Source organism: Dermacentor silvarum, chromosome 5, assembly GCF_013339745.2.
Source record: "Dermacentor silvarum isolate Dsil-2018 chromosome 5, BIME_Dsil_1.4, whole genome shotgun sequence".
NCBI classification, from domain to species: domain Eukaryota; kingdom Metazoa; phylum Arthropoda; class Arachnida; order Ixodida; family Ixodidae; genus Dermacentor; species Dermacentor silvarum.
Window position 1 is genome coordinate 15,880,042 of NC_051158.1, and position 288,358 is coordinate 16,168,399.

The following is a 288,358-nucleotide window of genomic DNA, read 5'->3' on the forward strand; positions in this document are numbered from 1 at the left end:
TGGCGACAGCATGTTCCTTTCTTTAAGCCGTTGGCCACAGCGCTTTCCGTCCTGTAAACTGTTGTTGCCATCAGACAGCCGACCAAAATCATCGGTGTCGTGTCGGCCTAGTCTGAATGAGCCCTATATACAACCAACGCTAACGCGAACTCCTCTCACACCCCCCTCCTCCGTTGACCTACTTTTTTCGTAGACAGGCGGAAGCCCGGAGAGAACCGGCGGCACAGGCGGCCGAGGACGGCAGGGCTGCGCGCATGCGCCCCAGTCGGAGAGCGGACACACACACGCACAGTCATGCGTGGCAGCCGCCTATCTCTCCCCCGAAATCGGGGCGCAGCGCCCTGTCAATAGACGCACCCGGAGCAGGCGGACGGGCAAGTGAAAGAGCGCGCGTCAGCAGCCAAGGCGGAGGGACGCAAAGAAGCAGCGCCGCCGGCCTAGCCTCGCTAGCCTCCCAGCAGGGCTCAACTCTACTCAGGGGGGAACGCGGCATGAAAGAAGGTCGACAGGCCCAAGAGAGGAGAGATAGCAGGTGCTCAGCCGGCCGGAAGGGAGCAGGGGCAGTGCGGTCAAAAAGACGACGACGCTCGAGCCAATACTGTTGATGATAGTTTTTTTTTCTACACGCGGACACGATCCTCGGGGACCTAGCCGTTACCAGCTTCACTGTAAAAACATATTAGTTATCTGCGAAAGTTATGGAGGTAGTATCAATTTCAGGATTTTCAGACACTTCGTTAGAGACCAGGGGCGCTATAACTTAAAGCTATTCCATTTCTGCTACGTACTACCCCTCCACGATTGCTCAACATTTTTTTCTGGCCACATCCACTTCGTCTGTCTGTCACATGACGTCACGAAAACCGCGATAACTCCCCATCTGATATGATGTGTCCACACTGATTATGCGTGATTAGGTCGAACAAAAGAAAAAAATTATTTCCAATTCTACACCTTTCTCGCAATTCGCCCTCCGCTATTAGTCAAAATATGTCAGGCTGCGCCCACTTCGCCTGTCCGTCACGCAACGTCAACAAACTGCGATAACTCAGCACGTCAACATCACATGTACGCACTGACGATGCAGTAATATGCCGAACCAAACTAAAAGTTTTTCTGAATAGCCGAAGACGGCTTGGTTCTGAAAGAAATAAAAGATGGCGGCCCGCAGATCGCTTTGGCACTGGCTGCTCGGAGCTGCTGGGGAGAATTAATTTCTCTGCGTATAATAAGCATTGTTGTGTGGCACTATAACATTATCGAGCACTTGCGGCAAGTATGTGACATCGCTCTGCCAACTCTTCTTTTTCGAGGATCCGTTTTAGCGGCATTCATAACCTCCCGTTGCACGCCGCCACGATTTTCGACCAGCCACCATAAACCAAGCTAAGGGAAGCGGACCAATCGCAGACACCCGCTAGGTGGAGAGAATTTGTGCGCGCTCCTCTCCTTTTGTCAGAATCAGATAAGAAAAACCTGTCAAGTCAGTAAATGCTATTTGCTTTCAAAGCAAACAAAAGGGACCGCCTATAAACAAAGGCAGCATTTGATTTGGCTGTTCAAAAAGCTGCGCGTAACCGCCCGATGCTTGCTTCGGCGGTTGCGTAAATTTGACGTCAGGAGATTGTAATAAAATCATAATGGAATAATTTTACATTATACAGCCCCCTACAAACGTGATCAACAGTGACTGAACAAAGAAAGCTTCTGAAGCCAACGCTTTGACGAAAGGACGTGTCTTCGTCAGGGTCCTGGCGAAGACAGGGCCCTGACGATTCGGGGTCACTGCGATTCGGGGTCACTTCAAATTCGGGGTCACTGCGAGAAGAAACGCAGGTGGGAGGCAGAAGGAGCTGTTCTTTAAGGAAGGGATTAGTAAAATAAAGCTTGTGAACACAAACACAAACAAGCGGTTCAAACACGTTGGCGCGCTAGTTGGTTAGAATCCATGATAGAATGTTGGGATAGTTGGTTAGAATCCATGATAGAATGTTGTGATAATTGGTTAGAATCCATGACAGACACATGACAATGACCCACACTGTTTATGTGTGTCTGTTCCTTTCTACGTGTTCGATCATTCTATAGTGCTCAAACTAGAGCACATGGTCGAGGTGCGCTGCACAATACCGCGCTTCTTCACCATATGCAACGGCGCTCGCTTACTGAGAGTAACGAACCTATAGTCGTGTAGCGCTGAGCATATCCGTTAAAGTTCGAGCTGTAGTCCCGAGGCAAGTCACAGCGGGGAGGCTTGAACGTTCACCTTGATTTCAAGTTGCAATAGGTAGTGCAGGCGTTGTACCTATCTTCGCCATTTTAATGCCAAGAAAAGAGATCAACATTCGCAGAGTACCTGCAAGGCTGAGCCTATAAGGATCAGTGACAGAACGCCACTGGGGCACAACTCCTGCAAAGATATTTTTCACTCTCTCTTCATTTATCAAATTGCAATAAAAATTTTATTAACTTATCTTACTCTAGAGACAGGACCAAAACTAAAGTCAATGAAAGTCTTATGAAGGTCCCCTGCTCACTATTACAGTTCAGCATAGGTTATCCACAAAATGTGGTTTTAACTGTGGAATAAAATCGTAAGTGATTCTGTCCCGTATCTGCTGATCTGGAGTTCACCTTAAGTTATGAGCAAACGTTTTTAATGCAGATATATGTGTTTAGGTGTCGCTAGCACATACACCCCTAAAACGAGAAAAGCGGTGTTTTTTTTACTTACAAAAGTCGTTGCAGGTGAATCGTTTAAATCAGCTTTCCTCCGTCGATAATTTCGAAGACGCAGCGAGAGAAAATGTGTTGCTAGCAGTGTTCAAAAAAAAAAAAAGATCTTTCTTCTTTTTCATTTTTTTTAATTGGCGCTAACCATGTCTATGTAACAGATGGCTGTAAAATGTAGGATTTACGGTGAAATAAATAAATAAATAAGGGCCAGAAGTTTAGCATTCACTCATCAAAACGAAAACAACGTTCTAGCACTTAAAGTAAGCTTTGAATTCGTTGCTGTTCGCTTTTGTGACGGTTATTGCTTTAAGGCTCAGCGTTGAGCGCTTTATAACGCATTACTGTCTTGTTATAATCTAGCCCGAATCACAAGAAAAGATCTCGAGAATTTCGCTAATCATTTACTGTATTTGCCATTCATGTGTCTGAAAAGATCTTGATTTTCGTTTAATTTAACCTGATAGAGAATACAACTGCTGAAATTGGTTCGCTTTTCGCACAAATATTGTGATGACAGTAATTATTATTTAAATATTTAATTATAATAATAATTATTAATTACTTATTTATATATTCATTTGTTTGTTTGTTCATAATACCTTGAAGGCCCAATCAAGGGCATTGAGCAGGGCGTATAACATATTTTGCACGATGCAAAAAAAAAAAAAAAAAAATGAACGCTAGTACATAAAAGGCAATATACGTTCATATATACAAATTAAATTTCGGAAAAAAATGTTAAAATCCAGTGAAACATCATAATTACAAATATAGAAGTGTAGCGTATTCAGATTATTGCGACATGTTTCGTGATTGTACCGTGATGCCATGTGCTTTACAAGATCGTCTCAATGAGCAATAGCGCGAGGCAATGCCGATGAGTTAAATGCTCACGTTTCATTGCGCATGCGCACGAAGCTGAACGTATTGTAAGGCGTCATGACGTTCTTTCTGGCGGAGGAAGCGGCGAAGGTTGACACCTATTGCTGTAAACGTTTTGGTAAAAGAACATACGAGAGAGTGATAGAGCGGCGGGTTTTCAGTGACTGAAATGAAATGTCTTGCTATACTGAAATGTAAAATGTAAATGTTGAGCTGTAAAATCTGAATGTAAAAGGTAAATGTAACATATGAAATGTAAATGAAATGTAAATGTGAAATGTAAATGTAAAATGTGAAATGTCATGGTAGTGCTGGAATGAGGGTCGTACTTACGTGAGATTGCTGCTCTGCTCTGAACAGCTTGCAGCTTATGGAGGTCAGGTAATCTTGATAAGATGACCCTGATACTAGAACTAGAACCATCTTGATAAGATGATTCTAGTTGCCTACGAGAAAAGGTTACGTAGGCTCATTTGCTTGCGTTAGAAGGTGAGTTACGCAAGTCTCTCCGTAGATTTACGAGAGCCTAAGAGGCTCTCAAAGGGAAGGATCAGAAATGGACCAGGAAAGATTAGGTGTAACATGGTGCGTATGTGTGTGCGTGTAATTATGTGTGCATGTGCGTGTGTGAGTGCGCGCCTGGTGTATTGATAAGCATCGCCGTGCGCATTTACTGTGGACAAAGTCCATATGTATTTTGCCTCGGCAATAATACGTTTTTTTAGCATCTGCTTTATAAAGACAGTTCAGAGAAGCAGCCAAGAAAACATGTGCTCCCCGAACGAGTCGCTTTATTAGAAGTGACGAGTCTGGAGGGCATCCTGTGCGCGACGAAAACAGTTCTTCCTATCGGTAAGCTGGTATATGACACACGCTTGTTTAGACACCGTACCATTTGTTCTTTTCGTTTCTGGTGTGCTCTCTACTTTTTTCGCAATTCGCAGTCTGAATTCATCTAATTGAAAAAGCAGAGTCATCGACGTCTTAAAAAAATGTACCAACCTTTTCCTTATTTATTTATTTATTTATTTATTTATTTATTTATTTATTTATTTATTTATTTATTTATTTATTTATTTATTTATTTATTTATTTATTTATTTATTTATTTTTCCTTTGTTTCTTTTTTAGTGAATTTCCACACGGATTCTACCATACAAGCTCTATTTATTGCACATTTCATTATCTTGATTTTGTATAGGATTTACCATTATGACATATTTTGCTGCATCAAATTCTCATTATGCATTTGTTTTTTCGCCGTGTTGTTTCGTGGTGATGTTGTTCAAAACTGTGCTGTCTGATGCTGCGCGAATGGGGAGGCGGGACCTGTCAAGCTGCTGAGGATGCAGCTTTATTCCCACCATACTTAGCACAATTTGTTCAAACTTCACATTATTGTGCGAAATAAATAATAATGTAACATAATCTAATCTTTACATTAGGTGCGATCGTCGCGCATCTCATGTGGCCACTATTGCATTGCTTCTTAGCGCAGGTGCTTTCAGGCGAAATCAAGTACGGTGCGCGATTGGCCACATGTAAGCCAACTAAAGCTCATTTTGCGCAAAGTCTCGAGTGACAACCGCTAGGCACCGCCTTTTTCTGTTTAAAAGAATTAACGTTTCATCGTAATTACAACAGCACAGCAAGTGTAACGAGCATGAACTCTTCACCGCTGCTTAGGAACCGCAGCTAGATATCCCATCTCACTCTGTTTCAAGAGATATACTACCACAACCAGTCCATTCACTCTCTTTTTTATGCGTCTACCATCACACATATCACGTCACCTTTACCATGCGCATAAGGTTGTTGTTCCTCACAACGGCACTGCAACATTTTCGAGTTTATTTCATCCTAAAACTTGCAATGAGTTGGACCAGCTCCCCCGTAGCACTGTGAGTATCGCGGATCAGTGCCATCTTAAACACGATATAACAGGTCTTATTACACCTGTATACCTAAACGAGATAATCTTGCCCCCAATCGCATTTGGCTTTTTTTTTATCTAGCAGTACTGGGAACATCTTATTGCGTAGCAGTTGTGTTAACATAGCATTTATTTTCTCATATCACTGCGATGTTTAAGAGGAAATGTTTTGTAGCGTACTTATGCGCATTTAATGTCGTGTGGCTAACGTGTCCGCTTCCCTCTTCAATGCGTAAGGGGCCTGGGGGTTAAACAAATGAAATTTAAGTTGTACTAGCACCTTAACGTTACGCAAGATACTCCTAGTTCCACAAGAATATAGCTTAACAACGCCCGTACGGGCGCAGAGTAACTGTTGTTCTCTCCCATTCGGGCTGCTCGCAAGCTGTAAAAGGGGACTCCCAAACTTCTGCGTTGAGACACAAGCGCAATAAACTTCATTCGCATCCAACTGTAGGATGCACTCTATGTCAGCCATGCCGTACATCTCGGAGGAAGCTGCAGCTGTAACATGTAGCACAAGGAGAACTTAACAGCACTTCCGAGGGACATAAAGGCTTCCGTTCCTACTACGTGGAGTCGTCTGCACGTTCAACTTTCTAAAATGCGATGTAAAAAAAGAAAAAAGAAGAGGAAAAGAAAAAGAACCATGAAAAAGCTCGTTAACAGAGCCGCGACTACATACATGGTTGCATAGCTGTTATTGTTGTTACTATGTGCCACTTTCAGAACCGTACAGCAGTGCTATTGAAGGTAGAGTTGGCGTCAGGCCATCAGCGAATGGCCCACCGTGACGCAGAAATCACGATCTGATCGAGTGCAACTGAGCCCCGTGATTAGTCAGTGCGCTGCCCCGTGAAAGGCTAACCGGCTACCACGATTGGTCAGAACAAGGGTGGTGACAATCGCATTGATTCATATTATTCAGTTTGGTTCCTCTTAAATCGCTTTGTCCTGCTCCATAATTAGCTTTGCCATTCACTCATGCCGAGTCATGCTTTGGCCCGCTTTAATTGCCTTTAACTCACTTGAGTGATCCGCTTACTTTGCTTAGTCGTCCCTCTTAATTTGCTCAGTCATCCACTTAATTCGCTTTATCATCCATCTTTTTTCGATTTATCATCCATCTTTATCATCCATCTTGTTTGTTTACGGGGATATGAGTGCTTACGGGGGTATGATCCATTCATGATAATAGTTTTTGTACCTTTCGTGTAGTCGACGCGCTTTCGCTCAAGGACATTGAATACAAGTGGTCAGTTTGTTGAACTACCCGCAACTGGAGGAGTGGGGAGGACTCGCTCCAGCGTATTTAATGTCTACTGCGGGCTTTGCGTTAAGATTCAAGAACTTAAACGAAATTGCTGAGGTATCAAGCTAAGCGCAGCAATGCCGATAGGTTGGTTTTTGTAGATTTAAGTTGTGCTGGAGTATTGGTGATCGGTCGTGCGCTAAGTTTCGATGCCTTGATTCTCACATTCAGGGGGAAGACAGCCAGCATGCTGCGTACAAAGCCATTCCTGCCACAACGACGAGACGTCGCCCGCGACGGCAACAAGGCGGCGCTGCTGTTCGGCGCCTACGTCGTCATGGCAACGCTTTTACCGGCCATCCAATGCACGTGCGACAGAGAAGCGTGCACCAAGGAGTGCCAGAAGACCGGCTGGGAGTACGGCGAGTGCTGCATACCAGGGGGCGCCGGTGTGCCGGAAGTGTGCAAGTGCTTCCGCCATTCCAAGAGCTCGACAACGACGAAACTGTGACGTCATTTCCGAGGACGGGTCGGAGTTGAAGACAGTAGCTGAGGGGAGCTATATTGGTCTCCTGAGTTTGTTGTAGCGTCTTGAAAGGAGCACTAAAGCGAAAAAGTTAACAGCGTCTGTATATTTGGGCCACTTCGTGCGAGCATCCAAAACAAGAGAGAGGTTAACAGGAAGATGGATGCTTGAAGTGTCCTGACGTCCTGGTCCTCACGGAGGCAAGTCCCCTTGTCGAAACGTTGACTTCAGCGACAATCCGTGTTATACCAGTGCTAATCACATTGTGTACATACTAATGATAAGCTGTCAGTAGAATACCGAAATGTGTGTCGCGCTCCGCGGATTCTGCTGACAATTTATCGCGAATATCAAGTTCACTTCAGCGTGCATGGGTAAAAAGCTTGTTCGATTGCCTTCAGGACCTTTGCGGAAAAGAAATGTAGAAGAGGGGAGGAGGCTAAAGAAAATGTTTTGTACAGGAGTGAACTAGGGCAAAGCACAAACATTATAGAAAAAATACGCTATACAAGCAAAAAAAAAATAACTTTCGATTGGAAGACATTGTAGTTTGAGCCGAAACATGGTGCTTGTGTGCCGCATTCAGCTGAGTAGTGCAAGCAAGCGCCGAGCGAGCACGCATTTGAGATGATCGTACATTATCAGAAACAAAAATGCATATCAAACACATATGTTCGATTGGATGCAAAGCGAAGCTTGAGAAGAAGTGGTGTGTGTTAACTCCTATACAACTAACGGCGATGTCTACAATTGCGTTTGCGTTCATTCTATGCTGCGTGCAACATCATTCAATGTTCATGTTTATCCAACACAAATGTCATAACTTTAATATTATGCATTGTTTTTAATGTTTTTGCATTACACTGCCCACAAGCTATGCCGAAATAAAAAAACACAATACCCGGCACAGTGTTAGACGTCTACGCAGCAATGTCACGAGGACAAAGACGATGTATGACGCTTGTCGAGAGTATAATGAATTTCGCAGGTGGTTGGCACAGGGAGGTGCCAAACATCTATGTGGCGTGTGTGGTCATGTTGCATATATGTGGCAAAGAGAAGTGCCACATATATCTAGCTATACATGTAAGGTTCCTGCAATTAGGTCACAGCGACACATAAACCATTCTGGAGGATTTTCCGAGAGAGGGCACAGTGGCACATACCGAATAGATAATCGAATGAAAGTCGTGTAAATCAAAGAATACATCGAATATAATGCGCCATGCCATTACCAGTTCGTTTGTGAGCAAGTATTATTTGTTCAACGTTAAAGCAGGAAATTACACACACACACACACACACACACACACACACACACACACACACATATATATATATATATATATATAATATATATATATATATATATAAGGCGCCCCAACTATTGTGCACCAAGATTTCCAAATATGCAAATGCCACATAGCTGGACAGAACCAAGGTAGTGTTGTTTGCCGTCCCTTGGAGATACTCATATTACTGTTTGCAGTCCGCCTAATTACATAATTAGACCTAATTATTTAGCAACTGCTCAATTACTATAGTTAGATGGAAATTGTCAATGAGAAAGCTCTAGAGCAACATAAAAAACTCCCTATACAGCTTTCTGTTGTTCAATACGTGCTATATACATAAAAGTGCTTTTCCGACTGTGAAAGAAGCCCGCGAATACCCGCAAAATTGTTGCATGACTGACCGCTCGATCCGCACTTTGATGAAGGTCGGACCCCGGCCGAAACGTCGAAATGAAATGTCTGTTTTGGCTTTGCTACGTGTGCCTGCACTTCTTTCAATTTAATAAACACCGGATCCGAAGAATTACTGCATTCGCACGCACGCACGCACGCACGCACACACACACACACACACACACATATATATATATATATATATATATATATATATATATATATATATATATATATATATATGCCAACACACCATATATATATATATATATATGTGGTATATATATGTGTATATATATATATATATATATATATGTGTGTCTGTGTGTGTGTGTGAACGAGAGGAAAGGAAACCGAAGGCCCGATTTTTATTAATCATAAGAAGCCAACAAATATATATATATATATGTGGTCATTCTTAACAAACATCGAGCACCTCAGTATTCCTTCTCTCTTATTTGTATATATATCCACAAACATAGCTGCCGAGATACAGGGCGACCCAGCAACACACAGCAGCCATGACAAACCCGGAAAAGTAGGCAAAGAAAGATTTGTTTTAAAAATTGCAGCTGTACAAGATCGAATGTCGAAGACGTGTAGTCAAAGTAAAGAAATAATATAGCAAAAAAAGAAATAATACGTGTGCTTGATAAAACATGCTTTCTCGAAGCTGATTCCTACCCATTGCAACAATGAGCAGTGAAAAACGCATCTGGTTATACTAGGTGACAACCTTAGAATTCAGTAGCACACCAGAAGTTCTTCCTTTTAACCTCCCTGCCTTTCCGGAAACATCCCATTGCCTATCTCCTAGAATACCTTACAAGCTCCACTCAGAAAACAGCGTTGCAACTTCTCTCTGTACTTCCGCGCTACAAACGTTGTTGCCAGGAAACGCCAATATTGAAAGATGTCGCTGTGTCGTGACTTAACGGGAATGAATTGGAGCGCGATTCGGTGACTCATATATGCAAATTCTGGACATTGGTCCATCGCCCGGTGAATTTTTATGACTCTTTCCTACCATGCTGCGATTTTAAGTTTGCAGCGATGCAGGAGACCTCTTGACATAGGAGTCGGAGAAAGCATGCCCAAGGCCGAACCATCAGCTGCTCTCTGACATGGTGCAAGGAAATGAGCTAGAAGGAACCACTACGTCATGCTGCCAGTCTTTGCAAGCATGCTCTTCGTCAATTAGCAATCACCTTCGCCTTTTATCTCTTAAATTAAAATGTCGGCCCAACACGTGACCTTGTGTTCTGCGGATTCGGCCTAGTGTTTGGTTCCCGGTAGGCTTTAATTGAAGCGCACTTGTTCGGGTGCTTTGACAACCACCCTGTGCCCAATTTTTTCCCCGCGGTATGTTTGTACAAGATCGCTCGTTTATTTCAGCGGGTAAAATTTCCTGTCTTCGTGGCAATTGCTCATGAGGCAGCTGCACGTTGCTGTCGTAGCCGTTGTCTTTTCGGAAGAGCCGCGTGTTGGCTTTCAGAGCCCCGTGTTGACTTTTTGGCTTCAGTTTTGTTACGTAATGTTGCCTCATAGTGCATTCCGTCCTCCCTGCTCATATATAGTGCAATATGAGTAGCCAAGTAAGCAAAATCTTGTCGGATCTCGGTCGGGCTCCCAGGCTCAGACATGAGAGCGCTTCCGAGCACTCTGAGCTGAAGCGTAGCGCTTAGAATGAACCAGGCAAATGTGCCCCGAGCGCTCTATTTCAACGCTCGCGAGAACGCTCTAGAGCGCCCATTCTAAAGATCAGTCGAATTTACCATTAGGTTGTCACCTGGCGATACTGTTAGTACGGAGACAAATGTGACTATAACTATGACATAGCCGTCTGGGAAGGAGCTAGTACGTTGATTAAATGAGAAAGAAAAAAAAAGACATTATGAATCAGTTAATTATGAGTATAGATTTTATAGCGTACTGTGTGAGCGACAGCGCCAACTCATACTTCAAACCGTTAGGCTTATCAACGACACCAGTCTACAAGTCGGCGCCGTTGTCTGCTGTCAAAATAAAGTAATTTAATATAAGTCAGTGCATTTGCGCAGTAAATCACTCGGTAACAGTCGTCTTGCGCAGCATCTGCTCCGGCAAAGCTCATTTACGTTGAGGCGCCCGGATAGACGCCTGGTCTTGGAACTCGGCACTTCTAAACGCCGGCAAATTGCGTCTTTTGTTTAAATTAACGTTTTGTTTCGAGTTGGTGAATTTGCTTTTCTTTTGCCTTGATTCGCTCGTTTATATTACGAGAAAAGTTTGTAACGTAGTGTGACCTAAGCGACTACAGCACACACTGAATTTACGGTCAGATTTTAACACTTAAAAAGCGGAACGAATGCAAAGATATATTTTATATTAAAAGAAAGTTTGCTTGAACGCTGAAGAAGTGTGCGCCGCCGCTGTACACACTGAAAGAAAGGCGCACAACTTGCTTCGATGCACGCAACTGCCTAGCGACATGCAGTGTGCCACTGGATCCGTACACGCTGCAGCGAATATGCCCACAACGTGCGTTTCCTTGTATGCACACAACTTCCTAGTCGTACGCAGTGAAGTCAACTGCATGTGAGTGACTATGGACTCACAGTTGAAGATATAGTGCCCATGCTGAAATGTGGTGCTCCGATAAGTCTCCTTCTTGTGAGGCGCTTATTTGAAATTGTAAACAAAATCAGGGGGTTTTATGAGCGAGAACCCACGATCTGTTTAAGAGGTACGTCATATAACGCGGTTAACCCCCGTATAAATGTGACCAACTGCGCTTCTTTAAAGTGCACCCAATTCACGCCTCACGAGAGGTTTTATTTATTTATTTTTTTGCCTTCCACCACAATCGGAATGCGGTCACCGCAGCCGGTATCGAACCAGACACCTTGTGCCCAGCAGCGTCTGAGTTATCCCGGCGGGTGCGCTGTTTAGATTCGACGACGTCATCTCAGAACGCGTAAACAAATAACGCGGATGATTTGAAGGAAAACAACAGGTGGCGCGGAAGGTCGTTTCTCGCATGCGGTAATTAGCAGCCAGCTGTTTCGTGTGCGTAGAGTGCCTCAATACCACGTGTACGTCCCTTGCCCACAAGCAGTGTTTGTTCAACGTCAATGTAACCTGACGGATGCGCCTGCTCAGTTCAAAAAGCATGTGAGTGAGTGAAACAACCTCACTATCAAGCTTTTCTTGCGGTTTGAGCAGAAATTGAGCAGTCGATCACAAATGTAACTCTCGTTCTTTTTGATGATGCTTGTCTGATTTAATTTTTTTTTTGCAAATACAAATACATACGAACACATTTTTATTTTCTGATACGTGTACGTTTGAATAACCAGCCCGCTTTAGCGCAGGCGCTTGTGAGCTTAGATGGGTAGTCGACTGGTTAGTGCAGAACTGATGCAATACTTATCAGTATTAACCTATTAATATCGGGATGTAGAAAAAGACTGTTGTCGTGTCGGTGATGATCAATCAAATCGAGTAAGGATACTTGAGAAAAACAGCCTTCAAACATCGAATGGAATACCGAATAATTTCTAATTCCCGAGCAAAGTAAAATAAAAAGCTAGTGTGAAGCCAATTTGGTAAACAAATAAAGATACTATTTACTTCATTTGATACAAGCATCTCATTCTGTTAACATCTGAACGCCGGGTCAATTAAATATATTCTATACGACAAACACTTGCGTTCAGATATATAGTGCACCATGACATTATAATAATGAAACGAAAGAACAGCAGCTGGCCTCGCCAGATACGAGCGCGAATAGTGTTATTTTATTTAACCAGTGCGATGAAATTACTATACAATATAATTACTAAGGAGACACAACATATAATGAAAGCGGTAAATACATACAACCAGACAACATATCGTGAAGCTGCCTAGAAGCGAGACATCCATATTGTATTAGTGGGTATGCCTAAGCCGTAATTATCTGGCACGTGTGTTCGCTCAGGAATTGGTGCCTCTGCGCAGCAATCAATATTGTGCAGCAGAATGATGGAACAGTCAACAAATGCATCGGTGTTCTCCCCCCGAGATTCCTATAAATATCTTTATAAGACAGTGGAGATCTCAGCTAGTTGGTATAGATTCATGGTAAAGGGGCTCTAACCAAACGACATAGAAAACCAAGGCACAACGAGCGCATGCCATGTCTAGGTTATCTGTATGTCCCGTGTTTGCGCTCCTTTACCCTAAATGTTCTTACCTTTTACATTCAAACAAAAACAAATATTGGATAATATGGAATAGTGAATTCCCGAATAAGGATCGAATAGCCAACACTGTCATATTACTATGCGAGATTTTCAGTATTTGCGCACCCCTAGAACACTAGCACATTTTACGCTGATATATTACGTTCGCTTGCATGCGCAGGGAAGAGCCCAGCGACGCGATGAAAATCGCTACTGGCCCGTCGAAACGACGAGCTCGACCTTTGTATCCAGGACAAACGAGAAATGCACAGGACACGCTCTCATCCCGTGGACAAACGAACAAATACACAGGACAAGCGTTCGGCCTCTGCATACGCACAGAGGCTGAGCGCACTTCCGCCTTTCGCTCGTCCTCTGTGCGTATAGAGGCCGAGCGCTTGTCCTGTGTATTTGTTCGTTTGTCTACGGGATGAGTGGCATACTGTGTATTTCTGGTTTGTCCTGGATACAGAGGACGAGCGAGTGTCCTGTATGTTTGTTCGTTTGTCCTGTATACAGAGGATGAGCGCTTTTCCTGGTTATTTGATTGGCTTGGATACAGATGACGAGCGCTTGTCCTGTGTATTTGTTCGTTTGTGTGTTCGTATTCGCCTGCTGTAGTCCTGTGTATTATTTAGTTTGTTTTGCATACGGAGGACGAGCGCTTGTCCTATGTATTTGTTCGTTTGTCCTGGATACAGAGGATGAGTGATTGTCCTGTGTGTTTGTTCATTTCTCCCCGATACAGAGGACGAGGTTCGCCGGTGTATTTGTTCGTTTCTCCAGGATACAGAGGACGAACGCTTGTCCTGTATGATTGTTCGTTTATCCTGGATATAGAGGACGAGCGATCGCCATGTGTATTTGTTCGTTTGTCCTTGATACAGAGGGTGAGCGCCCGTCCTGTGTAATTGTGCATTTGTCCTGGATACAGAGAACCAGCGCTTGTCCGGTGCATTTGTTCGTTTGTCTTAGATGCAGAGGACGACCGCTTGTCCTCGTATTTGTTCGTTTTTCCTAGATACGGAGGACAAGCACTTCTGTGTTTTTTTTTGTCCTCTATACAGAGAATGAGCCCTAATTGTCCTGTGTATTTGTTCGTTTGTCCTGTAAACTGTGGACAAGTCCTTCTTCTGGGTATTTGTTTGTTTTTCTTGTATACAGATGATGAGTTCTTGTCTTGCATAATTGTTCACTTGTCCTGTATACGTAGGACGAGCGCTTGTCCTGTCTATTCTTTCGTTTGTCCGTTGTACAGACGACGAGCGCTTATCCTGTGTATTCGTTCGGTAGCCCTGCTTACAGTGGACGAGCGACTGTGCTGTATATTTGTTCGTTTGTCCTGCACAGAGAGGACAAGCACTTGCGTTGTGTATTTATTTGTTTGATTGTGTATTTGTTTGTCTTTCGTCCTTCCTGCGCTATCCAAAGTTAAGGCCGACAGTGTTTTTCTATTCACTGCTTGGTGGCTACCGGTGGTAGGCACTTTAATCGGTGGGGTCACTGATACTATTCTTCTGGAAATCGAACCTTAACTCGCGTTATCGTATCCTAATAAATTGACCGAAATAATAACCTAATCCTAAATCTTCCAAAGCTGCAGAATTTCTCTTCATACAATGAATCAACCAAATTGGTCTAGCATGACGACCAACCTTGATACGGCCTCCAGAGATCAGGTACGCCAAAGAAATTACAGCCAAGGCTTTTGTAAAGAGTTCACTCAAGCCTCTGTGTTTATGTACGCTAAACACAAATTAATCTGACCAGCATCGAGCCTTCAAATGAAATAATAAAATGTACAACACAAGTTGCCACTGCTGACAATTCATGACCTATCGTTCGTCGTTATGAAGCAAATACTGTATATCAGAAGGGAACCTACCCTATGCTTAGGGAATGAAACGGGACCGGGAAACGCACCATATGTGCAACTACTCGAGAGAACTGCGTCAAGCTTTCGCGTCGCTAATATTAAGGCGAAAGCGTGAGGTGTCTATGTTGGCGGTGACCTTGATGAAACTGCGCCGTGACGAAAAATGGCTGACACCGCAAAGAATAAGGTCTCGACAACAAATGCTCGGATTGACGGCACATTTCTCAGCGAGGTCCCTGTAAACAAAGTAAATTAGCGGCTTTGAAAGAAAATTTGTCACATTTCAGTCTGGGTGGGAATCGAACCCGGACCTCCGGGAAGCGAGACAAGCACGCTTACCTGACGCCACGGCTGCTCTAGTGTCAAATGTGTGCCTGAGGGCACACGTCACGTGGTCACAGAGATGCGCTAGTGCCACTGCTCGCGCGTTCGTCGTCGTCTTCTTCCACCGCTGGCTCCGATGCCGCTCATCATGCCAGCGTTCCCACACTGTCCCTTCCTCTGCGAAAGCACTGACGGCACTGGCCCATTACCAGTAGGTGCGGCGATTTCGGTGAGATCTGTCGTGCGCTCCAATGTAGCGTTACCACAATTCTTTATAAACGTGTCTTAATCGGGACAAAACGTTTGGCAAGTGTGCAATCAGGCTTTTGCCTTGACATTTCACAAATGTGTAACATTTCCTTAATTTTCTTATTATTATTATTACCAATACCTATGTTTTTTCATTGTATGACCCACTCTTGCCTAAGGCCTGGTATCAGAGGTCGGCAGCATTTCAGCAATAAATAAAAATGTCGTTGCCAATTATGATTACAATGAAGGTGTTGACTCTAACCTAAGTGTACGAGCGAAAATTATGCCGGTGTCACAGGAACTGCAGATGGTGGAGACGAAAATGTCTGCATCAGTTAGCCCTAGCTACATTGACGCGTTTCAATCCGCGAGTATAGTCCATCCCGTATAGCACTTTTGATAACTGCCCTCAAAAAATTTAACTTGTTCATAAAAACTTTGCACCCGAAATAGCTATTCAAAAATGAGAAATGACCCTAATCCTTGACTTAGGTGTATGCTAGTGGCACTCGCACCTCGGCGTTGGTGTACCCTGGTGTAGGGCGGGAAAGCGAGCTCGGAGGAGCGAGCGAACGGAACTGGCGGGAAACCGCCCCGCACAGAGGAGCGGGCGAGGGAACGAAGGAGGGCGAGGAGGGCGTGATGCGTAGCCCCCTAGCGGACGGCGCACGAAGCGCACCTTACGCACCCCTCCACCGCTGATGTGAGAGCATGCAACGAGCGCCGTCGCTCAGCTGGCGCGAGCGAGGGAACAGGTGCGCACCGGGAGAGGAGAAGCGAGAATGGAGGGAGTTATGCCACCCCTCCGCTGTGTTAGGCAGGCGTTCATTCTGTGTCAGGTGGTGTGTAGCTCTAATTACCTTGTTTTTATTTTAATTAGTAATATTCGGGTACCCCTGGCTTAGGTGTGACGTCACTGATGGCGTCACTTCTGGTCTTGGAGTTTCATGGGAACCTGTACTGATGCAGTGGGTATCCAAAGTGTACGATTGTGTGCTTTGGTGTAAGGCAATTAGACTTTCCTGAATTGTATCTATTTTTCTGACACTTAATGAGCTTTTTACTGTACTAAACCTGTGCTCTGATGTCATATCTATCATCAACCTTAAGTAGAACCATCGATATCTACCTGTTTTTATTTTTATGATTTATTTTTAATTTCGTTCCACCTCTGTGACAAACCGGAAGTCGGTCCCTAACCGGAAGTTCCTGCGCAAGAAACTAGAGTGTCACTCGGTGCTCGTGCCACTAATAAAGTCACGTCACGACATTTTCCTCGCCGACTCAATGCTCACCTTTGGAACCTGTTGAGAGCTCTCCATCTGCTACCCTCTCGAGAAGATACCGCAACGAAACGTGCCAACCTGCACTTCCCCCATAAGCGTCTTTATTAACGCCCTCCCTTCTTCAAGAATTCCTGGATCTCCTTCATGGGAATGTCCCCCTTCTGTCGTTTGAGCTGCTCCATCACCTGCTTGGGGGACAGTGGCCTGTGTAAACTTCTGACGACGAACGGCATGTGCATCTTCCCGCCCTTATCGTCACTACTGGCACCACGGTCCGGTTCCAGTGCCTTTCGGGGCATGAGTTCATCGTGGGCACCTCTGGCCTTGACTCCGTAGTCCTTCTGGCCGTAATCTTTTTGTCCATAGTCCTCCGCACTGGTGGTTGGCGTGCTGCTACCCTTGCTAGATTGCGTGCCGCCTGGGGGCTGTTCAGCCTTATCGCCACTCCCACCTCCTTTGCTGGTGTCCTGACCAGGCTTGCCACCGTGTCCTGGTGGTTTCTTCCCGCTGTTCGCTGGGCTCTTGGTAGTTCCTTTGCTTTTCTTACTGCCACCTAGACCAGAGAATTAGCGAATTCATTGAATCAATCATGCCTACAAGATCGGCTTGCAAAGTCGCGTATAATAGCCTATGGAAAGCCTAGCTCCCGTGAGAAATTGTAAAACAGCAAGCATTAACAAACTCAGCACACGCGTAAGATCAGTGGTTGATTTAAATTTCTACTGACGCAAAATTATAGGGCAGCTATCTTAAAACTACCTCTTGTTGGTTTCACAACTGCCTGATTTGCGAGGTTATTCGCAGCGTTTGCTTTAGATATTCGTAAGCATTTCTATGCTTACCCAACGAGAAAAGCCGACCATCCGTCCGTCCGTTACGTAAGACGATCGCTTTCAAGATAGCGCCCGCAGCAGCGAGTGAATTCACCTTCGTGCGGCCTGTCGCTTCAACGCGGCGAGAACACAGAGCACACGAAGCTGTCAGCACTCGCCGCACTCAGCCCCCATCGCAGATCATTTTCAAGATTGGGGCCCGCGCGTCTCTCTTCAACGCGAACTCCGCGGCGAGAACACAGAGCGCACAGGTCTGTCAGCCTCGGCGCTCTCTGTCGCCATCGCAGATCGCTTTGAAGATACGGCCCTCGCGGCCGCGCCAGACGCAGCCACCACCGGAGTGCGGTTGATCACGGTTCATAATGGTTCGACGTGGATAGATAAGGCGCTAAAGAGCCATAACGGCTTATAATGATCGGAACGTCATCAGCGCACCTGGCACCGCCACCTGCAGTAGTCGTCGGCAGCAATTCGTGTCGCCGCAGCGCTGTCATTTGTACTGGTCGGATCAAGTTTCATAACATTGGTAATGACACCGAGCTGCGTGGAGATGAGCAAGTAGCACAATCCTTACGCATACTTAGAAAACTCCCACGGGAGTTACTGCGTAATTTTTTTTTGTCTTTTCAAACTTTTTCTTTACTTTTGTGTACCGATACCTTAATGCAAGTACACTCGGAAGGACATACACGTAAACCGCGATTTAACGAAATTTATGAGACCCAGAATTATTTTGTAATATCGAGATATTCACTAAATTTAAATGACTAAGAACTCTTGTGGACAACATAATAATTTCAGTAAAGTTGAACGAGCTCAAAGAAGACACGGATACGCCTGAACAGCATAAGCGCTCTGAGACTGTCCTGTTCCGTGGTCCCGCCCTGTTCCTGATTTGCATCAGTTACAAAGAGCGAAACAGCGCATACGAGATTCGAAAGTGAACTTTGTTAAGTCGAAACCTTCGTAGAATCGGGTTTCTTTAAATCGAGGTTAGACTGCATAAAGGTGATACTAGCACTTATAAGTCCCAGAGGGACCCGTCATCGCGTTTTCTTCTCTGTCCTGCCTGCCAGTGCTGCTCACGGAAGACCTACCAAAACTTGAAGAACGCTACCGTGGGAAAAGTTTAGCTATACTGACCGGGAGCCTTGGTGTGCTTGTTATTGCCACCTTCTTCGCTGGATGTACCAGTGTCTATTGACCCGCCATCGTCGTCTTCGTCGTCATCATCGTCTTGACCCTTTTTCTTCTGCTTGTCACGGTCGCTTCCTCCACCTTCGCCACCACTATTGTCACCATCGCCCGTGACGCCAGCGCCACCGCTTCCGCCGTCACTGCCACCACCTGCTCCGCCACCGCCGCCACCGCCGCCACCACCTCCACCTTTACACAGAACCTTGGCGTCTTCCAGTGGAAACGTGCAGAGACACCCTTCCTCTTCGCAACTCCACCGTACAGCCCCGAGTGACGTGCACTGATCGGCACAACCGTTCATGTCACATTGAGGCTGGCATGCCACCCGGTTTAGCAGCAGCGTCAAGGTCGCGGCAAATGGTGCTAGAAACACTCCCCTATTCATGGCTGTTTACTCCTGCCCCTTCTACAGCAGCAGCAGTGGTTTTCTTGATCGTATTGCCTTAAACTTTGTCACTCAGGCCTTGTCTCTGTTCGGGTGCCTCCGCATGACTCTGCGCATGAAAAGGGCGAGACTATGAAGTCTGAGGTAGTTTTTTTTTTTATTTATTGCAGTCTTCATGCATGCGAATATAGTCGAAAATGGCAGTGCGTCCAATAAAAAGAAGTATAGAAAACACTTTCTAGCTACCTATTTTACAGTATTTTCTTTTAGATTTTACAGCAATTATTACTGCATATATTGCCCATTCGTATGTCTTGATTTATTTATTTGTTTACTTACAATTTTTATCGCATATCGTACCACAGAAATCTGGAGTAGCATGATAAGCATTTCGCAATTCTAACATCTACGGCTTTCATAAAGAACTTCTTTCTCTAAGTCAAATTGTCAGTTTTCAGTTGCCCTTTTCTTGGAACGATATAATTTTTGCGAAAGTAGAGCAAGGGCTATAATTCGGAAACGTGAAAGCAGTAATATTATTTAGAAGCTCACTTTAAATCGCCCATATTGTTTTCTTTTTTAAACTGATGATGTTCAGCCTACGCTAAAGGGTATTAGTATATGAAAAGGTGCCATTTCGAGGTTGTAATTGCTGAATAAGAACTTCACCTTAGCTTAAATTTACTCTCAAACGCCATGGCAGGTAGGATTAAATAATCCTAATAAAACTTGTTGGGCTGGTTGGTACATGCCTCATACAACGAAAAAGATGCAACACATCAAGGAAAAGGCAAGGCGAAAGGAAAGGGAATCACTCGCAACGAACTTTCTTCTTATCGCTAAATATAGCCTGGTCACATGTGCGCGGCAAGGTTCCACGCATCATACCACCCTACATCGGTGAATATCAAACATAACATCACTGACGTATCGCTAATACAGATATATATTTTTCTTATCGCCAACATTTCTCCTGCCAGCACCTCGCTGCTTCTGCAAAGAATGCTGATACAGTTAAATCTTTCTTTACATTTACAGGCATTTCCTTGCGCCTGTCGTTTCCTGACTGTGTTGCGTCTTTTTCAGTTGCACTGAAGGAGGAAAGAAGATGAGAAATGAACTGCAGTAAAGCTCAAGACACGGTTCTTATATTTTGCAGCAAGCCAGTAACGATACGAATATACTCGTGAATTATCTGTACCGCAACCAATACAGCCAGAAAGTTCGAGGTAATACAGTGGAACACTCAAGTATCAGAAACTAAATAAACCTATAGAGCACCACCGAAATGGCCTCCTATATTCTGCTTAAACTTGAAGGTGTTAAGTTCCAGCCTTACCTTGTCCTTGAGGCTACGAACAACGATGAGATTACGTTATACTGCATGTAGTGTCTGCCCCATTCGACAATTGTGTTTGCGGCAATGCCTGCACAGCCAACATGTGGCATGGTAGTGTTGATATTATTGTAATTAATTTTTTAATAAGTCGATTTATGATCAGTGATTCATTTCATATAGGCTATTCTGAGAAACGAGATGGGAGCAAACTTTTGATGCCTCGGCTATCTCGTGGACACGTGCCGCTTGCACCGTCGAAAGCCTTTTGAACATGGTAACATAAAAAAATGAGAAATGACCCTAATCCTTGACTTAGGTGTCTGCTAGTGGCACTCGCACCTCGGCGTTGGTGTACCCTGGTGTAGGGCGGGAAAGCGAGCTCGGAGGAGCGACGAACGGAACTGGAGGGAAACGGCCTCGCACAGAGGAGCGGGTGAGGGAGCGGAGGAGGGCGAGGCGGGCGCGACGAGTAGCCCCCTAGTGAACGGCGCACGAAGCGCACCTTACGCGCCCCTCCGCCGCTGACGTGAGAGCATGTAACGAGCGCCGGCGCGCAGCTGGCGCGCGCGAGTGAGCGACGGAGCAGGTGCGCGCCGGGAGAGAAGCGAGAGAGGAGGGAGTGCCGTCACCCCTCCACGTGCTAGGCAGGCGTTCACTCTGTGTCAGGTGGTGTGTAGCTCTAATTACCTTGTTCTTATTTTAATTAGTAATGAGCGGGTACCCCTTGTTTAAATGTGACGTCACTTGTGGTATTGGAGCTTCACGGGAACTTGTACTGACGCGGTGTACGATTGCGTGCTTTGGTGCACAGCAATTATATTTCCTTATTGTTTCTAATTATTCCTGTCAATTAGCTGTTTAGTGTACTAAACCTGTGCTCTGATGTCATATCTATCATCAACCATAAGTAGAACCATCGATATCTACCTGTCTTTATTTCTTATGATTTATTTTTAAGTTCGTCCCACCTCTGTGACAAACCGGAAGTCAGTCCCTAACCGGAAGTTCCTGCTCAAAAAACAAGAGTGTCACTCGATACTTGTGCCACTAAAAAGTCGCCGTTTCGCCCGAAAGACAAAGCATCAATTGCAATAGCAAATTAGTAGACAGCTATACGTAGTAAGGATACTAGTTTTATCGGCTGTATAAACTTGGACACTTTCGCTTGTAACTGAATTAACAAGTATGGTGTCAGCGCGCACAAGCAAGCATGAATAGATCACACTCGATGAGCGCAGACAGCCGCTGTCAAAACGCTGGCGTGAGTAAGCGCGGCAGCAGCAGTGAGCGAAGGTTCGTGCAGTCTATCGCTTCAACGGAAACTGAGCGGCGAAAGTACAGTTTATACAAAGGTAGGAGCTGTGTGCAGATCGTTTTCAAGATACGGTGCGCGCGACCGCTCGCAGCAGCGCATGGTACAAGTGGGCAGTTGTTGGCAGAGTAGAAGCCGCACCTCCTCCCTCCCGCGTTGCATTACACTTTCCTCCTGTCAAGCGCGAGATTGAATCGCAAGATCCCTTTGCGCCGGGTCACAACGGCGCGCCCCCTCCCTCGCTTCTCCCCCCCCCCCCCCCACGGCCTTTCACGCGACGGAGACGTCGCGTTTGCTCTCCGCCGTGCGTTTGCTCTCCGTGAAAGCACGCGCGCGCCCCTCGCGCGCTGTATGTGCCTCCCTCGCACATACAGCATACGGCGCGCGGCGATGATTTTATCGCCCTTGGACTTTATACGGAACCTCACGGCGATGGCGACGGCAGAAATCCGCTTGGAGTGTCCATATAATTGCTATCACAATAAAAAATACAGCCAGTTCCATGAAGTGAAATCTGTCGAAACAGCGGAGCTGTTGTCGTTCTCTTTGTGCGATTGTCACCTAGTTTCTATTTTTTTCGCTGTGGTAGTCTTCGTTTTAGATCGAAGGAACGACCACATCTCCGCTGTTTTGACAGTTTTCACTTCGTGGCACGTGTTCTGGACGCCGCTTTTGCTTCGTGGCCGATGAACGCCGCTCACGCCGAGCGTCGTCCATTGTGCGAAGAGCGCGCGGCTCAAACACCTGCTATTATACCCCGGTGCCTCTCCTCCTCCCCGGCACGCGCTCCGATTATTCGGCTCCTCTCCTACCGGCGAACGGGTCACGTGTCCTCTCCGGCTCTGTTTCTGCGTGACGGCGCCATCATTGACGGCGCACGCTCGACTAAGAATGGCTCCGCTGTTAAAAGGAGTCCTATGATCGTAAGAGCTCGTATAATTGTTATCGCAATAAAAGGTATTATTTAACATCACTCTGACATAGCAGAACTTTGCCACAAAATGCGACTACGTGCATAGAACGATCCTAGCGCTGCCAATGGAGCCGAATCTACGAAGCCGCTGCTAACATATGCTATCTTGAAAAGCCTGCATGATTGCTCTGGTTAATCTCTAGGCTTTGTCTGCATGTCTAATTAATATTTTGCGAAACCACAACATAAATAACCTATCTTCAATTTATTTAGTCTTTCTACACCTCCTTTAAGCTAATATCCACGAATGCAAAACTGCATGCTGTGCCACTGAAACTAAATTCGTGGGGCCGCAACATTCATGTGGGAACGGATTACCAGCAAAGCTCTTTAGGCTGTATACATGGGCTGCATAAATAGGCTGCGTACATTATGAAATCATACATATTTTTCATATGGCCCCACACTACGCCGACACAAGCGCCGCCACGCTCACCGCACCTCCCATAGATCTGCCGCAATCCCTGGTGCAGCCGCGCGACCACCTCTGACGCGCTTGACGTTATAACCACACAAGCGCCAGCTACGTGCACAGGCGGCCATCGCCACACTCTTTTCCCCTTCCCACAATTCGTCAAACAGGATTTAAAACAAAAAACGCCGCAGTTTCGCTCTAAAGCGAAGCATCGATTGCGATAGCAATTTAGTAGAAAGCTATACGAACTAAGGACAGTGGTTTTATCGGCCCTATAAACATTGAAATATTCGCATACTAACTAAATTAACAAAGCATGGTGTCAGCGCACACAGGCAAACATGAACACATCACACTCGATGACCGCAAACTCTCGCTGTGAAAACGCTGGCGTGAGCAAGCGCGACGGCAGCAGTGAGCGAAATGACCTTCGTGCTGTCTATCGCTTCAACGCAAACCGAGGAATGAGAACGCCGCACACACGAAGGTATGAGCCCCCTGTAGATCGCTTTGAAGATAAGGCGCGCGCAAAGTACGCAGTTGGTGCCACCGTAAAACACCACTCCCCTCCCTCCCTCCCAACGTCCCACGGCCTTTCGCTCGACGGAAGACGGCGAGTTTGCTGTCAGCTTACCTCTCTTGCGCGCGCCAGATTGAGCAGCGCTCGTCTTCTCCCCTCGCGCGCTTTCACTCGCACGTACAGCATACGGCGCGCGGCAACGATGTTATCGCCCTTGGACTTTATACGGAACGTCACGGCGACGGCGGCAGACATGCGCTTGGATGTCCATATAGTTGCAATAATAAAGCGCATGAAGGCCAACTTGCTACACTAAGTACACTTTCATATATACAGGGTGTCCCAACTATCATATGCACCAAGATTTTAAAAAAAAAGAGCAATTGCGTTACTCGAAGAAAACCTAGTTCATGTTGTTTCCAATACAGTGGAGTAGCCGCCAGTAATTTTTCTGTTGCTCAATACGTGCTACATAAAAGTGTTTTTCCGACCGTGAAAGAAGCCCGCGAATACACGCAATGTGGCTCGAGCGGCCAGTGACGCGGCAATTCTGCGTGTATTCGCGGGCTTCTTTCACGCTTTTCACGATTTCACAATTTTATTGTTTGAGCCCAAAGCATGCCATAAACACAGTGCAAATGTCAAAACCGTCAAAATACACCATTATTTAATTTTACTTCTTCACTTTTAGATTAATGGTTAATATTTAAATGCAGAAAATTAGACCGTACAGCACGGTTTAGCCCTAAAGGAACCATCTAACTCATAACGAAGGGAATATAAAGGCAGCATCTCTAGAAATCTATCGGTGAAAAAAAATTCGATAACGATTTCAACAGCCATCTATGCGTAAATGAGTAGTTTGGAGGACTTCATGTCGTGTCAGCTGTAGTCAATGGCGGATACGAACTGAGTGGATCACATTTAACCGGCATAAACTACTACGTAGCATGCTTACCTTCGTACCTACATGGTAGTTAACAACAATGCATTCTAGATGATGTGGCTTATTAGCTTGACTTCTTTGTCCCATGTTGAGCTGTTGGCTGGTGCTTCGTCTATTGAGGTGCTGTAGCAGATTGAATAGCTATTTGCTACTGAAGCAGGTATAGTATATACTGCTTTCCACACAACCCTTTCATAAAACTGCTTTTTCTATGCTACTCTCACTTTCTCGAGCAAGCTAGAGCTTACCACTTTGTTCCGGAGAAAGAAGTGTGTTCCTTTTGGCATACAAGGCTGGTGATTTCGCTGGCACTTCATGCATCGTTTAAATCACTCACTCAGAAAGCAATGAATACTTCGCCTCTCTAAAACTGAATTTAGGTTTGCTTTTCAAAAGGACAGCTTTTGGGCCTTTAATGATTTACATACGCCCAGTCAACGCAGCACATTTGGGCTCAGTACGGCAGCTCTAAGAGGAAACGCATTTGCGCAATAATTCCCGGGAACTGTTATAAGGAACCTAATTACCTCGGGGCCAACAGCGATTTGCCCTATTCAAATACATGTGGGACGCCTGAAAGTATCCCATTTTACAACCGCTAGACCAATTAAAAAAATGGTGCAGTTAAGCAACAAAGCAAAATTCTAGCTACTGTAGTAAGTTACGTATTAATTTAAGATATCAAGTGTTTACTAAAAAAAATTCCAAAAATCGAAAGCTTAAAAAAATGAAGCTGAAGCACAATGTTCACAAAACCGTAACTCTGCGCAAAACCAGATATCGCAGTTCTTTAAACTGAATGTGTTAAACCCTCTGATGTAGAGAAAGAAACTGGATATGTTAGCTGGCAGCTTACGCGAAACTTTTACAGCGTTAACGAGGGTTTTGCAATATTACTACTGACAAATTAGTGGTACACTTCAGAGTGGCGTATGGCGTGTCAGTTTTGCCTCCTTTAGGTGCGTTAACAGGTGTGGTTTACATAATTGTATTATAGTTTTTATTGCTGAGTTACCTAGTTGTTAAAATGATACTTTTTTATTATTGACAGTTCTAAAGAATAATTGATTCAATTGATAGCCTACCTTAGAAATGTACTGCCTTCTGTCGGTAGATTTTAGCTTTTTTTCTTTTAAATGTAATAAACCTTAATGAATTCAGTAAGTCGACACCGAGCAAAACAATTTCGCACTTCCCATGTATTTAGATAGGAACCTTCTTAAGTAAAGCTTCCTCTTGAGATAACGCTCCGCCTATTTTCTAGCTGTGATTCATAATACACCCTAAACACGTAGAATAAATTCTGTATACGCAAATGAAGAGACAAAATCAATCTAGTAGAAAAATTCGATCACTTCACTATATTATTTCAAACATCGTATTTAAAAATATAACATGTAATGCCTGCGGAAGAGAAGGCTGCAAGAACCGTTGCGTTCGCTTTGCATCTTGAACGTTAATTATACGAAGTCGCTCAGATATCCCACCGCCCAATCACAAACACTGTTAATACGTCTGAAATAAGTAGAGATTCGTTGCCATGTAATAAAGTTTTACAACTCGAGTTGTACTATCGTAAATCTATTTCTATGAAACATTTATCCTGCTAGCCAACGATATTGGTTGTACTTTAGTTTCACTATACTAATAATCACAGCTATGGAAAACGCCCCCATGTGGGTCCACAATTCTCAGCGGTCAAAACACATTCTTTGGCTGCCTCTATCGTCACCTTGCTGGACGCTTCACGAAAAGCGAATAGGCGGGGCCAAACTCTCGCAGGAGTGACGCAATTCCAAAGAGTAGAGAAGACGCCGTCTTCGACGACGGCGATGTCCCGGCTTGGCTTGGCCAGAGTTCCCCGCGCTTAATCGTCCCAGCACCGTCTTCGCACGGACCGAGGTTGTTGCCTGCTAAGTTTCTGCCAGAATCCCGGATGTGCACGATAGCATCTGGCTTCCAGAGTGTCCTCGACAGTACGGTCGGTTAGGAATGTGTCCTTCACGCTTGCAAACCAGAGCTGTCCACACCACTCCGACGACACCTCACATTCGGGAGTTTCGACGAGCTGCTAGGCGAGGGTACGCGGCGAGGAAAAGCAGAACGGGAGTAATGGAACAAAACAAGCAAACACGGTGGCCAACAATGGCATCCAAGTCTCCGCCAGCCCTTCTAGTTTTTCTTGCTAACTCCTTTATAGCATGCTCCCACAGCGGTCGCACGAGTGTGCATTGACGAGAAGTGAAACCGGCAAACAAAGTCTCATTCGTTCCTTTTTCGGGGGGCGCGCGCAACGCCTTTGTGAGCTCCTCGGTCGCGACGAGCAGGCGGTGGCTTGCTTCCGCAGCAGGTGTATTTCACTCATTACAACGTGCCTTCGACGGGACGCCGTGTTGCCGCCTGTTGGCTTTCTCTTTAAAAAGCCGCGCCGTCGCTCGGAGTCGCTTAAATCACTTCCTCTCCCTTACCCTTCCCAGAAGCGTCGCGTTGAAAAGAACGCGCCCGTGCGAAATGGCAGACGACAGAGGCGAGGAGGTTAGAAATTCGAGATGAAAATCTCTCTTCTTCGTCTTCGTTTTTGATAACACTTCTTTCACTGGCTTTTTCTTAGCTTCACATTGTCCCAGATTGGGCCTGCGTGAAGAAATAAAGCTTAATACGAAGCGTGAGCTGCCCATTCTCACTGCTTAGCACGGGTAGAAGGACACCAGCGTGACATGTGGCTGGCATCGCACAAGGCTGTGGGAGCATGCTATAAAGGAGTTAGCAAGAAAAAACTAGAAGGGCTGGCGGAGACTTGGATGCCATTGTTGCCACCGTGTAGCTGGTGTCTTTCTACGAAAGCAACAGCCCGACTTTAGACGGCAAAGTTCAGCATTGAACCCTTTAATACAGTTTAGGATGCAGTATTTATCCGTGATTAAGATGAGCAGTGCTGGCGACTGGCTAATGCGACTGACATATATATATATATATATATATATATATATATATATATATAGAGAGAGAGAGAGAGAGAGAGAGAAAATATATAGCCGGCTGTTGACGACTGTTGAAGATTCAGCGGGTCTTTAGCTGTGTCAGTTAAAGCAAACAAAAACGAAAACAAAGAGAAAACAGTGACTGCTCTTTAGTTTTCGCAGATTATGCGTGCGGCGAACGCGAAGAATTGCGTGGTCAAGAAGCAACATGATGAAACAGCACCGAAGATGAGCACAAAGAAAGAGACAACTAGAAGATGCGTTGACTCTCAGCTGAAGCTTATTGAAGAAAAACAAAAACATATATAACATCTTATTATACAAGCCACCTGTCGGACAAGCAACAGAAACAGGGCGGAAAAAACACTAAAGAACTAAAAAATGCATATGTATTGAAAAAGAAACGTGTTCACACAGTCACATGCCTTAAAGACCACAGAATTTTTTTTTTTTTTTTTTTTTGGGGGGGGGGGGGGGGGTTTACTCGAAGACAATTTTTCGTCGAGGGGACTAGATGCAGTTAGCAGAAATGTTGAACCTGTGTCACGTGATGCCAAGTTAAACAGGAAGCAGTACATAACCTTAACCGTCAGAAACTCGCGTCCGGTGTTTACAAAACCAAATTAAGTGAGTTAGATTTGTTCCTTTCGGCAAAACCCCATAACATGGATATCCCATTCAGAGCTATCATTTCCGAAAGGAATACTTGGCAGATTGTTGTTGCTGGTCTTTTACAAACGCTCTTGTCGTCATTAACTATTAACTGCCAGCATTTGGTGTCAAATTCAGAAAAAAAAAACGTGAACTAAATTCGAGAAAACCCCGGTTTTTGTAAAGGAGTTAGTATTGACGCGAAAGATTGCTACTATTCTCTACCGCACGAATAATTTATAAGGAATGTAGAAATGTGCATCACCGAACAGAATGACGAGCTGGCTTTGCAAAACAGAACTTTGCGTTCAATCGAATCCTTCCTTGAGTTAACGTCGTTTTACTTGAGCCCGTCATTTGGTCGGGGTGATGTTCTTAATACCCAAAAGTCAGGACTTTCTAAAAGTTTGAAGGTGGCACCCATGCTCACTGATATATTCCTGGGCAGAGTTGATAGAGTAATAAAAAAAAAACCTGCATGGTTTGGCAGAAAACGTGTTTTTTCTATGTGGGTGATTATTTGGTTACATACAAGGCTGCAGATTGCAAAAGAACTGCTGTGGACATTCAAATATTATTTCATTAGGAACGCCTTGGGCTGCGTTTCACCGTGGAAAAAAGTTCTGGCAACAGCCATTTGAGATTTCTATATTAAACTTTAACTTTTTTTTCACCAAGGCATCTGTGTTGGCGCCACCAGCCATGATGTGTTAACCCCTGGTAATGTTTTCATCCAACCATTCGAAGGCGTTCAAGAATGCCATCGTACTGTCTTACCTGCGTTCTGTCCTCTCAAAATCATGTGACCACAACATGAAAATCAGCTCTCAGAAGCTGTAGGCTGTCTGCAGCAGGTTACCCAAGCCACTGTATCACTGCTGCATGTGACAAGCTTGTCAGGTGGGTAAAACAAAAAGCAGAAAAAGTAGAAAAGCATCGTCATGAAAGGAAGTCGATTGTAATTCCCTAAACACAAGTTTTCACATTATTTAAATAATATTGTAAACATATACAGCTCTAACACAGTGTTTCATGGCCGTTTAGGTTGCCTGGGGTTTGTGATATTGTTAGAAGCAACAGCTGGCGTTGGCGGATGTGTTACAAAGCATGTGCACTAATTTGTCCAGTGCGAAGTTGCTGTTGTGAAACAGCTCCCGTTATCTTGTGGCAAAATATATCTCGGTCACAGTGACAGATGCGTCAAGAGAACATAAGTATGCCCTGCTTAGCTATAATCGTTCTTCTTCTTTCTGGGGTTTTACGTGCCAAAACCAGTTCTGATTATGAGGCACGCCGTAGTGGAGGGCTCCGGAATAATTTTGACCACCTGGGGTTCTTTAACGTGCACTACGACGCAAGCACACGGGCGTTTTTGCATTTCGCCTCCATCGAAATGCGGCTGCCGCGGCCGGGATTCGATCCCGCGATCTCGTGCTCAGCAGCGCAACGCCTTAGCTGACTGAGCCACCTCGGCGGGTAGCTATAATCGTACTCCCGCTTAGCGAACCATCGCAAAAAGTGTGGCTATACTCCTCTTTTATGTCACACTAACATTCTAGCCCGGAATCGTAATCAGTTTCACCGGGGGGTTATTAAGGCGTTTCTTATTTATTGCCTTCGAGATGACTATGTACGCAAACCACCAATTGAACTACCAATTGAAAAATGAAATATTTGAATGCGGCCTCCAATCTTTAGGGCATGTGACTGTGCAAACACGTTGTTTTGGCCTTGCGTATGCTTTGTTTAGTTTTTTAGTGCTTTTCTGCCATGTTTCGGTAGCTTGTACACCAGGTGGCACTACAAAAGGTTTTATATATGTGTTTTTCCTCAAACCTTGGTTGAGGGTCAGCGCATTGTATTGTTTCGTTTCTTTGTGCTCATCTTCGGAGCTGTTTTATCATGTTAGGGGTGTTTCTGCTGTGCTGACAAGCGAGTAGTTGAACAACAACAACAACAACAACACGAATCTCTAAGTTCACCAGAATGGAATGTCTAAGGGATCACCTACAAAATTTGATCTAGTGGTTGAATAAGCTATTGACAAAAAATGAATGTATCAAAGTTATTTCGAACGCCCTCTACCTTTCTGTCGAAACAGGGCAAAGGATTCATAGAAAGATGGAGACAAAGTGATTAACGGTGGCTGAACAAAATAATTCCTAATTGAATCGAACCAACTGCCCTGTGAGATTGGCATCTTTTTTCTCTCTTTTTTGTGCTTTTCAATTATTGATTACTGATATCTACTGTTCTTATACTTCTAATTTTAACGCGAAATTTCTCCTTTCCACAATATTTCCCTATACTGTTTTGCAATAATCCATTGATGTCACGATCAATTCCCCATAGTGGGTTTGAACAATATTTTTACGTCACGACGAAGACACCAACAAAACAATCATAAACAACATCAAACAACAATCCTCAGCCTGAAGGCTACATGCTGAAACTTCCCTCGTTCTGGAAATTAAGTCCACCATTCCGTTCAATGAAAGTAGACCTAAGGTAAAACGTTAGTAGGTCAAGAAGGTTGCCAACCTGAATGACAGGTGCGTTCTGGAAGGTGACTGAGCCAAACTCGCCAACAGATTCTTCTTAGAAGCATGCAGATATACCAATGTTTTAAGAATTTGTAGAATCTTGGACGACTTCTCGATTGTTCTGACCCAAACTCACTTGACTCGTGCGCTGTTAGCATATATACTAACCACCGTACGCGAGTTCTTTGATGCTGGACTAACCTATGCGATCCGGGTATCGGGGTAGGTCAAATTTGTTGACACCATGTTTCATTTTAGTAATGACCACACCTCTTGATGTCATTTCCTCTGTTTCGCCACTGATGACCAATGATGACCAGACTGCCAGAAGTACAACGCAAGCGATGTATCTCTAAGAACTTCACAGGGATAACTACGTTCGTTTCCTTGCAGCTGTGAAGAGCAGGCTCTTCGTTCCTTAAAAGCTGGGCCAGGACGTTTGTTCCACCTCGAGGAAGGTAGAGCTGTGTTCTTTTCTTTCGCATTTTCTTTTTATCTGCAAATCCTATCACGACCAGCACCATATGCAAACGGCACACTTCTCTCGCGCGTCTCAGCAAGTGCATAAATTATCCTGAACACACGACATAACCGACGCTATTCTGCCGCCATTTGCATCCACAGAAACGGCCCATTGCTCGTCTTACTCGCCTTGCATAGTGTTTTGTACTGAAAAAAAAAAAGAGGGGACGCAAGCATTTTATTTTTGTTTCACAGACTTGTCAAGCGGGCCATAAAAATCTGACAAGAAAGCGCGTCATGGTGGCTTTTCTTATACATCTTTTCTTTAATTTACATTTTTTGTTGACGAGCATACCGCGAAATCACGGTGTCACAATAAACTCAAAAGGTCCCGCTTTCACCGAGTGTCAAGACTGACGAAATTCTATCCGACCAAGGAGTGACGTCACCATTCGTAGGTAGGTGCATGGGACTTCGCAGTTGAGCTGGCTGCTCCGTAATTGTGGGGCATAGGGCGCTTGTACGCTAGCACAAAAGCGGGAACAAATGTTAGCCTCAGCTGCGTGCATAAATAGAGAAACGTATACAGAAAGAGAGAAACAGATTTCAAGAGACGTCGGGTAGCTTTTGTTTTGTTAATCATGCGCGTGATCCTGCGCGCAAGTTTTAACCCTCGTTTTTGCAGCCTTCAGTGGGACATTTGTGTTTTGTAAACTTTGTAACGGAGTTCACTTCATTCTTATGTTTCCCTTCCTCGTTCGTGCTAGTAGCATTTGTGGCTTCTTCTGCGCGGTTATCATGTCAAAAAAAAAAAAAAGAAAGCTTTGCTTTCAACAGTTCTTCAATGATGGTAAGAACTCGTATAATTGCTATCACAATAAAATGCATCATTTAACATCACTCTGACATAGTAGAACATCGCCTCAAAATGCGACTTGCCGCATGGAATGCCTGCCCCTATCCCAGCGCTGCCAATGAAGCCGAATCTACGAAGCCGCTGCTAACATATGCTGTCTTGAAAAGCCTGCATGATTGTTCTGGTTAATCTCTAGTTTTTGTCTGCATGTCTACTTAATATTTGGCGAAACCGCAACATAAATAACCAATGTTCAATTTATTTAGTCTTTCTACACGTCCCTTAAGCTAATATCCACGAATGCGAAACTGCAGCTGTGTCACTGAAACTAAATTCGTAGGGCCGCAACGTTTATATGGGAACGCATTACCAGCAAAGCTGTTTAGGCTGCATACATGGGCTGCATAAAAATTGAACGACGCGTAAGCTTCGCCTTTAAGAGTGGAACGCGATAGCGTTATCGGACCCCGTTCGCATCGCATTTTAACGGCGGAGCTGTTTAAGCTCTTGACTGGGCCGCGTAGTGCGAACGAAAAACTGCGCCTGGCGATGACGTTACCGCGCGTTGCCTAGCAACCACCTAGCGGAGCGGCATGTGCTTCGCCTTCTCTCCGTGCCATGCACATGTTGCCTTGACATAGGACGTTAAGGACAGGGAAGGAGAGCGTGCGCGCGGCGCGCGCTATGCTCGGGAAAGAGAAGGAGAAAATGAGAGAGAGAAAGAGATTGTAGCAGAACCAATGAGGCAACGCGCAGAGCTGCTGCCGACGCCGTCCGCCGTCCGCGTTTCACCGTGTCCCCGCGTTTGCGCCGTACGCGCGCGGTGTCCGTGACTGCAGCCGGCGCCTCTGGTGGCGGCTCGGCAGGTTTCGACCAGCCATGCCCCGACAAGTGTGGAGGCGCAGCTTGGCCGTGACGTCACCGGGGAGATAAAGCTCGGAGCCGCCGCGACGGCGGCAGAACTCTCCAAGCTCAATGGCACATACCCATGTGGGCTCTGGGACCTGTAACGCGCCCTTGAACTAACTTTCTCACACGGGAGACCCAAAGAGACAAAATCACTAGTGCGCCAGCCCTTCCCCTGTGAAGAAAATGGCGGTAAGCGAAGCTTGTCGTCCGATTCTAGCGTGAGGGCTTCCGAAGCCCTGGCGAAAGAGCCACCGACCCTGAGTTTAGGGCAAACGAAGCGGAACGCCTGCGACAGTGCTGTCTTGCCCCAAGATTCGCTTACCCCTATCTTCTCGACAGGGAAAGGGCCATAATTTCTTTTAATTATCAAAAACGTCCTACTTCTCCGAGTCTTTTGTGACCCATCCACTCATATACAAAGCGTAAAGTTTTGTTCGGAGGCTGCCATCTACCTTATCTTAAACTAGACATTCTACGCAGCCCAAATTTTCTTGCAGTTGGCCTGTAAACAGCTACCAGCTCAACAAGAAGTTCTCGCGGTGCACCGACTTGGGGCGTTCATAATTTTCTCAGACGACGTCACGCCATCCTTATCGCCGGGATCAGTAAGTCAACCCGATGAATGATAAGAGAAAAGAACAGGAAATAAAATGACATGGAATGAAAAAAAAACAAAAAACCACACATGCAATCAAGTGGATTGTTACAAACTAGGGCGCCTAAAGAAAAGATTTACCTCGCTAAACAAACACGAGTAGTAATGTTCGATTTCATAAAAGCATTGCGCGTATAGTCAATCGATGCGAGGGTGTTGGAAGTCGTTTATTGCGGGTTCCTTCTCCAGCCTGGAGCTGTATATTGTAACGATTCTTTTCTCGTGATTCTCTTCATTTTTAACGTTCATTCCACGGAGTGACCGATACCAACGGTAACGGTTGCGCTGTTTCACGTGAGTCATTAACTGAAGTAAAAAAAAAAATCAGAATTCAAAATAATTATTACAAAATACGGCCCAGAGACCGCATTCTTGTAATAAGTATTCACGTCCAACTCTACAATAATCATTTTTGGGCGAAGTGAAAAAGAAATTCAAAAGAATTTGGAGCACGCTGAGTTGTCGCATTCCGCAAACTATGCGAGTCACTGCGATTCTGGTCGTGAGCTTCGAACGCAGTTCAGGGGAATTCGCGTTAATTTTTTAAAGAACGCTTTAAAGATATTCCAAGTAAAGAAATGTTTGTTTACTTCATTTTCACAAGTACCCAAGCCTTTCACATTTGAATAAGACATCTGCGCTATTCCTGACCCCTTTATTTAGGTACGGGCGTTTTATATTCAAGGCAGCTTTGAAGAAATAAGAAAAGACGTTCGCTGAACAGTTTGCCCTTGCATAGGGCTTCTTTTGTGTTCCTGAATTTCGTACTCGTGGTTTCAAGGACCAAGGAAAATAAGAAATTTTTCTCTGCGCAGCTTGAATGTTACTGCCGAGTTTGCCAATAGCAACGGTACAACGCAAAGTCTCTCTCCCATCTCGTCTCCATTTTTTTTTTTTGTCAGAAAGTGTGATACGATGTTCCGAGAATTGAAAACAAAACAAACGGAGCATGATGCTAATTTTTGGATGTCTTGCGCAAGAAATTCTATTTGTATTACATTACGCAAGAATCAGGTTATGAAAAGAAAGAACTTGTAGTGAATATAAACTGTTCCAAGTAGAAAAATACAAATGCCAAATACGAAAGGAACTGAAATCGTTTCCAGTGAATCGCAGTTTGCCCTTTGCGTATTATCAGATATTTGTAAACGTGTCACTGGTTCGAAGTTGCATTGATTGACTGTCTTTTCTGACTTTCTTCTTACCGGCTGCTACTAGCGGAAAGAAAAAAAAATAGCAATCAGCGTAAGTGTTCCTGTTAACTACCAACTTGTCGTATTTTTGTTTTATTTATACTGTCATATTTATTATTATATGTAGTCTCAAAAATCGTTTTTTAATACTAACGTATCTGCACTCAGCTTGTGTTTTTCTGTTTCACATTTGTAATTTATTAAATTTGTACCACCTGACCCCTAGCAAATGTCCCGCAGCATCCATGTGCCATTACTATACATGCACACAAGCGCCTTATTCGTTTGGATATTTTTTATTGTTCTTAGGAAATGGGGAATACTGGTAGTATTTGCTGGGGCTTGTTGCTCAAATTTCCACGGCGGCATTTTCCCGAATCTTTCTTAGGAAGTTTTGAGGGGCACGCAGTATGCAGGAGGCTGTTGAACCTACTTCTACTAGTACAATGTACCTAACGCTATAACAGGTTTCTGAGCTTGAAAATTAATGTCATATATCTGGATATATCGATATAAATGTCTAGATAAAAAAGTTAGATTCTAGAACTTTACTTGCCAAGCCACGATATGATTATGAGGCACGTCGTAGGAGAGGGGGGGGGGGGGCTCCAGATAAATTTTGACCACCTGGAGTTCTTTGACGTGCACCACTAGATAGATAGATAGATAGATAGATAGATAGATAGATAGATAGATAGATAGATAGATAGATAGATAGATAGATAGATAGATAGATAGATAGATAGATAGATAGATAGATAGATAGATAACATCAAAAACTTTCTATAAACTGAAATTCATGTGACCCACGTTTTCTTACGGCCCCAAAAGATATGTCACCCTTCTGCACCAGTCCTTCAGCCTCCTCTTATCTGCCTCTTGCGTATTAATCGCTGCTTTCAGTGGACCAACGTCGAGGAACGCAGGGTCGGCACACCGCTATGCGGGGAACGCGTCGCCGAAAATGCCCGCTGTCCGAGGTCGCCTCTGCCGCGCTCGCAATGGTGATCTGCAGTCTGCTGGCAATTTCCACGGTCACGTGCTGCACGACCGAAGAGTGTGAAAACGAGTGCTTCGAGCGCGGCGCCAGCGAGGCCTGGTGCAACGGGAGGTTCTGCATCTGCGACATTGACTTCCGTTTCCCCAAGATAGATAGCCCGCCTCCCTTTATTAGCCCCGACGATGTGGTCAGGGCAGACGATGCTTACAGCAATAAACCGACGACGATTGATAGGATCGAGAAAAAATAGTGCTTGCAAGAAGTGGTGGGACTTTAGCCGCCGACGCCGTACAACAACAAAAACAACAACTTTATTGAAGAATAAAACGCTGAATGGGTGGAGCCCCTAGGCAAGGGCCCCACTGGCTACCGCGTGCCGTCTTGCTTGTCGGATGATGGCCCTTTGCACCTCTTCCTGTGAACCGTAACTGCCTCGCTCAATGCGCACACCTTACAATGTTTTAACGCGATAGCGTTAAGGGCTCCGTGTCGCAGAAAATCTGGCGTCGGCGTGGATGTCGGCGTCCGTGGCGGAGAAAATCATCCCCAACCACCCCGACCCCACAGGCCCTCCGCGTGGCGCAAGGTGTTAGTGCAGGAAACGTTATTATGAACCACCCCCAACCGCGCAGGCCCTCCACGTGGTGCAAGGTTCTGGTGAACAAAAATTGAATTTCTCAAGCGAAATTCGTGAGAAAAATTGTAAAGTACAACTTAACCACAGCCTACAGACATGGTGGCGTCGGATTGTAATTTGAATGTACGAGAAAACATAATTCTGCTACGAGAAAACACAAACCCCTTTTCCAGCATTTATAACAGCGGCGCGCTCGGGTAGTTTACTTGCAAAAATGCAATCCAGATGGCGCTCGCATCCTCGGCAGGTCAAACTGGGACTTCGCCTGACTAATGCGTTTTGGACACGCGCGCGCGTCGGGGCAATAGCGAACAGTTCATAAAATAATAAAAAAAGGGCCTGGGGCCTTCACATTTTAAAATAAGACGACTTATATTGCCCCTGGAAAACGTTTTCCCAGCAATGCATTTCTGTTTAAAAGTGAAGCCGACTTTAAGGGGATTGGTGTAAGCTTGGTCTTTGTAAGCTGGCTTTCCCCCGTTCTGTTGCACTGAAGCCCACTGAAAGAAAAATGCGATGCGAACGGGGCCCGATAACGCTATCGCGTTCCAATCTTAAAGGCGAAGCTTAAGCGTCCTCCAATTTTTGTAAAGGTTCTTTTCATTTTCCATTCTTCTTGGCCTTCGCGATTGGCTGGTTTCTGGTCTTGGTTATCGCCAGTATCGGCCACTCGCTGCGATGGGTGATCGAAAATAGATAGAATCGAAGGAAACGAATCCTTACACAATTGGAATGAACCTTAGAAAGTGCGAGCATACAAAACAATATACGGCCGACAAACATTACAAAAAAGTTACCCAGACTAGTAAATACATTACGCAGAAACAAGCTTACATTAGAGAGCCTAACTTTCAAAGAATTATGCATTCATTTCAAACTCCCATCATATCTTTGTTTCTATACCACTGCAACTGTCTGTATAGATGTGACATCAGTTTTGTTAATGCTATTTTTTTTCGTTGCAGTAATGTAAGCCCTCTTTTTTTTTTCTTCCTCAAGCTGTCGCGATTCAATATGTACCTTCGCATTGTTGAGAAGTTTCTGTAAGTTTACTACGATTTATGTATATGGCATCACGTAGCAGTGCAACCGCTGTGTTGTGGGGACCTGTGGCTTGGTCAAGCTGTCTACGTCGGCAGCTTTTTGAACTGGTCTCCAGCGTCATGTATGTGTTTGATGAGAATAAACTTATTATTATTATTATTATTATTATTATTATTATTATTATTATTATTATTATTATTATTATTATTATTATTATTATTATTATTATTATTATTATTATTATTATTATTATTATTTATTAATACGTCTGATAATATAGCGATTCTATTCCTTTGCGCACTCCGTCATTGGTCCGACTGGTGCGCTCCGCCCAGTTTATCACGAGTGTCGGTTGGTCGTAAACAGTTGACGATAGCAAAGGAACAGAATCAAGAGAATGTAATCACTACGTCATACGGGCCCACGGACTGTTCCTGGGCAGAAAAGCACTAAGGCCTTCGGCATACGCAGCTGGTCTCCTTGCAACACTCGCCAAGCGCAATGCTGCTTAAACAAGGTGATGGGACAGAACCGGCGTACTCAAAGTGACATCCATCTTCGGAACAAAAAGATGAAAGACAGAGGAACGATAACACAAGGCGCTTACTCGAAACTGAAGAGTTTATCAAACAAGCTTCACACATAGAATTAAGTGATCGCGCATTCGAAGCAAATCGCCGGATGGGGATAGGGTTTTTCTTAATACCGTTTCTTATGAGATGCAGCTTGTTCTCTTGACTAAAGTCACAGTATTTCTCTAATATAATCACAAGTGGTAGACACTACAACCGAGGTGGTTTTGGGCAGGCCATATGTAACCACGTTTCAGCTCTGAGCAGCACTCAGCGATTAACGCCGAAAAAGAATAGGAATACTATATGCAAGTAGATGACACTCAGGCCTGTGCTAGTTGAATTGGTAACGGGAAAATGGGGTGGCCTTGCGAGGATTCTTGCTTCACAGCTGAAATCCCACAGCGATTGCAGGACCCGAGTATAAGTTGTAACGTAGGCTTATCATGGGGGTGATATCTAGTCTTCATGTGATGACATATTAGCATGGCAGAGTGCCCGTGCTGCCGCTAGACCGGGGCGATCGATCGGGCAATCCAACACGAGATTGATAATAACACAGATGTGTGCTCCCACGAGACTCTCGCGTGCACTACGTCCGTATTCACAAACGCGCACCGACCTGCCTCTACCATAGAATAAAGAACCTGCATTGAATCTGTGCTTGCTGCTCGACATTCCCAACTTCGCGAAGAGGCCTCCGAGATCGCAAAGGTGCGTACCGGTACGATCTCGAAGGCCACGCAGCGACGCTTCATGGTAGTTCCCATGGTGCTTCCAAAAGCATTGCATAGAGCTGTACATATGGGGACGTATGTCCACGGAGGAAATAAAAATCATCATTATCATCATCATCATCAGCCTATATTTATGTCTACTGCAGGACGAAGGCCTCTAGCTGCGATCTCCAATTACCCCTATCTTGCGCTAGCTGATTCCAACTTGCACCTGCAAATTTCCTAACTTCATCACCCCACCTAGTTTTCTGCCGTCCTCGACTGCGCTTGCCTTCTCTTGGCACCCATTCTGTAACTCTAGTGGTCCACCGGTTATCTACCCTACGCATTACATGGCCTGCCCAACTCTATTTTTTCCTCTTAATGTCAACTAGAATATCGGCTATTCCCGTTTGTTCTCTGATCTACACCGCTCTCTTCCTGTTTCTTAACGTTAGGCCTAACACTTTTCATTCCATCGCTCTTTGTGCGGTCCTTACCTTGTTCTCGAGATTCTTTGTTAACCTTCAAGTTTCTGCCCCATATGTGAGCACCGGTAGAATGCAATGATTGTACGCTTTTCTTTTCAACGACAGTGGTAAGCTCCCAGTCAGGATTTGGCATTGCCTGCCGTATGCACTCCAACCCAGTTTTCTGTAAATTTCCTTCTCATGATCAGGTTCCCCTGTGATTAGTTGACCTAGATAGACGTACTCCTTTACAGACTCTAGAGGCTGACTGGCGATCTTGAATTCTTGTTCCCTTGCCAGGCTATTCAACATTATATTTGTCTTCTGCATATTAATCTGAAATAAAAATATTGTTACGTAAAACGACACGAGGCGTGACTATTTACAGTGTATTTACACTGAGGTACACAGCAGCAACCAAGACGGTGGACAGACCGCACACCAGACCGTCCCGTCTTCTTTGTCGTATGCTCCAGGCAGAATGTCTCTCGGATTGTGTTAGCTTCGTAGCAATATTTCACATGTTGCATGGTACATGCTGTGCTCTGAAGGAAACTTTCATTTTTTAGCAGACACTGCTCTAAATAACTGTAGACAAGAGAAAGCAGGTAGCATCGGAAGTAGCTGTCATATAGCAGTATACTTGCATAACCTCTAGCTGCAAAATTACAAAAATGATTATCGCAGTTTTTAAAGCATGAGCGATAGCTTCACCGTGCTTATTGACACGGCTTACAGAATAGTTCTGGGCGCTCTTTTATTTTTCTTAATTAACAAAACAAGGGCGCTAATAAGGCAAGCTATAGACTCACGTCGCTACGGCTCAGACACACTGATTGTTTTGTGAGTAGTTGCTACAAAACAAAGGACTGATCAGGACAACGTTGTACACGTGTTACACCTGACAATCCTTTTATTCTTCAGGGAATAAGCGTGAGCGTATTAGTTCGAGTCTTCGGCAGTGAAAGGCAGTGAGGAGCCCTTGTTTTGCCAGTCCTGAAATGCGAGTTTCGCTGTATGTCGGAGTCAGTCAGATGCTTCGAAACAACGTCAGATTATGTGAACTCTTCGTTCTTTTTAAATAATTGTTCGTTTTATTCATTTGTTTTACTTAAATTCTCCTGGTGTTTTCTTTTTTGTGCTTTTAATGTATGCGTGGCACCACCACTTCGGCCTTATGCTTGTTCCTGGACACTTTAAGCAAATGATTTATTGATTATTATTCGGCAATATGCAATGGGTGCTACACTGAAGAGAAGGAAGTCCACGACCTGACGACGACACGATAGCGAGTCGGCACGACACGATGGACGGACAGACACAACAAAACCAGATTCGTATGTGTAACTTGGTTCACAGTAAAATGATGAATCTGACAGCAGCAATAAAAAAAATCATTTATTAACAGCCACAAGCAGACAGGTTGACTCCTGAGAAGGTTGGCTCGGCCACCAGCACTGATGAAAAACCTTCCGCTTGGCAGTTTTACTCAAACGCAAAGTACATAGAAAGCGGAAAGAATATGATTACTCAATGGAAATGCTGTAAACGGTCACGTTTATTTTTTATCTATTCGTAGTTCCATTCACAGCCTTAGTGAACCAATTGCGCTCGTTTTAGCCAATGCTTCCGGGCTCAAATACCTCCACAGATGAGTATTGGACAGCAGCTTGGAAATGCTTCAAGCGCTGCCTCGAGTTCGCAGTTTTCAGGGACTCGAAAATCCCCGCATCTGCGACAAAAAAAAAAAAAAAAGAGAGAGAGAGAGAGAGAGAGAGAGAGACAAGAATGTGGCGTTTTTTTTTTTTAACTGTTTCAAACACCCCATTTTTTTTAAATATTAATTTAAAAAACTGTTCTTTCATTGGCTTGATTTTGTAAAGAGACATTTGCACAACTGAACACTTCCCGATTTACTTGTTAATTAAAGTCTCCTACACGTTTGACAGTCTAACCTACTTCTCAAAAGGTGCTGACAGTTTCTGAAACCTCGGGCAAATGTTTGCATTTGGTTGTTCGAGATATTTCTCTCCACTGATGCCTAAATAACTGTGCGTATTCAGAATGTATTTTGTAGAAGCCAATGAGAAAAGCACGTTTTTTGTTACTGTTCTTGTACGGTGTGTTTCTTGCAGTGCGAAGCTCAAACAAAGTACACACCTGCCGCTGCACAAGAGGCGTGCCTGTGGTCCCCCATCACGAGAGGCTAGTCGCTGTCAGCGAACACAATGCCCTTCGTTTGCCGTCTCGGTGTATGTAAGAAAGAAACGTCACTGATTTTGATCTGATTTGGTTGAACAGTGGTTGAAAGGCAACGCGAGGTGGCTTCAGTTCGTGTCTTCTATGTTCAGTTATGTATGAACCCAACATACAATTAATACAAGGAAAGCAGGAGGGGACATTAAATGTCTTAATTAAATTAACCGAAATTTAGAAATACTGATAGATAAGGTAAGTGAAAGTGTAAAAGAAGACAACCTGCCGCCAGTGGGAGCCGCACCCATCACCTCCGCCTGACACGCGCGATGCTCTTTCAAGTGCACTACAGCTGCTGATGTCCCGCCGTCCACTTTCATGGGTATTTGTCTATGTGTACTAAAGCTAGTTCTGGGGGTGTTAGCCAGCGCCATTCACTAGTAACGGTGGCCGTGACAGCAGGTTTGGAACAACCTTCATGGCCTCCAAGATTGCAGCGGCGTGCCCGTGAATCTAGGAGGTCATACATCTTTGCATCACAGTTGTCTGATCGCAGACATAAGCTACCTCAAAGCTATCAAGGCTGCCCGAATCGAGACCTTCGCTACGTAATGAGCGTGAAGAACCAAGGGCAACCACGGGGCTAAATTTTTTAATAAGAATCACGTGACAGCTTCATCGTATGTTTGCTTCATACTGTCGTTATTAACCAAAAAATCAAAATTGGTTTTACTGATTCTTCCTGTTTCATTCTGGAAATGCGTTTCATCTACGACTTCCTCCAATTAAACATGGGGTATTTGAGACAAAGACGATAGATATTCATGGCCAAAATTCATTGTGGCAGCCGCATATGTAAAAAACTGCAAGTAGGCGCTTTATTTAGCATTATTTTAATAGTTAACCTTAATCAGTAAAACTATGAAGTAATTTCGGCTCGTATTTCGCATTTGCGGAATTTAATTCTTAATTCGGTTAGTTTTCCATGGTACGTGCACTTTGAAACTTTGAAAACTTCAAAGTCATGGAACATGATTTCATTTTGAGATATCCGCCACAACACCACCGTTTCTGGCGTGAGGATTCCCGCTAAGCAAAAATGCCTTGAACATTTATCGGATTATACGCTGCAGTTCCAATACGTGCAGTAAAGTTACAGGCGAAAAAGTCAATTAGTGAAGTTCAATCCAGAAAATCAGCTTATTGTCGATCATCGCGGAACTTGTGACGTCTTCCACGTCTACGAATTCTCGCTGGCAGAAGGTATCATTTCATATCGAGCCATTATTTTTAGTAGTTTAAGGCAATGAACGCTATAACACTGCCGTACGTATAACACTATTCGCCACCCTATTCGAGAGCAGCCAACCTTTGAATGGTAAGCGTGAAGTTTTCGGCGTCGCATGTCCAGGCCTCACAGGGCTCTTTCATCAGGTTCAACGTGGTCGGTTCCAGCATCAGCCCACCGTACGAGCATTTTCCTGGAAAATGAACACCAAGAGTTGGCCTGTGTGTAGAACGTCAGCATCGAGTTCACAACATTCATTTATATACCAAAATATATATTACTCAGGCTAAACTAAATTCATTTTCCACAACAAGTACGGAGCCTTTTACGCCGGTCTCGGAACTCAATAAGATGCCCTTACGTCGCCCTCAAGAGAGAGAGAGAGAGAGACGGGGACTTTTTATTTGCAGAGGTGAAGAGGTCAGCCTAAAGGATATATGCTTCTGACTTGCTGCTATATCACACTAAACATTTTTACACCTTTATGAGTGTATAAAGGGTGTTTGGTTGTCCTAAGGCTAACACCCTCACGTTTAAGGGTATGATTAAATCATTTGCAGCGGCCAATGAAGTTTTCTTGTTTGTCGACTTTATATAGCAAGTAAAAATGATGATAGCTGCGATAGACGAGACAAAAGTGCCTTAAATAAACTTCTTTCAATGCTATCGCTGCCAAATTCTCTTGTCAGATATTTCTGTGTATTAAAAATTGTCAGAATTATTACGCAGCTTCCAACTACGCCTTTTCTCATCACACGTGTAGTTGGAGCTGACTGTCTGTGCAACGCATTTTTAGAGCCCTAAAGATGGAGGTGTTGTAATTTGGACAAGAAAAACCCTTAAGGCTGTACAACATTTTAGAATGTAGTTGGAAAGGTGAAGAGGTCAACCTAAAGAACATATCCTTCTTACTTGCTACTCCCCCACGTAGGGATGGGGAAAATGTGTGAAGCATGAACGGAAGAGGTACATGATGGTAAAGGGTGAAAATGAAACGAATTTATGATGTCACATACAAGCAGTAACAATGCTTTAGGCTAATGAAGAGTAGCCATGATCTGCACAACCTGCAGTACTTGATTCATAACGCAAAAAATGTAAGGCGTGCAGACACAGACACAAGAGAAGTGGACAACACAAACTCTTGTGTCCGTGTCTGCACGCCTTACCTTTTTTGCGTTATGAATCCTTACCAACTAGCTCAGCTTTCTGTCGTTCTAAGCTGCAGTACTTGCACTGCTGTATTAGCCACAGGCATGTGCAAACCAGCAAATAGCTGCTGCAAGTCGCAGATAATTTGCTTTAGCATCATCGTAACGTGACAGTCCAACGCTGAGCTCTCGCTGTGCTGTCGTCGTTCGGACTGAGGTTCGAAGCTGCAGTTCCTTGAAATAAAAAAGGACTCGGCGTCTGCAAGTCTATATATGCTGCTGTTTACACGAGGCTGAGCTTTCAGGAATGAAAAGCCTATCTTCAGCCTTTGTTCAAGTCTGCGCAAACCTCCAGGTGGCACATCCGTTTTTGGTGTCCGTGCAAACCTCACGTAGAAACTTCTTAAGGTCATCTTTGATTCCTCACCTCCATAATATAATGAGCTTGCTAGTTCTCGGTTGAATAAGTTCGTTCCTTTGCCGAATCTCACGAGATAAGGTCGCGCTGTGCCGAATCATAGATGGGACATTTCGTACCAGAAGACACTCTAAGCACACTGGTTTACCGTTCGGCGGTAAATAAATGTGGTCTGAACCTATGACGTCATGGGAAAATTAAATTGAAAAATTAAGTAGCCTTACGGAGTGTACGGCTCATGGTGTTATTCCCCAAATGACGGGCATACCACTCATATACCAATCACAGAGCATCAAAAAAAATAATAATAATAACATTAGAAGTACCAGTAACTATCACTAGAAAAAACAAATATTGTTACAATTATAGGATGCTGAAACAAAAATTCAATCCCAGGATCAAAATACAATGAATATTTAATTCAGAATACAAATCACTATAACAAGGCGAGAAACTGTCATGTGCTTAGGCGAGGTCGTTTGAACCTCGTAAAAGTGACATGTTCCCCCAAGATAAATGAATATTTAGAATATTAGGTATCTATAGTAAACTATCGTGCAGGAAAACACATAGTGCGGGCTCAGTTTAGCATCCCTGCGACTGAGTAGGCAAGCAATCTTCATCGACAGAAGCATAGTGCCTTGAACTGAACTGCTACATTTGACTTTACTTTTTTTATTACTTTGTATAACTTTACTGCATGCTGAAGAAAAATGAACAGCATACAATGCGCCTATCACAACTAAACTTGCAGCGACATTTCATTCGCTCCAAATAAGGCTTTTCAATCGATTTCACATGGGCTATTGCATTATATTTTTTTCAGTGACTATGGTGGTGTGCTGCTGAGTGCAAGGCCACGAGTTAGATTCCCCGCCACGGTGGCCACATTCCGATGGGGGCAAAATGCAAAAAAAAAAAAAACTCTTCTACGTACATTTAGAGGCACGTTTAAAAACGGCCGAAGTTAATACAGAGCTCCCTAATATGGTGTCCCTTATAGACAGCTTATTGCTTTGAAAAGTTAAACCCTATAATTTGAGTGTATTAAAGTTTGTTCAGCGCTTCGTTCTTGTATTCTACAAAAGATTGACGGACTCTGTACGGCGGCACATCGACGTAGTTCTTACCGCCGATGACTCCGACGTCCTTGACTTCGATTATGGGCAGCGGACCGGGGAACGGGGGTGGGGCCTCGGCTGTCTCCGGTGGTTTCGTAGTCACGGTGTCCAGGGCGTAAACACCGACGAATACGAGAACCACGGCTAGCACGCTGTGCATCATTTTTGCGACGAACTCACCGACCTTAACGAGGAGAGACGTTCGAAGCCGAGTTTTTCTCCGTGATCGAATGGAGCGACCGCTCAGAGAGGCAAACTTGATGACGTCTTCCGAGTGCCCGGCTCATTACCGCCAGGAAGTTGAAGACTGCGTCGTCCGCAACAATCTATGCCGAGTACGTATATCCGGCTTCACTGTTCTAACAAGGCGACCTCGAGATACACTTAAGCTTGTTGCAAGGTACAGAATGGCAAAAACAAAGGAAATCAAAGGTCACTTCTGCTGTTGTAGATTTTGTTCTTGTTATTTTGCTTTTGTTTTAGTGGCTCCATCTTAATTAAGTGCAGCCTTCATTATTACTCCAGTAAACATTCCCTGTTGTATTCGAACATTGGCTTACGAATTTCTAGTCAATGCAGTGACGAACTGCACAAAAAAGTGCTGCTTTACTCAGAATTTTGAGGGAAGGTTTAGCTTTAGAGCCAGCGTATTCAGCACGACACGGTGTGCAAGACCGACGAACGTCTTGATCCCATTAGAACTGCCGAGCTCGGAGCTGACAAATGCGCCATCGTAAGATTTCTGCTAGAGAGAAAGAAAAAAAGAAGCTTTCTCTCTTTTAGAAACAAGACATTCATCTTAATCTAGCATTATTTCTTAGCAGGAAATATCTCTACTACAGTAAAACAGTTGTGGCGTTTTTGTAATGAAACGAAAATAAAAGGCGACAGAAAAGAAAAAAATAGAGGCAGTTTCACACTAGTGGGGCGAAGACTGGGCAAACAGCGAAGCTGGCGACCCACCTAACTTTATCTCGGTTCGGCCAAGTTTTTGCGAGGTTATGCTTCGAGACTCGGCCACGTTTTGTGCAAGATCCCTCCGGAATCATCGACAGCCCAAGGAGCAACGAACACTCGGTCATTAAAGTATATTGACGCTTCTGGACGCTCAAACGCTCTTGCTCGGTTTCGCGGGCTCGTAACTCTGGATCTTCTGCGAATCGCCGACGTTTCGCCGCCGCTTCGGTGGCGCGATACTCGGGATCGGACGGAAGTGGTCTCACTATCGAGTAGCGGCGCAGCGGCTTCCGCGCTGCGCTTCCTCTTTTGCGGGAGTGACACTCGTCTTCGGCCGCCCCATCTTCGCGGCGATGTGCTCGGCGCGGAGGTATATATCCCGTGGGTCGGCGCAGTGACGTCACGGCTTAGCTCCGCCTCTAGGCAGCCGCGGCAACCACTCCTCACGGCACGGTGACGTCATGGCTCGGCAAAGCTAAGGCGAAGCGATGCGGCGCGCGCGGTGGCGTCACGGCTCACGGCAGCTGTGGCGAGGCTCGGCACGGTCGGCTCAGCTTGGGCGAAGCGTTGCTAGGCGACGCATGATGACGTCATCGCCAGGCGGAGGTTTTGCGGCGCACACTCGACGGATCATCCTCGAGCTTAAACAGCTTCGCTAGTTCACATGAGGCATGTGCCATTGCGCTTGGACCCTTTCTGCACACCTCCAAGATCGGCCCAAATTTCAGGCGTACACCACCGGACTACCTCCAGCTTAAACAGCTTCGCTGTTACAAATCGTGCAGCGCTCATCTACGATGACTATCCAAGTGTTCAAATAAACGAAACGCGTCATGTATGACGTGTGTACTGTAGCCGGGGCTCCCCTCTTGCGCTTCGCTCTTGACACCCTGCAGCATCTAGCGGCGCCTCCCCCATCGCGAAGTTCGCACATATCCAGTGCCACATACCCAAGTGGGCGTCAAAAAGGTGAGGTTCGTTGAAGATCGGCTCAAAACATACCCGCCGGAACCACCTACATTTTTTAAACTGCAGAACCTTCGGAATAGGAACCGTAGGGCGGCGTCGACTCGACGCCACGCGCACTCGTTCGCACTCGTCGATTCATACGCCCCTCGATCTGCATCTCTAGAGATCCGCAGGCGCATATAGGGCGCAGCAAGTGGAATGTGCATGTCTAGAGCATTCTGGGAGCTGCCCGAGAAGAGCGGGACCACACTCGAGCGGACGCTCGCACTATTACAAGTTTATTTGTTTCACGCGAAAGCATTAAGGGCCCCGTGTGGCAGAAAATCCGGCGTCGGAGTCGGCGTAAGTGCCGGCGTCCGCGGCGAAGAAAATCATCCCGAACCACCCCGATCATACAGGCCCTCCACGTGGCGCAGAGCGCTGGTGAAATAATTGAATTTCTCAAAGTAAAATGCGTTATAAAAATCGTGAAGTACAACTTAACCACAACCTACCGCTATGATAGCGTCGGATTGTAATTTTAATATACGAGAAAACATGATTCTGGGGATGTTACTTGCCGAAGCACCATCCAGATGGCGCTCGCCTCCTCGTCGGCGTAAAACGGCCGCGGCGCGCAGAGGCGAAGGCAGAGAAAAAAGAAAGCTGCAGTTTCCGGGAAGCCTGACAAGCATTCAAGGATCTTCGAATGCTATCGCGTTCCACTCTTAAAGGCGAAGCTTAAGTGTGCACGTAATTTTTTTTTTAAAGCGAAGCTTTCTTTGCGAACCCTGCCGGATTTTCCTAACCATGGCTGCTGCGCTGCTGCTGTCTTGTAGAATAGCTAACACATAAAAAAAAAAGAAAATGAATTACGTGTCCGATACTGGGATCAAACCATGGTCCCCCAACACAGCATACAGATGCTCTATAGCCATTGAGCCACAATCGCACTTTAGTTTTTTTCTCCTTCTAAATTACAGGGAAGCAGAACCGTAGCACTTATACTCAACACACCACAAGTCAGTAATCAGGCAAACTTAAACACAAATGGAAGAGGTGAAACCAGTCAAACGATTTCCGACTAGAACGCTCGTATATGCCGCGTATTTTAATTGTTTTGTTCCTGAAGGATGTTCTTCACTGCTCTGGGTGGTTCGGCGTGTCTGTCCATCGTCCTTGCCCTCCAGTGCATTGGTCACAATCGCACGTGTAGTTATATCGTGCCAACGCGAACTATAGATCGTTGAGATAATCGGCGCGTGTGTCCCATTGCGTTGCACGGATGCGCGACAGCAGATCCTTTTCACGTTACAATATAGCACACATTTACCGCTTCACGAAAGCTTGGCTTCACATGGACTCCAAGATGGGCCTTGTATCTGCATATTTTTATTTTCGACGTAAATGATTCAGTATGTATGCTGAAATGAACACTCATTTCAGCTGACCGACAGAAGCAATTCATGTGTACGGGTTCTTTATTCAAAATTTCTTCAAAACGTAGACATCAGCTAGCGTATACTTTTCAAGAACGCCGGCGCTGCCGTCAGTTCTGGGTGCATTGCGAAAACTGCTAGACGCAAGGAAAGAAAAGTGGTCTGATAATGCGAAAAGGAGAGTTCGCGTTATTACCTGCAAAAAACATTCGAAGTGTCCAACGCAACTCATCGCAAATGTCGCTGTTCCAAGAATTTTACTGAATATACGAATGAGCATGTTAGGTAAATTCATACTAAATGCGTGTGCGCCAGCTGCGCTAGTTTGTATACAATATATCCGACACCGCGTTGCGTAAAAATATCGTTGAAAGTCAGCGCTTCGTCTTGCCTCGTCCTTCCGCATCTTCTGCTTGCACTGTTCTACTCAGTTCCCGCAATTCCCTGCGCCGGCGGCGGCGGCGGTTTATTTTAGAGAAAATCAAGCTATCCTAGAAATGTACTGTGAAGCAATGGACAAAAGCGGAAGCCATATTATACGCGTTTCGACAAGGACAACAGCGTGTAAAAGGGGGAAAATTGTTATCCACCCGAGTGAAGCATGAAGCTATACAAAGCTATACGAAGGAAGAGCGACCGCCCCGGAAAGGCGTTGCTCCAGGGCACGACCTCCAGATAAAACAAGTTTTTCTCAAACTGCGAAGCCTCGTGCTACAGTTGAGTAGATGGCACTTCCTTTCCTTTCATGAACCTTATACTCCAACTCAATTGAGGTTGCCTCAGAACTGTGTTTATTTGCGGGGATCAACGGTTGTCACTTCGGTCTGCATAGTTTCAATTCATGCCCAAATAGAAGGAAAGGGGAAGGGGAGGCAGGTTGTTGACGCCATCTTTAGCTGTAAACGTGACCCCAAGTGGCATCCTCGAACATGATAGCGAAGATCACGCGCGATTCATATATCTTTTTTTTACCAGCACATCCGAGGTGCCCAATCTCGCCGGCTTTACTCTCTTCCGGCTATGGCATCGTATATGTATCTGGGTCCATAATCGCGGGCGATCATATCGTGCACATCTCGCGCTCCTCCTTGTAGTGGTTGGCCACGTTTTACTGAAACACGCTTTTCACATCCGGGGTCTCATCAGATTAGTGATGACGAGCAGCCCTTTGTCCACGGTCAGCGCCGGCGACCATTGCTACAGTGAAGGACGTCGAGGGCGATGTCACCGTCGTTGCTCGCGTTGGGGTGGTTGATTTTGGTTGAAGACTCCATCTGCACGACCAATCCAGAAAGAAAAAGCGCGCAACGCCTCATTTATATCCCGTTTCGTTGGTTTATTTACGGGCTTTGACGTTGTATGAAACAACAGATTTGTCTAGAACAGGCATCAACCCCTACAGTCAAGGCGTCCACATTTGTGCGTGCTCGAGCTAGGGCAGGAGTTGCTCTCGGATAAATAATTTTATCACACAACTGATTACGCAGCGAAATCATCATTACGCGCGGAGAATGTAGCCTAAAAACCTCGAAAGTCACTATACATACACACAACAAATACACCGCAACAAATGCATTTCATTATTCCACGATTATTTTCCTCGAAAGGACGAGTTTTAGTGTCAAGTGCACGTTTATTTTTTTCGCGCAAATTCAAACATTCGACTTTCCAAAAATTTCCCCCAAATATATGCGACAGCGCGATAATTTTGGCGGCACTGACAGTGCCCTCGTCGTAGCAGTCTGATACACGACTTGCGCAATTACGCGAGGTGCCCAATCTCAGAATATAGACCACGTTTTCGGAACTTATTGTCGCTTATCGTATAGCACTCGAGTTAGCTGGCACCAACTGCACAGTCGTTACAAAATTATGTTGGCAGTAGACGCGCGGTCCAACCGAGATCCTGTGGTCCACTAATTACCTGACATCGCGTGCGACGCAGTCCACTCGCGGGCGATTATGTCGTACATGTCGGGCTCCTCTTTGTAATAAACGGTCGCGTACTCATTGACCGCGCTTTGCAGGTCCGGCGTTCGCATCAGGCAACAGATGGAGAGTAGCACTTGGTCTATTCTCATCTGCGGAGACCAATTCCAGAGAAGCATGTCGAGGGAGATGTCGCCGTCAGTGCTCACGTTGGGATGGTATATTTTGGTCGCGAACGTGACCTGCAAAGGAAGCAAATGTAATACGCTTTATCTTCGTTTGGTTAGAACGTGACATCGTGCTCAAGAACCACTCACGGCTTTACGAAACTTGCTGGAGACTAAGCTGCACAATAAGCGGCTCGTTGATACATTACGTTTTATTGCAATTATATATAGATAAATCCCATACGCGCAAAAATTTATGACCTATTCTAATGGCCTTGCCACCGCCCGTTTACCCATAGAATGCTTACTCTTACAAGATCCTTTACAGAAACTATACTTTTGTATGGTACGCACATTTCTAACCAGCCTATTACCTCTAAACATATCTAGTTTATGATTCAGCTGCCCCTGTAACGATCGACGTTATTATTTGGCATTCTACTCAAATCTTTCAGGTCTATACCGGGTGCTTTTCTTTTTTAAAAAGGCCCAACATTTAAAAAAATTGCCTGTGGCAGATGACAGAATTTTAACCATTAATATAAATTACTCGATGAGGCGGCCATTAGTTCTACGAGAAATCAAAATGCTTCATTAACTAATTAACATAATTACGCTAATAAACTTTTTAATTATTTACTTTACGGCACATATTTCAATCTACGAATTATAGCCGGTGAGCTAGTTCGCAATGCGTATCCACTTGGAACGAATTCTCAGCCCTGTACCAGTTTCGAGATATTAATTTTCACAGTGTCCGGCTAAATGCATTGGTGTTGCAGTTACTTTTGTGCTTCGATGCATAAAACAGCGTTTTCTTAAAAGTAACAGGAATGCCAAAGCATTTAGCCGGACACTGAAAATTATTATCTCGACACTGGTACAGTCCTGAGAATTCGTTCCAAGTGGATACGCCTTGCGAACTAGCTCACCGGCTATGATTCGAAGATTTAAATATGTGTCATAAAATAATGAAATAAAAAATTAGGGTAATAATGTTAAACATTTAATTAGGCATTTCGATTTCTCGTAGAAGCAATGGCCACCTCATCGAGTAATTTAGAGCAAGAATTAGAATTGCGACAGAGGCAATTCTTAATGTTGGACCTTCTAAAGAAAACACCCGGTATAGTCTCTAGCAATCGGATCTAACATAGCGTCATCACATGAAAGTTACTCTTGCATCTGCTAAACACAGACAAGTGTCTTCACACTTTAACATTTAAACTCGCGTACACCACATTAATTATACCTAAAATTGAATATGCGTGTGCCATCTGGGATCCGAACCGGGACTGCATCGTACGTAACCTTGAATCCTTGCAAAGCCGTGCTGCTCGTTTTATCCTTTCAGACTATTCCCCGTACTCTAGCGTTACATCTTTAAAAAAATCGTGCCGAATTGAATCCCCTATCACTATGACGGAAACACGCGCGCCTATCGCTCTTTCATAAAATTTATCATCACGAGCGTTTGAATGATGGCTTCCTTCCGTCACGCTCTGTCATTTTCCCTCGCCGAGGTCACCCTTTCAAAGTCAAACGCCCTGTGTGCCACTCAGCTTTTTACGCGCAGTTCATTTATACCCAGAACCATACTTGACTGGAGTAACCTACCATCAGACATTGCTACTGAAGTTCACCCCGCTAACTGTCAACAAATGCTGCGTACGTAAATCAGAATGGGACGTCTTTGTGCAATGTGAAAATGTACTACTTTTTAAAATTATTTTCTATATTGTGTTCCTTTGGTGCCTTCGCTATCCGTCCGATATTGTATTCCAATTATTCCATTTTGAGGGCCTTTAATGTATTCTGAATTCTAGGTGTTTCAATTTTCAAATGTCTTCTAATTTTGTGCTAATTTGGTTTTATCCGCAATTTGATTTTGCGACACATAGTCGTGTCTGTGTATTTTGTCGCATTTTTATCACAAATTGTTATGACAGTATGTCCGAGTGCCCCCCCCCCCCCCTCCCTTTGTAATACCCTCTTCCGAAGGGCCTTTAGGGGTATTTTGAATAAATAAATAAATAAATAAATAAATAAATAAATAAATAAATAAATAAATAAATAAATAAATAAATAAAAATGGCGTAGCTTGCACTAGTGGCGCAAGGCTAAAGAAACAGCGGAGCTGATCGGCACCTAGCTAGCACTACCAAGTCATCCCCAGTATTTTCTGGAATTAGATTATCTGTCGATTATGGATTAGCTATTGAGTAGCTATCGATTCGCATTGCAAAGTATTGGCCACGTATTTGGGCTAGGCTAAGCACTACCAAGTCATCCCCAGCATTTTCCGGAATTTATTGATTATCGATTAGCTATTCATTGGCTATCACAAAGTATTGGCCACATATTTGGGCTAGGCTTAAACACTCGCTTGTTCACAGGGGTATGTGTCATTGCATTTGGACTCTTTCTGCACTACCACCAGGATAGACACGTTTTCTGTTCGCTCTGCACGGACTAACGGTCGGCCTAAAGTTCTAAACAGCTCCGTTGTTAATATGCAACTATGCTTCTAGGACTTTACGTCGATCTACATCGTCGACGTCTGTCTACGCCCTAGACGTATCTATATCGCACGGTACCTTGGGTGGACTATGAGGGTAGTCATCGGGGAAAGTAATCGCCAAGCGGAAGAGCCCTCCTTCATAAGGAGTTCCCTCGGGACCCACTATGACGGCACGCCAATGGAACAAATCGTCGGAATCCACGGGGGCGGCCGAGCAATATGGTGGCGGGTCGCGGGAAACGTCCTCCAGTTCCTCGAGGATACGTTTGATGGTCGCCGACTTCTTCACCGACGGTGGCGATGTTGCGGCGACGTGCTGCGCCTTGGGAGCGCTAGGCCGTGAGGAGGACCCGTCATAGCAGGATACCGTATTGACCGGTCGCGAAACGCCGGGTTCCGTGCTCCTGGCCGCAATCATTCCACTGGGACCCGCAATGCTTAGGTCGGCCGCACTGGGAGGCGTCCCACGGCCAGACTTCGTTGCGGAGCCAGCTGTAACGGCGGACGTCGACGCACCTGTGGCTCTCGCAGACACGGTCTCAGCAGCGCCGGACGCCGCTTCGACCGTCGCCGTTCTTATCGCACCACCAGGATCGGCAGCACTACGCGCCACCACTACGTTGTTCTTCGGATTCCCAGGATCCGTAGATGCGGGGGGCTGGGCGTCGCTAATTACCTTCGCATCGTTGGGTCCCGTAGCCCTAACTGCCGTAAGAGGCGACGCTGGCCCGGCCAATGCTGCAGCACTCGTATGTGTAGGGTTGGGAGGCGTAGTGGTGCCAGATTTCGCCGTGCCATAGTTCACAGCGTAAGTCTTCCCGCGACGTGGCGCCTTCGCAGCGGTAGGTTCCGTGGGGCTTTTCGTAGTTAAACCGTCGCGATTCTTTTGACCTGTGGCGTCCGAACCAGAAGTGTCGGAAGATGTCACGCTAGGAGATGTCACACTAGAAGATGTTACGCCAGGAGATGTTACGATAGGAGGCGTTGCGCTGGTTGGAGGCGTCACCCCGCGTGGTGTCGCGCCGGGGGTTGACTCTTCGGGAGTGGTCGTGCCGGGAGTTGTCAAGCAAGGAGGGGTCACGACAGGAGAGATTACGCGGTAAGCTGCTCCCTCGCCGACGACACCAACACCGACGGGCGCTGTCGCAGCATCGACGTTACATGTAGCGCCGCGAGCGTTAGCTCCTCCCGACGTCACCGTTTCGGCGGTTATCTGGGCAGCGCCCGGCGTCTTGTCAGGGCTGGTTTTCCCAGAATCCGCAGGCCCGGGCCGCTTAGAGCCCTGCGCTTTCGCAGTGCCCCGATCCATAGCCTCGGGTGTCGGGGCGCCGGCGACGGGAGCCCTTGGCGTCGGCGGATGACTCGTCGACGTAGCACCAGTAGTCCTGTCGGTAACGACGTCGTCCGTAGCTCTCTGGGTATTCATCGCACTGCCAAGACACGAGTCGTTGGGCGCTGTTGCAGCGTGGTATTCCGCGGGGCCAGGTTCTTTAGTGGGCGAAGGTGCATCGCTGCTGGGCTGCGTGGTAGTGGCATCCTTGGCGCCTCCGACCGCTGTGACGCCAGGCTCTGCAGTGTCCGTATGACTCTCTCCCTTAGACGCCATCGTGGGGCTTGCGGGCCCAGTCGGAAGTGCCGTCTTGGCTGGTTGTCCTGGGGCTGAACCTTCGTTGCTGCTTGGCGTCGCCATTCCGGTTCTTCTTCTACTTCTTCACTCTTTGGACTTTTCCATGCAGCGCCGTGATGCTCACGCCAAAAGTATATGCGTGCAGGTGAACAATATCGCCTGCGCAGTCACTGACGTGCATTCTTGTTCCCTAGTGAAATGGCGCAACCTGCTCTGGGGGATCGGCAATGAATCGGGCGGTGAAAAAACTGCTATAAATTTTTTATAAAGTGAAATGAAATAAGTATCTTGCAGTTGGAATGAATGCAAACCACGGAAGTGGCCGAAAGGATGATAAAAAAAAGAAAAGCTGGCAGATACTTATTCTTTTTAAAAGAAATCAGCCTATTGCTATTTTTTCCACGTAAAGTAATAATAGCCGGTTATTTTCATCTATCGATCACTCGACGCGCTCGAAATCATCATGTTTATCACCCATACGTACCTGCCGGCAATGGTGAATTGAAGCATGGCGTTGGTGATAGTGCATGATAAAAGCATCGAAAGTCGTCGGATTTCAGTTACACGCGCCCGCTAAGAATACGTGTTACCGCGTATGCGTCGGAAGCCATGACAAAAAGTGTCAGCATGAAAAAGAAAAAGAAGGTGATATAGCAAGCGCATCACGCCTATCATATTTCCACCCGATTCATGTCCTACCCCCCACAGTGCGTTTGTGACATTAAATAAGCCTCATCATCGCCACCAGCGAAGCGAAACGTGGCCAAACCGAGTGACCACATAGCACCAACCACAGAGGTTTTGCACGTAGCATTATTACTGAGCTATACGAAGTCGTTGCTGACGCGCATCGCTTATCTGAATGTCGTCACGCGCATTGTAATTAGACGACATTTTTGCAATCTGGTTCTACACAAAGCACTCCAATTGGCTTTGGTAGATTGGCACATTTTGGATGTACATTTGGTACATTCTTTGGTATATTAGGCATATTACAAGTTTACAGGCGACCACGTCCATTCATAGGGTGGAGGGAGAAGAAGAAAGTACTGCCACTTGACTCTCTTGCGTGGTCCGATATATATTAGTTCTTTTTTTTTATTGCATCTTGTATTGTGCTTTGCTTTTAATGTGCTAGCATTTAGGGTGCTTCACACACTTTCCTGGGGCTACATATCTAAGTATGTGTGCATGTAACCACTTTCCCACCTGCCTGGGTCACTACCACGTTAGTGGTCAAATCGGTGGCAGATCGGGCAGCTGTTCTGAGGGTTCGAAACCAACCATATCGGACCAGCTTGCGTCACTGAGTATGTGCCATTGTGTACATGCGTGCCACTCTTCAACGAACCTCTTTCACGCCGACATTGGTCACTGTAGATGCGAAACCTGCCTTTTATGTATCCTCCCCTGCTTTGACGCCAACTTGGAGCACTGGGAATGTGCCGCCCAACAATGGCAAAAAAAAAAAAAGAAAGATCGCTTAAATTTGTCCGATGCTGAGCGCAATCGAACCCTCGTAACAAGGGTTCCTCAAGGGCAGCAAGCCGACGCATTTGCAGGCTGTGCCACAAATGCACTGGGGACGTGCCGCTTTTCAATTAAAACACTCGCCAACTTGAGACACCGAGTATGGGCCACCGAGTGTGCGGTAAGCGATCGAGGGACACATCCTCTCAGCGTTCGCACCATGGTTCGCACGCACCGGCGTGCCATGCATTACGGAGGCCACGCGCAGGCTTCGCGGTGGAGGCACTAGATGGCGCCGAGTGTTCTTAGCGAGAAAGAGGAGTCCCGCTGCTGTACACACCTTATACATAACACGTTTCGACGGTGGCAATACGCGGTGTCGCTATATTGACTCAATGTTAACGCAATAATTACTGTCGACAGTCGTCGTGAGATGCATGGGTTCTGCCTGAATTACTATTGCGATAACAATTACATGGACACTCGAACCGAATTCTTTCCGTCGCCGTCGCCGTGAGGTTCCGTATATACTAAGGTATATGTATGCTATATGCCGCTCCATGGTGTATGACATGCGGTATATGCGGGTTATATTTCCACACCATTCTACCACTAAAGTTGCTCATACCAGGTCTTGCATTCTTGACAAAGTTATTCCTCAGAATGTTGAGAATGTCACCATTCGACATTCATTAATGTCGTGAAGCAGGACACCGACGGTGCATGCCTTTATATTAAATCTTTTCAGACTTAAATATTAATAGTGCGAAACAATAACAGAGCTCGAACCTGCAAATGATGTAATTTTATGAGCGCGACTGTGCACTACATCCGGGATCGGCCCAGGAAAGAGGTTTGAAACACTTCCGACACGGAAAAGTGGTGGTAAAGTCGCTAAGGAAGGCGTTCGCTTTAATTATTAAGCAGTAAATGAAATTGGCCGATGGCAGGATTCCGACAAAGGACCCCTAGCACAACAGCTCGTTTTATTGCGATAGCAATTATATGGACACTCAAAAGCAGATTTCTGCCGTCGGCGTCGCCATGAGGTTCCGTATGACGTCAATGGAGATGAAACCGTCGCCGCGATGATGATAAGTGGTTCTTGAGGGAAAGGGAAAGGTTGGCGCTATCTTCTGCAGCCCTTGAGGGAGCACGGCTCAGCGCCTCCGAACGCTGTATGTGCGAGTGAAAGGGTGCGAGGGGCGCGCGCTTTCACGGGGAGTGAACGCACGGCGGAGAAGAAACGCGCGTTCTGCGCCGTGCTCCCTTAAGGGCTGCAGAAGTAGGCGTCTCTTTCCTCCTTTAGAATCACCATATATGTAGAGCAAACGCGCCTTCTTCCGACGGGCGAGAGGCCGTGGGGGAGGGGGGGGAGGGGTAGGGAAGGGAGGCGACGTTTAGCGGCGGCACCAAGTGCCTATTTATATCAGAGGCTCCGGCAACAGTCACCAACGCCGCACGCATTTTGAGCGAACGCGGGCAAAACGCCGACGGCGTCGACAACAGTTCTGCGTGTTGCCGGTGCTGCTGCATGTCCAAGTTTATACAGTTGATAAAGCTAATATCATTACTACGTATAGCTCTCTACAAATTTGCTATCGCAATTGATGCTTCGCCTTTCAGGTGAAACTGCGACAACTTTTTTACTTAGCTTACGTTTACTTCATTTCATACTGCCACTACAGCTACGAGTCTTACACTTCATGTAATATTCTAACATGTTGCTGTATCGCATTCATATTGATTCGGCCTTATAGCGAAACTGTGATATTTTTTTGCTTTTGTTTCCTTTTTTCTTTGCTATCTCTGTATTTTCTACTCCCCCCTCCTGCAATAGCCCTTCGGGGCTACATTATGTTGAAATAAATAAATAAATGAATAAATAAATAAATAAATAAATAAATAAATAAATAAATAAATAAATAAATAAATAAATAAATAAATAAATAAATAAACACGGAACATTACGTGATAGCCATACTGTCTGTTTTCTCAGCGCAGTGTGTGTCGCCTCTCTTAGTCCTAGTCCTTCTCGCTGTACACGGTTTTAATTATTAACAACCAACTAGCGCAAGCCTCCACTATACCTCCACCCTTCTCTCTTTTCGATCGAACCTTTCTTTTACGGCGCAATAAAATTTGGACTAACTTCATCACCGCACCTAGTTTTCTGCCGTCCTCAACTGCGCTTCCATTCACTTGGTATCCATTCTGTAACTGTTATCTGTTATCCGTTATTATGTAACTGTTATCCATCCTACGCATTACATGGCGTAGGATGGCCTTCGTCTTCCAGTGGACATAAATATAGGCTGATGATGATGATAAAAATTCGGACATGTCTGGCTTTTTTAGCATTATTCGCGTTTTAGCTTATCTCATACCACAAAAACAGCCTAAACTAAAAAAAGTGTGCTTGTGTTAACGAAGGAATGGGGGGGTACAACCGCGGGAACGTTTTTACTTGCAGTGAACATCTACAATACCAGAGAAGTTTACTGCTGTTACAATGTACTATATCGGCGCATATTTAGCAATGGTATAAGTAGTTAATTGGACACTGAGGTGCAAAAATGAAAAATAAGAGACGTTTCGTTCAATTTTCAACTACTTACCATGCCTCTTCCCGACCAGACGATTTTTACCAATGTTACAATCATTCGTTCATTTATTCATTTTATTTTTTCTTCACGACAGTTATATATTTCGAAAGGGGCTAAGGAGAAAAGCCGTTACGTGACGGCTTCAGAGAATCCTTGGTCCCGTTCTAGGAACCCAGAGCAACAATGTCGGCAACCACATAACAGAACAGGTTGACACTCTTCTAGAATACGTTAAACACGTTAAATACGCGCGTCCCTTTTTTATCTGCCAGCCTGCTCGTTCGGTCGCTTCAACCGCGCACGCACCGGAACGCGGGAGAGAGCGCAAGGTGCCACTTCTGCAGTCGCCGTGGAATCGTAGAGAGCAAAAGACATCGCTGCTTTCAGACCTTATCACATAATTCGATTTCAGAAGCACAGCATGTGTTCCGCGCCGCGGAAGGTGTAGAATCAAGGCGCAGAGGGTGGCGCGCTCCCAGCGCTGCCAGTACAAATGAAGTGTTTTCGTCACGATATGATGATATCATCACTCGGGCGATTCCACGTGACTGCAGAAGTGGCACCTTGCTCTCTCGCCCGCGTTCTGGTGCGTGTCCGGTTGAAGCGACCAAACGAGTTGACTGGCAGGTAAAAAAGGACGCGCGCGCGCAGTACGCGCTCTCGTACTTAGGCGCGCAGCTGTCAGAAGGCCGCTCCCGTGGTCTTTAAAATTTTGCCCTCGACTGTACATAAGGAGCAATGCACGGTTATCGCGCTGGTAGAGATTACTTAATCGACTGTGATATCTATCCGTATCTGAGCGTTGTTGTATAATCCTGCTTAGAGCAGAACAACTTCGCGTACCATAAACGATTGCCGTGATTGCACCCAAAGCAAATTCAGATTTCGCGCCTCCACGATCCACGTGATATACTTTTTTTTCCTCTGCGCTTCCGTTTCCGCTCACCATTTGATCATAGAGAAGCCGGCGTCGCAAACAGCACATGGCGGGCATTTCTCGCCGTTATTGTTAGTCGTTGCCGGCACTGCTGCCGTTTGTGTGTCGGCGTTATGTTGACAGATATTCTCGACGTCGAAGAGATAGAGCTCCTCGCGGAAGCCAGCAGGGCGAAGCTCGAAAGCTACGTCTCCCTGAGCACCAAAACCACCGAGGAGCTCCGTGAAGAAAATGCTCAGCTCAAGGCTCGATGCGGTAAGCCGGTGTCTCGCCAACACAATAATTCAACACACTTGTCCATTTCGTGAGATAACGGCAGCTGACGTTTTGTCTCACGGAGGTAACTCGCATTCACAAAGTTCGACGAAGTTGACAACCGTCTTGGTGACAGCTAGCTTGTTGACAAGTGAAGCACACACTGGCGTTACAATGCTTTCGGACTAAATTTGAAATTGTTGTGCAAACGTTGTCCGTTACTTGTATCCGGAACTGGTATTCTCTGTGTTTTGCTTGTTGAGTTAAGCTTCTAGTTAAAAATAGAAGAGAATTGTTAGCTTTCCTCGATGCCTGCACTTTATTTAGTGAGACTGACCGTTGACCTGTAACCGAACCACAATCCTGCCGCCTATGACATTTTGTGCGTGCCTCTTGTAGATGTTACGTAAGGCTTTTGGCATATTCGCCGTGTTGTAAAAATGAAAACACGCTTTGATTGACAATAGTGCGTGGGCCTTGTGGTCGTATGTGCACGTCTATAACTTCATTGAGATTATAGTCTGTTTGCTGTGACTCTTAACTTGAAAGACACAAATTGCCACCAAAAAGCTACATTTACGCGAGATTTTCCAGCCTCTGCGTCACAGAACTAAAGGGAGGTAGCCAACGATAAAATATCGATGACCCGCCCATGTTGGTTCCTGTCTGGGCATAAAACTATACGGTCCCGAACCTCTTTTACGAAGTCCTCCGAACATTTAAAAGTCGCCTTTGTATTAAGCTTAACTAACTGTAGTTGAACTAGCTAATCAGCACAAAACCATCTAAATGAACCATTTTAACGTTTTTTTTTAGTGGACTTGTGGATACTTTTGATTTGTTCTTGCAATGTTATTCATACTGTGTGTGATTGCCGTATGCACCATGACGATTACTGGCAGATTTTCTTGGCACGACAGGTGCCGACTACGAACCCATTGTATATGGCATTGGTTTCATCAGGCCACTGTTTCCTCGCTTGTAATTTTCTCTTGAATGATTGCGACAACTAATCGTTTAAAAAAGAAAATTTTAATTTAGTTGTGGAGGCTTTATATCTGCTTTTGCAGTGTTACACACTCCTGTGATTGCCATAGAAACCATAATTGCTGGCACATTTTCTTGACATGGTAGATGCTGCAGGGTCATGAGAAATTTTTAGTAGAACAATCATGTTTATGTTATTTGCCTTTGAGTGGACATTTAAACGAGTATGAACATTAATAAAGTCTTTGCTTTACACAAACTTTGTACAAGCACACACGCCAGAATATGGAGTCCGTGGATATATTTTTTTGGAGATTGGAGGCCAATCTGAACACGGTTGCAAAAAATAAAACCATTTGCTGTTTGTGTGTTCATACGGGTTTTAAAAATTACATCAGAGGTCTGAAAGTTAATTGAATGAAATATAGTGGAGTAAATTGTGGCTGGGTTTAGTTCTAACTGGTGACCTGCGTCATTGCCGCAATTTGCTCTCATTTACCTTGTTTTGTTCTTATTAGATAGTTCATTTGTGGTTAGTTAACATGTTTAGAACACACATTTGCCTTGCTGTCATAACACCCTGCACAGAACCATTACTCGATATACACCCCAGTATGCTGAAATTGATTAAATAGTCTAACCTTTCTGTACTGTTTGTGTACCTATTACTTGCTTGTGTTTTGCTTGCACTGACTGGCTTTTCAGTACTGTTAACAAGCTTTCCAGCAGACCATTATAAGAATACTTGCCCATTCTTTCTGCCAGTGTTCAACACACTGTCGTTGGTAATGCAACTGGATAAAAGACCTGACGTGAGAACAACTCTGGAACACAGCTGTTTTGTTTCTTTGTGCGTGTCTTACTGCATGACTCAGCATCCGTGGTGCACTCTGTTCACCACAAGTCCTCTCTTGCACTATTGTGTTAATTTGTCGAACATTGTTACTCTGTATAAACTTGAAAAGTTGTTCCTACCTTCCATGGTGGCTAAATGGCTACCATGATACCCACGGCCTCATGGCGGTGGGTTTTACTTCCAGCTGTGTTGGCTGCATTCTGATTTACATGGAATGCAGACATGATCGAGTACTCAGATTTAGGTACACATTAAAAAACGCCAGGTGGTCAAAAGTAATTCACAGCTTTCCGCTGTCGCATGTGTTGTTTTGGAATAATAAACACGAGCAGTCAGTCGTTCAGTGAACCTGATTTTTTTTTTTTTTCATCATTTCCTGTGCATTGCAAGGTTTCAATTTGTAGACTGATTCACTTGTATAAAACTGGTTACCTTGGTTGTTGGTGTTGACTTCACTGCATGGCTCATTGGTGTTTTGTCTTTTATTTTTGCACAGAACGCAGCTCCTTCCAGCTGGAAGCGGCTCTGTCTGAGCACCGGGCTCAGGTCACTGTACTCGAGGATGCCTGTGAGAAGGCCAAGCAACAGGCAGCACAGCTCGGTACAAACAATTTTTTTCCTTTTTAAAAATTTTTAGCTGTCTGATGCTTGCGCGTCAACTGCGGCGTACACGTAGGCCTGATGCTCAAAAGTAAGAAGAGACGGGGTGCAATTTGGCATACAGTCGGATGTGTGACTAACTGTTCTAGCAACTGCATCCAAGTTTCCATCAGGTTCCAATTGCATGAACAACTATCTTTCAAACATATCACATGTCGTATTGAAGGCCATGTTGTACCTAGTGTCTCATGCAAGCCTCATTATAAAAACGGTTTACTTACCACTGTAGAAAAAAGAATTACAGTCGACCGCCTTTATAACGAAGTGCTTGGGGCCTCCGAAATCGTTCGTTGTAAAGGTCGTGCACCGCTCGGCTTGCAATAGAACCAGTACAGAAGTATTCCTTCGTTACATAGGTAATTTCATTGTAGAGGTGTTCGTTGTAGAGGCGCTCAACTGTACGTTGCTGTTTTAGGATATGTGCAGTCACTTCTTTGCAGTAATCTGGCCATTGTATGATTTGTTTATTTTTGGGATATCATCCGAGGATTCGAGTTAACAGCGGGGTCATGCTGCCTTGCATACAGTTAAGCATATATTTTGTACATTTCGTTATCAAACAAGTCGATAACCATTGCTTACTGCAATAGCCGGTTTTATAGTGATGCAGCGCCCTTATCAGAGAGTGTTTCGTAGGACTCAGCTACATCACATGTAAGCTTTAGCCGGCCTGCGTAGTGTCACTTTCCTTAACTGATATTGCAAAAGGTCCTTCACATACAATCTAAGCATGGCCATCTGACTCTGGTTTATGAACCTGTGCTTGACATTGCCGTCTGAACATTGGCTTGTGTCCTTAATTTCTTAGGTACAAGTGTGTAATTGGAGCTAAAAATATATCCCTGAATAACTACTCATGAAAAATTTTTGGCAAGATGGCCTATGTGCAGTCTTCTGCATGTTCAGTGTGTTAATGAAAATTGTGCAAATTAGGTAGAAAGTAAATGTATCTTGTCCATATGAAGCAAGTGCACTGGCATGGGAACCAGTGTGGGGAATAAGAGGTGAAGTAAAGCATGCTACCATGTCAGTTGCATATTCATGTACGAGCCCAAAATCTCTCGTAAACATTGTGAACTCGTTACACAAAACTCTCTACATTTTGGCATACGTGTCATCACATTCTTGCATCAACGGAGTATACTGACACTTCCTTTCCAATATCTAAAAATTCTACTATGCGCTTCTTGCACGTAATAGGATGACACTTAGCTAGTGTGCAAATTGGGAAACATTTGTAGTTCATTTCAATTTAATGCTAAAGTTGGTCTCAAAATGCCCGACTTGGTGTTATTGACATTATCCTGTTGCCATTACATGGAGTGAAATTTGCTGACTTTGTATAGCATTAAGGCTAGGTACGATGACGTGTCTCATAAGGAAATATACGAGTGTTGCACATGTTTTTTCTGGGACGTATTCTCGGATGATCACTTTCGGAGATAGTTTCAAAATCGCGAGAATTGACACTGGACGTATTTGCACAAGGGTCAGGCAAACACAAGAATGAAGCTCTCTTTGGCTCTCATGGGCTGAATCTCACAAAAGTGAAATTATCGTTAAAAGTGATTGCGCGAGAATACTTCCCCTGGCTGCACTCGCATGTGGCAGCCGTAGTGATCACAGGAAAGGAGTGAAATCATGCATAATGACGTCCGTGCTGCGTACACCTCCTGGGTATTGAAACCAGAACTGGTTGGTAGAAACAACCATTATAGCAAGTTATTTAAGGTGCTGCTCTGATTGATGTTTACCAGTATTTTCCTATGACTTGGAGGTTATGGATTTTCATTTAATGAAAAAAGAAATGCAAATTGAAAATGGCCTGTCAAATCTCGTTTAAGATTTAAAAAATATTTATATATATACTTGAGTCCATCAATGAGTGAGTCTAGGAGTCCTTGATGGTTAAGTGTTTAAGAAACACTATTTTTGTTGTCCCTGCAGCGTCTGAGCTGGGCACCTGCCGAGTGGAACTGGAAGGTTCCAAGGCAGCGACTGCGGCCACCAAGGCTGATTTGGTGAGAATCTGGTTATTGCATTGAGAGCTTGTTCTATTCAAGTGTTACGTAGTATCTTTTTTGACAGGTGTGGTGTAGGCTTCCTGCATTTACTCAGATATATAAGCATATCCTCTTCTTTTTTAATGGGCTTCGCTGTTAATGCCGGAGTGTGCACAAAGGTCTTAAGCGAACAGAGCAAGAAATACATTCTTTTTAATAAGCTCAGAAATAGGCACTTAGAAAGCTGGTTATATACGTGAGAGAAAAACAAAAAAAAAAAAACATGGTCGACTAGGCAAATTTGAAAGATTTCAGTCATTCAGTTAACAAAAGTTATGACTAAGAAATAATTAAGAAGCATTGCAATGTTAACAGAAGGGACATCCTGTAGCGATGCTTTGTTCCTGACTGCAGAGTGTGTAGATTGTGGCACATGTTGTACCGTCTAGTTAGATGTAACAGGCATTGGAAATTGGGGCTGATTTTCATGCACGTTAACCATTACTGTGTGAATTGGTACCTTTGGTGTTGCTCGGGAATTTCAGGCCCGCTTTTGTATCCCGAGGCCAATGTGTGTGTGTGTGTGTTGTAACTGCTAGTGCAATAAACATTCTTCCTAAACTGAGAAACTAGCTTTCCCACAAAGCCGCTTGCCCAGCTAATGGTTGCAGCCAATCTTTGAACCGGTATATACACAGGCTGTGCATGTGTGTTTTACAAGGTGGAAGTGCTAGCAGCCAAGTGATAGCATGTGATTTGCACTTGGTGGTGATTTGACCGACGATCACCGCTACCACTAAGTTGGGAAAATGTGCATACATGGAGGAGCCTACTTGTGAATTAGAAAAGAAGTCCTGCCGCATGTATGCTGAATAGCTTAGCTTGTGCATCTGTTAGACGCTTGCACAAGTGGAGGAAGTCGAGATTCTTTAAGTTCAAGTTGCGAAGGATGCTTTTGACTTGACGAAGCTGAGAGCCCTTTTGAACAGCACGAGGAATGGGCTGAACTTTCATCCCTGCTTAACTGACAATGGTGACAGCACTGCTTTCGTATTCTAATGGCATACCTGCCAGCAATCCCGGATTTTTGTGATGTTTGCGAATTTGGGCTTGTTTTCAAAGAGGTTTCGAGTACTGTTCATGAAGAAATTTTGCCCATCGATCCCCAAACCTACCATTTGAAGTCTTCTGATGTTGAAAAGATTCAGAACAAGTACTTGCTTCCAGCAAGCTTATACCGAAAATATTTTGAAGCAGGGGAAATCAGCATCATCAGGTCACTGAAAATGCCACTGTGATCTAAAAACTGTGCTGAGCTTGTCAGTATTTACTATGCCAAGTTTGTTGTTGCTTGTTTGCTGCTGTGTCTAAAGAAGGTAAATCATCTTTAATAATGTGTGTATGCTTGCCTTGTAAAGGCACGTGCTTAGGGCAAGCATTTTAAAAAATGCTTGCTACCCCCTCTTCCCCCTCGCTTCGGTGTCCTGTCTGTATTATTTTACGAGTTTCAACGTTAACAGGTTGGCAGGTATGTAATGGGCAATGACACATCATTGCGCTTCTTTTTTTTTTTTTTGTCTGTCAGGAACTGTGCAAGAGAAACCTGGAGCAGGTGACAAAGGAGAAGCTGGAATTGCTGCAGGCCATGGAGAAGCGCACTCAGGAGCTGTCGTCACTGAATGGTACGTTAGCCTCAGGGGCGTAGCCAGAAATTTTTTTCGGGGGGGGGTCAGCAAAGTGCAACTTTGACATGTTGTCCCAGGGGAATCTGGCAACATTACCAACATTGTTTGAGGCAGCAAGTTGGTTTTATTACTAAAAAAAAGGGGGCTGTACTTAGTGGTAACAAAGCCTGTTTAATTGCTGTTTATGTTAGATCACGCTGCTTGGAAAAACACATCAGTAATATTGAAGCCAGTATAAGTCTGTTTATTATGTTGGGAAGAAAGTGTCCGATCTGAGACACCTGTAATGAAAGGTTAGTATTCAGGCCTTGACCTATACTGACCTTCCCATCACTTTGACCTTTACATCAAAATTGGAGGGCCATCACTGACTTTGAAAACCTGTTTGTCTTGCCAAAGTTTCTCTTGACAGATGTTCACTGACCCATAGGGGAACTAAACAAATGTCCATAAACTGCTCAGCTTATCACAGAGTTCAAATATTTGTTTTAACAGAGCTTGTCTTGAAGGGCGTCCTCTCTAATCGAATTTTAACCAAGTTGAGGAAGGGCCACTTAAACACTGTAGGTCAAGGACAGCCAAACCATGGCTGATGAGCTGTATTCGACTCTTGGTATTACTTGCAGATTGTGGCTAGCTACTGTGTGAAATCAGTACGATACAGTGATATTCTGCTGACGTTTTCAAAACTGAAAGCTTTGCAAACTAATGCACATGCCAATTTTGGAAACCAGTGCTGTGTTTCTTAGCAGAGCAGCCACTGGCATTGAAAGGCAGCCACTAGCATTGAAGGAACATTAAAGAGAAACAATAAATCAGTTTAGTCTAATAAAGTATTCTTTCAAAACTCTATTCTCGCCAATTTCACAGTAATATGCTGACTTTTTGGAAAGAAAATGATGGTTAGAGCCTCGTTCACAAGATCATGAGAAGTAGCGCAGAATCTAGAACATTGAGAAACAGCACAGCAGTTGGGCATGACCTTCGAGACCTGGCAGTGGCCGTAGATCACTGAATATTTCAGAGACCATGTTCTTGGATTTGCATTACGTTTGCTAAGCACCAGATTCTGTGACGTCTGCAGAGGTGCTATTTCGAGGCTTCATAAGGAAATTAGGCAGTTACTGTCCTCGAAAAAAAAAGAACCTTGAGCGCAGGAAGGACGAGACACGATGAAGGTTATATACAACACATCACCTTCTATGTGTCACGTCTTTCCTGCGCAGTTTTATTGCAGTTACAATCCTGTTGCTTTGCCAAGATTGCTTGGCAAAGCAACTTTGGTAGTTGGCCTTTATGGTTTCACTGTCTTTCATTTTGCCACAGCTCTTGAACCATGTGGTGAACTCTTTTGTGGCCCCAAATATGTCCTGCGACTCTTGCTGTGAAATAATTTGCATGGCTGTTGGCAGTATCGTTGCTGTTGAGTTGTTTGAACGCTGCATTATAAAACTCTCTCCTTCCTTGCAAGGCTGTTGTGTGTAGGCTTGCGTGGATGAGACCTTGCAGTGTTCATCACATGGCTGCGTGCTCATACCTGCAAACTCTCCCAAATTTCTCCTAAAGTTTACGAATTTAGCTCGTTCTTCGTTTTTATCAATGTTGCGTCAAATGTTACGAAAAATGCTGCTTGCAAAAACATTTCGCTCGCTGGTCTCTGAAGACATTCTTGGAAATTTTCTGATGATGAAAGGACACTCGAAAGATAACTTGCTACGAGCAAGTTCCTACAGCAGGCAAAATCAGCGACAGAAATGTTGCTGCAAAGGAAGGAAAGAAAGAGTGGAGAAGGAAAGGCAGTGAGGTTAACCTGTTTAGCACAACCAGTTTGCTACCCTACATTTGGGAGCGGGATGGGGGAGAATGAAATTAGGGGAGGAGAGAGGGGGAGAGAGAGCATATAGCACAGCACACACATCGTCAGTTACTGTTCGTCATTCTTGCGTGAATCTAAGTTGCTGTTAACCCTTTGCGGGTCAATGCTTCAAATATATGGCACCATGAACAAGTCCCAAATAGTTGGTGCCGTATATTTACGATGCCGTGTGTATGTTTGAAAAACGTGCAAATTTTTCAACTATTTGTTGCCCAGCAAGTGTGGCCGCCCTGTGTGGATACAAGAAATTTTTGTTTTGCTCTGTAGTCTCTTGGTTTTTATTCCATGGCATCTTTACGCTGGCATTTCAGTGACCGCTCATGCATTCGCGCATTTGAGGGCGTGTGGTATGGTTAGTTTTGATTTCGTCTCACGGGCTGTTTCTGTCCGTTGCACTCGCAAAAACTGATGTCTGTCTGGTATCGAATCTCTCAAAGGGCCACCGCTAGATGCTCGCTAGTCTGTTGCCCACAGGTTTGCGATTACTTCTATTCACAGGTGGGCACTGGTACATACAAACGATGCTGCCATATATGGGTGACGCTGCCATGCCTGCATTTTTCTCGAGACTCGGCTCATGAAAATTCATTGTCCCTTGTTTGCGGTGGAACGAAGGAGATTACAGCAAGTTTGTGACTCGTTTGGCTTTTCTGACGGGTGCACAACCATCGAGTTTTCTTGCGTGCGCTCACATACACGGTTCGATTACGCTATGGGCATATGTGCTGGTTGCTCTGCTGTAAGCGAGTTGAGCGGTGATTCTTCCGATGCGGACTACTTACTACCCAAGTGCTGAATCGGAATATATCTACTATTTCAATGTATCTACTTTTTTATTCTTGTATTTATAAATATTTATGGAAGCCCATCTGTATTCATGAATAAACAATGCATGCTTACCTACAGAAATATTTTTTGTCATTTTATGGTCACTCAAAAAATTGTGTTGAAATTTTTTTGAAATAGGTCAGTCTTAAGATTTTAAATCAGCAATAATAAAAGATTCAACCCCAGAGGGTCGCATTTCGTGAAAGAAATTTACCCTGAAAGGGTTAACCTCAAAAGAATGTGCTGCTTGTCAGTCTCTGCTCTTCAAAGTTTTTTGCTGCGTGTAAAGGTAAATCGTTGTTAAGAGAGTGTGTATGGATACCATAAAAGGTCTGTGACCCTGTGACGTTTTCTGGTCATGGGTTGTGTCTGCGGGACTTTTGGTTGGTAATAACTTTATTGTTGGTAATAACTTTATTGTGCGGGACTTCTTTACAAACTTTACCCGCCGTGGTTGCTCAGTGGCTATGGTGTTGGGCTGTTGAGCACGAGGTCGCGGGATCAAATCCCGGCCGCGGTGGCCGCATTTCGATGGGGGCGAAATGCGAAAACACCCGTGTACTTAGATTTAGGTGCACGTTAAAGAACCCCAGGTGGTCAAAATTTCTGGAGTCCCCCACTACAGTGTGCCTCATAATCAGATTGTGGTTTTGGCACGTAAAACCCCATACTTTATATTTTTTCTATACAAACTTTAACATGCACAAATTGGCAGGTTTGCATGGTTGCAATTATGCTGTTGGAAAGGTCCATTCTTGTACAAATGATTCCTTTGCTGTTGTTTCTGTGCGGGAACTGAAAGCAGTTTGTGACTGCATGCGCTTTGTGTTCAGAACGTGTGGAGGCACTGCAGTCAGAGTTGAGCAGCAGCCAGCAGCAACAGCGGGAGCAGGCAGTGCGTCTCGAGGAGCTTCAGTTGCAGCTACTCAGTGCACAGGTAAGTACACATTGGTGCTTGTGCACTCATAGTGTTTCATGTAGAATTTTAACTGTACGGGTGCTGCGTGAAAAATAGAGTACACAATAATTGGGCCATTGTTGAAAAGAGAACAGAGGCTATTTCCTGGAACCAGTTTAAAAGAAGACACCAACACTGGGGGATGACATGCTATTAATTGAATGTCTAACTCCAAGGCCAGGTGTGAAGATTAATATGCAGAAAACTAAAGTGCGGAAGCGTAAGTTGTCACTTTCTTGACTTTGTGAAGGAGTATGTGTTCTAGGCCAAGTAGTTTCAAGGGGCCAGGATCTTGGGCATGAAATCTGTTGCTAGGCAATGTCTTTTCCTGTCTGTTCCTTTTGTTTTAGAGCAGCTTATGCGTGGTATGTACCGCCATACCACGCATGGGCGCATGTGTGAAGCATGGAAAGGGAAGCTTTTTTTTTAAGTCAGTGTGCGCAGTCTACATCTACAGTTACTACAGTAAGCTGTTTCTCAGGCTGTTTTCTTATTTGTTAAAGCGGGGCTTTTGTGCTGAAATCTGTTGCGAGGACTTCTGGTTCAGCTAGGTGGCCCTCTTTACCACCTGTGGCATCTGTGAACGGCATGGCATCCCGGCTGGCTGCTCTTGCATACTTTGCTTTCTACACTCTTCTTTTTCAATTTCTTTTAATGTTATTAGTGCAAAAAAAAACAATTTGCACAGCCTGCCAACCAGAATATTTCTATCTGCTCAGAGCTTATCATAATTATAGTTGTGAAATGTTACCTCATGCTGGGCTGGGATACTGTAACAATTCTGTTTCGATGCTGTTTCTGTTTGTTCTTTGTCAGTGGTCTGAGCATTGCTTCAGCCACTTTATCACTTGTATCGGCTGGCCATGAATGGTGGGTGATAAGAAAGGTATAGAATTGAGCAAAAGCAATCGTTGCACTATTCTGGCCCTGATCTATCATATGACCATAAATGTTGGGAACCTGTGGCACCTGTCACTCTTGCGCAGTCACCATTGGCACTTTTGTCATAGCGGCATTGTAGTGTGTCCGCACTGGACAAAAACACCGTGTGAAAGATTGACAACACAGAACTTGGTTTAAAGAGACAAATTGAAAGGATACATTATATTCTGGTTACCAGTACAGGAGAACAAAGAAATATCGCAGTGAAGTCTGCTCTGTCAGGTAGCGCCTGCCCACACACATCTGCAGTCTCCCTGCCGACAAAGCTTCACACCGCCTCTGAGAGATGTAGACACAACAGGAGTGACACACAGCTCTTTATCAATCATGGAGGGCAAAATTGACCTCTGCCAAGGTGGTGCCATATCTGCTCTTCGTTCCGTCTGATGAAAGGTCAATTTCACTTTCTCCGGGAAAGCTGTCTGGTGTGCACATGTGCAGTGTAGTTTGCACACTAATATAACACCCCATGCCGGGGTGCCTGAACATATGTTCAAAATGAAACTGAACTTTTGCTATAACACCTTTACTGCTTATGGTACAACATTTTAAGTGCTGTCCCCTTCAAAGTAGTCCCCTGTACTGGCAACGCACTCTTACCATCTTTTCTTCCATTGTTGGAAAGCCTCCTGGAATGCACTTTCTGGAATGGCGTGCAGGTCACTTCTCACATTGTCCTGGATCTCCTCTACGGTTTGGAAACGACGTCCTTTCAAGGTGATTTTCAGCTTCGGGAATAGAAAAAAGTCTGCTGGGGATAGGTCCGGAGAATATGGTGGGTGGGGCACAACATGAGTGTGGTGTTTCGCTAAGTAGCTGCGGACAAGAAGCGACGCGTGCGCCGGGGCATTGTCATGATCCAACATCCAAGCCTGATTTTCCCACAATTCAGGCCTCTTACTGCGCACAGAATCTCTCAAACGTGCTGGATTCCCTGGTAAACTTCTTTGTTTGCCGTCTGACCATGTGGCACAAATTCCTGATGGACAGGACAGTGCCTTTGTAGTCAAAAAACATAACCAACATCACCTTAATTTTTGACCGACTCATGCATGCTTTTTTTTTTTTGGACGAGGAGAACCTTTGACTGCACTTTCGTTTCAAGATCATAGCCATAAACCCATGTCTCATCGCCTGTTATGATGTTCTTATGAAAGTTTTCGTCGTCATTGGGAGCGGTGAGCAGTTCCTGGCTGATTTCAACGCGGGTCTGCTTCTGTTCGTCAGTTTACAAACGTGGCACGAATTTTGCACTGACATGACGCATCCCAAGTTTGTCACTCAAAATTTTATGACATGATCTTACGCTGATACCCACTTCGTCAGCGACTTCTCGAACAGTCAAACGACGATTTCCACGAATCACAGTTCGAACTCTCTCGACGTGGTCATCATCTGTGGATGTGGAAGGTCGTCCAGGCTTGGGATCGTCACCGACCGACATTCTTCCGTCTTCAAAACGCTTGAACCAATCATAGCACTGCGTGCGACTCATACAGTCCTCCCCGTATGCTTGGCTAAGCAACTGAAATGTCTCTCTAAAAGCTTTCCCAACTTTGTAGCAGAACTTCACTCACACACGCTGTTCTTCCAATTTCTTCATTGCCACTTTGGCACCATTCCAAAGAGCAGATTGTTCATGTGCTCACTTCAGCGGCTGTAGCTCGCCAACTAACGGTCAGAGCGAAACGCGGCAAATGGCAGTTTGTTGTCTAAACCTGCCGCTACATGCGCTCAGTAGCCGTAGCGCACTCCCTCTGCCGTTTGGTTTCATTTTGAACACACCTCGTATGCATAGATGTAATTCATAATCATAACCTCATGCTTACCTGTTGGTTTGGCCATTTATTGCCTCTATTGTACAGCATGCCGAGAAGCGCCTGCAGCAGGAACGGGAGCTGATTCAAGCCCAGCTGGAAGAGCTGCGGGAAGAGGCCTCCACGCACCGACAGGAGGCCGCACAGCTGCGCCGCAGCAAGGCAGGCCTCACCCTCGACCTGCAGGCGCAGCTCGACCACCAGAAGGAGCAGGTTTGCCATCCCTTTTCCCTGTTTTTTTTTTTTTTTCTAACTACATGTTCGCCTGTCCTGCATCTGTGCATTGAAGTTTGGCATATTATTACAGGGAAGGGGTGTTCAAACTAGAAGTTTACTTACACTGCATGGAAAGATGGCCAGCAGGAATGCCACAACAAAGATGGTAGATCTGGCCACACTTCATCCTCTTTTTTTTTTTTAGTCTGCTACACTTCAACAGCTTCTTGTTCAAAACACTGGCTTACAACGATATACAGTTAAACCTCAATATAACCAAATTCAATTTAGTAGACTTCTGTTAATTTGATCCCAACCACAGGTCCCGGCTGGCACCCATACATTTCTATAGGCCCAAACTTCCCTTATTTCAATCTCAAAGTTGGCCTCCCGCAAATAATTCGAACTTGACTGGTCAGCTTCACCGCAATACAGCCGTGTTATGCGGTGAAGCTTATGCAAATTATTGCGGTGAAGCATACCAAGAATGGAAAGGAGCCACTGTCACGAAACATAGTACGCGTTTCTCAATTATACAGGCGCACACCCCCATCTCCGGTCACAGTAGGAGCACCTAGATGCCTAATAAGCATACTGGCATTCATTCAGAGCTGTTTCTGATGTGGCTGTGGTGATTTGAGCTCTCGTTTCACCTGCCATGCAAGTCTTGTATGTGAAAATGTTAATGGGGCCTAGCATTCCTTAATTATGCGCCTGCGCCAAGAAGTGTAGAAAAACCATCTGTATGTTGGGAAAGCTAGCGAAAAGGAAGGCAGTAAGATGAAAAAACTAAGAAATTCAAGGGACTGTTTAGGGCCAACAAAAGAGCGAGGGTCTTTCTAACATTCTGAAGGCCTGCCGGTAAACTTATTAGGCGTCTCGGTGCTCGTACTGTGACCAGAGACAGCGCATGTGTGTGTGCAAAATAAGAAACGCATATTCTGTCCCGTAACAGTAGCAGTAACAGCGGCTGTATTGCGGCAAAGCTAACTTTAAAGGCAAAAACTCAAGTCAATCAATGACGTGTTACGGCATTTTTTCTGCGTATTGTTTAGTTCTACCCTGCCGGATAATTTGACCAGTTTCGTTCGTCCCGTCAGAATCGAATTAACGGAAGTCTTTTGTATAACGAAATTCTTGATATAACGAAGTATTTAACTGTTTATTAGACGTGTGCGAATACCGAATAACAGATTTCGAATCAAATGGAAAAAAGAAAAGCCGCATATCAAATCGATATCAGAAAATTTAACACAAACTTCTAAGTTTACAAATTTAGTGTAAAGAATGCGGTGCTGCGCATGCTCAGGAGGGTACTCACATTATGTAACGAATATTGCTAGCTATCAGTAACTTAGGTGCCTAGGAATCCAGATGTGTAGTATGCTCTACTCTTATTAAAGGAAATACCAAATTACTGTGCCAGCACTGATAACGACTCAGTTCATGTATGAAAGTCTGGAAAATATTTTTTATTGATAAAATGTCTGTCGAATAGAATCAAGTGCTTTTTTCCTTCTTAAGCTGAAGAAATAGCGAAGTTGTCTTAAATACCAATGGGTTTTCAATTTAATAGTGGGCCATACTGTGCTTTATGGCAATTTTCTATTGTTTCGAAAATTCCGCTTTCCAGATTTCTTCCAAAAAGACGGGAGGGTTTTTCCATCTTTATGGCAGGTGGTTTCTGTGCGTTATCTTCAGCTCATTGAGGCCAATCTGTGTGACAGACAAAAGCAGGGAATGTGCATCATGTCAATCCCGGATGCGGTGGCCGCATTTTGTTGGGGGCGAAATGCAAAAACGTCCGTGTGTCGTGCATTGGGGGCACGTTAAAGATTCCCTGGTGGTCAAAATTAATTCGGAGTCCCCCACTACGGCGTGCTTCATAATCAAATCTAGGTTTTGGAACGTAAAACCCCAGTATGCAGAGCGCAATGCGTCATGTCACTTGGCGCCGCACGGGTTGACCCTGGTTGACGCCTGTGGTAAAGAGTTCTCAAATCAGGATGCCCACAGCAAGTTTGCGCGACATCTATTATTTTATTATTAGCTCTAAAGTGCTCCGAAGTCTGTAACTGGATGCTCCAAACTGCTCCAAAATTAAGATTTCGCTGCTCCAAAAATTGCTCCAAATTGCAGTTTGTCAGTGGCAGCACTGAGTGTATGACGGAACCATATCATTGGTTCATGGCTGTCACAGGATCAAAACAATACACACACGCTACAAGCGTGTGACCTGACCAATTTGCCCTTTCTGCCTTCAGTGTTTCAAAATGTTCACGCTAAATTTTATCCTGCATAAGAAATGCACTCCCCGAAACCGTACTATGCAATTGAACTAGGTAGGTGCTTTTTGTGATCCATATTTTATTCAAGATGATTGGGTGGTGAGCTTTGTTTTTGCACATGTGTACGGTGTGAGTAAACGAAGATGATGCTTCTGTCTTGATCATGCATTCACGTTTGTCTGCTAAAGCTGTACAGTAGACTTCCGTTAATTCGACTCCAGGTAATTCAAATTTTCAGTTACTTTGATCTCGACCGAAGCTCCTGGCCGGCGCCCGTGGGTTTCTATGGGCCCAAACTTTCATTATTTCGATGTTAAAATTGGCTTTTGCCAGATAAATATAACTTGACCAGTCAGCACATGTGCGCATGACCGCTATGGTGAGCCCAATAGCAAGAACTTAAGCGGAAGCGTCTGTCTTGGCGGTACTTAGGGGACAGTGAATGCATTTAACACACTTCATGTCCTATCGAAAACACCTTCACAGTGTTCATATGCTTAACAGTGAAGCTCATCTTAAAAAGAAAATGTGTGGCAAAGCTGAATTTATAAAGCGGCTGCCATTGTGCAACACATATTAGACCCTTGCCCATTTTTCTCACTAAAAGATGAGGTGCACGTTAGATTTCTACTTTGTTTAGGAGCTTTGATGTCATTTCTACGTTAGTTTTATACTTTGGGCTCATAGATAGCGGGTGCGTGATTTAGGTGCATGTTAGAATCAGGTAAATACTGCCAAATGAATCAGTGGTACGTTTTGGCTTTCTTTCTGCATCCTAATTTGAATTTCCAGATAATTAATTTTGTCAGTCCCATCAGGGCCAGATTAACGGAAGTTGACTGTATATATGTGCAGTACAGTCTATTGAAGGAAACATGCAGTTGGTATTCTGCCATTTATTATAGGGTAGCTGTGACATAAAGCCCAGCATACAAATTTTTTATATGACTGCATGTTCAATTGATTATATCAGCGACTTCTTTCCAATAAATCCAAAGAGGTGTTCCAGTAACATTAACTTGATTGCTGATCTGGGGGTTCCCTTCGCGGGATCGAATCCCGGCCGCGGCGGCCGCATTTCGATGGAGGCGAAATGCAAAAATGTCCGTGTGCTTGCGTTGTAGTGCACGTTAAAGAACCCCAGGTGGTCAAAATTAATCCGGAGCCCTCCACTACAGCGTGCCTCATAATCAGAACTGGTTTTGGCACGTAAAACCCCAGAAAGAAGAAGAAGGTTCCCTTTAGCAGTTGATCGTACTGTGCATTGTCCCGACATACTAGTACAAGAAAATTCCTTGGTTGTGTCTTGATTAATTTATGAAGCATGCACACGCACTCACTTGTCTTTCGTGCGCTTTTAGGTGAACTCTTTGACCAGGCAGTTGGAGTCCTGGCGTTCGAGCGTCGCAGAGATGGAGGAGAGGTCAAGGACAACGGCCGCTCTTCTGGACGAAGCTCGGGAGGCGAAGACCAACCTTGAGGCTCACTTCCAGAACGAGCTGCAGGCACAGCGTAGGCTGGTCGACATGCACAAGGTGTGCCATTGACCTTTACTTACTCTGTGCTCCTGCTCTGCATTTAACTGTGAAGCAGCCCCAGCCGGTGAGCTTGCTGCCTGGACTACCGTATTTATTCGAATCTAGGCCGATAGTTTTTTTCAAATAATCACATACGAAACTCTAGGGTCGGCTTAGATTCGAGGATTTTAAAAAACGCGCCAGTTTTTAACTGAAACTGATAAATATGGTGCATAGTTAGCGCCATCTAGAAAAGTCAGTATCGCAGCCGCTACTAGCCGCGCCAGTAGCCAGCTGAAGTACACGAGCGACGTCGCCATTTTGACCTGCGTCGTATCGGTAGTATCGGTATGGTGCAGCATCGGCGCGCGGTGTGGCGTTATCGTAATGGCACCAAATGGGCGATGCCACTATAGTGCCGCTTTCTAAACGAATACTGTAGTTACTCGAATCTAACGCGCATTTCAACACGACCCTAAATCTGCGTCGGCAGTCGGCATTTCAAAATGGCCGCCTCGCACGCGCGTCGTGCCTAGCTACCGTAGCATGCGGAAGCTTCCTCCGTGTGCTGCAGTACACGTGCTTAGGCAATAGTCTACCGTCTGTCTTCACGTTCTCAGCGTCTGCTCTATCTATCAGCATGAAGTACCGAGTTCATCATGATGCCGCATTTAAAAGGAAAGTGATCATCTGTGCGGAGACGGACGGAAATCGGGCCGCATCACGGGCGTTCGGAGAATCCGAAACTTGCGAGCGGGACTGGCGCAAACAGAAGGAGAGGATTTTCGCCAGCAAAGCAATGCGGAACGGTTTCAGTGGACCGAAGCAGGACGTAATCTGCAACGATCCACTCCGGCGATACGATCAGGCTTGGCCCTATCTTGAAAGCAATCTGCGACTGGTAAAGTCCGCCGCGCGCCGCGTTTTCACCGCGTTGAAGCGAGAGGCATGCTAGCACGAAGGCGCGCTTCGTCTCCAAGCGTTTCGACAGTTCTTTTCCGCGGTCAACGAGCGAGGTGTGTTCATGTTTGCTTGAGCGCGCGTGACACCGTGCTTGTTAATAGCGGTCTACTAATTTGCTACCGCATTCCATGCATCGCCTTTCGGGCGAAACTGCGACTTTTTTTATTCATCGCAACATCAGTGCATCGGGAGGAAATCTATTTTTCTAAATTTTTCCTCACGGAGAACGGGTGCGCGTTACAATCGAGGAAGCGTGAGAATCGAGTAAATGCGGTAGTTGTGCTAGCCGTAGAGGCATCATCAAACGTTCAAACCGGGCGGAACTTCGGCATCGGTCTGTCGTTGGAGGGGGCCACGGGAGATGGTTTTTGCGTGCGCCGCAACGTGCGCTCCTTCCAAAAATGCAGCATCTCTAATGCGCTGGGTGGTACTGAATATAGCGCACTGTTTGAAAATGTCAGCAGTAAGCAAGATAGCGACGAGGCTAGCAGCGATGGTGACATAGAATGAGCTCGGCATGTTCAAATTTAATAAATGCTGTTTCATTTTGCGAATGCTGTCCTCGCTTTTTCGTTCGGCCTACATTCGAGGTAAGTTTTTTTTTTTTTTGGACTTCGAACTTTTGGGGGGTCGGCTTAGAATCGGAGTCGGCCTAGATTCGAGTAAATACGGTATTCGCAAGACTTGGCTTACATAATTGCTCTCTGTTCTTGCTGTGCATGGCATTGTTTACGTACTGTACTTGCCCCATGCTTACGTCTCCCTTTTTGCAAGAAAATGGTTCCGAAATTTATCTGCACCCTGCAGTCTTACATGAAAGCAAAAACCAAAACTGCAAGTTGGTGGCGACGGTGCACTGGGTTTTAAAAGCTTATTTTAAAAAAGGTATTTTACGTACTAAGCTTGCAGTAACAGAACCGCATCACATGTTCTTGGCTACTTTTTATTCTTCATGATGCTCACAGCTGGAGCTTACATGTAAGTGCCTCTTTAGGGCCTCTCTGCGTGTAGACTGTTGGGAAATAAGCCCTGCAGAGGGTTGCAGAGTGTTTGGTTCGTGATAGCAATTAGTGACACCCGCTTCATGGTTTCCCCATGCCATGCTCTCCACTCATGCCTGTACTCCACTCTTCCACAGTCTTCGTGTGGTCTTCATTCAAGGAGGCTGAAAATTACCAGTGGCCTATTGTTCTGTGGGCTGATTTCCTGTGAGCCTTCCTTCACAGTTTTTGTGACTATGCTTTAAAATTGTTATGTGACACTCGCTCCCAGTCTTTTCTTTCTTCTTCCCATGCTGCTCGAGACAAAGGGAGAAAACTCTTTCAATGCCACTCCGGAATACAGTAAAACGTTGTTAGTTCGACCCTTGTTAATTTGGAAAATAGTTAATTCGGACTCGTCCTCGGGTCCCGGCAGGCGCATGCATTACTTAGTGCAATCAAAATCTCTTTAATTCGGACTTTTTTGGCTGCACATCGGTTAATTCGCAGAAGTCTCGGAGCTTGGCCAGTGCAGAGCGCCGCAAATGTGCGATGCAAAAGAGCAAGAACGGTGCTGGCGTCCAACCAAAATGGCAGAGTCCCCATCACCATAGTCACCAGTGGAAATCATATATGAATAACAGCAACGCGGGAACGCTTTGTCTCTATTTGTGCCTTTAAAGCATTTATTGCTGTGTTTACTGCTGTGCATAACACAGTGTCGGCCGTGTGCCTTCATAACTGCATAGTCGCCATCCATGATTGCGTCGATAGCGACCGCGGTTTCGTCAGCTGTTGTTGCTGCAAACAGTAGTTTTGTTTTAACTCAATGCATGCGTCGGCCGTGTGCCTTCAGAATCGCAATGTCGCTATCCATGATCGCTTCAATAGTGGCCGCGATTTCATCCGCAGCGGTTGCGGCAAACAGGAGTTTCATTCGAACCGGCTACATCACGATGGATGGACAATCTTTTGGCGACCAGCGCACTGGCTAAAAAATAATCGGGATGTGCCCGTGGTGGTGAAAAGCATGTCTCATGTGACGACGCGCGCTGCAGCCGAGCTGTGAAAGAAGTTGGGAATCCTTTGCTGCTGCGAGCGTTGATCAGTCACGAGATCACGAGAATTGTAGCTTCTGCACTGCTTTTGTGCAAAATAGAAACCTGATTTGCTGATTAATTCAGTAAATAAAAGCTTTTTGACATAGCAAGCATTTGTTTATTGTTTACTTGATAGCCTCAATAATTCAACATTCGGTTAATTCGGACATTTTTTTTTTTTTGGTCCTGTGAAATCCTAATTAACGATATGTTCACATTTTAATGAAACATGCTCTATCGTTTCCCTAGCTTTACTGCTGCAAGCACAACTTCTTCCTTGTTGTATTTCGCTTTATAAGTGCGTGTTCTAAGGCATCCTGATCTAGCTCCGAAAAGTAAAGAGCTGCCTAGAGGTTAAGCCTGCCCCCTAGTGGGCGCTGCTGCATGTACCTCTATGAATCTCGATTCTGATTGGTGGCACTTGCAGGAGCTGTCCGAGAATCGGCGACAGCGCATCGATGAGTTGGTGGCCACCCTGGAGGAGATGCAGGCGCTGCTGCTGGAGACCCGGGCCGTGGGAGAGCGCTACCAGGAGGCCCTGAAGGAGCGCCAGGCCAGCCACGAGCAGGAGCTCGCGAAGCGGGATGCCGCCATCGAGGCGCTGCGCAAGGAGCTACAGCTGGCCAACTGCCTGCTTGAGGGGAAGGGTAAGGCGGCGTTCACGTGAGCGAGTCGCAGTGGTCGTGTGACATTCTTTAGTGATCCGGTCGCCAAGTAACAATCGCAAGTGGTCACTTTGGTTGAAAAGCAACCATTACCAGCAGAGTGACACGTCTGGGCCACTGCACTCATTGCAGAGCTTCCACAGCACACTGCCTGCATTCTGCAACCAAAACATAGTAATCACACACTGTAAGCTCAAGGCATACAAACAATATGACAGTTGACATAAGATTATCTCCATACAGTACACAGTTAAACCTCGATCTAATGAACTTCAATATAATGAAATTATTGATACGATGAACATTTTATAACTTGTTGTTCATAGAACACCATGTATTTATGACTTTAAGTGTCATGCACATACCCATGTTGTGGTTACTTTCCTCATGCTGCCACTAGATGGCACTAGTCGTCCTGCTGATGATGGAATTATCATTGCTGTGTCTCGCACTCGGCACCAAACGATCAAAACGCAACTTTGAACACCAATTCCAGATCAGAAGCCAGTTCACTATGAAATGAATTATACATTTCTACAAGTGCACTATTTACGTAGCGTGTGAAGCGAAGTATAATTCCTCATCTACCAATTTGCCCAGCATTTAACCATGTCTGTGTGTGTTCATGCAGGCAGCATTGTGGAGAAGCTGTTCCCTGCCGCACACGTGTCCGGCCTGGCAAGGGAGTCCGGTCTGAGCCTGACGGAGCTTCTGTCGGAGCGGCTGGAGCAGCAGCGAGCGCTGGCGCAGGCAGTCCGTGAGAAGGAAGCCTTGCAGCAGCAGCTCAGCGAACTCTCCCAGGAGTTGGCCGACAAGGTCCCCATAGTGGCACGCCACATGCAGGCAAGCATCCTTCCAAAGCGTGCTGTTCCTGTGTGTGTCTGTCGCGTTTGCGTGCATAATTTTGTGCCCAGTATACTAGGTATCAAAATGTCATAGCTTCTGATGACTGCTCAACGAAAGAGATTATGAACAGTAGAATGCCATTATTACAAACGCATGCATCTCTATTCCAATATGAGTGGAGAATCGCTGCATGTGATCACAAGTGTCAGAATCACGAGTGTCCTATAGCTTTTTCTCTCGCTCGTGTGATCAGGCAAACTTGCATGCTTCTTGGTGCTGTTGGTGTCAGTGAAGAGGACTGGCATCACTCAAAGCACGATGACACTGGGTGAACATTGGGGGAACGTTTACAAGTGTTGGTAATCTTGTCTACTTCAACTGGTAACTTTATGACTGGCCCAATTGGTATAAAATACTGGTCTTCTCTGTGCATGAGCTGAAAGAACTTCATTTTTTCTTTAAGCTTTGTGTTACTGTGCGCATGTTGTTGAGTAGAAAAGCTTTTGGAAACAAAGGGGACACCCACAGTTGTGCAAACACACAAACATGGTATTTATTGCTTGTGCTATACACAAACACTTGCAAACAAACGCTTACAAGTATGGTTTTTCCCCCCTAACGGTGAGCGTGTGGAATGCACTTCCCATTGGTTTATTTGAGTCAAATGATTTCATGGCTGCATTGGCAAAGCATTTTTGTTAATTTTAGGGATGTTGAAGTGTGATCCCCGCTTCTTCTTATGCATTATGTTCATTTTATGCAACATTGTTTACGCGTGTCTGTATTTTCTTTTTGCTTGCTGTACTGCCTCTCCTGCTTGGGCCAAAGTATTGGCCTGCAGTATTACTAAATAAAATGAAAATATTACCATCTATACTCGCGGACAACTTTCTGTGGCAATGAAAGGAAAGCTACGGGCGCGTGGCTGCTGCACATGTGTTACCGTGCCAAATAGTCCGGCAGTGTTTGACAGTGCATTTGGTTGCTCGGAACAGACGCTGAATCGACGCAGCTTCCACGTGCGACGGTTTCGCGTTTGCTCGGATGCGAAAGGGAAAAGCCGCAAAATAAGCAAACTTTTACACTCAGTTGTGTGTTCTGTCTTATTTACCTCTTGCTAATACGGTGTTTCTGTTTTCTCTTCCCCAGCCTAAACAAACCTGTATTTAAGGGAGGGACTCTTTTCAGAAGCACTCTCACTTGTGCGCGCTTTGCCTCCGTAGCTTTCCCTTCATTGCCACAGAAAGTTGTCCGCGAGTATAGCTAATAAGCAAGGAAAGGTCCCTTGAGACATACTGGGGAATCGAGAATATATTTGACTCTCCATGCAGTTATATCAAGTGAGAAATCACCCTTGCCAGGCTTCGAGGCCTAAGTAGTTCGCAGGTGCACTCCCAGCCAAAGTGCATCCGAGTGCTAGTGTTTGCCCGTGCCGTTGGCTCCTGCTGGTTAGTCACGTGAAGCGCTCTGACATTTCGCAGCCAAAGAGGAGGAAGTAGCTTGCTTTTCCTCCCGAGCTATCCATGCCATCAGTGGCACTAGCACTCGTGCTATCTCTTATTGTAGTTTCTTAACTGCGAGGCCGGCACCTGGCGTTGCATGTGTCATGCAGGAAAGCAGAACGCCAAGTGATGCGAGTTGTTCTGTGGGGAAGATAAATATCGGGGGACATGAAAGGGGGTCGGGCGTCCCGACAGTATGTGTCACATGCGGGTAGCCTAATGATTATCAGTCCACACATGGCCGCTGGAGTTGAGAAAGAGCTGCGAGTAGAAATGCACTTGTAGATACGGCGATGTGTCTTTATGGCTGAGAGTTTCAACAGCCAGCATGTTCGTGACTTCAGGAGTACGAGAAGTGTGTCTCCAGCGTGGCCACTCTGAGGGAGCAGCTGACCGGTGCCCTGGTGGAGCAGGAGCAGCGAGCGCATGAGCGGGACGAGGCACGGGCCGCACTCGCCCATGCTGAGCGTGAGCTCCGCCGGTGGCAGCAGCAAGCGAAGGACCTCTCTCGACAGGTACGCTTTGGTTTGGTCACTACATTGCAGGAGGGGTGTGCGAATATAGCGAAACTTCATTACCGTAAAATTCTGAGCAAGCGCCCCCACCCATGCAAGAGCCCCTCCCTAACTTCACTGCCAATTTCAAATTTCCGTGCCGTTCCGAAAAAGCGTCCCCCCCCCCCCCACTCCCCCCACAGCTCCCCACCCTTATTACGCACTGCGCCCAGGCCACACTGGCCTGCAACCAGTCCACGAAAATGATGGTAAATTCGGCAAATCGCACCGGTGTGCCCCGATGCGCCATTTCATTCAATCATGGTCACACCCAGGTGGGGCGAACTGCGCACCGCTGGCCGACGGCGAGATCTGCCTGTTACACAGTACAAAGGATTTCCCTGCGGCATGGCAACGTGACCACTCAGCGACAGAGGAGTGGTCGTGGCTATGGTCTGGCGTCGCCGGCAGCTTCGCCGCTTTTCACTCGCCACCGATATCGTCGCTAGGCCTTTTCCGGCTCTCACAGCGCTTCAGAGCGAACCGCCGCCGCTCCCAAGCAGTCGTTACCGTTTGTTACCGTTGATGCCACTTTTGCCACTTTGCCCTCTCCTCGCAATAATTTCACACGATGAAGAAAACATGCTGATATTTGCGGCGCTGCGAGCTGCAATGCGAGCATGGCCGAGCCATGCTCGCATTGCAGGAATTTCGTTAGCTTCGTACTCTCTTTGTTCATGAATATAGGCCACTATTCTTTGGTCACGATTATAGTTAGATAACTTGTTTTGGGTAATATTTTTGAGAATAAAAGGTCAATCTGTATTCGAATAAATACAGTAGTTGTTTGTTTGCATACCCAGGGCTCTCTGAAGAGTGCAAGTGATCACATCTTATAAGAAAAGGTCTGGTTTCCTGAGCAGTGTTGCGTGCTTCACTACATACTTTCTCATGTTTTTGTATACTATGGCCACCTGGAAAAAAGAGCCGCTGACCGAAGGTACGACGTGGTAAAGTCATGCATCCGCGAACGGAGACCGTTTTTGGAAAGATTTGAGCACTGTCGTGTGCAGTTATTTCCGCTTAAACACAAGCTTCTGCCTTGCTACCTTGAAGTGTCTGTGTTTATCTTCTGGCATGCTTTATTGCCAGGCCATCCCCAATGTCTTCTGTCAGGCATGTGAAAGAGGGTGCAAATGGAAGGTGTCAATGTTGCAGGTGTGTGAGCTGGTACGAGAGGTCGAGGATGCCCGTGGTGGTTGCGTTCCCATGTCGCAAGAGGAGGAGATCAGCTCATCCAATGAGGACGCCTCGCCTCCGCTCACTGCCTCCGAAGTGATCTCCAAGCATCTTGTCACATTCAGGTGTGTAGCCAGAGTGACCAGGTCCACCTATTACGAGTGCATTTGGGCTGGTCACTTTATCCCAGTTCTTTGTCACTTTGTGGGCTTGCTGGTGTCCAAGATTTTCGAACAGAAAAAAAAAAAGATTTTTTTTTTGTGCTTTAGACACGTGCGACAAGATGTATACACACAGCGCTAAACTAGCGAATAAGCTTATTTCCCTGAGCACAGGTGTAGATGCGCTTTGCACGATGAAAATGGAAAAACACAACAGAAGCAAGGCACAAGAAATGCTATCCGCAGAAAACATCCTGCTACGTGTGCGACCTATTTTGCTATATTGGAAGTTTTTGTACTCCAGTACAAAAGCTGCTTGTGTTGTCTCTTTCGTTCCTCTTGTTTGCGTGTTTTGCATGCCTGCCTTTTGAAATCACGAATCCTTACCAACACACTTGTTGGGGTCCAAGTGGCACAAAAGTACGGGACGAGGCCAGTATCACCCACTGCGGTTGCCTAGTGGCTCTGGCGTTGCACTGCTGAGCTAGAGGTCGTGGGTTCGACCCTGGCTGTGGCAGCCGCGCTTGATGGGTGTGAAATGCAAAAATGCTCGTGTACATTTAGGCACACATTAAATCATTCCAGCTGGTCAAAAAATCCGGAGTCCCCCACTATGGTGTGCCTCAATCATATTGTGGTTTTGGCACTTAAAATCCCAGAAATTAATGCAACTGCCAACTCCGCCCTCATTCACTACCAACCTGCTCAGCCTTATGTCATTAGCCAGACTGTTGCAGTGCTGGGTACAGTGTTTCCTCTTCTCATTCGCGTGTGCAGGAGCATCGAGGAGCTGCAACAGAAGAACGCCGAGTTGCTGGCAGTGGTGCGAGAGCTGAGCGAGAAACAAGAGGAAGAAGAAAAGAAGGTGGCGGAGGAGAGGTGGGTCACTGCAAGCTGCCATGCAGCCTAGGCAGCGCTGATGTCTGTGTACAAAGTTGCCGTATACGATCGTGTAAGAGGCAAACTTTTCTGTCGCGATCTTGAGGACTTTTCTATCGCGACCAGCGATATCCTCGCTCAGCCCTCCTTTTGCTCAGAAAAAAAAGTGAAACACTCCGTTTGGCGGCATTGAGTATGAGGGACTCCGTGGTACACGCAACATGTTGCCCTGCGTAGTACTCGGCACCGATTATATCGAATATTTGAAAAATCGAACACATAAATACTTGATTTGCGAATCGAATTATTTGAACCTTCACTATTTCATTCGATTCAGTGCTATTCAAGTATTCACGCACTCCTGCTTTGATCACACCTTCAAACATTCACGCATGTCTGATCACACCTCATGCCACGTGCAATGTCATTGGACACTTTTTCGACTTTTGGGCTGCTAAATTGAGGGAATGGCTCTCACACGAGTGCAGCCCTTACTCGAGTGTATACAGCAGAATCTCGGTAAACAGAAATGATTTAAACCCAATTGCCAGTTAAACAGAACAACCGTTTCCATATTGGTTGGTTTTGTATTTGGATAATGCAAAAAAAGTCTCGTTCATCGAAACCAAAATTTGCACAACTCTCAGTTACGTTGGCAAGCTCTAAAGCATTTTTTCTAAAGAAAAGCCAAAATCTGATGTTGATTTTGTGGCACCCGTCTTCTACACAAATAGGCATCTTTAAAAAACAGTGGCATATACTCAAGCAAGCAAAAATTTGATATTTAGTGCATAACGTGTGCAGTCCGGACAGCTTGGCGGCACTGCCACTCACCCCACAGATGGCCAAAATAAGAACGACTAGAATTTCAGACACCTTTCAGCGCGCTTATCAATAATTTGGACTCCACCAGCACGACCTCGTGCTAATTCAGCCACTTAGTCCAAGAGTAAAGAAGTATGTTTTAACAGGGGAGCTGTTCTTGGTCAATCCTGTGCCGTAGGGCTGCTTGGCGTGATGGTCACGTGACGTGGGAGCGAGAATGGTGAAAGTGACACAGGCAGCTGTGCCCGCTGAAAGGGGCGAGAGTGAGGCAGACAGTTGCGTTGCGCTGAGAAGGGCGCGAGTCAGTCAGGCAGCCAATGAGCGTTTGCGAAGAGTAGGTCAGTGAGAGGCTTGGTGGGGTATAAACAAAAGAAGTCAGTTCTTGCTCCACATTTGTTCTTCGAGAATGACCAAGACTGCTTATACTCCCGAAGAAGAAGCCGTCCGATGTGAGCGCCAGCGAGAGCTTGCTCACGTAGTGAGGAACGCGTTAGGAACGCCGCACTGGTGGACACCGACGCGTCCCACCCCCCACCACTGTCATCGCCATTGTTATCACAAAAGGCCAACAAAAGAAGTTCCTGCGTAGGATGGCGATGATGACATGCCACTTCCAGTTTTTTATTACATATGTTCATTCAAAGGATAAGTGTTCTAAATGGTAATTTTTTTTACTTGCTCAGCGGTGTTCAATTGGACGTTAATACTTTCGCATTCACAACTAGTGAGAAGTGCTTAGGCAGCCTCGGATTTTTTTCCTTTTGCAATTGACTGTCCACAGGGCCTTTAAAAATTTGCTTTGTTCATCACATTGAAAGTGTCTGTCTGTAAGTATTGCGAGTTCAACATGGTGAATAATTTGTTTTATACGTGTGCATTGTACTCATGTTTCATTGTATAACTACTGACATTGTGGACAAAGGCTTGCTGAATACGTTCATACCTAACTTCTTTGTCCAGGAGTTCTGAGCTACGAGAGAGGCTTGAGGGCGTGATGGCCCAGCTGCAAGAACTTGAGCAGGAGCGCAACCGCCAGATGGCGCTGGTGGCCTCCATGGCGCGTCAGCGCGACATGTACCGTGCCCTGCTCACCAGCAGTGGCCGCAAAGACATCGAACTGCCCCCACCGATGGTAGGTGCCGGCCATTTTCTCCACAGCTGTGCATCTTCACCTTGCAGAATTCTGTCTAGCATTCACTCGCTTCTCTTAATTCAACTCCGGTTAATTCGAATTTTTTGTTAATTCGATTCCTGGCAAAGGCCTCTGCCTTCGTTCATGCATTTGCATGGGCCCAAACTTTATTTCGATCCTAAGATTGGCCTTTGTCGTAAAATTCAAACTTGACCAGTCAGCACGCATGCACCTGACCCCTATGGTCACTCCCGATAGCAACCCCTTTATTGGCAGCGTCTGTCTCGGCAAACCTTAGTGGACAGTGAATGTGTTGAGCACACATCATCTCCCATCAAACACGCCTATTTTCCGCCTGCCCTAGGAAGATTTTCAAGCAATAAACGTCGTTCACGATGTTTGATTATGGTGTTTACCCGATTCTAACATGCGCTATAAAAAAAAGAAAAAAAGTAACTGGGCCGAAAATAACCTGTGTGGTGCAGTCAGACAAAAACCAAAACTGCCTTTGCAACGTTTGCATGCTTTGTCGCACAATACGGGTGTAGTGCGATGAAGCTACTTTAAAATACTGTGTGGCGAAGCTGACCTTAGGAAACCAACTGCCATTGTGCTACAATTTTTCTTGCTAAAAATCGGGTGCGTGTTAGATTTTTTTGTTCAGGAGCTTCAGTGTCATTTCTATGTTGGCTTACATGGAGAGTGGGCGCGCATTTGATTTGGGGGTGTGTTAGAATCAGGCAAATACTGCCAAATGAATCACTTGTTTGTTTTGTTGTTTTTTCTGCATCTTGTTTAATTCGACCCGCCTGATAATTCAATTCATTTCGTCGGTCCCATCGGGGTTGAATTAACGGAAGTTGACAGTAATATTTTATGTCTGAATGCAATGTCTGAAAGCTTTCTATTATTGACTAATATCCAGGACTAATTTACTTGCGAGGACGGGTGCCAATTCCCAATTTTTAGAAGTTGTGGTATACCACTTGTCTCTCGTGTCTGCTTGATTTTTCTTGTTTATGGAAGCCCTGTTCTTGAGTCTCCAATCTATTTAGAACACTGATCTGTAAGTGCAACTTGAACTTAAATTTTCTGCCTTAAGTGTGCCATTAACCTCCTGAGACCTGCCATTTGCGGTGCCTTTTTTTTTTTTGCAGAAATTTTTTTTGTTGTACTAATTTGTTTGCCGAAACATTAATGCAATTCTTCTTTCGATTTTTCATTTTCTGGCTTTCTGCTTGCCATTGTCCAACGGATTGGACATTGATGTTCTAAGAAGTCCCTTAGTCATTGCACAGGTGCTTCATCCCTAATTATGTTTGTGTGGTATTTACATGGTTATTACTAATTAGTGCTAAAAACACTTTCTAAAATTTAATCCATGAAAAATTAAATAATGTAACGTATGAAATGTAAAAATACGTGTTTATAAATAAATTTTTTGATAAGCACTGCATAACACACTAGCACTGAATGCCACTATGCATATTGAGAGCTCCTGGTGACATGAGAGACAATGCAACATTAGTCATATTTACTAAATTGTTGCACAGGTCCTTATATTTGCTGTCGAATGACTTCTTGCCAGGTGAAAGCTGCATGCAGAGCTGTATTGTCCAACAGTTTGTCGTTTGATATATTTGACAAATTTTCCATGTCTGTCATCAGGTGAATTAAAGAACTCTCCTTGCAGCATAGAGTTTCCTACCAAATATTACCAGAGGGACCTCTGACGCTACGATCGTTTAATGTCAGTACATGATGGTTAGTACATGGATTTGTCTAATCTTGTTCTTGTGGCTTCAACCATTCTTGCATTGTTATAGCGTATTATTTTTCTAAGTTTCGGACCATTCATAGTTTTATAAAGACAGAAAGACAATTAGCCTCTCCACCCAAGTGTAATCATTGCGAGTTGTGCATTTATAACGAATTATGTTGTCAAAAGCGATCAATTTTCAAAGTCGCAATGCCGTTTGAAGCCACGAGGAGAAAGTTTAGGCAATTTCATCCCACCGCCCGTCATTCGTAAGCTAGCTGAACCGTCGCCATGCCTGTTGACAATAGCATCAGAGTCCTGTCGAGTAATTTTTCTAGCAAACTTTACACTTCGCTGCTCTCTATTGTTCTTGGCAGGAAGACGAAAGTATCTTTGAGCCACAGTTGGCATCGACGCCGGCCGTGGGTAGCAAGCGTACACCCGACCGGCTGCCTGGCAAGCCCTCCAGGCCAGGTCCTCAGGATCCCAAGGCAGCGCTGGCGGAACTCCAGCAAGACTTCGACACCTACAAGAAGGAAATGGCCGAGAACCATAGGTGGGTAACGCAGTCTGCTGATCTTCGCTCACCTTACTTGCTTCACAACGTCGCACCTGGCCGTTGTATAAGCAAAAGGGGTACAAAATTTGTGTGGGAACGTCATCTTGATTCAGTGCAATCATCATCATCATCAGCCTATTCATGTCCACTGCAGGACGAAGGCTTCTCACAGTGATATCCAATTACCAGGTCTTGCACCAGGTGGCACCAGGTGGCACCACCTTAAGCCTGCAAATTTACTCATTTTATCACACCACCTAGTTCGCTGCCATTCTGGACTGCGCTTCCGTTCTCTTTTCACCCATTTTGTAACTTTTAACAGACCACCGATTATCCACCCTACGCATTACATGGCCTGCTCAACTCCATTTTTTCCTCTTTATGTGAACTAGAATATTGGCTACCCCCGTTTGCTCTCTAATACGCACGCCACTGTCTTCCTGTGCCTTAACGTTGCTCCTATAGTTTTACATTCCATTGCTGGAATGTCTTGCATAAATATTGCTATTGGGAAACCTCTTGTTAATGCTGCAGGGGTTTGACGTGGCAGTTTTGATGACCTTAGCAATGAATGGAATTCCATGGATCATATTAAAGTGAAAGTAACTTTAAAAATGCACTCTGTCATAATTCTTTGCCTGACTATGGCAGCGATTGTTGATGCTGATATTTCTTTTTTCTCTTTTTTTACGATGAATATCAGATACAGTCGATCCTGGATATATCAGACCAGGACATATTGAATAATTGTCTATATCAAACAGTTGTAACATCTCCTTGGAAATCCTATGCAAAAGTATAACCCTGCACTATGCTTATACAGTTAAACCTGCTTATAACGAACTTCCATATAATGAATTCCTGGATATAACGAAGTTTTTCTATTCCCCGCCTTTACTCCATAGAAGCACATGTATTTGAGACCTCTCTACGTAATGAAGTGGCAGCAGGAGACCCCCCCGAAATAACGAATTTTCCCCGCCGACAACCTAGAGAATTCGCCCCAAATTTTGTCATTTTTGGGCGAGCAGCAACCGGAAGCACCTTCTCCGCCGTGACGGAATGCGAAGCGGCGGCGTCGCGCTTGGCGCGCTCGAATTCATGGTGACTGTGAGGTGAGAGCGAGCGCACGTGTGCTTGCGTGCGAGCGTGCGCGAGGCGGGCCTGCAACCCTCGACCCGGCGATCTTGGCGCTGCAGGCGTGACCTTTCCCCCTACCTTCATTCAAACCTGATCTCATGGCTTGCTGCAGCTGGCCTAGCCCGCCAAGCCGGCACTCTCCTTTTCCAGTTGATGGAGGAAAAGGAAAAAAAAAACACATTTTTTTTGTTTAGTTTTTTCAACACGCTGGCAGCGCCACTCTTTGGTTACTACGCAAGTCTCTGCGCTTCACTTCACTAACCTGACACTAGGTGACACTATACGACGCTACGACGCCATCGTGTCACTCGCTCTTCGTTTCCGACGCCTCGCGCTTGTGCGAAACGACACGTGTCCACGCATCCAGTACCTGGTGTGACATTCCAAGGATGAGTGCTTCGACGAAACAGAAAACGGGTGCGCGTTAAAATCGAGGGCGCGTTAGAATCGAGTTAATACGGTAAGTGTTTCTTTTTCGAATTTTCATGCCGAACTTGCGTATAACGAAATCCTCTTTATAACAAAGTTTTTCGGGAATTTGTCAATTTCGTTATAACTAGGTTTAACTGTATTGTTACGTAGTAGTGACGGTGAAGAAAACAGTCGTAGAACTGTAAATGATGACACGGACATTTTATTGGGCGAACCTGTGCCCACAAAAGCAAGTTGCACTGATGGAGAGCAATAGCGGCGAACACAGTCGGCGATCATCGAATTCTGAGTAACGGTGAAACGCGTCAGCTTTTATATGTGAGTCATCGAAAGTTCCAGAGTCATCCCTAGTGCCCGCGTGTCTTTCAGAAAGTACTAGACAATTTGCATCGCTCATACAATCAGATTACATAAGCGACGGTGACAACAGACAACGGATAGAGGCATCGATAGCGGTCTAGAAACTTCCGATACATGCAGGCGCGTCCTGCGTTGAGCGATAACGTCTAACATTTGTTCGCCGGTGAAAAGAGGTCACCGGTGAAATACAGTGTAGACCGCTTATAACGTAAGCCGCCGGAGTCTCTAATATCCGCACTATAAGCGGTACCACACTATAACCAAAGCAAAAATTTTCAAGGCCCGCACATATGCAAAACATGTGCACCGAACCGCCACGCGTATGCGACAGTCACGGAATGCGACTAGAACATTTGCATTTAATTTACAGTCGAATATCGTTAATTCGAACCAAATCACGCGGCGGCGCCTCCGACCGGCATTGCTCCGGCACCGCCATAGAGTAAAAGCTTAGGAGAGACCCCTCAATGTCGCGCGCGAACGAAACGAAAAAAAAAGAAAGAAAGAAAAAAAAAAACGCGCCGTAAATTTCACTCTCTCTGAAATGGCAAGGTCGCCAATTCTGCGTTGCGCCGGAACATGCGTGTACATGCCGACGTCTCAGCCACGCTACCGTAGCCACGTGTAGAAAATGGCAGTGAACCCTTCTTTCTCCTTTATGCTTCCTCTACTTTCTAGTCATGTGTTGACCTTGCACACTGCGGCTACGGCGCAGAGGGAGGCAGCGGCGCTGTCCCAGGCCGGCCAACGAAACTGCCCACACCGGCAAACGCCCGCTTCCCGATAACGGCAGAAACGAAACTTCGGGGAGCTGGCGCCGGGCCGGCTCCAATTTTTGGGGGCTCTCTAGGGGCCGTGAAAACCTAAGAAAAATCGGGTAGACCCAAAAAATTAATGCATGTTTTTTACTGCCCCCGAAAACTCAAATCTCCACAGGTACGTCTGAAATAGCTCTAAAGACCTACCAGTATACTTATTAGTCGTATTAGCGCTCGTACTGGGACTAGAGACGGTGGGTGCACGCTTGTATAATGAAGGAATACATATTGTGTTCTGTAACAGTTGGCCCCTTCCCACTCTTGGTATGCTTCACTGCAATGCATTGCGTAGGCTTCACCGTGTAATACCCATGCCACACGGTTAAAGTAAAGTGCACTTTGAGCGAGTGCACTTCAGCGCGCTGAGTGTCACTTTGGCGGTGTGCTGCTTCACGAGAAAGAAAAGTGTTCTTTCAAATTGATGACCATGGCGACCGGGAGTCAGACGGGAAAGCATATGTTTATTAATATAAAAATGTGTGCACGAAAACAGTTTAATATTGTTAAAAACATTTACAATCCACCTTTATAAGTGCTGGTAACGACGGAAACTTGACCAGCAACAGTCAAAACGACTCGATTCACCAAACAACTGCGCAGTAATTATCGGGTGTGGTCGTGAACAGCCCGAGAGCAAGAGTAGTTTTTTTGCTGTTCTTGGTTTTTTTGCGGTGTAGCACATTTTATTATCTTGTAACGTTAGCAATTTAAAACAATGTTATTAAAAATTACTCCTGACTCTTCTTTCAATATCACTTTATGTATCTTCTAAGCATTGCTAACGAGGCTACACACTTTGCCGCCGCGAAGTGAGTTCGCCGAACACACTCGCTGATAAGTGCACTCTGCAGTGAGTGTCACTAAGCGTTCCCGTGTGGCAGCCTGCGAAATGACACTAGCCGCGAAGTGCATTCGCTCAAAGTGCACTTTACTTTGCCCGTGTGGCACGGGTATAACATCACTGTATTGTGGCAAAGCTGAACTTTGGGAACCGGCATTATGCACATGTGGTGCTTTTCGCGCGCCATTGCTGACGGTGAATTCTTTAAATGAAAAACACGGCGCCAGACATCAGGAAGCTTAGCAGCATACATCAAATCAGCTAGGCCTAGCGTTGCCGTGATGGTGGCTACGGTGGCCAGCGGATTGGCATGCGAGAGCACCGGTTTGAGACTGCGAGATAATGAAAATAGCAGTGGGGGTGGCTTTTATTGCGATAGCAATTATGTGGACACTCCAGGCGCATTTCTGCCATCAGCGTCGTCGTTGCCTGAGGTTCCGTGTAAAGTCCACGGGCAATAAAATCGTTGCCGCGCGCTGTATGCTTTATGTGCATGTGAAAGCGTGTGAGGGTGAGCCGGCAATCATGACCCAATCTCTCGCACGCAAGAGCGGGAAACGAGAAGGAAGTGTGCCGTCTTCCAGTCGTGCACAACGCTCTGGAGGGAGGGTAGGGGGACGGGGGAGAGGGGCTTTACTCGGCACCGCCCGAGCGACAGGGCGTGCGCTAGGCTGCAAGGATCGGAGGGGAGGGTAGGGAGGGGGGAGGCCGCTTACTACAGTGCAGTCCACTTATAACGATACCACATATAACAATATATCGGTTATAACGATGAGTCGACCTAAGAGTATCAACGTATGCATTAGGGTTATGAGAAAAAGCCCATATATAACGATATATTATTAACTGCATATCGGTTATAACGATCGTAATTTTTCTTCTGGACAGCGTTTTTCATGCAGAATAATCGCGAAATTTCCGTTCCTAAGTTGCCCTTAATCGAGATGGGCGAAAGTTTGCCTACGTGAGTGCGTATCTGCCGCCATTACCGCACAGCGCATCCCACCCGTGCACCGACTGCGAACGAAAGCTACGGAAAGCATCGCAAGTTGGCGCAGTGTGCACAAGATGGCGCCAGCTGTTTTGCGTTCGCGTCGCCAGCGGTCGTGCGAGCGTCCAGAGAATAGGGGAGAGGGGGAGGAGAAAGCGAGCGCGGAAATTCGCCGCGGTAGGAACGGGAGGTGCGCCGACAAAGCGCAAAGCTGTGTCTCTCGAGACTAAGCTGAAATTTGGACAGTGACAGCACACAAAAAAATTTCACGAAACAAAGCATCGACAACGCATGCTTTTTATGTTAAGTCTTCTCAGACGGAAATATTAAAAGTGCAAAGTTCAGCCGGGCACGCTTCCCGGCAACTGCAGCCGGGAAGCGTGCCCAGCTGAACTTTGCACTTTCAAGAAGCAGTCAAGGATCTTTTAATGCTATTGTATTCCACTCTTAAAGGTGAAACTTAAGCGTCCTCTAAGTTTTTATGATACCAATCGTTGTTCATATCATCGTGTTGTCCGAGTCATCTCGCCACTTCAGCACAGGGGGCCCATACGCTATTGCCACGCAGGATGGTGACGGAGCAGCTGGCAGCAGCCCGGGAAGAGACCCTGCAGCTGCGACTGGATGTGGCTCGGAAGGAGGCGGAGCTGAAGCACGTGCAGGAGCGACTGAAGCTGGCGCAGAACAGCCTCGAGCCACTGCGGCAGGAGGCCGCCACGCTGCGCGAGCGTTCTCACCACCTGGGCGACAGCCTGGTGCAACACCAGCAGGCACTTACAACTCTCAGAGAGGTTGGTGTTACTCTGTTGGTTGATCTTGCTGTGCATGTTAGTGTTACTCTGTTGGTTGATCTTGCTGTGCATGTTAGTTTCATAGCTGTAAAAGGGACACTAAGAGAAACTCTAAATAAGTTAAGACTATCGAAGTTACGTTTCAAACCTCTTATTTGGTCAATTACTAGAGGAAAAAGTTGTGTCAAAACTTCCATTTCTCCATATTGGGCCATTGTTTTGCAGTGCATGTTCTCAAAACTTGCAGAGCTCAGTTTTTCACTCTTTTAGAATACAATATAGTTCATCTTTACTGATAAAAAATTCACTAGGCCTGAGTAGACGCCGTGAAAATTCATGATATCATGGCGAGGTAGCATAGCAACCCATCTTTTGATTTTATTGCAATAGCAACTCTACGCACACTCCAAGGGAGTGTTCGCCCGTTGTGATGTGCGTTGTCGCAAAGTGCAGATATCACGCACGCGACTCTGACTCCACGACGCTGTCAGTTCAAACTGTCTTCCACAAATTCATCAGTTCAGAACATTGCTCACACGCGAGATTTCGTCATTCCTACCAGTATGCACACATACAAACTTTTGCTATAGTACTTGTTTGTGGTAGTTGCCGGCTGATCGCCCACACACCCTGCTTCACGCATGCTACCGTCATTGCAGCCTTTCAACATCTATTCGTCTACAGGTACAAACATATATCAAAGGCGAGCTTCCCGGGACGACTGGCCGCTCGACACCCATGCTGGCTAGGCCTAACCATCACCGTCTCGTCGGGTGTCGGCGGCCAAAGTTGCAGTTTGGAGAAGAGTGAACAAAATTCTCGCGGTGGCTGTGCAGCAGTTAGAAAGGGGAGGAAGCACCTTGCCAATGAAAGTGAGGGCCCATCCTGGTTGTATGCTTAGATTCCCAGATATGCACGTGGCTGCTTGGTCTACAGGTTTTGCAAGTGCACTTTCGATAATACGATCACAGTTGCAGGTCCTGATTGACACCATACATTTCTGTAAGCCAAACGTTCCACTATTTCATTCATGACATTGGCTCTCAGTGGATAACTTGAGCTTGAATAATCAGCATGAATGCGCCTCACCCAAATGGTGACCCCAATCGGGACCTCAATCGCTGCAACATCTGCTTGGCAGTGCTTCAAGGCATGTTATCTCACCCGAAAATGCCTGGTTTTGGCCTGCCCTAGAAAGTTCTTAACGTGCACAGAAATGGCAGCTCACTGTCAATGATTACCGAACAGTCCACGCTCGTCACAACGGATCAGCACACAACATACTTTCAGATATAACAGACCATCCTTCTCACTTTGTTTATATAGTCTGCCTATATTATCAGTGCAGCAAAATCTGCTTTTAATGGACCTGGCCATAACAGACTATCGGCTAAAATGGACCAGTTTTTGGGCAAACTTGCTGTCAAAACACTGGTGTGCGGAAGCACGGCAGTAACAGCAAGTGAAGTGATCTTCGCGCTGTGTATCGCTTCAACGCATACTGAGTGGCGAAAATGGAGCACGCACAAAGATATCAGCCGCCGTCACACCTAGACTCGGTCCCCGATGCAGATCGCTTTCAAGATAGGGCACGTGCGGCCGCGCCATGTGCACAACATAATACGACGCGTTTCCTCCGTGCTTTCCTCTCTCGAACGTGGGAGATTGAGGCACTATCATCGGTGCTGACGGCAAAAATACGCCTGGAGTGTCCACATAATTGCTATCGCAATAAAAGTAGGAGACGCACGGTACGATTCGGCATCTGATACGGCGCCTGATACAATTGTACCCGCCAGACGCCATAACAGACGCCGAATTGTACTGTGTCTCTCTTACTTTACGGCAGCAAGTTTGGGGTGCATTCATTATGCGTTGAAAAGAAAAAACATACTTGATTGGAAAAAGGGGGGGTGCATCCATTACTCGAGTGCATTCATTACGCGAATAAATATTTCTGGCCATTTGTGAAATTGGCAAGAAATGCACCTTTTCTTATGGAACGAATACACTAGCAGCAAGCTTCTAGTAATGGTGTGTCATGCAATGCCCAGCCGGTGGAGTGTTTTCGTGACAACCATGCTAGTGGCCCACTGCCACCTACAGCTGTTGGCTCAGTCCCTAGCAAGTGCCGAAGGTGCCACTAGGCCGAAACAGCATTTAAGTGAAGCTGTAGCATACAACGCTTCAAAATCAATTGCCAACTATCGCAAAATGAATCGTTTTGAGAATGATTTATTTCTCATCGCATCGATTCACACAAAAAAAGATAGATTACTATTTACGGCATCCAGGCTGTGATGTGCTTGATGTGGTCGAGCTGTCTCTCTTCTAGTGCACTGGCGTCCAGACGTGGGCTCTGAGTTAGACTTACTTCATTTTGTGGCTCTCGTTCATGCTACAAATTTGGCAGTGGTCATTGCTTGTCATGAAAGATAAAATTACGATCCGAGTTTATTCTGCCAGTGACTGTTCTGTATGAAAAACTGTAGCTGATGTTCGTGTCATTGACGGCGGTGACACTCTTGAGTGAGGTGGCCAGCACGGCAGTGTTGGCCGACTGCCTCCCCGCTGTTGTGCTGGCCCCTTATCTGCTGTTGTTCTAGTGCGAGGAAACTGTCATTTGTCCACAACCAGCGTCTGGTAAACGGCATACAGGAAGACATGCCGTGTGGTTGTAGAACTACCGCATATCACCCGCCGTGATTGCTTAGTGGTTATGGTGTTGGGCTGCTAAGCATGAGGTCGCGGGATCGAATCACGGCCACGGTGGCTGCATTTTGATGGGGGCGAAATGCGAAAACAACCATGTACTGTACTTAGATTTAGGTGCATGTTAAAGAACCCCAGGTGGTCCAAATTATTCCGGAATCTTCCACTCTGGCGAGCCTCATAATCAGATTGTGGTTTTGGCACGGTAAACCCCCAAATTTAAGGCTTATCTGTATAAACTTGTTCATTGAGTTATTTATTTTAATTTCCGTTTTTTTCCGCACTTGCGATCGCCTACACCCGACGGGTTAGGCAAGTGATATACGTGTATGCAAAGTTCTGCCTTTTAACAACATACTACTCTAATTTTAGATAGAACGGACTTTTTCGCTGGATTATCATGGTCCATTGTAACAAGCGTCAGTGTACTTACTCACTACTAATGTTATTTTGATGTGAAAGCATCAAATGGCTCATTGAGTGAAAAAGGCGGCGTCTGTCGTCTGTAGCAGCGAAATTGCAGGTAAATTCTCATTCACTGCGACGCCACGTCACGAGTGCGCCTCGGTGGAGCAGAGTGGGCAAAAGGGCACACCTGCTGCTGTGTAGTGTGCCAGGTATTGTGTGAAGGGAGAGGGCATCGTCGCGACGCCATGTCACCCTCACTCTCGGAAGTCTGTGTTGTCCGCATTCTAACTGTGCCTCGGTAAGGCCAAATGAAAATACACCAAACGTCTCAACGCCCTTGCTTGCCCGTGAGGAGTTCACAACTCGAAGGACTGCTCAGTGGCGTTCAATTGGACATTAATGCTTTCGCATTCACAACTCATAAGAAGGGCTTAGATGTTGTCAGATTTATTTTCCAAGAAAAGTTGACCAAATAATTGCACGAGTGCTGCTATTAGATGTAAAACTGTACGCGGCGTTTGCAACAGCCTACCATCAGTCCCACTTGTCATTGCCATTTATCACAAAACGGCAACAGAACAAGTTCCTGCGTAGGATGGCGACGATGTCATGCCACTTCCAGTTTTTGATTACAAATGCTCATTCAAAGGACAAGCTTTTTACATACTAAAAGCCGAATGAGATGTTTTCAGCATTTCCAAAAATTGTCTGCATTACAGTACGAACTGGCAAATTGATTAGCCTAGGCATGGGCCACCATTTCTTATGCGAGTGTTACGGAGGCGTTCACTAAATGCAAGTCATCAAATGCACACTGGACTGTAGGGAAGATGGAATGTTGTAGCCCATACATAGACATCGATGTGGTGTTGAGAGTGGTGATGATGGACAATAAGTGAAAAATAAATTTTCATTCTGTGAAAGTAAAGTTCGCTGGTTTCACCTTTTTCTGGTTGCCAGAATCAGAGGCATGCCACATCTTTTTCGCTAAAAAAATCAGCTGCATGTTAAGTTTCTACATTGTTTAGGAACTTTAATGTCATATTAGGTAACACCTTTTCTTTATTTCGAACTCTTAAAAACTGGGTGCTCGTTAGTTTCTCGGGTGTGTATGAGAGGTTTTCCTGCCTCTTCTTTATTATGGTCTGCTAGGTATTTTCATCGATTTCATTGATCCTGTCAAGGTCGCATTACTGGAAGTATTAAAAAAAATACCATTAAATTTCAAATGGGACTTTGCATAATCGCATAAATATTTGACATGAACTGTAAACGAACACATTATATATTTGTCCGCTTTGTAGATTACTTGACACAGTTTGCAGAATTGAGATGTCTGTTCTTCGGTGTAGAGTTGCAAAGATGTAAACTTTATGCCTTTCTTTTCTTTAACTTTCTGATTTTTGCCAATTTTTGTAAAAGATTTGAAGAGCCAAATCAAAATCTGCTTCCAACAGTTTGTAGAATGAATTAATGAATCAGTTAAGTATTTAACTGATAATGAGCTAAAGAATATCTTAGTCAATCAAACCTTCTTGTTTCACATATGCGTTTATGTAAATGTCCTTTAGTAAGTACCTAAGGAAACCCAGATAATATGTTGATGTTTCGGGCATGTAGCGTGGCACAAGGTGACTGGTTCCCACAGTGAAATATATTAGTCTTCCCAAGTTGCTCAGCTTTTTAACCACATGAAGAGACAAATAATGAAGCCAGAGAATGTGTAGGGGCTGTTAATTGAATGATCAGGTAAAGAAAATGAAAGTGGACGAAGAGATAACTTGCCACAGGCGGGGACCAAACCAACATCCTCCGCATTATGCATGCGGTGCTTTACCAGTTATGTTAATGGAGTGGCCATCAACCCGCCCACTTTCTTGGGTGTCTGTGTGCGACATTCGCCCCGGAAGTGTTGGCTAATGCCGCTTAGGCGGCAAACATGGGATGCCCTTTTAAATGCAGCTGTTACGCAGTACATGATCTTAGTAGGCCACATACTAAGATAAGCACCTAATGCATTCTGACAGAGTCCGCAGTGGAGGAAGCCTGTATTGAATCTATTAAGATTCTGGTGTAACAACATTGCCTTTTTTTTCGATTCCATCCTGTCTTGCGCAGGAACTCTCGACATCACAGGAGGCGGCATCCCGTGCCGAGGTGCTTTTGGAGAGTGCACGGGCGGAGCGAGACCAGCTGCGTGAAACCAACCTGCGTCTGGAGCGGGACTTGGAGTCGTTACGTCAAGAGAAAGGGTCCCAGGTAAGTCTGGTTGCAGTTAACACTGCCGTTAATGCAGTTAACACTGCCAAGCATAGCTGCACGTCTTTCAATTATGTCGTAGCATTGCCAACTGCATGTAATTAGAAGCATGTACTTAGAGTTGTCGCCACAAATATGAGGGTAATTTTTTTTTTTCGTGGTCCAATTGGTCGCGAACTGAAAGCCACAGTGAAAATCTGATAACACTGTGCACAGATGTGTTGCGCAGTGTCTATAGTATGCTCGTCGATTGCGTGAGGTTGCAGTTGTCAATTCTGAGCGCGCAGTGAGCACGTAAACATGCCTCGACCAATTAAGTCTCCTGCTAAGTGTGAAGTGTGTGTTGTCATTTGATTTCTGCATGCTGAGGGGTGCAATGTAGCCGAAATTCATTGACGAATGAGTAATGTGTACGGTACAACTTTCATGAGTGCCCGCAAAGTGCGGCAATGGGGCAGGAACTTTCAAACAGGACGCACAGACTTTCATGATGCAGGCGGGCAGGGAAGGAAGCGAGTGTCAACCAATGATCTTGTTCTGCGAGTGGATCAGGCGATTCGAAAAAATTGTCGATTCACAATTTCGGTGTTGAGTGATTCGTCTCCCAAAATTTCATGGTCAGCTCTCAATACCATCGTGAGTGAGAGACTCCAGTACTGCCAACTCTGTCCGAGGTGGGTTCCCAAGATGCTGACCGACCCTCTTAAAACATAGCGAATGGGCGCAGCCTTAACGTTTCTCCAGTGCTGCGGCGATGCCAGCGATGTATCAACGCCAAAATATTGCTATTTCCGCTCAACTCGGCGGTCAAACTAGCACGCAGTCGTGCAGGAAGAGTCCAAATTATGTAGAATGGCGTACCTTAAGGTGTCCGAAATTTCGGTCGTACTTATACTTTAAATTTATGGGCCAGTGATGCTGCCTCAAAGTAGTCCGAATAATCGAGCTTGTTTGAATTGCTGGTCGATAATCGGTCGATGCCAGTTGTGAATCGGCCAGTTGCCGAACAGAGGCTACAGCTTTACGAGGAAAAACAGACCGTTGAAAAGTACCTGCTGTCTTTTGAAGCTATGACTGAGCTTTACGAGGGGCTCATCAAGGCTGGTCTGGCTCAGAAAAGCATTGAGGACATTGTCTGGCCAGGTGTTTCTGACTGATGCTAGAGCCTTGCTAAAAACATAAGTGTCAGCTGCCAATGAAAAATTATACGATGTAAAAGCCAACATCTGAGCAGCTTTACTCAACTTGAAATAAGCTAATTGCAGCACACTATGTGAACAGGTTTGTTGTCTTCATTTAAATTAAAGGGAAACACAAGTATTTATAGGCAGTTCGCAACATTGTTTTACAGCAAGCAAATACTTTCTGGAATAGCGCTTGTCAATTTTAAGTGTTTGAAATAGCTTAGGATGTGTCCAGCAGCTGGCGTTTATTAGCTCCACAATGCTCCGAAATCTGTATCCGGATGCTCCAAACTGATCTAAAATTAAGATTTTGCTGCTCCAAAAATTTGCTCCAAATTGCAGTTCGTCAGTGGCACCACTGAATAACAAGTTGGTTTACGTTGTGTGGCTGGACCCCGACAGTCAGTTTGAATTATCCAATAGTTCGACTTAATGAGGCGTGAATTAACAAGCTTGTTTTTTTGTAGTGCATTTGCTGCACCAAGTCTGTCCCATCGGCATAGACTAGCGTATGAGCCACAGCATTCATAGCTGCGGCACTCTGCATGGCATCGTCAGGATCCTGACATGTGGTTAAACGAGCGTCCGTCCCATAGCGAGTTCAAAGGGTAACAGCTGACAGAGCGCTAGCACGATCTCTACGTCATGAGACAAAGGGGCACAACGATTGGTGAGACGTGCCGCCGCCGAGTATTGCAACCCTTGTTATTGAGGCATCGGCGGTAACGAGGGGTATAACAATGGGCCATCCATCATCCATTTTGACACCTATGCTAGGGCACAACTGGTGGGAAACTGCCACGTACATGGAGCCGAAATTGTTGTAGACGCCAGTCCGTCTAAAGATGCGATCTCCTGAAATCTAGCCCTTAACATGTTCGATGTAAAACATAGCCCTCGTACACTCTTAACCTCTATCAAACAAATCACAGTGATTTGAAGAGCGTATTTTAATTTCCTGTGGATGAACTTTAACCATATATTTTTTTCATTTTGCAAACTCTCACATGGCTGGAATAATCAGGTGCTCCTTATAATTCCATTAGATCAAGTGTTAGCTTTTTTTTTTATGGGTGATGATGCCATCTTCTGTCTCTGTACACTTCACAAAGAACAAAGTTTTGCTAACTTGAGTGCATAACAGCCCAGTTGTTCACAGTACTTTATGCATATTAAGTGTTGAAACCCTTTCTGACTGTGCACGTGTCTCCTTCAAGCATACATTTGTTATAACATGTATGGTAATGTTAACTCTGTGCACATTCATAGGGATAGAGTGTAATCTCGTTGATACAATCTTCACGGGAACTGGAAAATAAAGCGTATCATCCGAAAATCGTATCATCCAACATATTATCTAACCAAATCATATTACCGGGAAAAAAACAACAACATATTATCCATAAAAAACATATTACGCAGAATCGTGTCAACGAGGTTCCACTGTATTGTGAATTTAGGAATACATTACATGAGATGCTTGAATATATTACAATCTATGTGCGTAAACTATGTTACTCTTTTTATTCTGCTGATTTCTGTGCATATTTAGTATCCTGTATATTGCTACAGTTGAAGAATATCACTCTGCTGTTTATATGGGTGCTCTCTGCCATATTACAGCAATGACGAAAGAAATGTATTTGTTTTGGTTTAATGTTCTTCCATCTTCATAATACTGTCGTTGAGAAGGACATAGTGTAAAAGCACAGTGGAGACGCGTTGCTAAGGCTTAGCTTTAAGTGTTATCTGTTTTGCAGGCACGCATCCTTAATAACCTGGAGACGCTGCAGCTCAACTTGGAGCGTATGGATTCTGAGCGCAGCGCTGCTGACCAGGCCAAAGTGAGTAAGGTTTTTGAAGACGGTCTTTCTTAGTGAGTTACCATGACTTTTTCGTATTGGACCGCTGTGAATAGATCTGCATTGCCATCGGCTGATGTGATAACGGGCTGCAAACTATCGTCGAAAGCTTGTCATTAATATGTTCCTATGGCTGGCTCATCAGTGATCGTTCACAAAATCACGCATACACACTAGATTGACAGCCGTTGAAGCAGCGTTCAGGTCTGCGGTCGACCAGCTGGCAAGTGCCACGAGCACGCGTGGCAAGTTCATCTATGTGCTCGCATGTGGGTAGAAAGCTCGAAACTGCGCGAATCTGCATGTGTGAAGAGTGAACTCTTGCAATCGATGCGATCAGCGTGCCTTCCGGTGGCTAATTGACCCGATCTTCACACGTTTCTATGCTTTCTACATGCACTGCTTTTGTTCCTGCAGTTCGCGTAGCATTAATGGTTTCGATCGGTCCTTTTGACGTGGTCGAACCTTGTACCGATAGAGATCGTGCCATGGGAACGCTGCGCGCGTCATGTCACCAACCACGGCCAGGTCATTCATCGAAGGTACCGATATTTGATTCACGAATCGAATATTCCAGTATTCGCACACCCCTAAAAAATTCAGTACAAAAGTGTATGCTGAACCCGGAGAAATAATCATGAAAAATATTCACACGTTTAACAAGATAAATGCTATTATTTTACTGACATTTTAGCCGGTAGCCCGGCCTTTATTGGAGTGAACCAGACTACAAGACACGTTCATTCCCAAAGTGTCAAAAAGGGAAAGGACATGTGGGAAGGACGTGTGGCTCGTACCTCATGGCTCTGACACTTACCCTAAGGATAAATGATTAGGGAACTAGCGGCATTGGGCACATACTGTGTGTGACTGTAGTCACTAAGCTGGTCTATATGCATCCTGGTCATGGAGGCTAAGCCTGTAGTTTGCTTGTGGTTTGTAGTTTGCAGCTTGCAGTCTGTTTAAATATTGCGACAATATGTTAATGCCAGTCAGGGGCAGGATCTTGTCACATGTGACTTGTAGTCCTGCTAGTAGCAATACTGTTCGTGGTGGCATTGGAATATGGTTGTATTGATACTTTCTAAGTACAGTCACATTGCGCATAAATCCCAATATCATTTCCAGTGATCCGTCAGACAAAACGCTTGTCTGAATGTTTTTGGAACACAATCCCTCGAATTGTAAAGCATTCACTTCTATCCCCATAGAGGCACTCCTCTGTCCGCTCATTCGTTGTGGTTCAAGCTCAAGTTTTTAGTGATTTTCATGTAGTGCAGCCTGGTGTCAGTTGTCATGCTTGTGGTGCAGATGTCCCATCTGGAGCTTCGTTGCGAGTCGCTGCAACGGCAGCTGGAGGCACAGGCGGAGCAGCAGGCCTCGCTGGCAGCCGCCTGGGAGAGACAACTGCGGGAGGCCCAGGAACGTGCCGCGGCGGAGGCGGAGCGGTCGCGCAAGTCCACAGACGAGCTGGTCGATGCATATGCACAGCTTCATCAGGCACGCCAAGAAGTATGGGTGCTTTTCTTCGACAGCTCGTCGTTCGTCATTCGGATATCTGCTTGAGAAAATTGATGTAGCTGCTCAACCCCACAAAGCCTGAAGACGATTTCACATCAAAGAAAATTAAAATAACCTCTTCACATTTGTCTTTGGCCATGTCGAGTATACAGTCAAACCTGGATATAACGAACATCGACTTAACGAAATTTGCGATGTATCGAACTATTTTTATTTCCCTATCTTAGTTCTATTCAATTAAAGAAACCTCAATATAACAAAATTCTCGATATAACGAAGTTTTTGGCTGCAAATACAACTTCATTATATCGAGGTTTGACTGTATTGGTATGAAGAAAACAGTGAGATAATTGAATAAAAATTGATTAGTATGGTAATTAATTAGTAGTTCATTCGGGGAACTACCTATATAAGTGGAAACTCCTTCCAGCACATTAAAAAAGCTAGTGTAGGCTCTACATTGAGTTTCCAGTGCTTAAATAAGAGTTTTTAGGCATTAAATTCAGCATATCAAAAATGATATGTAGGGCATTGTGGGGTTAAGCATTATGAAAAGCTTGTGTGTCCTGAATTTTGACGCGGCCCTACTGAAACTGTTTTTTGTTTCATTCTCTTTCCAGCTCTCTGAGAAGCAGTCGCACCAAGCGCGTAGCGAAGCCTCAGGTGAGCGCTGCAATTTTATGCTGAACTCTCCTGTCCATGCTTCTTTCAAGAGCAACTGCAACAAAATTTTGGACTCGTTCAAAAGCCTAGTTTCAGATAGTGTAGGTATTAGAGCAGCCTCTGCACATGATTTTCCGTTTAAAGTACGAGCTGGTAATAAAAAGAACCATACAATTACCAACCCTGCAGCTTTGCCGAGATTGCTTTGAATGTATATAGTACTGCTCATTTATAACTCTAGCCAAGGTGACATTCTGTTGCAGTTGGCCTTTAAGGTCTGTGTGCCTGTTCTCTGAGAGGCAAGTACCTACGGCATCAGTTTATTAAAATCCTTTCATGATGTGATAGGTAACATTGCTGAACATTTCGGACAGTACAGCTAGCCAATTTTGTTTTGCACGATGAAGCTTGCGACAGCATTCGTTGCTGATGTTTTCATGGCCCTCGTGATCTTTTGGTCATGACGACGCTCTTCTGCATTGCAGCCGAGTCAGCAGAAGTGAGCTCACTGAGGAGCCTCCTGACCAAGACTCAGGAAAAGGTCAAAGGTGAGCCCCTGCGATGTTTCGCCTCTTTAAATAGACCATCTTCCAAATTCGCAAGTGTCATGCTTAATTGTCCAACTTATAGTGGCACCAGCTATGGTTCAAATGAAGACAAAATGCAAAATGCATATGCTAGGCCCTATCTATTGTACACGGTCTCATCACGAGGCTACGCCTGCATTTTTCATGTCATAAGACTAACCAAACTGAGCAAACTGTGCAGATTGCAAAATTGACTGTGCTTCCATTAGCTTGGCTAACTGCTTCACGGGAATGCTGGCTGTACAATTATGCAAAGGGTCTGTTCATTTATTGCAAAACTGGTATTGCTGATTTGGTACGAAAAACGCCTACGATCTACCAGCTGATGTACAGTAGACATCAAATGTTTGCGGGAATGTGAGTTTCCTTGAAAACGACAAACTTTAGGGCAGTTTTAGCTAGCTGTTAGCAAAACAGTGCAACACACTTTTGGTTGTGTGCATAAGGGCAGGTTGCAAATCTGAAACTCTAGCCACGTGCCCCGACTTGGGAAATATTGAGCCTTTCTTGAAATGTTGCTCCTCCTAAACTGTACCTATACAGCTCTACGTCCAAAGTAGGTGAATCTGGATTGCCATATTTAGTTATCCAGTGAAAGTGTGCGAGGGTGAGCCCAGGATGTGTATTTGACCGCAAGGTTTACGCAAGCCTAGACTCAAGCTAATACAATCTGATTCGCATATTGGTGGTAGAAACCCATCTTTTTTGTGGTGGCAGGTGATGTTTTGCACGGAAAAAGTTTATTGAGCAGTTCTTTGAGCAATTCTTTGTTAGGACCTTGAAAGGACTTGAAAACTGTTAGAATTCTTTCCGCAAAAGCTATTTTGAGCCCTGGTTGTCGTACCTCTTCATTCCTTTGTCACCCTTGTGCATGGTATTTCATTCCCATTGCATTTACTCATGCTTTCAGAACTCCAGGCAGAGCTGCAAGCTGTGCGGCAGCACTCCGAGTCCCTGCAGGCAGTGTGCACTCAGGCTGAAGCGCGCCTTGCTGAGCAGGACACCCTCAGCGGTCACTGCCGTGAGGCTTTGGAACAGGTGCAGCAGGGTGAGTTGTTTTTATTACCACTGCTGCGAGGAGAGCTATGTGCATATTCTATTTTCACTGATGTTGGAGGCTTCCTTATGGTACATTTGGCTGGTGGTTCCCGAGCACTTCAGAGCGCTCTGGTGGCACACCTTACTTTTGGTTGGTCGTGATCAAGCACTCGGAACACATTCACTTGTTCTTTCAGAGCACTGTGTGCCAGCTCGGAGTACTTGGGGCCTCTTTCACTTTGGACTTAAGAATGTAACTGAGATCTGGTGGAGTGCCGGTCACAGTGGCCCATGCAGTTTTTGTTTCTAGGCGTGGTGCCGGCTGCGGTGGTAGCAGCGATAGCAGGCACCACCTCTGCACCTGCACACCTTGTTGTTTACGTAAGAAGTGCTGACGTGTTTCCTCTAATGGCCTCTGATTGCTCTGGTGATTGGCTGAACATACAGGGTCAGGCACGCTTTCTCCTTTCCCAATCTAGAGCGTGTTCCACATGCTTGCACTCTGATTCAGAGCGTGGTAAGAACCAGTCAAATGTACCGTAACGCACTCCTGGGATGCTGTAAACTCTGCATGTGGCTCTAATGGAGGGCGATCAGCTTCTGTTCTGGCCAAGCACACAGTTGTCCCACAATGTATGCTTGACCTGCAGTGTCTCTCAGTCAGAACTGTGGCAGGTTTGGCGAACAAGGTAATATGACTCAACTGACACCGTGTGCTTGAGGCACTTTTGATGTGAAAGTGTCAAATGGCCCATTGAGCAAAAAAACCAGCGGCATCTGTAGCAGCAAAACTTCCCATTGGCCTCGACAGAGCAGAGTAGGTGAAAGGGAACACCTTCTGCCATGGTATTGCGTGAGGGCAGAGAGCACTCGCTTGCCTACAAGGAGTTCATAACTCAAAGGACCACTCAGCGGCGCTCAATTGAGCATTAACACTTTCGCATTCACAACTCATAAGTGCTTAGGTGTCCTTGAATTTTTGTTTCCAGATTTAAGTATTAATGGTGGCACGAAAACTGAGGCATGGCAGCTCCTTAATCAAAAAAACTACAAAGGGGGTCACGTAACTCCTTGACACAAAGCTGCTACTTGACGAGCTTGTCTGCTTGCGGGACATAAGAACAAATGCAGGTAGCTTCAAATGGGGATTTTGTTGAAGTGTAAACATTGGTTCTTGAGGGTACCGTATTTACTCTATTGTAACGCGAGTTTTTCCCCAGTTTTTTGCTACCTGAAGTCGATCCTCGGGTTACAATCGAATACTGGAATTCAAGTTGTCTAAAAAGTGCAATGATGTACCCAATTCTAAACCACGAGTGAAATGTGTGAGTGAAAGCGCGCGAGGGACACGTGCTTTCACGGAGAGCGAACGCACGGCGGAGAGCAAGCGCGACATCTCTTTCGCGCAAAAGGCCATGGGGGGATGGAAGCAAGGGAGGTGGGGGTGCCGTTGTGCTCCGGAACCAACTGCACATTTAGAAGCCCGTTGGCACAAGGGGAAATGGCGACTTGATCTCACATGCAAGCGGAAAGTGGGAAGGCAGCGTGGGAGGGAGGGGGGGTGCGGCTTCTATTCTGCTGCAACGGCATACTTGTACTTTGCGCTGCTGCGGGCTGTCGCGCGCGCTGTGGTTTCGCTGCTCAGTTTCCGTTGAAGTGATAGATCGGGCGAACCTTCGCTCGCTGCTGCTGCCGCGCTTGCTCACGCCAGCGTTTTGACAGTGGTTGTCTGCGGTCATCGAGTGTCATCTATTCATGTTTGCTTCTGCGCGCTCACACCATACTTGTTAGTTCAGTTAGTAAACGAATGTGTCCAAGTTTATGCAGGTGATAAAACTACTATCCTTATTCTGTATAGCTCTCTACTAATTTACTATCGCAATTGATGCTTCGCCTTTTGGGCGAAACTGTGACTTTTTCATGCATCTGGTGGTCTTGCGTTACTGTAGCGTTTTATTCTTTTTTTGCTGGACACAACAAAAAGTCACCCCTCGCGTTACTTTCGCAGTTTATTTTTTCTTGATGGACGCAGTGAAAATTCGCCGTCTCCGTGAGGTTCTGCATGACATCCAACGGGTTCCATATGAGGTTCCGTATGACGCCGCGCGCCTTATGCTGTATGTGCGAGTGAAAGTGCGCGAGGGACGCGTGCTTTCACGGGGAGCAAACACACGGCGGAGAGCAAATGCGACCTCCGTCGCGCTAAAGGTCGGGGGGGGGGGGGACGGGGAGGGGACGGGAGGGAGGGAGGGAGGCGACGCTTAGCTGAGGCTCCAAATGCGTATTTATATAAAAAGGTTGCGAGCGAGAATGTGGTAAAGACTTTCGACGCTGCTCGACGAGTGTCCCGTTCTGATCTCGTCGAAACCTCCAAGCCGCTGCCAGAGGCACCGGCAACAGTCACCAACGCTGCGCGCGTTCGGTGCGAACGCGGGCAAAACACCGACGGCATCGACATAGTTCTGCGCATTGCTGGTTCTGTTACATGTCCAAGTTTATGCACCTGATAAAACTACTATCCTTACTCCGTATAGCTCTCTACCAATTTGCTATCGCAATTGAGGCTTCGCCTTTCGGGTGAAACTGCGACATTTTTTTGACTCCCATTTGCCCTTCCATAGAACTCGGGTATATACATACCACTTATGGTGTAGCTGTGCAAAAATAAATACTGGTCATAATGCAGATAGCTGCCTGGTCTACATGTTTTGCTAGTGTGCAGTAATTGAAAATTGTCGTTTTTGTTATAGTACGGTACCACTTGTATTACGGATAATTGGGACTTTAGCAACTTACATTATAAGCAGTCCATGGTGTGCATTCCAAGACAGACCATGAAGGCAGTTCTTGAAAAAATAAAGCCATTTGTGAGTGACAACTCACAAATGGTTGCCCTAATTCAATTTCGATAGTAGTGCTCTTCTTACGTTGACCCAGAAACAGTGTAATGAAACGTGTGTCAACAGGTTTATTATGTTGTACCTTTGGATTTGCATTGGCCCTGCAGCAAAGCGCGAGCTGGAGGACAAGGTGGCACAGTTGGAGCAGCAGTGCCACGAGTTGGCCAATGAGAAGGTGCGCCTTCTCGAGGAAAACAAGGCCAAGGTTCGTCATTGCAAAGATTTCACACGCTCACTTTCTTTTTTCTGCTGTGTATTCTTGCCATTTACTATGCAGTTTGTGCTAGAGACAGACTCTAGCACACTTGACAGGATGAGATTTCAGGCCTTGTGGGGCACAGAATTCCCTACAAAAAAATTACTTGTAGAGAGAACGCTAGTGTCTACAGGAGCTGGCAGTTCAGCATGGCAGTTCAGGCAGCATGGGAATTTGATAAGTAGCACATGAATTTGCCCTGAAGTTTGATCTTCTTGCTTCGCATGGTTTTGTGACTTTGTGATTTTGATCATTTTCAACAACATATTACATTATAATCTGCCAATCTGTTTGTGGTCACATATTCAATAAATAACTAAGTGCAACAATTTGCATGGATTGTGCATGTGTGCAGAGTGTTATTACATTCTGCGTTCAGAAAATTTCTTCTATCGCTTCCAAATTTAGGTCAATGCAGGCAGATAAAGTGTAGTAAATGAAGCCACAACAGCGCCCGAAGCAGCAAGCACAAATATCAGACAAATGTATGTTATAATCGTTGTTCCGATGGTGTTGCAACGATTGCGGCATCGGAATTCCCTTGTGGTCACACACACAGCTTCCTTCCTTCAAGCTGTGTACACTGTGCACAAGACCACCTTGAGTTCAAACACGCTGAGCCTTATAGGGTGCCACGTTCACGCCTGCTCCGTGCCATGTGCCTACACACTGCTGTGCGTGGTTTCACCCACTCTCAAGTTCAGGGAAGGCAAGCCCGTGCACAGCGAGGAGGGATGCGCGACTCTCACGCGTCCCCTGATGTTGTTTTCCCCGCATGTCTCCTGTAGTCCGGCTTCTCCGCGTGGCTAAGCCCGGCAGCGGTCGTGGTGGTTGCGGCGCATTGCGGGAGATGGCGCGAGTGTCGCGATGCTAACGCCACCGAACGGCGGGGTAACTTGGGAGAAAAAGGTCGAAAGTGCTTTCTCTTGGGCTTGGGATCGGCGGCCAGCATGCACGGACGCTTCGCGCGTGCGCCGGCCCGCATCGCGCGACCGTCGCGCGAGGCTAAGAGCAGGACACCCGTATGGACGAACACGGATCTTCGCGCGACCGTCGCGCGAGGCTAAGAGCGGGACACCGGTATGGACGAACACGGATCGTTCGAGTGCGCCACCGTTCGCGTGACCGTACACATGAACGACTAGGCGATGCTGTCATAGCATGGGGCGAACGTATTCGCTCGCTATCGGGTCGCGGTGAGTCGGACTTCCTTGATTTGTCGCGCGCCCGTGTGAATGTTCAATTGGTAGTAATTCGGCTAGTGTGCATTAGTGTATGAAAGGTGCAATAAATGCCCTTGTGATTGTTTGCACTACTGTATTGTCGTTCCTTTGTCCCAAGGGCACATGTATGAGACCCCACACATTCTCCAAAAAAACAATTGTACATTTATTCTTCGTGGTTTCTATACAACAAAGTTGTTTACAATGGAACTAAAAGTTGATTACGCAATGGCCAAATAGTTGTCGGTGGCGGTAAACGGTGCACCCCTACAAATCAAACATACAATTTAAGACCTCTCTAGAGTGGCCACCTATCCTTCAGCCAGTGTACAGCTTGCCATTGCCCACCCCATAGCATAGCATAGAGAGAAACATAGCATAGAGGAACAAATGTGGGCATGTCCTGAGATCAAGACGACAGAAGGATGTATGTGTGCACCGAGGCCAGGAGCCCTAACGAGCCAAATTAACAGCTGACTGGCACGTATGCACCTGCTGATACCCTAATGTGGGTCTCTCGAATCCCCATGTCACGTGCGTGAGCAGCGGCCCCAGTTCAGGCGAAAATGGGCCAGTGGAAGCAGCCCGCTGACCCTCTGTGGGTTGAGTGACAGCTGAAATGAGAAGTGCTAATTAAATCACTGTCATCCCATCCAGGTGGGAGACGAGGAGCATAGTGGTTCTTGGAAACAGAATGGCGTCGTACATCAACACTGCAAGCGCTCGGAACTCCCACGCCCTATAGTAATTTTAGTAGGAAACTGTATGGCACAGTGGGTCCATTTTGTTGTGGCAGTCCTAGTGCTTTCATTGCAGGGAGCTGTATTAACTCTTTCTGTACCGCGCCCATGGTTAGCCCTCTATTGATGGTGAAACACCACTTTCGAGACCTTCCGCACCTCTCACGGACACACTGTGTCATTGGACATGAAAGAGGAGAAGCTGTACTTTTGTTTTCTAAACAGTTTGCTTTTTGCCTGCCAGGCGCGGATATACGTGCTCCGAAGTTTCTTGATCGTCAAAGCAGAACGGCAGAAATGTCCAGCTCTGGAAACGGCGCACGCGCTTTAGGAGATTGCAGATAGTGCGATTCCGCTGCCTCTGCGGCTGAAATTATCGATACATCGAATAGCAGCGAGTCAGAGGACGCTTACTTTTCGTCAGATTTTGAGTCTGAAAGCGACGACGACGCAAACCAGCCCGGAACATCGGCGGCCGCAGCCCGGCACGCCGAACTGTAGTGCTTGCAGTGAAATTTTTGTAGCGAAATACCTGTTAAATTTTTTCGGAGATGGTGCCTAATAGACGGCAATACATTTTGTATATCTCATAATTTTTGTAACATTTTTTTTCTTAGTAGATGCAAGCGTCTTTACAAATTTTGTTCAATTTTATTGCACAACCTTGATTTTAACAATTTATAGCTTTTTTATGACATACATCTCGTTAATAAAACTTTTATGAGTGAAAAGTGCATTCATTTTGCTTTCTGTTTATGTATTGCAATTAATACTGAGTGCAGTAGTTCCTTCAGAAAAAACATCGGCCGTGACATACAAAAAACGCCTATTTTCCCCATGGTAGGGAAGGAGTTAATGTCAGTATTAATGCGCTGCTGTTTTTGAGTCTCGTAATGTTGCACCATTCCAAGTGTCAGTACGTATGCCTTGGGGATTACTTGGGAGAGAGTTGAGCTTACCCCTTATAGCTTTGGAGTATTCAGAGTGCCACAAGAGCTGTTCTGTAGCATTCCGCATCTGAGTCGCATGTTCTGCTAAGGGTGTTAGCAGCAGCTGTTGCTCATACACAGTTGTGGCCAATACTGTGGCCGAAAGTGAACGTAGTCAACTTGTGTTGAGACTTCTAGAGGCAGCAAATTTTTATTTGAGTCATCTGCAGTTTATTTGTTTATTTATTTATTTATTTCGGCACTCTTAAAATCCCAGAGGCTTCCATAGAGAAGTTTTTCTTTTTTTTACGCACAGTTTCAGACATTGCTTTCTTGAAGGCGACAGCATCAGTAATTGCAGAGACGGAAGAGGAGGAATCATTCAAGTTATTGCTTGGGTGAGGTATGAAAGAATCGGGGAAAAGAACCAGAAAAACACAATCAGAGAAAAGAAAAAGTTTGGTACTGCATGAGGGAACTCATACTTTTGAATTGGTGGTCGCTGCGAGAAGAAACATGTGGGAGGCAAAAGAAAGGTTCCCATAGAGTGTGGGCTAGCAAAATAAACCTTGTTAAACAAACACAAGCGAGAGTACGTATGGCATCAGTTTACAGTTGAATGAAATCTAGCCTAAAGTAGAATTATGGGCTGTTGCACAGATATATACATGCCAAACAGTTACAAACTGTAAGAGTGAGTGGCTGGCCATCACTGTGTTCTGTCATGGTGAGAAGTGGGAGAGACTGCACACGAACATGCACCTTTGTTATTGCCCATCTGTTAGTAGCATCCGTCAAGATATGCACCAACCTGAGTACTGGATGTACGCACTTTTGTTTGTCAATGGCTCATTGAGTGTCTTTTCTAGTCGGGTTACCCTGGAAGGCTAAATTGTCAAATGATCCCAAAGCTTATGTTTGAATTAAGTGTTCAAAAAGTATTAGTACAAATATCCCCTTCAAGTGCGAATTATGGACTGTTGTTAAATGTGTCAAATTTACAACACTTTAGTCCAAGGTACTTGGCACTGTACTACAAGAAAGACAAGGTGGTATAGGATGTTGCTTCGTGCACTTTCTAGTGAGTGATCATACTTCGAGAGTAAATATCTGTTGATTATGGCAGCCAATCATAATGCAGTTTTTCATAAAATGAATTGAATCACAGGCTCGAAGTACAGTCAACCACAAAAGCTTGCAGGACACAGTTTCCCCTGCAAATGTGAATTTCTGCACTGTTATGGCATGGCGCTTCTAATTTAATGAATCACTGCGTAGGTGGCGAAAGCTGCTATATGCTGGAACATTTAATTTAGGGTGTGTGAGCAAACTTTGCGAGAATTCAGCTTCTTGGCAGATCCTTGTGTCCCGCAAGCTTTTGCGGTTGACTGTTCATGCAGAATTTACTTATTGGCTGCATGCATTACGAGAAAAGAAAAATTATTCTTTCAACATTGCTGCCAGACCACAGCACGTCGAAATTCTTATCAAATGCAGCACGCATCATACGCAGCACTTCGAAGTGAAAAGAAGACGGCTCAGTTTCTGTTGCTTTTTCTTAGCCACCACTGAACTGCAGTGGCCAAGTAAAGTTGTGGCTGCAAATGTGGACACCGTGCATGAAAGGGATACAGTGGCTCAACCGAGATTTCGAAGTTTGTTCCATTTGATGAGAGTTTTGAATTATGTAAGCTCTAATTACCACTAGTTCCCGTGTTTCTATGACCACTGCTCCCAGCTGTTTTGCGTGTCATGGCAACCTTTCTCATGAAGAGACGCGCCATTATATCTCACTTGCGCAGGTTGAAGATCTGGAGAAGCAGCTGGCGGCCACTCGGAATGAGCTGGTCGAAGCCGAGAGCAAGGTTGCAGACAGAGCACGGAGAGACGCTGAGCATGTCCTTGACCAGGACGTGCAGAATTCACTCGCCAAGCAGGTTTGGGACTTGTGTGCATTTGTTATTCTGCTGCAGAGACACCAGTTTACGGCATCTCAAGTGGTTTTGGGCTTGTGGCAGTTTTCAACGAGTCGCTTGTAAGGTTGTCCAGTTGCTTCTGCAAATGTTAGACCTTACAATCTCCCAAGCCTTAGTTCTGTAGCGCTCAATTAGTTAGAGCTACTCAACGAATATATGTGATAACTTCAGTTTAATAGAACGAAGCACTGTTCCTGCTGTTCCATATATCATTTAGCACAGCTTCATGAGTTTGCTGTTTATTTTTGGCATGCAGGCCCAGGAGAAGTATGAACGGGAAGTCTTGCTGCATGCGGCTGACATTGAAGCCCTCTCGGCAACAAGGGCAGAGGTGTGTACTGTCAACATTCTGTTTTACTGTATTTTCTTGGACCTGACAACTCCCCCAACCAAAAAAAGAAAGGTCCGCCAAAGTAAGCATTCTTTTTTCTATGTGGCGATCTGGAGAGAGCCTTCCAGCCCCTCCCCCCTCGGTGCTCTGTTTCTCTATATGCGAAGTACTGGGTTGGAGTTGATGTGAAGTAGCACATTACGAAGTCCAGCCTTGCAAACCAAGCTCTTCGTTGTGGTTCTCTGGTCAGGATAACTGCACCATGCTCTTTATTGTCATGCCATTGTCATTGCCATCGTCATTGTCTTCACTGTGCCTTTGCTGCGGTTGTCATTGTTATCATTGGCGTCCTTGTTGTCATGAGACCTGCTATTGCGTTTTGTGTAACACTAAAAGCTTTCCTTCGAGCGGCCCTCTGCGACTTTCCTTTCTGCGCGCAGTTGGACCAAGTGCGGCAGGACATCTCTCGGCTGGAACAGCGGGCCAAGGGTGCCGAGGAGACACTGACAGCGGCTCGTGAGTCTTGGGCCCAGCAGGAACAGCAGCTACGTGCTGAGAAGGACGCACTGGCTAAGCGTGTCGAGGAGCTGTCACACCAGAACTCCCTGCTGCACCAACAAATGGAAATGCTCAGCTCTCAGGTGTGTGCATGTGCCCAAGTTCCTTTCTCATATCTCCTTCCTTCCTCATATCGGTTGTAACAGGCATTTCGAAGGCCTTCAAGCCAATAGTCTTTCAAATAAAAAATGACCATTGAGTCAATAGTCTATTGAGTCGATGGAGTTGTACGGATTGTACGGAAACTCTGAAGGCATGCCAGTAAACTTTCTGGCCTCTCGGTGCGCATACTGCGACTTGAGGAGGTACGTGTGTGTGTGTAAATTAAGGAGCACATGCTATTTCCCATAACAGTAGCACCTTTCTTTGCTTTGTATGCTTCACCACATAACATGGCTGTATTGCGGCGAAGCTAACTTAAAAAAATACTGCCAACTGTGTCGGCAGCGTGTTTTGTCATTTTTTCAGCGATTTGTTTAATTCGACCAGTTTCGTTGGTCTATCAGGTTAATTTAACGAAAGCCTGCAGGACAAAAAATGTCTTAAGAAATTTATTTGTTGTTAATATATTTGAACGTACATGGATTGGCAAGCTGTGCTTGTAGTCTACAAGAAGGTGTCTTAACACCATTGCTAATTGCTGGTGGTTGTGTTGCTTTCAGGTTTCAGTGCTGCAGCAGAAGACGTGGCCCGAGACGCCGGCTGCTGATGGCGCAGCTGGTGCCGTCAGCGGGGACCGCAACATAGAACAGCTTCGCGAGGTGGTGAACTTTCTGCGCCGGGAGAAAGATTTGGTGGCGGCACGAGCCGAAGCAGCGGAGGCGGAGTGCGCACGGCTCACCGTGCAGCTGGAGCATCGGTCGGCCAGTCTGCGGCAGGCGCAGCAGGAACTGCGCACCGAGCACGAGCGGGCACTGGTATGAGGCAAAATTATTAACCCTTCAAGTGCTGTGCCTGCATATACTAGCCTGTCCGCTGATGCACACTCCATGTCATACCCGAAATACAGTGTAGACCGCTTATAACGTAAGTCGCCGGAGTCGCGAATATCCGCACTATAAGCGGTACCACACTATAACTAAAGCAACAATTTTCAAGGCCCACATATATGCAAAACATGTGCACCCAGCTGCCACGCGTATGCGACAGTCACGGAATGCAGCTAAAACGTTTGCATTCAATTTACAGTTGAATCTCGTTAATTCGAACCAAATCACGCGGCGGCACCTCCGACCGGCATTGCTCTGGCACCGCCACAGAGTAAAAGCTTAGGAGAGACCCCTCAATGTCGCGCGCGAAAAAAAAAAAAAAGAACACGGCGGAAATTTTACCCTCTCTCAAATGGCAAGGTCGCCGATTATGCGTTGCACCGCAACATGCGTGTACGTGCCGACGTCTCAGCCACGCTACCGTAGCCACGCGTAGAAATTGTCAGTGAACCCTTCTTTCTCCTTTATGCTTCCTCTACTTTCTAGTCACGTGTTCACTTTGCACGCTGCGGCTGCGGCGCAAAGGCAAGCAGTGGCGCTGTCCCAGGCCGGCCAACGAAACTGCCCACGCCGGCAAACTGCCCGCTTCCCGATAATGGCAGAAAACGAAACTTTGGGGAGCTGGCGCCGGGCCGTCTGTAGCGGCGGCGCCTGCACGGCAGCGGGCGCACACGGTGACAGTCGAAATTGAGGGAGCTACGAGGGAGGGCGAGGGGAGCCACCGAAGCGGCGGAGTTGCCGAGGCGAAATCCGCTTCCTTGCCGCCCCTGCTCCCTCACATTCCACGGTCTCCGCGTGCGCCCTTCGCCGTACCGTGCCGGCGCCGCCCGCTCCCTGAAGTTTCGTTTACTGCCGTTATCGTGAAGCAAGCGTTGGCCGGCGTTGGCAGTTTCGTGGCCCTCACTCGCTATGCGCGCCGTGATATTTCACGACTCACACTCAAGATTCTGGTTTGAGCCTCACTGGCTGTTCGTTCGCACCACGTGCCCTTCTCCATTTCGTCTCCCTTTCTTCCTCGAGCACTCCTTGGGGCACCGTTTGAGGGGAGCGTTTGCCGTCTCCGCTGACTTCTGTACTCCCTGGCAGCCGCACTGTAACCGGTATTTCGTTTCCCGCAACTGCACTATAAGCGATACGTGTACACATGGAATGCTATGGGAAAATTAACGGTAGTCTGAAAAGACTCCCGCACTATATCCATTCTATATCCGGTCTATATCCGGTCTATATCCGCACTATATCCGCACTATATCCTGTCCTGCACTATAAGCGGTTATGTTATAAGTGGTCTATACTGTAATTCGGGAATGGGAGACGTCCGTAGACTGGTTGCACCATCAAGTCAGAAGTTGGTTAAACTAAAATTTTGTGCCAGGTTTTGTTTTTATACGACAGATGGTGCTAGAAAGCTTATAGACTGCCAGTGACATACCATAAAAACCGGAATATAGGTCGAACTTTTTTTCAAAAAACCATTGCGAAAAGTCGACCCTCGTCTAAATACTGCCACCATTGTGCAACCGGCTGAGTCGCATTTGTTTAAAGGTAAGGGTGTCTTTCGGTTCTTTTGCCGTTGAAAAAGATTTTGTTTCATTTGTAGAATTGGTTAGTTGGGGGTCGACCTATATTCCGGTTCGACCTATAGTCCGGTTTTTATGGTATCTGACCATCATAAAAAGCCCACGTGTATTTTGAACAACACAAATTCTTGACTTTAATTATAATGACAGTAGTAAAGAAGCCAAGTTTCCTGAGGAACAGTAATTATCCTAATTCAAATAATTAGCATGTCTTAATTTTCGTTTGAATATCCAAATTGTAGCAACATAATGTGTAGCAACATAATAAATAGCATTTGAATTTGTTGCACTTTGGAAAAGCACTTGGCACCCATAGGGTTAAGCGGGACAGGATGACTAAAAACCACTGTCGTGATCTTTCTTAAAAGTCCGCTACATTACAAGAGGAGCCTCACCTAGAGATCTCCATTCAGCAATTACCTGTCCTGCTTCAGCCAGTCTTATGCCTGAAAATTTTCTTATGCTATCCTTTCATTTAACCCTCTGCCACTTTTGAGCATGTTTTCTTTCTCTTGGCACCCCTTCTGTTTCCTAATAGATAACCGGTTACCCGTTACATGACATATGGAACTCCGCATCTTTTTAGTAGTCTCATATATAGAATATTATCAACCCTGACTTCATGTCTATTGCATGCCAGCGTCTAGCTCATGACCCCAATAGGGGTTTTAGTTGGGATGAATAGCTCTGTGCTTATAGATGATGTTGAAAACATGATGGCCATGACATGTTTTCAACTAAGGATGACAACAATGCAAGAAACGGGACAAGAGAGGCAGGAATAACACTTGTGTCAGTCTCTCTTTATTGTCGCGTTTGTTACGCTGTTTTCGTTTTTAACACCATATACAGTATAGACCACTGACAGTCGGGTCCCGCTACAACGAAATTCACAGGACACACGAAAAATTTCGTTGTAGAGGAACTTTGCTGATGCGAAATTAGTATGCATATATGTACACCAAATGGCAAATCCGCAAACGAAACCGAAATCAAAGAAATCATCGTCCGGGAAATCTTTGCGATGGCGTGGGGGCAAAGGTTGAGACGTACCGAAGGCAGTCAATAAAGTCTCAGCTTCACAAGAGAATGCATTTCGCGCCGCTGTTACAGCATTTTTCGTACATTGCAGCTGACGCCTAACTTAGCGCGTGTGCCCGGCCGATCGCGAAACTCATTTTGCGGCACATTCACCGTCGCAATGAAGCGGTTTGAATTATCACAATTTCATTGCATATTTATGACAAAGTCGGCAGACTTGGCAAGCTTGCGCTTACCGGAAGTTTTATTTCCAGAAGTTGGTCGGCCTGGATTTCTTGAGGTTCACGGCAAACGAAGGCGTTACGGAAGTTTCACAGTCCGTTAAAAGAGCCATGGCAGTGTCATCATCGTGGGCTCTGATAACCTTTAAGATGAGGTCAAAGAGATCCATTACTTTCAAAGCAGTCGCCAGAGTCGGTGTGTCTAGTGGGTTGTCATTTTCCCCAGACGACGAGACGTTGGCATCATGTTGACAACAGGGGATGCGGCATGGCCGCCGTATCTTGAACGCAATCTGCGCCGTGCACAAAGTGAGCGCTCGCGCAGGTCCTCATCTTCAAAGCGATCTGCAATGTGGCCAAAGTGCAACTAGTGCCGGTAGAGTCCTGTACGCTGTGCTTTCGACGTAGTTTGTGTTCAAGTGAGAGACTGCACGGAGGTTAATTCGCTCCCCGCCTTCTCATTCCAGTGTGTTGACACGGCGTTTCGATTGTCATTGAGCGAGATGTATTCATGTTTACCTGTGCGCGCACGACACCGTGCTTGGTAATTTAGTTAGCGAATGTTTACAAGTTTATACGGCTGACTAAACTACGATCCTTTGTTCGTATAGCTGTCAACTAATCTGCTATCAGAATCGATCCTTCACCTTTCGGGCGAAACTGCAAAGTTTTTTTTCTTCCGCTTTCTGCCTCGGTAGATCACATGTGCCTTCTCGGGAGAGAAATTTACGCTTCGTTGGCGTAGCCGTTTCGACCGGACACACACACCACAGAAAACGGCAGCGATTGTGGTGATCCCGTGCAGTCTCTGGAGTAAATTGGTACTTTGAACTTAATTTCGTTCGCGAAAACCTCATTCAAGCCGACATACGATCATCAGAGCTTTGGAAGGGCCTTCTAATTTGACTACTCGGCAGTTCTGATTTCAATGCAGTCCCAGTTTCGTTGTCGAAAAGTTGGCTGAAGCGGAAATACCGAATAAAACACCTTCGTTATGGAGAGACTTTTTTTGTATGACTTTCTATGGGCAGCTGGCGGGGAATGGGAAAATCTTCGTTGTAGCGGAAATTTAGTTGTAGCGGCATTTGTTGTAGGGGGATTCGACTGTATAACGTAACCACTTATAGTGCAGGAACAGATTTAGTACGGTCTTTTCAGACTCCTGTTGATTTTCCCATAGCACTCCATGTATACATGTATCGCTTGTACAGTAAAATCTTGTTACTACGAACCCCACAATAATGAACTTTTCAGAAATCCCCTGCTGACTTCTTATAGTGTCAACGTAAAAATATTTCAGTACTACGAACTTCAAAATACCGAACTTTTCAGAATAACAATCGTTATTTAGTTTCCGTGTAATGTTAATGCCTCAGTACTACGAAGTCATAGTCCAAAATTTAATTTGGGATTCTTAAATTTCGGTGTATCCAGTCACGGCAGCCGAAACAGGAGGCTAGCAGATGACAAGGCGCAGAAAGCGGACGCCGCGGCGCACGGCTCCAGAAAACCTGAGACTTCGCCTGAGGGGGGGGAGAAAAAAAAAACTACGCTGGCATGTAGCATCGGCGCGTCGTAAAAGCGGGTGGCCTCTTCTCGGAAAGGCCAATCGCCCACGATAATCACTCCATGAGTTCCGAAAAAGACGTGAAAGTAGCACAACGATCACGCGAATCGGTGACAGCCACGAAGAGGACATCGAGGCACCCTAGAAGCGGCTGTCGCCTGCGCACACATACCGGTTCTTTCGCGCATGCCTTTTCCGTACCATAAAACTCTCGGATGTCACGCCAGCGCGCGTTGCATTGGATCCGTCCCTGATTTTGGATGGTGCCCTTGTGGTCTACAGCAGCCCAGTGTGCCCGAATGCCCCGTGTGGACTGATATTCCAACAGCGTAGCTCAGTAGAGCAGCAGGACCAGCGGGGCCAGTAGGCGCGCATCGAGTCGGGCATCACCGCAAAAATACTTTTGCTCTCGACTCGCGCTTTTTCGTTCCGAGGCAGGGTAACAGTGAGAGAGCTGAACAGTCAGGCGAGCGGTTCTTTCTGAAAAGATCCCGAAGTGCCAACTGTCACGCGTAGGACCGTTCGAACACTAGCTGAGGCAAGGGACGACGCATCAGGTTTTGCGAGCCCATGTTCCGCCCAGACAAGTGTTGCCTAGTAACAGAGGCGCGTCTCTTCCTTTATTCGCCCTTCTTTCCACGCTTCTCTTTTGTGCTTTCTGCGGTCGTAGTAAATACGCGCGCGGAGAAATGTAACCTCCGTGCTCATGGGGTTGCCACACGGTCACAGTTCATACTTTCCGGGCGGTGTCAGTAACGTGCGCTTGCGCTTAAAATAGTTCAAGAGTCCTGCTCGAGCGAGAAAGTTTGTGAAAATAAACAAACAAGAAACATTGCGCTTTGGAGGCGACATGGAGCTTCCTTTTTGTGAACAACCAGCGTGTCTCTTGCCGTCGGGCGTGTTCCAACGTTGCTGGCGCGTGAATAGCTCCATTCATATTTTTCGCCCGGCGCACCAAGCCGAGCCGGCCATGCATCCCAGCATTCCTTGTGAGGAGAGGGCAGAATGACGCAATGGCGGGAGCACGTGAAAGCACCTCCGTCGCGGCGGCTCTCTGCTCATTAAAAAGCATGGTGTCACGCATGGTGCCCAATAATGAGAAAGTACGACAGCAGCTGCGAGCGAAATTACCTTTGTGCTGCTGCTTGCATCAAAGCGAACTAAGCCGCGAAAACACAGTGCATGGCGGACTGTGCCCCCGTTGCAGATGGCTTTCAAGATACAGCGGCCCCTGTGGGCGGGCGTGTGCGCTCTGAGTAAATGCACCCCCCCTCACCTATAAGGCTTGCACGCGATGCAAGACAGTGCACTTCCTTCCCGCCGATCACCGGCTCACCCTCGCAAGCTTTCATTCGCACATACAGCATTCGGCGTGCGGCGACGGTTTTATCGCCCTTGGGCTTTATACGGAACCTCACAGCGACAGCTACGGCAGCTAGAAATGTGCCTGGAGTGTCCATATAATTGCTATCGCAATAAAATCATTGTTTTGCTTATAGTGCGGTACCGCTTATAGTGCGGATATTCGCGACTCCGGCGACTTAAGTTATAAGCGGTCTACACTGTATGAACTAGCCCAACAGGAAGCTCTCCTGGTGTTTCCAGCTTCTGCTGTAGGCATGGCCTTGAAGATTAGTTCCCATCACTTTGAGGGAGCCATCATTGATGATTGTTATGATTAGAAGTAAATTTAGGCTTACTGCTACTTCCGAGTTGCTTGTAAGGAATTCTTTTACCTTAGAGAACCCATGGGGATTGTTTGATTGCATTTGAAAGGCTGTCTTGCTGTTTTCCCGAGTTCAACTGTTCACCCTGCATGCAGGCCCGTGCCACTAGTGATGCGCAGCATGCAGAGCTTCTCCGCAAGGTGGAGATGGTGCAGTTGCTAACAGAGAGCAACCGAGCGCTGCGGGACGAGCGCACAGAGCTGGTGGACAGCAAGCACCAGCTGGAAGAGCGGTGCGCTCAGCTCGAGCGGGAGCTGGGACCCCTGCGCGAGGAGGTGCGCTCTCGTGCTGCCCAGGCCGAGGCTCTGCAGGCGGACGTAGGCTTCCTCCGGACTGAGGTGCAGCGCTGGCAGCAACGCACCAACCAGCTGCTTGAGCAATCGAGCCGCACCGACCCAGAGGCCTTCCGCAAGCTAGCGTGAGTTTGGGGCAGTGCACCGCCTGGCCAAGAAAAACAACCATACTTCTTTTCATACTTAGCAGGCGACAACACAAAATCTACGCTAGTACAATAGGACCCCGTTCATACATTCCTCGCTGTTGCTTTTTCCCAGCCACCATGTTGCGTTTCTGCGGTCCCGACCTAAAGCTCATTGACTCCTGTGTGTTATGTTCCCATTTTATACATCACTATTCTGAAATGTTCCCGCATCTTACGTTGCGTTTGAATGCGCTGGTCATATAAATTTACTGGTGCAGAGGCACATTCGTAAGTACTAAATGTTGGATGTGCGCAGTCGTCAGTCCCGATAAGCGTGTCACAGCACGGTTGTAGTAGTTGTTGCCAGCTCGCTAAAGTGAGTACAGTAAAGCCTTGTTAATTCGGATTTCACGGGACCGAAGAAAATGTCCGAATTAACGTAATCTCGAATTATCGAAGGTATCCAGAAAACAATCAGCAAATGCTTACTACGTCAACACTCTTTTATTTAGTGAATGAATGAGCAAAGCCTGTTGATATTTTGCACAAAAGCAGAGCGGGAGCTGAAATTCTCGGCATCGATTGCGATGCCGAGAAACTGCGATTTTTTTTATTCATTGCAACTTCAGTGCATCAGGAGTAAATCTGTTTTTCCAAATGATAGAAAGTTGTATTGCTGTATGAAAGCATGAGGTGCGCGGTACTGTAGAGGATTTTTTTTTTTTAAGCGGGTGCGCATTACAATCGAGGGTGCGTTAGAATCAAGTAAATACGGTACGTCCGAGTTAAGGAGAGTTCAGTTGCATATAATGCATACGTCTACCAAGATAAGAGGACGAGTTCAAATTAGCCGATTTTCCGAAGTAACGAGGGTCGAATTAACAAGGTTTTTCTGTATTGCCGCAATACAGCGATGTTACGCAGTGAACCTTGTTAAGAGAGGGAAGGGGCCATTTTCATGAAACTTCGTACGTGTCCCTTATTTATACATATGCACAGAGCTTTTTCTGATGGTGTTGTGGCAATTTGGGCCCCTCCTCACTGTTACGTTGTCCCATCTGCTATGCATTTCTTCAGCGTTGCCTTGAAAAGCATATCAATGGGATTCTACTGTAATGCAATCATAGAAGTCTACTCCTCACATTTTGGAGCGCAGTTCTTGCCCTGTGGCGCTTTCTGTGGAATAATGACTTCATATACAGTCGAATCTTTTTATAGCAAAGTAGTGTCCTACACTAAAATACCACATCAATATTTTTTACGAACACACGCAATAGCATACATAGCTTCACCCATGCTTCTTTCATGACGTGGCGGAGATGACAGGAGTGTCAATCTTCTGAGCTCGGTATCATCTGAGATGCCTTGCTTGTTATGAACTTTTGTATTATTATTCAAGGGATCATTATGATTGCAGTTGAATCTCGTTCATTTGAACACGCTTAATTCGAACTGACGTTGTGGTCCCGTCAAAGTTAGGTGGATTCCAATGGGCGAAAATGCCCGGTAATTCGAACGCGAAAGCATTTGTGACGGTTAATTCGAATACACCCCGCACCGCCAATGCTCTCAGCAGCGCGCCAAATCACGTGGTGGCGCCTCTGACTGGCATTGCTCAGACACCGCCATAGAGCAAAAGCTTAGGAGAGACCCCTCAACGTGACGCGGAGAAAGAAAAAACAGAGAGGGGAAAAAAAAAAAAAACACAACGGAAATTTAACTTACTCACATGGTGAGGTTGCCGTTACTGCGTCGCGCCGGAACACGCGTGTACGTGCAGATGTCTCAGCCAACGCTGTGGCTGCGGCGTAGAGGGAAGCAACGGCAGAGGCCCAAGTCTGGCCAATGAAACTGCCCATGCAGGCCAACGCAGAAAACGAAACTTTAGGGAGTGGGCTAAACTAGCACCGGGCAGGCGGGCGCAATGTTTCGCGACTCGCACCGTTCGTACGTCATACTACGGTGCACGAATATGTCAAAAATAAGTCCTTTTAATTTGAGCTTCTTTTAATTCGAACAAATTTTCGGGCTACTTCGAATTATCGAGATTCGACTGTACTTGTTGCAGCAGGGTCGTGGCTGCACAGTTCTTCGTGCACAGAGTGTGGCGTCAATTGATGTGTGCTGTAAAAGTGCTTCTCCCACTCCATAAAACCGATAACCATTTTTCTAATTGCAAAAGCAGCCGTGCAAGCAGTGTTCAGCCATGGTTCATTCACGCAGGGAGGAGAACACCAACCTAAAGCGGGAGACGCACAATCGTGGCGAGGAGCTGGTTGCCGTCAAGCGGCAGCTGGCTACATACCGGGAGGAGGTGGCGGACTACAAACAACGTCTCAACGCCTCTGTGGAAGAGACCAAGGCTGTGCGTGCCGAGCTGTCGTCGCAGATTGCCGCGCTGCAGAGGGACACGCAGAAGGAGCTTCAGGCAGTCCGTGCCGAATCTGACCAGCTCAAGGCCGAGGCTGAGAAAGCAGCCGTGGAGCTGCAGTCACTCCGCGCGGACAAGGAGGAGAAGCTGAAGACGATTGTGCAGGTGCGACAGTGCAACATTGCAAGTTGTAGTTTGTGAAAGTGAAACAAACTACACGCTTTCTAACCGACTCCGTGCGGTGCAGCAAAAGCTATGGGTGACATCTGCTAATCAGTACAGAGAACCAGAAGGGCTCCTCTATTGTTCACCTCTTATCACCCGCACAATGCCCACTGTATGGAAGTTTCGCAGAAGAATCAGTGGTGCACACTGGGCGAGCCCCCCCCCCCCTCTCCTTTCTCAAAACTTGCAGCCAGCTCTCATTACTGATTGGCCAACGTGCGACCTAGCATTCACTGCATGGGATTGGTGGAATGGAGTGTAGAGTGGCTAAAATCTAGGAATGCAATGGCATATGCACCGCCATCCAATTGTAATGCCCCTATCAAACAGACAGCCTTAATTGTGGTTAAGGTAACTACAGTTACAGCTGACCATGGTTACTGCTAGCTGCACAGCAGATGTAACTGCAGTTAGTCGCCTAACTACGGTTATCACAAACTAAGCTTGCAACCTCGGTTTCTCTACAAAAACTGAGAAGGAGACAAGATGGTGGACACTATAGCAGTTGTGAGCAAAACAGCGTCGTTTGAACTGTCAAGCCAAAGGCGCATCATCTGACCAGATGCAACTGCATGGGCTTTGATGGGCATTTGGAAAGATCCAGCTGCACAAAAAAAAAAAAAAAAAATTCAACACAGCCATTTGACACAATAACAAAAAATGGATTGTCTTGGCTATTCTTCTGGCTTCACCAAGCCAGGTTTGAAAGACTGATTTTGAATTCTGCCTTGTGGCAAAGAACACATGGCTTATGTACAATTTCACATTATTATTCATTAAACTTGTAATTAGTTGGTTGGATGAATCTACAACTTAATGTTATCTTATTATAGGTAGCTAAATTTGTACAAAGAATTTGCTCTTATAATTACCATGTGATCATGTTCCTTTTCCTAAATGATTCTATGTAGCAACAGCAGGCGGACTGTGCTGAAACTGCGGTTAATTATGTCAACTGTGGTTAAGCATAACTGTGATTAAGGTTGCCCGTGTGACAGGGATATAAGAGAATTTATATAGATGGGCCAGCCAACCACGTTCGCTCATTTTGGTGACATCGAAAAGGTGAACTTTTTGCAATATTGGTGTCTCTCGGGAACTATGTTTGGGATCTTGGAGTTACGGAGAGCAGGGACAGCATGGTTTTCTGAGTGCAGCTTGCTCTGTATTCTTAGGTTGTCATAGAATATAGAAAAGCTGTACAGTTAAATCATGATATAACGAATTGTTGGATATAACGAAGTAATCTATAGTGTTTCTTGCCGATATTGCGATGTAATGAACATATACTTTTAACAGGATATCGGATACAGTAAAACCTCGTTAATTTGACCCTTGTTAATTAGGAAAATCGGATAATTTGGAATCGTCCTCTGGTCCTGGCCACTGTATGCATTATTCAATGCAATCAAATTCTCGTTAATTTGGACCTATTTGGCTGCACATCGTTAATTCAGACAACTTTCGGAGCTCGGCGAGCTCGGCCCGCAAATGGGCGACACGAAAGAGCAATAACGGCGCTAGCGTTTTTGTAATGAAGCAACAGAGTCCGCATTGCCATAGTCATCAGCGAAATCGTACGTGAAACAGCAACGCCAGAACGCTTCGTGCCTATTTGTGCCTTTAAGGCCTTTATTCTTGCGTTTACCGCCATGCATAACACCACATTGGCCGCTGGCTTTCATAATTGCGTAGCTGCCATTCATGATTGCGGCGAACAGTATTTCTGACTCGGTACGCGTTTCGGCTGCGTGCCTAAACAACTGCGTAGTCACCATCCAGGATTGTATCGATAGCAACCGCGGTTTCGTCCGCATTTGTTGCAGCGAACGGTAGTTTCGTTCTGACTCGGTGTGTGCATCAGCCGTATGCCTCCAGCACCATGAAGTCTCCGTTAATTATCGCGTCGGTAGCGGCTGCGGTTTTCTCAGCAGCTGTTGGTGGCAAACAGTTCTTTTGTTTTGACTCGGTGCAAAATAGTCGAGGATGAAGAGCACCGGCTACATCGCGATGGACGGACAATCTGTTGGCGATTAGCTCACTGGCGAAAACATAATTGGAATGTGCACACGGTAGTGCAAAGCGTGTCGCACATGAAGGAACGCGCCGCGGCCGTGCTGCGAAAGAAGTTGCGAGGCCTCGATCGCCGCTGCGAGAGCCAATGAGTCACGAGATGACGAGAATTTCAGCTTCCGCTCTGCTTTTGTGCAAAATATCAACAGGATTTGCTCATTCATTCACTTAAATAAAAGTGTGTTGACGTAGTAAGCATTTGCTTATTGTTTTCTGGATACCCGCAATAATTCGACATTCGGTTAATTCGGACATTTCTTTCGGTCCCGTGAAATCCGAATTAATGAGGTTTTACTGTATAATGAAATGTATTTCCATGTCAGGAGGCTTCGCTAAAACAAGGTACCACTGCATCATGTAAGGATTCTTTGCCTTCGATTATATTATTTCCTTTTGCATCGTGCTGAGCTGCTAATTCCAGTAATAACAGTGGCGTGGCAGCTTGCAAGTCGGCAGCGGGTAATGTTTGAGGGAATAATGTTTGCCCATGTTGAGCTTTGTAGCCTAGTGCGTGCAGTTTGTGGGGTGGTCCGGCAAACCGAAGCGTCTTCAAGGGATCGTGTTTTTCGCCATGCAAGTGTCATCCTCCAAAGCCGTACGGAAAGCCTTTTGCAGGAAAATCCCATGAAGCGCACTAACGAGTATGTGTGTCCTGTAGCCAAAAAGCCCGGAAGTTACTTTCTCTTGGTGCCCGAGCTATCCATGCTGCTATCATATACTCGCTTACAAGTTTCTGCGGCAGTGAAGGGAAAGCTATAGGGGCAAAGCACACACAAGTAACAGCGCTTCTGAAAGAAGTCCCACATTTTCATCCTTGTTGGTTTAAGGTGGGGAAAAGAAAACATAATCACCTTATTTATAACAGCAAGATAAGACAAAACACACCTCTGAATGTAAATTTGGAGTTACTTTTCTGCTTTTTTCTTCCACATCTAGGCAAATGCGAAACTGTTGCACGTGGAAGCTACACTAATGATCTATCTTTTTGGAGAAACCAAAAGAGCTGCTAGTGCTGCTGGACTACTTGGCGCTGTAGCACATATTCAGAAGCTCCACCCGAGAAGCTTTTCTTTCATTGCCACAGAAAGTTGCCCGCGAGTAAAGGAACGCTCATGCCATCTCTGTCATAGCTGTGTAACTGCGGCACCGACTCCCGCTGTCGCGAGTTCTGTGCAGGCAAGCCAGAAGATGTGTCTTGCGAGAGAAACATATGTGGGGGACATGCAAGAGAGTTGAGCATTCTTAGAAGCTTTGTCTCTTAGAGACCGCTGTCGACAAAACGAAGGCCCAAAAATGAAAGACAAGTACAGCGGAACCTATTGCAGGATCTGAAAGGTCTCCATGCGACTTTGAAACCCTGGACGTTATGTCGAGATTTATTAAGTTCTTCTTGTAGTCTGTTTAATGCTTAACACTGTGATCTACCTTTGTAGCATAGCGTGCTTGTTTGTGCAGTCTCAAGAGAAGGAAGTTGTCAGCACACACTGCAATTTTTGTAAGTGCTGTGTCGACTGTGGTATGCAGGTGAAGAAGATAGCGCGCCACTACCGCAGCCAGTTTGAGGAGCTGAAGGCCTCCAAGGAGGCCCTGGAGAAGCGTTGCTCTGAGCTGGAGGAGGCTCAAGCGAAGGCCGAGACCGAAGGGGCGCAAGCACGCTCTGATCTGGACACCAGCGTGCGACAGCTCCAAGAACGCCAGGCCAGCCTCACCCAGGAGCTGGATCGTGCCAAGGCCGTGAGTGTGGTGACGCCTTCCTGTAAATGGACTCTAAAGAGAAACACTAAATCAGGGCCGTCATTTTGTAGCGATACCTTTGTCCATGTTAATACCTTCCGGCGCTTTTCGCATTTGTGAGTAGCTGAGTTCAGCACTCCACCCGGGGCAGAGCATCACTTGACCACTCTCACGCGCAAAAAGCGCCGAAGGGGATTAACATCGGGAAAAGGCATTGCTACAAGATTGCGGCCCAGTTTAAACTGTTTAAACTGATGAAGCGCTCTTTCAAAACCTTATAGTGTATGATTTCGTATGATTTCATAGTAAGGCATAGGTTACTAGAGGAGAAAATTAAAACTATAATTTCATTTTTGAATATCAGGCCGTAACCCCATTGCTGGTTTGTCAGTGTGACATGAATTTCAAAGTATTTTTCTTTTTTTTAAATATTTGGCCCATTATGATGCATTAAATGCTCTCAAAACTTGCTACAGTCCTCTGTTATACAGTCAACGACCGATTTTGCGGACGTGCATTTTTTCGGACATGCCTGATAATTCGGACGCCTTTGCGGTACTGCCACAAACCCCATCGAGTCAATGTGCAAGAACTTTGCAAATCTGGGACACAATAAACTGTCGCCTTCCGATTTTCCCGACTTTTTGCCGTGACCGCCGGTCCGAAATGCCATTAATTGTAGCCACCAACACCGCCATTTTGATTATCTTGCCTCCTCAAACCGGTGCCCTCGCACACAAATCCGCTAGTAGCCATAGCCACCACTGCGGCAACGCTAGGCCTAGCTACTTCAACGTTTGCTACCGAGCTTCTTTCTGTTCGGTGCCGTGTTTTTCATTGAAACAATTTGCCATGGTTAGCAATGGAGCCGACTCTGCCTTTGTAATCCTCGCCAATGTCTTGGAAGCTCGGAAAGCACGGAGTGCTGCATAATGCCGGTTCCTGAAAGTCAGCTTCGCCTCAATATAGCAATGTTATACAGTGAAGCGTATGCAAAGTATTGCGGTGAAGCATACCCAGAGTGGGAAAAAGCAATTGTCGCGGGACCCAGTCTCCTATCATAGTGCGAGCTATGATACGCCTAATGGTACGAGCTATGATACACCTAACGGTACTGGCAGGCTTTCAGAGCTATTTCAAACGTGCCTGTGGTAATTTGAGCCCTTGGGGGCAGTAAAAGGCATGCATTCGTTTTTTTGGACTGCCCGATTTTTCGGGCGTTTTCGCGGCCCCTAGGGTGTCTGAAAAATCAGACGTTGACTGTACCATGTAGTCCATCAAGACCAGTAAAAAATAGACTAGGCCTAAGGAGCAAACGTTGTTGAAATCTATGACATCTCACGGTGAGCTGGGGCAGGAACTTTCAGTCGGTGTCGCCATCTGTCTTTCGTTTTGACGTCTGTTCTGGTGTCTCAAGCCTCCTCTCATGGTAACAGTGGCTTTCTTGGTATTATAAAAGAGTAATGTACTAATAGGGGGTGTTTAAAATCCATGCCTCAGTGATGACTCTCTCTGAATAACAAGAATAGATCTCGAAAGCTATGCCTTTGCTGCCTGCATGTGCCGGAAGCGACTCGGGAGCCGGAAACTCGTCATAGACGTGCTTCGGACATCAGCTATAGAGTTCGACTTATTTTTCTCTTTATTGTCTCGTTAAGTCAGCATAACAGCACTGCTTTTCTTTGGGACAGTAAGGTCTATTATTATCAGAGAAAATTAGGGTCAAAGTGCATGGTTTGAATTTCGAGACTAACTTACCAGCATCCATGATGTCAGTTCTAATCCTTAGGATGCTCTGTAGATTTCTTTCTTAATAAACTTCTTGCAAGGCACTTTGAGATTGTTGCGACAGACACCGGCAGATGCCAGCAGACATCAAATGACTAGGGGAGTCGGCCCATAGCAGCTCTCACTTTAAAATTAGGCACCATAACGAATGCATACCCACAAACTCTCCTGAATTTTTTGTAAAGTGTATGAATTTGAGTTAGGTTTTACAATTTTACAAATGTTGCATCAAGTTTTATGAAATATGAATTCTTGCGAAAAAGTTTCGTCTGTCCATCCCTGAAATTTGTGTTATAAGTCTTCCCATGGGGAAGGAATGCCTGAGGAATACAATAGAACTTTGTTGATACTATCCCGTTTCGTACGATTTCCAGGCACCAATGTTTATGATCGAGAATACAAAAAATTCCTCAATACAGCTACGTTTTTTTATCGTGTAATGCATTCCTGGAAAATGTGATCTTTTGGCACTAACGTTCAGTACATCGCCAAACTGCGATCGTATTACTATGTGCTAATCAAAGATGATGATGTAGACACTTGGATTTAGTGAGACGTACCCATAAGAGGTAGCTGGTTGATCTGAGTACGAAGGCGTGCCGATTTTTATATTGGCTGAGTTCCGTGTTGGCCAGTGCTTGTTACCCTTTGTAAATACACCGTGTAGTTTACCTACTGTGCTTCCACGGAACATTTATTTGGTGGAGATGCTGGTCGCACCGCAACGTGACCCTCGGGTATTTTCTGGCCTTCGCAGTGAAGACGTGGAAGACGGGCTTGACCATTACTACAGGGTGAACGCTTACAACCATTTCGACGAGGCACACAAGCTCCGCAGTGTTGCTTTCTACCTGAGGGAGGTCGCTCAAACGTGGTTTTTCAATCATAAACGCGACTTCCAACCACGAACCTTGAACGCGACAGCACCAATAATGGTTACGCACCGAGTTGTGATCGCAACACGTGATGAGCTATTCGCACTTTTGTCTGTTACGCAGACTAGCCTTCTGATAACCCACCTGCTGCAAAGATATGCAAGCGTTTCTATGTTTTGAAGGAAAACTGGAAAGTAAAACTTCTTATGTAATACATTAGACATTGCCGGGAAACAGGCCCACTATTTAACTGAGAACCTCATTGGTATTCAGTACAACATAACGTCACCAATTGTTTAGCTTCAGGAGAGAAAAAACAAGAACATTCCATACAGTAGACACCATTTTATTGAATAAGTTTGTTTTTTTAGGCCTAAACTGAGCTGTAATCAGTGCTGGCACACTCATTTGGAGCTCCTGTACATCTTGATTGCTATGTACTTAAGTTACTGATAGCTTGCTTCATTCTTGGTATGCAATGCTAGGAGACTCCTGAGCATGTGCAGCATAGTGTTTTCTGGCCGAAAATTAGCAATTTTTTGATATTCTACATTCCAATTAAAATATACTACAGTTGACTTCCTTTAATTCAACCCTCATGGGATTGACAAAATAGATCTAATTATCTCGCGATTCCATTTATACAGGATGCAGAAAACACCAAATCGGACCACTGACTAAATTACTAGAACTTGCCCGATTCTAACACTCCTGAATCAAACAAGCGCCCACTTTTTACGTGTCTAAAGTAGAGAACTAACGTATAAATGACATTAAAGCTCCTAAACATAGCAGAAATCTAACGCACACCTGATTTTTTAGCAATAAATATGTGTGTTGCACAATGGTAGCCGGTTTCCTAAAGTCAGCTTCGCCACAATACATCTGTGTTATGTGGTAAAACGTACAACCGTCGCGAAGGTCGTTTGGGTTTCGTATCCGTTTGCAGCACGCAGGCGGTTTCCATCCAAATTTTGGGTACATGTCGTATTCAGACATTGTGAGGTACGATTATTGCTTGAAAATCTTTCTAGGGCTCGACGAAAATAGGCTTTTTCGACAGGAGATGACGTTTGTTCAACGCATTCACTGTCCCCTAAGCTTTGCCGAGACAGACGCTGCCACTAAAAAGGTCGCTGTCATTGGGGTTATCATCGTGGTCAGGTTCGTGCGTGCTGATTAGTCAAGTTCGAATTATCCGATGAAGGCCAATCTTACGATCAAAATAACCAAAGTTTGGGCCTATAGAATTGCATGGACGCCGTTGGCTGGCACCTTTGGTTGGGATCGAATTAATCGGAGTCGAATTAACGGAAGTCTACTGTACAGTGGAATCTCGTTGATGCAATCTTCACGAAAACCGGAAAATGAAACGTCATATGAAAATCGTATTATCTGAAATGCATTGCTCCTGTGAGCCACTGGCCGGGAAATAAACAAAAGGCGTATTATTCCGAAAAACGTATTATGCAGAATCGTATCGATGAGGTTCCACTGTATTCGGTGTTCGCACACCCCTGTTGAAAAGGCTTCTGCTGAGGGCAAGCTCATAAAAGAAGCGTTACAAATTTTCAAATTCGCAGGTTGACAAGCATAGAAATGGACTTAATCAAAGTTGCGGCTGACAGATGCATTTGTTTGGCGAGTGCTTGTGTACTGACTTTACTGCAATAACTTACTATGCAAAGTGGTTGCAAAAATGTCTGAATATGCTTCCTTGTATGCAGGAGAGTGTGCAGCTTGCGTCCGAGAAGGAGCAGGCGAACAATGCGGCCAACCAAGCCAAGGGCCTCATTGTGCAGGCACGGAAGCGCATTGCCGACTTCAACAGTACGTGTGGGATGTTGAAATGAATTCTCCTGCATTTTGTTATCCGGTCAGCTAGCTTTCCCTTAACTCTTGATTCACTGCACTCACTGTTCATCGGTGCACAAGGCCCTGAGGGCCACAAAGAATGTTGTTGCTCTGTCTGTTGATCAGACGTTCATCTGCATTAATACATCGCCAGACCCGGGACGTCGCAAAATCGGGGGATGCTTAACCAGGGTTCCACTGTAACATCTTGGGTTATTAAAGTAGGTGGATGCAAACATGACCTATTTTTTAAATTTGTCAGAGTGAAAAAGTGTGAACGTCTTCTGAATTAATAACATCTCTTTGGAATGCATGGCTTATGGAACATGCCCTGACAAATGCCCGAGCCAAGCATTGCAGTTTTATGTCGAGTGCAGAATGAACCGTTTAGTGTTAGGGAGCAGTAGATTGATATGGTTATTGTGTGTTCAATATTCCTGTACTGGGTTTTGTCACCTGCTTATTGTTGCAGAGATTAACGACTCCTGTGCACAGGGGGACAAATGGTGGAAATGAGAGTCTGACAAGAATATGATGCAGTGGTTACTTTATTTTATGCATGATCTGTAGTACAACGACTCTTGCTATACAGTCGAATCCCCCTACAACGAATACCACTAAAACGAAATTACCACCACAATGAAGATTTTCCGATTCTCCGTCAGCTGCCCATAGAAAGTAATACAAAAAAAGTATCTCCATAACGAAGGTGTTTTATTCGGTATTTCCGCTTCAAGTGAATTTTTCAAGAACGAAACTGGGGCTGAATTGAAATTGGAACTGCCGAGTAGTCAAATTAGAAGGCCCTTCCAAAGCTGTGATGATCGTATGCCCGCTCGAACGAGGTTTTCGCGAACGACATCAAGTTCAAAGTACCGATTTACGCCAGAGACTGCACGAGATCACCACAATCGCTGCCGTTTTCTGTGGTGTGTGTGTCCGGTCGAAATGGCTAAACATCCAAAGCACAGCGCTCGCGCCTCTACCGGCACTAGTTGCACTTTGCCCACATCGCAGATCGCTTTGAAGATGATTCTAACGTCTCGTTGTTTGGGGAAAATGACAACCCACTAGACACACAGACTCTGGCTTTGAAAGTAATGGGTCCTTTTGACCTCATCTTAAAAGTTATCAGAGCCCAGAACAATGGCATTGCGATAGCTCTTTTAACGGACTGTGAGACTCGCGTAACGCCTTTGCTTGCCGTGAAGCGCCAGAAATCCAGGCTGACCGACTTCTGAATATAAAACTTCCGGTAAGCGCAAGCTTGCCAAGTTTGCCAACTCTGTCATAAATATGCAATGAAATTGTGATAATTCAAACCACTTCGTTGCGGCGGTGCATGGGCCACAAAATGAGTGTTTCACGCTTGGCTGGGCACGCGCATTGAGTTAGGCGTTGGCCGCAATGTACGAAAAATGCTGTAACAATGGCGCGAAATGCGTTCTCTCGTGAAGTTGACACTTTATTGACCACCTTCGGTACGTCTCAACTTTTGCCCCCACGCCATCGCAAAGATTTCCCAGACGATGGTTTCGTTTTTGTTTGCGGCTTTGCCGTTTGGCGTATGTATATACATACTAATTTCGCGTCAACGAAGTTCCTCCACAACAAAATTTTTCGAGTGTCCCATGAATTTCGTTGTAGCGGGACTCGACTGTATGAGCAATAAATGTAGAGCAAACGATGATTTCTGGTAGCAGTGTCTCACTTTTATGCAAGCTTGTCGCTTTCAGTCACTTTTCACATTGTGTGTGTGTGTGTGTGTGTGTGTGTGTGTGTGTGTGTGTGTGTGTGTGTGTGTGTGTGTGTGTGTGTGTGTGTGGTCTTCTCTGTAATGACTCGCCCGATTTTCTTCAGCCAACCTAATTTTTTTCGGTATTTTTCTTCTGAATTTAATTTTCACTGCTTTTCATCGATGTATGGCGACATAGTTTTTGTCTCTTCTCAATGCATAACCAAATCATCTTGGGCACTGAATGTTTTAGTGGAAAAAGAAACTCTCTGCAATAAGCGTTTACTCTTGCCAGGGGCATTTTTATTCTGGATTTTATCGGCGCTTTTTTCAGTTCTTTGATTGGCTCACATAACCACTTGTGCTGAGTCGGCCACTCTCTTTGTCAGTTTTACTCCTGGTCTTGTGGTGAAAAATTGCAGTTTCATTGTTCAACTCGCATTGAGTCTGTGTCCTGTTTTCCATGCAGCCAAAAACGAGGCACTGACCAAGGAGAACCAGACGCTGAAGCAGAACCTGGAGGGTCTCAACCAGCGCATCGCCTCCATGGAGCAGATGAAACGTAAGCCACTATAACTTCATTTGCATAAATGTCATACCAGTGCACTCGATACGCCGGTGCTCCATGTTGACTCCTTAAGGACTCATTTTTTTATGGAAAAATGTTACCATTATGGCTAATTTTTTCTTATAAAAGCAGCTTTTGCCATCTATGCTGTGAAAGGAAAAACACCCTTTGACGGCGTCTGTTGATCTTTGGCCATTCAGCAAGGATGGCCGAGATACACGTGATGAGAGTGAAAAGGTGAGCCTATCATAAGCCAAAAAGTAGCAAGGGCATTCAGATTCCTTAAGGGGCTAATGTGATGCACCAGCGTTTATATTTGGTGCAAGTTGGCTGCTTGCACCAAGGCTCGAAGCCAGGAGGATCAAAAAACACTGAGCAAGTGATGGCATAGTCAGAGAGGCGCAGTTAGGAAGTGGGCTTAGACAATTTTGCTAAAGAGTGCAAAGGTTTTTTGGGCACTTTGGGTTGAAGGGTTAAACACTACTGGCAGGTGACTGTGCTCGTATGGCCTGCATGCTTATTGAGTTTCAGGCTGTTGTTTGCAGACCCTTTTCATAATTCGCATGTGTGCTTCTCTGCACTGCACCCAACTAATGGTGGCACCTGTCACTGTTCAAAAGACGGGCAAACTGTGCTTGTACACAATGCCGGAATGACTACGCCGCCATTAGGTGAGCCAACTGCTTCGCAGGAAAGCTTGCTTCACAATTATGAAAAGGGTCTATATTGTGTTAATGGGAATCAGTCTGAAAGGATTCCTTTCATTGTGTTCTGCAGAGGAGACTGCGTTGCGGGAGAGCAGCCTGCGGTCGCAGTTTGAGGGGCGGCTGCTGCGCCAAGAGAAGGAGATGCGCGACACCCGCGACGCCCTCGACCGGGCTCAGCGCCAGGTGGATGAACTCACCCAGAAGGTGAGCTTCAACAGGAACTGGGATCAATTGCCTAGGGAGTTCGCGATGGACTGTGGACTGATCTTACTGCAGTGTTGTGTTGCAGCATTGCAGAGAGAAATTCGCTGCACTCAATTGGGGAGTTCACTGGTGGATTATTTATTAAAGCGAAGCTTTCTATGTTTCACTTATTCATCTGTGAGCGCCGAAAACGCACTGCAGGAAAGCCAACTTAAACAATTGAACTATCTGGGGGCACAATAGAACAATGGCGCACGACATACGTATTGTAGAACACTACAGTTTACATTCGCAGTTGTACCGATAAATACAATAGGAACTGCAACGCCACGCTACCCAGATGAACTGTATGTATCTGCATTGTATTACGCGTGTCAGGCAATGCATTCTCGGCCGTCACCATGAGTAGGCCGTGGGTCCAGCGCACGGCAGAAGAAAAGGCTATCGTTTGCAAACGTAAGTGTGAGCACGATTGTGCCCGTAAGGCCGATCCCGTGTATCGGCAACTGCATGCAGTCAGTGAAAGCGTGAGTGTGTGCGTGTAATCAACGGCTACACATTATCAAAACTAAAGGCTATTTAACTCAACGAAATGTGTCTTCATTCAATTTCAACGTTCACAAATTACAATCCAAACAACAAGCAATCAAATCACATGTGCGTCGCAGCGGGTCACTCAGCATTTCTTGGGTTTGTTGCATGGTTGTTGGCTTTGGACTTTGATTTTGATTCAGGTTGCATGGGAGAAAGCTTCGCGTTCAACCATCGTTCTTTAAGAAAGGGGCTTTGATCGTTTTTATTTAAGTGTAGTATTTTAAATACCACAATGCCATTTGTCAGTCTGTGATCCATTTAAACTGTTCTGGCACATCACACCTTAAACTTGAAAGACTGCCGCTGCAGCTCCAGCATGGTTATATCTACCCAATGTTGCACAGCTTGGTTTCTGAATAGACTTGAAAAGTATAGACTTGGAAAAGTTAGTTTAATGCATTCTTTAGCACATTTTTTTAAAGCTCTGGACATTGAGTATTTGAAAAGCTTGTATTCTTTAGTCATTATTTCAAGCAGCCAAGCACTTGTATTATTTATTTATTTACTTATTTATTTTAAGTCAATATGCAGCATTGTCTTGGGACATATGGCTAAAGGCATTGATACCTCATTAAGCCATGCTACCCTGAAGGCAACAGCAACAATACAGTTTTTGTTGAGATATCACGATGAAAAATAAATGCAAATGTTAACCTTTACACACGTTCATTGTGATCCAAATTTTAAAAAATCACATTATCCGGAGAGGCAATAAATATCACATTAAAGATTTACACAAGTTTTAAACAAGCAAGACATTACACTGTATTTAATTTATAGGGCAGCTAATGCACTGAAGAAATAAATCGCAACTTTATCACTGAGAAAAAGATCCTTCATAAAATTCTGAATTTTTTATTGCAAAGGTGGGCGTTGTAAATGTCTGTAAAATAGCAGGGTACTCATTTGGTAAATTGGCAATTTGTGAACCTAACATTTGCTGGCCATAGTTGGTGCAGGAGCATGATTTCATTTTCAAGTTATGCCTGAAATTGTTTGGGCGGTCTTTTACATAGTATATTTGCTGTAAGAAAGGATTTAGGTACCTGAGAAGCTTGGCAAAAGATTTCCAAGGCTAATTTATATTTATACAATTTTTTGATGTTCAGTATTGGTGTTTTATGTTTCCTTCCCTCATGTTACTTTATTGATGTTTTTAAAAAAATTGTCCTTCACAGCTTTGTGAATGTGCAATTACTCGTATTATCATGCCAGGCGTGACTTGTGCCAGGCCGTTTGATTGAGCAGCAACTAATTGGGATTGATTAATTTTTGGGGAAAATGGCGCAGCTGAATCAGCAGCAGCAGAAGCAAGCTAAACCCACCATGGTAACTGCGCCTGTGGAGAGGACAGGGTGAGTGGACTCAACTTTGCGTTTTTCATGCTAATTCACTTCCTCTTGTCCAAGCTTCCATGTGCACACCTGCCAACTCCCAAGAATTTTCCGTTAAGTTTACGAATTTAGGCTCGTACGGTTCTACGAATGTTGCGTCAAGTTCTATGAAAAGTTTTGTTGGTCTGCAACCATATTGTTGGAAGTCTTCTGATGGTGAAAGGACACCAGAGGGATACTTTTACTGGCATTGAGGTATTTTGCTTGGTTTGTTTGGTGTCTTGAGTCAGGTGCAAACAAAAAAATTTGCTTCGCTGTAACCGATACCATGTCGGATCCCACATTTTAGGTTTCATGATGTCTTTCAAATACTCACTGAAATAAACCACGACCAACCAGGTATTACCTTTCCTTCACTAAACACAATATTTTGTTACATTCATGTTTGCTTACCAGGGCTTGACCCATTCAGTTTCGTCCAGTGGTGTTCTGTCACCCTCTTCTTTTGTGCCTTCAGGGGTGGGACTACTGCACCAATTGCGCCATTTTGATAATTCAGATTGACCTGCTCCAAACTGCTTCAAAATGAATTTTTTTCTGCTCTAAATTGCTCCAGAATTAAATTTAGTCTGCTACAAGATGTTCCAAAGTGCAGTTTTGTCTACTCCAAACTGCTCCAAAATGCTCCAAAATGCAATTTTACCGTATTTTTCGGGCTATAAGTCGCACCTTTGTATAAGTCGCACCCCCCTCAAAACGGCCATTTTTCGAGGGAAAAAAAAACGTATATAAGTCGCACTGATGTATAAGACGCACCTGCTCGTTCGGTAAGTGATTTTAAAAATCGTTGAGGATCAGGTCGCGAGGAAGTGTGGCGAAAATAAACGCTTGCAGCGGTCGCTGCCTCTCCACGTATACCGCGGTAGGCAGTGCGTGCAAGCGCCTTTCAATGTCTAGACAATACTTTTCAAAAGTATTTTATTCTGATAGCATGAACAATGCTAGTGATGGTTTACATCACGGCATTCAGTCAAAGTTGTCGAAGTCGAGATGATCTCCTCCAAGTCGCTGACAAACAATGCAGCTACTTCAGGTTGCAGTTTCACTGGCACATCACTGCCGTCTTCCGACTCGCTAGTATCCAACTAAACATCGCAGTCAGCCGCGAACGGGATCAACCCGGCCTTTTGAAATCCTGCAACAATTGTTTTCTCAGAAATTGAGTTCCATGCCTCATTCACAATTTAGAACAGGCGGGCGCTAGCGCGTGCTAACAATTAGTAACAAGGATTAAAACAATAAAATAACAGTGTGACTAAAGAAAAGATGCAAAAAAAAAAAAAAAAACTGCTGTGCATGGCAGAAGGCGACGCGCGGTGGAGCGTCATTTGATGTCCGCTCGAATAGGGGTGGGGCTGTAGCATCCAATCCGATTTTGCCTTTATATAAGTCGCACCGTTATATAAGACGCACCGACGAAAAAAATCTGAAAAGAAAGCGCGTCTTATGCGTCGGAAAGTACGGTATTTGCTCCAAAAATTGCTCCAAAGTGACTCTGGGCAGTCCCATCTCTGTGTCTTGTAATGCTGCGATTGGTTTATCACCAAAGCCAGTGTGTAATGCTGACTGTCCCCATAATCCATTCCGATCTGACTCTTGTAAATCACGTGTGCAGTGGCCACGGAAGCGGTGCACCTAGCGAACCGGTGACGGCCAATGTGCGCCCGCTGACGCCACCTCCGCAGAGTGCAGCTGCACTGCAGCGCCCAGGACCCAGCGGGGCGCGGCTTACCCCTACTGCTAGCATCCGGCCCATCACCCAGGCTGCTCGCCTTGCTGCCGTGGCACCCACCGCGGCCCTGCCCGCAGCTACTCCGCCTCCGGAAGGTGAGTGGCTGTGGTGCCTGCCTGGGTTTGAATTCTGTCCTCATCGCCATTGTGTGTGTCATCTGTGGAAGACCAGTCAACGGGGCCAGAGGAGACTGCGTAGGGCAGACAGGCAGCCATGACACTGAAATACATGTGGCCTGGTAGTTGATATTGAGCTGGAAAATGAGCAAATGCACCCTGGATGAACAGCCATGGGGCATAAGTAGCCTGAAAGTTGTTGATCAGCCATGTGGCAAGCGGGGAAAAAGCTCAAGGAGCCATCTGTTTAGCACTAGTTAAAAAAAAAGGCTTGTTCATTTTGCAAGTAAATGCTATATATCTAAAGCTCTGATGTCGAGCGTCATTAAACCGGATCTGTGAAAAGGAGAGAAACCTGGGCAAATTGGTAAAAACTATCGGAGCAGCAAAAACAAAGGCAAGCGACGCAACACGTGCACTCATGCCTGCTAATTCCTTGAGGTACATGTGCGGTCGCATGAGGGCTTTGAGGCGCCTGGGCTGTCACGCGAGAACTTTGTGGCGCCTGAAGGTATAGATGCTGTGGTCGGTGGTGGTGCTCTGTCATGTTTCTCCGCAGTCTGGGCTGATGATTATGGGGCACGTTCGTTGCCCAAGTCTGCTGCACATACTTTTTCGAAATGTGGCATTTCGTCTTGCCAGCTCACCACATTTTACTTCAGCCAACTCCCACAGTGCTAGGGGTCTCATAATCGTTGATAAAAGCTTAACGATAATTTGTGTTGGTATAGCCAAAAACCATTGTCAGCGTTGGCAGTGTACTTCTGAAGTAGTGCTAGTGTGTCCATATGACTTCTGTCGCCCACAGAAGCGATCTGCCTGCTTTGACACTCATACTTGGTGCTTTCTGCAAGAAATTTTTTTTATCCAATGCTTACACACTGGCTGATGTGTCATGCTCTCTCGATGCAGTGGAAGTACAGAGCCCAGCAGTGTCAACAGCACCGGCAGCACCAGCAGCAGCTGCACTGGCAGCGGCAGCTACAGTGTCCACTGCGACGGCATCCACGGCAGTGTCCACTGCGGTGTCTGCAGCAGTGTCTGCATCAGTCCCTGCGGCTGTCTCCGTGTCGGTCGCTGCTGCAGTGTCTCCTTCGCCTGCCGTGCAGCAAGCCGAGGTGCAACCAGCCACGGTGGTCGTGGCACCTGTTCAGGAGGCCACCTCTGCGACATCCGACGTCTCATTTCCCGGTAGGCGCCAAGAATTTTAATGCATGCCGAGTTGTACATTTGAATTTAGGCAATTCAAAGTCTGGTAATCAAGCCAGGTATTAAAAACCAATGTTACTAGAACCAACTCAGTTTCCCAGCTCCGCATATTGGCCAGCGCAAGCATGTGGGCCACGCGGAGATCACGAGAACTAACGGCGCTGCGGTCGAGTCCGGCTACCGGTTGGCCGCGTCGGCTGCAGCTGCACGGCAGCTTGGTATTGCACACGCGTTCGCTCGTCTGTGTCAATTTATTAAGGCAAAAGCCTTATGTACGTCATCTTTCAGTCGTCCTTCAACGTCCTCGAGCGAAAACCGTGTCGTCGAAGTGAAATCGTGCACGATGACGGCTCGGTGTAGTAATTCACTTACTACACCGCCCCGGCATCTTGTCTTACCTATATACAAACGCTCATGCAACAATTGTGATGGTGTGCAGATCATCGTCTTCATCGTCTTCTATGAGTAAGCAATGCCCATGCAACAATTATGGTGCGCGGGTCACTGTCGTCATCATGTTAATTAAAATAAAGTTAATTCAGGCACTCTAACCCACGCCTTTCGGTGGGAGTTTAACCCTTGAACTTATGTAGGAGTTGAACTCACCACATTTGGCATTAGTGCGAAGTTAATTAAGGCACAGTTAATTAATGTAGAGTTAATTAAGGCACTCGAACCCACAATCTTTGGTGGGAGTTGCACCCGCGACCTTTGGTGTTAATTAGGGCAAAGTTAATTAAGGCACAGCTGAACTTTACCACTTTGCCTAGAGTGGCAAAACCCGGTGCAGAACATGTCAGCATATCGCATACTCGACACAAGCCAGGCTTCACACCTCCTCAGACCAGCACGAACAGTCAAACCTCCGAATGAACTTCTGCAGGACGCAACGAATTCGCAGCACCATAACAGCCACACGGGCCGCAGCCGCAGCAAAGGCACGCAATCGGAAGCGCTGCCTGTAGCGCGACTCGATCGCAGCGCCATTAGTTCTTGCGACCGTCACGGCGCCCGTGTTTTCAGCGGAGCTGTGAAACTGAGTTGGTTCTTGTAACGTTGTTGAAAATCACACCAATTCATAGTTCACGGGTGTTTGTGACAGATAGCCCAAATGGTAGCAGATGAGGAAACATTCATGGAAACACTATGTGTGGTTATTTTTGTAATGCATCTAGATTTTTTTCATTGGCGTGCGAAGATTTGAAATTTTGAATATTAGTGAATTTGATATTTTTAGCACAGTCAATTCTCGATACAGTGAAATTGTATTTGCAGCTAAAAACTTAGTTAACTTCAATTTTTTTTTAATTCAAGGTTTTAAATTTTCAGCAGTAAAAACAGCTTCATAAATTCCCAGATCATTTCTCATGGGTAGTATCTTGTTAGTAAGCACTTATAAACAAATTGCAAGAATGTCGGGCCATAATACAGTCAATGACCGATTTTCCGGACGCCCGATTTTTCAAACATGCCCGATATTTCAGACGCCTTCGCGGCACCGCCACGTACCCCATATAGTCAATGTATAAAAGCATCTTGGACGCAAAAAACCTTCGCTGTCCGATTTTCCGGACTTTTTGCCATGACCGTAGGTCCAAAACGGCATTAATCATAGCCACCACCGCTGCCATTTTGATTCTCACCTCCTCGAACCGGCGCTCTCGAACGCAGATGTGCTGGCAGCCATTGCCACCAACGTGGCAACGCTAGGCCTAGCTACTACGACGTTCGCTACCAAGCTTCTTTCTGTTTGGTGCTGTTGTTTCTCACTGAAACAATTCGCCACTGTTAGCAGTGGAGCCGACTCCACCTTTGTAATCCTCGCCAATGTCTTGGAAACTTGGAAAGCACGGTGCGTTGCATAATGCTGGTTCCCGAAAGTCAGCTGTGTTAAAGCGGCAGCTGTGACACAGCAGTGTTACGCAGCGAAGCGTATGCGTAGTATTGTGGTGAAGCATATCAAGTGTGGGAAGGGGCAATTGTTACGGGACACAGTATGTTTTCCTTAATTACATGTATACATGTGTGCACCCGCCGTCTCGTTCACAGTTCGAGCTATGATACGCCTAATAAGTGTACTGGCAAGCCTTTAGGGCTATTTCAGACGTGCCTGTGGCGATTTGAGCGCTTGGATGCAATAAAAGGCATGCATTCGTTTTCTTTTACTGCTCGATTTTTCGCATGTTTTCGCGGCCCCTATGGAGTCCAAAAAATCGGACGTTGACTGTAGCGCGGTTTTGAGCACCAGCGCATGTGGTGCAGATCACGGTGATAGCAATGCATCGACGTGGCTCACGGCGTCCACAAGATTTGCATGTGCTGCGTCGTGCGGCGTCGTAAATCTTGGAACACCATGGCTGACCATACTTAGTGCCTGCAGCCGGTGCCCACAAATAAAAATGAAAATGTAAATAAATACAAATAGTCGTCCTGAGGCAAAAAAGAAAAAGAAAAGTCTCAGTTTTGCCAGAAAGGCAAATCATTGATGGCGATAGGAAAGAGACAACGGCATGAAGTAAGGTTCATAATTATATTGGTGTCACGCGCAGTCAGGCAAACACTAACCGATCTCACTCAATGACCACGAACTGGCTATCACAACTTGAGCGAATGCTTTGCGCCATCTCTAAGATGCCAACACTAGATGCAGGAGAACCAAATCGCAACAAAGCACCGATCGTCTCGGATTCCCTCTGCACTTGCCATGGAGAGAAACGGAGAGAAATTACCTCCAAGATGTGGTGCATCGCCCATTTATGGACATGCGTGACAAAAAGCGTGCTAGGAAGACAGGGCAAATAAGCACTTGCTCCTGCCCCCCCCCCCCCTCCCCCCCAGCCCTAGCACATGCTTGATCACATTTCTGTGCATTCACTCCCTCTCCATCCCCCTTGCGCTTAAGGAATCGTCAGCTTTCATGTTTCTCCAAGCGCTGCGAGCTGCCACGTGCCCTGCAGTCTACGCAAATTGTTTACCAGTGCGACAATGATTATTGAGCAGAGACATGTGATTGTTGAAACGTGTTGAATCAAATATGCCAACCTGCGCTTAATAAGCACTCTCTGAAATGTAAAACTACCATATAAAACATTCCTTTGTTTTCTATTCGTTTAATGGCACAGAGGTGGCCTGCCTCAAATATTTTTACCAGTTAAAGCCAGAGACACCTTGGCGTCTGATCCGGCATACATCTTGTTGTAACAATAGCCTCATCCAACAGGTTTCGTTAAGTTCCATTAGGTTCCCAACTGTTAAAGCACCAATCTTTCAGGCAAATTGTACATTGTATCAAATGGTGTGTTTGTAGAATATAACACGTCTGATCACATTCCTTCTCACCTTCTTTGTGCAGGGACAGACTCTGGTGTAGAGCTTGTGGTGCCTACCAGCACGGTGCCAGTCACCGTCACACCGTCAGCACAACCAGCAGAGCCTAGCACTGCAGCTGGTATGCAAAAGATCATGTGCACGTTGGCATAGTGACAGCTACTTGTGTAGTGCAGATTCTACTTAACGTTGGTTAACGAGCTCATGCCGCAGACTAGTTTGTTAGGGGTAGTGCATCATCGTTTGGTAGGATAGTTGTGCTACAGTGCAGTCCACTTATAACGATAGCACATATAACAATATACAGTATAGACCACTTATAACGTAACCGCTTATAGTGCAGGACCGGATATAGTGCAGTCTTTTCAGACTCCCGTTAATTTTCCCATAGCACTCCATGTACTATACACATATCGCTTATAGTGCAGTTGCGGGAAACGAAATACCGGTTACAGTGCGGCTGCCTGGGAGTACAGAAGTCAGCGGAGACGGCAAACGCTCCCCTCAAACGGGCGCCCCAAGGAGTGCTCGAGGAGGAAAGAGAGACGAAGTGGAGGAGATGGGCACGTGGTGCGAACGAACAGCCAGTGAGGCTGAAACCAGAATCTTGAGTGCGAGTTGTGAAATATCACGGCGCGCATAGCGAGCGAGGGCCACGAAGCTGCCAACACCATCAAATGCTCGCTTCACGATAATGGCAGTAAACGGAACTTCAGGGAGCGGGCGGTGCCGGCACAGCACGGCGAAGGGCGCACGCGAAGACCGTGGAATGCGAGGGAGGAGGGCGGCAGGGAAGCGGATTTCACCTCGGCAACTCCGCCGCTTCGGTGGCTCCCCTCGCCCTCCCTTGTAGCTCCCTCACTTTCGACTGTCACCGTGTGCGCCCGCCGCCGTCCCGGCCCGGCGCCAGCTCCCCGAAGTTTCGTTTTCTGCCTTTATCGGGAAGCGGGCGCTTGCCGGCATGGGCAGTTTCGTTGGCCGGCCTGTGACAGCGCCACGCTGCTTCCCTCTGCGCCGTAGCCGCAGCGTGCAAGGTCAACATGTGAATAGAAAGTAGAGGAAACATAAAGGAGAAAGAAGGGCTCACTGCCATTTTCTACGCGTGGCTACGGTAGCGTGGCTGAGACGTCGGCACATCGCGCATGTTCCGGCGCAATGCAGAGTCGGCGACCTTGCCATTTGAGAGAGGGTGAAATTTGCGCCGCATTTTTTCTTTCTTTCCTTTTTTTTTTCTTTTTCTTTTTTTTTGTTTTGTTCGCGCGCATCATTGAGGAGTCTCTCCTAAGCTTTTCCGGTGCCGGAGCAATGCCGGTCGGAGGCGCCGGCGCGTGATTTCGTTCGAATTAACGAGATTCGACTGTAAATCGAATGCAAACGTTCTAGCCACATTCCTCGACTGTCGCATACGCGTGGTGGCTCGATGCACATGTTTTGCATATGTGCGGGCCTTAAAAATTGTTGCTTTGGTTATAGTGCGGATAGTCGCTACTCCGGCAACTTATGTTAAGCCGTCTACACTGTATTGGTTTTAACGATAAGTCTGCTTAAGATTACCAACTTATGCATTGGGGCTATGAGAAAAACAACAAACATATATAATGATATGTTATTCACCGCATGTAGGATATAACGATCAGAATATTGCCTTCTAGGCGGTGTTTTTCATGCAGAATAATTGTGACATTTATGTTGCTAAGTTCTCCTTAAACAAACGATGCTGAGACGGGGTGAAAAGTGTGCCTACACGAGTTGGTATCTTCTGCCATTACCACGCAGTGTAACCTGCCCGCGTGCCGATTGTAAAAGCCGCGGAGAGCATCGCAAGTTGGCGCCAGCCACTTCGCATCCGTGTCGTCGATCGTGCTACTTGTGTCAAGAAAAAAGAAGAGAGAGAGAGAGAAAAAAAAAAGAAAAGTGAAGCGGCGCCCATCCTTCCTGCACACTCTCTCGGCGAGCGCGGAAGCAACCTGAAAGCAGCGGGCTGCCCAGTTAGTAGAGGATTGCGCCGTCAAATCGCAAAGCTGTGTGTGGGACGAAGCTGCAAATTTCGCAAGACTCAAAGAATTACTAGCTTGTGCAGTCAATGATATTGACGTTTCTGAAAACCGAGAGCGCCACAGTCATGAAGACTGGTCCCAATGGTCATGCTGGTCAACAGAAATGGCGTGCTTTGTGCGCCAGGATGAAACCCTTTATGGTTGAAACCAACACAGTGGAAGTCGCTGACATTATCGAGCTCTAGCAGCATGTTACTACTGACAATGAAACAGGTGGCGCTGCAATGGAGGAGTTTCTGAGTGCCGATAGTACTGCCTTGTTCTGTAAGGAGATATCCAGCGGAGCGATCATTGTCGTGTCAAATAGTGGCGTTGTGCGACGGAGGCAACGCCAGCAGCGGCAGTGACTATGAGATTGACTATGGCCCATCTTTGAAACGGACCCCGATCGAGTTGCTCATTGATTTCATGCACGCTAAATTGTTGCCACTAGTGTTTGGCAGCAGCTGGATGCGATGCATACTGCAGTTGTGAGCCTGAAGCTCCTGCGAAAGCAAGTGCAGATTTCTGACTCTCAGCATGCCTAATGCATGACACGCTGTTTAGAGGTATAAATAATCGTTCTAGTTTTCATTGCCTACTTTCTACATGTATTTTTAGCGCAAGTGGCAAATTTGGTTTCGGAGCTACAAAGGTATGTTCGGCAGTTTTTTACAGCAGTCCAGACATAGCGATTATCGGTTATAACAATCAGATTTTTCGTTCTTTTTAATATCGTTATAAGTGGACAGCACTGTATATCTGTAAGGGAATGTGCTGTTAGTGCTAATTAAACCAGTTCCCACAGCGTGTGGAATCCGCAGATTTTCTTTTTTTTTTTTTCGAGGGCTTTGAGCTCCAGGACAGTCATTTAGCGCACAGAAATGAAAATTCGAAAATTTATTGTAAGTTCTCCTCTAGGAGGAAGCTCTAGCTCATGCCTTTAATATTAAAATATCTGCAATGCACAGTGCAATATTCCTTGAGTGAAGCCATGCATGATCAAATGTGTTCGTTCCTCAACAGCACCGGACGAGGGCCCATCATCAGCCTCTGGAGGAGGAGGAGGAGGAGCACACAAGCGGCCTCGGGATGTGGACCAGGAGCCGTCCAGGTGGGGGCACCTGTTTCGCTAAGTTGAAAACTTTAAACCCAAAGGATCATGGTACGACTGTTAATCCTTTGGATGCTGGGTGTCTTTCTGGATTGCAACAATTGCAATTTCTGTCTAGGTAGCACATTAGCAGGCTCTAAATTGAAATGTGATTCATTGACGACATACATGGTACTGAATATTTTACAACTTTTACAAATGGGCACCCGGGAGGATGGTGCGCAACAGGCCACCATCCTTCTCGGCTCACCCCCTTTCATTTTCCCTCGCACCAACAGTAAATGCTGCGTGAGGTGTGATCTTATTGGACTTTATATGTCCAATTGGAATTTATATGAAACCTAGGCTTCCTCCGGTGCATGTTGTCATGCGCTGGTGGAGAAAAGATAACATGTTTTAAGTGTGAGCCCAGCGACGTTTTTGGTTTTGTGCTCTGTATCGTGCAATTGATCGGGCTGTATACTTAGAGGGGCTCTCCTTAGCTTGAACTTTGTTTATTTGAATAAATTTTCGGTACGCTTAGAGTTTGAGTTAACAAGATTTTACTGGATTATGAGTGGTCGAGTACTAGTGACTGAAATATAATGAGTCACTACGTCATCGGGCTAGTACCTGAATGTCCCGGTGGTATCTCAAATCGTGTCCTGCCTTTACCTCAACTTCTCGATAACTGAAGCTCTTTATGATAATATTGACGCCTCAACTGTTCTCGAGCATTAATCTATCACTTTAGGTGGACTTAATATTTGCCTTTAGTGTCCCTTTAAAAACTAAACGTGCAATAAAATTTTAATTTGGCCAACTTCTGAGTAGATGGCACAAACAGTCTTAAGGATGTTTCGCTTCCACAAATATCTTAGTTCATCTACTAAGTGACGGGAGAGAGTGCATGTGTAGTCCGTGTGCCAGAAGCAACAAGCGAGAGAAAACGTACAGCGAGAGGGCTCCAAACAACGGAAGAGAGCACACGGAGCATGACTGAGCATCGCATGAGCAAGGAGAGAGGAGCACACGCAGCATGAGAGCCATGAGCAACAAGAGAGCACATGCATCGCAAGTCGTGTTCCACAGGAGAGGAGCACGAGCGATGCGAGCAATGGCAGAGAGAGCATGCGCAGCACGAGCGCTACTAGCAACACGAGAAGAGGACGCGTGCTGCCATAGAGACAACACACAGTGGCGGCACGGCGACGAGACCACAAAAAGACACTTTTTAACATTGGGGGCACTTCGAATACAGTAGCGCAGTAGTGGATGGAAGCATCAACCGGTCAGCAGTTGAGGTAAACAAGTTACGTTTAGAGTATTAGCGGGGAAAAAAAATAGAGCAGCCAAGAGATTGATACAGCCGGATCCATTACAGGCATAGGTAGCAGTACAAAGGAGAAATAGAAGTTGTGGGGAAGAGAAAAAAAGAAATTAAGGAGATGTATAGAAAATATGCGAGGATGGAAAGCATGTATAGCATACCTAATTAACTAATAACTAATTAACTTAAGGCAGGCTAGGTGACTATTTGTCGCCACCCCGTTTCAAAGGGGATACCAATACATACCTGCCAACTCTTCCGAATTTTCCGTAAAGTGTACGAATTTGGACCCGTCTTACGATTTTACTATTGTCGGCTCAATTTTTGCGGAAAGTGGTTATATTCGCGAAATATATTTTTAAGTTGCTAATAAAGTCCCACCGTTGCTGGTGGGCGGGGGCGCCACTTACATAGGGACGCATAGAGATGGGGGCGTGTGCCGTAATCTTTATTGTCTGCAGAGTAAGGACATTTTTCACTCTCTGACGTTGCCTTCGTTATCGGGTCGTTGGACGACCTGACGACGGCCGGAAGTCACTGGATGTCGTTACTGTCATAGAGAGTTAGAGACCCACCTGTACGTAAATGGCACCCCCAGAGACGACAGCGATTTCGGGTCGATGTGGCAGGCACAGTTCTGTATTGGAGGCTGTGGCTTGTCATCTCGCCTGTCACTTTCGCTAGGCTTTTTTTGCGAGTACAACCTGTTTTGTGGCCCCCCCCCCCTCCCCTCCTCTTTTTTTTTTTTTTTTTTTGCCACGTGCTGCTGCATCGGGTGCAGTGCGACTCCGGCACTCTGGTGCTTCGTAGCTGTAGCGGCTGCGAAGTGTGATGGCGTGCTCGAAGCCTCGTCAGTACTAGACTCTATCAGCACTTCCATGTGTGTTTGAAGTCGTACTCCTCGGGAGAATTCCCGTGCCCCCCCCTCGGTCGCAAGTTTACAAATGTGAAAGTCTTGACGTTGGCAGGTATGGCTATAAACCATCATCATCATCAACAGTACCGTCGCCTAGCCGAGTTGTCTCCTCTATAGTAGAGTGTGCAAAATTTTTAAGTGACTTCAGATCATGCGTTTTCCCAGTTAGTAAGTTTTTGTATTGTTTTTTTTTTTTCTAACACGTGTAAACAACCTTCTACTGTACTGCTCGCTGTAGCTGCCCACAGCATGCTGAAAAATCTTGGAAGTGATGTGCTGGGATTCACATCCCATCTGCTAACCACCAGTTGCACACATAGTCTACTTAGGCGCTGTAAAGACTGCTAATGAGAAAATTAGACAATTACCAGCCCTGCAGCTTTGCTGAGATAGCTTCTGTAGTGTATACTATGCATTTATAACCAATTTAGCCAAAGTGGAATTTCGTTGCGGTTGTCTTTAAAAAGCTGTGTCTTTCTTCATTCCTATGTATTTGCTTTATTGTGCAACTTGCATAACTTTTGTCATCCGTACTTTGGGGCCAGTAGCGCGAAAGCTGAACAGAGGTTGGGGTTGTGCAGCTCGGACACACAGAGCAGCCTGGGGTCCACCGCACCACGGTCCGAGTCACCACTCTCCAAGAAGCTCAAGCCATCTGCGAGCACGGCCGAGGTTGTCTGCACCCAGGAGGCCAAGCTGGTCACCGCACCACGGTCCGAGTCACCACTCTCCAAGAAGCTCAAGCCATCTGCGAGCACGGCCGAGGTTGTCTGCACCCAGGAGGCCTCGCCTTTGGTCGAACCTATCGAGGAAGGTGGGCCTCTCCCCAGCTCACTCACTTTCATGCTAAAGATTGCTCCTTATTGTCGCATGTGTAACCCGCCTACAAAATTAGCAATATTTTGACACTCGTTGAGGAGGGAGGGGGGAGTGGTGTCATTGTTAGTGTTTTACATTCTGATTTTTAAATAAATGAGGACAAGGCTTGGTTTGCAGTATTCCATGCATAGATTGTTCTTTGATATTCTCGTTTTGTGTGTTTTGGACCCACTTTTTTTTAAATCTTTATTGTTATTTTTTTCCAGGCGTGTCGAGTTCTCTCGCCGGAACCAGTGCAGAAGAGCCGCAGCAGTCCACCACGGTGGATGACGTCATTGTTGTCGAAAGTGATGACGAGGCAATCGAAGAGGAGCAGCCGAAGGTAAGGATGTGCTCTTGCATTCCGCTGGTTGTGCGACTAATTGTACTATGTAGTGGTTATAAGCAGCTACTTGACGAAAAATTTTTTGCGAAAAGGTCCTTAATTATGCATATTATTGTAAAGTTAAACGGGAATTGAGTGTTGTCTCTACTCCTATATCTTCCATTTGCTGCTTTTGCAGCTTTTTAAAGGCTTTGATGTGCTTGAAAGTGAGGAATGCCAGTTACATGGAGACATAAAGCCACTGAAGCCAAGGAAAGCATCGGGAAAATTAATTGTGGTTGAAATTGGAATGTAGAAAATAATGAAGAAAAAGGAAATGAAAGCGGACGAAAAGATAACTTGTTTGTTGCCAGCGGGAGCCGAAACTGCAACGTACGCGTAATGCAGAGGTTGCGAGTTCGGCTCTTGCCGGTGACAAGTTATCTTTTTGTCCACTTTCATGTCCCTTTTATTCATTATTTTCTACATTCCAAATTAAACCACACTTAATTTCCCCGATGCTTTCTTTGGCTTCATTGTCTGTTGGCTTTATGTGGTTATGATTAACCCTTTCAGGGTCAATACCGTACAAGTACGGCCTCCACGAACACCCTCAGAATGGTCAATGGCGTACATGTACGGTATCGCTTGTACATTTAAAAAGCGCGCCTCTTTTGATGATTTCTTTCGCTTCGTATGTGCTGCCGCTCGACGGGAAGACAAGGAATTTTTTCCTTGTGCCAATTCCTCTCCGTGTTTTTAAAATTTTTTTTCCGTTTTATGGCAATGGCGCGTCAGCTAGCGCTTGCGCATCCGGGCGTGCGCAGCACCAGCGGCAAGTTACGGTTTTCTCCTGTGGTGGATCCAGCTTGTTGTATGCGCTAAACTGATGGCTATCTGGTTTCAAATCTCTCAAAGGGTGACCGATTGTTACTCGATCGTTTATCGCCCACCGCAGCGCGATTACACCTGTTCCCAGGCAGCCGCGTATACACACAAACGATGCTGCCGTTTTTGCGTTTCCTTTTTTGGAGACCACAAAAGCTCTATTCGCACCTTGTTGGCGATAAGACGAAGGCTTCTCACTTGTTTTGGTTTCCGGACGTGCACACAACCATTTTTCAGTGCGCTTATCTTCTTATTCATGAATAAACATTGTGTATTTTACAACACAACCAATTTTTCCTCACTTTACTGTCACTTTAAAAAAAATTACGACCATATTTTTGCGAAATAGGTTCTTTCAAAGAACTTAAATCAGCAATAAAAGAAATTGACCCTGGGGGGCTGCATTTGGCAAAAAAAATTTGACGCTCAAAGGGTTAACATCGAGTCCCTCGGCTCCCCTTCTTCTTTAGTTACATGGAAAATATATATAAAAAAAAAAAACAGAGGATGACCGAACTTGCTGGTTTTTAGCATTTATTCTGAATACCGTTATTACTATTTATGCTTTTCGACGAAGAATAATGAAGAGGCCCACAATAACTTGTGGGCCTCTGGAACTGTAATGGCAAGTTAATTTTTTTATTCATTACTTTATTCATTACATTATTTTAGGAAGTAACATTAACATTATTTGTGCTTTCGCAGACACAGTTTATCTTTGTTTCTGCTTGAACTGTTACATCATGATTCACCCATAAGGTTCCAGCCTAACCATGCCTGTCTCACTAATGTTGCAATGCACTCATACCATGAACCATTTTCTACGGAGATGTTCCAGTACAATCTGCTAATTAGTTAATGAAAATTGAGGCTGTGGAAATTCACTGTTTTTGTGGACTGACATGTGCTGTGACTCATTTTGTGATACAGACCGAACAGTTGGAAGGGGCCGAGTCTGGCATGGAGGACGATTACGAAGACGAAGAGATGAACGTCACGTGTGGCACAGTGAGTGACTAGCAGCTATGGCTTCTCTTAATTTGCATTAGATACTCTTGTACCTCGTTGTTATCCACGCACTCGGCAAAATGTTTTCTTTTTTTTTTTAGGCCAGTTTGCTTACATATCGAATGGTCTTGGACTGGCCAACTACTGTATTTACCCAATTCTGACATGCCCTCAAATCTGACGCACACCCAGTTTCAATGGGTTCAAAGTAAGCAAATAATGTGCATTCGAACCTATTGCTCCTGACGTGATGTATGCCTTGGGTTCGATTGAAAGCGTGCGAGGGTGGGCCAAGAAGGGTCGTGGCTTGATGAGTGTTGTCTTCCCCCGCGAGCATGGGGAAAGTGGGGAGAGGAGCGAGCTTGTGGTAACGCGATCAAGTGCCCGTGAAGGGAGAGGGAAGCAGGTTGCTGCACATCTCCATTTCTAATGCGGCCGTGGCTTCGCATGGCTGTCGGCGCAGCTGAGCACACACGCAGCCTGCGCTCCCTGTTTTAGAGGTAATCTGCCGCGTGTGCAAAAAGTGGGCGTGCCTAGACAGCAGGGCATCATTTGTGCGATCTTCCTGTGTGTTTATTATTGGAGGTTGGGTAATCTCGAGTTTCAGAGATGCGTTGAAGTGAGAGGCAGACGCATTGGCTTTCCTTGATAACGCTTTTCATGATAGCGTCATCCCGCTGCGGGTGGCACTATCAACTTACGGTAAGGGGCGGAGTGAATGCGAAGATGTGGCAGGCTTCACTTCATACTGCTGTTGTGAAGATATCGTTGACATGACATGAAACCGTATCTTTTGTCGCCAACTCTGAAGTTCAACAAAATGATTGTCTTCTCTTATTCAAGTTTGCTTTATTCAGATTGCCGAATAGTGTGCAAAATTTGCGGCCCTCTTCCTTCTAAGAAAAAGCCATCGGCAACTGTATTTGTTTGCATAAAAGTCATTATATCGAAATTTCGATATAATGAAACAGATTGCCAATTTTACTAACTTCGTTATAGTATTGAGGTTTAGCTGATAATAAAATTTAGATATAATGAAGCAAATTTCCAATATTACTGACTGTTATATGAAGGTTGAACTGTATTTAAAAATGAGCAAGTTTTTGTAGGAGCTACATAAATGAATGAGTGTAACACCTTCAGGGCACCAGGGCGCGTGGACACATCTGGGCACAACCACCCTGGCACCTGATAGTGTTACACTTAAAAACACCTCATGTAGTGCAGTAATTTAAAAATTCAATCTACCTAAACATGAATTCCCACCAACTCGCCCAAGTTTCTCTTCTACTACCACAGTAGCAGCTTACTTTTCTTAGCTGCTCTTTTGCTGAACACAAGGTCAGGGGTTCGATCCCCTGCTGTAGCAGCCACATTACAATGGGGTATTGGAATATATAAATTTATCTCTGTGCTTAGATTTCGAAAACTAATATTGTGCATCGTGAACAGACAGGACATATCGGAACACAGATGACCTACATAAGTGCTGTGTGTGTCATTTTCTTATACCCCCTGTCTATTCATGCTGCACAAACTCAATTTTTAAGTACAATGTACCAACTAGCCCATGAGCAAATTCGTTTAAAGGGAAACTGAGACATCCACCCAAATGTAGCAATTGCTACAATGGAAACCCAACTGGGTTCCTCGAAAGAAAGCCTCGCAGTTGAAGAAAAATTCGTCCTGGTCCGGGACTCGAACCCGGGACCACCGCCTTTCCGGGGCAGCCGCTCTACCATCTGAGCTAACCAGGCGGCTAGCAGATGGCAGGGCGAAGTCGAATTTGTCGACAACTCGAATCAAAGGCAAGTGTATGACGTAATAGTTCAGCGGAAATCTTCAACTGCGAGGCTTCCTTTCTAGGAACCCGGTTGGGTTTCCATTGTAGCAATTGCTACATTTGGGTGGATGTTTCAGTTTCCCTTTAATTACTTATCTCCACCTAGCGGATTTCCACTGAACTATTACGTCACGCAAATTCTTTTGTGTGCTTTTTGATTTAGGTGCACAATAAAAGCCCATGTTCTGCACATTTTGCTCTCAACTGATGAATAAACTTCCCTGTGCAAAACCTCATTGTCGCGGATTAGACACTCAGTTCCTGATTGATTCATTGATTGATATTTATTGATTGACTTATATTTGTGTTCTTCATAGCACAGGAGAGCCAGAGGCCGGCAAATTGAGTTTTGTGTTCCTCATAGCGTAAGGGTGGTTAGGGGTAGGCTTTACACTAACTTTAGCCACCTAAAGAAATTTTCACCATGCACTGAACTCTTTTGAGACTGGCATTCTCGCTGTATGCTGTCTCTGTTCATCGGTGTGTGGCCCTTGTGACCAGAAAATGTCAAAGTTGGCGTCATGGCGGGGATCCCTTTGCAGGGTCGTGGCCCCGATGAAGCAGATGTGCCGGAGGAGGACATGGCAGAGCCAGAGTCGCTGGACGACACTGAGCGGGACATGGACGATGCCAACGAGATTGAGATCGTAGGTCAGTGCACTTCCAACAAAAAGTGGACACTGCTGATGTTGTGCACTACAATCTTTGCGTTTCAGCTATTTGCTGCAGAACATGGTGCTTAGTCTCCGAAATGTGTGCCTCATCTCCCAAGAGATGATGTGCTAGATTCACTCTTCTTGTTAAAGCAAGTCAGCTAACACTTGAGTGATGGCTATGTGAATGGAATTGCTTCTGAAGGTCGGTAGGTCAGCAGTATATACTGTATCATTGTCATCATTATCAGTGTATTTAAGTAAATCATAGGACAATAGGTTCTTCCTGCAATCTTCAATGAACTGTGTCCTTTGCCAACCATAGACACCATGAACCTGTAAATTTCTGTTAATCCCATCGTATTTTCTTCTACTTGACCCTTAAATGTGTTTCCCTTTCTGTGACCCTCACTTTGCTACCATAACAGGGCTGTAGTCATTAATTTTCTGTTAATCCCATCGTATTTTCTTCTACTTGACCCTTAAATGTGTTTCCCTTTCTGTGACCCTCACTTTGCTACCATAACAGGGCTGTAGTCATTAATTCAACACATTGCGCTATCTGCCCAACTCCACTGCTGCCTCTAAATCTCAACTGCCAATTAAAATAGCTATTCAGTAAGAAATGCAGATATGCTTTCATTTGTCTTCCGAAAGCTTTCGGTGTCAGGTTTCATGGGAAAGTTGGCAAAAGCAGCACTATGAGCTGGCGAAATTCTGTCGCAAATTTAGCAATCTGCCTGAAGACATGCATGGTGTGCTTATCTTCACTCGCTTACTGTAATTGTTCCCTGCAACTGCTTTATCAGCCTGGTCCCAGTGTACTCCCGCAGCTCATGCTCGGGATTGCAGCAGGCGCTCTGCATGGTTGCTTTATTTTTTTTTTGTCTATTTGAAAACTTCCGTCAACATGTGGTGCCATGTGCAGACCTTGGTGATGAAGCAGGCGAGGACAATGAAATGGAGGAGCCTCTGGCTGAGGATGAAGACGTACAGCAGGGCTCGTCTGTGCCGGTCGAGGAAGAGGAAGAACTCCAACCGGCCGCCAACACATCCTCTGCAGCGGAGGTGCCGGCGTCTTTGCTGGTAGCGCCTCCGTTGCTGCAGCAGCACAGGCCTTCCCTGCTGCCCCGAGTGCGCAACGAGCGCCTGGCATCGGTGCGTCACCTTTCTCACACAAGATGACCCTTCCTCTCATTTGTGATACAGTCGATTTCTGTTAATTTGACCGATGGGGCCGACAAAATTGATCTAAATGTGCGGCGTGTCGAATTAAGATGCAGACTGAGTGAGTACGAACTTTATTTAGGTCCTGAAGAGAAAGAATTAAAGCGGCCCCGCCAATCAATCCGGTGGCTCCACCCAGGTTGGGTCTGGTAGACAGAGTCCTTGGGCAACGGCCCGGGCCCTCTGGACAGCCTTGAGCTGAGCGATGAGCTCTGTGCTTCTGAGCGCTGAGTCCCAGGAGGACTGGTCAGGAAAGTCCGTGTGCGCGTTGGCAGGGCACAGTCAGAGCATGTGTTCGGAGTTGTTGTATTCGTGGCCACAGTGTGGGCATTCAGTAAGAAGGTCAGGATTGATCCTGCTTAGTGTTGTTGGTGTGATGCATGTCCTAGTCTGCAACTGTCTGTAAGTGACGGCCTGTGCTTTTTTGAGGTTTTGGTGAGGAGGAGGAAAAATTCTTCGTGCTAACCTATGATTTGAAGTGATTTCGTGGTATGATACGAGCAGGTCTTTATTGTCTAGATCCCTCCAAGCTGGGTTGAAGCGAGGGGGCGGACCGCAGACGCGGAATGTGAGTTCTCGCGCCAGTTGGTGTGCCCGCTCTTTCGGATTACAGTCGGGAGGTCCAGAAATGTTGCCCATGTGGGCCGGGAACCATGTGATGTGTGGGGACGTGAGATTGTCTCCTCCCGTTTCTTGGAAGAAGATTTTGTTGACAACCTTTGTTTCACAAAGGGGGCGGAGGATCCCTCAAGCCGTCATTTGAACGGCTTTTCCCTCCGCCTCCTGTTACACTGTACCGTGACGAAGCAAATAAAGCAATATCATATCATACCATAGCTGCTTTCCTAGAGACGAAGGCCGCCGAGAAGGTTCTAATGGCTGTTCTTGAGTCCGAGTAAATGACGGAGGCTCCTTTGCAGCTTCGAAGGGCCACTGCGATGGCCATTTCTTCTGCTTCGTGAGTGAAGTTGGTAACTACTGTGGCTACGTTGGCGAGTGAGCCATGGGCGTCCACCACAGAGACCTTGTAGGCACCTCGATTCCAGTATCAGGCCGCGTCAACAAAGAGGACTTGCGTTTCGTTACGTTGATGTTGTCTAGGATTTCCTTCGCTCTCGCTTTTCTCTGCCCTTCATTGTAAGTCAGGTGTATGTTTCTTGGGATTGGATCAACGGTTATTGACCTCTTGGCATTTGTGCATAGTTGCGACTTCTCTGGTGGCATGAAGAGGGGCTGTATGCCTGCTTCTAGTAGTATCTCGATGACTGCCCTTGTGAATGAGAGCCGACTAATCTGGGCATTTCGCTGTGCTTCAAAGAGTTCGGTTGCTGTGTTGTGTAGCCCCAATTGGAGGAGTCATTCCGTGCTAGTGTTTCTAGGGAGGCTTAGGACCTTTTTCAATCCTGTTCTGATTAGTGTGTTTTGTTCAGCTCTGTCGTCTTCTAGTTGAGGAAGGGGGCGACGTAGGTTACGTGGCTGATGAGGAAAGCGTGAAATGCTTTTATGAGGTTGTCCTCTTTCAGTCTGTCCCTTGTGCTGGCGACCTGTGGTATGACCCTGGTGAAGTTGAGGGTGCTCTTTGTGATGCGTTTTAGTGCCTCCGCGCTGTCATTGCTGTAAGCCCCAATGACCTTGCCCAGGACCTTAATTGTGTTACACCTGGGGATGTTTCCTCCGTCCTTGGTGTGTAGGTGAATGGGGAGGGAGGTAACGGGCTGTCTCTGCCTGGGGCCTTGTTTGCGCAAGAGGAGCTCTGATTTTTTTGGGGAGAGCTTCAGTCCCGCGTTTGTAAGGAAAGCTTCTGTGGTGTCCAGCGCTTGCTGTAGGTTCTGCTCCAGAGTGCCTAGCGGGCCGCTCGTGGACCAAATGGTGATGTCGTCCGCGTAAATCGCGTGCCCTACCCCCGGGACTTTCGAGAGTTTGTTTGCGAGATCGTGCATTGCGATGTTAAAAGAAGTGGCGAAAGCACTGACCCTTGCGGGGGGCCGATGTTACCTAGCATGTGCTTTCTGCTTCTGATTTGTCCGACGTTTATGGTGGCCGTTCGGTTATCCAAAAACGATCTTACAAAATTGTGGAAATTTACTCCGAGATCTAAAGCGGAGATGTAGCTGAGGATGTGTTGGTGCCTGACCAGTGTCGAAGGCCTTGGTTAGGTCGAGCACCAGGATACTTTTTACATCCCTGGATTTGTTGTCTATAACGGCGCTCCCGATGAGTAGCATGGCGTTTTGTGTGGACAGTGATTTTCTGAAGCCTATGAGAGTGTGGCAGAATAGGCAGTTTTCTTCAACGTGCTCTCCAATTCTATTGTGGAAGGCATGTTTCGCGACCTTCCCGAGGCACGACGTAAGGAAGATGGGCCTCAGATTCTCTGCATGGAGTGGTTTTCCAGGTTTCAGGATGAGGACTACATTGGCAGTTCGCCATTTGTCCGGCACCAGGCCTTCAGCCCATACCTCGTTAATTTTGCTCGTAATGATTTGTATGGCCTTGTCATCTAGATTTCTGAGTAGTTTGTTTGTTAGTCTATCTGGGCCGGGCGCCGAGCGTCCGTTTAGGTCGTGAAGGGTGTGCACAATCTCCGAAACCTTGAAAGGACGATCCAGCCACAGTTGAGGTGTCCCCTTGTACTCGCATGTCATGTCGATGCAGAAAAACAAATGCCAAAACACTGCCTCATTCATTTGGCAATACTTTCCAAATTTTCGCACACCCCCGAATCAAATGCGCACCCCCACTTTCGATGTGGCCAAAGTAGAGAAAAAACATAGAAATGTCATTAAAGCACCTAAACAAAGTAGAAATCCAGTGAGCACTTGACTTTTCAGCAAGAAAATAGGCAATGGTCAAACGCTCGTTTCACAGCGTCGGCACGTTTCCTAAAATCACCTGCTCCACAATACATCTGTTCTATGCGGTAAAGCATACAAACACCATTAAGGCGGTCTTGATATCAGGTCTTTCGATCCCCTTTTTCAAAAAAAAAGAAAGGTGCATGTTAGAATCTGATAAATACCGTAATCAAACATTGTGAGCTACAGTTATTGCTTTGGAATCTCTCTAGGGCAGGCCAAAAATAGCCGTTTTTGACGTGAGATTGATGTGCGATCAATGCAATCACTGTCCCCAAAACTCTGCTGAGCTGGGTGCTGCCATTAAAGGGGCCGGAATTGGAGTTACTGTAAGTAGGGGTCAGGCAATCTCCCTGCTGACTGGTCAAGTTCGAATTATCCAGCGAAGGCCAATTTTAGTATCGAAATAATGAGAGCTTGGGCCCATAGAAATGATGTGGGCACTGACGGGAACCTTCGGCCGGGATGGATCGAATTAACTGAAAAATCCAATTGACCGAAGTCGAATTTGCGGAACTCTACTGTACATGCTGCTGGCGCTAAAACTTAACAGGGCACGGAGAGAGAGAACATGCAACACTACATGTGTCTTCTCTCTAAGTGCTTTTTGCACTGGTATCATGTACAGTTAAACCTGGATATAACGAAATTGACAAATTCCCGAAAAACTTTGTTATAAAGAGGATTTCGTTATATGCAGGTTAGGCACGAAAATTCGAAAAACAAACGCTTACCGTATTTACTTGATTCTTGCCGCTTACCGATGGCGTCGTATGATGCATAATGAATGCACTTTTTTTCCCCGAAAAATGTGTGCAAAGTTTAGGGGTGCGTTCATTACGCGGGGTAAAATTTTGAGTGATTTCTTTTTCCACAGTCACCTCTAAAAAATTTGCAGTTTTGCCCAAAAGGCGAACCATCGATTGCGATAGCAAATGCGTAGACAGCTACACGAAGTCATGATAATAGTTTTATCGGCAGTATAAACTTGCAAACATTCGCTGACCATGTAAATTAACAAGCATATATGAACACATCACACTTAATGAATGCGGACAGTCGCTGTCAAAACGTTGGCGTGAGGAAGCGCTGCAGCAACAGCGAGCGAAGTGACCTGCGTAGGGGTGTATCACTTCAACGCAAACTGAGCGGCGAGAACGGAGCATGCACAAAGGTATAAGCCGCCGTCGCACCTAGACTCGGCCACGCAGTGTGCAGTTGCTGCACCGCACCCTCCCTCCCCTCCCTCTGGCGCCTATGGCAAAAATGTGCCTGTAGTGTCCATATAATTGCTATCGTAATAAAAGTAGGAGACACGCTGTACCATTCGGCGTCTGATTCGGCGTCTGATTCGGCGTCCGATACGGCGTCCGATACGGCGTCCGATACGGCGTCTGACACAATTGTACACGCCGGACGCCATATCAGACTCCGAATCATACTGTGTGCCTCCTACTTCACATCAGCAAGTTAAAGGGTGCGTTCATTATGCGAGGAAAAGAAAAAAAAAAACACTTGTTTGGAAAAGTGGGGCGTGCGTTCATTACACGAGTAAATATGGTATTTAATTATCTCTAACAGGAAAGAAAGTGGCCGACATGTGGATTGACATGATATAAAGAACAGAAAAGTAGCATGCAGCTTTTCATGTTGTATCTTGAGTGTAACTAATTGTGGAATACAGAGTCAGCGTCTCATGTAAAAGGGGACTATACTGGATCGGCACTCTGCTGTTTAGACATTTCTTATGCGTGTAATAGCTGTGAGGTAGTTGGCATGATGTGAGGCTTGAGTGACTGGCCTTTCAAGGATGTGAGGGCCTGTATGCAATGTGACTGTATGGGCGTCACTCGCCTACAGGAGAATATGAGGCCCAAAGGACTTCGCTGTCAAAGACATGAAATGTTATACCTGAAGGGAAGTCCGTGTGAGTGGGCACACATGTGATAGGAAAGTGAAGGCCATCATGTTTAATGCGCGGCGATGCAACAAACATTTCAATTGCTTCTTCACCAGTGACCCTCTTTAGCAGAATTGGGACCTCCATTTTTTTTTTTTTTTGTGACACTTTTTTTATTGCATCGTTTTCTTCCTGCAGAGTCAGAGTGCTGCAGGCTTCGAGGAAGGGGATGACAGCATCGTGCCCAGCACACCGACCCTCTTTGTGCCTCGAAGGACTGACGGCTTTGCCGAGGCTGTCGGGTGAGTTGATGATGTTGTAGACTTGCGGTTTGGCTTAGATTGCAGTTGAAGAGTGACTCAGTAATCAGTTTGAGTAGCTTTGTACAATCGAACCTCGACATAACAAACAGGGATTATCAAAATAAAACGAGTAATCGCCTAAGGTTAAAAGAAACACAACATATAATTGATGTTTCGGTGCTGCTGTGGGTTCTTTGTTCACATTGAAGAGCAATACAAGAGTGACTGAATATTTTTGCATTAAGCATTGCAGAGTCTGTGTGCATATCCCTGGAATATTACCCTGCATCTGGTTTATTGATAAACCGGTTTGTCATACCCTTGCTACACAGCTTTTCTAAAACTGTGATCCTGTGCAGTGGACAGGACTAGTGTTGAGGGGGGGGAGGATCTACAACTCGTAGAATGTTTTAGCGTTTTCAAAATGAGTGATTATTGAACCAGAAATTGACCAAAAAAAGAAATGCTAACCTTCATGTAAAAAAATTGCCTACTAGTAAAACCACTGCAAGGTTCACAGAAAAAATCATTTGGTAAATGGAAACGAAAATTGAAAAAGTATATCAAGCTTTAAAAAAATAAAAACCAAGAACCCTATAAACCATACTTATATTGAATGTCAGTATAATGAAGGTATTTTGTGTCAAATGCTACTTTGTTATAACTATGTTCGACTTTATTGATAGCTGACCTCATTTCTGTGTGATTTTACAAGTGGGTTCAATCAGCATCGCTTGTTTATTTGTGCGTAGCTCTCCTCATGTGCCTCATGGAGGCTTTGTATTCGGCACTGCATCCGAAGGGCAGTCTGCACCGGAGCCATCTGGTCTGTCGCAACTCGCGTCTCAGGAAGGTACGTCACAGTTGCACTTCACACAATTTCACCTGTTGCTGTTGACTGTTACGCAGCCCGAAACTTCGTACGAGTTCTTGAGATTGGTCAGCCACAGGAATGTTTTAGCCTTCTAGTTACCGCCTTTTTCATGCCATAGCATTAATTTACCCCACTTCGCAAATCGGTACTGTGGAAGCCTGCAGGTTGGAGGAAAATTCATGAAAGAGAAAATTGTCATTCACCTGTCAGTAGAACGAAGCTCTAAAGGAAACCCACATGTGTTTCTCAGAATAATTTGTGAGCGTCAGAGATTCGTAGACTGGTTGTGCTATCTACTCACAAGTTGGTTAAAGCAAAATTTTATGGTACGTTTTGTTTTCGATGCAAAGCATCTTATGGTCGGGGCTATGTCACTCCCTCCCTCCGCCGTGCGGCGTCCACACCCCTACTGCGCATGCGCATCCTCCTCCTCTCTCCTCCTTGTCTCATCTCTCCTCCCCCTCCTCTCCTCTCCTTGTCTCTTCTCCTCTCGGCATTCGTCCTCTCCTCTCGGATGCTCCTCTCCTCTCCGGATTGCGCAACGAATGGCAACACTTGCGGCTCCGCGCGCGTTAATGTGAAGCAGCTTAGGTTAGAGGCGCGATGGTAGGCGCCCCAGAGGCACCGGCAACAGTCACCAATGCCGCGCGCGTTTGGTGCGAATGCGGAATGCGGGGAAAACGCCGACGGCGTCGACAACAGTTCTGCGCGTTGCTGGTGCTGCTGCATGTCCAAGTTTATACAGCTGATAAAACTACCTTGAGTCGACCCCATGGCTGCTTCGCATACTACTCAGGGTTCCTCTACGGGAAGATAGTGTAATTTTTTGATACAACAGATAGTGTGACAAAGCTTATAGACTGTCAGTGTTGCTCGCATGTCGTTTTCGGACATGGCAGACTGGCGCGAATATCTTGTATGTTTTTTTAACAGTGCGGAAATTAAAGAACCTTTATGAACTCTGATTCAGAGGACTTCGATAATAATTATGAAGTGTATCTGAGGGGGGCATTGCACAGTGATAAGGAGGCCGTGTTGCCTGAGGAACACCAATTATACTAATTGATACAGTTGATCGTGGATATATCAGACTCAGATGCAGTCGACCCTGATGGGACCGATGAAACTGGTCAAATTATCTGTCGGGTCGAATTAAACAGCAGAAAGAAACGCCGAACCTTGACACTTGGCAGTATTGCCTCGACTTCAAGAAATGTCACAGTTTCGCCCTAAGGGCGAAGCAATGAATGCGATAGCAACACAGCAATGTCATACGAAGTAAGGTGAGCGGCTTTGGTAGCAATATGAATTGTAGTAAACATGAGCTGATTAAGTAAGGAGGTGTGCTGCAGCGTAAGTAGACCGACATGAAGAGAGACTCGATGACCACGAGAAGGCGCGTGTGAAACGGTGGTGTTGATGAGAAGCGCTTCCCGTGGGCAGCGCGTGCGAAGGGACACATCTGTAGCGCTGCACTGCCAATCCGGGCAGCATTGCATGTGTAGCGTGCGTTGGAAAATGTGGCCCGACTATTACTAACTGAATGAACAAGCGTGCTGTGAGCGCGCACAAACAAACATGAATAGATCACACTGAATGACTGCAGACAACGACCGTCAAAACTCTGGCAGCAAGCGGATACGCCGCATAGGCGAAGGTACGTGCGGTCTATCGTTTCAACGGAAACTGAGCGGCGAATGGCGCCTAAGGGTCAGAGCCGTGTGGAGATAAGAGACGGTGCGAGCGAGCGACGAGCGCGGCTGTTGGCAGCGTAGAAGTGCCCCCCCCCCCCCCGCTCCCTTCGGCGCTGGCTTACCGCTTCCTTGCTTGCGCGTGGGAGAGATAAGAGACTGTGCCGACGAGCGCGGTTGTTGGCAGAGAAGTGCCCCCCCCCCCTGCTCCCTCCGGCGCTGGCTTTCCGCTTCCTTGCTTGCGCGTGGGAGATTGAGTGCGTTCGCATTCCGTGATAGCTCGCGTCCCCGCACGCTTCCGCTGGGGCATACGGCGCGCGGCGCAGATTTTATCTATACGGAACCTCACGGCGACGCCGACGCCGACGGCAGAAATCCGGTTGAAGTGTCCATATAATTGCTATCGCAATAAAATACTCAATTGGCAGTATTAGAGAGTTTTAGAATAGGGGCCCCAAAAGTTTGCGGCCCCAAAGAGCTTTGTGGGTGTTAGCGTTGGGGCATGCAGGAGTGAAGAGTTTTAGAATAAGGCTTTGCATTTGCGAATAGCGTCTTGCGCTTGCAGCACCACTACAGTGTCAAAGAAAAACTATTATAAATAATAAAATAAACTATACCATTTTATGATAAGAGTAACCTTGACATTCGTGTTCTAGCGTTTAATTACAATTTAGAGGTTATTCTATTAGCAGCAAGTGATTTGTAGTGCTTAATTCTGAGCAACCAACTTTATGTGCCTTCTCCTGCCAAGCTAATCTATGTTAGGCCTACGAGCTATGAAATCGACGATCGAATTCGGAATCAGCGGTGCCTAATAAATCAATCTTCATTACATATGTTGAGAGAAAGCGATAACCGCAGCAACTTCTCCAGCTTACGAACTTCACGCATTACCATGAATCGAGCCTAGTTTGGTGCTCGGTAAGAGCCGTCCATAGAGTTTCTCACTATATCCTAAAGGGAAAACTGGCGCTGCTGCACTGGGATATCCATGGGAATGCCCGTATATTGTGACTTTGGATTGGCATCGTTCTCGGAGAGCCAGAAAGCCTTGAAGACACGCCTGGCTAGCACCGTTCTGTCTATCACAATGATTTATTTTCTGCTAAAACAGCATGTAAAAAGCTGTTTTAGCTTTATTATTACACAAAAACATTTTTTTTTTTTAATTTTGGGGACTTACTATAGGATGTGCAATTATATGAAACGTAAAATGTATCAGCTAGCTGCTAAAGTTGGAGGGCAGACAAGGTTCTCGCTCGCTTTGGAACAACTTGTCGTCCGTTCTTGCCTTTCTTCGCTTGATTCTGTATTATAGGTGAGTGAACTTTATTGAGAGATGTAATATGGGTGAATGAAAGCCATTTATCTAGAATATATTTTACGAATGCATTATTTGTTTAGCCATATCCACGTTTTAGACGAAGCCTTGTACAACACCAGCCAACACAAGCCTCGCAGACACATATCCCGTCATTCCCGTGACGGCATATCGCCTTTTAAGAAACTCGCATAGACGGTGGCACCAGATTACCCTCTAGGTGTTATAGTGAGAAACTCTATGGAGCCCTCGCTTCGATGGGTGCCGCCATGTTTGTTGACACAAAGCTTTTGGAGCAGCTTTTAGGGCTCCCGCTATATCAGTGAAATAGTGTGCCCGATGCAAAACCCCAACGCGGTTTGCGTCTCGCGCATGCGTAATGGCTTCAAAGCTATTTCTTCGGGACCCCAAAACGTTTGAGGCCACTATTCTAAAACTCTCTATTGCCTTTAAAGTTAGCTTTACCGCAATACTGCCATGTTTTTTGGTGAAACACACCAAGCAGGGAAAAGTGCTGCTGTTACGGGACGTTGCATCTGTTCCTTAATCTACGCACGCACATGCGCCATTTCCGGCGGTCTCGATACAAGCTCTCAATGCCTGCCAGTATGCTTATTGGGCATCGAAGTGCTTGTACTGTGACCGGAGATGGTGCTTGCGCACCTGTGTAATTAACAAACATGTACAATGTCTCGTCACAGTGGCGCCTTTCCGTTCTTGGTATGCTTCACCGCAATATAGTGCGTGTGCTTCACCGCATAACATGGCTGTATTGTGGCGAAGTTGACCAGTGAAGTTCGAATTATTCGGTGAAGGCCAATTTTGAGATCTAATTAATGGATGTTTAGGCCCATAGAACTGTATGAGCGCTGGCTGGAACCTTCGGTTGGGATCGAATTAACCAAAAAATTGAATTAGCGGAAGTCTACTGTATATTTAATAATTGTCTATATCAAGCCACTGTAAAATCCCGTTGAAAATCTCATGCAAAAGTATAGCAATGTACTATGCGTACATCAAACTCCCGTTCGCTGCCACATTCGATATATCGGACACTCGCCATGCAACGTCCCTGCAACTGCATTTCTCCTAATGGAGACGCAAGCACTTCATGCGTTGTTGTAAATATTAAATGCCGACAAATTTGAATTAAACGACACTGTTGTGGCAGATGCTGTCAAGAGATAGAATGTCATGGAGAAAAGGTGAGCAGGGTGCGCTCAGTTTTGCTTGCTGCGCATATGGATGGCTCGTGCAAACTGCGGCCGTTTGTTATCGGCAAGAGCAGATCGCCACTCAGCTTCAAGAATGTGAAAGGCCTCCTGGTGTGATATACGTTTCACAACAAATGGTGAATGACACTCATTTTTTTCACTGAGTTGCCAAACTGAAGATATGGGCTTACCGCGAGCGGTATTGTAGGATCCCGCGAGTGGCCAAAATGAATCCGACCCCAACCTCCACTTGGACGGATGTTTACATTACATTATGAATTGAACAAAACCATGGCAGGCCACATGCCCACTTGGCGGAAAGACCTGCATTCCGGCATTGACGCGCGAGACTCATCATCGCTGTGCGATCTGTGAGTCCGCGCTTAACGCATTTTATGCATGCTCGTACTGTTACACGTGAGTGGGAATGAACTCGGACGTTCTGCAAGCTGACAGCCACTTTCGAAAACTAACAGCATGTGTGTAGTGTCCGCAGGGGCTGGAGGGGAAGGCCCAAGAACAAAGGACCATACTGGCTGCAAGGCGGCAAAGCATTGAGCTGCATGCAAAGAGATTTTAGAACGGTGGAGAAGCAAGTACGACTGGTTCCAACTGGAAAGCGGTTTTGAAAGCCGACAGCAGTCCATCTGGCTCGTTGCCCATGTATGACAATGAGCTGTTTAAACATTGTTTTGTAATGGGCACCCTGTCGAGCGTGTTCACGCGTAATTCCCAGTACAAGTGCGCTGATGGTGGCATGGCGCATATCCATACAGGCTAGCTTGTTTCCACGGTGCATCTATTTCTACATTATCTTCAATAAAAATGCGCAACAAGTGCTCTGAAGCGCACGAGGCGCTCTGCAGTCTAACGTGCGGGCAATGCGTCCGGGCTTTTAGGGTTAGCATTGGGATCAGTGTATCAAAGACCATTCTGCAGCACGAGCGACTTGCAAGTCGCTCGTGCTGCAAAAAGTTAGTCAAGTTTAGTGCGTTCGACACGGCCTCGGGGAAACAAATCACTAAGTTCCCGCTTTTCACGATCTCAGGAAACTGACTGAGATGTTCGGAGGTCTCAGATAAGCTTAGGATAGGCATATTTTATATTAAGGCGAAAGCTTTATAGTATGTCTCATGGTGAGGTCTCCGTTTCAAGGTTGTTTCAAAGCCACATCGTCGACACGAAATGGTCCTCTTAGGATAAGACGCGATAATGCGCATAAAACCACAATCAAGGGTGGAAGAATGATTAAGCCAGGGAACTGAAGTGGTAATGGGTTTGCAGAGAGATGAATGAATTGATGGAGAATTAAAGGGGCTTAGTAGGGTGATAAGAGTGAAACGAAAGGTAATGTTGAGATAGAGTAAGCTAAGATAATGAAGAGTAAATGAGAGTGAATGAAGGTGAATCAAGTGGTTAAGGGTGAATCAAGAGTGAGGAAAATTGTAAATTTGGAGTAATAGAGCAAACCAAGTATGATAAAAGTAAAACCGAGATGATAGAGTAAATGAAGGTGAACCAAGCAGTGATAGGGTGAATCAAGTGTGAATTAAGAGCGAATCAAGGGGTTATGGAGTGGGGGAGTGACTTGCAAAAAATTGTGAGATTTGAGGGCCCAAGTGAGAGTTACGCAGCAAAAAAAAAAATAGTGCTAAGTCTATGTTCGAGTTTGGTGAATCATAGGAAGGGTGACTTGCAAAAAAGCATGATGACTTGCAAAAATGACTAAACTGTGGTTTCAGAGAGATGATGACTCAGCAACAACAAAAAAAAAAACTGGTTGTCCTGTCATTGAGTTAGTGGCGCTCGGGCTTTCGCCTTCAAGTTGTCTTAGTTCTAGCAGTAATTTTTCAAATGACCAATATATTGAACTATTTTGCGATCTCCTTCTAGTTTGATATAGCCGGGATCGACTGTATTACCATATTAAGCGAATTCTAGTGGGTCCCCGAATCCATATGCACCCAATTTGTTGCGGGTTTAAAGTAAGAAAATAAAAATGCACCTGAATGGGTAACATTGCCCCTATTTATAAAAAAAAAGCATAGCAAGCCCCCCCTAACCGGAAAATTGAGGCACGCAGAATTTACCTTCACAAAAGGGAATAAAAAAAAAAATAAAGCTTTCATAATGAAAGCGTGTGGCGTGTTGTTGTTGCCATTTGCGCTTCATTGGCCACAGATACTAAGCACACTGGGGTGGTATTCTCAAGAGATTTCTTTTAGAGATATTACACTAGACTTCCCTTGATTCGACTCCAGTTAATTTGATTTTTCTGTTAATTTGATCCCAATCGAAGGTACTGGATGGTGCCCAAGCATTTCTATGAGTCCAAACTTACGTTATTATAATTATAAAGTTGGTCTTTGTCAGTTAATTCAAACTTGACCGGTCAGCATGTCTTATCTTTATGGTGACACAAATTGTGGCCCCTTTAGTGGCATCGTCTGTCTTGGCTGAGCTTAGGGGCAGGGAATGCGTTGAACACATGCCATCTCCCATCGAAAATGCCTATTTTCAGCCTGCCCTTATAAGATATTCAAGCAATAACTGTAGCTCACAGTGTCGGGTAACGGTAATTACCAGATTAATGTGCACCTTTTTTGTTTAAAGAAAATTGAGCTGCAAATTGCCTGCACCGGTGTAATCGGACACAAGACCCAAACCGCCTTCACGGTGTTCATATGCTTTACCGCATAACACTTATGTACTGTGGCAAAGGTGACTAAAAAAAACCCTGTGGCGAACCTGACTTTAAAAAAGACCGACCGCCATGGAGCAGCACATAATAGACCCTTGGCATTTTATTGCGATAGGAATCATATGGACGCTTCAATCGAATTTCTGCCATCGCCGTGAGGTTCCGTATAGATTCCAAGGGCGATAAAATCGTCGCCGCGCGCCGTATGTGCGAGTGAAAGCGCGCGGGGGACGCACGCTGTCACGGAGAGCGAACGAACGGCGGAAAGCAAACGCGACCGCAGCGCGGAAGGCCGTGGGGGGAGGGAGGCGGGGCGATGCTGTGCTACGGCACCAAATGCGTATCTTGCAACCGGGCGCAAGTGGAATTGGCAACGCAATCTTCCACGCGAAAGTAAAAAAGCGGGATGGCAGCGCAGGAGGGAAGGGGTGGGAGGGGCAGCAGCTTCTGCTCTGCCAACAAATACGCTTGCACTGGCTGTGATGGCGGTCGCCCGCACCGTCTCTTATCTCCACACAGCTCTGACCTTTGTATGCGCTGTGCATTCGCCGCTCAGTTTCCGTTGAAGTGATAGACCGCACGATTCTTCGCCCGCTGCGGCGGCTGCGCTTGCTGCCAGCGTTTTGACAGTCGTTGTCTGCGGTCATTCATTGTGATCTATTCATGTTTGCTTGTGCACGATGACACCACGCTTGTCAATTCAGTTAGAAAGCGAATGTGTCCAAGTTTATGCAGCTGATAAAACTACTATCCCTACTCCGAATAGCTCTCTGCTGATTTGCTATCGCAATTGATGCTTCGCCTTTTGGGCGAAACTGCGACATTTTTTTTCTTACTAAAAAATTAGGTGCGCATTACATTTATACTTTGTTTAACAGCTTTAACGTAATTTGTACGTTAGTTTTCTACTTAGGACACATCGAAAGTGGGCATACGTTTTTACGGTGGTGTGTTAGAATCGGGCAAACACTGCCAAATGAATCAGGGTGAGTTCTGGCATTTTTTTCTGCATCTTGTATAATTCGAACTGCTAGATAGTTTGGTACATTTCTATTGTGTTATCGCTTTCGCGAGATTTTATGTGACTGTATGGGACGTGTCGAAGTATGCAGCCGATAATGTACCTGGCACGGTGTTCATAGAGCGCCTGAAACACTGGCAGCTGTATAGGCTGATCCATCCGGTGCTGAGTCATGCGAATCCTGGCAAAAGTGATAGTACAGTGCAGTCCACTTATAACGATATCGAGAAAAACGAGAAATCCGATCGTTATAACCGATCATCGCTATATCTGGACTGCCGAATAAAAAAATGCCGAAAATACCTGTGCAGTCCCGAAACCGAAACTGCCACTTGCGATAAAAAAATTGACGTTGTAGAAAGTAGGCGGTGAAAAATAAAACTTTTATTTATAGCTCTAAATAGCGCCTCAATCGTTAGGCACGCTGAAATCTGCACTTGCTTTCGCGGAAGTTTCGGATTCACAACCGCCGTGTACATCGCGTCCATCTGCTGCGCGAACACTGGCGGCTGTAATTTAGCGTGCATGAATTCAATGAGCGACTCGATCAACGACGTTGCACTTTGGTTGAACCTCGGGGTCGGTGTCAAAGACGGGCCATTGTCAATCTCGTCGTCACCTGCCGTCGCACAACGCCGCCGTCTGTCGCGACAACGTTCGCCCTGTCGGAGTGCTCTTCGCAGAACGAGGCAGCACTATCAGCACTTACAAACTCCTCCATCGAAGCACTGCCTTTATGATCGTCAGTAGCGACATCTTCCTAGAGTTCGGCAATGCCAGCGGCTTCCACCATGTTGGTTTCACCCATGTTGGTTTCGTCCCGGCGCACAAAGTCCGCCTTTTCCGTTGATCGGCATGGACACTGCTTCTAGCCTTCATGATCGTGGCGCTCCCAGTTTTCATAATCGTCGATATCATCCACTGCGCGAGCTCGTACTTCGAGTCTTGCAAAATTTGCAGCTTCGTCTCGAGAGACGCAGCTTTGCGCTTTGTCGGCGCACCTCCCGCTGCTTCCGCAGTGCATTTCCGCGCTCGCTGAGAGAGGGACAATGTAAAGGGAGCGTAGGCCGCGCAGGCGCTGCTTGCTTATCGCTTTCTCCCCCCTCTTGCAAAATCAGTTTCGTCTCAAGGGGCGCACCTGCCGCTGCTTCCGTTGAGAGAGTGCGCGGCAGGGAGCGCAGGCGCCCCTCGCCAGAGGAGGCGTTGCCTTCGCTTATCGCCTTTTTTCCGCCCTCTCCTCGCGCGACCGCCGGTGACACGCGGGGGCGAAGCAGCTGGCGCCATCTTGTGCACACTTTACCAACTTGCGATGCTCTCCGTGGCTTTCGCAATCGGCGCGCGGGCGGGATGCGCTGCGCGGTAATGGCGGCAGATACGAACTCGCGTAGGCAAACTTTTCGCCCCGTCTCGGTTGAAGGCAACGTAGGAACGCAATTTTCACGATTATTCTGCATGAAAAACACCGCCCAGAAGCAAAATTTCAATCGTTATATCCGATATGCAGTGAATAACATATCGTTATATATGGTTTTTTTTCTCATTGCCCTAATGCATAAGTTGATACTCTTAGCTCGACTCATCGTTATAACCGATATATTGTTATATGTGGTATCGTTATATGTGGACTGCACTGTAGTATCTCCCCAAGTGATTGACCGAAAATACCAATCCAGATTGTAGTCGAGCACAAAATGAACTCACAGGAACCTTCACGAAAACTGTGCTCTGTCACCATCTTGTGATGGTAAGGATGCTGCGTCTTAACAGTAGGCTGTTGCCAATGCTGCAAGCACAGTTTCGGTTCCGAATTTATATTCACGAAAAAAAGATGCGCATTAGATTTGGGCAAGTGCCAAACACAGTGTTAGTTAGCATGTCTTAATTGTTTGAATTTTCAGATAAATTTTTTTTTTCAAGTTCAGCCAAATATTGCCGATAAATAGCATTTGAATTTAAAACCTGCTAATGTGCTACTTAGACAAAAACAACTGGCACCTAAATGGTAAAAAAAATAGCTTCCGTGTTAAAAATACTTGTAAAAGTGATTTATATGGCTAATTAATCATAACATACACGGTTATGATTGCAGGTGTGGGAGTAGATGACACACGGATGGACCTTTCACACTTTGAGGAAGGTGGTGGCCGCAGCGTGCCGTCAACCCCACTGCAGATCTCTCCAACTGGTAAGCATTCATATAAATCACGTTTAAAAATTGGTGCACAAAAAATTGCTAATAATCCACACTAAAGGATGCACACAAAGAGGACACCAAGCACATCGTGTCCTGTGCCTGTGTGTTTTTTTTTTTTTTTTTGTGCATATGTAACTCTTTCTTGTAGGGGTGTGCAAATACTGAATAGTAGATTTCGAATTGAATATCGAATCGAATCAAGAAAATGAAATCGAATGTCTATTTGAATGTCAGAAAGTTTAACACATACTTTTATACTTCCAAATTTTGTGCAAAAATCACAGTGCTGCACATGCTCAGGAGGCTAATCACATTACTTAACAAGAATCTTGCTAGCTATGAGTAATTTAGGTACCTTTGAATTGAGATGCATAGTATGCTCTGCTCTTATTAAAGGTAACACCAAATTAGTATACCAGCACTGGAAACAACTGAGTTTGTATACAAAGGTCTGGAAAATGTTTTTTTATTGATAGAATGTCTGTCAAATAGAATTAACCCCCATATTCAGAAATGCATCTTAACTCAAAGCCCACGCTTGACTTGATTTAAACTACGCCTGTCGGGAATGCACCAAAGGAAACGCAATGAGCGCCTTGGGCACGTTCACTCCATTTATATCAAGTCAACCATGGGCCTCAAGTTAAGGTGCATTTCTGAATACGGGGGTAAGTGCTTTCTTCCCTCTGAAGCTTGAAATAGCGAAGTTGTCCTAAATACCAATAGAGCTTTCAGTTTAATAGTGGGCCATGCTGTACTCAATGGCAGTCTTCTATTGCTTAGAAAGTATTGCTTTCCTGTTTTCATCCAGAAAACAGGAGGTATGTTCATCTTTATAGCAGGTGGTTTTTGTGGGTTATCGTCAGCTCGTTAAAGGCAATCTGCATGACAGACAAAAGTGGCAAATGCACATCACGTCACTCAGCACCACTCCGCGGTCATGGGTGCCACACGTGTTGACCGCGGTTGGTGCTGACGGTAAAAAGTTTTAAAATCGGGAGGCCCACTACAAGCTCACATGGTGCCTCCCCCTTTCTTCTCGTCAGCATCCATCTGCGTCTGTGTAAATGTGTCTGCAGCCGACGGTCAGGGCATTGTAACATGATATTTTCGAGCCTGCCATGTGCTTCCAAAGCTAGTCCTGTGAGGGGTCGCTCGAAGCTACGAAAAGAGACCATTGTGCACTTACCAGGGGTGGGACTCTTGCGCCAATTGCGCCATTTTGATACAAATGCAGATTCCTGCGCCAAACACAGAATATTGACCGAAATTGCACCACGCTGCGCCAGAACGGTTTCGGCATATGTGCTCCGGCAGTGGTTGCGAACAGCGAGCGGATTCAATCTCTGAAATAAAGTGCGGCCAGACCGCACTCTTTTTCGGAGAACAGCTGAGAGTGGCCGTGCGCGCCGGCAAGTCACCGGCGCGCGCGGCCACTCTCGGCTGTTGTCACTGCTGTCGGAATGGCCAGGAATGCGGTATTTAGAGTGTACTAGAGTATGGTTGAGTGGGCCGAACGATGTGGCGCTCCCCCAGCTTAGGCGCAAGATAACGAAAAGCAGGCTTAGGGCACTGCGAGCGAACTATATAGATATTAGGGAGGTGCATGCTGTCGCAGGTTCAGCTGGCGGCCGTCTCTGTCCCCAGGGTCAGTATACCGTAAAAATATTCCAATCTGTTTTTATGCCCACATCGGCGAGTCCTGAGGTATTTTGACATGTCGCGAAGGGCTAATTGCAGATTTGGAATAAAAAGTCGCAGTTTTGCCCGAAAGGCAAAGCATTGATTGCGATAGCAAATTAGTAGACATCTATACGAAGTAAGGATAGTAGTTTTGTTGGCCGTATAAACTTTAAACATTCGCTTACTAACTAAATTAACAAGCATGGTGTCACGCGAACACAAGCAAACAAGAACACGTCTCACTCGATGACCGCAGAAACTGGTTGTCTAAGCGCTGGAGTGAGGAAGCGCGGCAACAGCAGCAAGCAAATTGACCTTCGTGCTTCCTCTCGGCTTCAACTCGAGCTAAGCGGCGAAAACGCAGCGCGCACAAAGCTATGAGCACTCGCACTCTGTCGCCATCGCAGATCGCTTCCAAGGTAGGGCCCGTGCTGCTGCGCCATACGCAGCAGCCGCCGGAGAACGTCCCCCTTCCTCCCCTACCGCCACGGTGCCTTGCGCACGACCAAAGACAGTGCGCTTCCCCCCTTGTGCGTGCGATACTGAGCCGCCATCGTCGGCTCGCCCCTCGCACGCTTTCACTCGCACATACAGCATACGGCGCGCGGCGCCGATGTTATCGCCCCTGGACTTTACACGGAACATCACGGCGACGGCGACAGCCGAAGTGTGCCTGGAGTGTCCATATAATTGATATCGCAATGAAGACAGATTGGAGCAGTTTTACGTTATACCAACCCAGGGTTCATTGCAGCTCTCTGGGTCTGTGGTGACATATGGTGACCCAGAAATTATGTTAGTGCGTCAATTCGACTGCATCATTTCGGAACATTTCACGCTATCGTCATGAGCATCAGCACGGGAATATAAAGTTCGATTGTAATTCCACCGATGTTTTCGGCTTTACAGGAAAACAAACGCCGTACCGTTGCTCGGCCCACTCTTCCATGTTCAAGTACGCTATAGCTACAAAGCATGCTTCCATTACGTGCTCTCTGTTGGTTAATTCTCTGTTTCATCGTGGTTTCAAAGTGTGTTGCCATATTCATTATTCCACCAAAATTCAGATTGGCCTGCTCCAAACTGCTCCAAAATGAAATTTGCTCTGCTTCAAGTCGCTCCAAAATACAATTTGGTCGGCTCCAAACTGCTCCAAAACACAATTTTACTTGCTCCAAAAATTGCTCCGAAATGACATTGGGCAGTCCCATGCCTGGCCTACGAACAGCGTTAGGAACGAGGAGCCACCGTCATTGTGCGTTCATCCCGTGCATTTGCTTTCGTTGGCGAGGCAGTTTGTCGGCTTTCTGAGAGTCACATGGCCACTGTGAAGAGATCTGCATTAATTCGCTAACCAATACTTTAGTCGTCGACACTCGATGATGTAACTCTGATTAGGCCTAATGGGCTAAAAGAAAATTCGCCATTTGCCGATGTGATAATGGTCTGTGCTCTCATGTACGTAGAAGGCTCCAAACTGCACGAATCTGCGTGCGTGAATGCTGAAGTCGCGTATTCAATGCTATCAGCGTGCCTTCCGCTTGCTAATTGGCCCGATCGTCGCACATGCTTCCGTGCTTTCCACATGTGCTGATTTTGTGGTTCCCTCTGTTCGTATAGCCCGGATGTGTGTGTGTCAATCACCGAACAGCCAGCAACACAGCCTGCATCAAAGTTTTCTTTTATTCTTTCTTTATTAGTTCGTCGAGTTTTATGCAGGAAGTCCCTGTGCTGCAGCTCCTGTATAGAATGTAGAACTGCGTTATCTCGTGGCAACATGTGAAAAAATATATTGGAAGAAAATCTTGCAGTAGACTGCTACTGCATAACTAATTTTAACCTTTCAGAAGATTCATCCCAATGCAGTCATAGCTGTTCCACCCCTGATAGCTTTTTCATGTGGTCATAACATGTGCATGTTTTCTTTTTGTTATTTTAGTTTTTGAGATAAACTACAGTTATACCTCCTTGTCATGAAGTCGCATCTGACTGAAATAGTACCTTTGTTATTTTTATATTTAATTCATGATATCTGCATACTTGCCAACTTTTATTATTTTTTCGTAATATACCTGACTTTTAGCACTCGTTTACGATTGCCGTATTGGCACAAATAGTTTTGGTTAGTCAGTGTTTTTTTTTTTTTTTTTCAAGTTGTAAGGTTGGCAGGTCTGCATCTGGTGTTTCATCACATCCATGTTTGTTTTATTGAGATTCGACTACCATTTATTTGCATGTATGGCTTTGTGCCCAACTCATGTGACGCATGTGCTGTTTCAGGCTTCTTTATTATTTTTTTATTATTATTTTTTTTTTTTGAAGAACAGTATGTGTGCAGTAAAATTAAGTGATACCACAGTCACACAGGGCACTTTCAATCACAATCAAGCCCTATTAGGATTTAATTTCTCAATCACGATTGGCTTCCTTCATTAGCTTGCACAAAGGAGCGAATTGTGATCGCGAATCTCCATCCCAATAGGGCTCGATCACGATCGAAAGTGCCCCATCTGGATGGGAGTATAAGCTCATTTCAGTGGCATAAAGATATTTGAAAGACATATTCTGTGCATGCCCGTTGCACAGAATCGCGAGACACATCGTTGTTCCAAGGAGAGCCAAGCGTGGTTGAGGAAACCCCAGAGGAAACACCCGAAGAAGAGGCGGCCTCCCAGGAGGAGGAGGAGGAGGAGGAAGAGCCGGGACCACTCGCCGTGAGCAGCCCACCCACTGTCTTGGTCACGGAGGCTCCAGAGTCCACTGAAGGGTACGGGGTCAATGTTTTACCAAGCTACATTCTGCATGACTTGCTATGCCACCGTGATAACAGCGATGCATTTGTCTGAAAGCAGCGATGGAAAAAGAATACCAATACTGACACATTTTTGAAGCTGTAAAAGCTCTATCGCACATGTTTCTTGCTAGCGAGTATGAAAGTTTGGAAATGTCAAATATTTTAATTAGATGCTAAGGTTGGTCTCAATATGCCATACCTGGCATCATAAACATTGTCGAGATGTCATGACACAAGGCCGAATTTGTCGACGTTGTGTAGCGATAACGCTACGTATGTCGATGTTGCTTATAAAAAAAAAATATCAACAAGAACATTGTGTGCTCATATCCTTCGGCTACACTCGCATGTGGCAGCCACAGTGATAGCAGAAATGTAGTGAGCCAGCGTATTGTGATGTCATGATGCATGGACCTTCTTGGTATTGAAACTGAAACATTCTAAAACCATGTATTGATGTAAGTTATTTAACATGCTTTCGCGCCTATCAGTATTTTTATTTATTTTTTAGGATTAAGAGGTTTGTACCTTTATTTAGTGCAAAAAAAAAATGACAAGTAAAACAATGTGCCAACACATGGTGACATCTTTTAGAGCTGAGAGACGGGGGCTAAAATGTAATGTCAGAAGAAGCTATGGACTGTGCGGCAAGTGAAGGTACGAAAAATTATATGTTAGCTGTTAAGGTGTAGTGCTAATATACAGAAAGACAGTCCCATTGATTAGAGATCACACAGGTTTAGGTAATAATGAAGAGGGGTTAGGAAGGCTGTGAATGCCTAGTTAGGTAAGCAATGATCTTTGACGATGACTAGATGAATTTTATTGGAGGAGAAACGTAGTTGAGGATGGCAGATCATTAGAGAGTGATTAGGATTGGAAAACGGCAGTGTAGGGTTGCTTCATTCGACACAGAACAAGGAAGCAAACAGAAGTATTTCAGAGGCTGATAATGATTGCGATGATGTTGGAGAACACATGTGGTTGCGGTATTAGTTGCAAAGTATTTGTGCTAATTGCTTTTGATTGCAGAAGAAAGGGTATTTGCACGTTTCTCTCCGAGCTCCATGACTGCATTGCTTTTATAATAATGTGGCATGCATATGGTTCCTAGGCCTTCGTCTGCCATCGTAGTTTCGCCGATTGTGGAAGAACCTCCTGAGCCAGAAGAGTCATCAGCAAAGGCAGAGCCAGCAGTCATTCATTCATCGCCACCCACTATTGTCATCTCACCTGTGCCTGTTCTTGAAGGTAAGTGTGGCACAATGGAGTCATTTCGTGCCCTGTTTAGAATCTCTAAAGCATAAATGTATGTGAGTGTACCCCGCAAGCACATAATTGGTGTCGTTCACTTCTGCACATTTTCTGAGAACCACAGATGTCTGCACAAAGTGAGTCGTATAGGCTATGTGGGAGGCATGTGACGCTCATCACTATGCTATTTAACTCAGCGTCTGGTCATGGCATTTCCATTTGAGGCCAGCAAACATACCTGGCAGCGTCACGCATATTAACAGTTGCTGTCACTTGCTGCTGTCTTTAGTACACAGATAGCGTATGCATGCAGTCAGGTGTTCTGTTTACGTCAGTGGAAAGCTCAGCTAGTTGCTGCATACGTGATAGATGGGGATTCAGAGTGAAATGCAGTGGACAAGAAGAGAAATGTATACACAGACATGTCAGGTTCCCATGTTCAATCAGCATACACTTCCAAAATAAAAAAATGAAAACGTGTTTTCAAGTTGGCTCAGTGTACAAAATTTGTATCATATATTATGCACAGATATTTATATTTTTCCTTGTAATAATATCATGAGATTGATTCATAAATTTGTAGGAGTGTTCAAGTAGTGAAATATTCTAATCGAATTGAATAGTGTTGGTACCCCAAATTGGCAGCGTGCATTCTTTGGGTGTTTCCCCTGAGGCAGCCACTTTCATCAGTGCTGCCTAGATGGTGACGGGGCCCGACACTGACTGTGACGTGCAAACAAAGTAGCTCACTTAAAAGTGACAACCGCAGCCCTCCGTGGAAGCGGTAACGAGCGTGAAGGCCATTCTCTTGACCCCAACAAGCTGACCATCATGGAGAGCAAGAAACCAGGTCGACGACTTCTGTGGAAGGAGCGTGAACCCCCTTTTTCAAGTGTCTTGTCCTTTCTTCGAAGGTTGGATATCAGAGGTGGAGTTCTGTGAACAGTACGACCTCTCTGATTGGCTGCAACAAGGTCATCGAATTTCCTTGTGTAGGGAACTAGGGAAGAAGAACTGCTTAAAAAGGACCTCTCGAGTGTGACTTAGAGAGCTCCGACTAGGATCTGACTACTTGTTTCAATATGTAAATACACTTTTTTCTTTTCCTTCAACTCCCGGACATACCCATTCCTATGCCTGAAGGATTCCTGGCCTAAATGCTACCCCAAGGCACAACGATAGAAATATTCAAGGAAAACAACCTCCCAATGTTGAGTTGAATGTGGAATGTTTTAACTTTCTAAACAAATATTAAGGTTCTGTGAAGTCCAGCTGACAAAAAAAATGTCATTTAAGTTGTGTAAAACAGACGTTGCTGTAACAACTGTGCATCAAGCCAACTGAGACATTGGCCGCACGATTTACGGCAGTCATGCAATTCCCATGTGATGATTCATAATAGTAATGAGCAGACTGCCCCATCACTGCCCTGTCGTTTTTTAAGTGCCAGCACACCAGGCTGATTGAGCTGTTCGTTTATACATGGCACGTTTCAGAGCACTGCAATTGTGGCACATGAGCGGGCATGTCACATGCTTTTTATTTTCTTATTTCTAGGGCTTTCTTTAGGCTGCAATGATTATGCAACAAGTAGAAAGTTAGAACCTGCTGAATTAGATGTTTCCTAGAGCGTTGTACAACTTTCTCAATCTAGGTTTTGCCCTAAAGTTGATACAGTAGAACCCCGCTGACACGTTTTTCACGGGACCGTAAAAAAAACCCGTAAGAGCCGGGAAATGCAAGAGCCAAGAAATTGAAAAAAATTGAGAAATGAGAGTAGTGGTAAACTGCACACAATTGTATTTTAGTTCTTACGTTTGAAAAAAAGTTGCAGTTTTGCAGAAAGCCGAAGCATCGATTGCAATAGCAAATTAGTAGACAGCTATACAAAGTAAAGATAGCAGTTTTATCGTCCTTATAAAGTTGTAAACATTCACTTATTAACTCTATTACATGGTGTCAGCACAAACAGGCAAACATTAACATATCACACTAGATGAGCGCAGGCACTCGCTGTTCAAACGCTGGCATGAGGAAGTGCGGCATCAGCAGCGAGCGATGTGACTTCCGTGCTGTCTATTGCAACAACGCAAACTGAGCGACAAGGACACACAGCACGCACAAAGCTACGATCCGCCGACGCACCTACACTGCCTGGACTCTGCCCCCAATGCAGATAGCTTTCAAGATACGGCCCGCGCGCTGCCGCGCAGTACGCAGTTGATGCCAGAGTACAACGACGCCCGCTATTCCCCCCCCCCTTCCTGGTGCCTCGAGAGCAACGGAAGAAGGCGCGCTTCCTCCCCGCATTTCGTTCTTGTGCGCGTGAGATTTATCCGTGGTCGTCGGCTTCCGTCACACGCTTTCACTCGCACATATAGTGCAGTCCACATATAACGATACCACGTATAACGATATATCGGTTATAACAATGAGTCGACCTGAGTATCAACTTATGCATTGGGGCTATGAGAAAAAAACCCATATAGAAGGATATATTATTCACCACATATCGGATATAACGATCGAAATCTTGCTTTCGGGCAGCGTTTTTCATGCAGAATAATCGTGAAATTTGCGTTCCTAAGTTACCTGTTCCCAAGACTGGGCGAAAGTTTGCCTACGCGAGTTCGTATTTGCCGCCATTACCGCACAGGGCATCCCGCCCGCGCACCAATTGCGAAAAGCCACGGAGAGCATTGCAAGTTGACACAGCGTGCACAAGATGGCACCAGCTGCTTCGTGTCCGCATCGCCGGCGGTCGCATGGGCGTTCAGAGGAGAGGGGGGAAGAAAGTAATAAGCGAGCGGCCCCTGCGCGGCCTACGCTGCCTTTACAATCTCCCGCTCTCAGGGAGCGCGGAAATTCGCCGCGGAATAAGCGGGAGGTGCGCCGACAAAGCGCCAAGCTGTGTCTCTCGAGACGAAGCTGCAAATTTAGCAAGACTCGAAGAAGTACGAACTCGCGCAGTCGATGATATCGACGATTATGAGAACCGGGAGCGCCACGATCATGAAGGCTAGAAGCAGTGGCCTTGCCGATCAACAGAAAAGGCAGGCTTTGTGTGCCAGGACGAAACCCTCATGGGTGAAACTAACACGGTGGAAGCCGCTGACGTTACCGAACTCTGGGAGCACGTCGCTACTGACGATGAAACAGGTGGTGCTTCGATGGAGGAGTTTCTAAGTGCAGGTAGTGCTGCCTCGTAGGACATGCTGCCATTCAAAGGATTGCTATTGGCGTCACCATAGCGGTCATGCACGTATGTGCTGACTGGTCAAGTTTGAATTATCCGGCAAAGGCCAGTATAAGGATAGAAATAATGAAATTTCGGGGCCATAGCAATGAATGAGTGCCGGCCGGGACCTTCAGTCAGGAACGAATTAATCCAAAAATCGAATTAACCGGAGTCGAATGGAAGCCGACTGTATATGCCTGTAACGAAAATCAGATATAGCAAAGTTATTTTCGTGCAGCCAAAGGTTCTACTGTTTTAGGAGTTCTACTGACTCACTCTGCATAAACTTTTGATGCTGACTGTATAGGCACGCCTATGCACCCACGCCTCTCTTTGTGCTTTTTTCACTGACCTGCTGTCAGTCACATTTTCTGCACTGCTTTTATGTATGGATCACTCTGAAACATATCTTACCGTACTGGAATGAGTTTGTTTACTCTGATACAATAAGCTATAAAAACATTAGCAGTACAAGCTTCCTCTCAGTGTTATCTGTCATTGCATCGTGGACCCATTGGTGGCTACAGGTGTGCAGTTGTGATTGTCAGTTTTTGCTGCAGCATAATTTTGACATTGTGTCAGGATGGTGTTTCTCTTTTGAGTGAGCACGTGTGGCCTTCCTCGGTCTCTCTCAGTAACCCCAGAGGAAAGAGAAGAGCTGCTGTTATCAGAAGGGGAAGCACCCGACACTGGAGCAGACGCTGGGTCTGAGGCGCAGGCTTCAGAGGAGCCAGCACCCTCAGGTGAGTTTCTGTCGCTGAGTTGACGTTTGTCAAACATTTAGTATTCTTCTACACAATAAGCTAACAGTAATATATTACTCGTGTTGCATCAACATGGCAGCCAATATTTGCATTGTTTTTCAAGGGTTTATGATTAGGGCTCCATGATTTTAGACTTTATATTCTGGCAGAAATTCGGAGTTAATCGGAGTTTATTTCTCGTAAATCCCCAATTCTCCGAAATTCGGAGTTAAATTTTGCATTATTCTCAATAATCCAAAACCTGAGATGAAATGATATCTCAACACGAAAACATCAGAACACACAAAGAATATTTTTGTTGTCTGGAAGGTTTCAACGCACAAACACATATACACACAAGCACAAATACTTGAATACAAAACACCTACGTTTATGCATATTACAACCATAAAGTTTGTTTGTTGTAATAGATGCAATCATACTTTATGAGGTTGCTGTCACTGATGGAAGCACGCTCCTTTCGATGGATGATTCTCAGCTTTGAAAATGCCCTTTCAACGTTTGCGATAGAAGACTCAGCGCGCAGCGAGAAAGCGCTGGCGACTGGACAGTGTGAAGTCTCCAAAGCGACAGGGGTTCAATAACGTTACTGATTAATTAGCTCTGATAGTTCGCAAGATCACTCATGAGTTGACTCATGTCGTCAGTTTCAAGAAACTAACTTAAAAATCGGCACATAGGCTTCGAACGCGCGGGGTAACTCATGCTTCACATTTAGATTCACAATTTGAACACTATACCAAAAAGATGGTGTACTGGAGTGCATCGAAAAGGTTCCTCTCAACTGTCTGTCTCCACTTTTCAACGACAGTAGTGTAGTATCAATAAAGGTCTCCGACAGTCGTTGAGCGGTCATACGTCTCTTGATCCGTGCGCGGCAAGCCCTTTGTTAAATGTACGATGGGTGGGGTCTACGAGATATGTTGACGTGAGGTAAAGTTTATATCGGCCAAACCGGCCGATGTATCAATGATTGCTTAGAACATGCCCTTTCGATATGGAACGGAACAGGGTCATATTGGCCGTTAAAATCAGAGTTTATTGGATAAATCCGAATTGTCAAAAATTTTACCAGCGAGTGTTTATCGGATTTTTTCAGATTTATCCGAAAACACGGAGCCCTATTTATGATCTACTTGGTACTTTGCTGGAGGATGTTTTCAGACTGAGTACTGGGGTGTTTGTAAAACCTTTGATGCTGCAACATTCTTGGGATTAAAATGGCTCTGTGGCATGTTGGAAATATGGTCAATGAACCCCCCCAGTCATTAGCTAATGCTATAGTGAACTTATTGGTGATATATACTTGCCTTTATGTCGCATGAAACCTGCAATATCATTACCAGTATGGAGGGAAACCATTGCATGGTAGAATGTCTTAGCGTAGTGCTCTAAGCAGTAAACTACAGCCATGCGTATGCTTTGCTGCCTGTTCAGGTGTCTAGCTTGCAAAAGGTTCACTCAGAAAGCCGTGGTGATTGCCTCGCGTACATCGTGGAAACTGTCGATGTCACTGCTCTTTTTCTCGTTTGTTACTCTCACTTGCAGACATACACCACATCCTGTACACCCACATTTGTGTATTCCATCTTGGGCATAATAAGTTGGTTTTTATTGCGATAGCAATTATATGGACACTCGGCGTCGTTGTCGCCGTCGCCGTCGCCGTGAGGTTCCGTATGACGTCATTTGGAGAAGAAATCGTCGCCGCGCGCCGAACGCTGTATGTGCGAGTGAAAGGGCGCGAGGGGCGCGTCTTTCACGGGGAGTGAACGCACGGCGGAGAACAAACGCGCGTTCTGCGCCTGTGCTCGCTTAAGGGCTGCAGAAGTAGGCGTCTCTGTTCTCCTTCACAATCACCATGTATGTAGAGCAAACGCGCCTTCTTCCGACGAGCGAGAGGCCGTGGGGGAGGGGCAGGGAAGGGAGGCGACGTTTAGCTGCGGCACGCAGTGCCTATTTATATCAGAGGCTCCGGCAACAGTCACCAACGCCGCACGCATTTTCAGCGAACGCGGGCAAAACGCCGATGGCGTCGACAACAGTTCTGCGTGTTGCCGATGCTGCTGCATGTCCAAGTTTATACAGCTGATAAAGCTAATATCATTACTCCGTATAGCTCTCTACAAGTTTGCTATCGCAATTGATGCTTCGCCTTTCAGGTGAAACTGCGACAACTTTTTTTGTAAAGCTTAGTTGCATGGTGATTAAGCCTGCCACATTCTGTAGCGAGAAAGTCTGAAATGAAATTTATTATGGCATCGAAACATCCGTTGCAGCTGTTTTCTTGTTTCTTACGCTCTCGCTTCCTCGCAGACATGCACTACGTCCCATACATGCACATTTGCACATGCACAGTCGAACCTGGATATATCGAATTCGAAGGGGATCACGAAATTGTTTGATACTACATTGATAATTTGGAATATAGAGTGTGCCTATCGAAGTTTCTCTGAAAATTGAGCATGTCTCAGACAGTCTCCCGGAGGAGAATGTGAAAAGCAGGAATTTACCGTTCTTGTGACCAAAGCCACTCAATGAAAAGATTGAGTACGATTCATTTCTTGAGTGGTATGTGTATCAGACCTAGAGGCCCTTTTGCATTCTTGAAGCAGCATGGCATTCCTCTTTCCCGACAACAAAAGGACACAGGTAGCATGCTTCGTTGCACAGTGGTTAGTTTTTTAGCTAGTGGTATACTTCACCCCTTTGTGTGACTGTGATGCAGTGAAGACTACTAAAGCGAATTGGACATTATGGAGCGGAAAAAAGACCTTTGATTCATGAGCCATCGGTATACTAAGGCAGGCATCTTGCTCATTTTTTCTCCATGGCATGTACTGCCTTTCATATTCAATGCCTGTGCATGAAAAAAACACAGTGAAATAAGTCAAATTTCTTTTTGTGCTAATTCTTTTTTTTTTTTTTTTAATCTGACGGAATCTGGCCACTGCAAAGGAAGCAATTCTTACAGTCGACAGTTTTGTGAAATTACAGGTGCCATGATTGGCCCTATTACGGGTGCAAATGAAGCCCGAACTTGACTCGAGCCCAAAGCTCCTAGGCCCCAGCCAAAGCCAGAGCCTGCTTCAAAACTTACTCACCCGGCTTGAGCTCGGCCCATGGGCGGGGATTTGCAGTTGACCTTATTGTGCCGATATTTAGGGCGTGGTCCTCTGCTAAATGTGCGAGCGATCCAAAGTAAAACTGCAAATCGTCGAATGCCGCTATCACCTACCTTGCCGTCAAAATGGTTGGCTTGTTTTAAACAGGCCGCATCTGCTACTGTGTTACAAAAGCAACATACAAGTTGAGTGATGCCCCAGGACTGAACACTCGCTGATATTGGCCCGCTAGCATGCTACAGTCGAGTCCTACTACAACGAAATTCACGGGACACGCGAAAAATTTCGTTGTGGCGGAGCTTCGTTGACGCGAAATTGGTATGTATATACAAGGTCTGTTAGAAAAGTATCCGACCCTTTTTTTTTTTTTTCGATCACCTGATGGATGTGAAACAAGCGCGCTTGCATCAGCCGACCTTGAACCTATGTGCGCATGCGCAAATTTTTTCCCGCCTGCCAATAGCGTCATTTGCTGGGACGCAGCGTTTGAGTGAGGTAGTGCGCAATGCTCTCGTCGGTTTTTTTATTGCAAGGAAAATGACAGAGCGACTGGAGCAGCGCTACTGCATCAAATTTTGCCAGAAACTGGGCGACAGCCAAGTGGAAACCATTCGGAAGATTCAGACGGCTTTCGGTGACAATGCTATGAGCAGCACACAGATTAAGGAGTTGTACAACTGGTTTAAAGACAGCCGCACATTGGTGGAGAGCGGGCCACGCTCCGGTCACCCATCAACATGCCAAAATGACCCGGTCATTGCCGAAGTGAGCGCTGTGGTGATGCGGGACTGTCATGTGACTATCTGAGAAATTGCGGAAGATGTGGGCATCAGCACTTTTTCTGCACATTCCATTATGACCGAAGATTTTGCCATGAAGAGAGTTGCGGCAAAATTCATGCCGAAGCTGCTCACAGTGGAGCAAAAGCAACTTTGTGTTGAAGTCTCACAGGACATGCTGGATTCCACAAACAGTGACCCCGACTTCATGAACACCATAATCACTGGTGACGAGTCTTGGGTGTACGGGTACGACCCGGAAACCAAATCCCAGTCGTCACAGTAGAAGCATTCCACATCACCAAGATCAAAGAAGGCCCGCCAAGTGCGCAGCAACGTAAAAGTGATGCTGACTGCTTTCTTTGACTCCCGCGGTGTGTTACACCATGAGTACGCACCGCAGGGTCAAACAATCACCAAAGAGTACTACAAGGATGTCCTCCGGCGCTTACGTGATGCTGTGTGGCGCAAGAGACCAGTGTTGTGGTCAACAGGAAATTGGCGCATCCATCACGACAATGCTCCTGCACATTCCTCGCACTTGATTCAGACTTCTTGGGCGAAAAACCAGACTCCTGTAGTTCAACAGGCTCCTTACTCTCCTGATATGGCCCCCTGCGACTCCTGGCTGATTCCCAAAATCAAGAGGCCATTGAAAGGAGCGCGATTTCAGACAAGAGAGGACATTATGGTTGCAACGACAGCTGAGCTAAACTCCATTCCGAAAGAGGCCGTCTCGGAATGCTTCCAACAATGGCAGCACCGCTAGGAGAAGTGTGTGGAGTCGTAAGGAGACTACTTTGAGGGTGATTAGGTTTCCAACGTTCCAGTTATGCCAGTTTTCTTCGGCCAAAGGTCGGATACTTTTCTAACAGTTCTCGTACGTACACCAAACGGCAAAGCCGGGAACGAAACCGAAACCATCGTCCGGGAAATCTTCGCGATGACGTGGGGGCAAACGGTGAGACGTACCAAAGGCAGTCAATAAAGTGTGAACTTCTAGAGAAAATGCGTTTCACACCGCTGTTACAGCATTTTTCGTGCATTGCAGCAGACGCCTAACCCAACGCACGTGCCTGGCCGATCGCGAAACACTCTTTTTGCGGCACATGCATCGTCGCAATGAAGCTGCATCACTGCTTATTTTCACTGCATATTTATGACAAAGTCAGCAAGCTTGGCAAGCTTGCATTTACCGGAAGTTTTATTTCCAGAAGTCGGTCAGCCTGGATTTCTTATGCTTCACGGAAAGCAAAGGCGTTACGCTGGTCTCACAGTCCGTTAAAAGAGCCATCGCAATGCCATTGTCGTGGGTTCTGATAACTTTTCTGATGAGGTGAAAAGGATCCATTACTTTCAAAGCAGTCGCCGGAGTCGGTGTGTCTAGTGGATTGTCATTTTCCCCAGACGACGATACGTTAGCATCTTGTTGACAACAGCGGCCGTTCGGACGCTACCTTGAAAGCAATTTGACGGGCTCAAAGTGAGCGCCCGCGCAGGCCTCATCTTCAAAGCGACATGCGATGGGGGCAAAGTGCAACTAGTGCTGCTAGAGTTGCGTGCGCTGTGCATTTGACGTTTAGTTCGCGGGGAAGCGAGAGACGGCACGGAGGTCAATTCGTCGCTGCTATTGCCGCGCCTTCTCACTCCGGCATGTTAACACCTAGTTTCCGCGGTCATCGAGCGAGATGTGTTCATGTTTACCTGTGCGTGCGTGTCACCGTGCTCGGTAATTTAGTTAGCGAATGTTAACAAGTTGTTACGGCCAATAAAACTACCATCCTTTGTTCGTATAGCTGTCTAGTACTAATCTGCTATCGAAATCGATGCTTCGCCTTTCGAGCGAAACTGTGAGATTTTTTCCTTCCGCTTTCTGCCTCGGCGACCATATGTGCCTTCTCCTCGAGAGGGAGAAGTTTACACTTCTTCGTTGGTGTAGCCATTTCGACCGGACACAGACCACAGAAAACGGCACCGATTGCGGTGATCCCCTGCAGTCTCGCGCAGACACGTGATGACCACGCGTGGCTATGAATTGCAGTGGCTTAAATCGGTACTTTGAATTTGATTTCATTCGTGAAAACCTCGTTCAAGCGGACATACGATCGTCACAGCTTTGAAAGGGCCTTCTAATTTGACTACTCGGCAGTTCCAATTTCAATTCAGTCCCAGTTTCATTCTCGAAAAGTTCGTTGAAGTGGAAATACCGAATAAAACGCCTTCATTATGAAGGGACTTTTTTTGTATTACTTTCTATGGGCAGCTGACGGGGGATCAGAAAGTCTTCTTTGTGGCGAAAATTTCATTGTAGTGGCATTCGTTGTAGGGGGATTCGACTTAGTGCTAGCACAGAGTGCAGCTCCACGGCATCTGCGGAGGGCTATAGCAGCACCGCTACATGGTATTCGTAGTGAAGCAGCAATGTAGCCGTTGCGGGCACCTGAATTCCTTCGCTGTATCGGCAAATTCGTTGTAGTGGTCTTCATTGTAGAGGCATTCACAATACCCATGAAAAAAAAGGAATTCAGCCGGGACACAGGTAATCGTTTGTTAAACAAGTGACTTTTTTGTAGAGGCATTCGTTGTAAAGGTGTTCAACTGTATCCCTGACGACACAAGAATAATCTCAATCTCGATTGGAGAAGCGCGTTTGCAGGGGCGTAGTGTTCAGTATACTTAATGTGACGGTGAATGGGCGTTCTATATACACATAGTAGAGTGCTATACTTTTGCATTTGTTTTGCAAGGGGATGTTGGAACTGTTTGATATAATTATTTTACATACCTGGGTTCGACTGTGTTCCATCTTGGGCATAGGTTGGCTTTTCCGCAAATCTTAGTTGCATAGTGTTCATTGCATTTTATAGTCTGAAAGAGAGAAATGAAGATATGTTGCATGATATACATGAGAAAAATAGTTTTTTTAATTATTAATGTTTAAAAAACTTCCATTGCCTGCAGTGCTGTTTCCATCGTTTTCATGCCTGCCTTGTCTTGAACACTGCTGTAAATCTTCCAGTTATCCAAATTTGGCACAAACAGAAAGTTTGCTGACTTGATCGTTTGTTATTTTTATTGCACCCGCATCACCCCGAGTGCATTATCTTCCCGCAAAACGATGATCATTGGGCATCATACGCAGGTGGAGAAGCTTCTGTGGCAACGTCATCTGGAGGGCCATCGCAACAGCAACAGCAGTCGACGCAGCAGCAGGCGCCGCCGCAGCGCCGGCGCATTGTGTGGGAGGAGCCCGAGCCGGCCTCGAGCTCAGTGGCAGCAACCCCGCCGCCCCCTGTGGCGGCGGCGCAAGTCGCAGTGGGCGGAGCTCCAACATCGCCGAGCGCTGCCCACTTCCCGTCACCTCCGCCGGCGCACGCGACGGCTCCTACTGCTGCGGCCGGTGCTACCAGCGGGCCAGCCGTGACGTCACCGCAACAACAGCAGCAGCAACAGCATAGGAGCCTTAACGCGGTTCGCGGTCTGCGCAGCCGTCGGGTGCGCCTACGGGGCTCGTTGCCACAGGGCCGAGGGGCGAGCCCCCAGGGTCGAGGTGCGGGTCTCCAGGCACGAGGTGCTGGCCCCCAGGGTCGAGGGGTAGGCCCCCAGGGTCGTGGAGCGGGCCCCCAGGGAAGAGGCCACCCAATGCGAGGGGCAGCGGGACTCATGTGGAGCCCAAACTGGCGAGGAGGTGGCCCTCGGAACCGTGGTCCGCACCCGTTCTGAGCTTTGTGGGTGCATTTCAAGGCGGGGCCAAGTAGTCGCCGAGCAGGGATGGAGGGGTAAGGTGTGGATTCTTGATGCGGTAGGGAGACATGTCAGGGAACTAAGTGCACAGCAATTGCTGACAGTACAGAGGAGTGGCAATAGTTTCAAGCACAATGTTGCAACTCTTTCTGTGAGCTTAGCCCGCCGTCGTTTTCGTGTGTACTTGTATAGTTTTCATGTTGAAAAGCCTTTTTTCTCTTTTACTGAGGAACACTTGAGAGCGGTAAAATACTGATTGCAGAGGAGTGGCAGAAGTGTGGTTTGTGTGAAAGGAAGCTCGCATTGTTGTGATGGCATTATTTCACAAAAGTGCTGAATGATAGAACTGGTCTAAGTGACAATGAATGCATGTGCCCGAAGATCAAACTAAATGCAGGGCACCTATTGTTGGAAGGTCTGTGCAGTTAAGGGGTGCAAGTTAACACAATGGACCATATCACCAATTTTGCTCGTGGGCCTCACCTGGTACTTCAGCAGCAGTGCTGCAAGCCTTGAATGTTTTTGTGTTGGTGCCTTTGGTGCATGGCATGTTTGAGTACCTCCGAGTCACATGAATGTAGGTCCGTGCGCAAAATTGCTAGAGTGGTTAGTTGCGTGAACATACCCTTAAGGAAAGCAGTTGGTGGCACACAACAGAGCAATGTGAGGAAATTCACAACTGCTTTGAATGGCGGCAGTGTTTTTAATGCATGGTGGTGGCAGGATACAGGGACACACCAATTTAAACCTAGCAGGTGATCATTCCTGTAGCTACATAGGTTGCCATAAGTATTGTTTTTGTTGTGCACTTGCACCCGGATGCAAGTTTGAGAGTTTTGTAGACAGGGTAAGCTTTGGAAGTCTTGCTTAGCTTAATATCTAGCGAATACCAGGCATTCCTAAAGCACTAGAATCCAGCCATGTTTGACTAAGTAGCGGCTAAGCTGCCCGCTCACCCAGTTGTTGGCGTGCTCAACTGGCTCTCACATACACCTGTGCAATCAGTTGTCACAGCTGAATGCTTATAGTAAGGAGGTCTGCACTAAACCACCCAAACAGTTGATCCCCCCATTCTTAGATCTTCCTCAACATGAGGCACTTCCTTGACTTCTGTCTGTAGAGAATGTTGCCACCTCTTGATTTAGAAGCCGAAAAGTGCTTCAATAACCCTTCTTCATGTTGACGCTGTAAATATCTGGTAGCACAAATATACCTCAGGAATTGCTGGGCTGTAATTTTGTTACTATATGCTTTCAGTGTCTACTCCGAGGAAACGGCCTAGAGGAGTGTCTCAAGCAAATCCTCATGGTAATGACCACTAATTGGCATTATTGAAATGCAGAGGGTAGTTCAGTCGAGGAGGTGCCTTGAGTTGTATGTTTAATACAGAGAGGTGATCCACCCAAGCAACCTATTGCCTTCTCCATGCCTTGACACCCATTTGCTGTACAGCACAATTGTTTGTCTTTCCATTTATTCTGTTGCGCATTTTTGTGCTGTTTCATGCTCTTTCCAACACACCTGAGCACTGTGCTTCATACTACGTCATTCTCATGCTCCTCATTTGTCATGCCTTGTTTGTCCCAATACGCCAAAACTTTCTGAAACCTGCTATCACTAGCTTCTTTCGTAAAGCCAAGGAAGTGCTGAGGTGAAGAAAATGTGGCAGTGACCGTTACATCTTGTCTTCTTTTTGTCTCAATTCCAGTTTTGTTTTTCTTTTGGAACTGAAGATGGCAGAGTCTTTTTCCTTATGAAAGTAATACCACATTTCTGCATAGTTCATTCTTTTGAACACAGTTGCGCCTCAGGGCATAATATCACAAATTTGAGGCCTCTTCGTTGTGTAAATCTCATCTGTCATTACTTAGCACTCAATCTGTGCATATTTTAATTGGTTTGAAAAGTATGTATCTTCTGTTGCAGCAGCTATTAAAGATAGTTTTAAAGAGAGTCTAATTGTTTTAGTTGTTGCCTAAACCTGTGTTCATGTTTCATTTTGTGAGTGAAAGATTTTGCTTTAAAAGAGCAGGTGTTTTCTTGCTCAGGATGATAAGGCCTTGGAGCTGGCTGCTGCAATATTTCTTGCAAACTGTCAGCCACTAATAACTGGGTGCTTGGAATATGTTTCACTTTTTTTTTAATGTACAGCACAAAACACGAGTGTCCTGTTGACCAGGGTTGTGCTGGTCCTCACTTGAGATGTTTCATGTGATGTCACAACTACTGGAGCCAATTGATGGAACATGTGCAGTTTAATGTAACAGGAAATGTTGTCTGTTCCATGACTTTGTGGTCAAGTAGGTCTTGGTTTCAGAACTTGTGATGATGGCACAGTGCTCTCATTGCTTCCCAAGTGGTGTATGCCTGATTGTGTGTGCAGAGTGTTAAAAAAAGAAAAGATTAAAAACGAAAATGTCATCACTCTCCCTGCTGTCTATGTTCCGTCGTTTTTGCTAAAGCAGTGGTCTCATGCTTGCAGATGTACCATAAAATTCAGAGCAAGCACCCCTAGCCGTCCAAGTGTCCCCCCCCCCCCCTTCCACTTTCGAGTGATTTGAAATTGGTGCGAACTACCGAGCAAGCGCCCCTTCCCTCTCTTCACCCTGTTCACCGCTTCATGCATTTTCGCCGGACCGCTTGGCTACAATTTTTTTTACAGCTCTTTATGAAATTGCTTATTACATTACATAAAATGATGCAGTTTAGATAGAAAGGAATTTATTGTTCAGCCGCACTTCTGCTGAGGCCTAATAGTTCACCATAGCCAGGTATCTGCATAGTCCATTGCTTTTGTCAGTTGCCATTTTCGTCAAATGTGCGAAGTGTCACATGCTGGTGTGAATTTGGTGTATTTGGAATACTATATGCAACATAGCAGGCAAGAAGGATGTATTTGTTAACATTAAAAAAAAGATAGTTGAGGTTTACCAGGAGGAAGGTGCACGCGGCTGCGAGCTATTTCGCGATCGACCAGAAAAAGGTTCGTGAATGAGATAAATACTACGATCCTACAACAGCACGACTTTGGAAGAGGAAAGGGTCAACGTAAGCTCAGCAATGCACCGGTATTAAGCGAGGAGCTGGACGATGCTCTTTTTGAATTTTTGGAACGTGAAAGGAACATGGGTCGTGCCGTCAGCAACAGGATCTTGGTTGAAGAGGCAGTGAATATATAGATCAGCCTGAAGCTTGGAAACTTTGTAGCGTTCTCTCGGTACATGAAAAGGTGGAAAAGGTGCTTTGGTGTTGCAATGCGTCAAGCAACGAATGACGGCCAAAAGACCCCCGATTATCTCACCGAGGTTGCAAGAGCTTTCTGTTCTGCTATCAACTCTCTGCGACTTCACCACGACTTCACATCACACAACATTGCCAACATAGATTGCCCTGGTCCGAATTGACAATCCGGCTGGCAGAACAAACATTGCTGGTGAGAGAGAGAGAGAATAAACACCTTTATTATGTAAATGCAGCTTTGGAGAGGCGTCCTCATTCCAGAATGTCTTCAGTTCGGGCCGCGTCCTGGGCCCTCGCAATCAGCCGTTGCTGATATTCGAGGTTGGAGCTGGCCAAGGCTCTCTCTCAAAGCTCGTTGGTGTGGTAAGGGTTCGGAGGATTGAGTGGTGCCTCTCTGCAACCTCCTACTATGTGCCTGAGGGACCTGGGCTCTGTGCAGAAGCGGCATTGCGAAGAGAATTGTGTAGGGGCTATGAGATGATTTCTGGTTGGGTGGGGGAATGTATTCACCTGTAGAGCTCGGAGGAAGCGCTCCTGCTCTCTAGGTAGTGACTTGTGTGGGGGTGCATATGTTCTGCAGGTTAGCTTGTAGTGTTGTGATGTCTTGGTACGAGACTAGAGGGTGCATGCGCTTGAGTTCAGATTCCTTGGCGTCGTTTCGATGGGTCAAATCTCTAGCCACGTGGTTGGTGACCTCGTTGCCAGGAATGCCGTGATGAGCTGGCGCCCAGATGATCATGACTGATCTGGTTGGCGGCTTTTGATTTATGATCTTGAGCTTAGTGGCATGACTTCTGCTGCTAGCGAAGTTGCGGCACGCCTGTTGGGTGTCGGTCACTATGAGTTCAACCTCTGGGAGAGCGCGAGGGCTATGGACGCTTCCTCGGCTTGGAGGGGATTCTTTCGGGCGGACGAAATGCTGCTCCGATGTGCTTTGTTGACGATTACGGTGGCTGTTGTGGCTGGGCGTCTGGGGTAGGACCCCGCATCTGTGTAGGCTGTAGATGGTAAAATCTTGTATTGCATGTGTATGGCCCGGGCCTCCCTGCGCTGTGCGTGGTGCACTGGGTGCATGTTGCGAGGTAGAGGAGGTACGGTGATGTTGCTTTGGATGGCATGGGGTAAGCTCACAGTCTGAGGCAGCGGATGGCTGAGAGGGGCAGAGAGCTACAGGTGCAAGAGGATGGACCTCCCCGCTTCTGTAACCGCCACCCTTGTTCGCTGGTTGGATAAATGTGCCCCGATCAGCTCCTCTGCCGTGTTGTGCACTCCTAGTCGTAGTAGGCGTTCTGTGGTGAAGCAACAGTACGTATCACAAACATGGCTGTGCCCGGCAGCATGTGCGTCGGGTCACAAACTTCCAGCTTTTGTCATTTTTTTAAAGAGCCGAGTGGGAAGATACCAGCCAAGGCCTTAGTGAACCTTCGCATTCCAGGTAAATCTTGCACCGATTCAGTGTTCCGTTTATAGCACTTTTCGTTTACAACTGGCATTTTTTGTTTTGTTCTTTATCTATAGGAAACGTACACCTAACTGCGTCAAGAAATGGCTGAAGGACCTCGGAAATATTGCAGGAATGGGTGGCCAGGGTCTGGCGTGAAAGCAGTGATGACATGCAGCAGCAGCTCATACTGCATCAGGCACCACTCCATAAGACTCCAGCAGCGAAGGCCGCGTTACAGGAATGCGACACGGATGTCATGTATGGGCCTGCCGGCTGCACAAGCCTGCTGCAACCAGCCGATGTTTACTGGAACTGCTCATTCAAGGCTAGACTTTGCTGACTGTGGAAAGCATTCATCAGGAAGGACGAAAGGACACCAAAGGGCAACCTCTGAAAGCTATTCCGGCAAGATGTCCTGTGTTTTGTCTCCGAGGCATGGGCGGTCGTTTCCGAAGAAACTATCGCTTATTCATTTAATGGGTGTGGCGTCTCCAATGCACTTGACGGGTCGGCAGATGGTGCGCTTTCTGCTGGTGGGGCTGTACGCCCAGAACATTGCGGGCCCCACCAGGCCGGTGTATGGTCGTTTGACGGATTTGAAAGCGTTGAGTAAAAACAGTAAATGCGTATTCAGTAAAGCTCTTTTTGTTGTATATTGAATTTCGGTTTGAGTTTGGATGTTAACGTAGACGCCAATACTTCCGATTTTGGCGCCTACAACGCGCCAAGCGCAAGCCAAACGCGGTTGTCTATAGCGAGCCGCAGCGCCAGTGGACTCGTCGCGGCACCACGCGGCGGCCGCGGTATCTACGCTACGTAGCACCGCAGCTACATGCCACTTCAGTGCGCACGCGCAGTGGTTGCTTTTTGCACGACAGGGCATAAGTGCGTTCTCGCGTTCGTACGCTCCAATCTGACCGTGCTACGTGGTGTGGACTGGTTTTGTCCATCAGCTTGACTGAGGGAGTAGGCACATCCATCCAACTTGCGCGTTTTGAAGCGCCAGCAATAAGTATGCCGAGGCGTCCGGAGTGAGCGCGCGCTGGCAAGCGTGCGTGTGGTCTGGCCTTATGTTTCGCGGGTTCGAGGCTAGTTGAGCGTTCGAAAATAGTCTAAATGAGCGAGACTCGACGGCTAGGACACCGATAAGGAGGGTTGCCCAAGTTCCTGCACGGCCGGCTGCGGCCGAGCGTGAGTCGGCTTCTTCCGAAAGTACGTAATTATCGAAATTCAAAAGCAGATTTTCGCTTACTTCAGCCTGTTTATTAAACTTCGTAAGTAAACATACACAGTAGCAGTAGGAAGACGTGCACTGATCCAAACACCTTTCTTGATTGACGTCAGCTGTTGGCCAATAGCAGACGCGTATGGGAATCCGCTTTATTATAAATTGTCCAGAAAAGAATGAGGAGCGGGCTTCTGTTGAAAAGAGCGTTTGAAAGGCGATGTCGCGCTCCGCTTGCGAGCTCCACGCGCCACGCACGACTGCAAAACTTGGCAACTTGGCAGAGATGTTCACAGCAGCGCATGTTATTCGCGGACTGTTTCTTCACCAACCCCGAGGGGTGGTTCAGAGACTTTTTAAGTTAAACAGCCCTGGAAACATCAGCCAACATTGACAGCTCAATAGATCTGTATTGCAGGGGTTTGCTCACTACATTATTATTGTCGACACAGTCGCCCGCATTCCGACGCTCTTCAAGCCACATTTTGCTCGGATCTGCATATTTCTGAGCACCTCCTCGCTTTTCTTGCGCAACAAAACCGCAGTCCTCAAAGAAAAAACTTGCGAAGAAACTTGATCATATCATGGCATTTAGGCAGTTCGATGATGCCGCAAAACTTCTCAGCTTTGCGATATCCTCAAATTCAGCTGGTGGGAGTGAACTTGTGCTTTATCCGGTGCAGCCAGACATCACTGCGTTTGCTGTCGCTCTTTCCGCTCGGTATCGCGAAAAGCGGTTTCCCAGCTAGGCTACCGGCGGTTGCTACACCCAAAAGCTAAGCACCCGGGTATTTCCTTTTGTTTTGTTTTAAGTATACGAAAGTTACATAAGGCCTAAATTACATAAAATGCAAAATCCGACCTCGTCCATGGCTCACGCGCGGATTGTACGAGCGATGCCTTTGCGTGTCTGCTCCGGCGCGGCGTGGGCCATCTATGGCAGGAAGAGATCACGTGACTGCAACTGACCAATCGGCGGTGCGGCGGCGAAGAGAAAAGGGCTGCGGTACTTCCAGGTTCCAGTGACTAGCTGCAGTCACCGACCAAAAGCATCTAGGTGGTGTCGCACGGACACCGCGTGCGTTCGGCGTGAACGCGGGGAAACGCGGACGGCGTCGGCAGCAGCTCTGCGCGTTGCCTCGTTGGTGCTGCTACAATTTATTTCGCTCTCATTTTCTCTTTCTCTCTCGAGCATAGCGCGCGCCGCGTGCATGCTCTCCTTCCCTCTCCTTAACGTCCCATGTCAAGGCAACATGTGCATGGCACGGATAGGCGAAGCACATGCCGCTCCGCGAGATGGTTGCTAGGCAACGCGCGGGAACGTCATCGCCAGGCGCAGTTTTTTGTTCGCACTACACGGCCTAACCAAGAGCTTAAACAGCTCCACTGTTAAAAGTCGCAGTTTCGGTCGAAAGGCGAAGCATCGATGGCGATAGCAAATTAGTGGATAAGGTATACGAATTAAGGATAGTAGTATTATCGGCCGTATAACTTGTGTAAACATGGACACACAAACTAAATTACCAACCATGGTGCCACGCGCGCACAAGCAAGCATGAACGCATCTCACTCGATGACCGCGGAAACTCACTGTGAAAACGCTAGTCAGTCAGCGCAGCAGCAGCAGCGAGCGATTAAGCTTCGTGCCGGCGTTCGTGCTGGGAATGATGCGGCCATAATACAACAGCTAAAAGACGCTTACATAGGTACAGGCCCCACACCAACATACATAGATTATCCGCATGTGAAACCTTCGGAATTAGACAAAGACATCACACAACATGAAGTTAGAGCGGCACTGCATCTAATAGTACGCAACGCCGCCCCGGGAGCAGACGGAATACAGTACCGGCTTTTAAAAAACCGCGACGACAGATCGATAAAAGAACTTAGATTATTTTCAGTACCACTGGCTAGAGGGCACGCTGCCGCAAGAATGGCGCGGCACGCCGATATTACAATGATGCCAAAACCAGGCAAGCAGCCCCCTCTAAACCAACTGAGACCCATCTCGCTCACATCATGCATAGGAAAGTTATTTGAAAACGTCGCCCTGGCTAGGCTTCAGCCGTACCTAGAAGAGCAAGCCTTATTGCCGCTCACAATGTTCGGTTTTCGGTCGGGGCTATCCACTCAAGACGTACTACTGCAAATTAAGGAAGAGATAATTGACCATATCAGCACCCAACAAAGCAAAGCCATCGTTGCGTTAGACCTGAAAGGCGCGTTTAATAACGTAGCTCACGACCTCATACTCACCAATCTAGCGGCAACCAAAAGCGGCCGACGACTATACAGTTACGTCCGGGCGTTTCTTAAAGATCATCTGCGACTATAGGTATAGAAAATATACGTTCGGACTCCATCCCTATTGCAGGAAAAGGCACGCCACAAGGGTCAGTGCTTTCCCCCGTGCTATTTAACATAGATATGAACAGACTACCTGCATTACTAGATGCCATTAGGCATGCGCTTTATGCAGATATATCACCATCTGGGCCACCAGTGGCTCAGATGGTGAAATACAGGACGCACTACAAGCAGCAGCGGATGTCGCCCAGAAATATGCACGAGCAGGGGGACTTAGGCGCGCAGCTCAAAAGTCAGAACTGCTTATAGTAAAAAAAAAAAAAAAAACTCTAAAAGAAACGTCACCTACCGCCTGACATCACGGTGACTATCGAGGGTGAACCTGTAAATAAGGTTAACAAATTACGCTTACTAGGACTCCACGTTCAAGCCAGTGCGAAAGCGACATATACCCTGACGCTACTGAAGAAACAGATTAAGCAGGTAGTGCACATGATCCGGCGGGTCACGAACCGCCACCATGGCCTAAAAGAGTCCGACGTCATGTGCATCATACACGCTTTAATCGTCAGCCGCATTACCTATCACGCACCTTACCACAAACTTACCCAAAAACAAACAAGCCAGCTAGACACCCTCATACGAACAGCGGTGAAAACGGCGACAGGCCTTCCTATCTACACCTCGACAGCCAGACTATTACAGCTTGGTTTGCATAACACAATGGCCGAATTAATCGAAGCCCAGAACGTCAGTCAGATCGAACGACTGAAACGTACATCGACAGGAAGGCACGTACTCGGACAATTACGTTATCCAACATCAGAGTTTGCCCCACGAGAGCCCCTGCCAATCGCACCAAACATCAAAGAAAGCATTACAGTGGTCCCCATACCTCGGAATATGCACCCCGAACACCATAAAGGCAGGCGCGCTGCACGTGCAATGGCATTGCACCGAGCATACGGCAACGACCTCGACACCTTCTATACAGACGCCGCGTGCTACCCCGACATTACAGCCAAAGTGGTAGTAGTGGCCGACTGGAGGGGCGAAGCAGTATTATCAGCCACAATACGCACTGACAACTGCACGGAAGCGGAAGAATGTGCCATAGCCTTCGCCATCAGCGCTCAACACCCAGATAAGATCATATATATTACAGATTCCCAGCAAGCATGTCGAAACCACGCACAAGGACGGATTTCACCGATCGCTCATAAAATGCTACGCAAGAAGCAAAATATTCCACTAGTTCACCTAGTCTGGACACCTGGGCATGCGTCTCTCCCTGGCAATGAGCGCGTTCATGCGACAGCCCGAGGCCTAACCCTCCAGGCACCGGTGGAAGGCCAGTCCAACCCAGACAAGGTGGAAACGATACCGCTTACATACACGCATATACTACAACACCAGAGACTCCCGTATTTCCTCCACCACACGTGAAGCTAAACCGTGCAGATGCGGCCGCTTGGCGCCAGCTCCAAACTAATACGTTCCCCAGCCTTGCTCTCCGCCAGTACCCCGACAAATGTCCTTTCTGTGGTGGACACCCAAGCCTCTACCATTCTACGTGGGAATGCTCCAAACCACTCGGCCTACCTACATATAGAATACCCAACGCCTCCCCATCCCAGTGGGAAGCCGCTCTTTCCAGCACAGCCTTCGACGACCAGCGATACCTGATCGACCGGGCCAGCCGGATAGCAGCAGCAAATGGGCCCTGGACTGAGGGTTCCACCCTCTGGGACTTCGTTACAAAACACCAAATAACGTTTTCTACTACTACTACTGCCGGCGTTCGTATCAACACAATCTTATCACCGAAAACACAGGGAGTGCATGCGGACTCGATCCGCCCCCGCCGCTGAAGCCATTCTGTGCAAAAGCTTCTACGTCGATCCCATCACTTGGATGTGTATTTTCAGTAGATTAGTTATCAATAGGCACCATTTTCAAAATCAGTAGACTCTCAGGTAGATAACAAGGGTTTATCAACGATTTGCCACTGTGCGACCCGCGTCGGCCATGTGTACGCTCGCACTGTCTTTCCTTTGTCATCTTTCCAAGCGCTTGCGTGCCTAGTTTCCTACCGCTCTCCCGGCGTAGCGGTCCCGTCGCGCGTGTCTTCTTTCCTCCACGCGAATGTATGCCGCCGATCAAAATAAAAGTGTGTGTGCGTGTGTATTCGGGATGACCGCCGTCGCCGCTCAAGAGAAATAAAATTTGCTCATACCTTTTATCTAAATTCTGTGTCGCCTCTACGTCGTGTGCTAAACTGCTACGCTGGTAATCCACCTTGATCGCAGTGGAATGGCGCGTGATTTTTTCACTTCTTGAATTTGCTTTGAATTGGGCTGCCACGCACGCATGAGTGGGTGATGATTGTTATTTGGTTTTCTCACGGATACAGGCAATGTGCAGGGGGTGTTCACATGATCTCGCACGCTTGCTCGCACTGACATTTCGCAACCGTCCTATTCAGGCGCAAAAGCTAATTTCACATTGAGAAGGCAAACATATGGACGGACGGTGCACTTGCGACTAATTCATTATAAGAAAGCACGCTGAATTTAATACCCGCGGTGCACATGCGCGCATAGGCAATTTTCGCGCACATGCGCGCACAGTACGCAATCTTTGGAGCAGACAACTGGCCAATAAGACCTCATATGCTACCGCAAGGCCCCATGGTTCGAGATGAATCAGCAGAACCGAGAAACTCAATTTTTTCTAACAACAATATAAAGCTAGCAAACCAATAACACCAACAAAATCACAAGAGAATCGTGTTTTTATTACAGCGAAAACTCTACTATATGCCATGTCTCGCAAGGTCATTCATTGCATCGCAATGATCTTGAGCCGCCCGAGCGCAAGTGTGCCAGGTGTGACGTTACGCCACGTGATCCGCTGCGGAGAGGCGTCGCAGCTGCGCTCGCTCGGAGCCTCGCTGCTGCGGTACCACGCTTGGTCGCTCAGTCTCGCCATGGATGGCGCACCGGCTGGGCTGCCTGCGTGTGCACTTCAGCGCAAGCGACAGGCTCAATCCAATCATCTAGTAGATACAGCTAGACAGCAGACTGCGAAATCTCAAGCAAAGACCGTTTTCGTCACCATAGAAACACAAAGAGACACCATCAGATTTGCAATAAAGCCGAATTTTAATTAAACACGTGTGCAAAGTCTTTGCCAAGCCAAACAGACCTTTCGCTCGTGATAACTAGGTTTACAAGAGATAAACCTCTCTTTATTATTAAACTGCAGAGTTAATTATGTATGGGGGTGAGGTTTACGAACTTCATATTTTTAATAAAGGAAAGGAAAAATGTCGCAGTTTCACCCGAAAGGCGAAACATCAATTGCGATAGCAAATTAGTAGAGAGCTATACGGGGTAAAGATAGTAGTTTTATCAGCTGTATAAACTTGGACAAGCAGCAGCACCAGCACCGCGCAGAACTGTTGTCGACGCCTTCGGCGTTTTGCCCGCGTTCGCACCGAACGCGCGCGGCGTTGGTGACTGTTGTCGGTGCCTCTAAGGGCGGCTCGGAGGTTTTCGTCGAGATCAGAAAGGAACATTCGTCGAGTTGCCATCGCACTTGCCATCGCTCACGGCAACAAGCTAGGACGGTCGTTTCACGTTCCCACGGACTGCCAGGCCGCCTGCCGCAACTACCTGAAAGAACGCGTTTGTCAACCTGCGCTCAATATCCTCCTAAGGGAACATGACGCTGGGGAACAGCGGCACATTTGAACACCTCCGATCAGGCATAGGATCATATGCACACTGTTGTATCGTGCATGATACTGAAAGGAGACATTACAGACATTACTCAGTCCCTGACTACAGTGCCCTGACTGTTTATTCCATCCTCATCTTCCTCTTCAGGCCGGCTCCAAGCACGCGCCATCTAATGGCACTGCAGTCGGCAGCGATGCCTTATACAACATATCCCCTCTTGGAAAAAAAAAAAAAAAAAAACACGATGAAAAAAAAAAAGAAAAGAAAAAATCACAGCATATCCACGGGGTGAATGATGATGAGTGGGCGAAGCTCCGGAGGGAATCATCGGATCTCCCGCTTAAGGGGACGCTAGCACAAACGCGTTAGAAACGTGCAGTACTCTCTAGTAAGGGGGAGCGGCCACAGCGTCTTACGGAGCCATTTACACATGCCGGAACGTGCACCGCGTTTGCCGACGCCATCACATGACTGCTGAGAGAGTATACCCCCCGTATTCATAAACGCTCCTCGACTTGAACTTGACATTTCTACAAGCGGGAAGGCCTCACGGCCTCCCACCCCACCCCGGGCCTGACCGGCTTGGCACAACACCCCTGCAGACTCTGCAGCACACCAAGGCCTTCCATCTCGGCCTGATACGTGCCGCCTATGCCTGCCGGTTTTGCTTCGCCCAGCCATGGCGACTCCACTCTATCCCTTCTTTCGCTCCCACTTACCCCTCCCCGTTGGCGCTGAGCCGTGCTCCCTCAAGGGCTGCAGAAGATAGCGCCAACCTTTCCCTTTCCCTCAAGAACCACTTATCTATCTTGAACTTGACTTGCCACCGCTTTGGGCAGCGCGTTCGAAACGCGTTGAAGGTAAGGCGGAGAGGCCACAGCGTCTTACACCAGCTTCTTACACGGGCCGTAACGCGCTAGCACAAACGCGTTAGAAACGCGCTAGAAACGCGGCCTTTCGTTAATGTTGGGTATTTATTGCCATCGTGGTGCGTGTGTCTATGTCCGCTTCGTGGCGTAGTGGGCTAACGCCGCGCGCTCGGAAGCGAGGGGTCCCTGGTTCGATTCCGCGCTACGGACACAACTTCGGAATTTTTTTTCTCATTTTTCTCAGACTGGTTACACACTACTGGTTACACACTACTAATACGACGACGGGGACGGAACGGGTGCCGCTATAAGGAGCTTCGCCCCTAAAAGAAAACGGTTGTTTGTCCATTATTGCCTAACGTAGTCCTGCAGCTTCTTCGGCGTCTTCTTGTTACGGGCGCTTCTCCTCACGCGTGCTTCGCATCCCGGCAGATTAAATGAAGCTTGTTGCGTGCGTTCTGCAGCAGGTGGTTCATGGTTAAAGGGTTCATTCTCATAGTTAACGGCGCTTGACGTGCCAGGTTGTGAGGGGTGATTTACAGCTGCAGTAGCGGAATAATCGGATGCCGGGGACCAGTTCATGACAGCAGAGGTACCGAACTTCATTTTGCTGATAGCTTCGCGGTGAACGGCCGCTAACTTGGAAGCATTCCAGACACGCCCATCTTCCAAGAGGTAAGAGGCGGGTCCACGCTTCTCAATAATTTTCTTGGGCGCAGAAAACTGTGGAGATAGCTTCCCATGAACTGCAGGTAATTTAACCCGCACGTAGTCACCAACGACGAAGTTGGGTTCCTTGGCACCGCGCTTTTCATCGGTGTAACAGCTTCGACTTGATTTGCTTGTTCTTGATGCGCTCTCGCAACTCCTGCAGTGCCTTTGAAGGGTCCGTGCTGAAACATTTGTCAGGCAATCCCACAATGTCGAGTCTGGTTCGAGGTTGTCGTCCATGAAGAAGAACAGCGGGTGCAACACCAGTAGTCGCATGAGGCGTACAGCGATATGTTTGCAGGTAATCAAGCATCGCTGTTCTCATATCACGGAGTTCTAACAGGGCCAATTGAATATATGGCTTTAATACCCTGTTAAATCTTTCAACCAAACCATTGGCTTGCGGGTAATACACAGAAGAGTTGTAATGCGTGATTCCGCGCTCTGTGAGAAATTCTTCCAAATTCACTGAAGAAAATTGTGGTCCATGATCGGATACGATACCGCGTGGATATCCTTGTCTTGCGAAAAGTTCAAGTAGAAATTTCTTCATTGTATACGTTGTCGCATCTCGTACGAAAGCCACCTCTGGCCACTTGCTGTAATAGTCAATAACTGTAATGGCAAAACGGCAGTCGGCTGAAGCTTGCGTGAAAGGTCCCACAATGTCGATAGCGACTTTTTCCCAGGCTTTCTCGGGAAGAGTGACGGGCTGCATTGGAGCTGCAGATGTACGCGCGGATTTGTCGCATGACTGGCAAGTTACACATGTGCGCACAAGTTCTTCAATGTGATTATCCATGCATGGCCACCAATATGACTCTCTAAGACGAGCTTTGGTGCAACTAATTCCTGGGTGTGACTCATGGGCCAGATCCATAAGACGGCGTGTCAAAGTTGTAGGCACGACAATCCTGTCACCCCGGCACAGAACGTCGCTAACAACAGAGAGTTCAGATCGCACGTGAAAGTACGGTAGCAGCTCTTTTGACAAGGATTTCTTGTCAGGCCAAGAAGTAGTGATAAACTGCTTCACTTGAGAGATAACCTGATCGGCGGCACATGCTTCTTGAAGCTCTTGCATGGTAACTACTGGGGACAGAAGACATATAAATTCTTCTTCGGGTGCATCGGGGATGAAACTCTCTAGGGGCAGCCGGGAGAGTGCGTCAGCCACGACGTTTTCGCTACCCTTCCTGTACTTCATGATGTAGTTGTAGCACAGCAACCGTGATGACCAGCGCGCAATCCTTAAAGGACCTGTGCCTTTCGTTGAAAGGAGCGTAACCAAAGCAGCGTGGTCTGTCCGCAAAATGAAGGGTCGACCCCACAGGTAAACGTGCCAGTGCTCGCAGGCCCAGACGAGGGCAAGGGCCTCGCGTTCACCGACCGAGTACTTCCGTTCATGCGTTTGCAGAGTACGTGAGGCGAACGCGACAGTTTGCAGTGATGTTCCGTTATCCTGCTGCAGTACAGCACCTAATCCATATCCTGAGGCATCAGTTGTAACGTACACAGGTAACTGAGGATCAAAAAGGTGAAGAACTTCGCAAGACGTTATCAGAGTTTTCAGCTGCTCCAAGCCGCTTTGTGCTGCTGCAGTCCAAGTGAAAGGCGCATTTCCTCGAAGCAAAGCACGCATTGGCTCCACAACATCAGAAAAATGCGGGATGAACTTGGAGTAGAAGCCTGCAAGTCCCAGCAGCGAGCGAAGTTCATTCATATTTGTAGGTGATGGTGCCTTGGTTATCGCCTCGATAGATGACGTCAGTGGGAATAACCCTTGGGCTCTGACAACATGGCCAAGGAAAGTAAACTCTGCAACGTCAAAAACGCATTTATGATTGAGCCTGAGACCAGCATCAGAGAGCCGTTTCAAAACCGCGCGCAAATTGACCAAGTGATCCTCTCGGGAGCGTCCGTACACGATTATGTCGTCAATGTAAAACAACACGCATTTGTATTCTTTGAGGATCATATGCATCATCTTCTGAAACGCTGACGGTGCCGATGCCAGTCCGAAGCAAACCCTCTTGAAGCGGAATAGGCCTTCGTGTCTTATAAACGTTGTAAGATCACGACTTTCTGGACTTAGTGGCAACTGGTGATATGCCGAAGCTAAATCTAGCTTGGAGAATCACTGTGCTCCAGCCAAGATGTTCAAAAGTTCCTCAGTTTGTGGCAGGGGAAAACTGTCCACCACTATAGCTTTGTTTGGCTCTCGTAAATCTACGCACATGCGAATCGAGCCATCCTTTTTTCCTGGCTACAACAATTGGTGAGACCCACTCTGAATCTGAAGAGTCGACGCGCTCAATGATGTCCTGAGCTTCTAATTTTTGTACTTCTGCCGAGAATTGCTCACGAATGACGAGTGGTAGTCGTCTCAGCTTGCTGGCCACTGGTTGAACAGACGCTCGAACTCTGACCTTGTGAGTGAAACCCTTGACAGTTCCTAGCTGTTTTTCAAACAAGTGCTTGAACTCGGAACGTAATTCAGGAGGCAGCACAAGAGTTTCTTGTGTCATTAGCAGCCACCTGAGCGGCGATCCTTGAATCTTCATATCCAGAGCCGCGATACCATCTAAACCAAGTATGGTTGCTCCTCCAGGCACAACGTACAGAAGAACAGAAGTGCATCGGCCGTGAAATGTAGCTGGAGCAATGAAACATCCTTTTATAGGAATTGCTGACTTAGAATATTCGAGGAGCTGGACGGATGTTGATGTCAGAGGAAATGCAGTAGCAAAATGGCGTTGGTAAAGTTCTTCGGCTAGGATTGAAACCGATGATCCAGTGTCAATCAGGAACGATACGGTAATTCCTTCAATTTCCAACACGGCATAAATTCCCTTCTTGCGGCTCCAGATGTGACAGACACTTAAGTGATCGTCCGGGTCAGCTGTATCTTTGTTGTCTTCCGAGACATGCTGAACTTTTTTCTCATACTTTCGGAGAGACTTGCAGACCGTTTCCAAATGGCCAATCTTTCCACATTTACGACACTTATGTGTCCTAGCTTTGCAGAGAGGGCTATTCGCAAGATGGTCAAAAAAACCACAACGGTAACACTCTTGCTCTTCCAAGGCTCGACGACTTATAGTTTGCTTCTTATAGCATGTGCACGTGCCACAGTGCTTCTCTTTCATCTTTGAAATGTTTTCGTCATTAACGTGATGCACTTGTGCTTCGTGTCGTGCAAGTTCTTTCGCTTCTCTTGTCGCTTGATCATGCTGTCTCGCAATGGTAAGAGCCCGAGAAAGCGCAAGAGACTCTTCCAGTAGAAGACGTTCGCGCAAATATTCACTGGTAGTTTTTTCTATGAGCTGGTCGCGTATCATATCGTCCGCCAAGTCACCGAAATTGCATGCTCTAATGAGACCTCGTAGCACGGTGACGTAATCGATCGCAGTCTCACCTGGGGCTTGTGCACGTCGACGGAAACAGTGACGCGCTGCAGTGACGTTGACAGAGCTCTTTTAGTGGTCTTCAAGGATCACAATGGCGCGGTCGAGCTCATCTGGCCCAGGTGACGTCAACGTCTCTCCAGCGGCGCTCGAAGCCAAAAGGCGCGGGTCGTCCTCCGACGTCAGAGTCTGGAAGATTCGTTGTCCTTCCAAGCCCAAGCAGTTGAGCAGAATCGCCTTCCGACGCATGGCAGGTAGGTCGGAGGCGCCCGACGCCACCATGTAGTTCTTGAACACTTGAAGCCATTGCTCCCATGGAATGACCGGGTGTCCAGGTGAGGATAGGAAAGGGGGTGGCGGTTGTAGCCCCGAAATACTCATCGTATAGGATGACAGGCAGCAATCGAAGGCACAGATGAAGGGCAAGCCGGTAGCACATGGGCTGTTAAATCCTCGTCGCCAAACGCGTTCTTTCAGGTAGTTGCGTGCCGCCGGCCGCAACTACTGAAAGAACGCGTTTGTCAACCTGCGCTCAATATCCTCCTAAGGGAACATGACGCTGGCGAACAGCGGCACATTCGAACACCTCCGATCAGGCATAGGATCGTATGGACACCTGGCAACGCGCGGCTGCAGGGAAACCAGGCGGCGGACAGGGTCGCTCGCGGGTATACAAGCAGCACCCGATCACCATGCCCCTGAGGCACCCGTTCCGGTACCGTGTGGCTATTCGTCCATCATAAATTATTATAAGGGTACCCGAAGAAAATACTCTCGCCCCCATCGCTCACTCACCAAAGAGGAGGCTACCAGCGGGATACTTATCCTGACAGGTACCTACCCCAACCTCCACCTCAGAAAAATCCACCCCACGGCATACCCTTCACGTGGCCCGCGGTGTTCCGAGAAAGCCACACTATTCCACATTACATGGGCGTGTCGTGCAATCACTGCCTTAACCCCCATCCAAAACCCGAGCACGGAGCGGTGGGAGTCGCTGCTGGCGAACGAGGCCTTTGGCGATCAGCTTAGCCTGATTGACTGGGCACGCAGGGCGGCGACGGCGAGCGGAGCCCTGGACTGAGGGCCTTCCCACCGCAAGACCAAGGGCCTCCGATCTTCGAAGACTCACCGCGAATCTTACAATCGCTCAATAAAAGTTTCCATCCATCCATCCATCCATCGAGCAGCGTCCGAAGTCTTTACCACCTTCTCGCCTAGCAACGTTATAAAATACGCATTTGGTGCCGCAGCTAAACGTCGGCTCCCCTCCCTCCCTCCCGTCCCGGCCCCCACGGCCGCGCGACGGAAGTTGCGTCGGCTCTCTATATATGGTGATTGTAAAGGAGGAAAGAGACGCTTAATTCTGCAGCCCTTCAGGGAGCACGGCGCAGAACGCGCGTTAGCTCGCCGCCGTGCGTTCGCTCCCCGTGATAGCGCGCGTCCCTCGCGCGTCCCTCGCGGCGAGGATTTCATCGCCGTTCGACGTCATACGGAACCTCACGGCGACAGCGACGCCGACGGCATAAATCCGCTTTGAGCATATAATTGCTATGGCAATAAAATGAAAGTGAGAGAAAAGAGAGAATGCTGTTAGAGCCGAAACACAACCTTCGCGAGATGTCTGCGGTGCTCTAACACAGCGAGCTGCGGCGACGGCTTTCCCATCTGGCCTCTTGGGCGCTGGCAGTCAATTTCAGGGCTAGGTGAAAAATACCTGTACGTAAATACAAGAGAAAAGTGTAGCATAAGTTTGCGCGCTGAGAACAAAATAGAAGAGGGAAAGTTTTTCACCAGTGTAAGCCATTTCGTTTGAGTCATAAAACTGAAAGTCCAGATGAACCATGCACGACCCTCGTATTACGTTACTGCGGGTGAAATTTATTTATACCTATTAATTTACATCCAGTCTACTCGCGATGCGGAGTAGCAGCAGCAGCAGTGGCAGCGACACTGGTTTTGGCACGCCCAGAAAGAAGAAGCGACACTGAGGGCGCCTCCCCAGAGGACTGGCCACAGATGAGGCGCGATTCTGACAGCTTCTCCGGCAGCGGTGGCGCCAAGCCTACGCCGTGGCTGGTGAGCAAGCTGGACTACGAGGACGGAAGAGGGGACAGCGCCGCAGCTCCAATCAAGTCCCGCATCGGCCAGCTGCTACCCAGCAGGGCTAGTGCGAGCCACCGGGGCAGTTCCTCGGTCAGCGGCTCCAGCTTCATCGAGAGCAGCGGCGTGCCGTGCTTCGCGGCCTCTACCTCGGGTGGCGTGATGGAGGCGAGCGGCCACGGCGACTGCCTGCCAGCGGCCGCGTCCATGTCGGCGCTCTCGCTGGCCACAGGCTCGAAGAAGCGCGTCACCCTCATCGTTAAGAACACGTGGTTCGTCGTCGACCCCGCGCTGTTCGCGCTGCAGCCGGACACCATGCTGGGACGCATGTTTGGCTCATCACTGGAGAACAACTTCGCAAGGCCCAACGATGCCGTTTTCAGAGCCATCCTGGGTTACTACAACACCGGTGTTATCTACTGCCCTTCGTGTGTTACGGTGCCTGAACTGCGAGCTGCGTGCGATCACCTCATTCCGTTCGATGCCCATACTTTGAAGTGTGACAACCTCAGGGGCTTTCTTCATGAGCTTTCCTATTACGGAGCCCGCCAACAGTTCGGCAAGTTGCTTGAAGATCTCATTGTCTGCAAAATGGTCAATGCGGTTCAGATAGGGCACCGGGAGTGTCATATAGTGGTTCTCCTGGACGACGACACAATCGACGTACTGTGACGAGGAGTATCTACCGCAGACTGGCGAAGCGCACTCCCACATCATCCACAACACTGCCATGTACCATTTTTTCAATTACACAGAGAATCGGGACGTGGCTACGCAGGTGCTCAAGGAGCGTGACCTTAAAAAATTAGGCTTGACACTCAATGCTACCCGGCCCGGTCCAAGGCGAAAGTGAAGCGTCGGCCGGTTGGTCGTGCCGAGATGATCTACAACTACGTGCAGCGCCCCTTCCTGTGCATGTCTTGGGATGAAAATGCCAAGAACCGGCACGTCCATTTCCAGTGCATCAGGAGCAAGTCGTTCTCCAATCTCGCCTGCGTCACTTACGGGTCCCTTCGAGTTTCCAACTATGTCCTACGTAGAGGCATACTATAATCACACAGTCATTTCTTTTCTGGTGCTTCACACGGTCAATCAGAGCCTGCAAGCTGGAACTTTCTTGACATTTACCTCCTACGCCATAGTTGTTGCGGAGCGTTGATGATTTAGTTTCTTGCATAAGTCGTAATTTGCTGATCTGTAGTACTTAAAAAACAATATATCAGCGCCTCGCACAGTATCTCGATCGTTTCTGATAACTAGCCGGTTTTGAGGACGACCTCGAAGCAGTCATGGTTTACTTTCATCGCACATATGTATTATCGTAAAACGTAGCTGCGAGAACATCAACATTGAAACAGCACCTTAATAGATCTGGTTTACCTATAACAACCGACCCTATCTTTTTATCCTGCTGCTGTTTCTCGTCCCTCCGGAGAATGTTTCTAGTACGATTGGTAATCTGGGTTTAACACTATCAACGTCTAACCTATTGTCCTTTGGGGCCTGTGAATTACGCATAAGCCAAGGGTCTATTATTACTGCTATTATTACTGTTCATTGAAGCGTCGGAAGATTACGCTTCTATAGGGTACCGACCATGGTCTACTTTATTATTTTCCCTCGTTTTATGAATAAGTCCGCTCCAAATTTGGTTGTGTTTAAGTAGCATTGTGCTTAGTTTTTTATTGTTTGCTTTTTACCTCCTCTGTCTTTTGTTGGGTGCACTTTTCATTACCTCCTGTGTGGCCAAACCCCTCGTGGGTACGAGCCATGTTCTGAAACAACAACGACGATGACGACAACACCAACGACAACACCAATTTATGTCAAAGGTGCTTGGTTTCGTAGGCATGTGATCATGCAAGCAGTGTCAGACTTAGCTCTAACTCCACAGTTTACCAATATCTTTTATCTCTTTGGCGCTGAGAATTTTGCCAGACACGAAAAATGGAAGTGTACATCCCTGAGCTTCGCTGTCGTATACCGACGCTAAGTTTCTGTCAACACAGGTCTGGACTAAAGCCCCTATATATAAAAAGTAGCGCCATCCACTTCCCTCCTCCTCCGTTCCTTTATCGCGCTCGGCGCGACCAGCGCGATCGAGGCGCGATATCGACAGTGGCGCCGCCTGCGTCGGGCCTGCCGTGGCAGACGACAGCTAACGCGCTACCAGAGATAGTAGTAGTAAACGTTTATTCCATGAAGGGGATTGAAGGTTGAGTGGGTGGGGCCCTCAGTCCAGGGCTCCACTGGCCTTAGCGGCTCGCTGGGCTTGGTCGAGGAGAGCCAGTTGGCTCTCCCGTTCCGTGCTAGCAAGCCAGGTCTCCCACTGCCTGTTTCTGGGTATTTGCCCTAATTTGGGGGAATTGATATTTAGGGGCCGCGAATTGCACTCCCATGTAATGTGGGCAAGAGTGGGCCGCTCTCCGCACCATGGACAGATGTCCGCGTATTGTGTGGGACTTATATGGTGTTGTCGGTATAGATTTGTGTACGTGTTCGTTTGTAGTCGGCGCCAGTCACGAGCCTGTTCCCCGGTAAGGTCCGGGTGCGGATTACTAAATTTTTGGCGGTCACGTCGCTGGTTTTCCAAGATGTCACGTGAGCTTGTTAGAGGTTCGTCGATAGGACTCGTCGGCGCTCGGATGTGAAATACGCGAGCTAGCCGATCCGCCCTTTCGTTTCCCTCCAGTGCCGTGTGTGCTGGGCACCACACAATGGTATGATATTCTTGTAAGCCATGTCCCAAAATCTTTAAGGCCGCCTTGGGGATGTTTCCAGTTAAATAGAGGCGGCAGGCAACTTGGGAGTCTGTGAGTACCGAGGCTGACTCTCCTCTCCGGTCTTTATCCTTGATGGCTAGGGCGATTGCTACCGCCTCCGCCGTACTGGCTGAGTTTGCTTTGGTAGAGGCTGCTACGGTCGTTCGTTGGCTTACAGCCGCTAGGCAGTATCTGTTATTTTGTATTTTAGCTACGTCCGTGTAGATCGTTCCGGGGTGCGAGCCGAAGCGCTTTTGTAGATTCTTAGCCCTTGCCTGCCTTCTAGGTTGATGATATTTAGGATTCATGTTTTTGGGTATTGGAGAAACTGTTATTCGATTCCGTATTTCTCGGGGCATTGGGGTGGTTTCCTCGTTTAGGTACTGGGGTCGTAGGGGATACCCTAAGCGCTCGAGCAGGGCCCTGCCTGTTGCGGTGATATTGAGCCTTTCCCTTTGAGATATTATTACCGCGGATGCGTGCTCTTCGTACGTGTTGTGCAAACCTAGGGCCTCCAGTCTATCTGTGGCGGTATTTTTAGGTAGCCCCAGGGCGGTTTTGTACGCCGTGCGTATCAGAATGTTGATGGCTCGTATTTCAGTGTTTGTAGGGTGCTGGTAAGGTAGGCTGTACGTCACCCTGCTGATTATGAAAGCTTGTATCAATCTGATTGTTTCGTCTTCTTTAAAGCCCTTCCTGTGGAAAGTTACCCTGTGTATCATTCGGGCCACCTGTTGTACTGTAGATTTAAGCAAGAGTAGGGTGTGATCTACTCTGCTGTTACTTTGTAACCAGAGGCCCAGAATTCGCAGTTTTTGCACTTGCCGTATTGGTTGGCCTTGGAGTGTTAGCCGGATCTCTGGTTCCGTGCGCGTGTATTTTGCTTTAATTCGAATAAATTCCGATTTCTCCGGCGCGCAGCACATGTCCGCCATGTCTGTGAAGGATTCTACTTTGTTTATTGCCTCCTGTAGGGTGTTTTCCTTATGCCCACTTGAGCCTGTCGAGGCCCATAAGGTAATATCGTCCGCGTACAGTGCGTGACCTAGATCTGGTATTGTCTCCAGGGACAGAGCGAGTCTGCGCATTCCGATGTTAAATAGCAGTGGTGACAAGATGGAACCCTGCGGTGTGCCTCTGCCTGGTACCTGTATTTCTTCCGATCGGAGTGAGTCGACACCTATGGTGGCCGTGCGATCTTGCAGAAAACAGCGTATGTAGGCGTATGTTTTCGAGCCACAAGCTAATTCTTTCAGCTCTTCCAGTATGAGCTGGTGCGATATGGTATCGAACGCTTTCTTAAGGTCTAGCGCTACCACTATTCTATCGGAGCTGCCGGCTGAAGGGTTTAGGTACCAGAGAAATCCGAGCAAAACTTCGATCGCGCCCTGCGCAGAAGTTTTTGAGGCGCGATTTTGCTTCGTCAGTCAGTAACTGGTCTTAATAATGCCGTTTTGGAAGTAGCAACGTGACGATGCGAGACGGCGAAAATGTCAAGTGCACAGCAAGCGTTTGCGCACGCCGGATGGTAAACAAATAAAGCCTTTTGCCCTCGCCTTGTCGGTTGCGGCAATTTAAGGCGCAGCCGCATGCCATCACAACGAAGTTCTTGTCCATAACACATTTGATCCGTTTGTGCGTACAGTACTTTCGTCGCACAGGCCCGAGAATGGCAGTCGGAGCGCGCTGGAAAGAAAAAAATATACAAAAGCGCAACGCGTGCTTCCACGTGACACGAGGAAGCTGGGGCGACAGGCGGCGGCAAGGAGGAAACGCCGGGGTGAGCGCGGTGGCGGCAAGATCTAAGAATGGTGCTACTTTTATATATGTAGGGGTTTTAGTCTGGACTTGTTCCCTCACCCCTGTGCTCATTCTGTGGCGAGCCAGAAACAATAGATTTCTTTTTGTTCTGCAGACGTTTCGCTATAAAAAAAAATATTATTACAAACTCTGCTACGCGGTGTTGGTATAAATTTGTTCGTGCTTGTGATTCTGTCTTGTGAAGCCTCTTGGTTTCAGTGTTAGAAATGTTTGCTTAGCATTTCGAAATTTTCTTACTGAAACCAATTGATTACCCTGCTGAATTGTTTATTCATTTTAAATTCTGCTTTTGGTGTTATTTTTTAATTTTATTTTGTGACTTGCTCCCGCTCATTACACTTTTTACATATGACTAGCAATACCCCCCGCCCCCTCTTTTTTTTTAGTTACCCTTTTGTTGTCTGTTTCGCTTAACCACCTGATTCATGACCAATCCCCCACTGTAGGTATGCGCCGGAATTAATCAGGAGAACAACAACCGCAGCAACTTAGCTTGCCACTCTTGAGCTCATTTTCGCGACCAAAATAAACGTCCCCTGCGCTCGTAACTGTGCTGCGTAGTTTCCTCCCGCCACCGCCGTTGGAACACTGATCGGTTTGAAACGGCGGAGGCTGACATTCGTGTGTGGTATGTGGTGGCGCGTCATGTCCTTTCGGTCGGAGCAGCAACAGTGGCAGCGACACTGGTTTTGGCACGTAAAACCCCAGAAAGAAGAAGCGACACTGAGGGCGCCTCCCCAGAGGACTGGCCACAGATGAGGCGTGACTCCGACAGCTTCTCCGGCAGCGGTGGCGCCAAGCTTAAGCAGTGTCTTGTGAGCAAGCTGGACTACGAGGACGGAACAGGGGACAGCGCCGCAGCTCGAATCAAGTCCCGACGCGGCCAGCTGCTACCCAACAGGGCTAGTGCGGGTCACTGGGGCAGCTCCTCGGGCAGCGGGTCCAGCTTCACCGAGAGCAGCGGCGTGCCGTGCTTCGCGGCCTCTATTTCGGGTGGCGTGATGGAGGCGAGCGACCATGGCAGTTGCCTGCCTGCGGCCGCGTCCATGTCGGCGCTCTCGCTGGCCACAGGCTCGAAGAAGCGCGTCACCCTCATCGTTAAGAACACGGGGTTCGTCGTCGACCCCGCGCTGTTCGTGCTGCAGCCGGACACCATGCTGGGACGCATGCTCAGCTCATCACTAGAGAATAACTTCGCAAGGCCCAACGAGCGGGGAGACTACGAGGTGGCGGAAGGCTTGTCTGATGACGTTTTCAGAGCCATCCTGGGGGACTACAACACCGGTGTTATCTACTGCCCTTCGTGTGTTACGGTGCCTGAACTGCGAGCTGCGTGCGACTATCTTATCATTCCGTTCGATGCCCAACCTGTCAAGCGCGACAACCTCAGCGGCTTTCTTCATGAGTTTTGCAATGACGGAGCCCGCCAACAGTTCGGCAAGTTCCTTGAAGATCTCATTGTCTGCAGAATGGTCAATGCTACTCAGATAGGGGACCGGGAGTGTCATCGTGGTTCTCTTGGACGACGACACAGTCGATTGTGACGAGGATTATCTACCGCAGACGGGCAAAGCGCACTCCCAAATCATCCACAGCACTACCATGTACCGTTTTTTCAATTACACAGAGAATCGAGACGTGGCTACACAGGTGCTCAAGGAGCGTGACCTTAAAAAAATAGGCTTGGCACTCAATGCTACCCAACCCGGCCCAAGGCGAAAGTGAAGCGTTGGTCGGTTAGTCGTGCCGAGATGATCTACAACTATATGCAGCGCCCCTTCCTGTGCATGTCCTGGGATGAAGAGGCCAAGAACCGGCACGTCCACTTCCACTGCATCAGGAGCAAGTCGTCCAATTTCGCCTCCGCCACTTACGGGTCCCTTCGAGTTTCCAACTATGTCCTACGTGGAGGCATAATATAATGGCCCAGTCATTCCTTTTCACCTGCTTCACACCAGAACGAAAACGGCGCTTGACCACGTCCACGGTCACTCACAGCCTGCAAGCTGGAAGTTTCTTGACATTTGCCTACTATGCCATGGTTGTCGTGTAGCGTTGATGATTCAGTGTCTTGCATAAGAAGAAGAAATAAACTATTTAAAATGCCGGCACTTTGCTTTTAGTGGCCTCAGGTGTCGGCTCGAAGTCCTTGGACTCGGGCGGCATCTTCCTCTTGCCGGACGGCCCAGAGCTGGTCTTCCAGCTCCGAACTTTTCAGGGCCGCCTCCCAGCGGCGGCGACGCCGACGGAGAAGGTCGCCGGCGGCTCCCAGCCGCCGGGGAAATGGCGGGAATGAGCGAGCTCGAGGCTTCTTTTAATCCAGTAACGCCTGCTGTTATGGGCGCGTCGCGAACGGCGGCGGTACCGTTGTTGCCGGCACATTCCCAGAGCATGTGTCGCAGCGTTGCCCTGAGTCCGCACGCTTTACACGCATCAGTCGGACATAAGCTAGGGTAACAGTGGCGTAAGGCTGCCGGACTTGGGTAAACTGTGTGTTTGCAAGCGCAAGTTTACGGCCTCTTTCCTGTTTAACGTGCGGTGGCGGGAATTTGCGTCTTTGGAGTCTGTAGTGTTGTGTGAGGTCTCTGAACGTGGTCAGGCGATCGCCCCACAGCCGTTGTGATTGTTGTTGTTGCAGCGTGTCTGTCGTAGTGTCTCGATCCGGCAGATCTGCATAAGTCATAATTTGCTGAACTGTAGTACTTACAAAACAATGAATCAGCGCCTTGCACAATATCTCGATCGTTTCTGATAACTAGCCGGTTTTGACGACGACCTCGAAGCCGTCATGGTTTACTTTCATCGCACATATGTATTATTGTAAAACGTAGCTGCGGGAACATCAACATTCAAACGGCGTAACGGACACCTTAATAGATCTGGTTTATCTATAACTAACCTTTGCTCTTTTTGTAATAAAGCAGAAACAACTGACCCCATCTTTTTATCCTGCTGCTGTTTCTCGTCCCTCCGGAGAATGTTTCTAGTACGATTGGTAATCTGGGTTTAACGCTATCAGCGTCAAACCCATTGCCCTTGGGGACTGTGAATTACGCATTAGTCACGGTTCAATTATTACTGCTATGCATAAGTTCATTGAAGCGTCCAGAAGATTACGCTACTATAGGGTACCGACCGTGGTCTACTTTATTATTTTTCCTCGTTTTATGAATAAGTCCGGTAAACATCTTGTTGTGCTTAAGTTGCCTTATGCTTTGTTTTTTATTCTTTGCTTTTTACCTCCTTTGTCTTTTGTTGGGTGCACTTTTCATTACCTCCTGTGTGGCCAAAGCCTTCGTGGGTACGAGCCATGTTCTTAAACAACAACGACGACGACGACGACAACAACAACAACGAGAACAACAATTTATGTCACGGCTGCTTGGTTTCGTAGGCATGTCATCATGCAAGCAGTGTCAGACTTCGCACTAACTCCATGGATTACCAATATCTTTTATATCTTTGGCGCTGATAATGTTTCCAGACGCGAAAAATGGTAGTGTCCATCCCGGGGCTGCGCTGTCGCTTACCAACACTAAGTTTCTATCAACACAGGTCTGGACTTGTTCCCTCACCCTGTGCTCATTCTGTGGCGAGCCAGAAACAATAGATGATTTCTTTTTATTACGATAGCAATTGTATGGACACTCCAAGCGCATTTTTGCCGTCGTCGTCGTCGCCGTGAGGTTCCGTATAAAGTCCAACGGCGATAAAACCGTCGCCGCGCGCCGCACACTGTGTGTGCGAGTGAAAGCGTGTGAGGGTGTGGCGCCAACCGCAGCCTAATCTGGCGCACGCGAGAGAGGAAGGCGGCAGGAAGCGCACGGACTTCGTTCACTCGCGGTGCACAGAGAGGAGGCGACGGAGACGGTAGGGGGTGCGTTCTGCTTTTGCGGCTGCTGCTCACGGAGCTGCCGCGCGGGCACCGTATCTTGAAAGCGATCTGCTGTGTGACGGAAGTGTGCGCCCGCGGGGCCTCATCTTCAAAGCGATCTGCGATGGTGGATACGAAGTGCATGCGCCGAGTGCCGGTAGCTTAGTACGCGCTGTGCTTTCGACGTTCGCGTTGAAGCGAGACGAGACAGCACGAAGGTCAATTTACCCGCTGCTGATGGCGCGCTTTCCAGCGTTTTGACGAGTTTCCGTGGTCATTTTGCGACATGTGTTCATGTTTACCTGCACGCGCGTGACACCGTGCTGATTCATTTAGTTAGTAAGCGAACATTTACAACTTTATACGGCTGATAAAACTACTATCCTTACTTCGGATAGCTGGCTACTAATTTGCTGTCGCAATCGATGCTTCGCCTTTCCGGCGAAACTGCGACACTTTGTTGTGCAGACATTTCGCTATAATAAGAAAAATATTATAACAAACTCCGCTCGCAGTGTTGGTATAAATTTGTCCGTGCTTGTGATTCTGTTTTGTGAAGCCTCTTATCTTGGTTTCAGTGCTAGAAATGTTTGCTTAGCATTTCGAAAGTTTCATACTGAAACTAATCGATTACCCTGCTAAATTGTTTCTTCACGTTTAAATTCTGCTTTTGGTATTATCTTTGTTTTTACTTGTTCCCGTACACTACACTTTTTATCTATAACTGGCAATCCCCCCCCCCCCCCCCTTTTTTTTTTGTTATCCTTTTGGCGTCATTTCGCTTAACCACCTGATTCATGACCACTCCTCCACTGTGGGTATGCGCCATAATTATCCACGAGAACAACAACCGCAGCAACTTCGCTCGCCACTCTTGAGCTCATTTTCGCGACCAAAATAAACGTTCCCCGCGCTCGTAACAGTGTGCTGCGTAGTTTCCTCCCGCCACCGCCGTTGGAGCACTGATCGGTGTGAAACGGCGGAGGCTGACATTCGTGAGTGGTGTGTGGTGGCGCTCCATGTCCTTTCGTTGGAGCAGCAACAGCGGCAGCGACACTGGTTTTGGCACGTAAAACCCCAGAAAGAAGAAGCGACACGGAGCACGCCTTCCCAGAGGACCGGCCACAGATGAGGCTCGACTCCGACAGCTTCTCCGGCAGCGGTGGCGCCAAGCCTAAGCCGTGGCTGGTGAGCAAGATGGACTACGAGGACGGAAGAGGGGACAGCGCCGCAGCTCCAATCAAGTCCCGACGCGGCCAGCTGCTACCCAGCAGGGCTAGTGCGGGCCACCGGGGCAGCTCCTCGGGCAGCGGGTCCAGCTTCACCGAGAGCAGCGGCGTGCCGTGCTTCGCGGCCTCTACCTCGGGTGGCGTGATGGAGGCGAGCGACCATGGCAGTTGCCTGCCTGCGGCCGCGTCCATGTCGGCGCTCTCGCTGGTCACAGGCTCGAAGAAGCGCGTCACCCTCATCGTTAAGAACATGTGGTTCGTCGTCGACCCCGCGCTGTTCGCGCTGCAGCCGGACACCATGCTGGGACGCATGCTCAGCTCATCACTAGAGAATAACTTCGCAAGGCCCAACGAGCGGGGAGACTACGAGGTGGCGGAAGGCTTGTATGATGACGTTTTCAGAGCCATCCTGGGTTACTACAACACCGGTGTTATCTACTGTCCTTCGTGTGTTACGGTGCCTGAACTGCGAGCTGCGTGCGACTATCTTCTCATTCCGTTCGGTGCCCAAACTGTCAAGCGCGACAACCTCAGCGGCTTTCCTCATGAGTTTTGCAATGACGGAGCCCGCCAACAGTTCGGCAAGTTCCTTGAAGATCTCATTGTCTGCAGAATGGTCAATGCTGCTCAGATAAGGGATCGGGAGTGTCATATAGTGGTTCTCTTGGACGACGACACAGTCGACTGTGACGAGGATTATCAACCGCAGACGGGCAAAGCGTACTCCCAAATCATCCACAACACTGCCATGTACCGTTTTTTCAATTACACAGAGAATCGGGACGGGGCTACGCAGGTGCTCAAGGAGCGTGGCCTTAAACATTAGGCTTAGCACTCAATGCTACCCGACCCGGCCCAAGGCGAAAGTGAAGCGTCGGCCGGTTGGTCGTGCCGAGATGATCTACAACTACGTGCAGCGCCCCTTCCTGTGCATGTCCTGGGCGAAAGAAGAGGCCAAGAAGCGGCACGTCCACTTCCAGTGCATCAGGAGCAAGGCCAATGGTGGCGTGCCGAACACGGCATCGTGACGCTGTCTCTTTAACTCTCTATAATGCCAGAACTAATGTCTTTAATATTCTTTTTTCCCACGCACCATTACGTATTGGAACATTTTACCTCAGTCGCTACTAACCAGTATTGATTCCATTGACCATCTGAATTATTGACATCATTGCTCTCTCATGGAAATTGATTATACCAAGTTGATTTTTGCGTTATTGTTCTTTTACTTCGCTTAAAATGTATTGATGATTCATTTCTACATATGTTCTTCACTCTATTTGTTTTGGGAATTGCTTCATTACATGCGCAAGTGTTCCTTTTCCGTTCTTTGTTCGCGCAGCTGATGGACTGCGTTGGTATTCTGCACACTGTTAATTTACGTCTGCTAATGTTATTATCTTTCATTATAATTTGTATGCCGTTCCTGCTTGGGGCACGCCAAGGCCTTTAGCATAAATAAATAAATAAATAAATAAATAAATAAATAAATAAATAAATAAATAAATAAATAAATAAATAAATAAATAAATTGTATAATCCCACCTCCGCCACTTACGGGTCCCCTCGAGTTGCCAGCTATGTCCTACGTGGAGGCATAATAATCACACAGTCGTTTCTTTTCTGCTGCTTCACACCAGAACGAAAACGGCGCTTGACCAGGTCCACGGTTACTCACAGCCTGCAAGCTGGAAATTTCGTGACATTTGCTCCTACGCCATGGTTGGCGCGGAGCGTTGATGATTTAGTTTCTTCCATAAGTCGTAATTTGCTGATATGTAATACTTACAAAACAATGAATCAGCGCTTTGCACAATATCTCGATCGTTTCTGATAACTAGCCAGTTTTGACGACGACCTCGAAGCAATCGTGGCTAACTTTCATCGCACAAATGTATTATGGTAAAACGTAGCTGCGGGAACATCAACATTTAAACAACGTGAACGGATACTTCACTGCCATTTACCGCGCATAAAAAAAAAAAAGCGTGTGGCCATATTTTATGCATAAAGAGTTCGTAAGCGCGGCAAGAATTCAACTGTGGTCCACGCGTGTTTTGCAGTAAAGACGCAGTTCAGTAGTGCCTACCGTTGAGATTGGTTGTGAACTTCAATAGTTTTTTTTTATCTCGCCTGAAACAAATTTACTCGAATTTCAATTTCTGTATCACAAACTGAAGGGTTGTTGGAAATGAAGAGTTATCTCTTGTATTTTTATCAGGAAGGCCTTAATGCTTAACTTAGGTCTGAAGTGTACTAGAAGAGAAACTTGGGCGAGTTGGTGGGAATTCATGTTTAGGAAAATCTTTAGGTCTGAACATATAATCAGAAAGTGACTTTTTGGCAACTTCGCAAGTAATCTTTGGGAAAAGTACTTGATTTAATAGTGGAACATTATTTTTAACAAACTATTGCAATGGAAAAAAAAGTGAAAAAGCTGTAACGTTAACCATTTTTGTGCAACAGATTTCTGGAAACGCACAATTTCTTGCTATTTTACTGAGCCAAATAAAAGCGCAAAATTGCTAAATAGGCTCACCTATGACGTCACATGAAAGAACCATGCCAATAGAATATTCTAAAATACGATTTGTCATTGCACCTAGTTTCACACTTGATTACAAAACATTTGCCTCGAACCAGCTTTTGCTTCTATGCGAAAGCCCCAAAGAACGCGTATACATCCGCCAATATTTTATTTTAGAAAAAAAAATTGCTTTCGTGACACCTTCTTCACACAATTGCCAACTAGCCCTATTTTTATTTATTTCAAGAGTACTGCCAGCCTCTGATGAGCGGCCTTATAAGCAGGAGTGGTTGGAGACACGAGGAGCAATACATTGAGTATACAAGGCGCGAAGCGTTAGCAAAATGAAATAGCACTGAAATTGAAGAAAATATGAACAGCGTGTCATTTGCGAAAACGTAACATTTAGCGCTAACAATGTGAAATCGTTCCAGAAAAAGGAAATGCCAGCTGCTCTTAGCGCTAAGTTGACGAACATTTAGGAGACAGAAAACTAGAAGAATATATGTATACAACGCGTGGCAAACGATTTGAGAACATGCATCCTACCAGACAAACTTAACGAAATGGTGTGTGTAAAGATATAAATATGCTTAGCAGTGGCAGACGCATCAGAAAACACATGCGTTCAATTACGTGGAAGGGCAGGCTGAATGAAAACAGAGGGAAGGCAGTTGATGTACCCCGCTCATTTATACAATTTCTTTAAGCAGTTTTAAGAATGATTCAATGGTGTCGCAGTCAACCGCCACAGCAGGAAGTGCATTCCATTCCGTAATGGTTCGGGGAAAATAGGCACCTCGAAACGCTTGCCGAAACCAATCAATTACCTTGCTAAATTGTTTCTTCATTTTTAAATTCTGCTTTTGGTACGTGTTATTCTTTTATTTCATTTTTATTTTTTTACTTGCTCCCGCACACTGCGCTTTTTATCTGCGCCTGGCTATCCCCCCCCCCCCCCCCAAAAAAAAAAAAAAAAATTTTTTTTTTTTTAGTTGCCCTTTTGTTGTCCGTTTCGCTTAACCACCTGATTCATGACCAATCCCCCACTGTGGGTATGCGCCGGAATTATTCAGGAGAACAACAACAGCAGCAACTTCGCTTGCTACTCTTGAGCTCATTTTGGCGACCAAATTAAGTTAATTAAATTACCCGGTTTTTGGCCAATCTCCCAGAGTGGGTATGTGCCACTACCACCAAGGCTCTACCTCTACAAGTCCCCGGTGCTCGTAAAAGTGTGCTGTTAATATGGGTACCAGGTCACTATGGTCTGTTTTTAAATGAAATGGCCGACGCACTCGCACGTACATCCATACAGGGACCAGTCATGCATGTTCTGCCGACTTCTGCTTATATCACCGCGGCTAGGTTTAGAAATTTACTTTGATTTACTCTGAAAAACAGACATTTCAAATCACAGACTTAAAGCATTTGCTTTACCCTTGGGAATGGTGTCCCACACGTAAATTGGAAATCTCCCTTACAAAATTACGATGCCGTATTCCACGCCTAAATTTTTATCCACACAGGTCTGGTATGGCGACATCCCCTCTATGTCATTTCTGCAAAGAACCTGAAACCACTGACCATTTTTTATTAACCTGCCGCCGATTCGCAATGCAGAGAAAGAAATTCTTCGAAACTCCATTCCGAAAATTAGACACGAAAACACCCTCGAAACAAGACACGAAAACACTTAGATTTAGGTGCACGTTAAAGAACCCCAGGTGGTCCAAATTTTCGGAGTCACCCACTACGGCGTGCCTCATAATCAGATCGTGGTCTTGGCGCGTAAAACCCCACAATTTAATTGTTTTGGGCATCGCTATAAACACTGAAAACATTTTATCCTTCGGGGCATATACATTGGGTTTTATCCACGGGAGCATATGCAGGGCCGTATGCGAGTACCTTGGTGACACAAGGAGAATACCTAGTTAATTTACTGATATATTGCTTACTATTTTACAAAATTCCAATTTACGTTAATTTACTGATTTATTATTTATTAATTTAGAAAATTCCAATTAAACTAATTGAAATTCATTACCTTCTACCTTGCTCTCCTTTCAAAAAGCACACGATTTCCTATAAGATAAAATAAAAAACGGCCCTAACGTCAGTTACTTTCATTGAGAAACTTCAGCTGTACCCTCACAATACTTTTTTCCATAAATTTTTCTCCCCCCGCCCTACCTGCTTAATTGCCGGCTTCTTGACCAATTCCCCGTGGTGGGTATGCGCCAGGAAGCAAGCAAAAGTGTGCTGCGTAGTTTCCTCCCGCCACCGCCGTTGGAGCACTGATCGGAGTTAAACGGCGGAGGCTGACATTCGTGAGTGGTATGTGGTGGCGTGTCATGTCCTTTCGGTCGGTGCAGCAACAGCGCCAGCGACACTGGTTTTGGCACGTAAAGCCCCAGAAAGAAGAAGCGACACTGAGGGTGCCTCCCCAGAGGACTGGCCACAGATGAGGCGCGACTCCGACAGCTTCTCCGGCAGCGGTGGCGCCAAGCCTACGCCGTGGCTGGTGAGCAAGCTGGACTACGAGGACGGAAGAGGGGACAGCGCCGCAGCTCGTATTAAGTCCCGCATCGGCCAGCTGCTACCCAGCAGGGCTAGTGCGGGTCACCGGGGCAGTTCCTCGGTCAGCGGCTGCAGCTTCACCGAGAGCAGCGGCGTGCCGTGCTTCGCGGCCTCTACCTCGGGCGGCGTGATGGAAGCGAGCGGCCACGGCGACTGCCTGCCAGCGGCCGAGTCCGTGTCGGCGCTCTCGCTGGCCACAGGCTCGGAGGAGCGCGTCACCCTCATCGTGAACAATACGCGGTTCGTCGTCGACCCCATGCTGCTGGCGCTGCAGCCGGACACCATGCTGGGACGCATGTCTGGCTCATCACTGGAGAACAACTTCGCATGGCCCAACGGGCGGGGGGACTACGAGGTGGCTGAAGGCTTGCCTGATGCCGTTTTCAGAGCCACCCTGGATTACTACAAGACCGGTGTTATCTACTGCCCTTCATGTGTTACGGTGCCTGAACTGCGAGCAGCGTGCGACTGTCTTCTCATTCCGTTCGATGCCCAAACTGTCGAATGCGACCACTTCAGGGGCTTTCTTCATGAATGCTTTGCAATGATGGAGCTCGCCAACGTTTCGGCAAGTTCCTTGAAGATCTCATTGTCTGCAGAATGGTCAATGCTGCGCAGATAGGGGACCGGGAGTGTCATATAGTGGTTCTCTTGGACGACGACACAGTCGACTGTGACGAGGAGGACAGTTGGTGTACCCCTCTCAATTATACAATTTCTTTAAGCAGCTTTAAGAATGATTCAATGGTGTCGCAGGCAACCACCGCAGCAGGAAGTACATTCCATTCCCTAATGTTTCGGGGAAAATATGAATTTACAGACGCTTCAGTTTTGCAGCAGTAATCTTTAGGCTGCTTAGCGCGGCTAGACCGAGTTGATCGACGAGCGAGACTCTCATTATACGTGTCCTTGTTTATAACTAGTTTTCCATTATAGAGCAGATACACGTACTTTAATCGTTCTTTATATCGCCGTTTTTGTATGGTAACTAGTTCTGCGCTGTTTCGAGCATCGCACTTGGTGATGCATACCGGCTAAAAGAATTTAATACAAATCATATCGCCTTTCTCTGAATTTTTTCTGCCTTTTTTATGTTAACATCGCTATGTGGATCCCAGACGACGGACCCATACTCAAGAATCGGGCGGACCAAAAGTTTTGTAAGCTACGTAGCTTTAACCAAGCTTCTGCATGGCTTTCTTTTCTATGTATGACACGTGCTCATTCCACTTTAAGTCCGAGCTGATAACTGCACCTAAATATTTGTAGCTTGTGACTTGGTCTAAAATTTGTCCATCGATTGAATACTGATTGCTTAAAGGGTGTCGTTTCCGCGTCACGTTCATCGCAGCAGTTTTTTTCTCGCATTGATTTCAATTTCCCATGCGCTGCACCATGATTTCATTGTAGACAGCGAGGTATTTAACAGCGACTAGTCAGCGGGACTACAGATTTCTTTGTGTAAAACGCAATCGTCAGCAAACAATTTTGTTTTAACTGGCAATATCATTAATGAAAATTACAGTTTTACAGTTTTCCGTTTTGAAGAAAGCTATATATGCTTGATTACAAAATAGAAGGGACTCATTTTAAATCATAGGTTTCAATTTTATCACGAGTTTGGTGTGGGATACCCGGTCAAACGCTTTCTCGAAATCTAAAAAAAAATATCAATTTGCCCTTGCTCATCCAGAATATCTGCGAAATCATGAATGGTTTCTAAAAGCTGAGTAGTGGCTGAAAGCCCGTTACGAAATCCGTGCTGCCTGGGGTCGAGAAAACCATGAAGCTCAAGAAAAAGTGTTAGATGTTTAACGATAATCTGCTCAAGAAGTTTGGAACATGTGCAAAGTATACAAATGGGTCGATAGGAAGAAACCAGTGATGAGCCTTTTGGCGTGGGAACAATCTTTCCAAATTTCCACTCATGGGGCAACTCGGATAGACATAACGACTTATTAAAAATCACACATAAGAATTTAGAGCACCACTCGGCATATCGGAAAAGAAATTGTTGGGTATCGCATCGACGCCAGAATATTTTTTCGTATCAATGTTAAGTAGAAGTTTTAGAACACCTTCTTCCGTTATTATAACATCCATAAAAGGTGGAACGCTGTCCAAGGTCGAAAATATGGGCTTTTCGCCATTGTAAACTGTAAACACAGAACAGAAAAATTTGTTGAAGGATTCTGCTACTGGTAATTTCTCCGATACAGTTTCACCATTAATGCCGAGGCTGGGCACGGTTGTTGATTTTCAAGAAAAATGCCGCCAGAATTTTGCAGAGGCGAAAGGAGAAATTACTTCATAGTGACATTGTGGAAGTAGTTTTGTGCAGTTTTAATGCTTTGGCTTAAGAGAGGGCGCAGCGCGGAAAGTTTGCGCATGTTACTTTCAGAGGGATGATTTTGATGTACTTTTCTAGTCTTCTTCGCCTTTCGTTCCAAGCGTACAATTTCTTTTGCTATCCGTGGGCGGGTTTTGCGGACAACGATAACCTTAGTCGGTACATAGTTATTCACGCATTGCAACACAAGATTTTTGAAGTATTGTCAAAGATACTCTACTGAGCATAAATCACACTGGGATAGAGAAACAAAGTTGGAAAAAGATAAACCCAGAGCATCTAATATATGTACGTACATCATCTGCTCGTGAGAAAACAAGCACTGAACGTTTTTCACGCTCAAACTTAGCCACATGGTCCAAACACATTGTAAGACATACCATTCTCTGATCTGATATGCCGTTGACGACGCCAAGTCCCGAAACCCGAGGAGCATAGTTCTGCTAAAAAAAGAATCTGAGTCATTCTGTATGCGTGTCGGTTGTTTTACTAGCAGTGTTAGTTCATGACACCGAAAAGTGAGCCGAGATGGCTCGTGGCTTCGTGTGCACGGTATTCTCACGAGCCTAGTGTTGGAGGTCGCGTAATCAAGTTTCGGAGACGCGTTGAAGCGACTAGCTCGCTGATGCTGCCGCCCTTCATCAGTGTCTTTAGTGCTTTTTACTGCTGCGCTGGCACTTTTGAAAAGAGAACGGGTGCTACATGTCGCTGCGCATGTTGCAACGAAGGGAATAAATGTATACGCCAATATAAACGACTGAGGTTGCGCAAGCTTATCGGTAGAAAAATGTGCACATAGGTTGTGTTCCAATTCTGGCAAGCATTGGAGACAGTCTGCGTAGGCAGCTAAGGAGACAACTTGTGCACAAGTAAGAGAACGCGTCTGGAATCGCCTTGAAGACAATGGGAAGGCGCCTCTTCGACGTGGCGCTATCTCGCGCCGACATGGAAAAAAAAAAAAAAACTTGCACTCGGCTGCGCAACGCTTGAAACAGCGAAGCTGGGCGATCGTAGCCCAGCATTTTCCGGAAGTGAGCGCGAACTTTTCATCTTGTTACTCATGATGATGATAATTTATTTTCGCGCGTCTAGGACTTACGGCCGTCACTGCGCGTTGCATAGCGCAGCTTGCAACACCGACACCGCGTTGCAATGCCGACACCGCGTTCCAGGAGACCCGCTCCGTGAATGCGTCTCTCTCTCTCTCTCTCGCTCTCATCGCACGCAAAACCTCTTCACCTCGCAGAGCACGAGCGTACGAACACGCCAGCTGTGGACGAAGACGACGACGCTCGAACGCAATCATATGGTTCGTATAAATGCATGTTCTGCAAGCGTGGCTGTATAGCTATAGTGGTTACGACGCTCGCTGTGGATCCAGGGGTACGTGGGTTTGAATCCCGCCTCGGCAAGAATGTTTTTCTTTCTTGGTAGTCTCTTGATGCGAACCACAAATTGTGGCTGGCTTTTTAATGAAAGAGAAGCCATGAAACGTAGATATTTGGTGTATTTTACCTATTTGTGTAAGCGAACCTATAAAAACACGGCGTGAATTACATTGGGCGCATATGGATGGAATGAAGCGTGATTATATAAGTTTTCTTGTGCGCAGACGGCCTTGCCTTCGAGTGTCCAGCGTCATGCTCAGCCACCATCTTATTTAGGCAGGAAAGTAGCCTGCATCGTTTTCGACTTTGATGCTGCCTCCGCGAAGCTGTCACCCTTGACGTCTTCGTCAGAACTGGGACAACACTTAGGATGAGCGCTGCGAGCTCATTTTGCGCTGCGAGTCCATTTTGCCGTTTACGACGCGTATTGGAACACAACCATAGGGATTAAAAAAGTACCAGTACAAGTGCGCATCGATTTAAATCTATACCGGGAAACAAGCACGTACATGTGCACGGGGCCGAGTCCGTTGAGCGCAGGGTGACGCGATAGGCCGACTTTTTGAGCGAGACAAGGCTAAGGGGATGGCTTCATGAAGAGTTGGCTTGCCAAGGCTGGCTGCGTGATGTGATGCTGCTTCCTAATTTATTGCCTTCCTCCGTACTCACTTGCGTAGAAAAGCACACATGTGCATGCGCGAATTCCATGCACTCAGGGACGTATACGCCGCAGTTCTATATTCTAAGGCAGCGCAAGCTTTCCTTACAAGGCAATACGCATAGCAAGACGTGGTATACACAGCGCGATATAGTACCAATTTCACCGTAGATTGTCGCAACATATTGTTTTTCACGACTTTCTGTGCCGATTTAAAATGAGAATTTCTTTTTAAACCTTGCACAGCGTGTTCAATTTTATCACTATAAATCACGGTACTTTAATTTCTACCAAAAATCTCTTAACACGTTCTGGCAGTTGTCGGTCGCTTACGAAATAAATCAAGTTGGGAATTGCCTGCGACTGCGAAAAGCAAATTTGGCAGCTGGTATCTATATATAAACAGGGACGCCAAGTTAGTTCAAGTTGGCGCTAAGTTGGCTGTTAGCATGCGCACAAAAACCGCCCTTAAAAATGAGTGTTGCTTATTGTAGTCTATAGTCCCAGGGGCACGATAACTATGGGTAAAACATCATCATTACAACCTACAGCAGTTAGGCTTAGTAAAGGAAACCTAACGGAGTATACATTAGTAACACTTACCTTCCCCAACTGATATCGATGGATCTTTCTTGAAACACTGCGTAACTGCAACAGGCGTAACTGCAGTCACGTGCGTTATAATTCGTTCACAGCTTTTATTAGTTCAGCAGCACGGCGTCATGGCTGTGGGCTTCGATGTCAAGAGTTAAAACGTTTTAAAAAAGATAGCACGCACTTAAGTGATTGTAGCTGTGCCTATATGTAAAACGAGTGCCACAGTGACAGTTTGCATTTAGGATCGGATACACGCTCGGCCTTAGGGCGAAAACTGAGATGACGTGGCGTTTGGAACATGCGCTCATACGTGACGCCGCTTCGCACGCATGGCGCGTGCGCAAGCAAGTGAAGGGAAGTGATGTCACTGTTGCGTCATCTGGCTTCGTGACGTCTAACCTCAAATCCGGACGTTCGTCCGCGTCATAGTGCTATGCTCGGATAATGCCTTCTTTTAGGCAAATCAGTGGTCAAGTGTCCCAGGCTCATGTCTCGCCGTTCACTCTCCCGCCAGGGATTCCACGTAAGGCGGCGGTTCGGACTCTTGCATGAGGCATTGGTCGTACGGTGGAGGTTTCGAGTCTTCTATGATCAGCACGGCGTTCAGCGATTCGCCGGCGCTTGTGGCCTGGTCATCGCGGTAGGACGGAGTCATCTCTTGGCAGGCGTCGATCAAGGTTCCGTAAGAGCTGGTCTGCACCGAATGACGCACGTTGGAGGGTAACGTACCTGGAATGACACGACATGATATGATTGTAAGCCGAATTGGTTCAGAAAGATGCTTCTATACTAATACTAATGGGGGCTACCAATGTGTCCTGCTTCAAACATATGTCCAAACAAAAGCTGTAAAATGTCTGCCTTCTCTCCACCATACAGCCCACCACGACTATGCACAAAGGTGTATAATGCCGCTGCTATAATCGACCGTACCGGAAAGTGGAGATTCGCGGCACAGCAGCACTTCGCCTTATTTCGTTTTAATTGTTTAATACATTGAACAACTAAAACGGAACCATTGAATGAATGAACGAATGAATTAACTTTTATTTCCCTCTTTGAGAAAGGGGAGGGGCCGGGGAGGGGGGGTCTGTGTGCTCCAGTCCTAGCAGGCGTCCGTTACCACCTTGTGTGGCTACACGTCCTAACAGAACATTTACCAGCATTTCCAACTTCATGAAAATAAATCTATCGCTAAAGGGCAATTACATAATTTCGTAATTCTCAGATTGTTTTCTAAAAAAAAAAAAGCTGTAGCTCGCGATGAATTATAAAACGACTGGACAACATTGACAACGTTACCTAACGCGTCGTAGCAGGCATGCAATTGACATTTCAATTTGAAGCGTATACCGTCATGCTTGAAAGGTTCGTGGGCGATTTTCCTCGAATTTCATTTGCTTCTTATTCTGACAGGTCCTGCACCATCGGAATCGGTCCGACATTTCTCTAAGACGAGCACGCCTCGGTTTTGCAGGCCGATAACGATAAGCAATGGGTGCAATTTGATATGGCCCACGCATCGCCGATAACAAGGCGGAATGTGACGTCACCGCACTGATTACTCGATCGCGGGGAGACACATGCTTTTGTCTTTGATAGCACGTGCCACATAGAGGGCAGGAAACAGGTTCGCTTTGGAAGGAAAAGAAAAGCTGAAGCAGCTAAAGTGTTGTGACCTGCCCGGTACATCCGCAGCTTTGAAGTTCATTGTAATGAGTGGTTTAAGCACTTGGACATTGGGGTAAAGGATATAACCAGCAGCCATTAAACGTCTCGAAAACAGAGTATGTTCTGTTTACTGCCCGAAACAAAATAATCAATTCTGTCTTACATATGAAAATGAGCGCCCAAATTATATATTATTGAGCGCCCAAATTCACAAAAACATTTCTTGGCGTTATCTTCGATTAGTATTTAAGCTGGAATGAGCGTGCTGAGATATTAAGAACTTCGTTATGAAAATTATCATTGTGACTTTTAAGTTAATGTAAACGCGTGCTGCCTGTGCGACTTAAGATACTGCTATATCAGAGTCTTGTAGGACCCCGACTGCAATATCGTCTTTTGGTGTTTTTTTTTCTTTTTTTCTTTTTTTGCAACGCAGCAGAATCGGCCACAACGTTTTCATCAGTTAGCGCGCAGATATAATTAGTGTCCTGTTTCGTCGTGTTCGTTTTTTTTCTCCACTCTTTATGAGATGCGCTAATTCACGAAATGTTTCTGCTTTTCACACACAAAAGCACGCAACGCGTGTTATTTGTTGCTTAAACAGATATGAACATTCCGTGCTATATCTCATTCGATCGAACAGATACTTCCTTTTCAACACTTGATCCATCTTAAGATTTCTGTGCTTGTTTTCATTCAATTTGTGATCAGCCTGATGCATCTATGCAAATATACGTGAAATACAGTGTACCTACAGCTTCAGGGGATTCATGGTTTGTTGTACCACGCATGCCGAACTAACTGCGGTTCTCAACTAACTGAACATTCCATAGCACCATTTCTTGATCGTTTTCCTTGTGTACATGTTGCCTCTAAAGATATAAAATCTATTAAGCTACTTAAACGTTCACTTAAATCGCACTTTTTTTATCTTGCCTCTAATGATATTAATTCTTCTCACACTATATGCTAATTATTTACAATTTGTACGGCATTGTTTGTCACTGCACTTGTAACGCTGAGGCTGTTGCCTCGCATCTCCATGTGTGAAGCTGTATTGTTTATTCTGACTGTACGAGTCGCGTCATGGGGGCCCGGGGCCTCGTCCGGCAAAGCTGTGTGCTTTTAGTCCCGGCGCCGGTGGCAATTTTTGTAAGTGTACGAATAATGTTATCTTCTATTCTACTTCATACCTTTAGGGTGCACCTCCCTATTAACGCGGCAGCGTTAAGGGCCCCGTGTCACAGAAAATTCGGCGTCGGCAACCGGCGTGCGATGCGGGTGGCGGAGAAAATCCCCAACAACCCCAACCTCGCAGGCCCTCCACGCGGTGCAAGGTTTTGGTTAACAAAAATTGAATTTCTCACAGTGAAATCCGTCAGGAAAATGGTAAAGTACGACTTTACCATTCGGCGTCGGATTCGCCGTCGGACTGTTCACCAATCGGCGTTGGATTGTAATTTGAATGTACGAGAAAACCTAATTCTGCTACGAGGAAATTTAAGAACAAACCAATTTTCCAGCATTTCTACCAGACCTACAGCCGCGCGTTGCGATGCGAACGGGTCCCGATAACGCTGTCGCGTTCTACTCTTACAAGGCGAAGCTTAAGTGTCCTCCAAATTTTTGAAACGTTCCGTATGTCGATGATTTCGATAATTCTGTATACGTTTCCATATCATTTTTGCGAAATCTGTATGGATTCTGCATAAATTATGTAAAATTTATAAGAATCTGGCGGAAAACATACGGAATTATTGGAATGCATAAGCAACGTTTCTATAGGGCTCAGTGCCGCATATTTGATGGTAACTGATTCGACTGTCCGCTGCAATTGCGATAGCACTTTCAGAAAATACTATTGTTTGTATTGACGGGATTATCAACGAAAAACAAAACAGGAGCTTGGCGACGCTGCTTTGAAGTGTCCTGGCTAAATTTTGACCACTTGATGCTCTTTTATAACATGTAACCGGCTCATCAGCATTTGGCCACCGTGGCCACGGGAATGAAACCCGTGAAATGGTAATTTGGAAGCGCATAAAAGCATGGACACGAGAAGAAACGAAGACGAAGACAAGCGCTAAACATAGCGCTTGTCTTCGCCTTCGTTTCTTCTCGTGTCCATGTTTTTATGCGCTTCCAAATTACCATTCCATGATGACAGACCAACAAGCCCACATCGCCACTCTCGTCGAAACCCGTGATACCGTGATCAGCAGTAAAATGTCGTAGCCACTGAGCTACGGTATAGCTGGTGGTCATGTGACTCCGTTTCTGCGTAGAATACAGTTGACGATTTTGAATTGGCACTGTGCGTAACTTGGCAAGCCTACCCCCTCAGAACGGCTTCCAACGCTGCGCACTTCGTGTAGAAATTATGAAGGTACACAGCGATATGAAAGTTGCCCGGTACTAACGGAATATATATATATGTACAGCCCATGTCACATGCGCAAGACGTGCTCTTGCGCATAGCATATCGACGATCACGAAAGCCTTGACCGACTGACACGTGCAAGTGTTAAAGCGAGGGGAACGCGAGTGAGTGAGTGAGTAAACTTTTATTGTTCGTAAGGGGTGACACCGGAGCTCCGGTACCGCTCGTAGGCGTCCAGGGAGCCCGATGTCACCCCAAGGGGCAGGGGTTAGTAGACGAAGCGGCTTGCCGCTTCAGCTGCCAGACGGACAATGTTGGCCTGTGCCGCCGGGTCTTCGCTATGAAGCGCGGTCTCCCATGCTTGTTCATCCGTGAATAAATTATATCCCGGGGAGTAGCTGCACTCCCATAGGATATGCCTTAAAGTTCCTATCTTATCACAGAATCTGCAGAATTGGTCCTCCGGATTTCCCGTTTGCGTGAGGTATCTCCATCTGGGAGACATGTGGTTCTTGGCTTGCAGGCGGCGCCAGGTGACCGCCTCTGCGGACGTGAGGGACCTATCCGGGAGTGGATATTTCCGGCGTCCTAATCTGTAGTGCTCTGTGATCTCGTGGTAGGTCACGAGCACCTCGACCTTAAAGTTAGGTTGAACGCGAGAGACGCACACGACGAAGCCTTCGGCTCAGCAGTTCTTTACGGCTCCTACGAACTTAGCATCGGTAAAACGCTGGACTTCAAGCGGTACACACGACACTTGTGAATTGCGAACCGCTAACTGGCCGACAATTATTGCAAACGTTCAAGGTCCTTAGTCAAGAGTTAAATGGGCACGCTTGTCTTTGCGGTACCATAAATATTTAGCGAAAGCTCACGAGGAAGAAGGAAAAAAAAAAGCTATTACCATCACTCGGTAGGCAACCGACAAACCGATATGCATAAACTTCTTGCACTTCATAGCATAGCCGGGCTTTAGTGCTGGTAGGAACTGATTACGTTTGGGCCCTCGAATATAGAATCTATCGCAAATGCAAAGGTGAACGCAGTATGTTTACAAGTTACAACGAACTGGACACTGCCACTTTGACAAATCTATATGTGACCATGCAACACATACAGCTTTTGTACGACAAATGTTTTTTTTTTTTGTATAATTCTCCTAAACAAGGTTTTCTTCTGAAGTGCAATCTCAAATGTTTCTTTTGTCCGTTTTGAATCCCGACCAGGCGCAGTTTACAGAACTGCCTATAATTGCTTCATTTTTTTTTGTGTTTACTTTATCTGTATTTTTTTGGTGGGGGTGTATAATTGTAAACTATATGTCTAAATTTCCTTGCTTAATATTGCTTTCTTGAAACATGTTTCTTTTTTAAGTCATTGCCTAATCCAAATTTTCGACTCTAATGACTCAATATACTCCGAAGTTTTCGCTTAAATGCGGTAGATTATATTTTGGTTGCCGTATTGGGTTGCCCACTGTATTTGTTTCCACACACCATGAAATTGAATAGAAAGACTCCGATCTATAGAGCTTCCTTTGGAGCAGTCGCATAGATATGCATACGCGCCTGGGAAAATCGGATGGAACTTGCCAACCTGTCTAGACCACTCGAGTGCACGGGCAGAGATAAAAAAGCGAAACGTGGTCCGCGGCGAGTCTGCATACGGGTGTTATTGTGTCAGTCCCAGCAACTGAGCGAACACATGTATTCGAACATGTGAAAATTAAGCGAATTCATGTATACCGAATGCATGTCCTTCGAGACCGAGCAGGGTGCGCCTTCACGCGCTACCCGATCTCGGAGGTCATGCAGAAGGGTAGACATGCAAACACGGATGCAAGAAAAAAAAAAGTTCACCAATGATTACGATACTTCTTAATGCGAATTTTGAGCGCAGATGTCAGGGTGTTTTGAATTCGCTATATATTGTGGCAAAGAATTTGATTTTGAATGGGAGGGTCCTCTTCGGCGGCGGCGCTGAGCTTCTGCTCGGGCAGCTCGTTTAGCAGCAGCGGCAGACGAATAATTTCCACTGGTTGCGTCGCTCATTGTTCAGAAAGAAAGCGTGAACACGGGAGCGCGTGGCTCTCGCGGAGCGCATTCTTTAGCGGCGGCGGCGCTGACGAAATAGCGCATGCGCAGTGGGCCCGATGCCCACGCCGGTGCTTTGTTTCAATATATGGTATCGGTGGACGCACTCGCTCCATGCCTGGTCGCCGCCGTTGAGCACCGTCTCCGCTTCTTTCCCCACCCTTTCGCCATACTTTCCTCCTCCGCTTTCCTCCTCGCACTCTTTTCGCCATCGCCGTCTTTCATCCCCCGCTGCGCTAGTTCGCTCGGTTACACCGAGGGACGCCGGACGCTCAACGCAGGAACGACCGTCTATAATGAGCTACGCTCTAAAGAAAGTCAAAGGAACGGCGTTTGTGTTGTCCTTTTCGTTCTACTCGTGTCCTCGTTTGCACGCCTACCTGAGAGCAGTGTGTGTATTGATTTTGTTCGCTTCGCCGTGACCTGCTCAACCGTGGTTTCAACAAGTTTGATACCCTCTGTAACCAGTTCCGCTGAAACCTATTGGTAAGTCGGTTGAACGGCGACCTGTCAGCCACACTTCTATCTGGCTCGCTTTCGAACGGTACGCTGAAGGAAAAATTGAATAGAAGGTAAGCTGACCGCATCTGCAGCCTATAGAGACAAAAAAAGAAAAAAAAGAGATGGGAATGGTATTCTACCTTTCACTCGGAGAGTCGGAAATGAAGGAAAACATGTTGCTCAGTTCGGTACGATTAGGTTGCTGACTCTGTAATCTCTAACGTATCATGTATGCTAAGCTGAGTGTGATGCCTAAAGAAATGCTAATTTAAGTGCAGGAAACTGAACACAAAGCTCATAGTTGCGGTATTGATACGCTGGAGTGAAATTTTAGCTGTAGATAGCTAAAAATTTACTAATTGTTTATTACTATTCTAAATAGTTGTTAAATCTCAAATAACGTTTCATTTATGTTTTTTTTTCTGTGATTGTATTCTCTATGGCCAGAAATAAAAGTGAACAATTTTTTTCTAATTTTTCTTGGTGTGGAACTGTGTTTAGACGTTTACATGGTTAAGAACATAACTGCATAAACCAAGTGTGACTTGTATTCATGCTAATGTGTCGTGATCTTGAAGGATGCACAAATTGGTCGAACATAGTGCAAGGATGAAATAGGAAAAATTAAGTTTCTGCGATGTCATATTGGTTCCTTGGGCAGTGTTCGTCAACTTTGCTTGGAAGATCCTTGTTGTTCAAGATGTATACTGAGGGGTCTAGGGGCGCAGCCTCTAGACTATCTGCTGTAACAGAGCAAGCCAGTGACTGCTGTGGGCTGTAAGAAGCTTCTTAGAAGTGACGTGGTAATGCGATTAGCACTACGTCCACGTGATGGCGTCTGCATGCATGCGCGTGAGCATTGTCTGCATTCCAAGTTCAGCAGCTTCGCTTTATGTTCTTCGTAGAAAAAACGAGCGCCAGCTTCAGGCGTTGAATGCGGCCGTGCATCTGTGCAAATTCAAATCTTTAACTGGCCCTCATTTATTTATTGGTGTATTATTTTAAAAAATAAACGTTTGGCTCTCGGTGTTATTTAACTACCCCCTCCTTTGTGCAAAATCGAACCCTGAAATTATCTCACTGAGCTGTCTTTAAATTCTGCATATTCTATGTTCGATATTAATTTTGTTTACCAAGTACTGCCGGCTTGCATTTCAGGTCTTAGGCAGGAGTGGGTAATGAATACAGGAACCGTGCAGTAATGTAGCATACACGTTGCATCAAAAGAAACAGATATATGTCCTAGCCGTCGCTATAGGGCTGCAGTACGTGAAAAATAAATATACGTAACGAAGAACATGTGGGGACAACCTCAAACGCAGCATATCGGAAATAAAAGACGGTGAAACCACATTCGCAAGAATGCACGCATTGATTATAGGAATGAACTATATACGATACAATACACATAGGAATGATCAACGCGATTAACGCACGATACATTTGGAAGGACTCTATTTCGGTATAATATATATAAATATTGAACTAAATTATGGGATTTTATGTGCCAAAACCACGATCTGATTACACCTAAATTGCACGTGCACCTAAATCTAAGTACACCGGTGTTTTCGCATTTCGCCCCCATCGAAATGTAGCCGCGGGGGCCGGGATTTGATCCCGCGGCTTCGTGCTTAGCAGCCCAACACCTTGGCCACTAAGGAACCACGGCGGTTGCAATATATATAAAGAAATTATATAGCCTAATATAAAGTTAAAAATAGAAGCAGCAGCCACAGTTCAACGTTTGGAACCGCTTCTAAGAATTCCCCTAATGTTCTTAACCTGAAGTACTGTGCAAAGCGCAATGAAGGGTAATCAATTTCGCGGGGTGCTTTCATATCGCGCTAATAGGTCCTTATCGCAGCTAACAGACGAAGAGGAAAAGCAGCGCTCACCTTCGACGACGCGTTTGGAGAACACGTATCGGAGGTAGGCCTCAGACACGCACCAGACGGTGGCCAACGACGCTGTGACGCATACGACGGCCGTGACAGCGTCCATAGCGTCCATGCTCGAACACAATAGCGCCTCTTTTTTTCTTCAAAGACGCGGCACCGCTCGCTCTACTTCGTAGCACGTCCTTGTCGGGGGAGGGGGCCACAGGCGTTTGCTGGCTTCGCCAGTTGTTGGGTTGAACAACACGCTTCCTCGATAGCACGGTCGGGGCGCTATCGGCGTTGGATGGACCGTATCGGCACTGCGTGGTAGCGCTATCGCCTCGTCATCAGCATAAGCGGGCACAAACACACCTTTATGTGACTTTCGCTTTGCGCGTGTTTTTCCTGCGCCCATTCCCGATGGGTTTATATATACAGACAAGCAAAGGACGCGCGATCGCGCGGGCGTAGATAAAGGGTGTGAAAGAATCGTCGATAGCTGCAAGTAGCTCCTGCACTTTGTTTGGAAACTTCCAGAAGCGTCTTTATTTTAAGTACGAACCACTCCGGCTGTCGGCGTCAGTCGCGTGATCACGCACAATAACAAGTGCTCAAAACAGGATCAAAACAAGTGCTGAATTGAGCAAAACCGGTTAAAAAATAAGCTAACATGATTCAGAATAGTTTAAAAGACAGGAATATTCAAGCATTAAGCGCATCAATTAACATAAATTTGTTAACATCGCTTATAACTATCATCAGCTAAGGCTTTGGCTCCATGTGCGTGGCGGTTTCCCACCAGTTGTGTCTTAGCACAGGTGTTAAAACGGATGATGGGTTGCTAAACACAAGATAAACGCAGGATAAAATAAGACAAACACGAGGAAAACACAAGGGAAACACCGGCGAATCACTGATCCGCTCTTCACCAGCTTTTACGTTGATTGGAACTGCATTATCACCGAGTTTACCATTGCATTAGCGCCAAGCTTTTTTTTTTCGGCAACAGGCAGTATTAACGTGTGCCGTATAACTGCAGGCGATGGCTGTAAGGCTGTATATATATATATATATATATATATATATATATATATATATATATATATATATATATATATATATCGGGCGTTTCACGAACACTTTCAAAAATGTATGAAGGTTGCCTGTGGCAGATAGCAAAATTCTAGCTCATGGGCTGGTCTAGTCGAAAAGGCGGACATTACTCGCGCAAGAAAAATAAAAAAAATGCAATGCAAAATTGACTCATTAACAACAAATACTAGTTAAGTTCCTAACTAATTACCTTATGGCCCATATAGCAATTTGCAAATTCTAACCGTAGAGCTCGCAAGGCTTATCCATGGCTAGAATTTGTAAATTGCAATACATGAGGTAATTAGTTACAAACCTAATTAGTGAATTTTCGTTGATTCGTCGATTATACATGTCAATATATTGCGCAAGTAATGTCCGCCACTTCAAGTAGACCAGCTCATGAACTAGAATTGTGCTTTCTGCCACAGGCAATCGTTAAAAACTTTTGAAAATGTTCGCTGAAACACCCAGTCTATATATAGTACATATGAATGAGAAGAAAGGAAACCGAGGATCCCGTCTAATATATATATATATATATATATATATATATATATATATATATATATATATATATATATTCATTTGTATATTATCATCATCATCCTACGTTGCGCGATCCTCATCTTCAGTTATGTGTGATCATCATCATCATCATAGGGTGTGTGCTTTTGTTGGTTCGCTCCCAAGTACTCGGGCCGAATAAACGTCGTGCCAACAGAAGCAAACCCTTCACTGCGCGATACGCTCAGACAGAGCGCACTCAGAGCGTCGACGTGACCCCGGGTGCGTAATTTCGCTGTGCGGAAGTCAAAATAAGCTTATTGTGTTGGGACATCTCGGTACGCGTGACTACCTTTGTCCTTTGTAGACGTCTTGTACATAAAGAGAACACGGGATTTATATATCTAGTACATGTGGCCGTATACTGTATTCGTGAAATGCGGAGGATAAAAAAGATTTTCTCCGGCATAAACAGCTTCGCAGCGACGTCGCATAACGCACGTAATGAAATGACTCAGCAGCATAAATTTAGGATAACCGATCGATATGCATGTCTGCTGTTTTCCTAGACCCGGCGTTCGACGCGTTGATCGGGGCTTCCAGTTAACCAATTACCTCATCATGTATCACATCCGATATACAGAAACAACTTCTTCAAACTTAATAGAAAAAGAAAGCTTACATACCTACCGCAATCTGTGTCATGTGCAGCAATGAAATACACAGTGACCGCAATTCCGCAAATAAATTCTGAGTATTTCTAATGATCTATGGCGGCAGCTCGTCACAAAACACGCCAAGAGTTTTTAGATAACCAGATTACTTTGACAAGTTTTGCAGTTAAAATTAGTACACAGAAATACCAGGGTGATTGCTTTTTGTGAGCCTACTGTAATGTTTTTAATGAGAAAGACATTTGAGTGCATGGTTCCGTGAGGAAAGCTATAAAAGCTGCACCATCTACGACACATTTACACCCATTTATACAGCAATGTTTAAAGTTTTTCTCAATGGCTCAGTTTTTTTTTTTCGTCTGATTTCACGCATTTCGAATGCCGCTGTATGTGGTCACAAAATGTACACGCAACTGCATGGTGTGTCAGATGGGATAAACTACAAATTTTATTCATAATATCGCAACTGCGGGTCTCTTCAGAAATTTTAGATTTGTTTACGTATTTCTCACCTAAAGAATGGTTTGTTAAATTAACAAAAAAAGAACGTCAGTGGAACTTGGGCATTTCGAACCCAATGATTGTGTATAATTAACAGCAGTAAAATTCCAGTAGTAAAAGTTTTTCTATAAAGGTTTTATTTTAATACCAAATTACCTATATATCGCACTTTTTTGCGATCTCCTTCAGATTCGATATGTCTGGGTTCGACTGTATATTTTCTGTCTGGTTTCTACACACTCGGAGCTTTAAAGCAATGCAGCAGTGGAGTCGATTTTATAGATGACGTCATCTCGATGGCCGTACGTATGTTCTCCCGCATCTGAACGTCCTCAGCCTATAGCCCCGAACCGTCGAGAGCTAGGTGTCAAGGACCAGCTTGCACGCGGGCCTGGAAGAAAGCACTTTTAAGGATCGTTGTCATTGACCTTCATAACTTTTTGAAGCACCACGAAAATTATAAATACAGAGAAAAGACTGGACAATTAAGGCACTTACACGCAACCGAAACATTTATTGTGCAAGCTTCACATACATAGCGTATCTAAGTTGCCATGCACGGAAGCCTTCTATGCGGCTGAAACCAATTGCACGTGGCTATAGCAGCAACTAAGTGAAGAACAGTCTCGTATTTTTTGCGTTCTTCCTAATGAATTAATTTGCAGTGATTAATTAACTAACTTTTTAATTACTGTATTTACGGCAGACATGTAAACATTAGGTGTTAGAGTGACATTGAAATCAATTTCAATTGTTTGCGACGCGCTATATCCGGCACTGCTATTTCTTCCCAGTGTTAAAGAAAGCCCACCATATATAACAATGTACCACGCGACACGCGGAAAAAATAGCCGTGCAAAACATACCGCGTCGTAAAAAATTGAAATTGATGTTTTCAAAGTCGCGCTAACACCTAGTGTAGACATGTCTGCCATAAGTACAGTAATTAAAGAGTTGGTCTAATCCTCATTACAAATTAATTAAGAAGAACAAAAAAATGGCAGAGGCTTCTTAAGATTGCTGGTAACGACATGCTATTCGTCTGATAATGATGATGAACTATTATCATGGCTCGTACCCACTGAGGGGGATTCGTCTCATCCGCATAGAAGGCATGTACCTTCGTCTTCTTCATAGAAGGCAGGCGTCTTCTTTTTTTTTTAAACTCCGTGCATGATAGCAGGGACACATAATATAAACAAATGAGTGATCGCGCATGGGGAATGAAGCAGGGGTTACAAATCAAAACGATAACCGATAGTTAATCTTGAAGAAACCGGAAAAGTAAAGCCGAACGTGCGCATGTGCTAACAATGAAGAAAAACAAATTGCCTATGGTGTAGCAAGAGAGAAGGGCGACTGACGCAAGCATCTCCTCTCTATATAATATGATAGGTATCTGCTAATTGTCGCGTAATCTGATTATTGGTTGTAAAAACAACCTCTGTTTCATTAAACACGGGATAGCACCCGCACCCGCAATGGGTGACCAGGGGGGGGGGGGGGGTAGTTCTCTAAGCGCTAAACCTAGTGGGCATGTACATTTCGTCTGCTGCTGAAGTTTGTCTATGGGCGCCTGTCTCCCTCTGATACTTATCCCAGCCCAGTCAATCAGAGCTTCAGCAATGGACGGAATGGATGCATGCCCTAGGTGGACACTTGCAATATAATCCCCCCTCCCCCCACCCAAATGTGGCGCCCCAAATTATCTGAGTGACGCCTGGTACTTTGATACAGCCGCCGGATTGGCCCACATAGACCTTGCCATAGCTAAGTGGAATCATGTATAGAATGCCTGAAAACATTCCACAAGCTTTTTACTCTCTTTAATGAAAAAAAAATGACCAACCCTTCCCCTACTGGAAAATTGGGGTAAGCGAAGCTTGTGCTCGTTCGGTGTTCCTCGGAACGAATTGCCCTGACGAGTTGTGTGTCACCTTGTGTGTCTCAACCTGTGCTCGAACCACAACTGGTCACACGCACTGCAGCTGGCTCTGAAGTTCCGGTTGAGAAAATCGCGTTGAAACCTGGCCGTCGCACCGGTGAAGTTGGCGCTAGCGTTGCCGAGGCGTGCACCACCGTTGTCGGGTTCCTGGAGGGCTAGACTACGCTGACGTTTGGCCTCAACATCGTGCTCCCGCAACTCGGGGTCGGCGGCTCTTCGCTGACGTTTAGCCCGGGCTTCGGAAGCCCTCATGCTAAAGGCGGTGGCTGCTACCTATGGGGCCCCGGACTAAGGGCTCCACCTTCGAGGCACAACTGGTCTCCTCGATATTGTAATAAAGTTTATTCTCTCGACGATGAGCCCTTTCCCGAGCGAGTTCGTGGCGCCGTTGCTCAAGCGCAGCTTTCTCCTCGGTGGAACGCACCACGCGAGGCCTTCCCAACCTGTCGCCAAGACTGATCTGAGGCGAGGGAAGCCCGGCGGAGCGCGCGACAACCCCCTGTCCTTACCTTTCCCTCCCCGCGACACACAAAACGACCCTGATTGGCCGCGCACTTCACGTGATCCGGTGCCGGCGCAGCTGGAATAGATGCTCTACTGTGGAAGCTGCCGTGTTTTTTTTTTTTTTTTTTTTTTGCGTGACCACGAGAGACAATGCCACCGAAACTTGTGAGCCAATACAAGCTTCGTTTGAATACATTCAGGGGGATTTGTCGGAGCATGCCAGCAAAAAATTGGAGGACGCTTAAGCTTCGCCTTTAAGAGTAGAACGCTATAGCGTTATCGGGACCCGTTCGCATCGCGTCGTTCGCAGACGGCAAGTTGGCTTCATTCACTGCAACACTGAAAGTGGGAAAGCCAGCTTACAAAGACCAAGCTTACACCGATCTCCTTAAAGTCGGCTTCACTTTTAAAGTGAAATGCATTGCTGGAAAGACGTTTTTCCAGGGGCAATATAATTGGTCTTATATTAAAATGTGAAGGCCCTAGCACCTTTTTTATTATTTTATTAATTGTTTGCTATGGCCCCGACGCGCGCAGGTCTGGTAGAAGTGCTGGAAAAGGGGTTTGTGGTTGAGTTTCCTCGTAGCAGAATTAGGTTTTCTCGTACATTCAAATTACAATCCGACGCCGATTGGTAAACAATCCGACGGCGAATCCGACGCCGAATGGTAAAGTCGTACTTTACCATTTTACTGACGGATTTCACTGTGAGAAATTCAATTTTTGTCCACCAAAACCTTGCACCACGTGGAGGGCCTGCGCGGTCGATGTGAGCTGTCCTATGAAGGTGCGGAATGACTGCAAATTTTGTGCCAAGATCTTTTTAACTATTATTAATTCACGAGAATAACTTCCTTGGAAAACCTTTACTGAGATATTGGATTAGCACTCTTGATCGCTTTGTCACAACAGAGATCTGGAAAGGCCCGAGAGCCGAAATCCCGCTTCAATTTTACAAAGAAGCAGTGAACACAAAAAAGTTGTCGCAGTTTCACCTGAAAGGCGAAGCATCAATTGCGATAGCAAATTTGTAGAGAGCTATACGGAGTAATGATAGTAGCTTTATCAGCTGTATAAACTTGGACATGCAGCAGCACCGGCAACGCGCAGAACTGTTGTCGACGCCGTCGGCGTTTTGCTCGCGTTCGCACAAAATGCGTGCGGCGTTGGTGACTGTTGCCGGAGCCTCTGATATAAATAGGTACTTGGTGCCGCAGCTAAACGTCGCCTCCCTTTCCTCCCTCTCCCCCCCACTCCCCCACGGCCTCTCGCGCGTCGGAAGAAGGCGCGTTTGCTCTACATATATGGTGATTGTAAAGGAGGAAAGAGACGCCTACTTCTGCAGCCCTTAAGCGAGCACGGCGCAGAACGCGCGTTTGTTCTCCGCCGTGCGTTCACTCCCCGTGAAAGCGCGCGTACCTCGCGCCCTTTCACTCGCACATACAGCGTTCGGCGGCGCGCGGCGACGATTTCATCTCCATTGACGTCATACGGAACCTCACGGCGACGGCGACGGCGACGGCGACGGCAACGGCGACGGCGACGCCGACGGCAGAAATCTGCTTTGGAGTGTCCATATAATTGCTATCGCATTAAAAAGCGATCGAGGAACTCTGTCCAGAAACCCCACTAGCAGACATAAAGACCGCAGAAATAAGCGCTACAATGGCTCTGAAGGAGTTGAATATGGAAGATGTACCAAAAAGTCTACCACATAAGTGGAAATTTTGCAAACAAACGCAATTACCGAAGGAAGTGAAAGACTTTGAATGGAAAAGACGGTGGGGAGTTCTCCCGACAAAAATAAGACTTGCACGGTTCGGGATCACACCATCAGAGGAATGTCCTAACTGCAAACAACCTGAATCGCAAAGACATGCATTCAAAGAATGCCCTTCAGCAAAAGTTGTTTGGAAGATAGCCAATACCAAGTTCAGAACAAATCTAGCCAAAGAAGAGAAGAAGAAAAGCCTCTTTGAAAAATTACTGACCATAATAATAATGTATAATTTGTGGAAAAGAAGAGGGCTTGCTGAAATCAAGAAAAAGCCTCAAAAAGCGGTGTATCCGGTATTAAAAAACACCAGAATCATGATGTGCAAAATATTAAATAAAGAGCTAGAAAAAAATGGAATAGACAATTTTCTTAAAAAATGGCATACGAAATTTTGGATAGTAAAAGAAAACACAGTTTAAATCCCACTTATTCTATATTAACACGCCTTTAAGTCTTTGAACTTTAGGAAAAAATGGAATTATGTGACTCCAACAACATTTAAAGAATAACAATTTTGTGAGAAATAAGAGGCAGCCTAAAAATTGTATAAAAATACAAGGCTGATCCATTTGCAAGTGCATTTTCCAATGTATTGTGAGTCAAACTAAACATTGTATAACTGTGCAAGGCTGAACGAAAGTACAATGTAATAGCCTAAACATTGTATAACTGTTCAAAACTGATCAAATTTTATGTTACAAATGCCTAGTGTATAATTGTGTGTAATAGTGTGTAAACAGATACCAGTATATCAAGAAAAATGAATGGTGTTACACCTGTGAATTGTAAAAAATGTAGAGATGACAATAAACTTCTCCTTGTGTTGTGCGCCTGTTGACTACCCTCATAGGGAGCTTCCTTTGGGGAAAGAAACCAGCACCAGTTATAAAAACAGTTACTAGAATACCCCCATCACAAGGGGGTTTAGGGATACCAAACGTTTCTCTAACAGCACGAACTCTGGCAGCAAAAACAGTAAGCTCATTAATTAACGAGAATAACTCCCTTGGAAAACCTTTACTGAGATATTGGATTAGCACTCTTGATCGCTTTCTCACGGCCCAAGAGCCGAAATCCCGCTTCAATTTTACAAAGAAGCAGTGAACACAAAAAAAGCGATCGAGGAACTCTGTCCAGAAACCCCACTAGCAGACATAAAGACCGCAGAAATAAGCGCTACAATGGCTCTGAAGGAGTTGAATATGGATGATGTACCAAAAAGTCTACCACATAAGTGGAAATTTTGGAAACAAGCGCAATTACCGAAGGAAGTGAAAGACTTTGAATGGAAAAGACGGTGGGGAGTTCTCCCGACAAAAATAAGACTTGCACGGTTCGGGATCACACCATCAGAGGAATGTCCTAACTGCAAACAACCTGAATCGCAAAGACATGCATTCAAAGAATGCCCTTCAGCAAAAGTTGTTTGGAAGATAGCCAATACCAAGTTCAGAACAAATCTAGCCAAAGAAGAGAAGAAAAACCTCTTTGAAAAATTACTGACCATAGTAATAATGTATAATTTGTGGAAAAAAGAGGGCTTGCTGAAATTAAAAAAAAAAAGCCCGAAAAAGCGGTGTATCTGGTATTAAAAAACACCAGAATCATGATGTGCAAAATATTAAATAAAGAGCTAGAAAAAAATGGAATAGACAATTTTCTTAAAAAATGGCATACGAAATTTTGGACAGTAAAAGAAAACACAGTTGAAATCTCAATTATTCCATATTAACACGCCTTTAAGTCTTTGAACTTTAGGGAAAAATGGAATTATGTGACCCCGACAACATTTAAAGAATAACAATTTTGTGAGAAATAAGGGGCAGCCTAAACATTGTATAAAAATACAAGGCTGATCCATTTGCAAGTGCATTTTCAAATGTATTGTGAGTCAAACTAAACGAAGTATAACTGTGTAAGGCTGAACGAAAGTACAATGTAATAGCCTAAACATTGTATAACTGTTCGAAACTGATCAAATTTTGTTACAAATGCCTAGTGTATAATTGTGTGTAATAGTGTGTAAACAGATACCAGTATATCAAGAATAATGAATGGTGTTACACCAGTGAAATGTAAAAATGTAGAGATGACAATAAACTTCTCCATGTGTTGTGCGCCTGTTGCTCGATGCCTTTAATTGACTTCTTTAATAGTTTAAACACGAACTCATGTAATGGAATTCTGTGGGCAGTCAACCTGTTCCAACTGGTCGACGTGGTTGTGGAAACGCAACTTCACTAGGTGGTCAGATGTGTGTGTGTGTGTGTGTGTGTGTGTGTGTGTGTGTGTGTGTGTGTGTGTGTGTGTGTGTGTGTGTGTGTGTGTGTGTGTGTGTGTGTGTGTGTGTGTGTTTTCTTTTTTTTATTGCGATAGCAATTATATGGACACTCCAAAGCAGATTTCTGCCGTCGCCGTCGCCGTGAGGTTCCGTATGACGTCAGTGGAGATGAAATCGTCGCCGCGCGCCGAACGCTGTATGTGCGAGTGAAAGGGCGCGAGGGACGCAGGCTTTCACGGGGAGTGAACGCACGGCGAAGAGAAAACGCGCGTTCTGCGCCGTGCTCCCTTAAGGGCTGCAGAAGTAGGCGTCTCTTTCCTCCTTTACAATCACCATATATGTAGAACAAACGCGCCTTCTTCCGATGCGCGAAAGGCCGTGGCGGGGAGGGGGGGGGAGGCGACGTTTAGCTGCGGCATCAAGTGCCTATTTATATCAGAGGCTCCGGCAACAGTCACCAACGCCGTACGCATTTTGTGCGAACGCGGGCATAACGCCGACGGCGTCGACAACAGTTCGGCGTGTTGCCGGTGCTGCTGCATGTCCAAGGTTATACACCTGATAAAGCTACAATCATTACTCCGTATAGCTCTCTACAAATTTGCTATCGCAATTGATGCTTCGCCTTTCAGGTGAAACTGCGACAACTTTTTTTTTGAGCGCGGAGCCTAAGCTGTCTTTAACGATTCCGGTTTTAACGCGACAACGTTAAGGGCCCCGTGTCGCAGAAAATCCGGCGTCGGCATCCAAAGCAAAGATGTTTTTTTTTTTATTGCGATAGCAATTATATGGACACTCAAAAGCAGATTTCTGCCGTCGGCGTCGCCGTCGCCGTCGCCGTCGCCGTGAGGTTCCGTATGACGTCATTTGGAGATGAAATCGTCGCCGCGCGCCGAACGCTGTATGTGCGAGTGAAAGGGCGCGAGGGGCGCGTCTTTCACGGGGAGTGAACGCACGGCGGAGAACAAACGCGCGTTCTGCGCCGTGCTCGCTTAAGGGCTGCAGAAGTAGGCGTCTCTTTTCTCCTTTACAATCACCATATATGTAGAGCAAACGCGCCTTCTTCGGACGCGCGAGAGGCCGTGGGGGAGGGGGAGGGAAGGGAGGCGACGTTTAGCTGCGGCACCAAGTGCCTATTTATATCAGAGGCTCCAGCAACAGTCACCAACGCCGCACGCATTTTGAGCTAACGCGGGCAAAACGCCGATGGCGTCGACAACAGTTCTGCGTGTTGTTGCTACCAAAGCCGCTCACCTTACTTCGTATGACATTGCTGTGTTGCTATCGCATTCATTGCTTCGCCCTTAGGGCGAAACTGTGACATTTTTTTAATGCTGTCTTTGACGAAGAGCGCCACTGCAAGTAGTCACAGAGCTCGGGTGACTGCAGGCTGAAGGCGTTTAATCTTTTTTGAAAATGCGCACTGCTTGTCCAGCTATAGTGCAATGATTACGTGCAACCTTTAGCATCGTTTGGACAGTGCATGTTTGAGTAGTGCAGTCGCAGCCGAGGATATATCTCGGCCTCACTACATCATTCGTAACCGGGTTCTGCTGCCGCTGGCATGAGCGCTGTGCGGTGCACAGTGTAGCGTTCCTGCCGAGCAGCTGTGTGCAGACAACGGATGGCAAGCAAGCTCGCCGGGAGGAGACGGGCCGACCAAACGGAGTGCGCGCCGGTAAGGAGGAGGAGAGGCGCCGGGGTATCGACCCTTTTCGCGGAGCAGTTTGTTTTAGAGAGACGAGATGGCGCTCACGGCGGCGCGCCATACGTCTCCTCAGCGACCGCGCACGAATACGAAACCATTCCCGCTTCTACCTTGCTTCTGTGCGATCAGCTGTCGGAAATGCAACCGAGTTTTCGCTAACACACTGTGCTCCAATCATGCTAGATTGAATCATGCGGATTGAAGACGTGTGCAGTAGCTGGCTGCAAAAATAGTGACTGGCATCTTAAGGAATGGAATGAATCTGTGTGGCCAAGTTCGCGGACCGCTGCTGCAAGTGTCCGAGCGTGTTACCGGCACTTCGAGATGTACGGCTTTCATCGAGGATGCAAAAATTTGCCCATATCGCTAACCTTCAAAGAAAGGGCTTCATCCCCAGAACGTCGGCAAGGGTGAGTACCACTCGTTAAACAATGGCAAATGGAGTAGCGCGCTTCCTGTCATAGTAAGTTTCGCGCACGTTATCTATACACATCTGTCCCAAATGGCAGGAAAACTTACGCCCACTCTATCGCCGACGTATCAAGAATAAGTGAATGGGCGCACACTTGAATATATGCGCACTGTATACGCACAATAAATGACGGACTACACCGATGGCGCACGAATGGTCGAAGCTGAATGTTTCGCGACGGTCCACAAGAGTAAGCAAGTTACTATAGCTGTAATATATATATATATATATATATATATATATATATATTTGCTACAAGGTATTACAATGTACAAAACAGCTATACGTTTCAAGCCTTGTGCGCAGCAAGAACAAATCTATCGGAACTGAGCACACCCGCGAGCGATTAGGCAGAAAATACTCATATAGTAGCCGCCCCGAGGAACTTCACTGAGTCAGAAACTGACAAGCCACTGCTTCAAAATACGTGCCGAATAAAGAAGAAAGAGCAAAACACACTAATCCTGACTGTATTCATGAGCGGAATGTTTGGATAGCTTGGAATACATATTTAGCCCCGCTTTTAGAACAAGCACCATATATACGCTGCTTGCGCCGTTTGGACATAGCTGAATCAGCTCCGAAAGCGCTTTTGCATGTTCTCTGAAGCTGTGATCAAAGCTTCGTGTCGTCCACCAAGTCACACTCTAGGATATCTCCGAAAACAGAGGTTTTCTAAGCCGCGCCGGCGTCATACATTTGCATTGTAAACAAGGAGGCAACGGAGGCAGTTGAGGCAAGCAATGGACGCGTCACCACGTGATCAAACATGGCAGCGCCCACGGGAGCGCCGCGAAAAGGGTCAATAAAAGTCGGCGTCCACGGGCGACGGCGTTCCTAGCAGGGGGTGGACAGTGGGGCTAGTTTCGGTATTGGCAATAAAGCGTCGCCATGACAATGGCAGACAAAGGAAAGTTCAGTAACTTCTGCATATGTGTCTCTATCTTTTCAACCTACATAGCAAAAAAGTAAAGTGATGCAATTCTGTGCAGAAGTAAAATGTGTTTTTGAGTATTTTTTTTTTTTGCATGCTGTATCTTTATTTAGTCTCTTCACTAGTTCTGCCAACGGGTGGCGCTTTTACTCTTATCGCTTCGGCTGCCATTCCGTTCGTTTGTCCCTGCCGCTCTCTGCACCTCTGCACACGTGCACGCCTTTCCCTTCTACTGTGCGCTGCAACATTTTGTTTCTGGATCGGCCAGTGCTCCAGCGATGTATGAAAAATAGAAGAAAGGCCACAAGACGTTCTGCGCGGCTCTGTGGTGGGCCAACACGAGAAGGGACAGCAGGGCCCCTTTTCGCTTCCAAGAAAATGAAAGGTAAGCACGCTTTTTATGCAGTTATGTAGCGAATAGCCGCTAACCTTAGCAAAACGGCTATAAGGCAAAAGGAAGAGTATTCCGTATGCGGTACATTTCTCTGTAGTGTGTAAATCCATTGAAACTATCTATCGACAGCAGCTTCTGAGTCGAGTAAGTGCTAGCTGACTCGCTGACGGAAAGTACGTTTCGTTATGTCTCGGCGACTGTTGGCTTTATGGAGTAAAATACTGATAATTTATCTTTGCTGAAGATGCTTTAATGTTTGCTGCATGGACGAATATATTAAGTTAGAGAACATTGTGCTTGCCTGTTCTTGGTTAGACATTGCAAGTCACCTAGAGCTTCACAAGGTGCGGAAACCAATTGAAGGAGCGCTGTTTTTATGGCGTGACTGCTACGGCGCCGGGTGCATTTACATTACGCAGCAAAATGTGTGTCGCCAAAAAATATACATAATAAAAAATATTAAAAGAAAACGCCTGCTTGTCTGTTGTTCTTTATCGAATATTCATCTGCGATGTTCGCGGTTGTTAACTGAGAACTAAGCAGACGAGGGGATTTTGTTCAGAACGAGCGTATTTACTTTCGGTCAAGTCGCGCTGGCGCGGTACGAAGGTGCTTAAGTCGGCGCTTAGCGAGCCACGCGCTCCGGTGTTCCCGCAAAGTATTGTGCAAAAATTATTCTAGAGTAGGAAATGCTCATAGACCGTTCACCAGGTGCTTACAACTATTGGAAGATCGTCTTCCAGTAATAGGCATTCGCAGAACAGGAAGACAAGGAATATACAAAAAGGTTGAACAATGTAATCCGTCAGTGCCTTATTGAGAAGTAAATAAATTCAGGGATCAAGATAATTTAGCTGCAAGAAACTGATCAGTGTTTTGAGACAGCTATTGAGAAAGCAGCATTACCAAACCTGTTACTTCGATATAGTAGCAGTTAAAATAAAAATGTGGATTGTTAAATTTTTTGGCCATATTTTTAGCACAAATCCCACAACACAATCCAATAAGAGCTGACGTACATGAATGGAAAGCACTGTTTTGTGGAAAGAGGGCTGAAATTTGTTCCTGCAATTGCATTGTGTGTAAGCATAAAACTTATTCCGTTTTTTTTCCCAACCACAGCTCCAGCACGGACAACTCCACCTTGCTTGTGTTTGGGTATGCGAAATGTGCTGCCTTCAGCCTTTGAACCGGTCTCGCTTAGTGATAATTTTTTGCATGAGTAATCACAGATAAATGTTGCGACAAACGATTTGCGTTTGTAGGATTGTGTCATGCAAAGTAAAAAAAAAAAAGAACATGACTATTGCTATTCAGAAAGTGTAAGAAGCTTTATGTATATGCGCCTATAGAATGTGCAGTTGTAGACGCGAGATACTCAGGTCTGCAATATTCTTTTGTGTATTGCATCTCCTGATGTCCAAGAGTTGCGAATAACATTGCAATATAAAGCGCATTTCACTGCCTTTTATTGTCCCGCCGAAACGCAGTAGCCACGTGCTATGGTATGCTGGCTCACGTATCATAACGGAATCGGGTAAAATTTTAGAAAACACACATACGCTGCTGGCGTTTTATTCAATACATGAACCACACACGCAAAAGGAAATGGTCATTGCACACACACACACACACACACACGCACACGCACAAACACACGCACACGCACACGCACACGCACACGCACACGCACACGCACACACACACACACACACACACACACACACACACACACACACACACACACACACACACACACGAAAAAAAAGGCTGAAAATGACAGCTGTTAGAATAAGCAAACAGAACTCGTGCTAGTTTCCTCTTGCGTCTTCCGAGAAAATCGCACACTCGTCAAGCGCATTGCAGACAAGCGGCATGGCCGTCTCCCCCACGCGCATCAGAAAACTGTTGCCATAACAGCAGGTTTATGTTTTCTATTTTTTTTCTCATAAGCATGTCCTACCAAGCACCAGGGGAGAAACTGGCGCTCGTGACGCAATTCCCGTTCACCGGGGGTATACCAACTGGCATAGCCGTGTTCCTAGTGGGTTGCGGGGGATGGGGCGCGTCGGTTTCCACGGGCGACGGCGTTCCTATAGCACTTTCTTCACGATGTGAGCAAGCTCTCGCTGGCGCTCGCGTCTGGCGGCTTCTTCCTCGGGAGTATATAAGCAGTTTTGCGCCGCGCGCTCTTCGGCACGATGGAGCCAAGCGCCCGCGAATGCATAGCTTCGCTGTTCGACCATCTTCACAGAATGGAAGGGGCGGTCATTTTTTCCTCGGTCTTAACTCGTGCACCATCGATGCGCGATGGCTACAAAGCAGCAGGTATAGATCGCGCCAGCGTTATGAGACGCCTGTGTACTAACACAGGTGTCGGGGCGCTGTTTCTGCTGCGTGGCAGCAGTTGCCCAGCGTGCCATGTCGCGCAAACGTGCAACCACCGTGTATTGTGTGGGAGGAGCTTCAGCGCAACGCTGAACCTTGCAATAGCTTTCAATGCATTGCCCGAAGGGCGACGCACTTTATGTTTTGATGTCGGTGACATGCATATATAGAGCCTTTGATTTACCGCAGAACGGGAATAATCTAGCGATTTTGGTACTTTTACGCTTCTCACTGACTTCGTTACCATTGCTGGTGCTCTACCACTGGTACACGAATTAAAACTCAAGTTCATGAGGATATCATTGCAGTCAGCTACGTTTGTCCTTGTCAGCGCCTCATCAACATCTAAAAAAATTAGAGTCTGAGGTTTTACGAGGCAAAGCCACAATTTGGTTTATTTTGACCGCCTGAAGTTCTCTAACGGGCACGGGCGTTCTTGCATTTCATCTCCACCGAAATGCGGTCGCCGTAGCCGGGATTTGATCCCGCGACCTCGGGATTAGCAGCGCAACGCCCTAGCTCTACAGGCAACCACTTTTTAACGCGATAGCGTTTAGGGCCCCCGGGTCGCAGAAAATCCTGCGTCGTCAACCGGCGTGTGATCGCGGGTGGCAGAGAAAATCATCCAACCACATCGACCGCGCAGGCCCTTCACGTGGTGCAAGGTTTTGGTGAACAAAAATTGAATTTCTTACCGTGAAATCCATCAGAAAAATGGTAAAGTACGACTTTACCATTCGGCGTCGGATTCGCCGTCGGATTGTTTACCAATCGACGTCGGATTGTAATTTGAATGTACGAGAAAACCTAATTCTGGTACGAGGAAACTCAAACATTTCTACCAGACCTGCGTGCGTCGGGGCAATAGCAAGCAATTAATAAAATAATAAAGAAGCTGCTAGGGCCTTCACATTTTAATATAAGACCACTTATGTTGCCCCTGGAAAAACGTCTTTGCAGCAATGCATTTCAGTTTACAAGTGAATCCGACATTAAGGGGGTCGGTGTAAGCTTGGTCTTTGTAAGCTGGCTTTCCCACGTTAAGTGTTGCAGTGAATGAAGCCTACTTGCCGTATGCGAACGATGCGATGCGAACGGGTCCCGATAACGCTATCGCGTTCTACTCTTAAAGGCGAAGCTTAAGCGTCCTCCAAGTTTTTTTTTTTTTTTACTTTTCCCATTCCTCCATGATTAACTATTGGTTATCGTTTTGATTTGTTGCTCCTGCATTGCACCGCATACACGATCACTTCTTTCTTTATAAATGTGAAGCCTGTTAAATAAATATTTCAATTGCGAAGAAGCGCTTTGCCCTGTCGTTCTCTTTCCGTTCCGCTTTATTAAGTTTTGAAGATGAATGTCAACAAACTTGCCCGTTGGTTCATCTTGCTGCATTTTTTGTTGACATTAGCCCCAAAGTCGACAAGCCAGAGCGCTATAGCAAGTTGCCACTATACATTCACGCGGAATAAGTATTCACTTTTATGAGTAATTCATAAAATAATGCATTTTCACTTAATGGACATGTAGGTAATTGCTTTACCAATTACACATCTGTACCAGATACCAATTAGCCAGGTTCAACCGCTCATCCTCTCCCCCCTCCCCTCGAGTGGTCGTATCCACGCGTGTCTGGGCTCCTTTGAAACCTTAAAAAAGAACACGCAGGAGTTGCACAACGCAAGTTTAAAGTGGCGCAGTTGTCTTTCGACTATGTATTCAATGTGGCAAAAAAGAAAGACATTGCTCGCTACAATTGTTGAAATTGGGCGAGTTGGTAACGTTGCATCTTCAATTTGTTCACCGCGCACGTACTTAGGAAAGAGCGCTCAAAGCAGCGCTCTTTCAGTGTGCATGTCCCCTTTCTTAAGCATGTGTGTTCTGTGAACGCATTCGAAATTGCTTGCTAGCGGAGAAAATGAAAGCCTAAGTAATTTCTCTCAAACTTCGATTCAGAACTGCAGCGCCTGTCTGTGAGGGTGACGTCACAGGTTTCAACGCATTTTCGCATGTTCAACGTGTATTCGCACCTAATATCCAACCTAATTTGGACCTAATACTCGCACCTTATTCGACATATTCAAAAATAAATTATAGTAAAAAAACTTGAAAATCCCTTCCAATTTAAGGCATTCATCGTTAAATTTCAACGCTTAAACCAGGAAACTTCGATCCCGGGCCTGCCGGGAGCGCCAGAGCGGCAGCTCCGATATTACAATAGACGGAAACACGTACCTCATGACGAAAGGAGCGAAGTTTGAAAATATCGGCAGGTACTACTGGTATGACAGGTTTTGCCTGCCAAACATGTACCATAACGTGCCCTGTTATGCGACGTTCAGCATTAAACTTCGACGCGCTTGTTGTCACGGGGCGCTTTCATGTGACGTCATAATATCGGGGCAGCCTTTCCTGCGCTCCAGGCGCGCTGGTTTCGCTAGTGCCAGGATTTAGAGTTGAGGTTCAATGACAAATATCTCGAAGTAGAAGGAATTCTCAAGATTTTTCAAGAATGGCAGTGCATTGAAATGAGACCGCCTATAAATTTGTCATACAACTGTTTACTCCCACGGTGGTTATAAAAAACGTCAATTACCAATTTTATTGCTAACTATAGTCTGCTGAATCTCACGTAATTAGTGGCAAAACATGTCAGCCTTGCCTTACAACTCATCTGTAATAACGCCACGTTCACTGTACTCTCATAGTCCTTGTTTGAAAAAAAATTGTATAGCCTAAAAAACACTATTGACATAAAACGTATGACTGTGTTAGTTTCTGTATGCTTTCCAGAGGTATGTATCAAGATACGTTCACCTTATTATAAAGGAATGAAAATGTGATGATGATGGGATTGTATTTGTCTTGCACATGAATGAACACATTCACTGTTCCGACACCTTCCTCTAAATGCACAGTTGGTTGTTTGGCTTTTGTGTGCTCCGTAATTTATGGGCCGTCTGCTTCGAGTCGTTGAATTGAATGTGCAGCATACAGCCTAATTATTACGTAAATAATAATAATTTATGAGAGAGTTATGACGGCGGCTGCAGCAGGTGTACAATGCCAGTTCATCTGACATGGATGTTTTTAACTTGAGTATCTGTGTGAAGTTGGCGCACAGGATGTTTGACGCAAATGAGTTTAGCAAGTACATGTTTTTATTAACCCTTTATTGCGTGAAGCAGAATTACATATGCAAACTGTTTTAGCTTTAGTTTTCTATCCATATGCGTCCAGAAACAGAGAAGAAATTTTTTCGTGCTTTCAAATGTTTATTTCACAAGATACAGAATGTCCACTGCAGTGGACAACATCCGCACCAGCGGCAGTGAGTGCAGGTGCCGACTGCTCTCTGTTGCTCCAATAGGGGGAAGTTCCTGCCACCACATTAACAAACGCAAGCTTGAATACAAGAGTGTGGGTGGAGCGCACGTTACTCCGAGTTATGGAATGAGAAAAAAAAAAAAAGACAGTTTGCCGGTATTGCGAAGGTATACCTTGCAGTGGTGTAGCCAGGAATTTATTTCGTGGAGAGGGGAAGGGCAGGCACTTGACGAGCGGTGTCGCACGTCGCTTTATGACAGGTATCCTGATACGCAGAAATTTGGGGGTTGTGGAGGGGACGACGCGTCCGGTGTGCCCCATCTCCCAGGCTGCGTCCCTGATACCTTGCATTTAGAGCAAATACGTGCCGCTTTCCACTTGCCAGACAACGTCGTACATATTTGTGTTGCACATTATTTCTGACGGGAGAATGATTGATTGACGTTGCCATAACACTAGCGGCGGCACTTGAACTTGCTTTGACAGGTGGCCTTCAATTTGCTGTGGCAGGAGCTGCTGGTAAGTAATTCGGTCGTTTATTTCTATTAGTTCAGTGGATAAAATAATAAACATAGGGTTACTGCATGAAAATAGGAGACGAATATTAAAAAAAAAAAAAAAAAAAACCAAGCAAACTGAAAGTAAGAGGAGCGAGGACTGCACTGCTCGGTAAACGCTCCCGCGCACGTGTTGTTCCTGTCAAGCGTTTCGTGTTCCCTGCAGTGGACATTTTAGAAAATATGATATGCAGAAAGAACTTAAGCTTCACTGAGCCCCATATAGACAGGTCCGGGTCACAGCACGAGCCTAAGAGGTCGTCCTCAGCACCGACTGAGGGCCATCTGGTGGGGTCGCAGAACCCACCACTCTCAGTATCGATAATAAAGTTTTATGACTGAATTGACAGGCCTTGTGGGGAGGGGGGGGGGAGCTCAGAAAGCTTCTTCTATCCCGTGTAGACAGTTATGTGTACTTAACCGCAATGTCACGAAAGTTATAAATAAAAGTGAGGGGATGCGTGTCACTTACTCGCCGGAACAGCATACAACATGGCGTCAATATTGAAGCTGAGTAAAAACTGTGGTTGGTGGCATCTTCCAGGGGCAGCTATAGAAACTTCTGTTGTGTACTGAAGTTGACATTATGCACAAGAGCTTCTCGGAAGCACTAAGCTTCCTACAAAAATCACAGAAATTTGTCCACTGCCGTGGACAAGTGCTCAACTCTACCTAGCAGGCTACACACTGCATGGAAACAAATGGTTAGATTCTTATACAAACTAATGCTTTGCATATTTGCTTCAGCATGTGGTATTGGTGAAAATGCTGTTATGTGTTCATATTTTAATATGTTCATGCTCTTGTATGTACTAGTGACCTGTAGCCAAGGCTTTACAACTGCTTGCAGGCACTGAAATATGAACAATAAACAATAAACCTTCAGGGAAGAACGGGTTACTGGAGACGTGAATTGCAGCAACCTGAATCGCAACATCTTGACACACTTTATTCAACCACAACGCGTTAGACACGTCTTCGTGTTACATGGGCGTTCATGTAGAATAAAAAAAAAAAAGACGGTTGCGTTTTGACGAATACTTTGCTGCCGAAATTGCACACTAGCAGCTAAGTAGAATATAAAGAATAAAAAAGCGGCCATGTTGGAAACTGTTCATTTTCAGCAGCACAGAAACTGACAAGACAAAACAAGAAAGACGGGACAAGCGCAGGTATAAAAACTGAAAATTTTGTTTGGACGCAAATTGCTAAATATATAAACATTGAAAACGAAAGGGTGGGGGACAAGTATGTGATAATCTTTGCGCACTCAAGAACGACCACTAAAATCGATCTCGTCGTAAGATAAAGAAACCGAAGGTTGGCTTGAACACATGTCCTTACTCTTCATAATATTGTATGCCTCCGCGATTTACACTGATCGCGATGTTTGTTCACCTGAGCTTATTTGTCCTGTCTTCTTTCTGTTGTCGCTGTCAGCTTGTGCGCTGCTGGAAATGAAAAGCAGACTAATGCAGTTTTACCTCCGTGTCCTCTCTGGTTAAACTCTGCGCTACTAGGTGGCGACACGAACCCGGCCACTCGTGTTTACGTCTCTGGCAGCCCGGTATCATGGAAATTTCATTACGTTTACGAACAAGCTAAAACTCACTTGTAGCTTGGTCACACATGTACTGAATACTGCGATGAATACAGCTTGCTGAAGCTGTTCGTTTGTACATCTTTATTCACCGGCCATGATGACTTGGGCACACCGGTTTGGGACAGCACTTCGGGTACACCCCGGTTCCTTTGACGGTCTTACACGGCGCCTGCACTTCTGAAAAACCGCACCTGCAGGAGAATTGACTAGTGAGGCGTGGGGCTGTCTCGAAAGGTTGTCAGTGGGACTATTCGAACGGCGAAATTTTTTAGTTGTACGGGTATTTAAAAATGCTGGTTTGGGAAGTTGAGTCGAATATCTCAATGCTACCCTTTCTGGCCCGAATTTGATTATTGAGGTGAGAAATTTCTTGTTTCGTGAATCTGAACGAGAATAGACAGGCGAATATAAACAAAAGAAAATTCTGACTGCAGTTTTTCACAGAAACTGTTGAAATTGCAAAAAAAAAAACAAAAAAAAAAAAAACAAAGGTAACTCATTATTGAGCTTACAACACCGTAACTCAGCAATAAAGACCATATCATAATTTTGTAAGCTGAACCTATTACTTTGCCTAAAGCGAACAAAATTAATGTATTACAGCAATCAGAATTGCAGCGCTAATTTGCGAATAGACATCTGCAAAACCTTTGTAAGCGCTTTAACAACGTCATGAAAGCTATAAACTTATATATAATATTTGTCCACTTGAGATACTTTAGCTTATGCAGTTTACAAAAATGCGATATCTATTTTTTGATGCTGAGTTATAAATTTTAAAACTTCGTTTTTCAGCAATATTAATTAAAAAAAAGACTTTCTCGCGCAACTGCAACACATATCATTCAAATCGGTCCAGCGGTTGTGTCAAAGGCCTTTCTGCTTTTTATATGTCTTCTAATAGGGAAATCGAAGTTGTCCCCGAGCTGTAGGTTCCTCTTAAGCGTAGCAATTTTCAAGGAGAGAGAGGTCGGGTAACGGCGGACTTACCCCAAGAACAGCACTAGGTCCTCGGTGAGCTCACATTTCCAGCGTTCGCAAGGGTGCTCCACGTCCACGTGACTTCCCCGCGGAATTTCCTTGCCCTTGTACTGGCACTTTCCTGAATTAGACAAAGAAGCAGTTTTAAACCCGCGCAAGTTCTATTATGAAAGTAGACTCCGCAGGTGCTAGCTTATGGATTGATGTAGCATCGATGCTACAAAACGTTAATAGTACGCCGTGTCTATATGAGTATAGGGAGTAAAAACATGACATGAAACAACGACAGCAACAATCAGTGCAACACAGCAACAACATCACTCGTCGTGGTTTCGCTACTAACCACGCATTTCGGCTTCACTGCAGCTGACCAGAGGACAACACTTGGAAGAGAAAAGAACTACAAGGAGCACGCAACGACGACAACAACAACAATGACGACAACAGCACCGTCAACGTTACTCACCGTTCTTAACGCTCACCGCGTCCCATCCCATGTCGGCTGAGTTGACCGGCCAGCAAAAGAGGAAACCAGCCGCGGCCACGACCAGTATCACGTCCGTGGCCTGGAGTAGCATCTCTGCAGCCGCCAGCTGCTGAGTAGTTTCTTGCCACCCCCGACGATTGCACATTGAATTGCGTGCTCGGGCATGCCTGTTCGCGGGCGCCTCGCTCTCTTCCGTTCGGTTGAGCTACGAGCGACTTTAAATCTCGCCTTGCCTGACTATTTCTCAGAACCAACAACGCACTGCGCATACGGCACGCCAGCATCGACGCCTTCATTTTAGCCCACCACGCGCGTACTCTGTTCGTGTATTCCATTTCACGGAGATGCGTACAGCGTTGTGAAAAGCAAGGGCCAATTGAACAGCGCTTGATTTATTCGCACCGTTTGAACTCACAACGAATAATGGCTGCCACTTTAATAGATAATTTTGGTGGGAGACACTCAGTCCATTATAGAGAATAGGCTGCGCTGAACAGCTTTGACAACTTATGCCGCCAGCGGTCTCGCCTAAACAGACATAAGTGTAGTTCTACAGTCCTTTAGTGTCGGAGTATATAGGATCGCTGCGGCTTGTCCAGTACACGCGTTTAATCTAACGCCTGTCTTCTCTCATTCCCTTTCTTTCGCGCCTCTTCACGTGTAGGGTAGAAAACTGGACATGCCTTTCCTTTATTATCTCACGCACAAGCGACTGCTGGAGAATGCACACGTACAAGGGCTAGAGTAGTGCAGGACGTTTGTTTAGGCCTAGCCTTCAAACAGCCGGGACTCGTAAATGAAGTGCGAGCGTGAGCGCATACGATGAACTCACTCTGTCGCACATTGAAACAAGGCCAGCGATGTGCAAAAAAAAAAGAAAAAACAAACAAAAAACAAAAACAAAAACAGAAGACAAAAAGAAATCTAAAATTTGTTCGTGCAGTAACTTGCAAGAAAGAAAAAAATACGAGTCGTGCCAGATTTATATCCCACACAAAATTAGGCGACGCAAAGCCAAAGTATATACTCGTATAAATATGTGAGCGACAGTGGGCATATAGAGTGCGAGAATGGGAAGATTGTTATCGGTGCCTTGCCTGATGATGTGATCTCGGAGCGATTCCTGCGGAGACTTTGTCAAGGTCTTGCCGAAACGTAATCGGCGCGCAAGAACTGTTGTCAGGTGCTGACACGCTGATTTCACCACGACATCCTCACTAACGGATCTGTTGCGATGTGTCACATCCAGTGAGGTCGAAGTTTCTCTGAGCCGCCGCGGTGGCTAAGTGGATATATGGCGTCGCCTTATTGAGCGCGAAGTCGAAGGTTTGATTCTCAACCGCAGCGGTCGCAGTCCGACGAGGGAGCAATAAAAAAAGAACGCTCCTCTATGGCGACCCTCATAAACCACTGTGCAATTTCGTGATGTTAAAACCCACAATTCATTAGACGCATTTAGAATAAGGTACCCACGCCGCATCCAATTGCGTTGGGGGACTTGCGTTCTTTAGTGCTCGCTTTGCGTTCTTTTGTGCGCCCGGCGGTTAGCGTCCCCCAGCGCCTGGGCACCATAATCTAAAGCTCTGCATTAGAGTGTGATAGATTGCGTTGGGTATCCTAAACTTCGTGGTAAACCCTTTGCGTTCTTTTGTACGACCGGTGGTTTGCGTTACCCAGTGCTTGTTCACCATGACCTAAATCTCTCTAATTAAGTATATATCTCCGGACATTGACTGACAGTCGCTGTTGGAACCACTTTCTTTGGCGGCGGAAAATTCAGTCCCCCCTGTGGGAATTTCAGTCTAGTTAGGTATAGGTGGCGTTGCTCGAGCAGCGTAAATTGCGTAACGGGCGAAGTGGACGGAAGTCACGATCATGGGAAGTGGTGAGAACCGCTGAAAAACTGCCGGCGTTATGACCTTATGGCCCCGGCAGGAATCGTGTGTCTGTCAGCTGGCCAGTCTGGATAGTGAAGCCGGAACTCGATAAGAAGTTGGGGCTCGTATTCACAAAAAGGTCTTCTGCTAGAACTGTTCATAAGGGCATATCACAGCTAGTCATGAAGCTGGACGTATTATTAGTGACGCTGCTTGCCAAATAAAAAGAGCACTTGGAAATAAAAACCCTTTGCGAATTCGGACCCTGTTTGTGTTAGCTGAAGCAGCTTTCTAACCTAGTTCCACGACGAACGCAGGCAACCCGACCCACTGCACCGTATCTATGCGACCGAGAAATGGCAGGAATGCCAGGCTGCGAGTTGTGTCTAACAGACTCCGTGGCGCCGTCAGTTTCGCGCTGACACGCATTGAAGCGCTCGGCCTGACTGTCGTGAGCATTCAGGGAAGGCAGCTATTGAGAACGTGTCGCACGCCCGCTCTTGTTATACCACGAGCGCTCTAGTTTGTATGGACGCAGGCTGTATATTATTAGAGCGAGTTGTCGCGAAGACAAGGGAGCCGTGATTTGTGCTTTAGAAAAAGCGGCGAACTTACGCGGCTACCTGTCCTCAGTCCCATCTGTCAGGATATAAAACCGTAAATTTAAAAAAAAGAAACATTTAATTGACTTTTTTACGTGTAGTTTTATGCTTTCCCTTTTGATCATTGTGCGGTGAGGGACGACTAGCGAGCATTTTGAATGAGATAGCGGAGCCAAGATGGAGGCAGATGGGTTTTAACATATATAATTGCTCCCGAGTGCACGGGTCTTGGCTCCCGAAGAGATTCAGTACTGGGCCGGTATTTTGTAGCGATGCGTTATGCTTTATTCTATGCTAGTCTTATCATCCAGCACTCATGGCCGGCCGATCCCGTCGATAACGTAAGCGGCCCATCGCTCTAACCGCTGACCAAGCGCGAAAAGCACGAAAAGGCATTAGCATCGGAAAGGGCATCGCTACAAAACACCGACCCTCTTATCAATAATGATTAAACATGCGTGTTTATTATGCAGTGCGGAGAAAAAAAGAAAGAAAGAGATGACGATTTCCGCTATCGCCTTCTTGATAATCACACGACCTTCGCCCTAGATGGCCAGCTGCTTGAACGCGCAAGCCTATCTCGTTAGGCCGTAAATCAACGTTTCACAACTTCGTGTCATGCATGCGTTTAGTATTGCGCAATGCTCTCTCTATACTGCACCCTCCCCCTTTTATTTTTCCCACTCTCGCTCACTTCTTTTGCTGACTCGTTGCCAACTAGCCAGCATTCTCTTGACATCGGCTGTTAATGAGCTCTTAGTGTACAAACATATTTGCGCACTTGATAGCTTTCACGTGACGTCGCGCATCCACCTTATCACCGTTTTGGGGCACCAACATGGCGACTACGAGCACTTCAGTCCAATCCATCTTACTGAAAGCTTTCACGTGACGTTACGAACACAGCTTATCATCGTGTCGGTGCACCAACATGGCGGCTACAATGACGTCAGTGCAAGCCATCTCTACCCAGTTTACGTACCCATGAATGCTATTTTCTTTGCGGCCGTGTGTGTGTGTGTGTATGCGTGCGTGCGTGTGCGTGTTTGTGGTCATTTCAACGCCTATTTGCTATATGGGAATACAATTTTCATTGCAGCATTACAATTTTCCAAGCCCCTCTCGATATGTTATATTTTATATTCGCTTATATGGTTTCACACATACTCAGTGTTACATAAAAGGAGCGCCACGTCTACATGAGTCTTCCTGCAAAACTGCTATAGCTGATATTCACTTAAGTTTCACACACAAGTACCGATTTGCATATATTTGAGTTTATACTTGTGGAAATTAGATAACTTTCAATGTTATTTTCCTTATTTTTCTCAAAAATAGATACAAATACATTTGCAACATTTGCTGGGCCAATAGCCGAAGCTAGTATAGGCCCATTGTAAACATTTCTTATTTTAGCAAAAGAATATACAGAAAACTCGGTTATACATGATCAGTCCCCAAAGCAATGGCGATATCAACACTTTTTGCGGCTCGAAGTGGCGTTTGGGCCCGGAATCCACCAAGCCCATTAATGAGTACGTCCGGTAGTAGGAATGAAGGAAAAGGGTTTAATTTACTTTATTTACACTGGCCCTGGTACCGAAGCCCACTTCATGAGGAGCATATTAAACGTTTGAGTTCACATCAGGCCACGCCAGAACCACCTCTCACTGCAACACACGTCTCCGCTCAGTTTAATCCCGTCGTCCTCCCTAGGTGATTGGACTCGGTGATCTGATGACGGTAGCTCGACCAATCCCAATTGTTGAATCGGTCGCAACACACTCAAGAGTCAACATATACGAAATCAATGAACATAACCCCCAATCTTTCAAAAAAGTAGAAACGCTTGATAGAGAATAGGAAGTTGCTAGTCATTTTGATTTCAAGCGGTACTGTATTGCATGCTTTCGCGCTGTAATATTGAATTAGGCGCTGCCTATATGTGCTACGGATTACAAAGTAATAAAATTAATAATGGTTAAATTTCTATTATTCCTGTCAGGCAACACAGAAATATTAATTGAAATCGGATAATTATTTCGTATGATAATTCGTATGTGTTATTCACTACCACTGAAATTTTCATTTCGTATACCAAAGGAAATGGCAAAACCTGTAACCTTTTGAGCAAAGGGGCACTGAATTGATACCTGTTCGAGTATGTAATTATATGTAGCGCTCTTTTCTGCAAAGAAATTATTGGCTCAATGTAGGACCTGTACGTACTGGCCCACGACTCGCAGCAGTAGGTCAAGTGACAATGCATAATAAAAATAAATTATTTTCACAACAGATATGTCCAGTAACCCCCTAGTCTTGAGTATAACGCGACAAACTGAAGCAATCTTATAACCTCCTCGGTCCCATAGTACCCATTGGGTATGTTGCATTTATTCCTTTTCAGGATTAGCTGCAGCTGCAATTAAGTAAAATATCCAAACTCCGATTTAAAGTTTGAAGCCTGTGGAACTGTCTGGTTGAAAGGAGTTTATAAGCACATTACTGCTATAAGCTCTTGTGAAAATTCCTACCAATTCGGTATAGGCTGTTGTGTCGTCACAGACTGACAAAAGGCAACAATCAAGTACCTCTCGATTATTGTGAGTTGACAAAAAAATACCGGATGCGGTATCAATAAGCCAACGTTCCACGTGATGGCAGATCTTCATCTGTGTCTTTTGGTCAATTTTCATGACAGTAGTCATAAGGAGGCGGTTACTTTCTCCATTTACAAGGAGATGCTGCCTCCAGTACCTAACCGGGGTATTCAAATGAGAAATTATGTTTTCACGTTCAAAATATACCAGTCGGTAATAAGAACCGGCCCCGCAGGGGCGTCTGCGTGAGCAGGCGTTTGGTGAGTTGCGACACCACGTACCCGAGCACACGAGGGTTGGACTCTCCCGCGTGTAACCGTGCGCGGCTTAGCCGTGTCTGGGGAAAAGAGGATCCTGGGGGTTGAGCGGATGCCGGGTGTTCGGACCTTTATGGCCCCTTGGCGGAGGCAACACACCTCTTTGGCCTCGGCTTCACGTAGACGGCACCGCCGGACTGACCCACCCTGGGGAAATCAGGTGGTCGCCTTTCCCTGTCGCTCTGCTAAATCTTTTGCTTTCCTATCAACTTACCTTTCTGTTCTGTCATCTCCTTTCTTCCCAATTTTTCTGTTTCTCCCAGGCGGCTTGGGTTAACCTGGTGCGGTATATTCAACCTTGAGTATGACGCATTGGGTTATAGCAGCGCTACACGGCTGGCGTGTGCAAGTCATTGCTTTGTCAAACTTGTAGCGTCCCCTTGTTGGGCTCCGTGGTGGGTGGCTGCCATTGCTGCCGAAGGAACTACATCCAGTATGCATAGATCATCATTTCCTTTGTTACCCGATCGTACCACTGCAAAGCGCGTACGCACCGAAGTCATCCTGAACTTTTTCGCTCCGCGCACAGAATATTTTCCACGATGTCATGTAATCGACAATGATAAGCTTGAAAAGCCCGTAAGACTTATATCACCTTTCGTTGTATCTAAATTCCTGACGGACACCATTGGACCAGGCTATAAAGCTAGAAAGATGGCAAGCGGGGACCTCCTCCTTGAGGTTCGTGACAAGCTGCAACATTAAAAACTTGCAAATCTCACAGCCTTTGCTGACATTCCAATAACAGTGACCCCACATCGTTCCCTGAACATAGTCCGAGGCGTGATCTCAGATTCTTATCTGTTAGAACTAACCGAAGCAGAACTATTGGAAGGCTAGCAAGACGAAAATGTCATTGAGGTAAAAAGAATAACAATCAGGCGACACAACAACGAAATTCCCACAAAACATCTGATCATTACCTTTGCCTCTAGTGTGCTACCAGAAACCCTCAGGACTGGCTATACCAAAATCCGTGTAAGGCCTTACATTCCCAAGCCTCGTCGATGTTTTAAGTGTCAGAAGTACGGCCACGGCTCGCAAAGCTGCCGAGGTCAACTAACCTGCGCATGTGGTGACAAAGACCAGATTTCCGAAAACTGTTCTGGCACACCCCACTGTGTGAACTGCGAAGGTGACCACCCCGCATATTCCCGATCCTGTGAAACCTGGAAAAAAAGAGAAATAACTAATTACATTGAAAATCAAAGAAAACGTATCATTTCAAGAAGCGCAAAAACGTCTTTCTGTTTTTCATACCGTAAGGTATGCTGATGCCGTGCGCAGGGGGGCAGCGTCGCAACAGACTCCGGTATCGGCCCGGCTCACAGTGTGCCTGTGGCTGTGCAACCAGCCCCCTTGGTGACCTTTGGGGCGACCTTTGGGTTGGGGCGGACTTTGGTTTGGTGACCTTTGGGGCCACCAACCCGGAGGTTGGTGGCCCCAAAGGTCTCGTCCGACGTGTCGAGGCCTTCAGGCTCAACACAGCACTCCAAGGGCGCGTGTCCAGCGCCCCACAAGAGGCGATGGACATAACACCCATTCAGATGGCGCTGCCAGCGCCTAAGGAGCGGCGGGATTCTCTCGACCGTTCCAAAAAAGATAAAACTCGCGTCATGGCGCCTATAAAGAGCCCCGTGAGCTAATCTTAGTCTCCTAAACACACAGCACAAACACTTTTCTCATCATGGAGACACAAATATTACAGCGGAATGTTAGAGGACTTCTTCATAACCTCGACGACATTACAGAACTCCGACACAAACATAACCCAAAGTTGCTGTGTGTTCAGGAGACACATCTGAAACATATACACACAAACTTTCTTCGTAAATATACCGCCTATCATGAAGACCGACACGACGCTCTTGCGTCATCCGGAGGTGTAGCATTAGTTGCTGAGAAGTCGGTGGCTTGTCGACATGTGGCCCTTCAGACGGCCCTTGAGGTGGTGTCAGTTCGGGCCATTCTATTTAACAGACTGGTAACTGTGTGTTCCATTTATATACCCCCCAATCATCATCTAGAAAAAACGGACTTTTATAACCTCAATGACCAGCTTCCCGAGCCTTACATTCTCGTAGGAGATTTTAATGCTCACAGCACGATGTGGGGAGGCTCCCGTTGTGACACGAGGGAACGACTCATTGGAAACTTTCTTTTGACCTCTGATGCGTGCCTGTTTAATAAAAAGGAGCCCACCTATTACGACTTCAAACACAACTCCTACTCATCGATAGATCTAGCAATTGGCTCTGCGTCTCTTCTGCCTGACTTGGAATGGAATGTCATTAAAAATCCTCTTGGAAGCGACCACTTCCCGGTAACCTTAAATTTAATAGCACAGCATGACATTCCTCCTCATACTCCTCGATGGAAATTAGCATGTGCTGACTGGGAGCATTTTAAAGAAGCAAGTCATTTACCACAAGATTTTATTAGCGAATTTCGCATAGACGACGCAGTAGGATATTTTACCGCTTTTATACTTAACGCAGCAGAAAAATGCATACCACAGACAAATGGTAACTCATGCAAAAGACGAGTTCCTTCGTGGAACGATGACTGTAGAAAGGCACGTAAGAAACAAAATAAAGCATGGGACATTCTCCATCGATATCCTAATGCAGAAAACGTGTTTTCGTTGCAGGGAGCCAGAAACCTAACTCTGGCTTGATCAAGTGAAGCTTATTATTTCTTTCAGCATCCCACAAGCGTTGCCAGTGGCTTCGCAGTCTCTTTCGCAAGAAAGGTTTCAAGTCTATTGCAGGAACAGCAACTGTATGATTAGTAGCGTGCGATATAGCTGATGTGACCATTTGGTCTGCTAGCACATTACCCTCAATGCATCTATGGCCAGGAACCCAGCATATTGTCACATGTCTATGAGATGAATAAATATTGAATAAGTATGAATAAAGCTCAATAAAAATGGGATTTTCGTGTTTTCTTAAAGACATTAGTACCTTTACGACACTTAAGGAGTCCGTGAATATTATTGCCTTCTTTAGTTTTAATCTCTTAATCTGTTTAACAGCAGACAGTACTACATAGGCTTATGCAGTAAAGATACTTGTATGAGGGTTCAAAACGTCTGATTCAGAGAAAGAGGGACCAACTGCCGCGTAAGATACGCCAGCATGTGACTTTGACGCGTCGGTGTAGAATTCAGAGCAAGAGTATTTCGATTGGAGTTCACGGCAATGCATTGCGATTTCCAGTTCCGGAGCGTGCTTTGTGACCTCTACAAAAGATACATCACATTCTATCGCCTGCCACTCCCAGAGCGGTATCAGATTACCTGGAGGCATTAGGCGATGTTCGATAAGTGGGACATCCATATCTTCGCTAAGTTCTCTCACACGCAGTGAGAAAGGCCGTCTCACAGAGGGTCGATGATGGAAAAGTGTAGTACACGTCAAATCATTTGCGGTTGTAGAACAGGGATGTTCATCATTAGGGTGGACTTTGAGGAAAAATATGTGAAGCTGATGTATGATCTCTGCAGATGGAGTGACCATTCATTCGATTCTACGTATAAGCTTTCAATAGGGCTTGTTCTGAAAGCACCGGTGGCCAGGCGGATACCTAGATGGTGAACGGGATCTAGCATCTTTAGAGCGCTTGGCGCAGCAGTGATATACTACACCACCATAATCCAGTCGCGATCGAATGAGGCTCTTGTAAAGATTCATTTGCATTTCCTGTCGCAGCCGCATGTTGTGTGAGATAGAATCTTCATCAGGTTCATTGTTTTAGGCATTTCGCTTTGAGATATTTTATATGGAGAATGAGAGTAAGCTTAGAGTCAAGTATGATGCCTAAAAACTTGTGTTCTTTGTTTATAGGTATTTGTTGTCCATACAGTTCTACAGAAGGATCTGGAACCAAGCCTCTCTTTCTTGTGAAAAGAACACAAGAACTTCTGTGAGAGTTAACTTTAAACCTGTTTTTGTCTGCCCACTTGAATATCTTGTTCAAGCCCTGCTGTACCTGTCTCTCGCACACTGCGAGGTTACAGGACTTGAAGCCTATTTGTATGTCGTCCACGTAGACGGAATAAAACATAGCTGGTGGTAATGAGGTACGAAGTGTGTTCATCTTAACGCTAAAGAGTGCGCAGCTGAGCACGCCTCCTTGGGGTACACCAGTTTTCTGCATAAAGGGACGTGACAATACATTGCCGATTTTGACACGGCAGGCACGATTAGACAAATAGCTTTCAATTAGGTTTAGCATATTGCCACGGACGCCCAGTCCCTACAAGTCTCTCAAGATTCCGTAACGCCACGTTGTGTCGTACGCCTTCTCCATATCCAGCAATATAGCTAAGAACTGTTCATGTACCACTGCGTCCCGGATAGTTCCTCCAATACGCACAAGATGATCAGTTGTGGACTGCCCTTCTCTAAAGCCACACTGATAAGGATCAAGCATTTTGCTTGATTCGAGGTGATGCAGAAGGCTACGATTTATCATTTTTTCAAACAACTTCCAAAGGCAACTTGTTAGCGCTATCGGGCGATAACTTGTTACTGAGGCGGGATCTTTACCCTGTTTCAACACAGGTATGACAATAGCTTCTTTCCGTGAAGATGGAAGATGCTCAGCTGTCCAGAGAGTATTAAAGAGTGCGAGTAGTGTAATTTGTGTGTCTCTGTGAAGGTGTTTAATCATATCGTACATAACTCTATCGGGACCCGGAGCAGAGTTCCGACACGCATTTATGGAGGCTTTCAGCTTAGCAATGCAGAAAGGCAGGTTCAAAGGTTCTCTTGAGCTACATTTACGGTTGAGTGGCTTCCGTTCCTCCGTTTGTTTGTATTTTAGAAACGAATAGTGCACGGAGCTAGAAACGCACTCAAAGTGCTCACCAAGAGCGTCGGCCTGGTCCTTCACACTATTTCCTTGTTCATTTACCAAGGACAACGGATGAATTTGCTGACCCTTCAGCCTTCTCAGTTCGTCCCAAACTTTAGCTTCTTAAGTGTATGAATTAATGCCGCATAGAAACCTCTCCCAGCTTGCCCTCCTAGCTTGCCTTCGCTTCCTCCTTCCCTGCGATTTAATTTGTTTGAATGCAATTCTGTCGTCTCAGAATAGTACACACATATGGCACCCACAGTTTTCTGCTGACTGGCGATAAAAAAAAATTAAATTATGGGGTTTTACGTGCCCAAACCACGATCTGATTATGAGGCACGCTGTAGTGGGGGACTCCGAAAATTTGGACCACCTGGGGTTCTTTAACGTGCACCTAAATCTAACTGACTGGCGATAAACCACCAACCTGTGGCAGATGGGGTGAGAGGCTCACCATCCTCCATGTCCTCCTGGAGTGTCGGGAAGCCAAAAGAGAGAAAAAGAAACATTTTCCCCTAGCATACCGCTATCATGTCCCTCTCCATCCCAGTATGTTTCTTGGCAAAGAACCGCTTTTTAATACGAAACCAGTCCTAAGTTTCTTGAATGACGTCGTACTACATGTAATTAACCCGAGATATTCATAGCACATCCTCCCGCCAGAGGATGCTGCTGCGATAGTGTTTAGTAAAGCACATGCCTCCAGGCCTGTATGTTTCAAGGGCTTTAGGCAATAGTGCTTCATGCCAAATTTCGCATCCGACATATTTTGTATATATGTAATATTTCAATGACATATTTTGTATATATGTCATTTAGAGCAGAATTTCTTGTTCTTTCTTGCCGCAGAACACAGAAATAATAGCAAGCAATGCTTGAAAGAAATTGTTTTATTAAGCACTGGGGGTTATGGATTTCTATAACTTCGGTCCCCTGCGTCCATATGGGATTGTTAACGATGAGCCGATTCATATCCTGCGTCATTCATTCTAAACTTATTCCAGCTTTAGAGTGTTTTTGGTGTATGCTCGTTTACGTTTGTAACGTTTTACAGGAGATGAGGTGTAAACACTCTTCACTCATCTGTATGAGGGGTACGTTAATAATAACCAAAAGCGAAAAAAAAAGACCGAATAAAGCTGCCGCTGTGACAGCAGCATGCTTTTGCAACAACGGCAAAGCAAATAAAAAATAACCCTTTTAGACAGTCAGTGTGGCTATACAAAGCAGGGTGGATGTCTCCAGTCCAAAGCGCATCACGTAAGAAGCACTGAAAGCCCTTCTCGTAAAAAAATTCGCAGAAAGTAGTCAAAGGCGTGCTTTGAAAGCTTAACAGCGTCGAACACTGGAATTCAGCATTGAAAGAAAATATAGGCTGCTGAAAGAATCTGGACAATATCTTGTAACATTTGCAGGCGACGCCTTGCTTCTGATTTACACAACCACTGCAATTACGCAGAAACCTGTTTGATTTCTTCAGTTGCAGTTGGCATACGCAATATCTAGGTTCTACAGCGTTGCATATTTCCGATGTGAAAGATTAGAGCTTCGCATATATCTATATATAATGGCGGCAATTGACTCTCGTCTGAGGCTAAATTTGGCTTTGTTTATATGCAACGCCCTCTAGCTTCGCGGCAAGTATACTCTCCGCCTCCCATCCGTGGTCAAGATATGCCATGGCGGCTCGTAACTCAACCGCCGGTTTCCTCGTTTACGTGGCAGCGCCGCTATTTGCTCGAGCCAAAGAGGCCTTGACTTTTGAACGTGTTTTCTGAGGCGACGACGCGCATGTGTGCAACGTCGGCGCCAAGGAATCGAGGAAAACTGACACGGACAGCGCATCCTCCAGGGGCGTTCAGAAACTATCGAGCTCTGTGAGCGTCGTCGAGCCGATACCTTAGACGTATAAGTATAGGGTACTCCAGGAGTCCAGACTCAATCTGCAGTTAGACAGCATCGAATCAGCATCATGCGCTTGCACATTGTTGTTGCCATAGCGGTCATCTTCGTCTCCGAGTGGCATCGGTCCGAAGGGTACCTCGGCAGAGCGCAGGTTCCCATAAAAGATGGTGAGTATTTTTTTTTTTTTAGAGCGGATCTTTGTTTGGCTGTTTCCCTGGGGTTGTCGTTCAATGTCGTATCCTGGCCGGACATATTTGTGTATATGTATACACAACTTGGGGCCACTGTGCATTATCATGAAATGATAATTTGCGTTGCTGGATGATGTCGGAAAAAAGAAGTCTGTGAGGTGTTTCCAACCTCATTTGGTGGGCAGCTGATGATACCGCAACTGTGCCACAGTGACTCAGCGGGCAGCATTAACAGTTGGCCATTGTTTTCAAGATGAGGATACTGTGAAATATCAAATACACATAGCATGAATGTACCGGAAAGAAATAATTCAGATATGTTGTTTTTTGTTGTAGGACTTCTCGCTGTGTTATATTCTTTATTTAGGCCAATTTTAGCAAAAACGAGGCATATCTACTGCAGTGTCATAATAATATTTATGATATTATATGATATAATGACAACTTGCTCACAGAATGTGGGCAACGTTCATTACTTTTGTAACACGTGTATTTATTATTATTCTCTACAAAAGGAGCATCTTCGGGAGAAATCGGATTTAACCCGTTTTTATTTATTTTGTTCGGGACGCAACCATCAGCACTTATCCGGTTTTGCCCAACAACGAGGGACCCTAGGTATAGGCCCAACCCTTATGTCACGCCCTCTTTATCAGGGCTCTTTAAGGAAATAAAATGAAATGAAAATAAAACCTATACATGGCGGAGATAGCGATGTGCATCTCAAATATCAACGCTATCGTAGCTATTTCGCGATGTGTGCATGATCGAAGCGGTGATGTATACCATCTCTTTGCTTGTCGATTTCTTCCAAGGTAAGTGCCAGTACAACGGGACGGAAATATCACCATCTGAGCCGCTGAAACTGGAGCATCCCTGCGAGGAATGGAGTTGTGCCTTGGGAACGGAAGAAACCGGCGAACTCGAACAAGCAGGGTTCGTTTCTCACCTCGCACTCGTTTCGAATTTCTCTTACATCACTCAATGCAACTTCTTTAGAGGGTTAGGCAAATAAAGATACTTATCTCTCATTTGGTTTCGCTATTAGAGACAGAGAGTGGGAGAATATTATATTTGAATAATGGCCCTGGGACCTTTCGAGAAAGTTGGTAAGGCAGAGGCACCTTAGTGTGGATCACTTTCGAAGCTCCACATGCTAAGATCCATTGGAAACTGAGCGTCTGCTTGACTGCAGTCCACGGTTAGACCCAGTCCTCAAATGACGTACCCTCCGTAGGCCACTACGTTTCCCTGAATCTCTTGAGACTTTCGCATTTCCACACGAGGTGATGAACATTTGGGGTTATCTCCCTTAAGCATACATATCAGTTCGCCTGCGGAGGGGATTGCTTATGGTGGGAGTGTCATTGCATTGTCGTTACCACTGCCATAAGCTGATGATGGGAGCACTAACAACCAGGTTGCACTAGAAGTGGCGACATTGGCCGCCCAATGATGGCACGAGGTCATACAATGTGGGGCCAGTGTGACCCAATGTTGTATGTAACTTGTCACTTCTTCTGCAGTTGATGCTAATTATTCACATTAAGACACCTGTTTCAATCGCATACATGAACCAGCGTGATAATGAAAGGGCATGTATACTGAGCAGAAATTCCCAGAATAGTTCACTTTTCGAGAAATATGTGGCAAAGTGCGTTGAGGTTCCAGTTCACACTTGTAGGCACTCTCCAGAAAGCAAGTGCTGCAAAGTGTTACTAACAGCAATGCACTTAGCCACAGATTTTGAGGACATATTTCTCTAAACTGGTGCTAAGCAAAGGATTTCTGCTCGTGCCAAAGCACCATGGAATGAGGTGTTTGCCGAAGCACAGTGTCTCGTTACACTAGTAAACCCATCCTATTTGTGGCGGCATTGTTAACATTCTTGCTTTTCTTTGCAGCTGTGGCGTCGTCCGTCCAGGTCCAGGTTGCCATACCGTCACAGGAACGGGCGTATATCCGGACTGCTGCGTCAAGGTTGTGTGCGACTGACTACACCGCACATAATAGTCTCTTGACAAAGGATAAGAGGTCTATAATGTCACCTGTGGCTTCGGTCCTTTCCTTTCGGTTAGAAGATTCTTAGCCAACCGCCAACTTCGTTACATGTTGTCATGTGTTTAGCATAGAGCCGCTTAATTTAGTTTGCATTTAAAGCTTAAGCTTTATTGACACAAAAATCGCAGTTACGTGCACCAAAGCTCCGACGGTGACGAAATACGATGTTTAAAGGAACAAGAGGAATTTCAATTGTACAAGTTATGGAAGGGAGGTCGGTATGAGCTAACCTAACCTGATAGGCTGTGCGCCGGGAAAGGGGTAAAAGAGGACGAAGGGGGGATGGGGGTTGATGATGCTGACAAAAAATCGGGCTGCGATGAATCCTTGTGAACACAGCAGCATACTTAAATCTGTCTTGAGCCGTCTTGAGCACAGTCTTGTGTCGTGGAGAGATTGGCACCATGGCTCGTACTGTTAGTCAAAAGTCGCCTGTGTTACTGCTCCTCTGTGTCTGCCCTTACTGTGTTACAATTCGTCAGTAGCGGCAAAATCAAACATACATGAAAATTAAACGAAAACAGGGCCAAAAAATAATGCCGTCGGTATAGTTACAGATGAGTGTTTGTAGTCATTCAGAAAACGAGTACGCATACTGAAGTATAAAGAAAAAATACTAATAAAGTATATGTGCCCGACTTTTGCGTGTTTCTTCCAAGTGCTTCGAGCAGCGCCACAGCGTTAACCACAAACTCATATAAGAGCTGCTGATCGTCGTGACTTTATAAATTGATAAGCTTGATAAAAAGAAAAAGAAAGTATGGTATATCTAATTTCTCAGTGCGTGTGGGTGACTCAGCTTGTGTGACTTATGCAAATGTGCTGAGCAAGTCGACCACTTCCTGAGTTTTGTCTTCGCTGCTGTGTCCTGTGCTTCCTTCTTTGAGAAAACACGAAAAAAATGCGATATATCATAGCCACAACTTTCCTCTCCGTTATACACCCCCTTATAATGCGCCGCTGGCTTCACAGCTGCTCCTTGATTTAAAAAAAAAAAAAAAAAAAAAAAAAAAAACAGCCCTACCCCTGTCGAGAACATGGGGTGAGCGAAGCTTCTCGTGTGTGTATCTGACCTTCGTGGTGATTTTCTTTCTTCCTTTCTGTCTCTATTTATATCTCTTTTCTCTCTCTCTCTCTCTTTCTCTCTTTCTTTTTGTCCTTGGTATGCGCCATTGAGCTTGGAGCCTTTCTGCACTACCGCCAGGATCGGCCCACTTTTCAGCGTCACAACACCACCACCGCCGACAGTTGTCAGCCAGAAAGCTTCGCTTAAAACCAAAGATTGAAGAAAGCCATTGCTGTGACAGCAGGCTGCTTCAGCAACAACCGCAAAGCGAATAATAAAGTAAACCGTCTGCACAGTCGATGTTGCTATAAAAAGCAGGGTGCATATCTACAGTCCAAACTGCATCACGCAAGGAGCATGCAAAGCCCTTCTCATCAAAACATTCGGAGAAAGTAGTCAAAGGCGGGCTTTAAAAGCTTAACTGCACCGAATACTTAAATCCAGCATTGAAAGAAAATATCAGCTACTCCAAGGCTCAGCTCGACATCTTGCAACGTATGCAGGCGGCGCCATTGCTTTTCAACCACCAACCGCTGCGTCCACGCAGAAACATGTGTGTTTTCGTGAGAAGCAGTTGGCAGACTAGCTTCTACATCATTGCGTATTTCTGAGGAGAAAAGATTAGAGCTTCATAAATATCTATATATAATGGCGGGAACTCTCAACTGAGGCTAAATTTGTATTTGTTTACACGTGACACCCTGTTGCCTAACGGCAAGTACACTCTCCGTCTCCGTTTGGTCAAGATATGTCATTGTGCTTCATAACTCAACCGGCGGTTTGCTCGTTAAGGAGGCAGTGCCCCTCTATTTTGTTGACCCAGAGAGGCCTTGACGTTCGCACGTGTCTTCTGAGGTGACAACGCGTGTATCTGCAACGTCGACGCAAAGGAATCAAGCAAAACTGTTGACATGGACACCATATCGTGCCGCGTCCTTTACAAAATATCAAGCTTCTCGAGTGTTGTCGAGCCGATATCTTAGACGTATAAGTAGGGCACTCGAGGAGTACAGACTCACTATGCAGTTAGACAGCATCGAATCAGCATCATGCGCCTAAAAATTCTTGTTGCCATAGCGGTCATCTTCGGCTCCGAGTGGCATTTTTCTGAAGGGTACGTCCCGACAGAGTTGTTTCCTTTAAAAGATGGTGAGTATTGTTTTTTTTTTTAAGCGAAACTTTCTTTGGATTCTTGGGTTTGGCGTTCGTCATCGTGTCCTCGCTGGATATATTTGTGAACTTGGGGTCAGTGTACATGTGCTGGACAAGTAGACAACTTTGGCCACTGGGTATCTGGCCGAACAGACAACTTGTTGCTGGCTGTTGCCTGGCCTTGTCGACAACCTTGGTGACTGCTTATTGCCCCGTCTAGGCCAATCCCCAATAAAAGATGTATCAGTGTCACACAAAGGATCATCATCATCATCAGCCTTTATTTATATCCACTGCAGACGAAGGCCTCTTCCTGCGATCTCCAATTACCCCTCTTGCGCTAGCTGACTCCAACTTGCGCCTGTAAATTTTCTAATTTCATCACCCCACCTAGTGTTCTGCCGTCCTCGACTGCGCTTCCCTTCTCTTGGTATCCATTCTGTAAGTCTAATGGTCCACCGGTTATCCATCCGGCCTTGCATGGCTTGCTCAGCTCCATTTTTTTTCTCTTAATGTCAATTAGAATATCAGCTATTCCCGTTTGCTCTCTGATCCACATCGCTATCTTCCTTTTTCTTAGCGTTACGCCTAACATTTTTCGTCCCATGGCTCTTTGTGCGGTCCTAACTTGTTCTCGAGCTTCTTTATTAACCTCCAAGTTTCTGCCCCATATGTTAGCACCGGTAGAATGCAATGATTGTACAGTTTTCTTTTCAACGACAGTGGTAAGCTGCCAGTCAGGATTTGGAAATGTCTGCCGTATGCACTCCAACCCAATTTTATTCTTCTGTAAATTTCCTTCTCATGATCAGGGTCCCCTGTGAGTAATTGACCTAGATAAACGTACTCCTTTACAAACTCTAGAGGCTGACTGGCGGTTCTGAATTATTGTTCCCTTGCCAGGCTATTTAACATTATCTTTGTCTTTTGCATATTTATCTTCAACCCCACTTTTGCAACTTCTCGGTTAAGGTCCTCAATCGTGTGTTGTAATTCGTCCCCATTGTTGCTGAATAGGGCAATGTCATCTGCAAACCGATGGCTGCTGAGATATTCGCCGTTGATCCCCATTCCTAAGCCTTCCCAGTCTAAGAACTTGAATAATTCTTCTAGGAATGCAGTGAGTAGGATTGGAGTGATTGTCTCTCCTTACCTAACCCCTTTCTTGATAGGTAACTTTCTACTTTTCTTGTGGAGAAGCAAGGTAGCTGTGGATTCCTTGTAGATATTTGCCAACATATTCACGTATGCCTCCTGTACTCCTTGATTACGCAATGCCTCTATGACTGCTGGTATCTCTACTGAATCAAATGCCTTCTCATAATCTATGAAAGCCATATAGAGAGGTTGATTGTACTTCTCAGATTTCTCGATTACCAGATTAATGACATGGATATCGTTCATCGTAGAATATCCCTTCCTGAAGCCAGCCCGTTCTCTTGGTTGACTGAAGTCTAGTGTGGCCGTGATTCTATTAGAAATTATCTTGTTGAATATTTTATACAATACTGAAAGCAAGCTAATGGGTCTATAATTCTTCAATTCTTGAACGTCTCCCTCCTTGTGGATTAGCATAATGTTCTTTGGTACATTTGAAGTCGTGAGGCACTGCATATAAAGGGCCGCAAGCTTTTCAAGCATGATGTCTCCTCCATCTTTGATTAAATGGACTTATTCCATCTTCTCCTGCAACTTTTCCTGTGGTGATGTCTTGCAAGGCCCTTCAAACTTAATCGCTAGTTATAAAAGGCGTCTCTGTATCCTATTCATCACTACTTCGAATGAAAGGTTACGGAGCTTACATCACTACACAAAGGATACGGAGCTTTAAATGGCCACTACGACATTGGGCAAGTGCAACTGAGCACGTGCTTAATTTTGCCAAATCGACGAGAATGGATGTGCCATTGTGATACAAGTGGTAGGACGACTCAAATGTATCAAAGCGAAGCATCATTGGCCTCTTCGCCGGGGTTTAGCGTTCGTCGCCGTTTCCTCGCCTAGTAGGTCATGTGATCATTGAGAATAGCTGCGCCGTACGGGCGCATTGTTAGTGTGGATTTAGTATTGGACGCATGTGATGGGACCGGAGCGCATTATAACTGCCGAGGAAGCAAAAGCCAAGAAGAGACGTTTCACTGAACAGGCACGTAAGCGTTATGCCGTGAAATGCGAAGGCATACTTCGGCGCATATGAATATTGCAGATCCAGCGCATGTGTTTGAGTGCGTGAGAACTTCACAGAGGTCACCCGCGCACTCATTTTATAAGCATGTGCACCAACGTAAGTGTGAGCATGGATAAATTTGACCAAAACGTTACAAAAATATTTGCCTGCCATAGATTCGAAAATGTGCAATAAATCTGCAAATATTTTTTTTTCATTTCAAGTTATTTACAGCACACTGTAAAGTCAAGTGCGCTGTATTATAGGAAATTTCGTAGTTCCGGTCCGTGAGAGAATGAGCGTCACTCGGATGAGCCGAAAAATCGAGTGAAGAATAGTTTATATGTCGCCAAGAAATATTAACCTTCGTGATGTTTATCTAATTACTTGTAAGATGTATTTATATGCTCTATATGGTTTAAGCAAAATACTATGGAAATAAGGAAGGAAATAGTGGAGAAGGAAAGGCAGGGAGGTTAACCAGTTTTGTACAACCGGTTTGCTACCCTACACTTGGGAGCGGGATGGGGGAGAATGAAACATGGGGAGGAGAGAGAGAGAGAGAGCACATAGCACAGCACACACATCGTCAGTCACAGTTCGTCACTCTTGCGTGGTACGTGACATCACTGTCACAGCCGCTTGTCCAAGCCCGTTTGTTTCAAAAACCTAAGTAGTCCTTTCGTCGCCTCCAGCTGTGATGACTTCTGTCGACGACATGTGAGAATCGTTTCAACTGACATTGGTCTAATGTCAAGGTGCGCTAGAACGGACGCCAGGGACTGTCTCTGAACATTATATTCAGGACAGTCGCATAAAATGTGTTCTAGCGTCTCCTCGCAAAGACAGGCATTGCAAAGAGCGTTGTCGGCTATTCCATTGAGAAATGAATAAGATTTCGTGAATGCCACCCCTAGCCATAAGCGATAAAGCAGAGTGGCCTCTCTTCGGCGGAGTCCAGTTGGCATACAGAGGTGCATCAAAAAGGGCAGGTGGTATTGGACGATTGCTCCGGTTGGTCTGGCTGCTTGGTGTGCACCATAAAGAGAGCGTGATCTCCTGTGCAAGCACTCGAAGTCTGCTTGCTGCGTCGGACCGTGAAAGTGGTATGGCCTTTTCCTGTGTGTCTTCAAGAGCTGCTCGAGCGGCATTATCGGCGTCTTCGTTTCCTATGACACCGCAGCGACTTGGCAGCTACTGAAACGTCACGTGGTGTCCTTTCTCATGTGATGTATGGAGTAGGTATCTAATATCGAATACGAGCTGTTCGTATGGCCCGCAACGCAGAGCTGATAGCACAGATTGGAGGGCTGCCTTTGAGTCACTTAAGATTGACCATTGTCGAGGTGGTTCCCGATTGACTAAACAAAGCGCAGCGCGCAGAGCAGCTAGTTCCGCAGTTGTCGATGTCGTTGGGTAGCCAGTCCAAAAGCTGTTGGTAATAGCTCTAGCTGGGACAACCACAGCACCGGACGAACACTGGAGGTTTGTGGAACCATCAGTATAAATATGTACACTGTCCGCATACCTCTCGTGCAAAAGAAGCAGAGACAGTTGATTCAGCACAGGCGACGACAGCTCAGATTTTTTTCTGATTCCTGGCACACTGAGATGTACTGTGAGGCTAATAAGACACCAAGGGAGTATCGATGGTTTAGGATGCAGTAATGAAGCCCGAGGGAAGTTTGTCGTTGGACTTGACGATAGTATTAGAGAACGATGCTTGGCTCCTGTCTGAAGGTAGCGTTGCAAAGTGGTGATAGGGGGCACGTGCAAAATGTCTGACGTGCGTTCTCAGGACTTCCACCGTATATGAGTTTGCATTGGATGGTTCCGAGCCATCGCAATAGTTGCCTCTGTTGACGTGCATATGGGCAAACCAAGGTAAACTCTGAGTGCTTGAGCTTATGCTGCCTGCAGAACACGAATATTTGTCTTGCAAGTGTGCTCAGTACAAGTAGACTACATCTTAGAAACTGAGAAAGAGAGCTCTGTAGAGTTTCAGCATTGCGTCTACTGACATCCCCCACGTCTTTCCTGCCAAGTATTTAAACAACTAGGAAGTTGCTGTCAGGCGCTGTTTCATGTAGGCTACGTGCGGGCTCCAACAGAGGTCTCAGTCAATGATTACGCCAAGAAACCTGTGGGTTCTGACATAGGAAATAGTACGCCCATTGACTTGAGTTGACATGAGGTCTTATTGCTTTGCGAGTAAATGCCACTAGTGCGCATTTTTCTGGTGATATGCTGAGACCTTGTTTACACAAGTAGCTCCCTGTCAAAGTTGCTGCTCTTTCAAGCCGCGCACGTATCTGAAGACGTGTGAATGCCGAAGTCCAGACACGGATATCGTCTGCGCATATTGAAATCTTAATGGTAGTTGGCAAGTTTTCAGCAAGTCCAACAAGAGCGAGGTTGAATAGCGTCGGGCTGAGAGCACCGCCTTGAGGAACGCCCCTGCTGGTATAGCGTCGCGTAGCTGGGCCATCGTCAGTTAACACAAAGAATGATCTTGCAGCCAGGTAACTTGCAATCCACAGAAAGACTCGACCACCTAGACCAACCGTCGCAAGAGCATCGAGAATGGCCTCATGTAATACGTCATCGTATGCGCCTTTCACATATAAAAATAAAGCTGCAGATAAAACGCTTACGGGACCTTTCGTGCTGAACATACGAAATGAGATCAACTACTTTGTCGATGGAAGTGCGGTCACGTCGGAAACCAGTCATGGAATTCGGATAAATCTTGTAGTGTTCAAGGTACCATTCCAGGCGGCCAAGGATCATCTGTTCCATTATCTTTCCTACAAAGCTGGCCAGCGCTATTGGGCGGTAAGAGGTGAGCTCACTATAAAGCTTGCCTGTGCTATTGGGTGGTAAGAGGTGAGCCCAAGTGGAGATTTGCCCTGCCTCAAGAGTGGCACCAGGCGGCTTACTTTCCATTCGTCAGGAACATTTTCCTCCTGCCATGAGGAGTTGTAAAGACTCAACAATTCTCTCCATGTGGATTCTCCGAGATAGCACAAGGCTCGGTATGATATTGACGCGTATACATGTTTATCTTTCACCAGTGGCCGCTTTCCACCGGCTAACAAATGTTAAACGTTATCGCTTGGCGCAGGACGCGCCTGTATCGGAAGTTTCTAGAACGTTATCGATGCTTCTTTCCGTTGCCTGTTTTCACCGACGCTTATGTTATCTGATTGTATGACCGACGCGAATTGTCGAACTTTCTGGAAGACACGCGGGCACCAGGAACACCAGGAACCAGGAACATTCGATGACTCCTGTAAAAAGCCGACGCATTTCACCGCTGATCAGATTTTCGACGATCGCCGACTGTGTTCGCCGCTATCGTTGTGCTTTGAGTGTAGCTTGCTTTTGTGGGCACAAGTTCGCCCAATAAGCAACCAGTTTCGTCAAACACAGTTTTACGACTGTTTTCTTCACTGTCACTACTACGTGACAATATCCCATCTGGACTGGAGATGAAGAGCGCCTGCAGAGAGCTAGTGCCGCCTCGAGCTCCTCCATTGTAAAAACAAGGTCCATGCGGCAATCACGGCAATGGAGGACGTCAGCTCGGGCTGGAGGATCTGAACGAGTCGCTTGGTCGGCGATCCGCGCACAAAAGTCTTCTGTGACATCGATGTCTTGCAGCCCTTGGAAGAGCGCGAGCACCTTGAATGGAAACCGCTGTTCCGGAAGGCAACGCTGACGTTGCACTGTTTTCCAAATGTGAGACAGTGGCTTGCGGGGGTCCAGTGTCTGACAACACGTTGTCCAACGTTCCGACGCTGATCTATCCATGCGACGCTGAATCTTCTTTTGCATCCTCCTGGCTGCCCTAAGGTCATGGATTTTGTACGCCGATATCGACGTTCTGCCCGGTGAAGAAGTGCTCGAAGTCGCTCTAATTCCATGTCGAAGTCGTTTCGCGTGGAAGAGATAGTCATCATGTGAGTGGCGTTTTGCATCGTGACTTTTGTTTGCTCTAACCCAGAGGGTAGGCCCTCGCGGCAAGAATCTTCCATATCTGATTTGAAGGTGGCCCATTGAATCGTCCGAATGGACTTCCGTGGACCAGATCTAGACAAGCCTTTGATGTCAAGATAGGTGGGAATGTGATCACGCTCATGTGTCTCACTATCTGGAAACCACTTCACACATCAGGCGAGCGAGTTGGAGACGAAAGCAAGGTCGAGGCAGCTGCCGTATGTCACGCCTCGAAGAAAGGTGGGGCTTCCATCGTTCAGGAGAGTAAGGGCATAGTTGTCGGCGATGCTTGCTAATCTTCGTCCTCTTGCATTTGTCCTTGTACTTCCCCATGCCGTATGGTGTACATTCAACTCTTCTATGATGACCCATGGGGCAGGACGAACACTCAAGATATCTGCTAATCCTTTTGTATCGAAATTGCTTGAGGGTGATATATACTCGCCTATGAGGGTAAGCAAGATTTTGTTCTTTTTAACTGTGATGCATATATACTGATTGTCGTCGTGGGGCGCAACTTGTTGCAAAACATAGGTAAGTTCACGACGAACAAAAGCGTTGATTTTGCGGCATGCACCATTTGTCGAAGACATGATAACTTCGTACCCTGACAGTCTGATTGGCTTCGACAAGTTGGGCTCACAAATGACGATGAGTGGAAACACATTGGTGTACACAAACTGACGAAAATCTGAAAGGCGTGATTTTAGCCCTCTGCCGTTCCACTGGATGACGGACGCTGCCTTGACTTCTTTTCGGAAGGATGGGGTATGGGTAGCCATCTTTCTAGTTGAGGGATTCAAACACTGGGTTAAGGCGTCCAGCAAATTAAGTGCGCTTCGAGCAGAAGTTGTCCCCATATCCACTAAAAGTGTTCGGATGGCTTCCATGAGGGAACGCAGCACTGAATCACTTGACGATATCTTTTAGGTGAATCATCCATGGCTGAAGAAGGCTTCGGTGGGGCCGCGACCTTCTGAGGTTATTTGGCAAGGGAGCGGCTCGGTAGTTTAGGCCATTCCTCTAAAGAAAGATTCTTATCCGCTTCCTTCGTGGAAGTGATGGGCCCTTTCGCGCCGCGACTGAGGGGTACCACAGCGAAGTGGGCACTGTCACTTCGAGCATGCGCCTTCTTTGAAGACGTATGATGGTGCCGACGTCGACGCGGATGCCGGAATACATGGGCTGTCCTCCCTGTGGGTCGAATTGTCTCTGGCCATTTGCTTGAGAACCGCATGCTCCTTCTTGATGCGGGGACAGTCTTTCGATGAGGCAGCGTGAGCGCCGCTACAGTTGGCGCTCACGCACCGTGGCACCGCATGTCTCTTCTGTATGAGGTTCAGTGCAACGGGGACACACGCCCTTGAAGTGTCCTATAGCCTGAAACACTGATGGCATTGAAGCGGCTTCTGGATGAATGGTCGAACGGGATGTTGAAATGTCCGACTTTAACGCGGAGTGGTGTACAATCCCCCTTGAAAATTACTTTTACGCAGCGCGTATTCCCAAGGCGGCGCACTTGCGTAATGATAGTGCCCTCGTTCGCCGGCTTCATGAGGCTAGGTAATCATTGGGAATGGCAATGTCGATGTCATAAATTACACCGGATATGGATGCATCGTTGATCGGGATAAATGGCGCATTTTGATGCCGCCTAGCTCCGTGATTTCTTGAAGTTTTCCAAGCGCACTCACGTTGTACACGTCTATGGCGAGTATATTCTTCAGTGTATTTATTCTGATGTCTTTAATTTGATCTGGCACCGCACATTCCAGAAAGATGGATAGGGCTTGCCTGTTCAGCAATCGTAGGTTGCTTGAGGGTTCTTCCGGCATAAAGATGATGACGTGCGGCCAGCGCGCCTGCCTTTACTTCATAGTCGTTGTACTCGCAGGAGTTGACGGCGATGTGTTGGCGATCTTTCTCTTCGCCCTCTTACTTTCTCTTCGCCCTCTTAGCTGTCGTCGGATGAGTCGTCTTCCGACATAGAGTACAGCTCGGTGTCTTCGGTGTCGCTGGGGGAGCCAACTCGCTTCCTTGCGGTTGACGGCCGTGATGACTGCTGGCCAGGGGGGCCTCTGGAGTGCTCCGCGTCCATGGCCGCAAGACGGGAGGCGAGGCACCTCGAAAGGCGAAGATTTCCCCAAAAATTCAAAGAGCACAGAGACAAGTGTTCTATCAAGAAGACACTTCGTCGTCGTCTTAATCTTACTCCGTTGCGCATGTCATGCCATGGCCGGCAGTGGTCCTGCATGCAATATCTTATTCTGTCATTTTGATGACTAACGTAAAATCGAAATGTATTAATATGTCTTGTAGAGCAATTGTGTTTGTTTCAGATTTACTGAATCATTACCAGGCGCCATTTTTTTCTAGCACACTTCTGCGACCACCCATTATCGCGCCTTCTAGATACTCGACAGTGTCGCGAGGGAGGAACAACTTTATTAAAAAACACCAGTCAACGTCGGGAGAGAATCCTTCTCCACCGTCGCCCTTAGCCGTCGGCTGGAATACCTTGAGACACAGCAGCAGCAAGGGCTTGACCGATGATGTCCTGCTGGACGTTGGGGTCTGGGCTGCGGAGCAAAGCCTCCCAGGATTCTAGAGTGCACGAGCTATCATGCTTAGACGGACATGTCCACACCATGTGACACAGATTTGCTGCCTCATCACAGAATTTGCACTTTGAATCGAATACTCTTGGATGCCACTTGCTGTAGAGTACGGGGTTTGGGAAAACCCCGTCTGTAATTTCAGTGTCGCGAATAAAACAAAAATGGCGTGCATTCCAGATCGCCGTACTTCCGCAGGGTTCAAACCCTTTGAAACATCGTTTGGCCTTCGTCGTTCTGTCGTAGGTCAGGCATGCTATTACTAAATCGAACCATTCCTGACCAATAAAAGTCGCTACCTTAGGTGCACTTTAACCTTGTCGAGCAGAAAGATTTTCAGGCCTTCAGAAGTACAGAATATGAAGAATACAGAGTTGTTTATAATTACCGCAGTGGACGTAGTGACCTGCATTTATTAGCGAAAGCCAGTTCTGAGTAAAAGTCGCGAAATTAATAAATTGGTCAAGACTATAGCTTAGCTGAACTAAAAATTTACCAGTTTTGTAGAGTCGCTTAAAACCAACATTTAACGATCAAGGACTATGTGCCCCCCCCCCCATTCCGGACCAACTCCATTCCAGAATCTCGGGCTCCGATTACATTCCGATTCCACCTGCCCCACTGATGCCATCATTCCGCTCCTATTCCATTCAGAGTGACCTGAAAGTGTGGAACGATTCGGAATCATTCCAACTGACAACATTCCAACTGAGTTGAGACTGCCACTCTCCTCGCCACCCCATCGCATCTGTTATGATCGGAGACCGATTGGTGCGGTGAACTCTCGCTGGCGTTGGGGAGAAGCGCGGTTCTCTTGGTAACCGCGTTCATACAAGCGCTGTTCCCGCGTTCTTTTCTGAGCGCACCAAACACATTCTGTGTCTGAAATCATACATGCAGTGG

At 46.2% G+C, this 288,358-nt stretch overlaps 7 protein-coding genes and 4 pseudogenes across 8 annotated transcripts; 6 read left to right on the forward strand and 5 right to left on the reverse strand.

The window, feature by feature from the left end:
• Window positions 1-17,046: 17,046 nt before the first annotated feature.
• On the reverse strand, window positions 17,047-26,940 carry LOC119452782 (keratin, type I cytoskeletal 9). The gene is made up of 3 exons (XM_037714728.2): window positions 26,616-26,940; window positions 18,940-19,487; window positions 17,047-17,516 (listed from the first exon to the last, which is right to left on the reverse strand). Exons 2-3 carry the CDS (start codon window positions 19,376-19,378, stop codon window positions 17,068-17,070), a joined length of 888 nt encoding a protein of 295 aa, XP_037570656.1. The 5' UTR covers window positions 19,379-19,487; window positions 26,616-26,940; the 3' UTR covers window positions 17,047-17,067.
• A 14,037-nt stretch (window positions 26,941-40,977) lies between these two features.
• LOC119452304 (uncharacterized) lies at window positions 40,978-46,017 on the reverse strand. The gene is made up of 3 exons (XM_037714536.2): window positions 45,756-46,017; window positions 43,138-43,249; window positions 40,978-41,304 (listed from the first exon to the last, which is right to left on the reverse strand). Exons 1-3 carry the CDS (start codon window positions 45,907-45,909, stop codon window positions 41,208-41,210), a joined length of 363 nt encoding a protein of 120 aa, XP_037570464.1. The 5' UTR covers window positions 45,910-46,017; the 3' UTR covers window positions 40,978-41,207.
• A 4,116-nt stretch (window positions 46,018-50,133) lies between these two features.
• On the reverse strand, window positions 50,134-55,490 carry LOC119452783 (mucin-19-like). The gene is made up of 2 exons (XM_037714729.2): window positions 53,784-55,490; window positions 50,134-51,261 (listed from the first exon to the last, which is right to left on the reverse strand). Exons 1-2 carry the CDS (start codon window positions 55,395-55,397, stop codon window positions 51,007-51,009), a joined length of 1,869 nt encoding a protein of 622 aa, XP_037570657.1. The 5' UTR covers window positions 55,398-55,490; the 3' UTR covers window positions 50,134-51,006.
• Window positions 55,491-60,337: 4,847 nt separating this feature from the next.
• On the forward strand, window positions 60,338-194,971 carry LOC119452946 (nucleoprotein TPR-like). Of its 2 annotated transcripts, none has more exons than XM_037714907.2 (50): window positions 60,338-60,602; window positions 62,942-63,046; window positions 65,053-65,126; window positions 66,694-66,790; window positions 70,331-70,434; window positions 73,263-73,427; window positions 77,080-77,253; window positions 80,706-80,925; window positions 81,575-81,786; window positions 83,636-83,806; window positions 85,004-85,149; window positions 85,963-86,064; window positions 87,850-88,021; window positions 90,158-90,336; window positions 95,490-95,712; window positions 100,951-101,091; window positions 104,036-104,119; window positions 105,449-105,649; window positions 106,279-106,321; window positions 106,807-106,869; window positions 107,819-107,956; window positions 110,954-111,051; window positions 115,797-115,931; window positions 116,227-116,301; window positions 116,742-116,942; window positions 117,522-117,776; window positions 124,080-124,402; window positions 126,629-126,941; window positions 130,599-130,808; window positions 135,199-135,301; window positions 137,530-137,622; window positions 138,406-138,539; window positions 140,424-140,488; window positions 142,143-142,354; window positions 143,288-143,566; window positions 146,937-147,032; window positions 149,971-150,061; window positions 152,868-152,958; window positions 153,052-153,100; window positions 153,372-153,487; window positions 155,288-155,365; window positions 157,751-157,859; window positions 158,790-159,019; window positions 164,042-164,145; window positions 164,898-164,998; window positions 175,057-175,152; window positions 179,431-179,611; window positions 180,753-180,889; window positions 184,766-184,873; window positions 191,941-194,971. In XM_037714907.2, the coding sequence occupies exons 1-50, from the start codon at window positions 60,461-60,463 to the stop codon at window positions 192,519-192,521; spliced, it is 7,620 nt and encodes a 2,539-aa protein (XP_037570835.1). In that variant the 5' UTR covers window positions 60,338-60,460; the 3' UTR covers window positions 192,522-194,971. The 2 variants fall into 2 exon arrangements, with proteins under 2 accessions (XP_037570835.1, XP_037570837.1); XM_037714909.2 differs by having other exon boundaries at window positions 60,340-60,602; window positions 149,974-150,061.
• Window positions 188,387-189,088, forward strand: LOC125945545 (uncharacterized; annotated as a pseudogene).
• A 16,483-nt stretch (window positions 194,972-211,454) lies between the features above and the next one.
• On the forward strand, window positions 211,455-213,166 carry LOC119452784 (BTB/POZ domain-containing protein 10-like; annotated as a pseudogene).
• Window positions 213,167-216,573: 3,407 nt separating this feature from the next.
• LOC119452305 (BTB/POZ domain-containing protein 10-like) lies at window positions 216,574-218,525 on the forward strand (annotated as a pseudogene).
• Window positions 218,526-220,916: 2,391 nt separating this feature from the next.
• On the forward strand, window positions 220,917-222,621 carry LOC119452785 (BTB/POZ domain-containing protein 10-like; annotated as a pseudogene).
• Window positions 222,622-231,460: 8,839 nt separating this feature from the next.
• On the reverse strand, window positions 231,461-240,201 carry LOC119452948 (uncharacterized). Its single transcript, XM_037714910.2, has 2 exons — window positions 239,927-240,201; window positions 231,461-232,112 (listed from the first exon to the last, which is right to left on the reverse strand). The coding sequence occupies exons 1-2, from the start codon at window positions 240,039-240,041 to the stop codon at window positions 231,883-231,885; spliced, it is 345 nt and encodes a 114-aa protein (XP_037570838.1). The 5' UTR covers window positions 240,042-240,201; the 3' UTR covers window positions 231,461-231,882.
• A 20,429-nt stretch (window positions 240,202-260,630) lies between these two features.
• On the reverse strand, window positions 260,631-262,235 carry LOC119452308 (uncharacterized). The gene is made up of 3 exons (XM_037714537.2): window positions 262,020-262,235; window positions 261,563-261,674; window positions 260,631-260,763 (listed from the first exon to the last, which is right to left on the reverse strand). The coding sequence occupies exons 1-3, from the start codon at window positions 262,183-262,185 to the stop codon at window positions 260,658-260,660; spliced, it is 384 nt and encodes a 127-aa protein (XP_037570465.1). The 5' UTR covers window positions 262,186-262,235; the 3' UTR covers window positions 260,631-260,657.
• Window positions 262,236-274,009: 11,774 nt separating this feature from the next.
• On the forward strand, window positions 274,010-277,094 carry LOC119452949 (U-scoloptoxin(16)-Er9a). The gene is made up of 3 exons (XM_037714911.2): window positions 274,010-274,371; window positions 275,211-275,331; window positions 276,300-277,094. Exons 1-3 carry the CDS (start codon window positions 274,272-274,274, stop codon window positions 276,388-276,390), a joined length of 312 nt encoding a protein of 103 aa, XP_037570839.1. The 5' UTR covers window positions 274,010-274,271; the 3' UTR covers window positions 276,391-277,094.
• Window positions 277,095-288,358: the final 11,264 nt, after the last annotated feature.

Bases quoted from the DNA above. Each gene is read 5' to 3' on its own strand.
- LOC119452304 (XM_037714536.2), bottom strand. From the start codon at position 45,909: ATGATGCACAGCGTGCTAGCCGTGGTTCTCGTATTCGTCGGTGTTTAC. The intron at 43,250-45,755 runs GTAAGAACTACG...TTCATTTTCCAG, and splicing joins GGACGTCGGAGTCATCGGCG to GAAAATGCTCGTACGGTGGG. The intron at 41,305-43,137 runs GTTGGCTGCTCT...TTTTTGTCGCAG, and splicing joins TTCACGCTTACCATTCAAAG to ATGCGGGGATTTTCGAGTCC.
- LOC119452948 (XM_037714910.2), bottom strand. From the start codon at position 240,041: ATGGACGCTATGGACGCTGTCACGGCCGTCGTATGCGTCACAGCGTCG. The intron at 232,113-239,926 runs GTGAGCGCTGCT...GTGTCATTCCAG, and splicing joins CTCCAAACGCGTCGTCGAAG to GTACGTTACCCTCCAACGTG.
- LOC119452782 (XM_037714728.2), bottom strand. From the start codon at position 19,378: ATGAATAGGGGAGTGTTTCTAGCACCATTTGCCGCGACCTTGACGCTG. The intron at 17,517-18,939 runs GTCAGTATAGCT...TCTCTGGTCTAG, and splicing joins CAAGCACACCAAGGCTCCCG to GTGGCAGTAAGAAAAGCAAA.
- LOC119452949 (XM_037714911.2), top strand. From the start codon at position 274,272: ATGCGCTTGCACATTGTTGTTGCCATAGCGGTCATCTTCGTCTCCGAG. The intron at 274,372-275,210 runs GTGAGTATTTTT...ATTTCTTCCAAG, and splicing joins GCAGGTTCCCATAAAAGATG to GTAAGTGCCAGTACAACGGG. The intron at 275,332-276,299 runs GTTCGTTTCTCA...TTTTCTTTGCAG, and splicing joins GGCGAACTCGAACAAGCAGG to CTGTGGCGTCGTCCGTCCAG.
- LOC119452946 (XM_037714907.2), top strand. From the start codon at position 60,461: ATGTTGACAGATATTCTCGACGTCGAAGAGATAGAGCTCCTCGCGGAA. The intron at 88,022-90,157 runs GTAGGTGCCGGC...TGTTCTTGGCAG, and splicing joins TCGAACTGCCCCCACCGATG to GAAGACGAAAGTATCTTTGA. The intron at 164,146-164,897 runs GTGAGTTGATGA...ATTTGTGCGTAG, and splicing joins GGCTTTGCCGAGGCTGTCGG to CTCTCCTCATGTGCCTCATG.
- LOC119452308 (XM_037714537.2), bottom strand. From the start codon at position 262,185: ATGTGCAATCGTCGGGGGTGGCAAGAAACTACTCAGCAGCTGGCGGCT. The intron at 261,675-262,019 runs GTGAGTAACGTT...TGTCTAATTCAG, and splicing joins CGCGGTGAGCGTTAAGAACG to GAAAGTGCCAGTACAAGGGC. The intron at 260,764-261,562 runs GTAAGTCCGCCG...ATTCTCCTGCAG, and splicing joins GACCTAGTGCTGTTCTTGGG to GTGCGGTTTTTCAGAAGTGC.
- LOC119452783 (XM_037714729.2), bottom strand. From the start codon at position 55,397: ATGGCGACGCCAAGCAGCAACGAAGGTTCAGCCCCAGGACAACCAGCC. The intron at 51,262-53,783 runs GTACCGTGCGAT...CTTCCTTTGCAG, and splicing joins ACCCTCATAGTCCACCCAAG to GTCACGTTCGCGACCAAAAT.